A 288,358-nucleotide genomic window follows, 5' to 3' on the forward strand; every position below is an offset into this window, starting at 1 on the left:
TCCGACACAGATAAAAATAATAACAATCTGTGTTGAAAAAATCATTGCTCTATCTTCAAAAACCAGGGAGGAAATAGTCGAGAGCGTTTGTATGGAGAAATTGGAGAATTTACCCCTACCGTATCGTCTTAACGCTCAGCGTTTCCAACTCGAATTTTGAAATACCCTTTCCTATTTTCATTTCCCCATTACGAAGTTTCACTTCTTCCGCGCAGAGAGACTGCAAGCAATATTTTTTTTTACATTTATTACACAAAAAAAATTCTTAAAATGTAAAAGGCGGACTTTATTTTATTATATAGCAGGCGGTTTAGCACAACTTCCGTTGTAGCGCGCGAGTCCATACATCAAGCGCGACTTCAAGTATGGGGGCCTGTATGAAAAAATGGTAACGGAATTTGAAAAAAAAAACCTTGGGACACTTTCTTTCTCCTATTAGGATTGAAAGAGCTCGCGTCGCGATTCTGAGTGGAAACCACATAAAAAATTCCAAATGCAAAAAAAAGTGGGGTGTACAACTTTGAAAAAAATGGCCCTTATGTGGACTCGCGGGCGAGTGCCAGTTGTGCTAGACTGCCTTAGTCAATTTTTCAAGAATGAAAACGGCAACTTTCATCATATCGTCACTACTTTAAAAAAACTCGTACTTTTTTCTGTCAATGAATACAAGAACGATATAATACTGGACTGACAAAGCCCATACAAAAAAGCGTACCCCTGAAATGCACGGCCTTTTTAGGCTTAAAACTAGATGCCGCTGATTCGCAGCCTGAAAGTGGCCAAAATATTTTTGCGTGTTTTTATTTTTTATAAGAACAAATGACATAATATTTCTTTATTTTAATATCGTGATATCACGCCAATACACATAAAAAAAATTGTAGGCTTCATCAGTGTAGTTATGTTAGTATTTAATAGGTGGCGCTAAAAAAAATACGTACGATTCTTAGTATGAAGATTGTGAATCCCATATAAATAATCCTTGATGAAAAGATACCTGAATGTAGCAACAATGTAGAGGGTGCTTATTATATAAGGTCCTAATTTATTAGATGCAGATATTTTTACAGCTGATAGTACTGTAAGAGAGTCGGCCTATCAGTGGAGAGCATCCAAACATTTAAACAACGCTTTGAATCAATATTTTTTTATATTTTAGGAGCTAAGTAACAACCGTTCACTCTCAATCGCTGCTTCTATATCAATGCCCCTTTGAAGAGTCTGTTTTCCTTGACGTTTTTATACTGTTCCAATTTTAAATCAGGGACTGCCAGTCAGCGACCATGACTGCTGTAAAAGGTTTCATTCTCAATGCGAAACCTCTTACATATCCCTCCCCCTTATGTTAGAAGCAGCCATTGTTCACAATACTACACCCTATCCTATCCTATTCTACCCTAACTACCGGTTGGCCCTACCTAAGCCAGGCCCCCCTACACACAAAAAAATCTCCTAACACCCAATAGTGACAGCCTCATTCAAGGTAGCCAACATCTAACGCTCTTTGCGTGGTTGCCTAGTCCACGGTTGAGACCGCCATAATTTGGATAGTTGGACTATAGCCAAGGTCCTCGCAAATTAGTCAGATATGGACTATGGTTAGGAAAACCAATGGCAAAAACCTAACCCCTGCCCATCGACTAAACCCTTTTATTTTGAACTTTCTGACAGCTAATTGTCTGTGGCCATGACTAGATGACATTGACATGACAGCTGTTAGCAAATTCTCCTAACTTCAAGTAAAAAAACAAGGCAAAACGTTTATTTCACATGAAAAAACATAATAAATTTTGAAGATGCCGATTCTTGTTGGCGGTGGCGTTGAAGTGGGGGCTTCTCATGGCCGCCAATCTTCCCGCCGCGCCGGTTGCGAAGTGAAGTGGAGCCCGAACGGCTCATGAAGATTGCTGCAGCTGTAGTGTGCTGCACGTTGGTGATGACGACGAAGTGGGGGTTGCATATGACCGCCAGCCATCCCGCCACACCGTGAGCAGCTGGATCATCTGGTCATCTAGTCGGCCTTGTCTTGATACATGTAAAAGAAATGTGTATGAACGTTGTTCTTTGTAGTCAGGAAATTATAAGGGTGTTGTGACGTATTACTCTATAACTTTAAACAATTATATCTATTTATTAAATATTTACAGTTTGGGGTGTGTTTTATTCCACAGTTTACATGTTTTTATATAACTTAACCTTATTGGTAGCTATAGGAAAACATTATGGAATAAATAAGCCTATCAAATAGTTTTTATTCTAATATAAACATTGCATAAATAATATGTATAGTATTCTACATGTTATATATTGCGCCAAAATAATTAGTTCTATGTGGTTATTTACAAATAATTATCCTTTTTAATATTAGGGATAGGCAAATGACATTTTCTGTCACAAGTCGTTTTTCCTTTGAAATAATGTACATTTTAGTTCACAAATCACAATTATTCCGTAAGTTCTACAATATAATGTATAATTAAAAGATTGAAACTAAATTTACATTGCCTATCTAATGTAACCTACATATCTAGGAAGATTTACTGCATATGTGTATGTTTAAGTATATAGGTATGATGGAGCTGATGTTCACGCAATTTGCGTTGACGCCCATGGTCACCGAAGAGGAGTCGTAGAGTTTCTTGAACAACACAATCTTGATCGCCCGTTGCTCTGTTGAATGTCTCGCATTCCATTTTTACGTCAATTCTGCACAGCTATATTTTAACTACGGAATGGGTGATAATGAGTATTACATAATATAAGAAGTATATCACCCGGAATATCTGGTTGTACTGGAGATGATGGTCAATATGTATTCCTTCTCTTTACAGCGTCTTAAGCTTATCGCTTGGCATGCGCTTCCTCGCGCTATGAGGTCGGGGTTCGTTGTCTGAAAACTCTGAAACCGAAACTAGGGGAAACTTTCAGACGTTAGCGCCTCCACCATGTAAGAGAGTCGGCCTATCAGTGGAGAGCATCCAAACATTTAAACAACGCTTTGAATCAATATTTTTTTATATTTTAGGAGCTAAGTAACAACCGTTCACTCTCAATCGCTGCTTCTATATCAATGCCCCTTTGAAGTGTCTGTTTTCCTTGACGTTTTTATACTGTTCCAATTTTAAATCAGGGACTGCCAGTCAGCGACCATGACTGCTGTAAAAGGTTTCATTCTCAATGCGAAACCTCTTACAGTACTCGGTCTTTGGAGTGTATTAAACCGTGAAACATTATAGATTTTACGATGTTTTTTTGGAGAAAACGGAAAAACAAATTTGCTACGTAAAAACACCCTGTTTAGGTGATTATTAAATAAAAACTCATTGAACAGATTCTAGTACCTCTTTTACGTACAACTTAACTGTAACTGGCCACTTCAATGACATGTGCAGTTTTCCCGCCGAACCTTTACGACATTTACAACAAACAATTGTTGACATGACAGTGTTATTGTGACATGTGATAATGCACATGATGATTTTTTTAGACGAAATTATAATTAATTTCTTTGTTAGGAAAATGAAATCAAAAAAGTTACATGAAAAGATTTCTTAATTTATATTTAAAGTTAATTATTTTAATGTAAAGTATCATGTGTCTGCAACTGTCTGTAACTAAATTAGGACCTTATATAGAGTTACTGCGTTTGAACTTTGAGTAGCAGGGTGAAATATGAGATTTTTTTCAAAGTAGTGACGATATGTAACGTTATGAAATCAATTCAGACATCGGATTCCGTGGGGCGAAACTTCTTGACAGCTAGGGACTTTCTATATCTATAAACTCATTTATCGATACTAGTTCTAAATACTAGTGATCACACAAAGGTTTGCTTGTATTTTTTTAAAAAGAGTATGCGCATGTGACACTGTTTGTTCTGCAGGCGTCCATAGGTTACGGTAACCGCTTTCCACCGCACCGGACCGTATGCTTGTTTTCCACCGACGTAGTATAAATATATATATATATATATATATATATATATATATATATATATATATATATATATATATATATATATATATATATATATATATATGTGCCGGTCACCGGTGACCAACGCGGCTCAAACGAAAGTGATCAAAATTTACATTGGCGTTTAACGTGTTAAGAACAACTCGGATAAAAGATATTACGATTTTTTTTTTAAATCGAGGTTCCGCTCTCGACTGTTTCCTCCTTCAAAACTTTATCAATCGGAACGAAATTTAAGAATCTGAATAACAATGAAATAATTTGTATCGCTCTCGGACCGTTTAGTTTTTTTTGGCTAATTGTTACCAATCTTGAGTATCACACCTTTTTTTGCGCCATAATGAAAAAGGCCGTTTTTGGAAATTTTTGATGGGCTCTAGCGTCTTTAAAAATAAAAATATCAAAAAAATCAAAACGGTCCGACACAGATAAAAATAATAATAATCTGTGTTGAAAAAATCATTGCTCTATCTTCAAAAACCAGGGAGGAAATAGTCAAGAGCGTTTGTATGGAGAATTGACCCCTCCTGTACCGTCTTAAAAAATCTACAAACGTAAATATTTCCTCGACATTTTCTGTTTAGCTGGCCTAGACTAAGATATAATCATTGACGCTGCGTGGTGATTGAAACACAGTCTGTCTCTGTCGCGCCACTACATAAGCATAGGGAGAGCTACCTACGATACGCTAACGAAACGTAAGCAATTGTAACGTTGGCTAGGCATTCTGAGCACGTATAAGATGTAATTATACTTTTTCCGCGACTTTCAAGTTTCAATTAGGTTTTTCATATGCTTCTACTGAGAAGGCTTAGTAAGAACTGTTCTTTGAAAAAGTCTACCCTTTTAAAAACTGACTTTGTAAATGCGGTGAAATACTTCTGTATGTTTTTAGGGTTCCGTAGTCAACTAGGAACCCTTATAGTTTCGCCATGTCTGTCTGTCCGTCCGTCCGTCCGTCCGTCCGTCCGTCCGTCCGTCCGTCCGTCCGTCCGTCCGTCCGTCCGTCCGCGGATAATCTCAGTAACCGTTAGCACTAGAAACCTGAAATTTGGTACCAATATGTATATGAATCACGCCGACAAAGTGCAAAAATAAAAAATGGAAAAAAATGTTTTATTAGGGTACTCCCCCTACATGTAAAGTGGGGGCTGAAATTTTTTTCATTCCAACCCTAACGTGTGATATATTGTTGGATAGGTATTTAAAAATGAATAAGGGTTTGCTAACATCGTTTTTTGATAATATTTATATTTTCGGAAATAATCGCTCCTAAAGGAAAAAAAGTGCGTCCCCCCCCCCCCTCTAACTTTTGAACCATATGTTTAAAAAATATGAAAAAAATCACAAAAGTAGAACTTTATAAAGACTTTCTAGGAAAATTGTTTTGAACTTGATAGGTTCAGTAGTTTTTCAGAAAGATACGGAAAACTACGGAACCCTACACTGAGCGTGGCCCGACACGCTCTTGGCCGGTTTTTTTTTATTCCAGGAAAGCGAAAAATTCATTTCTTATTTTATGATTTCCAGGCATCGGATTTCGTGGGGCGAAACATCTTGGCAGCTAGGGACTTCCCATATCGATAAAGTCATTTATCGATACTAGTTCTGTATACTAGTAACCGCCCCCAACATTGTGTGTTTTTTGTAACTATTGTTCTGAAGACCAGTATGAAATTCATTCGGAGCGTCTAAAATAAATAGCGTCGAAATAAACTAAATAAGAAGAAAATTGAGTTCTTATTTTATATTACATATATATATATATATATATGTAATATAAAATAAGAACTCAATTTTCTTCTTCTTTTATTGAAAACGTTTATTTCGACGCTATTTATTTTAGACGCTCCGAATGAATTTCATACTGGTCTGGTGGTACTGGTGGTGGTGGTGGACTTCCCATATCGATAAAGTCATTTATCGATACTAGTTCTGTATACTAGTAACCGCCCCCAACATTGTGTGTTTTTTGTAACTATTGTTCTGAAGACCAGTATGAAATTCATTCGGAGCGTCTAAAATAAATAGCGTCGAAATAAACGTTTTCAATAAAAGAAGAAGAAAATTGAGTTCTTATTTTATATTACATATATATATATATGTATGTAATATAAAATAAGAACTCAATTTTCTTCTTCTTTTATTGAAAACGTTTATTTCGACGCTATTTATTTTAGACGCTCCGAATGAATTTCATACTGGTCTGGTGGTACTGGTGGTGGTGGTGGACTTCCCATATCGATAAAGTCATTTATCGATACTAGTTCTGTATACTAGTAACCGCCCCCAACATTGTGTGTTTTTTGTAACTATTGTTCTGAAGACCAGTATGAAATTCATTCGGAGCGTCTAAAATAAATAGCGTCGAAATAAACGTTTTCAATAAAAGAAGAAGAAAATTGAGTTCTTATTTTATATTACATATATATATATATATATATATATATGTATGTAATATAAAATAAGAACTCAATTTTCTTCTTCTTTTATTGAAAACGTTTATTTCGACGCTATTTATTTTAGACGCTCCGAATGAATTTCATACTGGTCTTCAGAACAATAGTTACAAAAAACACACAATGTTGGGGGCGGTTACTAGTATACAGAACTAGTATCGATAAATGACTTTATCGATATGGGAAGTCCCTAGCTGCCAAGATGTTTCGCCCCACGAAATCCGATGCCTGGAAATCATAAAATAAGAAATGAATTTTTCGCTTTCCTGGAATAAAAAAAAAACCGGCCAAGAGCGTGTCGGGCCACGCTCAGTGTAGGGTTCCGTAGTTTTCCGTATCTTTCTGAAAAACTACTGAACCTATCAAGTTCAAAACAATTTTCCTAGAAAGTCTTTATAAAGTTCTACTTTTGTGATTTTTTTCATATTTTTTAAACATATGGTTCAAAAGTTAGAGGGGGGGGGACGCACTTTTTTTTCCTTTAGGAGCGATTATTTCCGAAAATATAAATATTATCAAAAAACGATGTTAGCAAACCCTTATTCATTTTTAAATACCTATCCAACAATATATCACACGTTAGGGTTGGAATGAAAAAAAATTTCAGCCCCCACTTTACATGTAGGGGGAGTACCCTAATAAAACATTTTTTTCCATTTTTTATTTTTGCACTTTGTCGGCGTGATTCATATACATATTGGTACCAAATTTCAGGTTTCTAGTGCTAACGGTTACTGAGATTATCCGCGGACGGACGGACGGACGGACGGACGGACGGACGGACGGACGGACGGACGGACGGACAGACAGACATGGCGAAACTATAAGGGTTCCTAGTTGACTACGGAACCCTAAAAACATACAGAAGTATTTCACCGCATTTACAAAGTCAGTTTTTAAAAGGGTAGACTTTTTCAAAGAACAGTTCTTACTAAGCCTTCTCAGTAGAAGCATATGAAAAACCTAATTGAAACTTGAAAGTCGCGGAAAAAGTATAATTACATCTTATACGTGCTCAGAATGCCTAGCCAACGTTACAATTGCTTACGTTTCGTTAGCGTATCGTAGGTAGCTCTCCTATGCTTATGTAGTGGCGCGACAGAGACAGACTGTGTTTCAATCACCACGCAGCGTCAATGATTATATCTTAGTCTAGGCCAGCTAAACAGAAAATGTCGAGGAAATATTTACGTTTGTAGATTTTTTAAGACGGTACAGGAGGGGTCAATTCTCCATACAAACGCTCTTGACTATTTCCTCCCTGGTTTTTGAAGATAGAGCAATGATTTTTTCAACACAGATTATTATTATTTTTATCTGTGTCGGACCGTTTTGATTTTTTTGATATTTTTATTTTTAAAGACGCTAGAGCCCATCAAAAATTTCCAAAAACGGCCTTTTTCATTATGGCGCAAAAAAAGGTGTGATACTCAAGATTGGTAACAATTAGCCAAAAAAAACTAAACGGTCCGAGAGCGATACAAATTATTTCATTGTTATTCAGATTCTTAAATTTCGTTCCGATTGATAAAGTTTTGAAGGAGGAAACAGTCGAGAGCGGAACCTCGATTTAAAAAAAAAATCGTAATATCTTTTATCCGAGTTGTTCTTAATGGACATTTTTTTTTCGATAAATCTAGTTAATAACATTACTATATTTAACTAAAATTCCCAAATTGAAAGGGGGGCCTCCTTTCCATTTGTGCATTTTCGCTCCTGTATCGACTTAAGATCTTTTAAAAGCGTAGGGTTTTTAAAGAAATGGGAAGTATATTAATGAATGGTGCTTTGAGGTTTAGTCAGCTTTTTTGCCGCCGATTTAATTTATGACATAATTCAGTATAATTACTATAATACAGGGTGAAATAACTAACCTACCCACAAAATTAAATTTTGAAAAAACCCCCGACCGCGACATAGTAGACCGACCGGCGGAGTAGTAGTAGTAGATAGCAGCTTTCAGATAAAAAAAACTAAATCTAAATCGGTTCATCCGTTCGGGAGCTACGATGCCACAGACAGACACACACACAAACAGACAGACAGACAGAGACGTCAAACTTGTAACACCCTATCGTTTTTGCGTGGGGGCTTAAGAAGGACCGTTCAAACTTTACATAGTGACTTTTGGGGTTTTTTTTTTTTTTTAATACTACGTCGGTGGCAAACAAGTATACGGCCCGCCTGATGTAAAGCGGTCACCGTAACCTATGGACGCCTGCAACTCAAACAGTGTCACATGCGCGTTGCCACCCCATTAGAAACTTGTACATTCCCTTTTGCTGTGTTAAGTACACAGTAAAAAGGAGTGTACAAGTTCTAAGGAGGGTTCGGGTTGCCGACGACTCAAAGGACAATAAACGGAACAAGTTAGTTCCGTAAGTCCTCCCGTCATCAGCACACCGCACCCTCGTTGAGCTCTGGCAGCCTTACTCACCGACAGGAACACAACACTATGAGTATGGTCATAATGAAAAACTTTTCTTATGGGGCCAATGCTGAAATCGCGAAAAAATTGGCTTTTCCATGGAAATGAGCAGCATCATGACAGTCGAAAATGTATGAAACGGCCAATTTCTTTTGCGATTTCAGCATTGGTCCTATAATAAAAGTTGTTCATTATGAGCTTAAAAGTCACTAGGCAAAGTTTGAACGGTCCTTTTTATTAACCCCCGACGCAAAAACGACGGGGTGTTATAAGTTTGACGTGTCTGTCTGTCTGTCTGTCTGTCTGTCTGTTTGTCTGTGTGTGTGTCTGTCTGTGGCACCGTAGCTCCCGAACGGGTGAACCGATTTCGATTTAGTTTTTTTTGTTTGAAAGCTGAGTTAGTCGGGAGTGTTCTTAGCCATGTTTCATGAAAATCGGTCCACTATGTCGCGGTCGGGGGTTTTTTCAAAATTTTAATTTTGCGGTTAGGTTATTTCACCGTGTATATAATAAAAATAAACTCGCATCTGAATTCCCAAAAAGTCAGAGAACATGAAACAAATTTTAGTGCCACTTTTAGGACTTGAGCGGTTGAAAGAACGGAAATGTGATATTGCAGTAACAGGTTGCCAGCCCATCTACATTCTCCCCCACTACAATTTAACCCATATCCCTCGGGAAGAAAGGGGGTGGAGAAATTTTTAACCCTTCAATACACGGGTCTACGGGTCTAAATTTTTTAAAACTGTTTTATTTAGTCCATGTTAGCGAATCGTTGAAGTTTGTTTTGACAGTTCTTAAAAAGAAACTAAATCGCCTAGAAGGAACGCGAGCCACTTAGTTGGTGGGATAAGCAATGTCCTTCCAACCCGAAGGACTAGATATTATTGGAATCAGTCCGGTTTCCTCACGATGTTTTCCTTCACCGAAAAGCGACTGGCAAATATCGAAGACATTAACATATAAATTCCGAAAAACTCATTGGTGCAAGCTGGGGTTCGAACCGGCGACCTCCGGAACGAAAGTCGCACGTACTTACCGCTAGGCTACCAGAGCTTCAATACTAAGGAATGGCAGCCACCAAAACACAGAAATTGCAAAGTCAGTCATCGCCTCCCGTAGTTCTGGATAAAAAAAAATCTGGATCTAAATCGACAGGTTTTTTCTAAATTCGAAACGCAGTCAAATGAATTCCACTTAAATTAGAAAGGACTTCCGGTTCGAGCGCCATCTTAGCGGTCTCGTGTCGTGAATAATTTATTTTTAGTTTGCTCATTAATGTTGTCTTAAGTGTAATATCCATAGCTTATTATGCAGTAAACTAATGTTGTAGTGAGAAGCTGATGAAGATTAATATCGAAACGCGTTTAGCCACTTCTCTGTCGTAAACGGCCGGTAGTCCACGTGCTCTTGTAAAATCTAGCTATGAATTTACATCTGCTAACTCACCGTACACTGTCGTACTCACCGTACCAAAATCACTAATTAATATTAGCTCATATCACCTAGACACTGGCGAAATAGTCCCAATAATGGACTGAGCCATTTAATTTTAAATAACCTAACCATAAAATTAAAATTTTGAAAAAACCCCCGACCCCGACATAATGGACCGATTTTCATGAAACATGGCTAAGAACACTCCCGACTAACTCAGCTTTCAGACAAAAACAAACTAAATCTAAATCGGTTCATCCGTTCGGGAGCTACGATGCCACAGACAGACACACACACAGACAGACAGACAAACAGACATACAGACAGACACACAGACAGACGGACAGACGGACAGACAGACAGACACGTCAAACTTACAACACCCCTTCGTTTTTGCGTCCGGGGTTAAAAACTAACTAGATTAAATGAAATGAAATGAAATGAAATGAAAAAATATTATAGCTTCGAATGTAGCTTATGTTTTGATAAAAATAATAAAAAAACATGCTCAGTACGAAGTATTCTTGTTGCCTTTTGATATAAAATGTTCTAACGAAACGACAACTAATATGTAACTTGAATCCAGATCAACATATCTAAATAGTCATGCAATTTTGCGTCTTCTCTCTTGGTAACTCGTATCATATTCTTTATGAAGTCTGTAGTTATAAGCTATTCTTGCTTTGAGGCAATACTATATTTTTTCTTCTTAATGCACTGATGCGTTAGTTCTTTGATCTTATGTTTGTTATACTTAATCCTTATGATAACAAATGTGACATAATATATGGAAATAAGTTTTACTGTATTATTTATGAAACAGTTATATTTTTTTATGGAAATCGTATAAATTTTCTTTAAAAAGTTTCGTATCCACTTTCGTATTAATAAATAATTTATCTATAGACGCGCTTTTTATGCAGAAATGCTTAGATAATATAAAAAAACACTTTTTTCAGTACATATGGTGTTTTTTTACGCTCTAGTGCGAGAAGTGGTTAATTATATGTCAGGTCGAAACTTCGGAGGGCCATCTGTACTGAAAAACTCGTGTCGATTTAAAACATTCCCTTCGGTCGTGTTTTAATTTACCCCCACTATTTTCGAACTTCCTTTTTTTTGCGCTGGTACCTTTAATGTATTATTATGTGTTCCATGTTTTTTTAAGCTTTGCATGTTTTTTAGCTTAGCTTTGCATTTGAAAACCTAAGCGTGGCAAGAATGATGTCTTTCGGTATTCAATACACACCCTCGCTTCATTTAAATCATCATTTTACTCCCTATATTATTAGTTATATCATTTTACTCCCTATAACTAATAAGGGTAGAATTATAGACGTTCGTGAGACATATTCAAATATTTAATGAAACCAAGGTTGTACTCACGTTCACGGAGTTTAGCCGTCGCGTGAACTCCTATATGCCTGAAGAGGGGCCTCCAAAAATGAGTGGCATAAAAACCTTGAACACAGTAAACACCGCATCAAACGTTAACGTCTAATTAAGATACTTTTAGGGCAAAAAGCGTTCAACCATTGTTATCTTTGTTGCTTTCATTAGCTAACCCTCCTCACTTTCCTATCTGCCAGCCTAGCCAAAGTGACAATCGTTCGCTACGTTATCGAAACGCTGTCTGCTGTTGCAACACTACAGTCGCCGTGTGACTGCTATACGGCCACAACTCAAAATTTTTAATTTTCTGGATTATTGCAGATTCGTATTCAAAATTGTTCAATTTACGACCTTATTTCGAGAGCCATAGCAAAAAAGGTCCTTAAGAGCCTTTTTCTCACAAGTGGCCGTATGGAATTGACCATAAATTGTCAGAAGATTCCCTGCAATACGGCCACTTGCCAGTCTGTTCGCATGTAAACCGACGGCCGTTTTGAGTTGTGGCTGTATAGCACACGTTTTAAATGTAAGTTTTGAGTTGCGTCCTAAAAACTTGAGTGATAATTGCGATAAATCCCTTTAAATATTGTGTCAAACAGTCAGTATCACACTTATTATTACAAAATTACCAGCCCGACGCCGAAACTACTACACAAAATTATTAAACAAATCACAACTTTGTTTTCTTACAAGTGCAGTTCAATATGTCTCATTACTAAGGTCATAATTATTTTTACCAGTCAGTACACGTTGTTCTCTACTTAAATTATTAAAAAACTAGACTTAAGATATTCAACGGCATTTGTCGAAAGTGTCTTAGTTGTCAAAGCGGACCCCAGGCTCCCATGAGCCGTAGCAATAAATGCCGGGATAACGCAAGGAGGATGATGATTTGTCGAAAGTGTCTTAAGATCTGCCCTTTTTCCGCTAAACTTGGTTATGGGGCACTCGGAGACTATTTGGTGCACCGTCGGATCTGGGTGGCCACACTGTCACTCCACAGACTCGCACCATCCCCATCTGCACCACAAAGATGAGCAGTTTCCGATGCCTGTCCTGATACGGTTCCGCCGACACCAAACCTGTCTAGGCTCCTTAATCACACCGGTCGGGCCCCAGTATCGAACTCGTACAGCTCTGTAGTAAGAGCTCTGGCTACCCAGTCCATTATCCATGCCTCTAAGGTGCTTTCTTTGAATTCCACTAAAGTAGGTCACAAGTAAGCCCCTTAGAGGCATGGATAATGGACTGGGTTAGAATTCCACTAAAGTGGGTCACATTTGGGGGGGTAGTCGAGACTTCAGTCTGAGAGCCTTTAGCGCGTCGAGGTCTCGGTGGATGGGTAAACTTGTGTCTGCTCGAATCTTGGCCATTTCACAAAATAGGCACTTCTCTCGGCGGAAGTTTACAGGTAAAATATGAGTCAGCACCAGCAACCAGTGTGTGGGAGTTGGTTTTAGGCAGCCTCTGATGAGTCGCATAGTGTGGTTCAGCTGGGCGTTACCGCGGTAGTATGGGTGCTGTTTAGCTACACCGCTGAGCAGTACTCGGCAGAGGAGTAGACTAGGGATAGCGCGGTTGTCCGAAGTGTTGCTGCGCTGGCACTCCAGGTAGTTCCAGTAAGCTTGTGAATGATGCTGTTCCGGGTCTTGAGCTTCGCAGAGAGGCTGATCGGTGTTCCTTGAAATTCAGGCTTCTATCCAGGGTGACACCAAGATACGTAAGTTACAAAGTTTTATTTGTTTCAATTTTAAATAATTGATATTATTTGGCAATGACGTGATATAATGTTGATGATTATAAGCTAGTTACACATAATTATTGCTATCGTTACTGTCAAAGTTCGTAAATAAAATTATTTTAACTATTTGGTGTTTTTTCATAATATATATTTGCATGATACCTGTATCGAATAATATCGTTTAATTTTGGACGCATCTCAAAATCATAAAAAAATCTTTCTGCAATACAGCCATAACTCTAAATACCTGTCTTTCAGGCATTGTATCTTAAAAAAAAGATTTTTTTTGCGAAAAGTGGCGTGATCTTATGGAGGGTTATATCATTCCGAGTAAAAATAGCTAAATTTCAAATTAATAGACCTAAAACTCAAAAAGTAAAATCCTATTTAACAGCCTCAACTATACTCTCAAAACTTTGAGACGCGATTTCTCGAAAAAATGGTTTTTTGAATTGTGGCCGTATAGCAGTCACACGGCGACAGAAGCACACCTCGATAATGGCGATCAAATATATGAAAGAAGCGCGTTCCTACGCACTCAGTCTAAGCTCGTGTAGGCGAACGCCATGATTGTTGAGATTATGACAGGTCGACTGGTCGCATTCTTGACAGGTGTTAATTGTGGTGACCGAGTACAGGTTGGCGGCACTTTCAGCGGGGAGCGGGAGTGGCCATACTGTACGATAGTACTCTTTATTATACTATGACAGAAGAGCAATTAAATAGAGAGAGCTTACGATAATCTTACAAAGGGTAAGCGATCATAACGTTGGCTAAGCACCCTGCTCGGTAAATAACATGTCTAATTATATTTTTTCCTACGGTAAGTACTCTGATACAGCGAAAAGATATGTTTTTACTGGTTTCATTCTTGCTTTGTTGTGGAAATCAAATATTAATATCTGTTTCTCTGAATTCACTTCCCACCGTTGAATTTTTTTCTTCGTCTGCTGGTAAACTGGAAAATATAATGATCGGTAAAATGTTTTCGTGATAGTAAGTAAAGGCTGTTTTCAAAAGAAAATATATTTTAGGGTATTTTGAATGCAATTTAGGCTTGTGACCGAGACTCAGGCCGTACACTACACTTTCATGGAGATCGAAAATTTGATTTCGACGCGCGCGTCATCGACGCAAATTAGTAATTAATTCCATCAGGCGACCTGTCTGCTTGTTTGCCTCCTATCCCATAAAAAAAAAATATAATGGAAATGGAAACCAATAGTGTAAAATCTAAATATATAAATGAAGAAACTGACTGACTGATGACTGACTGACTGACATATCAACGCATAGCCGAAACCGCTGGTCCAAGAGATTCCAAATTTGGCACGTACATAGATACACCAATTACACACTTACAAACTAACACAAAACTACATAAACCAAAAAAAAAGAAAAAAAAACCCTACAGTCTACTCATATAGGCCTAGTAACTTTGCGCGAGGCATTGTTCCCAGGACACTGGCCGCATTGCCCCTTTGCAGGGCTAAACTTAACATTTGGGCAAAGAACGCTCCTGCCCGGAGGTCGCCAGACGAACAAATAAGTTTTACGGACAGCTCTTTTACTATTTTTTTGGTGTCTGACGACCAAGGCCCAAAGGTTTCAACCGCCAATGCCACAAACTCATAGTTGCTTTTCAAAAACGCGTATTTGCGACATTTGGCGGTTTGAGCATCTTCTGCAGCCGCACCTGGCTTTTTGGACGAACGCTGTACGTAGGACGGTGCCAGCGTGTCTACACACGTGACGTCCCATGCCAACGGCCGCCCCAGAAACCATGGCACTAGCGTGCACCCATCAGGTCGCTTACCGTCCGCCGCTGACAGTCCCACTGGCTCTAGAGTTGCCGGTATAGCGGCGGTACCGAGGGCCCTATTTATAAGGTCATTTAACGCTGCATGTCTAAATCCGCGGCCAGCACTTGCTTGGCAACAGAGCCCATGGCGTCCTAAGGGATTCACTAGCGCCTCACAACGGCTGCAGCGGTGCGGTTCACAGACCCTCAACCCCAGTCTGAGACTTACAGCTATACGCAATGTGGGTGAATCCAAAAGGGTCCCGAGGTTCCGCGATGGCAAAGCGTGAAGCCAATGACTCGAATCTGGTTCAGAAATAGCCAACCACCGCGCTCTTTCACTGGGATCAGTACAACTCTCCAAAAGCGATTTATGAATAGCTTGAACCTTTATAGAGTCCCAAGCCGCTTGGCTGGTCTTTTCCGTTGGCGGGTTCTCGCCCGGGTTTCCGGCTCTCCATGTAGACTCCGCATCCGCCAAGCCTGACACTGCTACATCAGCGGGATTAGTAACATTAAGGATACCGCCAACGAGGAGCGCAGTGCTGTGGATAGACGCGAGGTAAGCAGGACGAGCCAGGTCGCCTGTAGAGCGTATGCCGAGCCCTCCATATTTTAGTATCATTACATCCCAAAACCTTAACAAAGGCTTTTTGTGTCAATGTACTGCGTAAAATTAAATTCTAAAACTCGAATAAAAAAAACTGTACAAAGTCGACACCAAATCTGGATTTAATTTCAGATTAAATAAGTTACTTAGATAAAGGAAAAGAGAGTTTCGGATTTAGAATGTACCTACTTACTGTCGGCAAAAAAAATAAGGCACGATTTTTTCGAGTCTTGTTCGTTAAATGGTTAAAACATATTGACATTCTTAAAAAAAAAAAAAAAATCTTAGAGTCACTTTACACACATTTTTAAAAACGGGACTTAATCGCGTATAAATACATATTAAACTGACCTCCAACGTTTAAAAAAGCTCGTGAAAGTTTAAATCAGTGTTTTCCAAAGGTTTTAGTTTTAGTATTATGACACCTAGGACCTATACCACACGTCTCGGGCACTGGCGATCAAATATATGAAAGAGGTGTGTTCCTAGCACACAGTCTTGTTCGCGTTTTTGACAGGCGGTAACTGTGAGGTAAACGAGAGGGTAGGTGGCACTTTCAGTGGGGAGTGGGAGTGGCCATACTGTACGATAGTACTCTTTATTATACTGTGCCTACACTGTGTAACATCTTCTGCTGTTAACAATGTCACATATCAATATTTTCTATCCATGGATTTTAAAGCTTTGAATAATGTGAATTTGTATAATTTTTAACCCCCGACCCAAAAACGACAAGGTGTTATAAGTTTGACGTCTCTGTCTGTCTGTCTGTCTGTCTGTTTCAAAATCAAAAATCAAAATAATTTATTCAGCAAATAGGCCACAGGGGCACTTTTACACGTCACATGTACATATTTAGAAAATATTTAAAATTGAGTTGAAATTACAATTGATACTATTATATACTAATTCTAAGTTCTAAAGCTAACAATTAATTAGAGATGTAGAAGGTTTGTCTGACTGTCTGTGTGTGTGTGTGTGACTGCCTGTGTGTATGTCTGTCTGTGGCATCGTAGCTTCCGAACGGATGACCCGATGTAGATTTAGTTTTTTTTTCGGTCAGGGGTTTTTCAAAATTTTAATTTTGTGGTTATTCTAGGATCTATCAGACATAATCGAACGCATTTTGTCGTAAATACAATACTGTCAAAAATTAACACTATGACTTCACGGAACTACCAATTTAATTAAAACCTTGACACAGTTCTGTTTTTGCATAAAATATGGACTTAATACTTGAAGTATGTACTCATTATTTGATAAAATTATCAATATAATAATATATTTATCTACATGAACATATTTACATATGTAATTATATACGAAACTAAGACTAAACTTAAAAGCTAGCTAATTGGGCCATTTTTTTTTCAAAGTTGGCCACCCCATTTTTTTGTAACAAAGGTATTTTTACGCGATTAAGAAAAAAATTACAAGATTTTTTTCCATTTTTCATTTTACTTTGATTACAAGTTTACTTTGAAAAAAAAATTGGCCCATCTATAACCGCCCTTGAGGCATTGTACTAATGATGCTGGCAGCATTGCATACAATGTTATAAACTTACATATGTACATATCAAAAATAAATAATAACTCACGATAATACATAAACTCCAAAAATAACATTAAAAGAATCAATAATAGCAAGTCATAGCATACCGTGGCCCCAGCGGCAGTCGTCTGGGCTGCGTAGCGGCGTGCGGTCGTCTCGCTACGCCTCAGCTCTCGTAGCTCGTGTTCGTAGCCGCTACGATATATTTAAAAATGTAACGTGTGAACAGTTAGTGCAAATACAAAATGTGGAACATTTGTGTGTTTCTGTGCTTGGTTGCGGTGGTGGTGGCGAATCCGGCCAAAATGGGTCAGTATTTTGCGAGTAGTTTGGTTCGATCATGTGATAGTTGAACAAAGGAGCTTCGAAGACATTATTTGTATCCGATATTGCTGACACGTGTTGTTCGATCAAATTCAAATTAGAACGTGTAGGTTTGTTTGTGAATAAGGAATCATTCGGATGTTATTTATTAGAAAGGAATATATTTTGAAAGGAGCAATTCAATCAAAGGACGGTATTGGTAACAAAACTGTAGGTATATTTACTTGTATAGAGCAAGTCTTGTTACGAGTTAATTTATTTAGTATTTTAACAATATTTTGATAGTTGCCGGAAATTTATTGTTTATCAAATGTTAATTGACATTATGATAACGCACAGTCAAAATATATGGTTTACTAGTATTAGTGTCGTCAAAAGCTTCTCACTTATTTCAACAGTTAAATAAATTTCTAATACACTTTTTTTATCATAAACGAAATGGATATTATTAAAAATAAAAATATTTGTTATAATTACGGTATGACTTATTTTAATTTCATTTTGTAAGAAATTGCTTTATTGAAAAAACACAATCTTGTTGAAAATAATGTGAAATGTTCTTTCACTGCAAATCATATAATAGGTATATGGGTGATTGTAAAAATTGTAAAATCTAATATGTGCTTCATCGTCTATCAACAGAATCAGACGTTACTTTGTGAAAATTCGTGAATATCAAAATCTAGAACATTCCTTTACTAATAGGCTACTTGCCTCATAGTAAAATCAGCTACTTTTTAAGAACTGTCAAAACGAATTTGAACGACTTGCTAATATGGATATTATATCGAAATCGAAACGAGTGACGTCACGGTCAACTCAGTTACTTTATATATTTCTACCTAACTTATTAAAATTGAAATTGGATTTAAACATAGCTTCTGTCTATCTGATGCTGTATCTTGTACATGGTATAACATATTTTAATTACAGTTAAGTTCCCTATTCACGAACAGATAATGTAAATAAGTAAATAAATAAATATTGGGGACACCTTACACGGATCAGCCACAAACTAAGCAAATCTTGTACTATGGGTGCTAAGCGATGATATAATACATAATTACATACTTAAATAGATAATATAAGTATGTATTATATACATAGAAAACATCCATGACTTAGGAACACATTTATTTATTTATTTGTTTATTTTACAATTAGTACTAACAGTAAAACCTTATGTACTAATCGGCGCTATAGGTACTACTTATATCTGTGCTCATCACACAAATAATATGCCCTTATCGGGATTCGAACCCAGGACCGCGGCTTAGCAGGCAGGGTCACTACCGACCGAGTCAGACCGGTCGTCGAATGTGCAAGTCAGTCAGTGCTAACGCCTTATACTTACTTGTGTACATGTAATTAATTTTCCCACCCTCTTTCCGCAAAAATAAATATATAAAAACACAGTACCACAACAGGTGAATAGACAGGCGAAACTCGTGTCGAGTTTTGTATTTTTGACGGTGGTTTGTTATATTTATTATTGCGGTGGGAGGGTGGGAAAATTAATTGAATGTATAAAATACGCAAGTACGCGTTAGCACTGATTGACTTGCACGTTATTTATTCGTGGATTAGAAAATAAATGTTCTAGATATTTTTTTCTTTTAAATAAAAAAAATTCTGCAAACTATGCTATTAAGGTAACAATAGCTATCCAAAGGCCATGAGACTTATGGACAGTATTTTTTTCTTTTCTGCATTTAAATGATTTTTAATTTAATAATTGTATAAATAAACACAACTTCAAGCAATTCACCCAATTACCACATCCTTCAAACCGTCCAAGTTTAACAATAGCGTAACGAATGGGGACAGACATTACACAATACAAGTCGCACAAAGGACTTTTGTGACTGTCGGACGTTCTTTGTGGTCTTAACTGCTTCAAAGTCAGCTTGATTAGAGGTTAGGTCAGTGCAGGTCAGAAATGATAAGGTCGACACACTTGTATGTTTAATTATATTGAAATATAATAAGACTTTACGATACAGGTGTGGAAAAGAGGAATTAGAAAAACAAGTGGTAATAAATCAAAAAAACCGGCCAAGAGAGTGTCGGGCCACGCTCAGTGTAGGGTTCCGTAGTTTTCCGTATTTTTCTCAAAAACTACTGAACCTATTAAGTTCAAATAATTTTCCTAGAAAGTCTTTATAAAGTTCTACTTTTGTAATTTTTTTCATATTTTTTAAACATATGGTTCAAATTATTAAATTAAAACGGGACTTAATCGCGTAAAACTTACGTTTTATATTTAACCCGACGTTTCGGACATGACATTACGTCCGTGGTCACGGGTAGACTGGCTGGGAGTTGTATCAACATCTTCTAGCTGTACGAGTTTTTCGAACTACCCCTTCGATTCTGATACAACTCCCAGCCAGTCTACCCGTGACCACGGACGTAATTTCATGTCCGAAACGTCGGGTTAAATATAAAACGTAAGTTTTACGCGATTAAGTCCCGTTTTAATTTAATAATATGAGTGAAGATCGTGTTAGTTTAAATCAATATATATGGTTCAAAAGTTAGAGGAGGGGACACACACTTTTTTTTTTTAGGAGCGATTATTTCCGAAAATATTAATATTATCAAAAAATGATTTTAGTAAACCCTTATTAATTTTTAAATACCTATCCAAAAATATATCACACGTTGGGGTTGGAATAAAAAAAAAAATCAGTCCCCACTTTACATGTAGGGGGGTACCCTAACAAAACATTTTTTTCCACTTTTTATTTTACCACTTTGTCGGCGTGATTGATATACATATTGGTACCAAATTTCAGCTTTCTAGTGCTAACGGTTACTGAGATTATCCGCGGACGGACGGACAGACAGACATGGCGAAACTATAAGGGTACCTAGTTGACTACGGAACCCTAAAAAGCAAAGGGAGTGTTTTACATCGACTTAGAAACGTCTGCAAAATATGCTATTATGGTAACAATAGTTATCTTCGTTCGCATTAAATTCTAAAATTTGCGATGCTCCATACAAACTTCCGTCCTCCGTTTAAGGAAAGTGGGAGGTTAGACAGAGACAAAAAGTAGCCTATGTCACTTTCCATCCCTTCAACTATCTCCACTTAAAAAATCACGTTAATTCATTGATCCGCTTTGCCGTGGACGACGGAAACAGACACACACTTTCCCATTTCTAATATTAAAAATATATACCTATAGTATGAATTAATATAGGTCGTTACGATACATGTGCGGCAAAGAGAAAAATTCGAAACGAGGGGCGATAAATTAAAACAACCGAACGGAGTTTTTTTACATCGACAGTAGTTACGAATTACCTCTTCGCACGTGTACGTACGTTTTTCAGTACATAATATGGCCCTATTAAGTTTTGACCTGACAAGAAATGTAATATTTTGCAAACTAGTGCGGGAAAACAAAAAGTACCATATAGAGGTAATTCATTTTTGTTGCATGGACATATAAAAAGAAATATCTAGCTTCGCTCGGTTCTATTTTATTATATCACGTCTTTAGATTAAAAAAAACTCTTATAAATACAACAAAATAAAAAAAACTTTTCCCCTCACTAGCTCGGAAACACGTGTTTTGTCCTTTAATACCACCGGGTAAAAACGCATTTTATCCACTAGTGGGTAAAGTAATTTGACCTTGAATAAAGTCAAAATAACTGATTTCAAATTGATAAAAGTAGGTGAATCTAGTAATAATGATGATTTACCACCTGTGGAACTACTGGAAGCAGTGATAAACGCATTTTTTGCGTTGTAGTTTCCTCGCTATAGTGAGGGGAAAAGTTTTGTGTTACACTCGGGTGCAAATGTATTTTACTTCTCGTGTTTTAAAAAACTCGCAAGTTCAGGATTCTGTTCTCGAACCACTCGCTTCGCTCGTGGTTCAATTATAGAATCCTTTCACTTCCTCGTTTTTCAATTCCACACTCGGCGTTAAAATACAACTTTGCCCCCTTGTATAACGCCGTATCTTGCGTGGGCGACGGTCGCGCGACCGTCGCCGTCGCGTCTCAATTCATACTTCCATATCGATAAGGTTTGATTTCGTATGCGTCGCATCGCCGTCGCCCACGCAAGCCACGGCGTAACAAATAACTATTATCTCTGGCCGGGATTCGAAACCCTGACACCCGCGATGTGCCTGCGAACATTAGACCGACCTCTTACGACTACTTTTTTTTAAGTGCAATAGCGACTACGGCCAGATGTTTTATGAAAGGAACTTGCCTGTCATATTTGAATTATTCACTGACGAGAGCTGAATGACGCAATTTTATTCAAAACAAGCAAATAAGACTAAATATGAGGTGTTAACAAATTAGTTACGGATATTTTTACGGTTGACAGTACTCCGTTCCTGGAGTATATTTATGTATGAAACATCATACTTGCTCCTTTAAAACACCCTGTTAGTGTAATCATTTAATGAAAACTCATTGAACAGGTTTTAGTATCTTTTAACTGTAACTGGCCAGTTTTTCTGCTGAACCTTAATGACATTTAATACATACAATTATTGACATTAGTGACATGACAGCTAGTGACAACCATCTTGTCAGGTTAAATGTACATGGTGATTATTTTTAGATGAAAATTACAATAAATTTTTTGTTCAATAAATGAAAACAAAAAAATCATATGAAAAGTTTTTTTTAATTTCTAGTGGAAGTTAATTGTTTTAATGTTAATTAACGTCCCTTAAAATATCCGTGACTAATTTGTTAACACCTTATATAACAAAATATAAACAGGGCCTATGTAATGGTTTTGCCATCGGAATTGGTTTGAAATTTTACTACCCCCTCGGGACTACTTCCTCAATCCTTAACGCTTTGGTTTTTATGTCACATTTTATATTTCCACACACCTTTTTATCGTTACGTATAAGCATTTTACTGCCTTTGCTTAGCTTCATTTTTATATTTAGGTCAACATTTTAACTTCACAGTCATCATTTTCCCTGATTCATACAAGTTGAAATAAAAAAGACCAGCCATACCTACTTTGCATAGTGACTTTTGAGGTCATAATAAACAACTTTTTCCCCTCACTAGCTCGGAAACACGTGTTTTGTCCTTTAATACCAGCGAATAAAAACGCATTTTATCCACTAGTGGGTAAAGTAATTTGACCTTGAATAAAGTCAAATTAATAAATAAAATATAAATATTGGGGACACCTTACACAGATCAGCTTAGCCCCAAACTAAGCAAAGCTTGTACTATGGGTGCTAAGCGACGATATACATACTTAAATAGATAAATACATACTTATATACATAGAAAACATCCATGACTCAGGAACAAATATCTGTGCTCATCACACAAATAAATGCCCTTACCGGGATTCGAACCCAGGACCGCGGCTTAGCAGACAGGGTCACTACCGACTGAGCCAGACCGGTCGTCAATTGCTTTAAAATTGATAAAAGTAGGTGAATCTAGTAATAAAGATGATTTACCACCTGTGGAACTACCTACTGGAAGCAGTGATAAATGCATTTTTTGCGTTGTAGTTTCCTCGCTATATTGAGGGGAAAAGTTTTGTGGTGCAAATGTATTTTACTTCTCGTGTGTTAAAAAACTCGCAAGTTTAGGATTCTATTCTCGAACCACTCGCTTCGCTCGTGGTTCTACTATAGCATCCTTTCACTTGCTCGTCTTTCAATTCCACACTCGTCGTTAAAATACAACTTTGCACCCTTGTATAACAAATAACTATTGCTACCTATATGACCAATGCTGAAATCGCGAAAAAATTGACGTTTCTTAGAAATGAGAGGCACCTGATCACGTCAGTTTGAGATTCAAAAGTTTTTACCCCGTAACGTGTGAGTACTCATTTTACTTTGACAGAAATTCTTTATACTTACATATATTTAATGCAGCAAAGATGCTCATGGTAAACGCTCACTAGGTAAGTACAAATAGAAGTTTCTAAAATTCAATTACAAATATCACTTAAGAACCGAAATTATAGCGAATGTTATATTCATTCCAAAATTATCTAGAATGCAAACCTAATACGGCACATATAATTGTGTCTCCTCAATTATGCAGAAGCGGCTCAGGAATGTTATTACACCAATTTACATAAGAGCATTGCGACGTATGTCAAACATTAGAAATTGTGTTCATAAAGCAATACGCAAACTCTGGCAAACCAGCCTGTCTAACCAAATTGATATTACCTTACTTCTATAAAAGAGCATGGTATGAATAAATCAAGCAAACGTATCTACTTAGCGTGTCAAATCAACTCAGTAAAATCCACTGAGTTGTGCGTCTTTAATCGCAGCATGCAGCTTTCGGGCGTCAATTTTTGTAAGTTGAAGTCAACAAAAACATTAAAAATGCCTCGTTAGGTGATATTTCATCAGTACAAAATCTGACACACTCGGCCGCCATACAAATAGATAAACTTGTTTCTTCTATCTAAATCTGATTGTGTGGTAAGGTGAAATACCCCATAATGGACGGTGATGCCATTATGGACAAAAAAACACAAATCATTAAAAATAAGTATCTAAAATTAGTTTCTAAAAACTGACGGCTATGTACCATAAACTAGAGTTGTAGAGCTGTTTTATTTTGAAGTTTCAATTAATTCGGTTATTTCTGAAGGATTTGGCGACAAGATAAAATTCATCAGTTTACTGAAAAAAATATCAAGACGAATTCTTAGTAATGTTGCTAAGAGAGTTGAGTTCATGTAAAAAATAATAAAAAAATAATACTCGGTGTAAACTTGAATGCGTTTTACTTACTGCATTAGGCATGAGATAAGGTATAAAACATACTAGTTTGTTGCTCCAAAGATATAAAGAAATGGCGTTATTTTGCGACTGTCCATTACTGGAACCAAAAAACTGTCTACCTCCTATGATGGACAAGGAACAATTTACAAAACCAAAATTTACAAGAAACAATCCTATGTTAAAATAACTCAAACTAATTGCATTTATGGTATATAATATTGACTCATTGAGTATCAGTTGGCTTTAAAAGTAAAATTTTAAACTTATTTCACTGTCCATAATGGAGGATCCATTACTGGAGAACTGCCGTCCATAATTGGAGAAAAAACACCTATTTTTAATTTGTTAACTATGAAGAAACCAATAGGAGTATCCATACTTCAATACGCTTGAAATGTAAAAGAAGGATTGGACATTCAAGATTTAACACGCTTAGCGGTAGAATTTTTACATTTATGAGTGAAATATCAAAAAGACGCGAAATTTTTTCTTAAACTGTCCATGATTGGGTCCGTTACCTTACCTATTTGTGTTATCCATCAACATCTTCATCATATCATCTTTTTGTCGCCCACTGCTGAGCATAGGCCTAGTCTCTTCTAGTACGCCACTTGTCCCGGTCCTGAGCTAGTCTCATCCAGTTGTGACCCGCATTTTTCCTAATGTCGTCCACCCAGCGAGCCAACGGATGCCAAACGCTTCTTATATCTGTAAGCGGCCACCATTCTGTTATTACCTGTGCCTATGGTATACATATTTGTTGTATACCTAGTTTATTATGACCTTGACAATTTCAAGATTCGACAAAAAGATAATAAGTTTTAAATAACTTTTTTTTTTTTTTTTTTACTTTTTACTTAATTATTTCCATACATTTCCTCAAACATAAAGGTCTACTTACACTAGACGCTCGCACCGCAGCAAATCGCACCGCGAATCACCCTAAAGGTAAATGTTCGTACAAGGGAAAATACAAATGTTGAGGGAACAAAAAACAAGACGGTTTTAACAGGGGGAAAGGGGGGCATATTCGTGCCACACTTGATTGCTGGGGTGTTTTAACGATGTACACGACAGCACTTTTGAAGGCTTTATAAGCATCTTTGATCTGCACTTTGTTTTAAATGTACCTTTATTATTTTACTCCATTGCTTGATGTTATTTAGAACTCGTATAAGGATTATATGGGAAGTGGGCGTTGGAAAGTTGATTTGTAGAAAATAACATTTAAGTGTGAAATATTTGAATTTTCCCAATATTATTATCTTTTCCTATATTATTTTGAATCTTGGAGACTGTATAAGCGTATACATCTCTAAAGATTTATTTTTAACAAGCAGAAACGTCTGCTAACGATTCTAAACATTTTTTATATTAAAGGAAAAAATGGAAAAATTTACGCTTCCGGCGGGACTTGAACCCGCATCATTTGCAATCCGTGCAAGGCTCTTAACCAATTGAGCTACGGAAGCCACGCCGGACATCGCAAATCTTTCCATGCCTTTCCTTATGTACACACGTCTTGGGGTGACGTCTAGCGCCATCTACCGACAGACTATTACATCTTGTAACGGCACTGGAGTCTCAAGTTATAATGAGAATTCACCAGTAACAATGTGCTAACCCATACTAAAGTTATTTTTAACAAGCAGAAACGTCTGCTAACGATTCTAAACATTTTTATATTAAAGGAAAAATTGGTGAATTCTCAATATAACTTGAGACTCCAGTGCCGTTACAAGATGTAATAGTCTGTCGGTAAATGGCGCTAGACGTCACCCCAAGACGTGTGTACATAAGGAAAGGCATGGAAAGATTTGCGATGTCCGGCGTGGCTTCCGTAGCTCAATTGGTTAAGAGCCTTGCACGGATTGCAAATGATGCGGGTTCAAGTCCCGCCGGAAGCGTAAATTTTTCCATTTTTTCCTTTAATATAAAAATATCTCTAAAGATAATAAATAATCTGTAAGAATAAAGATAATTGGATTAAGTACAATATTACATACATTATTAAGTAGTTTTTAAATGTAATATGACATTTAGAGACTCTATACGTTTCTAATTATTTATAGTAACTTTATAGGTACTTTAATTAGAATCCATATTATTTGTTGTACCTAATCTTGAATGTAATGTTGATATGTAAATGTGTCACTGTGGCCATATTATATGTGCATGTATTATATTTTGAATACTTGTAACGACGGTTAGTCTATGTCGCGGATAATCTCACACCAATCATATACTAGTCCTGGAAAAGCTAAAGTTTGATGTATAATTTACATTTTCGAATGAGTCTGTATGATTTTGACACCGTCATATACATAGAAATATAAATTATATATCTTGTTCCACGAATAACAGTTCCAAGTAATAAACGCCCACGTCTGCGATTTCGGAATAAAAGCCGACAAACTTAATTTTACTCCATTTCCATTGGAACTGCGGAACTCAGATGGAATTCCGGTAATTCCAAAGCTCGAGCACTGAGACTATTTCGAGAAACATTAGTGTAATTGTGTGCTCGGCAAATACGTTCAGAGCATTGTTATAGCATATATTCGGCAAAGTTCGTGAATGAAAGATTAAAATAAAGTACCTTTATTAAAACAATACAATACTCTTTATTGCACACCTCACACAATTTACAAGTAATGCACAAGAAACAAAATACAACAATGTTGGTGAAATTGTGTATCTCTCTTATAAGGTCTACAAAAAAGTCCTCAATGAGATGATATTTGTTTATCTTTTAAGGATAACTCACCATAAAAAAAATAATGTCCACGGGGTGCGTTCTAATTCATACTTATTTTATGCCTACTTATATTTTAATATTATAAATGGGAAAATGTGTGTGTCTGTTTGTTTGTCCGTCTTTCACGGCAAAACCGAGCGACGAATTGACGTGATTTTTTTAAGTCGAGATACTTGATGGGACGGAGAGTGACATAGGCTACTTTTTGTCCCTTTCTAATTCCCCACTTCCCTAAAATAGGGTGTGGAAGTTTGTACGAAGCATTTTGCAAATTTCTTACTTGATTTTATGTCATAGTCAATAACCTAACCACAAAATTAAAATTTTGAAAAAACCCCCGATCGCGACTTAGTAGACCGATTTTCATGAAACATGGCTAAGAACACTCCCGACTAACTCAGCTTTCAGACAAAAAAAAACTAAATCTAAATCGGTTCATCCGTTCGGGAGCTACGATGCCATAGACAGACACACACACACAGACAGACAGACACGTCATACTTATAACACCCCGTCGTTTATGCGTCGGGAGTTAAAAATGGACTGAAATAGAAATGCAGGTGAGTGAATGCACGGAGTTTTTTTTTATACCTATTTAAAGATTCTTTGACATTTTGAGACAGAAACCAAATTCCCTGCATTCACTGAAAGGAATAAATACTTATGTAGACACATTGTACGCCGACTGCCAATAATATTTGTGACAGACATAAAGTCACAAAATGGCACCGATTAGCGTTTAATGGCATCACGCAGGGAACATTCTACGGATTTATGATGCCGTGGGTAAGGTTGCTTTACAAATTCGGCCATTTTGGGCGTATGAAGACGGATGAAGGAACGTAGGATTTTAATGGTAGTTTTGGTAATTATGTTAGGAAAAGGTGAGCGAACAAAAATAATGTTTTGTAAAAAAAAAAGATTTTGAAGTCGAAACATTCTGACGTGTTAAACAGAGGTGACAGGTTTTGTTGTAGCCTTGGCTATTGGATTCACTCATATCCCTAAGGCGTAGTCGCCTAACAGTCTCCTATGAATGCTTAGGTTTAGGAAGGCTGTACGTAACAAATTACTAGGATTTATTAAACAGGGGTGTAACTACTGTATAATTGGTTAGTCATATAGATACCTAATTATAGTGTTGTGTAAATCCAAAAGAATCAAAATTGATGAAGTCCCACTTTAGCTTACATACGTTGCAGGTTAATTCTATGGGTAGGTACTCAGACAATGATATAGACGTAAAATATTATGATTACAGTGTAACCGTGGGTGTCGTAGAAGTCGACTGTGGGATATGGGTTAAATTGTGGCATAGGCGAGAGGCTCGCAACCTGTCACTGAAATATGTCACAATTTCGTTTTCTTTCAACCCCTTTTTGCCAAGAGTGGCACTGAAACTTGAGTTCATGTGCTCTGCCTACCCCTTTATGGGATACAGGCTAATTGTGTGTATAGTATAAAATTTACGAATAATTTAATATGAACTGAACTTAACAGTACTCGATAAATATAGTACTTAGTGCTTTGTTAGTGAGTTCTACTAATTAGAAGTCTCACAATTTCATAGCGTTCAGTTCACGCACTAAGACAAAGGCTGCAATATTGCAACATAACACAACTACGCCTACAACTACAACACAAGAACAATTACTGTTGCTAGTTGTACAACTAGCAACACAAGTTCCTAAACGCGCACTCTAATGATCCAAACACGACCTATTGCTCACGAGAATAGAAGCGCATATTAACATTGAAAATCTTAGGTGTTCCAAACCAGAGATGGGCATTAATCGATTAACTTTTTATTCGAGTACTTAATTGATTAAATAAATTAATCGTCAAAATCCGTCCACGATTAACTTAATCGTCCTAACTTTGAAATTGATTTAATCGGTATCTTAATCGATTGATTTTACGATAAATTTTCGATTAAAAGTTGAGACAGATAGTCAATTTTCACGTTAGGTCAAGCTAAGGTAACTCTGCACCCTGCTGCTTAGCACCTAGGGTTTTGAATATGATATTTTTGGTGTAAATGTTTTCGGGGTATTAAAAACTGATGAACTATTTGCAATCCAACATGGCGGCGATGCATGATGTCACAAAAGTCTTTTTGGGTGTTGTTGAAAATGTTTTCGAGGTGCTGATATACAATGATTATGGATTCCATATTGAGCACCATTTTTTAATAAGCATTATATAATACATATAAAACCGAAAAATCATGTTTTGATATTAGTTCCTAAAATTAATCAAACAAAAATTGAATAATCAATCGATTTCAAAAATTAATCATTGGAACTTCCAGTCGATAATTAATTTGATCGTGATAATTAATCGAAGGTCTTCGATTAAAACTATTTATTCGTCATTTTCAATCGATTAAAACTAAAAATTATCTATTTTTAATCGTTAATCGTTAGTCGATTACTTTTTGCCCAACTCTGTTGCTAACTGTACAGTAATTAATCACGGCGAGCAATTATTGCTCTAAGCTAGAGCGGTAAATCAGCTATAGTTATAAATGGGTGGAACGAGGGTGAGACGAGCGGAGAAGCTTTCCTCGATATTTGACAAATGTTGGCTATTTATTTTCGTAGGGTTAGGCCTTTTAAATTTATGGGTGGGAGATTTATAGAGACTTTAACGAATGTGTTTCATCTTCAAAAACTTGGTTTTATAGAAGGTGTAACACAGTTGATTATTAGAGATTAAACGAACTTACCTGTAAGTGAAGTTCTATCCTAATTATGCGAAGGTTTCGTCCGAAGATATTAGCATAATAGACACATGTAGTATCGCGTAGCGCATGCCATTTCACACTTTTTTGAGAATATTATTTGATTTTTTTTTTTTTTGAAGGTAGGTTACTTACCCGCTCCCAACTATCTACCCGTACTTCATTTCTTTGAGAGTAGCTACCAGCAGGTTCTTCATATTTTTACGATCAATGGGGTGTAATGCTTTTTACACGATGCGGAGGGAGGGTTGCTAATATCTTCGGACGAAACCTTCGCATAATTAGGATAGAACTTCACTTACAGGTAAGTTCGTTTAATCTCTAATTATACTCGGTTTCGTCCTCTATATTAGCATAATAGACACATGTAGACTTTTAGAGACAATGATCGTAAAAGTATGAGTATAATGAAATGAGATACCTTAAGGTACTTTAAATCATCTTTTATTGATTTACTTTATATGTACGTTTTACACATTGATAGGTAGGTACATATAAATATGTAAATTTTTTACTCAACATGTATTCTAATTATTGATTAAACATGTTAATAGTTATACTTAGGTGAATACTTAACTTCTCATGATTGTTAAGCCAAAGCAATCATCATGATTCGGATCAATAACAGGGCGATTATAAAATCTAGCAAATGTTTCTGAGGTAGAACTCCAGCCCGCAGTTTTGCGTATTAAGTCTAAACTGACCCCGGACCTGTGCGCAGCAGAAGAGGCAGCATGCCGAGTGCTATGCGCAGTGAACGATGACGTATCAATTCCGCTTAAGGTTAAAACATTTTTAATCCATCTACTTAATGTTTGCGTGCCGACTTGCTTATGAGGTTTTTAAAACTGATAAAAAGACATTCCGCCTGATTTCTAATATTTTTAGTCTTTTGTAAATAAGAGTTGATTGTTCTTGCCGGGCAAATCTCTGGTTTCTCATTAAAAAAGGGCAAGATCAGTACTGGTTGTGTAGAACCAATTCGCGACGTCTTAATGAGGTCTGGGATTTTAATTTTAATTTTATCGGAGCAATTTTCGATGTTACATATTTTAATATTAGCTAGTGTTTGTGCTCTATGTGACGTTACGAGAGCCAAAAGTGTTATTAATTTTTTAGATATCTGTTCGAGAGATAAATCTTCATTGGGATACCATTTTCCCAAATAATCTAAAACGACTGACGGATCCCAGGTTTCGGTGTATTTAGGAAGTGGAGGTCTAGAACGAAACACTCCTTTAAAAAATCTTTTCAAGTCATCATTATCGGAAAGTTTTTCATTAGCAATCAACGAAAGCGCGGATCTACAAGAATTCAATGTTCCGTATTGGGCACCTTTATTAAACATTATTGTTAAAAATCTTATGATTTCTGGAATTGATACATCATAAATGTTCAATTTATTTTCTATACAATAAATGAACCACTTTTTATAACACCCTTCATACTGTTTGTATGAGTTATTAGATAATGAATCCAACAGTATGTGTGTGGAAGATGGTGGGACACCTCTTCTTATCATCGCTTCGCGGATAATATTCCGGCCACCAGGGTAGTCTGTGAGCGCACCTGCCGTCGGCTGGAAGTGGCAGATAAAATTAGATTATTATTTGCTTCTAGTACCAAAAGTTTTGAAACCAGTAAACTTTTGAAAAGAGGGTACCACGGTTGCGTGGGCCATTGTGGTACCACCATTATGCCTCTGGCTTTATCATTAATAATCTTTCTTAACGATTTTAATATCATACTAAAAGGAGGAAAGGCATAGAAGTAATATTTGGACCAGGAGACTGTAAATGCATTTATTGCATACGCGTCGGGGTCTCTGTGCCATGATACATAAATCGAACATTTATTATTTATTCTACTAGCAAATAAATCAATATTAGGGCATCCAAATTCATTAACAATTCTTTGGAATGCGTAGTCAGCAAGTTCCCACTCGATATCCGGATGAGTGCGTCGCGACTCCTGATCCGCTATACAATTATCCGCAGAGCGAATGTATGAAGCATATACAAATAGTTCTCTCGTTTCGCAATATTGCCAAAGTTGCCTTGTGATTTCTGTCAAATGGGGGAACTGAATACCTCCCATTCTATTAATGTAGGAGATAGCGGTGGTATTATCGATGCGAAGAAGGATTTGTTTATTGTACAAGTTTCTTGTAAATATTTTGAGGCCGATAAATGCAGCCATAATTTCTAGTTGGTTTATATGGCTTTTGCGTTCCTCTGCATTCCAAGGACCACTGGCCTTCTGGTCTCCACACGCTACTCCCCACCCAGTAGTTGAGGCGTCAGAGAAAATTTCTAATGCGTAATAATCTGCTTTGATTTTACAGTTACAATTTTCTATTATATTTTTCCACCATTCAAAGTCTTTTTGCAAGTTGTTTGGGATAGTCATAAATCTATCGTAATTTTCTTCATCTTTTAAATTTAGAAATTTGCATCTTTCGAAAAGTTTCGTGTAAAGCCAGCCGTATTCGACGGCTGGACATGCAGATGTAAGGAGACCTACGAAACTTGCGAAATCTCTTATCTTGCATCGTTTAATTGAAGAGAATTTTTTAATTTCATTTTTTATTTTTAATGTTTTTTCTTTTGGTAGGGTAACTTCCAATTTATTTGAATTTATTACATATCCCAAAAACTTGCATGACTTGGAAGGGTTGAGATTACTCTTTTCTTTATTTATAATAAAGCCTAACGAGGTAAGTAGCTTTTTGGTATTTTCTATATTTTGAACACATTCATTATAATTTTTTCCGATAAGTAATAAATCATCGAGATATATGGTGGATATATAACCACATGACCTTAGCAACTTCACTACTGGTTTCATAACTTTTGTAAATACAAAAGGGGCGGTATTTAATCCGAACGGAAGGACATTAAATTCAAAAATATTATTTTCGAACTGAAATCTGAGGTATTTCCTGTCGGTTTCATGTATCTTAATCAGGAAATAAGCGTCCTTTAAATCTAATGTACTGAGATAACAGTCTTTGGAGATTAACTTTAAGGCAGTGCGCAAGTCCTCTAATTTGAAATGAGATGTATCTATGAATTGGTTTAATGATTTAAGATTTAAAATAAATCTCATTTTTCCATTCGGCTTGGGTATTAGAAAAATAGGCGACAAAAATTGATCGTCTCGCGCCTCACATTGTGAAATAACTCCAATGGACAGTAAATCTAAAATAGATTCACGTATGTGTATTTTTTCTTGACTGGAGTAGTTTCTTGTACTTGGTGGTACTAATTGAGAAACTGGTTTGGAAAATGGAATTTTATAACCCTCGATATATGATAATACCAGAGGATCATTTGTAAGCATTTGCCATTGAGTATAAAATTTAGCTAGTCTACCTCCTGGTATTACCGTGGCTAACGATGTCTGTAGCTCGTCCTGTAGTGCTGCTGATGCTGCGATGGCCTCGAGGTGTGCCTGGGCCGATGACTCGTCGAGGTCGCAGGCTCCTTCGCTCGTGACGGTCCTGGCTGCCTGCGCGCTGGACCCGGCTTCCAGTTTAAATTTTTATTTGTACTGGGATTAGGCTTTTTAGCCTGAGGTTTAGGTGCCGGAATTTTTAGGTCTGCTCCAGATTTGGTAATGGCTTTAGCCGATTTTAAAGTGTCTGCCAAGTTTTCACTAAATAAAAACTTGTCGATTTTTGTATTTTGAAGCTGATCCTTCATTTCTTTCTTCATGGCATTTAATAAGAAATTTCGCCTTGTAATAGTGTCAGCATGTTGACAATCGCATAAGATTCTAGTTGAATCAATGAGAAGTTTCAACAAAGGTGTATTTTTCTCTTTGTTTTGCATAAGGATCGTTATAGCCTCGCTAAGGCAACTAATAGCAGAGGTAAGTTGCTTTTGTTTATTCTCAATAGCTTTGTCGCGTTTAATTACAACATCCGATACCGCGGCCTTGACTTCAGCGTTCATTTCAGGAGGATCTATTAATTTGCAGTTATCAGGTGTCAAATATCTCTCCTTGAATTCTTTGCGCAACTCTTTCGTCAGTCCGTTTGTTGCGCAATGTTCTAATCTAATTGACAAGTCTTTTTGTATATCTTTTCCGTATTGCTTAACCGAATTGGGATCAGTACCCAGTATTTCCATCAAATCAGCATCTAATGTTTCTTCTGGTTCAGGTATCTGTTGTTCAGTATTCTCGATGGCGGGGGAGGCTTGAGACTCCAAAGGTGGGCTGGCAGGAGCAGCCGGAGCAGCAGGATTAGCTGTCGCGCCAGGAGCCAGCTGTGGCTGTGCTGTAGGCACGGTGACGGCAGGCTTCGACGTGATGAGCACAGGCTGAGAAACTTCATCGGATAACGAACCATCTGTTTGGTTCGGTTCCGGTAACGCACCATTGGCATCATCCTCAGGAATCGCCCATGCGTCTAAAAGGTCCGTGTCTGAAAAGGAGACACAGCCTTATGACCACCTTGTAGTATACAATAACTGTGTAAGTGGCAGTCGCAAGTTTATTTAACAAGAACTGCCCCCAAACTGTTATTCCACACTTTTTAGTGTACTACGGTCACTATACGTCATACGTAACAAACACGTATTCTAAAAAATGCAATGCATTTTTATTTACACTTTACGTAAATAGTCGGCAGAACAGTCCCAATGCATAGCAAGTACTGCCCGGTGCCGAGAACTGTATTGTTTACAATTACGTATTACATTCCTACACCATAGGTACCTACGTATAGTTTTAATTACGGTATTATATTCCTTAACTATAAATAAAGTAATATAACCTACTTTGTTCAAGAAGAAACAGTCCCACCGTACTGTCCGCAGCTCAAACATAAGTAGTTAGGTACCATGTACGAAAACAGGATAAGTAAGTAGCAGAATTACCTATAGTGACTACTAAATGTTGGTATTAAGTTATTTTTATTTTGCAATTAGTCCGTTGCAAAATACAATTTGCTATTTAAAAGCAAATAAATTTACCGAACGATGTTTACATAGAACTTGTTACAATTAAACAAGGTTGTATATGGCATACCTGATTCATCCTGCGAGATCGATGAGTCACGATGTTTGTCCCGATCAGGTGCTCGTAATTTCTTCTCGAGTCGTTTTATCTTCTTTAAAAGATAGTCGTAACTATCCTTATCCTTTTCACGTTTCCGTTTAGGCATTGTAACAACTTTAATCACTGATTTATCACTTTAACACGGGAGCGCGATGTGAAACGGCGGGGCACTAAAAAGCGAATGAAGTACGGGTAGATAGTTGGGAGCGGGTAAGTAACCTACCTTCAAAAAAAAAAAAAAATCAAATAATATTCTCAAAAAAGTGTGAAATGGCATGCGCTACGCGATACTACATGTGTCTATTATGCTAATATAGAGGACGAAACCGAGTATAATTTGTTTTACAAGGGGCAAAGTTGTTGTTTTAACGCACGTGCCAATATTGATATCTGAGGAAGCTAATGATTCCACTTTTGGACCACGAGCGTAACGAGTGGTTCGAGAAATGGAATCTTGAGCGTCGCGAGGGTTTCAAGGCACGAAGGTTAAACAAGTTTTGCCCCCAAGTGAAATACGATTTTTTTTACCACATCAACGTCTCGAAGAAAATATTAATAGTAAAATATCAAAACTAAATCAAATCTGTCAATTTGTTCAACATTTATGATTTAAGGTAATCATTAGAAGGTCAGTACTGCCATACTACTTTGGGTACTGGTTCCACCGCGAGCTAGTAAACTATGAGCTATTGGCTATAAAAAAGAAACAAAAGATTCGACGGCGGCTATATTTCTGAGCTCACATAACCCGGCAACCTTCAAATCAAGGGTGAACAGGCATCTTCTGGGCGAGCTCACTCCATCGTAGGCCACGTCTTTGATTTCAGAAATTAATCATTGGAACTTCCAGTACTTTACACCCTTGTGGATTAAATGCAACTTTGAAAAAATCACAAAAATGTTCGTTACTCTTTCTTCTTCCGTAACCTCCGCCCGTTTCTCTTCTCCAATCCAAGACAAAACTGCTAATGTGTTTGGCTTAGCAGATATCTTACAACTATGCAGCTCTCGACTAAGAAACTTGGTGATTTATCAAGAAACTTCACTAATGTCTTTACTTTAAACAAGCTGTTGTACTGAGAAGCACTTTATGATACTTATTTGGCATATCGTGTTTAAATCAATATCAAAATAAAATCGAAATAATTTATGCAGCAAATATTTAGGCCACAGGGGCACTTTTACACGTCACGTGTACATATTTAGAAAATATTTAAAATTGAATAGAAATTACAATTGATACTACTAATTGTAAGTTCTAACTAAAGTATAACTCTACTACAATTAATTAGAGATGTATAAGGTCTCTAAGTGTTGAATTAAAACTAAGAATAAGAACTATACTTAATATAAAAAGTACAAATACAAAAAAAAGTCTTAAATTACTTTAGAGGTGCAAATGGCTCTAAATGTCACAACTAAAGATAAAATGTCTACTTAATCTAATTCTCCTTAGAGATGCATAGGGTATCCAAGAGTCAAACACATATAATTAAAATATTCACTAAAAGAAAGGAAACAAACTAAAACCGAACAAAGTGTCTTTATGTAATATAAATCAGAATTAAAGTTACTAATTAGGTATAATAGCCTCAGTAAGCTTAAACAGACCGGTCTTCACCCGGTGCATTGAGATAATTTATAAAACGGCATGTACCTAACTGCAACAGTAAACCCAACTGTGTATCTGCTTATCAAAGTACAGTCAGTCGGGGTTTTTTCAAAATTTTAATTTTGGTGTGCCTGTGTGGTGACGGGTTAAGAATTTCACCACCCCTTTTCTTCCCGTGGGTGTCGTAGAAGGCGACTATGGGATATGGGTTAAATTGTGGCGTAGGCGAGAGGCTGGCAACCTGTCACGGCAATGCCACAGTTTTCGTTTTTTTTTTCAACCCCTTATTTGCCAAGAGTGGCACTGAAGCTTTAGTAGTTTCATGTGCTCTGCCTACCCCTTAATGGGATACAGGCGTGATTGTATGTATGTATGTATGTAATTTTGTGGTTTGGTTATTTTACCGACTTTCATACTCAAAAGGTGATTGTTCTATTTTTTTATGTTTACATACATACTTACATACAATCACGCCTGTGTATGGGATCATAAAGGGATCGGCGGAGCACATTTTCAAGTTTAAGTACCACTCTTTGCAATGAAGGGGTTGAAAGAAAACGAAATTGTGACCGCTGTTGTAGACATAGACATAGACATTTGACCATTTGTATTACCTATACCTATTTATTCGCTTATCGGTGTACTTAATACCCTGTTACAAAAGTACCCAAAATCCTGCTCAGAAGCCGAAGTGCTTTTCGCTGCCGAGGAAATACTGGTGCCGCCTAAATTGAATTTGCACAGGTTGTGTCAGATGCAATCACATGCGATACAAATGGGGATGTAACGAGAGTCCGTTATGTGACTGCGGCCTTGAGGATCAAAATACCTAGCATATAGTCGATGCCGAAAGAGACGTTTCCAAGGCAGCCCGGTGGATATCTATACCAACTTGACACCTGACGCAATCGGTTGGTTGCGTAACATGGATGTCGACTTATAATATTAATTGTCTACAAGTATACGCCATACGCTTAACACGTTCACTGCGTTACGGGGGTTTTTGAACCCCGTACGCTGTCATCACTCAGTGCGGGTGAGAAAAATCGTGTTCACTCCGCTGGTGCGGAAGCTGTATTTTGGTCATTTTTACAACTACGAAAATGACAAATATACATTTGGATTTCTGTTCAAAAGTATTATTTATTGATATATTAATTATATACGGGGTCTCAGAAACCCCGTACCGACCAGGGGACAAAAATTACCTTCTAGTGCGATACGGGTCTCCGTGAACCCCGTAAAAGAATTTTCTGGCCCGTACGGGGTTGTGGGCACAGTATCGCTAGTGCAGTGCTTACTGAAATACTTGTTATCGGCAAATTAAAAATGAAGCGCTCGAACCACACGTTAGAACTACTATATTCCAAAAACAAAGGTTATCCCACACAATAAACGTCAAAATCACCACAAATTGACATCTAATTGCAGGCAGGTAATTAAATATATGTTTTTAATATGTAAAAACGGTGGTGGTTTATCTTATTTTATTTCACTTTGTTACTTAATTATATTAACTACTTTCACAAAAATACAAGAGTGCGAAGTATCATATTTTTGATGTGTAATTTTTTTATTAATACAGCATAGTATACATCGATTATTTTATTTCCCATCACTACTAATTTATCGACCTTAATATATTACATGCGTTACGGGGTGTACTAAGCCCCGTATTTTTTCAATTTTAGTGCGATACGGGGATAAAATAACCCCGTATTTTCTTTTCTATATAATTTTGTGAGTTTTTATCGTATCCACGTGCGGGGATAATGAGACGTAGGAAATTTCATACTCTTACAGTTAGTCAAAAAAAATATTGGAAAATCCAATATTTCAGGGACTTACAGCACTTTTAACAGACTTAGGCGTACGGGGCACTTTTATACCCGTAACGCACTACGATGTAAACTATTACGGGGCGGATTGGGCCTCGTAACGCACTAGATTTTGGGTTAAGGTTTTGGCTTGCCGCAGCGAACGTGTTAAATAATAATAAAATACCCTGTTTTCGAAATAACATTAGCTTCTTAATATTGTTGTTCCTCGTCTGGTCCATTAATTATTTACTGACGTTCATATTCATCTCATCAATCATCATTAATATTGTTGTCAGAAGGCTTTTACTCCAACAAGGGATACGTAGGTAGTACGGTCCCATTCAAGACTACTATACATTTTGTGATATATTATTCAATTTAAGAGCGGGGCTCTTGTCGGTGCAGCTTGATGAAGTTGTCTCCACTTTGGTCGATCCGAAGCCAGTCTTATAGTGTCCTGGTACGACACGGCCCTTACATGTTCCTTTACTTGGCTCATATAACTCTTTCTTGGCCTTCCCCTTCCTCTCTTTCCATTTAATTTCCCTTCTATTATGTTTCTGATGAATTGGTCGTGATATACAGACAGATAAATCAATTGTGTCGCTTAACTCCAAACCTGGGTAAATCCATTCTGCTATAAGGTTGATTGTTTTTCAGATCAATATTATATTTTTATATATTCAACCTTAAAGCAGAATGGTATTACCCAGGTTTGAAACGCGACACAATTCAGGCTCATTTTACAGTTATTAATCTTGCTGACTTTGGGCATACCTATATGTTATGTGTTACTGTTTAGTAAAACTTCCCACTTTTTTCGCTTACTATAAAGACGAGATTTGTATTTTTATATGAATAAATGACATGCGGCTTTATAGCGATCGACAAAGTGGGACGTTGTACTAAACACACTCACTTACATAATACCTTATACTTACCTATTCCTTTGACGTGACAATACTGTACCAAAATTGCTGCAAAAGTTACGATGTCTGCATCAGCAGATACATTAACATTAACATTAACATTATCAATAGATATCAATCTATTGATAATGTTAATGGAGACTAGTTTCTATTCTGAGTTTTAAATGTTTTAGATTTTCATGTAACTTGATAGCGTGAATTTCACAGAAACTAACATTTTTTTTAAATACTACGTCGGTGGCAAACAAGTTGCCATGAACCCATTAGAAACTTGTACACTCCCTTTTGCTGTGTTAAGTACAGCAAAAATGAGTGTACAAGTTCCAAGGGTTCGGGTTCCGACGACTCAAAGGGCAATAGACGGAACAAATTAGTTCCGTAGATCCTTCCGTCACCAGCACACCGCACCCTCGTTGAGCTCTGGCAGCTGTTACTCACCGGCAGGAACACAAACACTATGAGTAGGGTCTAGTCCTACTATTGCGGTCTTCTGTAAAGCGGAGGTACTTCCCCAGTTGAGCTCGGCATTGTATGGAGAAAACGAACAGCGCTCTTAGGCGGCTTACTAGAAACAAAGTTGCATATACAGCGTGTGTATTCCATACGGGCGAATATCTTAATAACGTTTAGTATCGGACCTAAGGAGCCTAACTACATGGTTTTTTTTTAATAGATGAGATATTTTTTTTCATACATAATAATTCAGCACGCAATGTACTAAGTCCACATCAATTAGCGTACCTACCTAAACGTCATTACGACATGACGTTTATGTCATCTCAAATTAAGTTGGACGGCGTACATTGCTGCTTGGTCAGATTAAAAAAAATAATTACTCTTCATTAATAGCACTTTTTAACAAAATGATTATCCTATACGATTCGTATGATCAGATACTATAACTGGATACATTATTCGCCCGTATGGAATCCACACGCTGTATATTCTGGGACGTTTACGTTATCGCAGAACGTGTTCTAAAAATCTATGACATTTTAGATGCTCGTCTGTTTATTTACCTACATAATCTGTTATTATTTTTTTGGCAGGCGAGACGCTGCTGACACCAAGTATCGAGTAGTGGTACTGATAATTTACGCCATTTCACGCGTGATTGTCGCTAGATGTCAACACAAATAACACGCTTTTACTGATGTACTATGGAGTTAAAACTCTTCCCTTACTTATTCCTCTATGGTTACAACAGACATCACCAAAACATTTTCTTCCAAAAAGTAATATGTCTTTTGACCATGACACGTATAAGTTTCAAAAGAAGGGCAAGCTTAATTTCGTTATAAGTTTTGACTGATCGTCGAAGTTGGCAGCACTTTAATATTGTTGGCACTGTTGCCATGCGTCGAAACTATGTAGTTTAATAGCAGATCGGTGGAGATAAGTAGTCAAAATGACTAGTGTAGGTGACGGAAATAAAGCCTGGCTAGAAATATATGACTACGCGCCATTTTCAACTAAAAAACTCCCGTGAGACTCATACATATTTAAAAATATTTTAAGCGGGTTACTCACGTATTAAGTCGATATAGCGTTCGAATTGGATCGAAACATGTCGAACGCTATTAAAATATTTTTAAATACTACGCGCCATGTTGTGGAATTTCATTCGAACTATTTTCTTCATACTAAACTGAACAACTGTCACCCCATAAATCAGAATAACAGCGCCCTCCTGAAAATATATGTATATGTACACTAATATTATAAATGGGAAAGTGTGTGTTTCTGTTTGTGCGCGGAGCGACAAAATTATGTGATTTTTTAAGTGGAGATAGTTGAAGGGATGGAGAGTGACATAGGCTACTTTTTGTCTCTTTCTAACGCGAGCGAAGCCGCGGCAACAGCTCGTAGTCATATATTTCTGGTAAGGCTTTACCAACCTTTGTGCTGCGCGCGTGCTGGCAGCCTGGCCAAGATGGATGCCGCTGCCGGCGTGCGTCTTTTGTTTATAATTATGAATATATACATATCTTCAGTTTTTACTAGTCAATGCGACAAAATATGTGTTTTTGCACATATTTTCTATAAAATATCTCTACATTTTCATTTTAAATATCCTGTGCTTTCTCCGTGTGTTATATTGTGGTGTATTATGAACTGTTTGTATACAGTCAACCAATGAGGAGGCACATTCTAAGGTTAAGACAGATTATTAGTCCATACGTGAGAGCGAGAAGATGACATGTTTTTTCTCTCTCTCACATATTAATGATAGTGACATGCCTAGAAACTTGCACAGGCCCCGCCTGGTGGGATAAAATGTCAGTGTACCTCCTCATTGGAACTCTAGGCCACTGTAGAACTACATAGTGACGTTATAAAGCAGATTGTAAGAAATCTCTTACTGCTTGTCATTTCGAGTGGCCTAGGGTTCCGATTGGTTGACTGAACAGCTAAAGTTTCCAGTCTAAATATTTTTTATCGTTGGCGGCCCGATCACCTACAAATAAAGCATAAGCCAGTTTAAATAGTTTAAAAACTCGCATACGTGTTTCATTGCGGTTCTTGAATAACGTGCTGAATTTCCTCAGACTCAACAATCCGCAATGTAACTAAATCGAATGCGATTCGCGCAACGTCAAAATGAGCATTAAATTGAACCGATTCGGACGTGCCAGCTCAAAGTCAGTACATGGAACTGATATATTTTTAGGTGTTCCGATAACATATCAGTCAAGAGTCATTTGTGCGGACGTCGCGCTATCATAACTGCGCGTAGGTGCCTAAACTTTTTGATTTATAAAACAAATTAAAAAAAAAAAAATTATTTCATCGGTTTGAAGATATTGTAAGTTCTGATGGTCAGTAATATAATAGTATTTTACACAATAGTGATGTAATAGGGACTGGACTTTAAGTCGATTTCCATCTTACAGTCTGATTGAAGAGAGAAGAAATTAAAACGGGGCAATATTATAATGTCATCCCTTTCAAATCAATATGCGTGAGAAAGCGTCCCGACACTATACTCCAATTGCTAATTCGAGTCCAAAAAAACTACGACAGATACGTCAATGTCACAGCTGTCAATGTCATTTATGTCACTGTCAAAATACTTTTCAGGTTTCGCCAACCTTCTACATTCTTTATTTGGCACGTAAGAAATCCAAGAATACTTGATGATATAATTGTGAAGAAAATTCGTTTTAGTTTTTTGTTTTAATTCTCATACGTCAAATTAGTTCCACCGGTCGCCACTAATGATAAATGTTGGTAATTCGCATTATATTACGTGTATTTGTGATAATCAACATCACCTTCATTCACGTTGCTAGTAATAATACAACTTAAACCAGACAAATGTATGCACTAAAGATGCCCTGTCTCAGTCCGGTGCAATTTTCGCCAATGTTTATTAAATTAGTCATTGGAGTCTAACAACCCATTACCAATATTAGAATGTTATTGCTGAAGGGTAGCACCTGAACTGGCTCTCAGAATGGCGCGTGGCGAAGTCAGGGGCTCACGAAAGGTATTTCCTTAGCGTATTGAACGAGTGCCCAATGTATCTCTGAGACTCCTCAGGAGATTTGGAACCATAAATTGAAGAACATTACTCAAACTTACTTACATACTTGCAAATACTCTCTTTAAGGTAAAACAATAGATCATTACATGTGCCATTTTTTATCTAAAAGGTTCATAAGTATCGGTTGTCAATAAAGCGCTACTTGCATATTAACGTCTGTCTATCATAATATCAGAGATGTAGTCTGTATATCTGTGTATCATACATAATAATAAATTCAAATACAGTTTGACAGACCATGGTGTCATGGCCGCTTCCAAAACAATGGCGGCCGTGGCAACCATAAAGCCCACTATACACTATTTCGCTGATTAGCTAATTGTAAAATATATGTATAAAAAATTGGTCACAATATCTTTATCATCAATAGTTTGTTCTATACCGCAAAATATAGCACCAAATGTTATTGATACCTGAAGTGATACAAGCGCAATACAAACTTTACAACTAAAAATCACGGAAAAAAAGAAAAAAAATCGAGCGTCCTAGTATTTATGTAAATAATAAAAGACTATTAAATATATAAATCAAAGGATTGAAATAAATAATAAATAATTTATCTTGGCGTGTGTTTTTATAAAAAAGGAATATACTATTTTACAAACATTTTATTGCAGTGGTAACATCGTAGTAGTTTTTTTGGACTGGAATTAGCAATTGGAGTATACGATGTTGCCACTTAAGCCGGGGTTACATTAGAGCCACGCCGTGTGTCGCAACGCGTGGGATTGTACATATTTGGTTATACGTCCGCGCGGCGACACGCGGGACTGAGCTAATGTAACCACGTTCATACAAAATGTATGTGACTATGTATCCGATTGCGTTGCGACACGCGGCGGGGCTCTAATGTAACCCCGGCTTTACTCTCTTTGGTCAGAATGTAGTTCAATTCAATTCAATTCAAAAACCTTAATGTCAAAAACAACACATGTCAAAAATACAAAGCCAGTTATGTTTGATTATAATATAGGTGCCTAACATAGATCAGGTTTTTAATTGTGTTTATATGTTTTTGTACAGTTGTCATTATTTTTTTTTATAATTAAAAAGTCAAAGAGAAAGATAAAGGTAAAGTAAATGAATTGACCGTGACGTCACTCCTCAGTATTTCATAGTAATTCCATATCACAAATCGTTTTGAAGATTCATAAAAAGAACCTGATTTGAGTAGTAGGAAACTAGCTTATTGTACTCGTAGGTAAATAAGTAAGTAGTAGGTCACCAAACATAATTCCTAATATGCAAACATTTTTTTTGTGAAAATTGCAATACTATGTTTCCTGCTAGCATGAATAAAATAGTTTTCGACATAAAAAAAAAAAAATAATCTGTTTATTTCTAAGAAACGTACATGCATTTATAATATAGGTACTTAACTGCTAATCTTAAATTGAAAAGATTACATGAAAACCTACTAAAGTACATTTTATATAACCACGAGCAAAAGTAGATATTTTTGGATAAATAAACTCCTCAACAGAAATGTGTATGTAGCCGGAAAGTGGACGGGACGGGAAATTTGCTTGCCGGCGCGCGAATTAAACGGGAAATTGTATATTTATCTCACTGACCTCTGAAGTGATGTTTGTGTCTTGCTACAGCTTTATCTGAGTTGCGAAAAAGTTGGAACCTTCTTTTGTCACCTTTTTATATTTATTATTAATGGGATTACTCATGGCCACGGACTAGCCGAGGCGATTTGATTCTTCGGAAGACGTGGCCTAGTGTACGATGGAGTGAGCTCGCCCAGGAGGTGCCTGTTCACCCTTGATTTGAAGGTTGCTAGGTTATACAAGTATATACGAGCTGGGAAATATACATTGTTTTACAAACGTGTGCTTTTTAAGCTTTAAGCTTGGTTTTTCATACTAACTACAGACGTACCTCGATTGACATTTTAAAACAACTATTTAAGTTGCTCTGAAACTTCAAAGGTAAACCAAATTTAGAATGGCAATAAATGAATTCCTGTTACAATTTAATCTTAATGTCTTTTTCTTAACCCCTTAAACGCCTGGTTCCAGATCTGTCCCAGAAAATTGAAACTGTAACTAACAGATTGAAGGTTATTTCAGTTTTAATTCAGTAACACATTTTTGACAACCGCGTTCCAGTTCCGTTGCCTTAATGTCTTATTAAGGATGCAGTATAGGTATACTACTTGTAGATAACATAATATTTGAGTGACACTTAATTTTAAGTGCTGGGTTATATTTTAACAAAATTAAAGTTATACAGGGTGATGTATACGTAAGCCGATGCAACCATGATGCAAAAAATCAATAAAGAAGAGGAAATAATAACGTAGGCGGTCGTGACAAAACTTTTTTTAGAAACAAAAGAAAAATGTCATAAAAACTATACAAATCTGAGATGATTGTATTTCCTTCTTCGTGTTCACTTTTTTATTAATTTTCTTTTTACGTCTTCATTTTATGTTGAGCTCTCTGAGTCTCGTGAACATAATTAAGGTAAACTGAATGAAATAAGTTTAAAGGAAGTATCAATTTGGGATCTTTAGGAAACATTAATAGGACAATTAGGTCAAGACACATTTTAATCTGTAGGTCCTTAATTAACATCCATGATTTTTGATATTTTATTAACTTTAGTGTTTCTTACTCGTGTTCATTATGTAAGTAAACGTACACGTCATCGTCGCGTTAGTACTTCGTCATCGTCATAATCATTTCAGTCGTTAATCGCCCACTGCTGAGCATAGGCCTCCCTTCGTGTACGCCACTCATACCGGTCCTGGGCTAATCTCATCCAGAAGTGCCCCTCAGTTTTTCGAATGTCGTCCACCTAACGAGCCAACGGATGCCAGGCGCTTCTTACATCCGATACCGACAGCGGCCACCATTCGGTCAACATTTTGGTCCACCTGCCATCACTCTGTCTGGCAACATGCCCCGCCCAATTCCATTGCATTTCATTGTTACTAAGTACTAACTTACCTATATCAAAGACCTATCTACATCATTTTTTTTTGTCGTTATAAAATTGTTTAGTGTGCATTAATGTCTGTACCAACTTCCCCGTAATATGTTTTGGTTGATCGAATCAACAATAAAAGTTTTCGGTTCATTTCTAATTGATACAAATAAGACCTGTAATACTTATCAATTAGTGTAACGAAGTGGCCTACTTCAGGCTCTGGCGCGGTGCCAGCAGCTGCCGAATTATAAGTCGACCTACTTCGTTGCCGTAGACATCCCTAACTAGATATTACATTATGTATCTCGGGAATCTCGTTTGTATGTATTATTAGCGGTAGGAACATAGATATTTTTGTAACAAGTTCAAATAAACATTTACCCAATTTTTTTTGTTCACCTATGCATAGAATGACTCTCTTGAGGACTGATTAGGTAGGTACTTATATTGTTTGTTAAGGTTTTACGTAAATTATTTGAAATATAATTATATTAAATAAGGAAATTTATTGAAAAGTACGTGAATCAGTCTGTTACTCATAGAAGCCATAAAGTCACCAATAAATAATATAAATACAGCCAAGATCGAAGATCTAAGAGCTTCGTTTACACCATTAATCATCTCATGTGATGGGGCCATTGGGACCGAATATAGCAGTTTCCTGAAAAGAACGGCATCAAAATTAAATACGAAATGGGGAAAACCGTACTCGCAAATAATGTTTTGGTTAAAGGTAAAGGTCCAAATTTCCCTTATTCGAGCAGTTTCAATAAGAGTGAGAGGCACCCGGAGACTTATCAGGGCCGTTAGAATGTGAGGACGGAGCAGGGATCCTGTACTAAACAAGGATTCCGAAGAAACGGCCTTAGCGAAAATAAGTGATTTTCGTCTTTTAACAATCAAACGACTATTTCCACTCTTGTTATTAACGTTCCAGACTACATGCTCGTTTTTGTAGTAGTCAATATTTTATATTTCAATAAAATGTAATGTTTTAAATACAGCCAATGTCCAAAAAATTATACACGATATAATTTACAGGCGACAAAGTCTTGTATTCATATTTTTGTCACTTCTAACGTATGTATATTTTTAATGCTGACTGGACTAATTGTAAATTCTTTCGTCGTGGTTTTGCGTGGGATGTGACGCGAAGCAGCGCGACGAAATGAAACCTTCGATGTCTATGGAAGAGTCTTGTGTGGGTGACGTCGATGAACTATCGATGATAGGCGATGTCACGCGACGGCGACAGTCGTGCGTTCGTCTTCCACGCAAACCACACCGTTACAGCAAAGTCAGTGATGCTCTATCTAGGGTGACTGCTGATCAGTTTTCTTTTACACAGCTTATCGATTTTTCTAGCGTAGATTACACTGCTAGCTTCTATGTGCAGTTTCGTAGTGTTGGTATTTTTAGGGTTCCGTAGTGAACTAGAAACCCTTATAGTTTCGCCATGTCTGTCTGTCCGTCCATCCGTCCGTCCGCGGATAATCTCTGTAACCGTTAGCACTAGTGATTGATATACATATTGGTACCAAATTTCAGCTTTAAAATTTGGTACCAATCACGCCAACAAAGTGCAAAAATAAAAAATGGAAAAAAATGTTTTATTAGGGTACCCCCCCTACATGTAAAGTGGGGGCTGATATTTTTTTTCATTCCAACCCGAACGTGTGATATATTGTTGGATAGCTATTTAAAAATGAATAAGGGTTTACTCAGATTGTTTTTTGATAATATTAATATTTTCGGAAAGAATTGCTCCTAAAGGAAAAAAAAGTGCGTCCCCCCCCATATGTATAAAAAATATGAAAAAAATCACAAAAGTAGAACTTTATAAAGACTTTCTAGGAAAATTGTTTTGAACTTGATAGGTTCAGTAGTTTTTGAGAAAAATACGGAACACTACGGAACCCTACACTGAGCGTGGCCCGACACGCTCTTGGCCGGTTTTGCAACTAACATTGCCGCTATCACAAAAACGTCTCACTTTTTTATGCACTTTTGAAGTAGAATCTGTGTTTTAATTGGTCTGCCTCTAGGCTCTAACTAAAGTAACAATCGTTAACGCTATGTGGCGTTCTTTTCGATCGCTTTGCTTTGTCACGCCACCACAGAAGGGCGATAAGGAGAGGTAGCTACCATACGCTAACGAAGGGAAAGCGATCGTGACGATGGCTAGGTACCCTGGCCCCGTAGCCGAATGGTATTTCTGCGACACAAAACGCCACCGAAACGCCGCAGATATGTAGTCTGGCTCTGTCGTGCGATACACAAGAGCGATAGAGATAGATAGCTACGAAAGAGATATTATCGTGAGCGTTTCGTGAGCGTTTGTGCATTCGGCTACACTGGATTCCTCTCTCGAAACAAATTGTGTGGTTGAGAATGAAATTGCTTTCGAGGTATTAGAACTTAACACTGTATGCGAAAATAGTATTCGGATACGATACGAAAATAGTATACGGATTAGATTTTGCAGCATTCGGGCTACTAGACTCTTATCGAATTTTGCACAAGAAATGATTGTTTCCTGTAGTATTTGACATAAGAAACCAATGTTTATAGATATTGGGTGTTAAAGGCGCATGATGGCTACGTATTTTCGATTAAAAATGTGTGTAATATTTTTTAAACTTTGGCCACCGAAAACGCTGTCAGACGTGTAGTGACGTCATAGAACCTAACGTAACTTCATTTCGAGTCAATCACTGACATAATGAACTTTATGCCTCATACCTAAATGTCAGAAAATTTTGTGTTCAATTTTACGTCATGCACAGACAAACTAATATAGATTAACATGGCTAATGTTGTTTTTGCCTGATGATTAAGTGAAAGTATACTTTAAAAATGTTTTTTGAGGTTTTCAAGTCATAATAAAATATACATACATACATACATACAATCACGCCTGTAGGTAGGCAGAACACATGAAACTACTAAAGCTTCAGTGCCACTCTTGGCAAATAAGGGGTTGAAAGAAAACGAAACTGTGATATTGCAGTGACAGGTTGCCAGCCTCTCGCCTACGAAACAATTTAACCCAAAATATAAATAATATACATAATATTTAATAAAATATGGTAGTATTGTTTTTTCGGTTAATTGACTTTAAAAAATGGTCAAGTAGCCTATTGTTGTTTAACTATAACATGTGGTAAGTAATTATTAAAATCGGAGGTTACCCGTGTGAGTTATAAGAATTTATTTCATGGGACCTCACAGACACAGTTGTGTTGAAAAAATTCAACAAAGATGTTTCGCCAATATAAAACTAAATAAAAAGAAATGAATATTCAATAGTTTTAGTGTCCAGTCTTAGAGTGAATAGATTTTCTAGTTATAGAAATTTTCTCTACTACGTCTCGCAAAATTCTAATCAACAGTTACCAACAAAACTCGGCAACGCTCGAAGCAACGACCAATTATAATAAAAAAACAAATGAAAAGCGCTCCCAGCCTTCGCAGTAACAAATTGTCATAACTAATTCTGTGTTTGTATTGCTCTGGCGGGATTCCAAGTGACCCGACCCAGTTCAAATACGAGAAAATGGGAAAGCAACAGGGATGCTGGAAAAATAGGGTAGAATCTGGATTCTGTTTTAGACTTTTTTCTGGAAAAGTGAGGTTTTTGAAAATGGTTTTGAAGATAAAACATTTATTGCCTTGAAACCATCGCAACGCTCAATATTCCACATTCTGAAGCCCCCACTATGCACGCGGTGCAACATTAGAATATTTCGCTTGCTCTTGTATCAATATTGGCACGTGCAGTGAAATAACAACTTTGCCCCCTTGTAATACAAATAACTATTTTTATGCTGGGCCCTTACAGTTGGGATACAGTTTTGCAGTAACTACGTACTTAATTTTATTTTGAATAGTGATGATGCTTACCGATGAGATACCTATTTACTGTTGCTTTAAAGAGACCTGGATTGTACTCATGCGGAAACACAGACTCAGGCAGGGCATTCCACTCTTTGGCGGTTCGCAAAAGAAATGTTAAAGCGAAACGCTTAGTGCGTATTTTCGGAATATTAACCGTGAAGCGATGCCGCATTGCCGATTGTCTGGTGGTCCTATGGTGAAATGGGGACGGAGGAACAAGGTTGTACAGTTCCTCAGCGCACTCTCCGAAATGTATCCTGTAAAACTAATGTATCCTGTGTACTAGGTACTGAAATAGCAAAAAGGTTATATGTTTAAATATACCCGAGCCGTTAACTTTTATTGTGTTGTCGGAAGAGGTCTTTCTCAGAATTGTCGTAACCCAATTAAGGTCCTTCAAACATTTAAGTAAATAGATTCCAATGCAACGCAATGCTACCCGGGTGTTGCAGTTATACCTATATTGTATCGTTCACGAAGAGTTGGGGCTTGACTTGGAAATTGGAATGTTATTCCTATTATTAGCTACTCCCGCCTAGCAAGGAAGAAAAGACCCCTTTCCGAAATGGTGATGTGAAAAATAATATTTTCCCCTCACTAGCTCGGAAACACGTGTTTTGTCCTTTAATACCAGCGGGTAAAAACGGATTTTATCCACTAGTGGGTAAAGTAATTTGACCTTGAATAAAGTCAAATTAACTGCTTTAAAATTGATAAAAGTAGGTGAATCAAGCAATAAAGACGATTTACCACCTGTGGAGCTACTGGAAGCAGTGATAAACGCATTTTTTGCGTTGTAGTTTCCTCGCTATAGTGAGGGGAAAAGTTTTGTGTTACACTCGGGTGCAAATGTATTTTACTTCTCGTGTGTTAAAAAACTCGCAAGTTCAGGATTCTATTCTCGAACCACTCGCTTCGCTCGTGGTTCAACTATAGAATCCTTTCCCTTGCTCGTTTTTCAATTCCACACTCGACGTTAAAATACAACTTTGCCCCTTGTATAACAAATAACTATTTCACTTTACCATTGGGACAGTTCCAAAACTTAATGAGGTAACTGATCCATTTTTAGGGTTCCGTAGCCAAAATGGCAAAAACGGAACCCTTATAGTTTCGTCATGTCCGTCTGTCCGTCTGTCCGTCTGTCCGTCTGTCCGTCTGTCACAGCCGATTTACTCGGAAACTATAAGTACTACAGTGATGAAATTTGATGGGAATATGTGTTGTATGAACCGCTACAAAATTATGACACTAAATAGTAAAAAAAAGAATTGGGGGTGGGGCCCCCCATACATGTAACTGAGGGATGAAAATTTTTTTTTCGATGTACATACCCGTGTGGGGTATCAATGGAAAGGTCTTTTAAAATGATATAAAGTTTTCTAAAAAACATTTTTCTTAAAGTGAACGGTTTTTGAGATATCAGCTCTCAAAGTCGTAAAAAGTATGTCCCCCCCCTCTATTTTTATAACTACGGGGTATAAAATTCTAAAAAAAATAGAGGTGATGCATGCTAATTAACTCTTTCAACGATTTTTGGTTTGATCAAAGTATCTCTTATAGTTTTTGAGATAGGTTGATTTAACTGTAATTTTGGTTTGCTGCTACGGAACCCTTTGTGCGCGAGCCCGACTCGCACTTGGCCGGTTTTCCATTATTACACTATTAAGTTGAGTTCCAAATGTATCCAATGAACACGCGTGCCATATGTACGAGTAACCATTGGACACTCTAATTAATAATGCAAACATTGGAAAACATGGAAAAAATGGATGTTGCATTTGACCCCCAGTCGAAATTGCCTCACTGTACCTTACGTAGGACGTTTTTACTACGTAACCGTACTAAGCCTAGGTCATCCATCACACAGACAGCTGCCTGTCCTACTTTTAAAGTGTGTTTATTAACGGCACTATACACCCTGTTTTTATTGAATTCCGTAACTTTCAGGGAAGATTCTTTACATCAAATACAATTAATTTCTCTAAGAAACTAGCGTATAACTCTTGCGGTTATCGAGTTAATAAAAAAATAAAGATAATTACTGAACACGTGTGTGACATTACCAATTTATAATGTTATTTGTTTTGACATGTGCCGTCAATCACTTGACACTACTCGTAACTTGAATGTTATTCTTAAGGGTCTCTCACACTAATAAATTCATTTATTATGTATAAAAATGATGAAAAGAATTTTTTGCGAATTTAACTACAAGTGATATACAGGGTGGTTCCTGATAATGAACCTAACGACGTGTCGAATTTAACGGCAAACAAAAAAACACGTTGTATAAGGCTGAATTATTAGCATGTGTGTTTTTATTCCATATAATTAAGTAGCAAGACTTATTTAATTTTATTATAATATTGTTACAGGTATGTATGCAGCAATGATACAAAATACAAAGCCATAAGAAACAATAAATAATGCTGATAAATATTATAAGAGTAGCAAGATGCACGCAGTAATACGAGTAGGTAAGTGTTTTAACCGCTTAAGTCCGGAGTTCCTTTAAAAAGAACAGAATAAATTAGATTCTTGAACTTACATCAAAATTAAGCAAGTTCCCAAATTCAACACTATAAAAATATGCCTGGGGCTTACGGCCCAGCCACGACATTGGTCTAAGCGCGACAGCGGTGAGCGGCAGCCATACGTGCGAATAAAAAGTCACATCGCTGTGTCTCGCTCCAATCCGTTTATGATTGTACGTGATAGCATATATCATATCTTAATGTTAATTTAATGATCTTTAAAGGTTATCTATCTATGTGCGAGTGTATGACGCTGCCATGATTGTGACCTCACTACAGTATGGCCGCCGCTCACCGCGGTCGCGCTTAGACCAATGTCGTGGCTAAGCCGTTAATGTAAGGTCTGAGTGCACACACACATATTGGGCGTTCAACGGGGCGGGGCGTGCGTCGTGTATGTCAAACAATTGAAGCTTACACAAGTGTCCTGAGTAGACGCTGCATATAGTGGACGCACGGTCGCACGCTCGCCCGCCCCCCTACACGCCGAACGCTCCACTCCGAGCGTCTACTTAACGGCCCGGCCACGGCGGCCACGACATTAGTCTAAGCGCGACAGCGGTGAGCGGCGGCCATACATTGGAGCGAGACACAGCGATGGGACTTTTCATTCGCACGTATGGCTGCCGCTCACCACTGTCGCGCTTAGACCAATGTCGTGGCTGGGCCGTAAGAGTTCGTAAATAGTAACAGCCGAGAGAATATCACAGCGAGTCTCTGCGGTATCAAAATGAAATGAAGTCGAGATTATTATGAAGTTGAAATGCTCTGAAGTCTGAGATGATAATTGGAATCGGTCTCACGGTTGATGGAAATAGTTTGTGACGCTATTTCAACGTTTGTAACTAATCTGAATTACTAGAGACGTTGACATCATGTTCCGTCGAGGAACAGAGATTTTTAGTTTTAATTTCTTTTCTTGATATAGTTAAATAGTTATTTCATTTTCATACATACAAGGCAACACAATTTTGAAAGAATATTTTTTTCCATGTATATGTAGCACAGTTTTTTGGAGCTGGCAATTACAGAAGTCCCAAAGCGACTTTCCGGTGCGCCTGCCACGGCACCTGGCGGATATATAGAAAAAACTCTCTCTTCGACCGTGCGAGCGCCATGATCTGCGCTCCCGTTATTACGAATTAAAAATAGTTATCGGTGCACCGGCGCGACACAAACGTGAAAATTGACATTTTAAGTGATATTCCGACCAGTGACCTAAGCTTCCGTTTATATGTGACAATCGTTTTAGTGTGAGGATTTTCCCAAAGTGTTTCCACGTGGCCCCACAAGCGCCTCTGGACAAATGTAAGTAGCCTCACCAATTAAACGCCGCTACATATAGTTTTTTGATCCGTTCGATCCGGATTTTTCTTTCTCACGTTGTGTTGCCCGTGTATTTTGCGGTATTACGTACCCATCATTCCAATTACATACGTTTGTAGTTCAATTTTTCATTGTAATTTCCGCCATCTTTGCTCACGGCAAAATGGTACCGAATCCTACAGACGGTGTCGAAACCGACACATCGTGTATGACACAAGATTTATTCGAGCGAGATCTAATTCTCGACGAATTAAAACGAACATTACAGTTCGCAGCAACGAATATAGAACAATTTCGTTCAAGAACTTCCGATTTAACAGCGCACCAGCGAAAGTTTACCAAAATTCAAACTAAGATCGAAAAGGCATTAATTAAGTCTAATAGCTTCAACAAAGAAGCCAACATTAAGATTCGAAATGATTTCAACGATTTATATTACGCGATAGTTACGCATTTAAATAACCTAAAGGAGGTAGATGTAGAAAAGCGGCGAGCGAGCCGCATTCCTGTGCCTAGCCAACACGACACGTTTATGAACGACCGTCGAAACTTGCCTAAATTGTCGCTTCCTGAATTTCACGGTGAACCTACGGGCTGGCCCGCCTTTTTCGACTTATTTCAATCGTTGGTCCACAACAACAATGCCTACACTGACGCGGAAAAGTTTAGGTATTTACTACTTTCGGTTAAAAACGAACCATTTAATTTAATTAAATCAATTCCCATAACGGAAAGTAATTATTCAATTGCGATCGATGTTCTAAAATCCCGTTATGACAACAAACGCATTATTGCGTCACAACATCTAGATAAATTATTCGATATCGATTCTTGTTCCGCGCGCTCATCAACTGTTGCTATGCGAAATTTGCTTAATGTTTACCACGAAAATATTAAAGCACTTGAAGTTTTGGAGTTTCCGGTTAAAGAATGGGACTTCGTTCTGTTAAATTTATTATTACGTAAAATTCCCGTTAATACGCGAAAAGAATATGAACGTTCTTTAACCAACCCAAGTGAAATACCTAAAGTCCAAACCTTAATAACATTCTTAGAGCGCGAACTTACGGCGGAACAGATGATTACAGTTTCCCATATACAGTCCACAAAAAATAATTCCTTAAGTACAACAAATAAAAATAATTTAATTTCAAATCAAATTACACCTAAACGGGTTTTAATTACGAATACGTCAGACCAAACTCGACCGTATGTCGATACGAATAAGGTTCGATCTTGCGTGAAGTGCAAAGGCTCGCATGCCCTTCACAAATGTTTAGAATTTTTAAATTTGTCTACTAAAGATAGATTCACATTTGTTCAAGCAAATAACATTTGTTATAATTGTTTATATTCCGGACATGACTTACGTAATTGTAAATCAAGTTTTAAGTGTCGTAAGTGCAATAAGAAGCACCACACCTTAATTCATTTAGATTCGGACCTTACGCGTACGCGACCCTTCCCGGCGAACAATGAAGCCGCGGAACTAGTTGCCGTCTCGCTCGCTCTAACGGAGCAGTCGCAGCCCGGCGCGGGCGCTGTCCCGAGCCCATCAGCTGTTCACGGCGTGAATCAAAATAATCTAGGTTTAGGTATTGAGCCTCATACGGTGTTACTGTCAACTGCGTTGGTTGACCTTTATTACGAAGGTAATAAAATTGCTACAATTCGTTGTATGTTAGACGGGGGCTCACAAGCAGCTCTTATTACTGAATCGTGTATGCAACGATTAAATTTACCGCGACGAAATGTCAGCGAGCCGTTGGTAGGTGTCGGTGATTTACCGCTCAACCCTAGGGGTACCTTCGTGTGCTCAATTTCGCCCAAGGGCAAACAAAGTCCAAGTATTCCTTTGGAGGCTACTATTTTGTCAAAATTAACCCGTCAAATGCCTAGTGTACCACTAGCACCGTACGGGGAATGGCCTCATTTGCAAGGGCTCGCTCTAGCCGACCCTGAATTTCATAAACCTCAGCCGGTTGACATGATACTTGGCGAGGACATTTTCATGGATGTCATTCGCGAGGGTATAGTCAGGGGTAAACCTGGCACACCCACCGCAATCAATAGTGTATTTGGTTATTTACTAGGGGTAAAGTCAACTTTACTTCTAACATTTCGACTCCACGCCATACTTGTTTTACGTCGTTCGACAACGACAATCTCGAGAAGTTTTGGGAGCTGGAGTCAGTTCCAGAGATGCGGAGTTACACTCCCGAAGAAAAGCTATGCGAATCCTTTTTCCAAAAGACGCATACGCGCGAAGAGACAGGGCGATACATAGTTGCTCTGCCATTCAAGCCCGATGCACCGCCCCTCGGCGAGTCTCGGCAAATTGCTCTAGCACGTTTCCACAAACTGGAATACCGTCTAGAACGAAACCCCCAGCTGAAGGCGGAGTATCACGCGTGCCTCCAGGAGTATGTGGATCTTAACCACATGGAGCTCGCGGACGATAACCCCCCCGCTGGCGCGAGTTATTACATCCCGCACCACTCGGTGTCGGTAGGTACCGTTACTTTCGGTATCAGTAGTTCCCCTTATCTCGCCTTGCGCACAATTAAACAGCTCGCGCATGACGAAGCCGAGCGTTTCCCGCTCGCCTCGCCAGTCCTCCTAAATGACATGTTCGTCGACGATGTGGTGACCGGCGCAGATACCTTAGCCGAAGCCCTCAATCTGCAGCAGGAGCTGATAGGTATTTGTGCCACGGCCGGGTTCGAATTGCGAAAGTGGCAAAGTAACTCGCCAGCCATTCTCGCTGCCACGCGACCGACAGAGTTTCATGGTGAGCGGCGCGAAAATGTTCATTTTGCCGAAATGGAAAATGACAAAGGGGTCAAGGTCCTTGGACTTCAATGGAATCCAAGATCTGACGCATTTAGTTTCAAAGTTCAAAGTTCTTCGCAGGCCTGTACAAAGCGGGCGATTCTTTCCGAAATTGCAAAAATTTACGACCCCCTCGGGTTATTATCTCCGGTGACATTGTTTGCCAAACATTTAATTCAATTGCTATGGTTAGCCAAAATTTCCTGGGACTCAGAACCCCCTATCGATATTATTAACTCATGGACGAGTTTTATTAACGAGCTACCGCTCCTATCGCAAATTTCTTTTCCTCGTCATATTTTCAATACTGACGACTTCGATTCAATCGAAATTCACGGATTTGCCGACGCAAGCAAAATTGCATACGCAGCATGTGTTTATATACGTCTGACGGACAACACCGGGCGAGTTCAAACCTATTTAGTCATGGCTAAAAGTCGCGTTGCACCTCTTCGGGTATGCCTTACTATACCTAGAATGGAATTGATGGGTTGTGTAATCCTATCAAAATTAATTGAAAGAGTTATGCATCTTTACGGTGGTCAAATTCACCCCGATCAAGTGTACGCATGGTCTGACAGTTCCGTCGTGCTCGCGTGGCTTCAGTCACCCCCGCACGAATGGAAAACGTTTGTCTCGAACCGCACTAGTGAGATTTTGTCCCGTGTCCCGGCGCGCTGTTGGCGTCACGTCCCGTCAGCTGATAACAGCGCTGACCCGGCGTCTCGCGGTCTGCTCCCCGCCGCGCTCGTACAAAATGACTTGTGGTTCCATGGTCCTACATGGCTCCAACAAAGTCGTGATATTGTTCGCCTCCGCGTACATCGTTGTATCAAATGCTTCCGCGCTCGACCGACTCGCTGCCAGCCGCGCATGGGAATGTTACCCTCGGTTCGGCTGCGCCCCGCGCGTGTATTTAGTAAAACGTCTTGTGACTTTTGTGGGCCATTCTACGTACGCGCTAATAAGGTTCGTAATGCAAAAATAATAAAATGTTACGTTGCAGTTTTCGTATGTATGAGCGTTAAAGCTGTACATCTTGAGTTAGTTTCCGAACTTTCCACGGAAGGTTTTTTAGCCGCGTTGCGACGTTTCACGTCCCGTCGAGGATATTGTACGGATATATATACCGATTGCGGACGTAACTTTGTTGGTTGTAATAATTACCTTCAAGAGTTATATACTTTTTTACGTAATGATTCGGTCATGAGTGCCCTTAATCAACAAACTTTAAAACAAGAATTAACTTGGCATTTTCAACCACCTTATGCTAGTCATTTCGGTGGATTATTTGAAGCGGCTGTTAAGAGTTTCAAAACTCATTTACATCGCGTAATAGGTACACAAACGCAAACATATGATTGTATGCACACTTTGACGTGTCAAATCGAAGCTGTATTAAACAGTCGTCCGCTCTGCGTTCTAAGTTCGGACTCCGCGGATCCTTTACCTCTTACGCCGGCCCATTTCTTAATCGGTGAGCCCTTAACGGCCCTACCGGACGTTTCTCTGATAGACGAGAACCCTAATCGTCTTACACGTTGGCGCTGGATACAGCAAGCTGTCCAGCATTTCTGGCGTCGATGGAGTCGTGAATATCTCCATCAACTGCAACAAAGTACAAAGTGGCTGCAAGACCGCGGTCCCTCCGTTCGTGAAGGTACTGTTGTTGTGGTATGCGACGACCACCTGCCGCCGCTGCAGTGGAAACTCGCGCGCGTTCATGCTGTCCATCCGGGCAGCGATCAAGTTATTCGCGTCGTAACATTGAAAAGCGGGAACACGTTGTTCAAACGACCTGTTGTGAAGGTCTGTCCCTTACCTTTAGAATAAACTTATACAATCGTTACGACTCTTAATGTTAAGTTAAATATAAGTTTCATAAAATATTTTGGTATACTTTCGTATGGTTTCTTTTTTTATTTTCTTTTTAAAAGTCACTCCGTGTCTTTTAAGGTGAGCGGCATGTTCCGTCGAGGAACAGAGATTTTTAGTTTTAATTTCTTTTCTTGATATAGTTAAATAGTTATTTCATTTTCATACATACAAGGCAACACAATTTTGAAAGAATATTTTTTTCCATGTATATGTAGCACAGTTTTTTGGAGCTGGCAATTACAGAAGTCCCAAAGCGACTTTCCGGTGCGCCTGCCACGGCACCTGGCGGATATATAGAAAAAACTCTCTCTTCGACCGTGCGAGCGCCATGATCTGCGCTCCCGTTATTACGAATTAAAAATAGTTATCGGTGCACCGGCGCGACACAAACGTGAAAATTGACATTTTAAGTGATATTCCGACCAGTGACCTAAGCTTCCGTTTATATGTGACAATCGTTTTAGTGTGAGGATTTTCCCAAAGTGTTTCCACGTGGCCCCACAAGCGCCTCTGGACAAATGTAAGTAGCCTCACCAATTAAACGCCGCTACACATCATTTCTGTTATAACTTTAATAGGGTTTTCTACCAGACTTATAATGGTTACAATACAGTTTATTACATATTTTGAGGAGAAGCCGCGTGGCCTACGATGGAGCTCGCCAAGAAGGTGCCTGTTCACCCTTAATTTGAAGGTTGCAGACAGACACACATGCACAGACAGACACGTCAAACTCCTAACACCCGTCGTTTTTTCGTCGGGGGTTAAAATGTACCATGAAATTATAAAACATTATTTATATTATAAACATACATAATATCTAAAATAGGCTTGAATTTTGAGCCATTTAAACCAAGGTATGCTGATAGTATTTTCTATCTCTAGCCCTCCAGTGACCAGTTACGGTTACTGTTAACCTGATGCTCTTTAATTTCTGCAAAAAAAATATTATTACTTCTTCTGCAATACATTTCTGAAATTTTGCGAAAAATTCCACGTCATCACCTTCACTGTCACCAAAACAGTTGCTACAACTCTGAAAACAAATAAAACACGACCAAAAAGAACCGCTTACGAAACTGTTATCAAAATAGCCCATAACGTCCCTCTAAGTTATTATTATTGTACTTGAACTTCGGTTGGCCAGCGGCCAGGCAACATGACAACCATCGAATAACAAAGTTGCTGGTATATGAATATTGCAAAAACAAACAGTCAGCGTTTTAACGGCCAGACACAAATAACTAAACTTGCATCGATAGTCGAAAAAGTAAGAGCGAATTGACTAGCATGAAATGGTCATGTGATGCAAGGGGATAAAAGGCATGTGACGAGAAAGGTATTACGAATGAATGTCGAAGGAAGTAACGGGAGAGGAAAGTCGAGGAAAAAATAGATGGACTGTGTAAAAGATGATACGAAACGGAAACAATTGAACGACTATAGAGAGGTATGGAAGAGTAGTGTCGAACAGCGATGTTGCCTCGGCATTCGAAGATTATTTCTCAAATATAGCCGTTAACACCACAAAATGTTTACATTCTTCTGCGGCTCAAGCCCATTCATTACTTTGTGCTAATGTTAAGAAATGTAATAATTCATTTGAATTTAGTCAAGTAGACTCTGTAAATATTGTTAAAACATTCAAGTCACTCAATTTAAAGAAAACGGAAGACTTATGGGGAACATCAGTTAAAGTAATTAGTCATGTCATAGATATAATAGCACCTTACTTGGCCGTAATATATAATATTTCAATTTCACAAGGCACCTTTCCAGATCTTATGAAATGTAGCAAAGTCATACCGCTTTTTAAATCGGGTGATTCGAGTGATATAACCAATTTCCGTCCCATATCAATACTTCCTGTACTAAGTAAAGTCTTTGAGAAGCTAATGTTAAATGATCTACTGGGACACTTCAACAGACATAGATTACTTACAAGCAAACAGTTCGGTTTCACAAGGGGCCGTTCCACGACCGATGCTGCTTCGGTACTCATTAAACATATATATAATTTTTGGGAAAATTCTTGTGATGCAATTGGCATATTTTGTGATCTTTCAAAAGCCTTTGATTGTGTGGATCATGGAACGCTCATTTTGAAATTAGAACACTATGGTTTGTCTATAAATGCCCTAAACTTTATGTCTTCTTACCTTAGCAATAGAACACAAACAGTAGTTGTTAACAAAACTCGCTCTAGCGGGACTGTAGTCCAATTAGGAGTGCCACAAGGCTCAATTTTAGGTCCATTCCTGTTTTTGGTTTATATAAATGATTTGCCATGTATAGTGAAAAACTTTTGTGAAATAGTACTTTTTGCTGATGATACATCACTGCTTTTTAATGTTGACCGAAAATCTACGGATTACAATGTAATTAATAGCACGTTAGCTGATGTACTGCAGTGGTTTACTGTCAACAATTTACTTCTTAATTCTAAGAAAACCAAATGTATTCGATTTTCTCTGCCGAATGTTAAACCAATCGATACAAAAATACTTTTGAATGATGAATGCTTAGAGATGGTAGATACAACACTGTTTCTTGGTTTAACATTGGACAAAAATCTACAATGGAGTCCTCATATAAAGAAACTAGCAAGCAAATTAAGTTCAGCCGCATACGTCGTTAAGAGAATCAGGCAACTGACTAATGTTGAGACAGCTCGCCTAGTGTATCACAGTTATTTTCACAGTGTAATGTCACACGGTATTCTGGTTTGGGGCAAAGCAGCTGACATACAGACTATCTTTGTATTACAAAAGAGAGCCATTCGTTCTATTTACAACTTAGGAACACGTGAATCAGTAAGAGAACTCTTCAAAGAAATTAATATCTTAACTGTAGCTTCCCAATACATTTATGATAGTATAATTTATGTTGTTAAGAATTTAGACTGTTTCACTAAGAATTCTGATATCCATAATTATAACACTAGAAACAAAAATAAGCTTGCCATAAAGAAGTTTCGTGTCCGTAAAGTACAGAAGTCATTTGTTGGGCAATGCATTCATTTTTATAATAAGTTACCTGACACTGCTTTGAGATTACCCCTCCCAGCTCTTAAGAACTACTTAAAAAAATCATTGATGTTAAAGGCTTATTACAGAGTCGAGGACTATTTGACAGACAAACATGCATGGCCCGAACCAGAAACTACAAAAAACGAATAGCAATTAAAATAATTGTATTATGTATAGAGGACACAGTTCAGATAAGAAAGCACATCAAATATTTTATATTTTATGTTGTGTAGGTAAATTACATATTTAATGATATTGAGATTCATATTATCTTTTTCTTCTATGACAATTTGATATGTTTTCTCTGAAGAAGAACGACGTATTATTAAGCAATAATATAATTTATTGAAATTGATTTCCATAGAGTACCTAGTCTGTTCATATTCTTTGATGAATACTTTTGCATGTTAAATTGTATGTTGTTATTTATGCATGTTAATTATAAGATGTAATGTTTTGAAAAGAAGTTGCCCGCCGAGTTTCTTGCCGGTCCCATAGTGGATACCCCCCTCCCAACTGAGGGGGGACTGAAATCTTCTCGAGGCTGAGGCGTGGGGTTAGAGCCGGCGTAGCTTTATTTGACGTTCATATGCGCATTGTAATATGCCTACTTGAAAAATAAATATTTCATTTTCATTTCATTTTCATTTTCAAGAGAAGGACATGCTGCGCCGACACTAAATGACTGGGATAAGGGCACACTGAGAGAAATTTGCATTGTGAATTTATCAAGTTCCACTTGTTGCGGTTTATCCGTTTGAATCAGCCAAACGTATGTTTAAAACAATATGTGTCAGGTTGTTTTTATAAAATCGACTTGTTGATTCAAATATATTGCCGATTCAAATGACAAGTAGCTTGTTGTTTGAACCAAAAAGCACGTAGGCGCTATTTTAACCAAAAACTTGTCGAACGAACATGAAAACTGGTTGTATTTTCTCTCAGTGCAGGCGAATGATGGTGACCTTGCTATTTGAGCACATGCAGCCCCGTAAGCGAGAGGCTGGCAACCTGTCACTGCAATGTCACAATTTTGTTTTCATTCAACCCCTTATTTGTCAAGAGTGGCACTGAATTGAGTAATATAGTTATGGGATACAGGCGTGTTTGAAGTATGCTATTTTGTCCAGTGTGCCCGCATGCCAGTCCCTAAAGAAGCTCCGTGATGTGACAGACATGACGATAGATGTCGCTACCGTCTGGACCCGCACAGTCTGAAACCATCGACACGAGAAGAAGAAGTGTTATACAAGCTTTGGCTCTCACGTGGAGTAATAACAGGATATAGAAAAAGTGCAGCGCCTCTATGAAGTCTAACGGAAATCATTAAAGTGCTTAATGCCGAAATTGATCTCACTTCCTCCCCGCTTTTCACCCTCTTTAGTATCGCTTTCCGAAATAAAGACTTTAATATGTCCTTTCCTATTAAACTACGAATACATAATATATTACCTAGAATCAAGAACCTATTTTAATCGGTTGAGCAGATTTAGCGTAAAAACGTCGTACATAAGATAAAATAAGTATACTTTTACGTTTCAAGCAAACTTTTTTATTCGATGATATGAAACTTTTGCGTTAGTGGTAAAAATACACTAATATGGCAAAAAATATTGAAGCATTGGAATAGCTAGCACAAAAGCAAAATAAAACAGAACTTTTGTTATTTGGACCTCCCATAAGCGCGTAGTTTCCATATTTCGGGCAAACTTTTTAATTCAGTATCATGTGACTTTCTAGTTGCTTTTCTACTTTTGTTTGTAAAAAATAATACTTATGATGCTGTTAGCATGTTTGGTGAACCAATTTGAATCCTCACACTACTACTAGAACTCGGTCTTAATTGACATCGTACATACTACCTTATGAAGCGCTGGTAGCCTAGCGGTAAGTACGTGCGACTTTCGTTCCGGAGGTCGCGGGTTCGAACCCCGGCTCGCACCAATGAGTTTTTTGGAACTTAACAGTCGCTTTTCGGTGAAGGAAAACATTGTGAGGAAACAACAAGAATAATTCCAATAAGGTCTAGTTCGGGTTGGAAGGTCAGATGGCAGTCGCTTTCGTAAAAACTAGCGCCTACGCCAAATCTTGGGATTAGTTGTCAAAGCGGACCCCAGGCTCCCATGAACTGTGGCAAATGCCGGGATAAGGCAAGGAGGACGATGACATACTACCTTATAAAATAAAGACTTAATTTCGATTCAATTATTCAAAAAACCGGCCAAGAGCGTGTCGGGCCACGCTCAGTGTAGGGTTCCGTAGTTTTCCGTATTTTTCTCAAAAACTACTGAACCTATCAAGTTCAAAACAATTTTCCTAGAAAGTGTTTAAAAAGTTCTACTTTTGTGATTTTTTTCATATTTTTTAAACATATTATGGTTCAAAAGTTAGAGGGGGGGGGGGACACTTTTTTTTCCTTTAGGAGCGATTATTTCCGAAAATATTAATATTATACCAAATTTCAGCTTTCTAGTGCTAACGGTTACTGAGATTATCCGCGGACGGACGGACGGACGGACGGACATACAGACATGGCGAAACTACAAGGGTTCCTAGTTGACTACGGAACCCTAAAAACGATTTAATTGACACAAAAAGCAAAATTTAACAATATAATTCATATAAAAGCATTCTTAAATTGCTAAGAATTTAATAAATCGAAATGTCAAAGTCAGTTTATTTATTTTTATTCATAGAACAATATAATTTCATCAGAAAATTCTTTGTCTCAAGTTTTACAAATTCGATATCGGGTTTATTAAAATAAACGAAGTCAGTGTCAAATTATGTGATAAAGTGAACTGTCGTTATATTTTAATAAAACAATTTGTAAAACCAGGGGGCCGATTTTTGAGTCTCACGGCGTTCGAATTTAGAAAATTGTCACTGAAAATAATAGGCAATTCACCGTTTTCAACCGGTATTTTAGTGACAGTGAGACTCAAAAATCGGCCCCTGACCCGAAATAAATGACTACTAGCCATGTTGCGGAATTTCATTAGAACTATTTTCATATTATACTCAACTATTATCGCATATATATAGAGTGCCCGGTAATTAATGGACAACGTTTTATCCACCAAGAGGGCACCTTATACTGGTCCAGAAAATCGACTTTAAGGTTTAGTAAAAGTCGCCTGGTTTTCGAGATTTTCACACTTTTTAAAATTTCAATGGATATTAATGGACAACCTTTTAACCACCAAGAGGGCACCTTATACTGGTCCAGAAAATCGACATTAAGGTTTAGTAAAAGTCGCCTGGTTTTCGAGATTTTCACACTTTTTAAAATTTTAGGTAGTAGTAAAATTTTAAAAAGTGTGAAAATCTCGAAAACCAGGCGACAGGCCTTTTAACCACCAAGAGGGCACCTTATACTGGTCCAGAAAATCGACATTAAGGTTTAGTAAAAGTAGCCTGGTTTTCGAGATTTTCACAATTTTTTAAATTTTAATACTACCTAAAATTTTAAATCTCGAAAACCAGGCGACTTTTACTAAACCTTAAGGTCGATTTTCTGGACCAGTATTATATAAGGTGCCCTCTTGGCGGTTAAAAGGTTGTCCATTAATTACCGGGCACCCGGTATATACTTAACATAAGAATAACAGCGCCCTCTTGACAATAGTCGTATACTTGGTCATACTCGATTTGAAACTTATTTTATCGTGTTTATTAATAGGTTATTTATATCTGTTTGGTTTATGAGTACTAGTAATTTGGTTTATGAGTAATAGTAGGCATTTGAAGAGTATCTTCAATGCACGCGTGTCAAAACTGTGTGCCTTAAACATTATCGTATCGCACAAGTTTTAAAGTTCTAGTACAATATTGGCCTATTTACTTTACAAAAAGAATAAACCCAGCGCTCCTTCAAACCTGCACAAAACGTGTGCAGCTTGAGTATTATCCGGCCGTCGATGCTTCAGCGATCAGAAGCTTTCCTCTTGACACAATGCACAGGGGTGAAGTGTAGCTATACCGGAGTGTAGCTATCACGACCGGTTTGGCTCAGTCGGTATTGACCCTGCCTGCTGAGACGCGGTCCTGGATTCGAATCCCGGTAAGGGCATTTATTTGTGTGATGAGCACAGATATGTGTTCCTGAGCCATGGACGTTTTCTATGTAGGTATATAAGTATTTGTATATTATGTATATCGTTGTCTGAGTAGGTACCCACAATACAAGCCTTCTTGAGCTTACCGTGGGGCTCAGTCAATCTGTGCAAGAATGTCCTATGATATTTATTTATTTACCTATAACTGCCATAAGAGCGTCTATCGTGAGTTATTGATATATAAATAAGTATGATAGGACATTCTTACGCCGTGTCTTACGTGGGCGTAGGTCGCGCGACCGTCGCACGACCGTCGCCGTCGCGTCTCATACTTCCATATCGATAAGGTTTAATTTCGTATGCGTCGCATCGCCGTCGCGCGACCATCGCGCGACCATCGCCCACGCAAGCCACGGCGTTACACAGATGGACTGTGTTCCACGGCAAGCTCAAGAAGGCTTTTGTCGTGGGCTTGTGGGTACTCGACAACGATTTATAGATACAAATACCTGGAAAACATTCATGACTCAGGAATAAATATCTATACTCAACAGCACACAAATGCTCTTACCGGGATTCGTACCCAGGATCGTGGCTTAACAGGCAGGGTTATCACCATGACACGTCATAAACAAAATAATTATTAATATGGCCTATAAACTGATCGAATCAGAAACACGGAACTGCGCTCCAGAACTCGAGTTGCAGATGTAGATGCAAAGACCACTATGCTTAAGTGGAACTGGGCTGGACATGTCTGCCGCATGCACCCTGAACGGTGGACCAAAATGGTTACCGAGTGGGACCCACGGAACACCGTAGAGGGTGCAGGCTGGGCTTCAGGCAGACCTAAGAAGAGATTGCGGGATGACTTGGACGTATTCTATCCACGCTGGCAGGATTACGCACGACACAGGGTAACTAAATTGGTAATAACTTTAGAACGCGTTTTACCAAGTAATCTGTATCTTGTAACTTGGCAATGCTTTCGTGCGAGTAAACAGTTGAGGTCGACAAGCTCTAAATCACGCGTGGAAGTCAACACAGATAATAAATCAGGCGGACAGCGAAGGCACTGCCACTGCACCCGCGAGACAGTTTAAGTGAAGTGAGCGCTCTTATTACAGTGTAAGTTATGATTACTCGCACTCGGCTTGGCGCGAGTGACATTCAACTTATGGCTTGGAGGAATGCTTTTATAATAGTGGTAATAATTTATTGTTTTATAATGCGGTAAAATTGTTTATCTCGTGCTATTGTTGATACCCAAGTGAGAATAAGTGATAGTACATTGTGCAACACGGGGTGTAAGGAGGATTTTGTCAACGAGTGTTAATAACTCGCGACAGCCGCAGGCTGGAGAGAGGTTATAGAAACTAGTTTTCAAGATTCTTACCTTCTGAGTTGCACACAATGTTTTTCATCACATTTGAGAGGGAAACACAGAGGACAAAATCATAAGGCAAAACCTTTCTTGGCGGAGTTGCGACCAGTAGTCTATCTTCGCCTATATCGGATTCTTCATATAAAGCCATTGTTTTTGATTACAAACGCTTTGTGCTCAACAAACAAACTTTTAAAATACTGAATAAACATTAAATGCAATGTTCAAAGAACCATACAATTGAACTTAGTTTACGTGTTCGTCAAAACATTTTGTTAACATTTTTTTCATTTTCTAATTAAATTTTCTGTTGTATTGCCCGTTGCTATGGCAACGCGTTTAAGCGCGAATCGAGATGGCCGTCATAATTCCCTGTAAAGAAAAAAATAAATAAAATGCATTTTTCATACCGTATAATATATTTTTATAGCTCAATAATCAAATTTTAGTTGTGCAAAAAAAATCCTTGGCTGATTAAAACATCCTTTGCCTGAAGTATTATACGGACGGTATTAATTTTCAAAACTAAATCCATAACTCCCTTGGGAATAAAATAGTACATTATTCTTCAGTACACGTAGACGCAATGAGCCCTTTCAACAGCAAATGTGATGAAAAATAAATAAATATTGGGTGACACTTTACTCAAATCAACCTAGCTCCAAAAAACTCTCATTCTCATTCTCATTCATTCTAGCTCCAAAATAGGCAAAAGCGTACAATGGGTGAGGATATACATACTTAAATAGATAAATACAGGTAAGGTGGGAGAAGATTGAACGGTTTTTCTTGCGGGGTAAGATGGAAAGCCGCCCGTGGTGCTTCATTATACGGATCATATTTCATATTTCAAGAAAAGCCCTTCAATCTTTCCCCACCTTACCTTACCTAAATACATAGAAAACATCCATGACTTAGGAACAAATATCTGCGCTCATCACACAAATAAATGCCGCCCTTAACGGGATTCAAACCCGGAGGACAGCAGTTCAGCAGGCAGTATCTACATGCTAGGCCAAACTGGCCGCATACATAACAATATCTAAAGTACTATTTATTTATTCGTGTGGCTTAATTGTTCAGTCGTTTATAAAGGAAGGTTCTGGATCCATTGGATTACGTCATTATGCAGGATGAATAAGTCCGCAGGGTTTCCATTGTATTTCCTGATAGGGCAGTGCTGAACGATGTACTCGATGTCCTGCGCGGGAGCCCCGCAACTGCACCCTGGACATTCTATCCATCCACGTTTGTGCAGTAATGCTCGGGTGCGGCCGCAGCCGGTTCTTAACCTACATATTTAGTGGTCACCATTTTATTTTAGGCAGCAAGAAGCCGGGTGGTCTTACTGTAGGATTTATAGCTATCCCTATCCCATCGGGGAGGTTATCGTTCCATCCCATGCCTCATCTGAAGTACTGAACATAATAATATCTAAAGTATATGAGCCCGTTAATTTCACATTGTTCCAAAATTCATAATTGTTATTAATTCGCCGCCATATTTCGCATTATTTACCCATAAAATTAATACAGTGTCGTAATTATTTATGCATTCATTAACGATTAATCAACCTGCTTCGATGTTTTCGACGTCCATTTATTTATTATTACCTCAAAAGCAAATAGGCATAAGCATAACTAGTTTAATAATCATATTGCAATATGATATTATTTAATATAAATAAATGTTGTGCAAAGCGAAAAGGACGATATTTGAACCAAATTTAATAAGCTTGTTTCGTTTTTATTGCAAGCTGTTCTACTCACCTTTAAAAGGATTATTGGAGGATGTTTAATAAATAATTTTATTTGTAGCTACAGAAGTATGACTTGATATAAATAAATAAATATAAAAATAAATAAATATTATAGGACATTCTTACACAGATTGACAGAGTCCCACGGTAAGCTCAATAAAGGCTTGTGTTGTGGGTACTCAGAAAACGATATATATAATATATAAATACTTATATACAGAAAACATCCATGACTCAGGAACAAATATCTGTGCTCATCACACAAATAAATGCCCTTACCGGGATTCGAACCCGGGACCGCGGCGTAGCAGGCAGGGTCACTACCGACTGCGCCAGACCGGTCGTCATATTTAATAATCTTTATGATTTTGTAATGCGCTCCGGCTCAGGGGGCCTAGCCAAGTCACTAGCAAAATTACTAAAATGTATTTAACTGGTGAAGACTGTTTCATTTCATTTTTAGGTAATTGTCTAGCGTGATGGGTTAAATTGTGGCGTAGGCGAGAGGCTGGCAACCTGTCACTGCAATGTCACAGTTTCGTCTTCTTTCAACCCCTTATTTGCCAAGAGTGGCACTGAAGTTTTAGTAGTTTCATGTTCTGCCTACCCCTTTATGGGATACAGGCGTGATTGTATGTATGTATGTATGTATGTCTAGCGTCAAATAATACGGTGAAAGTACTAGCACCACAGTACAGCGTCGACTCAGGACACTTGTATGATCTTCAATAAAATTGTATGACATGCACGCCTCACGCCCCACCCTGTTGTACGCCCGATATCAGCGTGCACTCAGTTCTTACACTAATGCCAAATAACGACATCCTTTTGGTCACGCAGATATTTAGAAAATGACTTAAAATTGAAAGAGCTATAAATCTACTGGCACCACGTCGAGTACTGCTACTTTTACGTAATAGAAATCGAAAGCCAGCAGAAAAACCAACAACATTTTAAAGAACTTTAAATAGTTATTTGTTTTACAAGGGGGCAAAGTTGTTGTATAACCGCACGTGCCAATATTGATACCCGAGCAGGCGAAAGATTCCAATATTGAACCGCAAGAGTAGCGTGGTTCGAAAAGTGGAATCTTGAACATTGCCACCGAGTGAAACACAAAATTTTTCACCACACCAACACGAACAAAATACTGACTATAAAACATCAAACTAAATCAAATCTATCAATTTATTCAATATTTATGATTCAAAATCCTCATTTATAGGTAAATTCTACCAGCCAGCTTAAGACATCAAGTTAAAACTTGTATGAAATTACTTTGCACTCTTGTGGATAAAATGCAATTTTGCTATCTGTTTTCGAATAGCAAAGAGAACCTTTATCAATTGGTGTGGTGAAAAAGTATATTTGGTATTAGTAAACTTTGTTTTACGCAGGCACAAAAATGTGAAAGATACGAAAATAAACAGAACATTTTCGAAACATTTGGATATCCAATACAACATCAATTCAGATATCGCCGCAAATAATGGACTACTAATCCGAAACCGGAGCCAATGATTAGAATATATCGTCCGACGACTGCAATTTCGGACCCTCCATAATTCCTATTCCACTGTATTATTTATCTGAACTACCCTCACCATCAACTATTTTACTTATTAATGTGAATCAATACCCCCAGTGGGGGTGCGATCGTGACCGAAATTCTAAGACTAGCCAACGTCCCGTGCGGGTGTGCTAATGCTTTGCATAACTTGTGTGAATATTTTGTGTGTTTAGTGCGATGTATTTGTTTATTGCTTGCTGCATTGCGGGTAAGCCCAACAGACAAGCCAGAAAAAAATAAATTGCGGAAACTTATTACTATGGCAACCCTGGCTGTCAAACGATAAGCAGCTGATTTTGCTAGGTCCCTTTGAAATAATTATTTTTTAAGCATATTTTAAGTATTAATTAGTATTTAAAGCGTGAAATTAGTATATTTAACATTAAGTTTTGTATAAATATAAGTAGTGAAGTGCTTTAGTGACGTTTACAAGTGTCTTTGATGTCTCAGGTTTGTAGCCGTTATAGGTTATAAATTTGAAATATCTGTTCGCCTTTGTACACTTTCTGAGTCTTATTACCACTAGTTAGTACCGATTGTGTTTCTTTTTCAGTGTTAATCATTGTACAAGGCTAGAACAAGTGTAGGCATAGTGAAACGTCACTATTTCATGTAAGTAACCGCTGAGCTTGAGTAGGCAATTCCTTGCTTTGTTTTGTTTTTAATTCTTTTAAAAACCCATTTACAATGCAAACACGCAGAGCAGCTGCCGCCGCTGCAGCAGCGGCTCTCCAGCAGGAGCCTGAGAAGTGTGATAAGCTCCAACTTACCTTGCTGGAATTAAAACAATCCAAGGAGTTTAGTGCTCAATTGCTCAGTGAAAGAGAAGACAGTGAGAAGGAGCTATTATTGATAATTGATAAAAACGATAAGTTAAAAAAGGAACTGTGTACACTAGAGAGTGATTTTAATAATGTAAACTCGGAGCGGGCCCGGCTTCAGGAGACGGTTGACAGGTTTATGGAGTGTAATGCTGCATATGAACAGGCCCTGAAAGACATCGACTCATTGGAGAGAGCACTGCACGACGCCCACGAACACATCTACGAGCTACGGGAGGCCCAAAACCAAGCAGCTGCGGCACACACTCAGACCTTGTTCGAGGAACTGGTCCGGCCTGCATCTCAGTTGGTTACCGCAGCAATTGAAAACCCTTCAGTAACTACAGACTTAACCAATGATGCCACTACACCAAGGTTAGTAAATTGCAGCGGAAACAAACTAAAGAAGTATATAAAATTAAATAAACTGATCAAAAAAAATCAAAAGATGTCAAAAATTAATAAATTGTTTTTTAAAAAATTGAGATTTTGTAAAGTTAATATAAGTTTAGTAGATAAGTTAGATTTGTATACAGCTCAGTTAGAACACAGTAGATTACAGTATGAAACTGACACACAGGCATTAAAGTTAAAAATTCAAAGCCTAGAGGATTCAATAAAATCTTTAGATGTGATAAATGAGAGTTCAAAAAAAGTTATTAGTGAATATTCTTTAGCCATGGATGATTTAATATCCCAGATTAAGCATAATTCAGAGCGGTTTGAGTCGTTGACAAATGCCCAGGCATGTGCATGTAAGCAAGTGACTGGAGATTTGTCGACCAGTGCGCTTGACCCAAGCCTGTGTGACAGTTTACCGCAGGGGCAAATGAATGATAATGGCCCCTTCCACACTTCACAACAAAGCACACCTAAACCTAATGTTGTTATGTACTGTGATGAGATTGGGAGCAATATGAGCTCATTTTTAAATTTTTACTTAAAGGGACTTAGTACAATCAATAACTGTCTGCCTCATAGCAGCTTTGAAAATATCATTAAACAAATTTTAAACGACAGTAATATCAATAGTAAGACAACACTGCTTATCTTTATGAGGAATAGGGGTAATGTAAACAAAAATAATTTAGTAAAATATTATGAACAATTAAACTCATTGGCAGTGCATGAAATTATTTTCTTTACATTCCCCTATTGTAACTAGATGTCAGAGACAGAAAAAAAAGAAAATAACACTAGACATAAGTTGAATGTAGCTTTATATAATCTTTGTACATATAGTAGTAAGGTTAGCATAATTGACACTAACAAATTTGTTAGTAAATACCATATGCCTATGGTGTTTTTGACTAAAGGTAAATGTTACCTTTCAAATTATTATAAAAGACAAATAGCTTTATCGCTATCCTATTTATTTGACATTTCTGCCAAGAATTTGGCAGACAACTCTGCTCCTATTGAGCAGCAAAGTATGAACTTGGAATTGGTTCCAGTCATAACCAATGATTTAAACTAGCTTCTAAGACAAAAGATTCTGTCTCTGGCAATTTAATTTTAAGTAACTATAAGAATCAATACTGTGAGCAAGGAAAGTATATCCACCTGGTGCATCAAAATATTCAATGTATTAGAGGAAAAGATTTACAAATTGAACTATTCATGAACGAATTTTATGTAGACATTTTATGTATTACTGAACACTGGTTAAAAAACAATGAATTAATGCCTCAATTTAATAATCACCAGGTGGCAAGTTCGTTCACCAGACATAGTTCCATACATGGTGGGTCGTTAATTATAATAAATAGCCAGTTAAAATTTAAGGAACGTAAGGATATTGTTTCCATGTCTGTTGAACGGACTATAGAACTAAGTGCTGTAGAATTGGAGCAATTTATTGTTGTCTGTGTGTATAGGCCGCCATTAAGTAATTTTGAAACTTTTGAAAAAATTATGGAATCTGTGCTACTTAAAATATCATCTTCTAGTAAAAAAATACTTATATGCGGCGACTTTAATGTAAATATCTTGGAAAATTCAACAATAAGTATCAGATTGTTGAATCTTTTCAAATCATGTAATCTCAATCATATTTTTATGGAGCCTACTAGAGTGACTGCCACTAGTGCCACCTGTATAGATAATATTTTCACTGATATTTTTCCTACTACTAAAGATGTAATTAGCAACTTAGAATCAGACCATTTAGGCCAATTGATAGTATTTGAGACATTAAGGAAAAATACTTTGAGAAAACAAATAACTTTTGTACCAGTAACCTCCGACCGCGTGGAACGAATGAAGCAAAGTTTGGTTCAGGCGCTACCCTCCCTGTCTTCCGATATGAGTCCTAATAGTATGTATAATTCATTCTTTCACACTTTTCTGCAACATTATAATGCAATATTTACTTCAAAATCGGTCGTAGTTAGTGGTGCATCAGTTTTTAGTGAGTGGGCTACTGCAGAGTTACATCAACGAAGACGTGCATTGTATGCCTTGTATGAAGAACGGCGGTTTAATACGAGTGATGAATTTAAAGAACATGTTAAGCAATATTCGAAGAAGTTCAAGATAGATTGTCATATCGCTAAGCGAAATTATCTTAGTAATAAAATAAAAAATAGCTCTGACATTATTAAAGCAACGTGGAAAGTAATTAATGTGGAAACTGGTCGCTCGAAACACGCAGTAAAAGATATTAAACTGAATATTGATAACAAAATTATAGATTCCAATTTTGAAGTAGCAACAGAGTTCGAAAAATTTTTCACCGAGATACCAGCATTCACAACTAAGGATTTAAATTCATCACCCTTATCTGCCGTCACATTATTAGAGGAAAACGTTCCTGAGTGTTGTAGAGACCTTTATTTTGAACATGTTTGTACCTCAGATATAGTAAAGGCATTTAAATCAATTAATGTCAAAAAAACTAGTGACCTCTGGGGGGTCTCCGTCCATGCCGTAAAATCCTTAGTTGAGATTGTAGCGCCTGACTTAGCAGTTATATTCAACAACAGTGTTGACTGCGGCGAGTTTCCTGATCTAATGAAACATAGCAAAATAACTCCTTTATTTAAATCCGGCAGCCACTCTGAACCCCACTAACTTTAGACCAATATCTGTGCTGCCAACTTTCAGTAAAATATTTGAAAAATTAGTTCTTTCTCAATTAGTACGACATTTTAACGTTAATAATTTAATGCATAATAAGCAATTTGGTTTCACACGGGGTCGCTCGACAACCGATGCTGGTGTTGAGCTAATTAAGCATATTTTCGATGCCTTGGGAGGAGTCACAAGATGCTTTAGGTATCTTTTGTGATTTATCTAAGGCCTTCGACTGTGTTTGTCATGAAACATTGATCAGGAAACTACATTATTATGGAGTCAGAGGATCAGCACTAGATTTACTCAAGTCCTACTTAAATGGTAGAATACAAAGGGTAGATGTCAATGGACAGAGATCAACTGGGTCATTGGTCTCTATGGGTGTACCACAGGGATCAATATTGGGGCCTTTCCTGTTCCTTATCTACATAAATGACTTGCCATTCCTTGTAAAGACCCACCATGATATAGTATTGTTTGCAGACGACACCTCACTTATTTTCAAACTCAAACGACAGCAACAAGCTCACAGTGATGTAAACAATGCTATCTCTAAAGTAGTGAACTGGTTCAATGCTAATAATTTATTATTAAATGAAAAAAAGACTAAATGTATTAAGTTTGTCACTAATAGTAACGTAAGGAATGAGCAAACAAGTGTCGTTGTGAAGGATGAGGAATTAGAACTGGTAGATAGTACAGTTTTTCTTGGTATAACTTTAGATTCTAAACTTCAGTGGGGTCCCCATATTGTTAACCTCTCGAATAGACTTAGTTCTGCAGCTTTTGCAGTGAGCAAGATCCGTCAGTTAACAGACGTGAAAACAGCTCGATTAGTTTATTTTAGTTACTTTCACAGCATTATGTCATATGGTATTTTACTTTGGGGCAGTGCTTCAGAGATAAATACCATATTTATTCTGCAGAAGAGGGCTATTCGAGCAATATATAAAATGAACCATAGAGACTCACTTAGAGATAAATTTAAGGACATTAATATAATGACAGTGCATTGTCAATATATTTATGAGAATATTATGTATGTACATAAAAACATTTGTAATTTTAAGAAAAACTGTGATGTACATAATATAAATACTAGAAATAAACATAAACTCGCGGTGCCCTTCACACGGCTCTGTAAAATTAAAAAATCATTCATGGGTAATTGTGTTCGATTTTATAATAAACTTCCGAATCATATTACTGACTTGTCAAATCGATACCTTTGGGTTCAATTGGCGTAAAGGACAAAATGCAGGTTTTCAGGAGAAGCAAAAAACAACTTTTTTTTTAGAAAAATGTTTATATCTTTTTTGTTTTTTGACCTATATTTGTGACGTATATAGAAAAATATGTAGATTTTTAGTATCCTTCACCTAGTGTAGCAACCATAGTGGTAAACTAAACGGTTTAGAAGTTAGATGGTTGTAAAGGACACGTCAAAATGCTATGGACGTCCTTTACACCCACGATTTTTTTGAACAATTAGAGTTGATAGGGTCGTAAATGACGGTCTTAGATGATTTTTATACAAATTCGGGGCGTAAATGTAACCGGAATGGTACAAATGGCAACTGTTTTTAGTTTAGTTTACAATTGAGAAACTTGAAAAATGTATCAAAACGTAGTTAATATCGCATAGAATAGCCACATTAGTGTTACAGTGTATATTTATCTAAATATTTAGCAAAGACAAAGAACAAGACTATTTTATATCCAGTTATGCAAAAAAGAAACAACATTTGCTTAAAAACTATCTAATATTTTGGAAAGTTATTATTTTAGTACTCGCCGCCGTCTCAATAAGTTACGCATTCAGTATTTAATTCTAGCAGGGAAACGCTTTCGTAGTTTAAGTAAATATAAAAACACTAATGGTAATCACGTAAACTTTAATCAGCAACTGTGAATAGTAGACTATATTAATACGACAGTAATTTTAAGTCTAAAGTAGAAAGAAGTTCTAAGAATAACTAAGAGTTAAGTACTTATTTATAAACGCAAGTTAGGACGCGTATACAAACTGTAGTCAAGACTACCTACTATGTTGATCCATATTTTTGATAATTTTAAAACAGAAGATTGTTATTTAGTCATAAACCTGTTAAATAAGAATAATCTTAATTATGAGTTCAATCCTAGAAATATTATAGTCAATGCTTTAAGTACCTGGGTACATAGCCAAGTCACCAAACGCTAACGCTCATTCGCTAGCGAAACGCACCTGTTATTGTCGCACTATATGTTAGTATAGTCTACTGATAAAGTTTACTGCCGGCGTAGCTGAATGGCAATCGTCGACGCCAGACGCCGACAAAAATGCAGTCTGGTGCAATACGCAAGAGCGATAAAGATATATAGCTACGAAATAGATATTATCGTGAGCGTTTGTGCATTTGGGTATGTACCCTGATTACCATAGTGTTTTTTTTTTTAATTACCTACATCTCGCCGCAGTATAATAATACTACAGAAAGCGTTTCCCTGCTAGAATTAAAGACTGAATGCGTAACCTACTGACTATTCAGACAGCGGCGAATACTAAAAAAATAACTTTGAATTTGTTGCCAAAGTATTAGATAGTTTTTAAGCAAATATTGTTTCTTTATTACAAAACTGGATATAAAATATTAGTCTTGTTCTTTTTTGTTGCTAAGATAGCTTAGATAAATAATACACTGCATTAAACTAATGTAGCCATTCTATGCCACATTAAGTAAGTACGTTTTGATACATTTTTCCAGTTTTTAATTGTAAACTTAGCACAACATTTGTACCATTTCGGTTACAATTACGCCCCGACTTTGTATAAAAATCATCTAAGACCGTCATTTACGACCCTATCAAATCATGGGTGTAAAGGACGTTATAACATTTTGACGTGTCCTTTACAACCATCTATCTTCTAAAGCGTTTAGTTTATCACTACGGTTGCTACACTAGGTTAAAGATACTCGTAATCTGCATATTTTTCTTATACACGTCACAAATATAGGTCAAAAAAACATAAAAAAGTGGGTTTATCTTTCTCTTGGAAACCTGCATTATATGTCCTTTACGACAATTGAACCCAAAGATATCGATTACAGTTGCGGATAAAATATTTTTAGTGCTGGTCGTAAAGGACGAAGAACAAAAAAACTTGTCCTTTACGCCCAACTTTATCCCACTACTATAGAAAGTGATCCTTAGAAAGTAAGGGCTTAAAGGGCAACAATATATATCAAGGTGACTTACGACTATATTTTTATTTGTAGATTTCCTTTACGACACAAATAATAATTTATAATTAATGACTTGATATTTACGCCCCTTCAGAAAAGCTATTTTTGCAAGTCCATAGTAGAAAATCTTGGTCGTAAAGGCAACTTTTTAAGAGATATCGAAATTTTAACTACACAGATCGATAGCGCTTGAAATTCTGAACAAAACTGTATATATAACTCATTTTCGCCAAAATGTCCTTTACGCCAATTGAACCCAGAGGTATCGAATTATTTTTTGTTTAACGATTATTTTTATATGAAATTGTATATTATAGACTCAATATTATTATGAACAATAATTTACAACAATAAATTGCTCTGATAATTAGGTTAGATTAAGATCATAATATATATGTAATGAACTATTCATAAGAGCTTGTAACTAGGCCTACATGAATAAAGATATTTTGAATTGAATTAAAAAGAATTAAAAAGCAATGGAAGCAAATGAAAACTTATTACTATTAAATAGCGCTGGTAGCTTAGCGTTAAGTGCGTGCGACTTTCGTTCCGGAGGTCGCGGGTTCGAACCCCGGCTCTCACCAATGAGTTTTTCGGAACTTATGTGCGAAATGTCATTTGATATTTGCCAGTCGCTTTTCGGTGAAGGAAAACATCGAGAGGAAACCGGACTAATTCCAATAAGGTCTAGCTACCCTTCGGGTTGGAAGGTCTGATGGCAGTCGCTTTCGTAAAACTAGTGCCTACGCCAAATCTTGGGATTAGTTGTCAAAGCGGACCCCAGGCTCCCATGAGTCGTGGCAAATGCCAGGATAATGCAAGGAGGATGATGATGATTAAAAAGCAATGGAAAAATACGAAAATTTTCAGTTACACTAAGCCCGTTGCGTGCAGTGTTTTAGGTATAAGCGATGCATCACAAATTGAGTTACACTAAGCCCGTTTCAATTTGTGATGCATCGCTTATACCTAAAACACTGCACGCAAGGATTACAACACCGAATGTTGTCTTAAGCGAACAACGCTGCATTAAGAAGGCAACAAGAGCGAAAATGCTAATATGGAAATCCCGTTTCAAGATAATTTTAGTGTAATATATTCGTATAAAAGGGTGGAAAATGTACTTAGCGAAAAATCTTTAAAATCGAGATGTCGCTCTAGTCAGTTTCCTGCTTCAAAACCAGTTGAAATGCAAGTCAAAAGACTGTCAAAGAAACAGGCATAATCAACAACAAAAAATTTACTAGGTAGGTACCATAGATTTAGAATTATTAAACTAGATTGTGTAGTTAGGTCAAAAAGTGTGTCCACATGAGTGGTCATTGTTTGGGCTGGTGTCCCTCTCGCACTTACTGACAATGTCAACATTATTCAGTGACGTCATCACTGTCATACATTGGGGATACCAGTCAATTTTCAAAGTTACTATTACCAAATCTACTAATACCCATTTGAACGTATTTTTTAATTATACAAATCTTTGATTTATTGGCATCAAAATAATTACATTATAATTATTTTTCTATTCTTTGAAATATACTTAAGATACTACTAATAACTATTATTTTCCTAACCTATGTGCTCTCTTGAGTATACCTAAATATTAGTAAGTATTCCTACTTACTGAATACAAAAATAGGCTAGGACAAAATAATTCGCTAATATGTAAACACTACTTTTAAGTATTTGTTTTGTTTTACGATAACTAGATATAAGACTGCTTTGCAATGCCCTCTCAGGGCGCCATGTCGCTCTATTTTAATGAAATGTAACAACTCTACGTGTACCATGGTTCGCAATAAAGATATTCTATTCTATTCTATTCTATATATCGAAACCCTAGTTTGAATATAACACTAAAATAATATAAGAAGTTATAAAGTCAGGTAACATACAGATAAAAATACTACTACTATGGTAACCTCATTAACACTGGCCACACGTGCGAGGTGCGACACCAGCCCAAACAATGCGCTCTCATGTGGACCGTTTTCGCTAGTCTGACACGATCGACTTTCTGTCTCAGTGATAAGGTTCAATTTAGTATGGCAAAAAATATGATTCCGCTGTCCCCTGTAAAGGTCTTTGGTAGGTACATATACGTAGTTGTGTAGTACATACATGAAAGCGATTTCAATAATACCTATAAGTATTTAGAACACCCACAGGGAGAGCGCCCAAATAATGTTGATAAGTAAAATGTACGATATATTTGATATAAAATTTCGTTTATAATGTAGGTACTAGCTTTTGCCTGAGGCTTCTCTGGCCCCGTAGCCGAATGGCATTTCTCCGACGCCAAACGAAAGCGATACGCCGCTGGCTCTGTCGCGCCAATACGCAAGCGCGATAGAGATAGATACTAGCGCTTCGTTTCGTGAGCGTTTCGTGAGCGATTGTGCCATTCGGCTAGCCACCCTGGCGTTAAATTCGAAATTTTCGGAATGCTCTATACAAACTTCCACCCCTAATTATAGGGAATAGGCCCCCCTATTCCTTAGAAAGACCAAAGACTTATGTAACGTCGTATAGACAGATAAAGTCTAAGAAAAAAACGTACCTCAAAACCATACAGAAAAAGGTACGGTGAGCTAGATGGCGATACACCTTTCGAGGACGCTCGGTAAGATGGCGCTAATATTAATATTTGACATTTTAACACATATTAAGCTAAGAATATGATCCAAATTGTCAAAACTGAGGTTCAAAAGTTTTAAGCTTGTGTCGAGAGATGGCAGTCTATGCACTGTGATTACACATTTTACTTTGACAGTAACTCTCTATAATACTTGATCCTCTTTGGAAAGACACAAGAAGTAGCTACGTCACTCTCCATCCCTTCAACTATCTCGACAAAATCGCGTGAAGTCGTCGCTCCGTTAGAAAGACGGACCAACAAACTGACACTCACACTTTCCCATTTATAATATTAGTATGGATACATCCCATCGTATATCGGCAAATATTCATCGCATCGAATCACGAATTTGCGGAATGTGCAATATCTTTGCTGAAAAGCGCGATTTTGAATTATACTCGTATCCGAGTGACGCATCGACAATTCCTGCATATTTAGCTACTATTGCAATATCGAGTGGTATGCTTTTGCATTTTCATGTAAGGCACAGCGGGGCAAATCTCGACTGGGGGACAATTGTAACTGACCCCTTCTTTCCATTATTACAATACTAGCTTTTGCCCGCGGCTTTGCTCGCAATAAATTCGAAAATTTCTGAATGCTCCATACAAATTTCCACCCCCCCATTCTAGGGAAGTGGGGTGTTAGAAAGAGACCAAAAGTAGCGTATGTCACTCTCCAACCCTTCAACTATCTCCACTTAAAAAAACTATTTTATTGAGAAATTTAAATACATTAAATTTGCTCATAAGTAAATAAAAAAGCTACGTTCAAGTCGCTGCCACTAGGCATAGGCAGTGTGCCAGAAGGCTGGCCGCATTGCCATTGCCACGTCGGATGGCTCATTTTTAGGGTTCCGTAGTCAACTAGGAACCCTTATAGTTTCGCTATGTCTGTCTGTCCGTCCGTCCGTCCGTCCGTCCGTCCGTCCGCGGATAATCTCAGTAACCGTTAGCACTAGAAAGCTGAAATTTGGTACCAATATGTATATCAATCACGCCAACAAAGTGCAAAAAAAGGGAAAAATATGTTTTATTAGGGTACCCTCCCCCCTACATGTAAAGTGGGGGCTGATATTTATTTTTATTCCAACCCCAACGTGTGATATATTGTTGGATAGGTATTCAAAAATGAATAAAGGTTTACTAAGATCGTTTTTTGATAATATTAATATTTTCGGAAATAACCGCTCCTAAAGGAAAAAAAAGTGCGTCCCCCCCCCCTCTAACTTTTGAACCATATGTTTAAAAAATATGAAAAAATCACAAAAGTAGAACTTTATAAAGACTTTCTAGGAAAATTGTTTTGAACTTTATAGGTTTCGTAGTTTTTGAGAAAAATACGGAAAACTACGGAACCCTACACTGAGCGTGTCCCGACACGCTCTTGGCCGGTTTTTTAATCGACGATCTATAGATATATTGTTTGACGACCGGTCTGGCTCAGTCGGTAGTGACCCTGACTGCTAAGCCGCGGTCCTGGGGGGTTCGAATCCCGGTAAGGGCATTTATTTGTGTGATGAGCACAGATATTTGTTCCTGAGTTATGGATGTTTTCTATGTATATAAGTACGTATTAATCTATTTAAGTATGTATATCGTCGCTTAGCACCCATAGTAAAAGCTTTGCTTAGTTGGAAGGTGTCCCCAATTTTTATTATTATTATTGTGTCGACCACGTTGACCACAAAATATGGAGATAAACAGGTCACTACATATTAATATCGGCTCCAAAATTAATTCTCCACATTTTATGACAATGCATAATATATCTATTTGCCTGGTCTGGTTATTAATTCCCAGTTTGAACCAACTGGGAAACGAATGTAGTCACGTTCGACCGCAGACCTCGAATAATTATGAACTGGGTAGGAATTTCGATATCAACGTTTAATATGCGAATATTCCCAAATATACTTACATACACCCTGTTTTTATTGAATTTCGTTAACTTTAAGGGAAGATTCTTGCGTTCAAATACAATCAATTTCTCTAAGAGACTAGCCTCTTAACTCTTACTGTTATTGAATTATATAAAGGTAAAGAAAGACGCTTAACCTCAACTATGAACTTTAAAAAAAGAGTCTATTTTACCTAAACTGGTTTCCACCATTTATCATCACTTAGGCTGCGGTCCTATTCTGATGACGCCGCACAAAGCACCCGCGATTTATCTCAAAACGTAACAGAACTGAAACAATACATGTCGTAACGGAAACAAATCTAAGGCTGTTTATCTGTCGCGTTATTTCTCGCGCGCACGCAACCTTCGCGCGTGACCGGAATAGCGCGGTCGATGGAGCTTTCTGTAGATACGTTACATTAGGCTTGTGCCGTTTCGTTCGTTGATCAGAGCGCTCCGATCTCGTTTAATCGCTCCCACGAACTAGTTCGCTCTTTTAGGTTTTTTGTTCATTTAGTTCAGCCAGACCAGCGACGAAATAGTGTCAAAATGATACGAATATTAACAATCCGGGCCGAAAGGTTGTAAGTAACCGAAGCCTAATATGAAAACTTGAGGTTTTTGTGTTGCTCTGCGAAGTAGCTCTCGCTCTCGGTCGGCGCAGTCACACACTCGTTCTTGTTCCGAACCGCTCGCGCTCGCCAATCCTATACTGAACTAAATGAGCAGAGACCGATTTACAGAGCACGGAAAGATTCAGTTCATTTCGGTCATTGATGGGATTTTATTCCTAACAGTTCATAGTTCATGAACGAAACAAGCCTACTTTACAAGGGTAAGTAAGTCACAACGGAGTTAAAGGAATGTTGGCTAAGATGGGACATTCTGACAACACTCATTGTCTTCTTCATAATTAGTTTTAAAATCGGGACTGAATCGAGTCCCGTTAAAACTAATTATGAAGAAGACACTGTCAGACACCTAATGTGAGAATGTCACGCCCTCGCCAAACAAAGAATGAACTTTGGAGCATATTACCTGGAACCAATGGACTTCAAGAAGCTACCCATGAGCCTCACTAATAGCTGTGGCAGCTCGCATTTACATTGTAATGTCAAACAGGTTGATTTCTAAACTGAAATAGATATCATACACTAAAGAAAAAGCCATCAAGCCCACTGGTGGCGAAGCCGGGAATCGAAGGTTTATTTCTATTAATATTGGTTGCATTTCCTTAATGCTTATTGTTTATGCTTATTGTACACCGTTGTACATGAAAAAAATTTTGTTTTTACTATAAATGGGCTTACTCATGGCCACAGACTAATCAAGGGAAAGACGTGGCTTACGATGGACCGAGCTCGCCCAAAAGGTGCCTGTTCTTTTTGAGGGTTCCGTACCAAAAAGCTACAAAAGATACCCTTATTTATTGTCCTAAATGGGCTTACTTTTTGCCACAGACTAGCCAAGGCAAAGATGCCTACGATGGAGTAAGCTTGGTGGAGTATAAAGTGAGGGTGGAGACCATCCGTGCGTCTAAATGATTATGATGGCGCAGCACGAAACGAAATAAATCATACCTAAGTAGGTATACTCGTCAGCTTACTGAGCAAGATCCCTTATTCAAATGAGACTTAGGCGCCTGCCTGACTGGCGCGGTCATGACCGCTAAATCGGCTTTAAGCTACCCACGTTTTATTAAAACTTTTTGAGGTTTCTTTACTTACCTAAAGGTCAATGTGTATTAATTATTACTCTGCTCATTTCATTTTACTATGATGCGAACAAAAAAAAATAGTGTGGGGTCCCTCCGCGCAGAAGAAGTGAAATTTTGTAATGTGTTATTTTTTAACCCCCGACGCAAAAACGACGGGGTGTTATAAGTTTGACGTGTCTGTCTGTCTGTGTGTGTGTCTGTCAGTGGCATCGTAGCTGCCGAACGGACGAACCAATTTAGATTTAGTTTTTTGTCTGAAAGCTGAGTTAGTCGGGAGTGTTCTTAGCCATGTTTCATGAAAAACGGTCTACTATGTCGCGGTCGGGGGTTTTTCAAAATTTTAATTTTGTGGTTAGGTTATTTGAACATAGGTGTGAGTTCATGTATGTACATACATACATACAATCACGCCTGTATCTCATAAAGGGGTAGGCAGAACACATGAAACTACTAAAGCTTCAGTGCCACTCTTGGCAAATAAGGGGTTGAAAGAAAACGAAACTGTGACATTGCAGTGACAGGTTGACAGCCTCTCGCCTACGCCACAATTTAACCCATATCCCACAGTCGCTCTACGACACCCACGGGAAGAAAGGGGGTGGTGAAATGCATAACCCGTCACCACACGGGCAGACGGGCAGTCGTAGAATTAGATTATGGGATATGGGTTAAACTGTGATATGGGCGATGGGTATATATAGCAAACTGTCACTGCAATGAGAGAGAGAGAGAGAGAAAGAGCGAGAGGGAGAGCGAGAGAGAGAGAGAGAGAGAGAGAGAGTCACTGAAACTTTAGCCATTTGTTCTGACCCCTTATTCCTTAGAGCGCTCATCAATTTCACGAAACGGCCATCGATAGATGGCGTTGGCGCTCGGTACGCGAGCACCGGCAACTCAACGCGCGTTTCAACGCAGACACGAATAATCTTGATAGTTTTGAATTAAATTGCTAATAACATAATTTTCAATTTTATATGGGGACTCTTTATTTAATTTCATATTCATGGTATGGTAGTAGTAAATAAGGTATATGAATGTAGTAAAAGTATAGTATTAGTCTACATATACATATATAAATTCATATACATATACATATATAAAACATTTTTTTTCAAGCACTTTTTTTCCTTTAGGAGCGATTATTTCCGAAAATATGAAAATTATCAAAAATCGATCTTAGTAAAACCTAATTCATTTTTAAATACCTATCTAACTATACCTATATCACACGTTGGGGTTGAAATGAAAAAAAATATCTGCCCCCTCTTTACATGTAGGGGTACCCTAATAAAACATTTTTTCCATTTATTATTATTAACGACCTTCCACATATTTATAATGAGCCCAAACATGATGGGGTTATGATGAGGAGAATAGCAGTTCTGTTGACCACCTCCTGACTAGAGATGAGAACTTGGACCTCGTCTAGTTCGATGGTGCTCGTCAGCCCAAATCTAATGAGCCCGAACATGATGGGGTTATGATGAGGAGAATAGCAGTTCTGTTAGCCACCTCCTGACTCCATCATGAGACCCTGGACCTCATCTAGTTCGATGGTGCTCGTCAGCCCAAATCTAATGAGCCCAAACATGATGGGGTTATGATGAGGAGAATAGCAGTTCTGTTGACCACCTCCTGACTCCATCATAAGACCTTGGACCTCATCTAGTTCGATGGTGCTCGTCAGCCCAAATCTAATGAGCCCAAACATGATGGGTTTATGATGAGGAGAATAGCAGTTCTGTTGACCACCTCCTGACTCCATCATGAGACCTTGGACCTCATCTAGATCGATGGTGCTCATCAGCCCAAATCTAAAGAGCCCAAACATGGTGGAGTTATGATAAGTAGAATAGCAGTTCTGTTGAACATCTCCTGCCTGACTCCATCATCATGAGAACCAGAACCTCATCCTGGTCCCAAAATATAATAATAATTCAAACTCTCAACAAACTTCACGTATAACTTAAAATCCAAAATCATATGAAAAGCATGTCGAATGCTAAAATTGCATAAGGTGTAAAAAGGATCAAGATTTGTTTAGTCGCAGTTTACGGCACTTCTCGGAACTATCGAGTTGCTTACGAAAGCTAGGTGCGCCGGACGATCAAACGTAGGTCCGTTGTCTTCGAGCGCTCGGCGCAGACTGAGCGGGCTCGCGTTAGCACAGTGTCTTTTATTCGAATTTTAGGTGTTTTAAAAACATATCTATCGACAGAAAAGTATGTCTTATATGTATGATTTTTTTCTTATAGGTCAATAAGAAGTTCTAGTTTAGGATAATATTATTTAAGAGTTACAAAAAATGCAGGAATCGCAGGAAAAATACATAATGTAAACCTCTTTTTATCGAAAAAATGGGGAGGATACGGAAGGTTATTTATCCACCATTTCAAGTAAATCTTAAAATGTCAAAGTATTAGCTAACTCGTACAGGATATAACAAATAGGATTGTGATCATTTATTACCCCAAATAACATTTTTAACAGCACAATCACGATTCTAAACGAGCTATCCCACTACGAAATTTGAAAACGTCTTCCGAAAAAACTGATTTTTCGGAAGTATAAAAAGACATATTTTAAAGTAGTACCAATTGACTTTCTAGCTTAAGATATGTACTTTTAGGAACATTATCATTTTTTTAATAATCATTTATAGTTTCTTTATAATTTTGAATGAAAAAGGTTCCATTTTGCAAAAAACGCTCGTCTTTAGGAATAAGGCCTCTTCTGCCTAGCACTTTTTTGAACATAGGTGTGATTTTATGTATGTATTAACTACTATACGGTAATTCAATACACGGTGAAAAGTCGCATCTAAAATTTACAGCATTGTCCATTTTACCGTGGCAGAAAACAAGTTTGCTTTTATAAAATATCCGTTTTGTATTAGAAAACAGGGGTGGTCAAGTCCTTCTTAGCACGGCAGAGGAAACAACGCTCTTGAACAAAAGAGACGGATTGTAGTACAAAATACTTGGTGGTTACGCCCTTTTATGTTATAGCAGGAACTTCCTTTTGTTTTTTGTTTTAGTCTTTTGACGCGTATTTGAGGAAGAAATAATAAAACATTTGCTCTTTTCTCTGGAAAATGACGAAACGTTCACAGTCGCGTGAAAAGTGTCAGTCGTATTTATTTTTCTTGAGGAGCTTTTATGGAAGCACGTTGTCCATTTTATCGTGTAATTCTAGTTTCTACAGCAGCTGTACGAGTTTATTGTGGTTGAAAATTAAATTCAACACTATTTTAGGTGCCAACCTTTGGAAATTGCACTGATGCCTAAAAAAAACAAATTAGATATTCACTCTGAACAATCAAAACCTTCAAATCAAGGGTGAACAGGAACCTTCTGGAAGAGCTCACTCCATCGTTTGCCATGTTTTCGCCTTTTGCCAGCAAGCCAGTAAGCGTAAGTAGTTCTCGAGATATTTATAACAGACCTTTGCATCTATAACAGATGATTCAAGCAGCATCCTTGCGACACTTACGTTCGTGGCTGTATAGCCCAATTCGAGAGAGGATCCCTTGTCCGCACACACGGCAGGTGTATGCTCCTCCAGATGGGCGGGGGTTAGAGGCCTGCTCGAGACGCCTCATGCGATTATCATTCAAGGAGGAGAACCAGGCATTGCCGTGTTTGGTTTGACCGTCATGGACAACACGGCGCCACGTGGGTCGGTCTTCGGCCAGTCGCTGCCTTTAGTTGCACGGAATATCAAATGTGACCATGTCACGCTTCACACAATCTTTAAAGCGCAGCATTGGCCGTCCGACCGGTCTCTTTGCATCTGCAACCTCTCCCAGCAGGATTTGACGTGGCAAACAAGTCCGCTACATTCGATACACAACTACACATGCCCGAGCCACCTCAGTCGCCTCTTCTTTAGTATGGCTGTGATTCTAGGAAGCTGAGACATTTAGTAATGTGACAAATAAGCAGAGACATACTGATGGACAGAGTCGTACTGTGAGGGTTTTTTTTGTACATTTTTGGCACGGAACCCTAAAAAGGCCGGCAATACACTCCAGTGTGCGTAGCCGAATGCACAAACGCTCACGAAACGCTCACGATAATATCTCTTTCGTAGCTATCTATCTCTATCGCTCTTGCGTATTGGCGCGACAGAACCAGACTACATTTCTAACAGTACACCATATAAGCCCATATCTAAATACTAATAAACTTTTAAACATGAATAGTCGACGTACACTACATTTTGCTACGCTCCTCTTTGGTATATGCAATAGTAAAAAACCGGTGTATTTATTCGAGAAATTGAACATTAACATACATATTAGACGTGGTATCAGACTGTTATGCCCAAGGCACAGAACCGCAGCATTTCGTGGTAGCTTTCGTTACGCTGCCACAAAGTGCTGGAATAATCTTCCACCACCAATTCGAGAGAGTAAAACTATTGGTTCCTTTAAATCAAAACTGAAAGCGTTCCTAATGGACCAACAAAAGTTTGCTGCATGAAATTTTAAACGTAGTAAAAGCCTTCTGCTCTGTATTGTTTTTCCGGACTCAATTCACGTATTTGCTACTTATTGCATTGCCTATTATGTATTCTTGTATTTTGTAGTTATTTACTAACCAAATAAGACATAGTATATATTTATAATATTATTTATTTACGTCGTAAGTGCCGTTCAGTGTGCTGTCCCGCAAACCCCGCTGGCTCCACAGAAAACCAGCGCCGTTGACCACGCTAGCCGTGTCATCTGCAATGCTGAGTGGAGACCATTTTAGGCCTCACATCGTTATTACTACTTTTTACCTTGTGCAACTTTTTGTCCTATTTTATCTATTGATGTTTGATGTGTTTTATCCTACTTTATTAATTGATTTGTACTTACTGATGTGTTGCCTGAATAAATGAGTTCTATTCTATTCTATTCTATTCTATTTCTGCGGCGTTTCGGTGGCGTTTCGCGTCGAAAATCTCGACTGGGGGGCAAATGTAATTGGTCCATTTTTTCCATGTTTTACAATGTTTTCATTATTAAATATATGGTTGTATATTCATGAACGACGTATTTTACTCACCAGCAGGTGATTCGTCTGCTCATTTGCCTATTACTTTGAATAGTGTCAACCTTATTATAGGTATTGATCACCTCCCCAACCCTTATTAGAAACAAATTAAACTACCAACGAACCCAAAATTTATGCGAGGGTATTTATAGAAACCCCTCGGTGGTCACTCTACAAAATTATATTGGATATGGAATTGCTTTTACCCATCCATATTTATTTGGAGATCCAACTGTGGAAAATGGGTTAACCTGTCACTGTATAACGAGTGGAAAATGGGTTAGCAACCTATCACTGTATCACAATTTTCATTTTATATTAACCTCTTAAGGCCATGCCAGGATAAGCTAAGTGAATCTGCCCCCAGCGAGTTTTGGCTTGTATTTCTTTTTATTGGTTTGTCTTTCTATTAGCACTACGATAGTACTCTTTATTATACTGTGACTTAGACCATAGAGGAATAAGTAAGGGAAGAGTTGTAACTCCATACATCAGTAAATGCGAGTTATTTGTAGTGACATCTATCGTCATTCACTCGTTAATCACGCGCCAACTAGCGTAAATTATCAGTACTGCTACTCGACACTAGGTGCCGACAGTGTTGCGTTTGCCAAAAATGTAATATTAAAACAGTTAACACCTTATATTATAAGCTGAAGTAATTGAAAGCAAAGTACTGATTAATACTATTGTAATATTAGCTAAAAATTGTTGAGCAATAGACTTTTTGTTCGTCGTGACGTCTATTGACAAGTAGCAGTACTGATAATTTACGCTAGTTGGCGCGTGATTGACGAGTGAATGACGATAGATGTCACTACAAATAACTCGCATTTACTGATGTATGGAGTTACAACTCTTCCCTTACTTATTTCCTCTATGCTTAGACGTTGTCAGTAAACTTTATATTATCTGTTTTTATCATAGAGGAATAAGTAAGGGAAGAGTTGTAACTCCATACATCAGTAAATGCGAGTTATTTGTAGTGACATCTATCGTCATTCACTCGTTAATCACGCACCAACTAGCGTAAATTATCAGTACTGCTACTCGACACTAGGTGCCGACAGTGTTGCGTTTGCCAAAAATGTAATATTAAAACAGTTTACACCTTATATTATAAGCTGAAGTAATTGAAAGCAAAGTACTGATTAATACTATTGTAATATTAGCTAAAAATTGTTGAGCAATAGACTTTTTGTTCGTCGTGACGTCTATTGACAAGTAGCAGTACTGATAATTTACGCTAGTTGGCGCGTGATTGACGAGTGAATGACGATAGATGTCACTACAAATAACTCGCATTTACTGATGTATGGAGTTACAACTCTTCCCTTACTTATTTCCTCTATGGTTTTTATATACGAGTAGCTTTTCTTCTCTTAAAATAGAATGGTAACGATGTAAGTTAATACCCAATCAAAAATGTAAACGAAAGCTAAATCCACCAAGACTTGAAATATTATAACATTATTACAAAATCTTGATTCTTACTTTAATTAACTTGCCAAATTGAAACATAAAACTGCGCCAAGAGTTTCGGAAAAACGTCCGCCATTTTGTGAGGTAAAGGTAGATAATGAGCACACATATAAGGCTTTATGGAAATAATTTTAAACATCTGAAGACGTCGCTCATTACGGTACATGTTAGGGTGTCCCTTATTTTGCAAATTTCAAAATTTAACAACGCATAGTCGCATTTTATTATTATTTTATTCAATTAATATACATGTGGATACAAAAACATTATTTTAAATATATTGCTCCACAAAACTATTTATGTAGTTTGACTGTGGAGTCAGAGCTCGCTAATACAACAAAACAAAAATATCGCTATATTAATCAAAATTATCTATTGGACAATCCGGTAGGAAGTAGGTAATGGCCATCGCCATTCCTATAGGATATCCAAGAGATGTTTTTTGAGTTTATTCTTGAACACTGTTTTTTTCCGTTCAAGAACAATGTTCGCCGGTAAGGAATTTAATAGATAGGGTACGCGTTTTTTTAGAGTTCTATCCCCGTAATAGTTAGACACTCTAGGTACTTGGAATTTACCTGCGGACATCGCTCTTGTACTGAACCTATTATTTACTAATGTTAATCGCTCTAGATTGCTATGGTTGTTTACTGCTATTGTGTATTTAATTTTGGATCCCAAAGGTAATACTTTACATATTTTAAATAGCTGTCTATAGTCATTTTTATACTTGTGTCTTGTCTTTTACTATACTGATCATCATCATCATCATCCCGTTATCCCGGCATTTGCCACGGCTCATGGGAGCCTGGGGTCCGCTTTGACAACTAATGCCAAGATTTGACGTAGGCACTAGTTTTTACGAAAGCGACTGCCATCTGACCTTCTAAAGCGAAGGGTTACTATACCTTATTGGAATTAGTCCGGTTTCCTCAAGATGTTAATATACTGATTACTGGTAGCATAAAATACTATGTATACTTACTTATATAAAAAAAATGTAGACCTACATGGTCTTTGCTGGAATGGGAACCTGTGCCGACTTGAACCTGAAATTCCCATAAAAATTATGAAGAAAGGTCAAACTGTAACTTGATAATTTTATATTGGATTTCTTTTCGCATCAAGATATAATATGTACGCGATGGAAGTATTTAAGTGGATGAAATTAAAAAATAAACAATAAATAAAATTTAACGTTTAAAATTGTATGAAAATTGAATGTCGGTAAGGGTCAATTTATTTTGAAGGTTTTTTGAGTTAAATAACAAAGAGGATCGAGTATTATTATAGAGTTACTGTCGAAGTAAAATGTGTAATCACAGTGCATAGACTGCCATCTCTTGACACAGGCTTAGAACTTTTGAACCTGTTTTGACAATTTGGCCCATATCCTTAGCTTAATATGTGCTAAAATGACAAATATGAATTATTAGCGCCATCTAGCTGAGCATACCCCAAAGGTGTAATGCCACCTAGGCCACCGTACCTTTTTCTGTATGGTACTGAGGTACGTTTTTTTCTTAGATTTATATATGTCTTTGATTATAATAAACCAATTTAAGGGGTATACGTTATTAAATTCTGACAATCATAAAATAAGGGACACCCTAGTACACGTGTACTACTTCTGCAGGTTGGTGATGCTCACATTGCGTAATTTCGTAAACATGTTGCTTCAACAGATTTTTGTAACGCACGAAAAATGTTGTACAAATTTTTCGGAGTGCTCATTTATTTGAGTGGGAAATTCGTTTTTGTGAGCGAAATATGAGAGATGTTTTGACGTTGTTTATAAACTGAATGATTGCTTAATATTGTTTTATTTAATGGTTAGCTTTTTTTTGCGACAGTTATTATGGAGACATGTTGGAGGAATAAAGGAGAAAAGTTGTAAAGTATCCAGGGTACGTACGCTCACGAAACGCTCTCAAAACGATACGCTCGGCTCGTAGATATCTATCTCTATCGCTCTTGCGTATTGGCGCGACGGAGCCAGACTACCTTTCGCGCCGTTTCGTTTTCGTTTCGCGTTGCAGAAATGCCATTCAGCTACGGCACCAGGCTGTAGTTATTTATGTTATTTATTTCAAAACATATTTCAATGACATTAAAGATAAATCCAATGCCGTCATGTCCAGTCATGAAACTTAAATTTTTATACAGTAAATAAGAACATTAAAAAACACATCACAAGCAATAAAATTAAACGATTGCTTTGGGCGATGACGTAACAGCGTGGCTCCGTTGTTGTGTCCGTGCTGCGTCGTTTGCGCCGGTCTAGAAATTGGCAGGTTGCCCCAAATCCGCCGAAAAACCACACCTTTCGGCCAGAAGTCGCTCGCGATGGTGTCCTGCAGCGGCCGCGGCACGCGCACCACAAACGAACTGATAAATAACAGTTCCAAATAAGTTACAGTTGCAAGAACCTGTAGGGCATGTAGAAAATGTTTAGAATTTTTTATCAAATTGTACAGTGGCGTCGTCTATTTAACATTTCTTACGGTCATCAACAGCGTTGTCCATACCTCTACCTTCTATATTAATAAATTTTTGTAGTCTAAATAATTTAATTTAAACAAAGAACTGCCTATTCAAATACGACAAGACAAGATTTTCGGCTATATTCAAGCGTTGAAAAGAAAAACGTAAAAGCTAGACATTTTCTGAATATTAGAACTCTGGGACTTTTATTGCGGACTATCCCCGCTTTATTTCGAGCAGTTTTTAATAAAATGAAATGAAAATCTTCCCGAAGGGAGTCCAAAGGGATAATGGCTAGGGTAGGGTATTCCGTACAAAAAGCAACCATCTACACTTGACTTAAAAGTTACGTGTGTTTCGCCCGAGTAGGGTTGCCAGATCGAATGATTCCAAAGTATGACAGAAGGTTAAATTTTCGGGATTTTATGACTTTCGTCGGGAAATGCCTAATAAAATCGTTTAGTTTAGGTACTCGATGCATAAGTATGAGTAGGTAGACGTTGTATTTTCAAATACATTTTGATAATAGTTATAACAAACTTAGTTATTTAGTTAACCACGTGTAGGCACTGTTGCTGTTGCTTTCTATATTTTTTTTTTTACTTTTCGTGCCTCGCAGCAGCAACACCTGTTTTGACAAAGTGGATTTTCGGAATTTTTCTCAACTTCGGGATTGAGGAGGTTAATTCTAAAAAACGGGAGAATCCCGCAAAATTCTGACCATCTGGCAACCCTTACGTTACGAAACAAAAGTACGACGATGAAAAGGAATGGTTGCGAATAATTTTGAAGTAGATTTGAACCATCCATCAATGTCGACACGCTTACAATTTTAAGTTTTGTAATGTCGAATCGCCGAGTATAGGCACAGTATAATAAAGAGTACTATCGTACAGTATGGCCACTCCCGCTCCCCGCTGAAAGTGCCGCCCACCCCCTCTCGGTTACCTCACAGTTACCGCCTGTCAAAAACGCGAACAGTCGACCTGTCATATTTCACTCATACAAGCATAGTACTCGTTCACCTACACGAGCTTAGAATGTGTGCTAGGATCGCATCTCTTTCATATATTTGATCGCCAGTGTCCGAGGTGTGGTATAGGTAAACACCAGAATTGAATTGCGTTGTGATTTCATGATTTGACATTTTTCCTTATTTATATGCATACTAGCTTTTGCCCGCGGCTTCGTTCGCGTTAGAAAGAGACAAAAAATAGCCTATGTCACTCTCCATCCTTTCAACTATCTCCTCTTAAAAACTCACGTCAATTTGTCGCTCCGTTCTGCCGTGAAAGACGGACAAACAAACAGACACACACACTTTCCCATTTATATTATTAGTATGTATTTGGCCCGACGTTTCGAACGTCACATTATGTTCGTGGTAACAGGTAAATTTATGAGTGCAACACGTATTAGATTAAAACAATCAGAGTCAGATATAAATTTAAAATTTTGTTTTTCACAACGAACTTAATATTAAAAAAAAACATCTCAAATGAATAACGTAACAACACAATATATTAACTTTTTTTTCGCACGTCATTTAAAAGCATTTAACGCTTTATCACAAAAGCATAAAATCCGCTATTCTACGGATATCCGCAATTAAGTGGAGGTACAAACAAAGATAAGGCGATCAAAATTTCGTCGCAGCTCAGCCGAAAATCGCGGAGACACCTACTCGTACTGTTAAATATTCATAAAGCTGTGTGCACACGTGGCTGGGTTGCGTGCTTTTTGTGGGACAAGGCATGAAACGTTTGCCTTTCAGTGTTTTTTCAATGGGTATGTGCTGTGCGGATGGAGCAACGCACCAAAAGTTTAGGTATAGTTTTCGCGTTCAAAGCTACGTACAGACACACAAGTCACACAACTCTTTTTGAATGTATAGCGGTTACGGAACGGTAGTTCTGAAACGATATTTTTACCAATATTTTTGGTGCTGACTGTACCTACAACGCAAAGAGTTTAGTTTAGTTCATTGATCAACTAACTGCCAACATAGAGAAAAATACATATACCTTTACACCCTGTTTTTATTGAATTCCGTTAACTTTAAAAGAATGGTTCTCTAGAATAGAATTAATTTCTATAAGAAACTAGCGTCTTAACCTTAACTCTTGCGGTTATCGAATTATTAAAAAAATTAAAATTATTACTGAGCACGTGCCTGACAGCATTTACCAATTCCTAATGTTATTTGTTTTGACATTTGCCGTCAATTACTTGACGCTAACTTGAATACGTATTGTTCTTAAGGGTCTCTCACACTAATTGATTCATTTATTATGTATGAAAACGATTTTTTTTGCGAATTTAACTAAAAGTGTAGGTACCTGTATTACAGGTTCCTGATAACGAACCTAACGACATGTCGAATTTAACGGAAAACAAAAAAGAACACGATGTATAAAGTAAAGTTCGTACCAGTCTTTGCGGTGAGCGCCGAAGTGAAAATTGGAAGTTTCAAGTTTCAAGTGAAGTCTTTATCAGCATCAAGCCGCATTTTATGTATGAGAAATCGCTCGTTATCCATCATACATTATAAATGGGAAAGTGTGTGTCTGTTTGTTTGTCCGCCTTTCACGTCAAAACGAATCGACGTGCTTTTTTAGGGTTCCGTAGTCAACTAGGAACCCTTATAGTTTCGCCATGTCTGTCTGTCCGTCCGTCCGTCCGTCCGTCCGTCCGCGGATAATCTCAGTAACCGTTAGCACTAGAAAGCTGAAATTTGGTACTAATATGTACATCAATCACGCCAACAAAGTGCAAAAATAAAAAATGGAAAAAAATGTTTTATTAGGGTACCCCCCCTACATGTAAAGTGGGGGCTGATATTTTTTTAAATTCCAACCCCAACGTGTGATATATTGTTGGATAGGTATTGAAAAATGAATAAGGGTTTACTAAGATCGTTTTTTGATGATATTAATATTTTCGGAAATAATCGCTCCTAAAGGAAAAAAAAGTGCGTCCCCCCCCCTCTAACTTTTGAACCATATGTTTAAAAAATATGAAAAAAATCACAAAAGTAGAACTTTATAAAGACTTTCTAGGAAAATTGTTTTGAACTTGATGGGTTTAGTAGTTTTTGAGAAAAATACGAAAAACTACGGAACCCTACACTGAGCGTGGCCCGACACGCTCTTGGCCGGTTTTAAGTTAAGATAGTTGAAGGGATGGAGAGTGACATATTCAGCTACTTTTTGTCTTTCTAACGCGAGCGAAGCCGCGAACAAAAACTGAACCCGGACAGGACACTCCGCACCAGATGAAACGGGTCTGTTGTAACCCGCTGCCTCGTGTAACTCAGAGCCCAGGACGAGCCCTTGGCCCAGTTTCGTGTTTACCTGACGATCCAGGGTCCGCGCTGTGATTAAAGACTTAACCCGTTTGTAGCGGCACTTTACACGCTCCACGAAGTGGGAACATTGATGGATTTTTAGCCTATTCTGTTGAATAACTTATTCTGTCTATAAAACTCCCGTGAGACTCATACATATTAAAAAAAACTCGCTACTCTTGAGAAAGGTTCTCGAAATTGAACCGAAACATGTCGAACGCTATATCGACTTAATACGAGAGTAACCCGCTTAAAATATTTTTAAACTTATTCTGTGTTAATATTTTTTTGATGAATACTTTTGCATATCAAATTATGCAACAACATAACAAGCACTGGTGGCCTGGCAGTAAGAGCGTGCGACTTTCGATCCGGAGGTTGCGGGTTCGAACCCCGGCTCGTACCAATGAGTTTTTTGGAACTTATGTGCGAAATGTCATTTGATATTTACCAGTCGCTTTTCGGTGAAGGAAAACATCGTGAGGAAACCGGACTGAGTTCAATAAGGTCTAGTTACCCTTTGGGTTGGAAGGTCAGATGGCAGTCGCTTTCGTAAAACTAGTATAAATAAATATTGGGGACACCTTACACATATCAATTTAGCCCAAAACTAAGCAAAGCTTGTACTATGGGTGTTAAGCAACGATATACATACTTAAATAGATAAATACATACTTATATACATAGAAAACATCCATGACTCAGGAACAAATATCTGTGCTCATCACACAAATAAATCTTAGAATGTATTCTCCCGGTTATCACTTCTCTCATTAACTCTTCTATGTTCAGTGGGGTTTTTCCGTCAATATGGCGGAATGCCCATGTTATCCCTTTGCCCAAAATTTCTAGTCCCGTTTCGCTTAAAGACTTTCGGCCTATATCAATTCTTCCGTTCATGTCAAAAATCCTGGAAGCAGTGGTTCATAAACAATTATCTGCCCACATCTACTCCAACCAGCTACTGTCGCCTTTTCAATCTGGTTTTCGACCTGGCCACAGTACCTCGACAGCTTTGCTTAAGGTAGTTGAGGATGTAAGGCATGGTATGGAAAACTCCATGCTGACTGTATTAGTTTTAATAGATTTTTCAAACGCCTTTAATGCAGTTGATCATGATCTTCTACTTGCTTCTCTCAAACAATTGAATATCTCATCATCGGTGGCAGAGTGGTTCTCTTCCTACCTCAAAAACCGACGGCAGACGGTCCGCTCTGGTCAGTGTTTTTCTGACTGGCTGGAGCTGACCTCTGGTGTCCCACAGGGTGGTATATTGTCTCCTCTTCTGTTCTCCATTTTTATTAATTTAATTACACGTAGCCTTAGCTGTTCTTACCACCTGTATGCTGATGACTTGCAACTCTATACGCAAGCGAGTATTAATGATATCGGGTGTGCAATCTCCAAAATAAACGATAATCTTAACCGCATCTCTATTTGGTCCCGTGATTTCGGAATTGCCGTTAACCCCACTAAATGCCAAGCGATTGTTTTGGGAAGCCCCCGCTTGCTTGCGTCAACAGATCTGGCTCATATTTCACCGATCCTCTTCGAGAACACGTTGATCCCTCTGTCAACACAGGTTAAAAATCTCGGTCTCATTATTGACAGTGGTTTGACATGGGAGCCTCTCGTAACAGACATTAGTAAGAAGGTGACAAACATATTACGGGCGCTTTACCGACACAAAAATTTTTTACCGGTCAGCACTAAAACGCTTCTCGTACAGTCGCTGATACTGCCAATTATTGACTACGCTGATGTATGTTGCACCAACATTACACAAGCCTCGCTGTCCAAGCTTGATCGTCTCCTAAATAACTGTATAAGATTCGTTTTTAATCTTCGCAAATATGACCATGTCTCCGCTTTTCGCCGTAAACTTAATTGGCTCCTAATTCGTGAACGTAGGTCATTGCGAATCTTGTGTGCTCTTTATTCGATCCTATTTGACCCAGCTGCGCCCAATTATCTCAGGACCAACTTTCAGTTCGTAGCGGCTCGGCCGGGTTGTGAGCTGCGTCCTTCTCGTGCGCTGAAACTGGCTGTCCTCCCTCATCGCACTGGATTCTTGTCCAACTCGTTCAGCTGTCAGGCAATTCGTCTATGGAATGCCCTCCCTCTGCCTATCAGGCAAGCTCAGAGTAAACTCTCTTTTAAAAGCAAGTTGCGTAAGCACTTATTTGCAAACATTCGAAATTAAAGTCTACTTGATGTCTCGCACTAGGTACATTTATTTATTTATGTATGTGTATTTTATTTATATATTTGTATTATACTAATATATATGTAGGTTTATTTATTGTATTTGTGTATGTTTATTTTATAATAGTAGGTATCGACTTGTATTTAATCATTACAATCTCATACAGGCTCTATAATATTGTGCACCAAACTAACTATCTCTGTTTTGCCCAATGGTTGACTGGTAGAGAATGCCTTAAGGCGTTAAGTCCGCCATTTGTACTTTTTATTAATAATTTGTGCAATAAAGTTTAAATAAATAAATAAATAAATAAATAAATAAATGCCCTTACCGGGATTCGAACCCAGGACCGCGGCTTAGCAGGCGGGGTCGCTACCGAGTACCGACTGAGCCAGACCGGTCGCTAGGATTAACAAAATCCTTACATTTTATTTGGCGTCTAAATCAACTTCCAGCCACTAGTATCAAATAACCTAACCTAACCACAAAATTAAAATTTTGGAAAAACCCCCGACTGCGACATAGTGGACCGATTTTCATGAAACATGGCTAAGAACACTCCCGACTAACTCAGCTTTCAGACAAAAAAAACTCAACCTAAATCGGTTCATCCGTTCGGGAGCTACGATGCCACAGACAGACACACACACAGACAGACAGACAAACAGACACACAGACACACAGACAGACAGACAGACACGTCAAACTTATAACACCCCTTCGTTTTTGCGTCGGGGGTTAAAAAGGAAATTACACACAGACACAATGTAGTTGGCGAGCCAATGCGACAAATAAATCAGTCAGAGAACGGACGCGTTTCATTGTTCCACCATGAGTGTTTTATTGACAAACAATGTACATCCATGACATTGACGACCGGACCGGTCGGCGGTGATCTATCAAATGTTGGTATTGACCCTGCCTATAAAATAAATAAATAAATATTATAGGACATTTTATTACACAGATTGACTGCGTCCCACGGTAAGCTCAAGAAGGCTTGTGCTGTGGGTACTCAGACAACGATATAATATAATATACAAATACTTATATACATAGAAAACATCCATGACTCAGGAACAAATATCTGTGCTCATCACACAAAGAAATGCCCTTACCGGGCCTATGAAGCCGCTAGCTCGAATACTTGTAACTCCTATAAGGGCATTTTTATTTGTGTGACGAGAACAGTTATGAGTATTCTTTATCTAAAATTACGAATACATTCAAAAATTTACCCATTATTCCATTATTAAACCCTTAATTTGGCAGTGTATAACAGGACATACAACGTTTGATCGTCCGGTGGGGTGTTATAAGTTTGACGTGTCTGTCTGTATGTCTTTCTGTCTGTCTGTCTGTCCGTCCGTCTGTCTGTCTGTTTGTCTGTCTGTGTGTGTGTGTGTGTGTGTGTGTGTATGTGTGTGTGTGTCTGTTTGTGGTATCGTAGCTCCCGAAAGGATAAACCGATTTAGATTTAGTTTTTTCTTGTCTGAAAGCCGAGTTAATAGGGAGTTTTCTTAGCCAGCAGGCCTAGCACATGTTGGCCGCGGGAGTATGTCGCCGCGAGATAGACTACCTGTCCTTATGTCATTAATACAATTAGGGCCAGTTGCATCAACCACATTTAACAGACACATCATCGTCACGCAGTAGACGTCTATGGAACTTCCTATACAATAAAATTTAACGAACCCTTTAACGGAGACAGACGGTTTGGTGCAACCGGCCCTTAGACAAAGACGTGTCATTTATCTCGCGGCGACATACTCCCGCGGCCATCATGTGCTAGGCCTACAGGTTTCATGAAAGTCGGTCTACTATGTCGCGGTCGGGGGTTTTTACAAAACTTTAATTTTGTGGTTATAATGTTAGATGCTACCTTCAAAACATTACCTATACAGGAATTTTAAGATTCAGTCGATTTTGTATTATTTGTACATCGTCTTATTCATTATTTTATTATGCAAAATTGCTAAACGTTTTGAGCTTCAACTTGGTCTTATTAAGGCTTTAGACATAACTTTTCATAGCAATTGCATATGGTATTTTTTGCTTCCTAAACATTTCTCCGTGATACACCGCCACGCATAAACGATTAAATATGCCCCCACAAGGAGCATCAAAGCCCAGTCAAGCAGATAAATAACCCGGCCGTTAACTTTGCGAAGAATTCTTTTACCGGCCTAGCCGAAGGGACAATAGTTTACGCTACGCGGTGACCGAAACTCGGCTTTCGCGCCACTATAGAAGAGAGATAGAGAGATCTATTCGACGGTCAACCAAATCTTGACACTATATACTCACCACAAATAAAATTTTGGAAAACCCCCGACCGCGACATAGTAGACCGATTTTCATGAAACATGGCTAAGAACACTAACTCAGCTATCAGACAAAAAAAACTAAATCTAAATCGGTTCATCCGTTCTGGCGCTACGATGACACAGACAGACACACACATATACAGACAGCCAGACAGACGAACAGACGAACAGACAGACAGACAGACAAACAGACAGACAGACACGTCAAACTTATGACACCCCGTCGTTTTGCGTGGGGGTTAAAAAGGCGCAAAATTAAAAAAAAAATGAGAAGTATATCTTTATATTGTATTTTTTGTTTTTGTTTATGTTTACTAAATTTAATTATACTAATAGTTCAAGTCCAAAAGTCCTACTACTGTACATATGTTTGTCCAAAGATACTGGTGCATGATGTGATTACCTATAATTGGGCAAACATCTAACTTTAAATTAATGAAGGTTTAAAAATGTTTGAATGATGTACTGTCTGTTGGTGATCCTAAATAAATATAAAAAAAAAATATCTTCGCCCCTACATTTTCAATATATGTATTTTTAAGTGTTATGGCTCGTTGAGGATTCCGCCAATGTCAAGGTTTAGGGCCTATTTAGACGGTACGAAAACTCGCATACGAGTTTTATTACATTACGGTATTTGATGTGCAAAAGTGTATGTAACTGTTGAGGTTACATACAATTTTGCACAGCCATCAATGCCCGCAATGTAACTATAATCCCATGCGAGTTCGCACGCCGTCTAAATCAGGGCTGGCTAGGCACGCGTTTCATGAAGACAATTTGTCGTTGAGCCCTAAATTTTTTTTGCAGCCTTTTTTAGTGCCAATATTTGGTTGACCATCTAAAGCCACGATACTCTTACGAAGCGCAAACGACTGTTACGTTGGCTAGTTAGGTACTTTTGCCTTTTATTCTCATTATTGCGAGAACTCGATCGAGTTGAGATTTTGGAAGAGGTAGCGTAGTGTAGTGAACTTTCATGGCAAGAATTGAAATAGGAGTTAAACTCTTTGATTTGAGCCTTATGTAAAACATTTCTTTCGAAATACGTACAGTCATACACATACATAAACTTGTGCCTATATTCCCAAAAAGGGTACGTTGCTTCACCCCCTTTCCATCTGTTTATAGAAGTTATTATCGTATCGTATCGTTAAGGGATCATAGAATCATCTCTAATCGACCAGAAATCGCTCGTTAGTATACAGTGTGAGTCTTAAGACTCACACTGTATGAAGACGCTTACACGTCGAAAAGTCGAACGCATGTGTATCTACGCATGTTCATACCAACGAGCGATTTGTAACGTTATCTGAGAAAAGGGAACTTTTCGGTTACGATATACGACTTCGAGGGAGGGAACGTAAGCGCCATCGACAATGAGGTCCCTTTACCAGAGATACCTAACGTCTCATTTTTTGGTCGGCACAAACCAACTCAGCGATAATAGATTTGGGGAGCATTTTGTACTGGTCCGTTCCAAATATTGGTCTCGTTCGGCAAATGGAATGACTTTTTAGTCTTCAAACCCTACACACTCGACCCTAGGGACCCTTTTTAATGAACACTCGGCCTCAAAAGAGGATTATGGCGTTTTGAAAGTAAAAATGCGGATTTTAATGAGGAAACCTTCAATAAATAAAAGCGCTTTGTAGTAGGACATTTCGTAACAAATCAAGGAGAGTATTTTTTTATAACTGATGAAAGTGAACTTAAAAGTCCTCAAGCCTCAGGAGTGTAATGAATACACATTGAATCTCATAATTAATACGTATATTATACGATATCAAGTGCAGAGTCTCTTTGGAAAGTGAAGAGTCGTGAAATGTATGGGGTCCAGTACATTCCACGAAATTAGCGAAATACGAATTGGTTTTATCTTTTGTGTATCTCAAGTAGCAATATCCAGTCAAGTGAGATTTTAATTATTCCAAAAATCTAATCACAGAAGTTAAAAATGGTGGTGAAAATGGTAAATGATTTTTCACCACACGCATTATGGACGTCAAATAAAGCTACGCCACAACTCAGTCTCGAGAAGATTTCAGTCCCCCTCAGTTGAAGGCGGGTATCCACTATGGGACCGGCAAGAAACTCGGCGGGCCACTACTTTTTTATCCACAAGAGTGCAAAGTAATTTCATATAAATTTTAACTTGATGTCTTTGGCTGGCTAGTAGAATTTAGTTATAAATGACGATTTGGAATCATAAATATTGAATACATTGATGGAATTGCTCCAGTTTGATGTTTTACAGTTAGTATTTTGTTCATGTTGGTGTGGTGAAAATTTTGTGTTTCACTCGGTGTCAAAGTTTGTTTAAGCTTCGTGCCTTTGCAACCCTCGCAACGCTCAAGATTCCTCGTTTTGGAATCTTTCTCTTGCTCGGGTATCAATATCGGCACGTGCGGTTAAACAACGACTTTGCCCCCTTGTTACAAATAACTATTAATTTCATCTGTAATGATAATGTAAATTGTACATCGTAATTTGTCTCATAATAATACAAGTTACAAACAAGTATAACCTTCCAATAAATAAGGACCAAATTGGGCGATAAAATAAAGTAAGTTTAATGTTGGATAACCCCCCCGCGGCCGTCGTGCGCGACGACATTAATATCCGGAGGACAATTATCATGCGGGTACTAAACTGACACGGTTGAGCGATCACTGAAACTGTTAATAATATTATTATAAGATAACTAGATTTTTTTTTTTTTAATTATAATGCTCTTATCTTCCATCTAGTTTGCTTGAAAAAATCGTGTGAAAAATAGAACGGTATTTAACGACATAATTAGTTTAATGACGTAACGACTTAACTGTATTTTTTTTCATCATCGATAAATTTATCATTTAAAAAATTCTTCTACATGAAAAGAATATTCATGCCTTTATTATGATTTATGTAATTTACTATTTGACTTTAATGCTCTTTCATCTGGTTACTCTTCAAACTGATGAAAACGACATAGTTCAAAATTATTTAAACTAAAATTCAATATCGCACCGCAGAAACTAACCAATTTTTTTGTAAAACTAAACCACAATGGCCAGTATCTCCAATAAATTATGATCAGTTTATCTGTATATTCCTCCTAAACAATAAATTATTTAAAATTATATTCACGAAAGTAACTAGGTGAATATAATTTGTTTATAGGTAGGTATCTCATAGGTAAGCGTGCTCCACCGTAGACCGCATCATCATTTACCATCAGGTGTGATAGTGGTCAAACGTCTACCTATCCATAAAAAAACTGACCACCACAAAACTCAATGGCCAGTGTCTGCATAGTACCGTCCGTGAGTCCGTAGAGCCCTCAACACAAGAGGCACGGGGACTCGAGAGCTCGGGGAGTTTGCGTACTCAGCAAACGAGCGATAGACCAACAAATATGATCATTCGAGTATAAATTCTGAAAGACCTTGAGAAATCAAGGTTTAGAATGAGTTATGCAAAATGATTACACCTAATTTACAAACAGTGAATGAGGATACCTACGAAGTAGTATAATATAAAATCATAAATGTGAAATGAAAACTAAAGGTAGAAAGGCAGAAGCTGGTGAAAGTAGAAAATATTTCAGCAAATATCACTAGAACCTACTCATAGTGTTGTGTTCCAGCCGGTGAGTAAGGCTGCCAGAGCTCAATGAGGGGGCGGTTTGCTGGTGACGGAAGGACCTACGGAACTAATTTGTTCCGTCTATTGTCCTTTGAGTGGTCGGCAACCCGAACCCTCTTTGGAACTTGTACACTCCTTTTTACTGTGTACTTAACACAGCAAAAGGGAGTGTACACGTTCCTAATGGGTTGGCAACGCACATGTGACACTCCTTGAGTTGCAGGCATCCATAGGGTACAGTGACCGCTTTCCATCAGGCGGACCGTATGCTTGTGTGCCACCGACGTAGTATAAAAAAAAAGATCACACTGTATTCGAGAAGACGCAAGGTAACGACGAATTTTTTCTCACGATTTTCTTATTTACCGGTCGATGTGTGTAAGTATACCTACTCGTATTATGTTTATCTTTAACGGGGCTTAAATGAAACTTCGTTTGGTTCAGCTGCATTTTCACAATTATTGTAATTTCATAGAGAGATTCGTTTTTAATTTCCCGAAAAATAAGGTTAGTTTTTTTGGGAAATACATACATCTAACACTGACTCCAAACAACCATCATAAATTCATCAAACGTGAAAACATGTTGCAAAAATACGAGTGTATCCTAACTGGCAGTTTATTTACTAGCCAGATAAAAGATAAAAATAACACGACCCCCGTTTTGCGACAAAATTTCCGAGTAATAACGCGGGTCGCGTAATCGTCGTAAAAACGGGACTTAAATTATATTCCCGTCAAAATCCGGCCCAAAAATATTAAATACGAAACCGGCATTATAATCTTTTTACGCGTTAACAAAGTGAAACACTTTTAACCCAAAACATTCATCTAAACACATTCATTCCCTTAAACAAATTAACTTGGGCTAAAAAAAATCACGCTCAGCGAGAAAAATTCGCGGCGACGCGTACTAACGACGTAACTAAATGAACAAATGAGTGAATGGGAATGAGTGAGCGAATGAACAAATAGGCCGCAAACGAACGGTTAATGTCGAACGACAGTGAATGATTCGAGGGCGTTAATCACGAGAGAAGGGTTGACGTGGTTTGAAAAAGGAATCGACCGAATGGAATTCGATTTCCGACTATTGATGTTATGGGCTGTTTGCTGTTGTTTCGGCGGTTCGTGTTTTTGCAAACCAATACTGACACAGATAAATTAGTGTTTCTGTGTTGTGTAATTGCTACAACTTGGCAAAAAAGAGTAGAAATGGAACAAATTTTTATCATAGCAACACTTAAGTAATTCTCATACAAAAGTGTCAAACCAGTTGCCACATGCAAAGCGGTTTGTATATGGACGTTGGTGCCCATATTATATATTTTTTTTTAATTTTTTTTAGCCACCAAGTGGATGCCGACGAAGAAGCGAGGGCCGGGCAGGCCCAGGCAAAGATGGCGAAACGATCTTGACGCCTTTCTGAAGAACTGTCCGGAGGAAACAGAGAACAGGGAGTCATGGAGAGCCAGGGGAGAGGCCTTTGCCCAGCAGTGGGACACTCATATAGGCTAACAAAAAAAAAAAAAAATTTTATTCAGAAAACCAACAGCTTAAGATCTAAGACTAAGTTACCAAAAATGTGTATCTGAAAAGCCAATTACAGGTTTCCACAAATAGGAATTTTGTACACTTTTTTGCCAGGCTGTAGGTTGAATACTTCCAAAGGTTGCGTAAATTAATTAATCATTCACAATTCATAATAATTTATTGATATTTTTTTGAAATTGCATGTCCATGTATAAGTACTACTACCAGTAACAGTGCGTGTTGACATTTATTTTAGGTAGGTATTACAATATTTTAAACCATGGGTTTCACATAATAAATTATGTAATCAACTTATGTTTGGGCTTGTAATTTACGTAAGTACGGAAATTAACATGTAAGTCTTAATCTATGTATAATGTACATTATGAGCCAGATTATACTATGATACGTATATTTCTGATTAATTTTATAAGTGCAAATTTTGTGACTTTTCGAAAATTTCTTAATAAAGTTTAAAGTAACTAATTTAAGATTTTCTTTTTTTACAGGTAAGTTGCAGAAAACTTCATATCTTTATTTCAAGGTATTGTATTATGCACTTAGATAGGTACTATTTGTTCTTCAAGAGAATGCTGAAAGTTTGCCATTGAATTTGATAATCCCCAAGCCAGGTAACTGTGAAATGGTTCAAGTTTCCCAGTAGAATGGGGCATTGGCACCGCTATGGTATAAAATTAAAGTTTACTTTTGCATATCACATTACGCTCAGCAAAATTGTTCATAAGATGCAGTCATTGAGAGTCTTGGTCTAATAAATATAAGGTTGCTTCTCATCTCCTGAAATGAAATGGGTGAACTGAAGCTAATATCATGCTAGTTCTTGGATTGGAATGCTTGCAACTTTTCCTAGACTCAGTTCAAGGGGCGGCTAACTTTTTAAAATTATTCGCTGCCAGTTCGAAATTTGAAAACTCCGGGCGGTTTAACCGAACGCTTTTTGTTTTTAAAGGGTTTTAAGGGATATTCGGTTTTGTTTATCGCCAGTAGTTTTAGAAAAAGGTTTTTGAAGAGTGACCACGTCACAATCGTTCGTGATCATAATATTTATATGTATGGGTGTAGCAATTAGGTGTTCTGTAATGACAGATCCTCAGGACTAAAACTTCTCTAAGTATTAAAAAAATAGATATAATTATAACAGATCTGCTTCACATGTATCAGCTAGGCCAATTATTTTAGTTTATAATACTATTAACAATCAGAAACGAGTTAGATTTGAACAAGATTATTTATTGATAATTTAGGAGTTTTACAAACAAACAACAAATCATATTTCTAATATTAAAAAAACAAGGTAAGCTAAGATAATAATTAACAACAAAAAGTAAACAGAACACGCTATCCTACGTCTACCTTGCACGACAGTTGTCAGTCAAGAGGGAGCAGGTTTCCTCCCACCACCCTTTTATACTGTCAACTGTCATACCCCTACTACAACTTAAATTTAAGACTCCTAACACGGCCTCTCCTGATACCCTGACGTCCCCGTCGGGTTAAAACACTCAGTCGTGTATTTCAATTATAGTGTCGCTTCGTGGAGATTCCACTTCCGGGTTATGCGGTTCAGTGGAAGGCCCTGGCACTGGCTCGTCTGCTGATACAGTTTCAGGTTGAAGCTGATCTGGCCGCATTAGCTCTGCGTCATCATACTCTGAGTTAACATCTCCTTAAACAAAACATACAAGTAAATTATAAATTTAATGTAAAGTGCTAGCCACATTACTAGCACCATACGGTTTTAGTGTGATTAGTTGAGTTAGTTAATCATAAATCTAAATCATATTTGAATGTTCGTATCCCAAAGTAAAACCAAAAGTAGTCGCGTTATTTGGACTACTTACTAATTGTAACTATTAAACAAAATAGAACACATACTGGGAGCTACGTACATTAAAATATGTGAAAATAACTAACGAAGCATGCGTAATAAAAACACCGTGTGAGCACATTGTACGGTGACTGATCGGTTTGCAAAGCCGATCAGATTTAGAGGTCACGGGTATACATAATAGCGTACCACTACGACAGACGGAGGTCATGGGTAAACCTATCGGTGTACCACATAGACAGACAGAGGTCATGGGTAAGCCTATCGGTGTACCACATAGACAGACAGAGGTCGAGTGTGCATTGCACAACGTCGACAGAAAGGAATCCACAACAGATACACTGTTTCCTGGATTCGATAGCGTGAAGACTCACCCTCAAAAAAACCAGAACATGATTCGGGAGTCCATTCACCCATCCAAGGAACCATGTATTGAGCAGCAGCATAGGTTGTTTTCCCGTACGAAGCAGCTAAAAGTTTCAACTCGTAGCGATCGTGAGGAAGTACTCGCACCACTCGATATGGACCACGCATTCCGTGGTCAAGTTTTCCTTTAGATTGGGCGTACTTTATCACAAAAACAACATCACCTTGGATTTCTACTAGCTTTAGGATCAGGGGAATTGATTTTATTAGGATTCTGCTCGGCGGATCCTGACTCAGAAGGTTTTGACTGTTTAGGGCACGACGCTTGCCTATGACCAAACTCACCGCAATTGTAACATTTTGGTCCTTGTGACGCACTCTTAAATCCATGGGCTTTCACAATACCATCACGTTTAAAAGTACCTTGGCGACCGGCGCGGTTATTAGACGTTGACGGTTTTATAAAAGCAGATAAATAGTTTACTAAATCGGCAGGTTTTAAGTTTGCGTTTGTTGCGGCTGCTTTTATTTGAGGGTCATTAATACCACGCAAAACAATTTCCGTAATCAAATCATCACTGAGGCCCTTTACTATACGCAACCGCAACAGCGTCCGGCGTGCATATTCGGCATAGGTACGAAATTTATCAGAGTTACTGGACATGACCTCAAACAATATACCGGCTGAATCGATTTTTTTAACACACAAAGATTTAAAATCGTTTTTAAAATTGGTCCATGTTCGGTCGTTAGAAACCCACTCGTTAAGCCATGATTTAGCATCACCCTTTAAACAGTTCCCTATACGCGAGAGACATTCACGATCATTCCATTTGTTTACAAGTTTAGCCCGATCAACCTCACTAAACCAAGAGTCCACATCGTGGATACTGGGATCAAAATTCGAAACATAATACCGGTCTACGCTTACTGACTTTAATGATTGAATTGCTTCTACTATTTGGTTTGTAACTGGTTCACTCAAGGGTTCTGTAGACACTGACACTTCCTTATGCGCACGCTTTTCTAACGCGTCCAATCGTGACATCAAAGAATTCAATGACTCATTATTTGTTTTCGTTGGTGTCACGGGGGGCGTGTACGCCGATCGACATCTCTCACCACTGTTGGCTTTTTTTGTACACGAGTAAGACGCACGTGACAGTGAGCGTTCATCACGAGAACGGTGGCTTCGCGAACTCGACCGATGGTGACGCAAACGTTTAGCATACGGCAAAGGAGTACGTGAGATACTACGCGAACGCCGATTATTAGAACATCTATCTCGAGATTCTCGAGAACGTCGTTTCCGTGAGCGCTGATTACGCGGCGAGTCACTACGCGAATGATTACGCGAACACCGGCCCCTTGAACGCCTATCCCTAGAACGTCGGTTTCGCGAGCGATGGCGAGGCGAGTAACTACGTGAATGACTACGCGAGTGTCGGGTATGTGATGAACGATCACGCGAATAACTACCAGAGTCTTCAATCGAAGCCTGTCGTCCACGAGAATGTTGATTGCGCATACGTCGATCGCGCGATTCAGGTGAGCGTCTATTACGCGAACGTGAGCGATTGGTACCACCCATCGTCCACAACTTTAAAAATCAACAAAATTAAAAACAAATACCAATGAAGTTTAAGAAAATAAACAAATACCAAAAGAGTAATAAACGAAAAGCCAATGAAATGTAAAATATTTCTTAAAAGCAACGTAAACAAAGGTGGGTAGGAAGCTAAATTTAGTAAAATTTTAACGGAATCAAAATAAACGGTATTAAAAGCAAAAAAAAAAAATAATATGATGTGGGAATGGTCTCTTTATCCCGGCTTCTGATATTAACAATCAGAAACGAGTTAGATTTGAACAAGATTATTTATTGATAATTTAGGAGTTTTACAAACAAACAACAAATCATATTTCTAATATTAAAAAAACAAGGTAAGCTAAGATAATAATTAACAACAAAAAGTAAACAGAACACGCTATCCTACGTCTACCTTGCACGACAGTTGTCAGTCAAGAGGGAGCAGGTTTCCTCCCACCACCCTTTTATACTGTCAACTGTCATACCCCTACTACAACTTAAATTTAAGACTCCTAACAATACCTATTTAACTTTGTAAGGCTTACAATACAAAATTTAATTTGACCCTTGAAGTATAATGCTACTTAAATAATTATTTATGACAGATTCAGATAAGAATAAAAGAGAGTGTTTGTGATGTTATGTAGCTTTTTATCAGCTCTGGGAGATCGTCAATAACGTTTACCCAGCCAACCAAGTAACGAGAAATATTAGGCTGTAAAATCTGGAGGTCATTGCTTTGGGCCCCACGTTGGGCGCCAATGTCGTAACATTGGCGCCCAACGTGGTATTCTCGTGGTATTTTGCTAACATACCCGATAGTCTTATTAGAACAACGCAATAATCTTATATAATGATGTATTAGTAATTGCTAACAATGTTATTTCCTTAATTTTAATTTATTTATAATGGACTCCAAATTATAAACAAATAGGTCTTCTTAATAACTGCTTTTGTGCCCTATTTAATAAACTATAAACAAACTAGCAACACAAAGAGTAACAAATCGTTCTCACCCAGTTTACACTCAAACAGTTTAGCTGCAGAGTTCGCAGGCTTGCAACAGTTTCGTGAATTGCAAATTCGAAGTTCTGGACTGCATTTTGGGCGTCCGTCTATGTAGGTCACGGCGATTAAGCAAAAACGACTGGAAGACGAACAAATTGACGAAGAAAGGAATACTTACAACTACACTGTAATACTCTCACCAATGTTTAACACAGAGAATGTACAGTGAGCTCATAAGTATTAGCAATGTGAGTAATGACAGTTACGAAGTTAACGCAATACATTGAATGTGCGGATTTCGGATTTAATTTAATTAATTATGCTTTGCTTATTATTAATGTTTTTAATAAATGTCCATGCGGTGGTTGCATACTGCATACCTTATCCTATTAAAAGTACAAAGTTTTAGAGCTATCTAGCTTATTTCAAATGAGATAACTAACTTTGTATGAAGAACCCAGTTTTTTGCGGACCCTTAAAATAAACTCGTCCCCTGTAGCAAATTTTAAGTTATCCACAAAAGTTACCATAGTTTCCTTTTAAGACACCTTGATAAAATCTTAACTTGAATCTTCACCAACTTTGTTCAGACTCAATTAAACGGACTGCAGTTGCTTAGTTAAATTAAGCACCTCAATTAAAAAGTTTGAGCGGCTATTTTAAAATCCCTTTTTAGGGTTCCGTACCTCAAAAAAGAAAAACGGGACCCTTATAGGATCACTCGTGTGTCTGTCTGTCCGTCTGTCACAGCCAATTTTTCCGAAATTACCAAACCGATTAACTTATGTAAACATATGTAAACCTGTGACCCAAAGACGGACATGTAATTTAAATTAAGAAAATTCAATTATAGGGGCCGCTTTTGGGGGGTAAAAGTGAAAATTAAAGATCAAAGTTTCTAGAACTATATTGTGTTACATATCAAGTGAAAGAGCTTTTTATAAGTAATTCAAAAATATTTTTTTTTATAATTTTTTGTAAAGTTATTTTCAAGTAATTTAAGAAACTAGGCAAAAAATGACCATTCCCCCCTTATCTCCGAAAATACTACGCGTAAAATTTTCTAAAAAATACACGAGATAGTTTTCAATCTATAAATTACAGGAAAACTTATTAAAAATCTACAGTAAAGCGTAAGTCGGACTTAAAAGAAAAAACTCAAATTACGAATTTCACTCACTGCTGCTGCAAGGAGTTACCAAATCTCTTGAAATTGTGTGAGCGCGTTTGAATATTACGGTGTCCTGCCGTTTCGCCAAAATACGTTTAGTCAAATTTCATTTCCCAATAATCATATCGCAATAGTTTCATTTCCCAAAGTATTGTTTGGCAAAGGTATGTTCCGCAATGAATTTGTTTGGTCAAATTATCATTTGGCACAATTTTACTTAGTCAAATTTTATTTAGACAAAACTTTATTTAGCAAATGTTTTTAATGCCAAAACTTATATCCCAAAAACATGTTTGGTAAAAATTTCACATCGCAAATTTCGAAAATTATTTAGGTATTTGCGTTTTCATTTCTACGGGATCCATTTAATTTACCGAAGAGTTTTTTGCAAATTTAACTTAAAATCTGTCAAATGATAATTTCAGTTTTATTCCCAAGTGCTTCACTTGGACAAGAAAAGTTTGCTCAACTTTATTTTTGTCAAATTAATTACTAGACACAATTATTTTGTCAACTATTTTTTTGTCAAAAAATGTTTCTACAAATTACACCATGCAAAACAACGTTTGAAAATTTTATTTTATTTTATTTTATTTTATTTTATTAGAAATAAATATTAAAAGGCATATATGTAATGTAATAATTTTATTACTATTGTAACAGAAAACTCGTGTGTGACAGAGTCAGTTTAGGTGCGACGACGAGCGAAGCGAGGAGGAGCGTGTTAGGTTAACAGTGAGCAAACCAGAAATTACTTTTAAAAGTAATTAATTAAAAGTAATTCTTTTTAATAAAATGTATCCGGACATGCAAGTGAAAATGTCATCCTTGACATTTGCAGCAGGAGGAAAAAAGTACGACATACACATTATTTCACACAAAATAAATCTTGGACACAAAGTATAAAATCAACAAACAAATTTCTAGTGCGCCATTTAATCCATTTAATCCATTTAATCCATTTCCCAATATATTGTATATATTGGGAAATGGAAATTTTGCTTAACAATTAATACCTTTGACTAAATAATATTTGGTAAAATGAAATTTGACCAAGTAAATATTTTGGGAAACAAATACTTGCCAAAAAAAGTTTTGCTAAATGTCAATTTGCGATAAGTTGTTTTGCCAAACGTTTATTTGGGAAATGATAATTTGGGAATAATAGTTTGGGATGTGAAACTTTGGGAAACGTTTTTCGGCGAATCGTCAGTAAACCGAATATTACATATAAACTCATTTCTGTTTCGTTTTGTATAAAATATCGATTATTCGCAAAAATTACTTAAGTTCCTACTAAAAAGGAGGCGCTTAAGCCCTTCTTGTAGTGTACGGAACCCTTGCAACGCGAGTACAACTCGCACTTTGCCGGTTTTCTCGATTGGGCCAGAAAATATAATAACAGTTCAGGTACAGAATGCTCACTGCTTTGATGTTCACGAAATGCCGCTTTTTAAGCGCCTACAAAATTATATATAATCTGATAAATTGTGTTATATTTTTACAAAATTTTGTGATTTTATCGCAAGTGATGTGGAAAACAGTATGCATCACATGGTAGCACAAATATTTCAACCTTAGGCCACTGGAATCTCTCACTACGCTTAGGATTCTAAAATCAGCTGAGTGTAGTGAGGGATTCAATTATAGAATCATTCGCTTCGTTTAGGATTCAATAGGCTACTAGGCTCATATCGAATTTGGCACAATAAATAAGAATAAGAATAAGAATAAGAATAATTTATTGAAAAAACCTTATTGCTAATGTTACATTTATGCGTTTACTTATAGTACGTGCAGTGTTACGTGCGCCCGAACTAGGAAAATAATCCTGTATCTCGGGCAAAGAGATAATGTCCTAGTTTAAAACACAATTTAATGTAAACAAATTAAAATCATGAGAACATGTACATAAATAGGTATTAAAAATAAAATTAATTACACTTGGAAAACATGTGTTGCTGCGTCAGCGTTTATAACATCTATAAAAATAGATCGATCGTGTATATTTTATATTTTTACATTGTTATTCAAACTACCTATCTTAAATTGCAAGAACTGCATTTTAAAAGTATGTAACTTTACGGTTAGTAGGACAAATTTATTTTTTTGCTAAATAGACAAAGTATATCTACCTATTGATTATAAAGTTATACAAATGATTGTCTTCTGTAGTATTTGACATAAAAAAAAAACAATATTTGTAGATTTTGGGTATTAAATAATTATTTGGGTATTTATTGTATAATTACTACGTATTTTCGATTAAAAATGTGTTAAATTTTTTATTTATTTTGGCCACCGAAAACAATGTCAGCGATGTAGAGACGTCATCGAATTCGCACCTTACTGCATGCCAAAACAATCACTGACATATTGAACTTTATGCCTTCAAACTTCAGTCAGAAAATGTTGTTTTCGAATAGAATTACCTGATGCACAGCTAATCTATAGATTAACATGGCTGTGTTGTTTTCGCCTGATTACGTAAAAGTATATTTCAAAAATATTTTTTGCTATTTTTAAGTCATAATAAAATATGGTAATATTTTTTTTCGGCTAATTGGACAGTACTTAATCATATAAGACAGAATTATAAATTTTAATAGATATCATACACGAAAGAAAAAACGACAGGGCCCACTGGTGGCCGAGCCGGGAATCGAACCCGGGCGGGTGGTCTAGTGGTGAGGACGTTAGCCGCGTAAGCTGAAAACCCGGGTTCGATTCCCGGCTCGGCCACCAGTGGGCCCTGTCGTTTTTTCTTTCGTGTATGATATCTATTTAAATTTATAATTTATATATAGTAGGGTGACTACTTGAAAAAAGAACAAATCGAAAAATATTAAATAAAATAATTTGATTTGTTCCCTAGTTGCATATAAGACAGACTTTAAAGAAGGGCCAAGTAGCCTATTTACGCCACAGCAGTAAGGTAAATATATATTTTTGCTCCCTTGTAATTACACAATCTACAATTGAAATCACTGAATTTTATCAAAATCAGAAAAAAATCGAACCTAAAGTAACCACAAAATGAAAGCTGTCCTCAAAGAGATAAAAGCTAAGTCTCCTTTTTTGAAGTCGGTTAAAGGCCACACGGCCAAAACAGAAGCATTTGTCAGCCAGTTTGAAGCTGCAGCGATAGTCTATCAGATGGCAGCATCAGCGCTATGCGCAATCTCGACACGAGTGTAGAGACACAATGGACGTATAGCCGCTGGGGGCGTGTGGTAAAAGTTATAAGCTGAAAGCGTAGGAATAATTAAAAATTAAGTTTTATAAATGATTGGGATAAACCTACACAAATCTATAAGTATTATGTTCCAAATTTTAAAGTAGGAGGAAGCTAATATTTTTTGAATGTATCTTGGTCGATCCTCTTAGACACTTGCAACACTAAATCTGATGGCTTGGGAAAATTTTTTCCATTTTTTTACCTACAAGACGCATTTTTAAATCTATTAAGAATTTTGTTAGCAAATCCATAATCAAAAAATTGAGCTTAATCAGCTTCTGAGAATTGATCTAACAACATTTTAGCTTCCAAAATTTTCGGATTATTAAAGACACACATCATTCATCTTTATTTTTTGAATGTAATTTCTAACCGCGGCCACTTCTGACTTGTGCCGTATCTCCAGTCTAATTTCATAGAGCGCTCGCGTTCAAGCGTTAGTCATTGTTTGCCCCGGCAACACCGCCACATTAAAATCTGGTAATTTCCAGAAATACCACGCTGTAGAAATTTCTCGGTTTTGCTCGAAATATCCGTTAAGTGCAAACATAAATCGTATCTAAGTATTTTAAGTTGATAGAGGCGAAATAATTATAATTAGATATCGTTATTAAGGTGCACTTTTCGTGGCAAACGGTACGGTTGGCAAAAAAAAACAAATACTTACTTTTAAATATTCACTTTGTTCTTAACTACAAAATAAATACTTACCTTCTTAGGATTACACCTCTACGGTACAAAGCCTTTTCCGATGAACTATATATTTTTAAAACAATATAGGTACGTAAATGACATTAATTATGTCATAAAAATACATTACGCGAAGTGTAGACATATTATTTTAATCCAAATAATCAAATGCACTCTAGATAAGACTATCTAGAATTGTTATTCAAGTACCCAGTTCAAGTCAAAAGTAGTGCACGAAGCCAAATCTGTTGAACAAATTTTAGTTATTTATTCAATGTAATTTAGATAAATAATTATAAATATGTGTATATTTCATAATTTGTTAAGTATATAATGTTTTAAATACTTGTGTATTTGTTTTTTTGCCAACCATACTCTGCCACCAATACAGCACGCTGATAACGATCTTTAATTATAATTTATGTTAGGATTAGCTTTTTCCCGCGGCTTCGCTTGCGTGTAGTTCCGGAAATTGACTCCATACAAACTTCCACCTCCCTCTCCTTTGTAGGAAAGTGGGGGGTTACAAAAAGTAGCCTCTGTCACTTTTCTGGTCTTTGCTAACATATTGATGGTGGCTTGCAGGTGCGTCTTTCGTATGCATATCGTATGCCAGTCTTTAATGTCTACCTCTCTCTCTCTTCTTCCTTTGAATTTATAACTTTATTCTTCATAGTCGTATTTCCTATGTCTGTTTAATTTGTATATGTGACCGATACAGGCTGTTTTTACCAAGTAGAATAGTCTTCGACACTTTAAAAAATAGGTTCCGTTTGTGATATTTCCTCGTTTGCTTAGTGACAGCCGCAGAAGTAATTTGACTCCGCTTGAACAAAAAGCTTCCGTTTACGACTTATGACATGTCCTCGCCCGCAATTCTGTGGAGCGTGCATTGTTTGCTTGGTGACAGCCCTAGCCACATTAAAAGTATACTCCAAGCAATTTGTCTGACATGATTGTTTGTTCGCAATTGTGACTGTGCGTGCAAGCGGCAAAGATCAAACGGTAACAGCCTCATTAACATTAATAACTACCTATAAAACCAGAATTACCTATTGACCCGGTGAGGTCCATTGTAGAAACTGTCTTCACTTTTCTTTAGTTGTGACTAGGATCAAACGCCGATCAATTCATAATAAAAAGAGACTCATCTGGACAATGGCCCAGCACTCGGCTATCAAGTTGGGTATATGATGGTTGAAGCGAAACAAAACGGTGTCAAAGCAAACGAATTTTGTCACAAATTGCGAACATCCAAACTTTGGAACGTGCAACACGCACTGCCGCCGCAAGCCCATTTCCTTCGACGAGTACGAAATACCGACACCTTGGTCATCCCATCGCCATCCTGTTATAATCCAACCGACATCACTACCCTCTTTACATGATGGATAACTTAGTGGGCTAATGATGGCCCAACGTGCGTAAATATTTACACTAAAATGGGTTTGACATGACAGCATTCTATCAACGCTTAGTTCTTAGGACAGGGCCTTAAAAACGAATCTATGTGGTCGCGCACTGAAGTTAAAGATGAAATTTTTCCCGAACATTCTGCTCTTATTGCTGAATTATATTCTGCTTTCACTGTAATTTCAGCACCGTAAACTTGTAGAACAATATTTTGTCTCGTAGCATTGTTGCAGGCACATTAAAAACGGCCATTACACTCCACATAAACCATAATACCGTCGCGCAATTTCTTACAAATGTTGCTTGTTGCGTTGTTTGCAAACATTTTGTTTTGTGTACCATCTAGTTTAACCTGACCTTGATTTATCTTAAGAGTACATATAAACGTATATACGGTTTGGTGTCGGCTGAACCGGATCAGGACAGGCATCGGAAACTGCGCGTCTCTGTGGTGCAGATGGGGATGGCGCGAGTCTGCGGAGTGCCAGTGTGGCCACCCAGATCAGACGGTGCACCATATAGTCTTCGAGTGCCCCATCACCAAGTTTAGCGGAAAAATGGCTGATCTTAAGACACTTTCGACAAATGCCGTTGAATATCTTAAATCTGGTATTTTAAAAATTTAAGTAGAGAACAACCTGTAAGCCATACGATAAATAAATAACGTATATAGTGTGCAAGTCTTATTTGGGATTTAATACGTGTTATCATTAATTAAGATGTGTTGAGTTACTCTTAATTTTCATCCCATATTACTTCTTGAAAATTTTCTCAGCAGCAATATACTGTAAACATGAAGCGATGACAGTCAATGACAACTGTCAACGAGCGTTTAACGTGAGGAAGTGAGTGTGTTTGCATTACCCGAAGCCAGAATGGCCGAATTTTTTTTGATATTTTTTTATTTCAATTTTAAGTAAATTATTATTAATATTATTTAGAGCCTAATGTGTCCCACTGCTGGGCAAAGGCCTCCCCCCTCTTTTTCCACTCATCCCTGTTTGGAGCAACATCTGGCCAATCTTTCAAAAAGGAGTCCAAGTTATCCCGCCATCGCCGACGTGGTCTGCCGGTTCCCCGGTTTGACTCGTGGGGCTCCCATTCCGTGGTTAAGTAAAAGTTATCTATTTAATTTTTTTAAGCCCGATAGGCACCATCGTTAAGAGATTCGCCGGTATAAGCTTTACACGCTGGAGAGTAAGCTTTTTGTGAATAGCGCAGTGAAGTTGCTACTAGCAATTGTTGCAGTGGAATGATTTCTCACGGTTTTATGAATACGATGTTTTGTTACGACTCCGCTTGTGTTTTGTAGACAGGAAAGGAATTAATTCATACGTATGTTTTATCTTGCTGGAGATTTTCTTGCTGTTTTGATGACTTGAAGGTTTTTATTAATATTACTTATTTCTCAACCGAGTTATTATTTTTAACAAGCGAGATATTATTCCTAAAAATTTAGACAAAAGACTAAATGTGAGTAATTTTCATTAACAGAACGATTTTCTTGAGGTAAGTATACTACTTTTTATATTATAAGTATTTTTTAATTTTATAATTGTATGTGATTTTTCCTTTATTCATCTTTCGTCTTAAGTTAGCCTGTTTATATTGTAATATGAATATAAAAGTAAAATACAAAAACATAAAACAATATAAAAAACATACTAAACACATTATAAAAAACCTAACCTAGGGTGCCGCCAGCAGGCGGGGCAAGCTTGGTTTTGTATTGGTTGGTTACCCGGCAAATATTGTAACTATACATACCCAAAAATGTTTACGTTCATTTTAAATAACCTTAAAAAAATAAAATAAAATAAAATAAAAAAGCCATTTATTCATCTTTTTTTTTACATGTCTTGTGTTCTTGTCTGTTCTTCTTCTGATGAACCCCTCATTGGGTGAAGGCCTCCTCCATCTCTTTCCAGGTGTCCCCATCTAGGGCTAGCGTCATCCACTGTTTCCTTGCTGCCTAGGTTTTGATTATTGAGGTAATAATAACCTTAAAAGTACATAATTATTATTATATATTCATATAAATATACATTATCCGCGGTCTCGGGTTCGAATCCCGGTAAGGGCATTTATTTGTGTGATGAGCACAGATATTCGTTACTGAGTCATGAATGTTTTCTATGTAGTATTTGTATATTATATATATCGTTGTCTGAGCACCCACAACACAAGCCTTCTTGAGCTTACCGTGGGATGTGCAATCTGTAAAAATGTCCTATAATATTTATATGTATTTATTTATGTTATTGTGAAATTAAGAAAAGTACAGTGAAATTAACATTTTCGACGATAAAACCCGCTAAAAAGGGTACTCGTGGTAAACTTAATGGCAGCGACTGAAGAACGTGTAATTGAAGCGTTTACAGAAATGGATGGTAATAGTACATTACATCAGAGGCCGGGAAAATGAGGATTTCCGGCCAAGTGGGTATATACGGCCGAGCGAGCGTGCGAGCGAGGCCGGATAGGGATACGAGGCCGGGAATCCGTTTTCACGCCGAGGCATGTATAGTGCTTTTCTCAAACATACAATGAAATAAATAAAAAATGCTGTAAAGGACAATCCATACTAATATTATAAATGCGAAAGTACTCTGTCTGTCTGTCTGTCTGTCTGTTACGCTTTCCCGCTTAAATCACGCAACCGATTTTGATGAAATTTGGAACAGACAATCTTTAGACCCTGAGACAGAACATAGGTTACTTTTTATTTCGAAAAAAAGGGATGAAGGGGTTGAAAAAGAGGTTGAAAGTTTGTATGGGATTTCTTAATTTTAAAAGATAAAACTATGAAACTTTATATTTTAGCACTTGATAAGAAATCATTGAACATCTTGATAACGGATAGGAATAGGGATAGGGATAGGGATTGGGATTGGGATAGGGATAGGGATAGGGATAGGGATAGGGATAGGGATAGGGATAGGGATAGGGATTGGGATAGGGATAGGGATAGGGATAGGGATAGGGATATGGATAGGGATAGGGATAGGGATAGGGATAGGGATAGGGATAGGGATAGGGATAGGGATAGGGATAGCGATAGCGATAGCGATAGCGATAGCGATAGCGATAGCGATAGCGATAGCGATAGCGATAGCGATAGCGATAGCGATAGCGATAGCGATAGCGATAGCGATAGCGATAGCGATAGCGATAGCGATAGCGATAGCGATAGCGATAGCGATAGCGATAGCGATAGCGATAGCGATAGCGATAGCGATAGCGATAGCGATAGCGATAGCGATAGCGATAGCGATAGCGATAGCGATAGCGATAGCGATAGCGATAGCGATAGCGATACGGATACGGATACGGATACGGATACGGATACGGATACGGATACGGATACGGATACGGATACGGATACGGATACGGATACGGATACGGATACGGATACGGATACGGATACGGATACGGATACGGATACGGATACGGATACGGATACGGATACGGATACGGATACGGATACGGATACGGATAATATGGGTATCGTTAGAGGGATACGGATAATCGGTCGGCGGTCTCTTACAATCAATGTGCTCTAAGACGATCGTTGTTTACTTGCTTGAAGATTACGTTTGCGATAAGTATAAGCAAAATGTAAAAATTTTTAAGGGATAATAGAAAAAAGTACTTTTTACCCACCGATCATAGTGTCGAAATACGGGCTATGTGGGATGTTTATAAAGGTTTCCCCAGCGTATATAGAATTACCTACGCTGTGGTCGATGTGTAATATTTCTACAATCATTGCAAGCAAAAGTATTATGTGCAATCGAAATAATCGCAGATAAATATACCTACAAAGAAACCTAAGGAATCTAAGGATCCAAATGAAAATTTAATGAATACTTTTATTACGCGGGCGAAGCCGCGGGTAAAAGCTAGTATTTTATAAAAAAAAGTTACTTTGCAGGCCTAGGCCTAAAAAATAATATGAAATCCCTTTACAGTCCTCTCGAGTCGTTGCGCCCAAAAAGCGATACTTCCCAGCCCATTTTAAGGAACGTAAAGACAATATTTCATTGCATGTTTGAGAAAAATCTCTTTGTAAAACCAGGGGCGGCTCACTCCGCGATTCTATCGCCGCGCTACAAGTACATGCTGGCGGCCGCGAGTTCGCCGCCTAATCAGGGGTGGCGCGCGTTCTCACGGAACGCACGTTCGCACTTTCTATTCTTACATTACGTAGCGAGTTTTTTTCAAGGTTCATATGCGATGTCCAGTGCGGAATGGCTAATAATGCTTAGTTTAATAGACATCATGAATAAAATAGGACAATCTTACACTGATCTTATTGATTAAGTCCAACGGAAAAGTTCAATAAGGCTTGTGATGCTGAAGGCTGTAACAAAAATATATAAATACTGTATACACCGTGTCCAATAAGTTTGAATACAGCACAAATAGCCAATAAAACAAAATGAACAAATAGTTACTACATTATTATTATATTTTATGAATGGCACTCTTATTTACTACATTCACAACAAATGTTTTGGAATAACTCCAGCATTAACTTGTTTACCAGCCTCAAACGCTTCTCAAACGGATCACACGCGGCACGCACCGTTTTCTTCACATTTCATCCCAAATACTCTCAATAATCTTTTTGAAATGATCTAGGTTTATGATTTTATAAAAATTTAGTCTTCAAAGCATGTATGACCATACAAAGTAGTCTAATACGCCTAAACCTGGAGGCCTGGGTGGCCACTCATGTTTCGGATAAAAAACTGCCAAATTAGTCTGAAACTACGCTAGAATACCATTTGCCGAATGTGCTGGAGGTGCGTCTTGTTGGGACACATGATACTCATTCCCAAGCATCCTTTTTAACTTTAAGGCATTTTTTTCTCCAAAACCTTGGTTTTAAAGAAAAAAACGTTGATTTTAACGCTTTTATCTGTAAATACTGAAGGTAGTTTACCTCGCTTACATACTGCATCCCACACCTGGGCCGATGGTGAGCTCTGGAACCTAGGCACATTTTTCTAGTTGCCCGGAACGTTATCTGGATGGTGATAAGCAATAATGTGTCAACCCACAAAAACTAAAAAAATGAGATTTTAATGCCATGTTATAGCTGGATTTTTAAACTTCTATTTGCAAAAATGACCTTTTCATTTTGAAAATTTTCACTATCCCAAAAGTAAAAAAATAGGTTAACACAAATCCTTTATCGTGTGTTGCCTGTTTTGCATTAATGTGTCAAGAACCTTAACTTATTATAGTAATTGGCAGAAGACATATTTAAATTACAATAATGTGTTATGAGGGTTGACTCAACGATTTTTACACTTGACTCATTCTTGCAAAACGCAAAAAATGACATAGTTACCCACTATGAGACTTGAATGATTATTGCAAAATGATATTTTATTCGTTGCTTTATGCTACGACCCGTGTTATAAAACATAAGTCATTATTGTTAAATTATATTCGGGTCATAAATTGTTCGTTTTTGTTGTAAGTACCATGACACTATATTGTAAAATATAACTGTTCATATTAATTTATGTTTGAATAAGTTATGACTTAGTCCATTAGTATATTTTTGCACATGAATGGTAAATTCAGTACGAAATTGAACATTTTAAGTCATGAATATACATATTCGTTATTATAATTTGCAAAAATTTTTTACAAGTACGTGTTTATATAAAAATCTAATATAAGCTACTATTTTTTTATAATTACTAATTACATTAAGACGTGTTAATGTATGCATAAAAATATTGTTTAAATTTTTGAATACTTACTGAATGGTAGTTTATTATTTTGTTAAAGATATTTTATGTTTTGTTCTTGTACAAGTCATGAGTTATTCATAATTTAAATGACTTAGTCTATTTCTTAGCGTAAAAAAATATTTTGTTGTATATTTTAGATAAGTAGTTTATTTTTTTTAAAGATGATTATTTGGTTTTTGTAACGATTTTTTGTTGAAAAAGCACAGATAAATATGTGTCTAGAAATTATCATTACTCTAATAGTTAATTTATAGTATTTTATTCAACTGGCATTTAAAGGAGGTCAAGAAATATGAGTGGCGTACTTTCCACGAGTATTTTGGAGTCAGTTAAACACCATTGCATACAATACTTTTACAACGACCATGCACTTAGTTTTTAATAGTTTTTTTAAATAATTCTCGCGAAATTCACACTGTTTCCTGTATTGCAAAGGTTTGCACTGTCAGCTCAGCTGCCCAAAGCCTTCCCGCGCACGCACGCAGTATCGTTAATGCAATGCGTTGCCATGATTACAGAACCAAACAATGCGTTTTCAGTTTTTTCGATACGCACAATCCTGTAAATGACGAATAACAGTTCGGGAGCAGAAAAATCATTAAAAGGTTTGATTAATAAATAATGTATTGATTCCTACATACCTAATAACATAAGTGACCATGACTGATATGTTACTTAACACTTATAAAGTTAAAAATATGCATAGGTAGAGTATTTTACAACAACAATTTATGTGCTTTAACATGTTTATTTAAGACTCATAGATATTTTTAAACAATTAGCAAAAGTGGGTTAAGTATCATAACACAGTCTTGAAAAAGTTTGACGTCGTCGAACAATTCGCAATAAAAGAAAAGGGCATTATTTCGTCAAATTGAAGTTTGTTTTGAAATTAAGCTACAATAATCACTACTACTGAACGTATTATAGCTGAAAAACACAACAATCTATATAAAAACATTTTTTTTTAAGAGAAACACAAAAAAATGAGAAAAAATCTTTAGACGCCATTTTCTCAAAATGGTTGGCGTGTGGGTTGACACATTGTTGCTTATCAGGATAGATTCTATCCTCGGTACCCATAATAGTTTATTTTGGACACGTGGCGTCTGTTTTATCACATACAGATTCTGCTTATAAAAAATAACTCGTCACCTGCGTGACGAGCAAGTATTTTGTTGGCACTTTACCTCTTTGTTTTTCTTAGACACTTCGGAAATTTCATGAACTTTGTGCTTGTATTTTATTAAAAGGAATATACTCTTCAGTTTAAATAAGAATTTGATGGCCTGTGATCCCTATATCTTTAGAACTGAGGTAAAATGTGAGTATTCGGACTTATTGGACACGGTGTATATACCTAGAAAGTAATCAAGACTTGAATATATAGTATAACTATTTATCCGAGAATTAATGCGTTTTAAACCATAGGCAACCCTATCCTCCGACGCTGCGCAAGTGCGGCTCGTTTCTTTGTTAGAATTTTGTAGGCATTTAAAAAGGCGGCATTTCGTGAACATCAAAGCAGTGGGCCTTCTGTACTTGTACTATTATATATTCTGTGGTAAAACGTTACATTCAGAAAAATGTTTCCTACTAGTACCATAGCACAGTATAATAAAGAGTACTATCGTACAGTATGGCCACTCCCGCTCCCCGCTGAAAGTGCCGCCCACCCCCTCTCGGCTAACTCACAGTTACCGCCTGTCAAAACCGCGAACAGTCGACCAGTCATATTTCACTCATACAACCATAGTACGCGTTCACCTATACGAGCTTAGACTGTGTCCACTTCCACTTTTTATTTTTGCACTTTGTCGGCGTGATTGATATACATATTGGTACCAAATTTCAGCTTTCTAGTGCTAACGGTCATTAAGATTATCCGCGTACGGACGGACAGACATGGCGAAACTGTAAGGTTTCCTAGTTGACTACGGAACCCTAAAAATGACCGACACCTCTAATGGTGAAGGCCAAATTTGATCCGAGCTCATCTTACTCTAAATTTTAATGAGGTATTTAGTAGTGTGATTACTTAAAAAACACAAATCAAAATATTTGTTGAAATCATTTCATGTTTTCATAAAAATGCGCCTATTAAAAGATTAAAGTTAAAGTCAATTATTTATTGTTGGTATATTTGTAATAATGTTTGACCACTAATGGTTTCTATCATTAGCTACATTTTAACCTGTTCACCCCAAATAACTGGAATACAATACTAACAATTTTGATGGATTGGTTTACATACGTCAATGTATCATTAGTCTGATGGTCATGACAAATATCAAAAAATATCAGATATATCATTATTTCTCATAAATGAAGGAAAGTATATTGTTGCTTGATTAATATTTTCCCTGTTACTACAAATGTTATAGTTACATTTTTGTGACAACGCGTTTTTCCTTGTAACTTTTTGTAGTACGACTCAATTAATGCCTACGCTTTTTCACCATTTCAATCATGTTCTTTATAAGTTTTAGCAATTTAGTTTCAACAATTTGCTAAAAAAAACTTAGAAAAAATGATGTTTAAAATACGAATAAAAATACTTTTCATTAAGGAGATAAATTAAGTAATAACTAGCTAGTTGACTACGGAACCCTAAAAATGACCGACACCTCTAATGGTGAAGGCCAAATTTGATCCGAGCTCATCTTACTCTAAATTTTAATGAGGTATTAGTAGTGTGATTACTTAAAAAACACAAATCAAAATATTTGTTGAAATCATTTCATGTTTTCATAAAAATGCGCCTATTAAAAGATTAAAGTTAAAGTCAATTATTTATTGTTGGTATATTTATTATGTATTTCGGGTATTTCAGAAACGCTCTAACGATTTCGTAGAAAGCCATTTTGCAGGTAAAATGTCGATGGTACATTGGATTTCTGGAAAACACGGATTTAGGAGTAAAGCTCGACATCCCATATACATGTTAACACCTTTAATGTTGAAAGTGGTTTAATTCAAAATCAAATTAAAAAAAAATCAGGCAAATGACCCATAGATATAAAACATTATTTATTTATTTATCGTATGGCTTACACGTTGTTATCTCCTTACATTAAAAAAAAAACTAGACTTAAGATTTGAATATCTCGAGTCTAGTTTTTTCGGCATTTGTCCAAAGTGTCTTAAGATCAGCCCTTTTCTCATTTCTCAGCTCATTTCTTAAAATCATACTAAATGCTGCCAAGAGAGTCGGTTTGGTTAGGTTACAACTGCGACCTCAACAAATACAAAATTTTGTCAAGAGTTTCGGTTAGGTTAAGTTAGAACTGCAACATTCATATAGTAGTATTACCTATTGCAAAAAATTCTGCGTGGTAAATTTCGACTAAACCATGTTATGCAGAAATAATTTATGCATAAAAACCATTCGGCGAATAACCTTTATGCATGAAAATATAGTCGCACAAACAAAAATATGCCTAAACAAATTTTGCGTAACTATACTATGCCATAACAGATTATGTGAAAGGTTAATTATGCCAATATAGATTATGCCAAAAAAAATTTTTGATTTTAAAATTATGCCAATACAAGGGGAACCGCTTTGCCTACCCCTTTATAATTATATATTATACGTATTGTATGTAAGTATGTAATAATGTTTGACCACTAATGGTTTCTATCATTAGCTACATTTTAACCTGTTCACCCCAAATAACTGGAATACAATACTAACAATTTTGATGGATTGGTTTACATACGTCAATGTATCATTAGTCTGATGGTCATGACAAATATCAAAAAATATCAGATATATCATTACTTCTCATAAATGAAGGAAAGTATATTGTTGCTTGATTAATATTTTCCCTGTTACTACAAATGTTATAGTTACATTTTTGTGACAACGCGTTTTTCCTTGTAACTTTTTGTAGTACGACTCAATTAATGCCTACGCTTTTTCACCATTTCAATCATGTTCTTTATAAGTTTTAGCAATTTAGTTTCAACAATTTGCTAAAAAAAACTTAGAAAAAATGATGTTTAAAATACGAATAAAAATACTTTTCATGAAGGAGATAAATTAAGTAATAACTAGCTAGTTGTACTACTAACTATCAAAAACCGACTATTACTTTAAAAAGTTTTTTTTTTAGTTTAAAACTACAGCTTGGCAAAAAAAAGTAGAAATTAAAAAGAAGCAACATCATAGTGTTTGTCTCTTTCATGTCAATATGTGTATGGCTGCAACAGACTACATATTTATGTCTGACCTTTTTATTTCCATTTTTATTATTCATAAGAGTATCCATTGACGTTACTGTTGAATAACCAAAAGGTTTCGCCTAAAATAGATAGCCTAAATTTTACGTGCCAACAGGCTTGCTCGGCGACCTAATTATATTTTAGGCGTTTAAATTTTATTGCCATTTGGGCACCGATAATAAACCTGAGCCAGTACCATGATTTTTTGACATGTTAAAGCAGTGGTGTTCTAATAGTTCCGATCAGAATCCGAACTGAACCCGTAAAAATAAGGTACATTTATACTGTAGCCACAGAACTTATTATGTACATACACGTTGAAATTTAGTCGGCAATCAGGAAATTAATGAATCTACCTTTGTACCCACGTTATTGTATCGCTATGCCATCTTTCGGGCCAATTTGGAGGCCGTGTGAACTCCTACGCCTGAAGAGGGGCCTCCAAATTGGCCCGAAACATGTCTTAGCAATAGCGATATAATAACATGAGTACAACAAAATATGTCTCACAAAAGTTTAACGGTAATCAGGAGTAGAAAAATATTAATTATTATTAACATAAATATAATTCAATGCGTGAGTTCTCATCGAATATACTTCACCATCTAATTAATAATAGTTAATGATATCATTGAAATTAGGTAATAGCCACTGGGTACATGGACAGTTGTATACCGTACATTAGGCGAGACGAGTAAAAAAAACCGGCCAAGAGCGTGTCGGGCCACCCTAATAAAACATTTTTTTCCATTTTTTATTTTTGCACTTTGTTGGCGTGATTGATATACAATATATTGGTACCAAATTTCAGCTTTCTAGTGCTTACGGTTACTGAGATTATCCGCGGACGGACGGACGGACGGACGGACGGACGGACGGACGGACAGACAGACAGTCATGGCGAAACTATAATGGTTCCTAGTTGACTACGGAACCCTGAAAAGTAATTAGTCCGTCAGTTAGATTATCAAAGAATTTTAGACACGTATTTTTTTTTCTCGTAAACGAAAAATGACGGCGGTACAGTGCGTTGAAGTTTCGCGTGACGTCAGTACAATTTTTACTTAGAAGTGACGTCACAAGTCCCCACTTCGGAACTTTGATACTCTATATCTTCGTAGTTTTCCATTAATTAGAAAAAGCGAAAAATATTTGTTCAGTATTTTTGGACGATCTAACTGAGGTACTAAACAGAATGCCATTATTTTTATGTATTTGTCATCCATTTTATGCGTACTACCCGATGGCGGGGAATATGACAGACCACTATCTTTATTGCCTTTGGTTCGCGTTTTTCAAAATATAGAATATCTCGAATATAGAATTTCATCAGATCTGGACGTGTTTGGGCTCATTATTCTCAGAAGCGAGTTCGATCTCGACGATAAAAAAAATGTGTCCCAAATTTTTGATACAAAATTCGACAACGTCACACTCGTAGTAAATCGTGACGTAAAGGAATAAAAATTCTTAGAAGAATGAGCCCAAACACGTCCAGATCTGGTGAAATTCAATATTTCGAGATTTATTTTGAAAAACGCCGTGGTATGTATATACGAGTATCAAGATCAAAAGCTTTATCATAGATACTCTATACTAGTATACGACACAAATAAAGCTGAGTCATCCCCCTCTGCCTTGCGAGCCACACCCGACAAACACGATAGAACGTATTGGTATAGATTGATTCGACCGATTGCGCTTCATAGGTTTGTCCGTGTCGGTCGTGTGATTGCTCCTACGTCTATTCACAAAGCTAAACAACATTGCTATGATGCCGTATTTGAACATGTTTTGTAGTCACTGCAACTCACAAGTCACTGCAATATCATTATGATAGCGATCTTTCAGTGATCAAGTTACTTCCTACTTTTTAGGGTTCCGTAGTCAACTAGGAACCCTTATAGTTTCGCCATGTCTGTCTGTCCGTCCGTCCGTCCGTCCGTCCGTCCGTCCGTCCGTCCGTCCGCGGATAATCTCAGTAACTGTAAGCACTAGAAAGCTGAAATTTGGTACCAGTATGTATATCAATCACGCCAACAAAGTGCAAAAATAAAAAATGGAAAAAAATGTTTTATTAGGGTAGCCCCCCTACATGTAAAGTGGGGGCTGATTTTTTTTTCATTCCAACCCTAACGTGTGATATATTGTTGGATAGGTATTTAAAAATGAATAAGGGTTTACTAAGATAGTTTTATGATAATACTAATATTTTCGGAAATAATCGCTCCTAAAGGAAAAAAAAGTGCGTCCCCCCCCCTCTAACTTTTGAACTATATGTTTAAAAAATATGAAAAAAATTACAAAAGTAGAACTTTATAAAGACTTTCTAGGAAAATTATTTTGAACTTGATAGGTTCAGTAGTTTTTGAGAAAAATACGGAAAACTACGGAACCCTACACTGAGCGTGGCCCGACACGCTCTTGGCCGGTTTTTGACACTGACATATATTATCTGATCTAAGTATATATCATAGAGAAAGAAGAAAGGACAGAGTTGTAACTCCATTTTTTTTTTTGCCAGCCTATAATGGTGTCCCACTGCTGGGCAAAGGCCTCTCCCCTTGACCTCCATGACTCCCGGTTTAGTGCCTCTTCCGGCCCGTTAGTGATAAAGGTGTCGTCGTCCCTCCATCTCCTTCTGGGCCTGCCGCGTCCGCGCTCTAATTGTGGCATCCAATTGGTAGCTACACTAGCCCACCTGTCAGGATGCATGCGGCAGACGTGACCAGCCCAGTCCCATTTGAGCCTGGCAGTCCTCTCGCCGATTGTAAACTGTTTTAATATTACATTTTTTGTCAGATGCGACACTCTTGACATCTAGTGTCGAGTAGTGGTACTAATGATTCCGCTAGATATGACTACTAACTCGTGTATCGGTAAGAACTGATGTATGGAGTTACTACTCTTTTCCTACTCATACTTCTCTATGGTACAGATATACTCACAAAAGTATCTACTAACGTTGACAAAACTAGTACGACAAATACGAACACGAAAGTTTCCGAAAAAATACAATGGAAAAAAATATGCACGTCATTTATTCTGTATGTTCAAACATTTGGCCAAAATTAAAATTTGCTATTATTTGCATGCTCTTACTCCAAAAAGATAAAATATGTTACTCTAAACCCTTCTGACTTTAAATGAAATAGTAATATTGTATGTTATTTCGTTCGTGTATTCTGTACCATGTATTACTAAGAATATTTTCGTATTAATTTTTCCCTCGTGTAAATAAATTTTATACTCGAGCATTACGTTCAAACGTTTACATTTCTCTGTTTATTTGTACGTTGCTATAAAAGTATGTTTTAATACAATCTACAGCAAACACGCGGGCAGAATAAATAAGGTTCCATTTTAATCCATATGTACATTTACAGGATTGCTAAAGATAAAATCGCTCGTTATGTACCACAGATCACTTTGTGTAAGGCATGCGTGAGCCGTACATGTCAAACAATTGAAGCTCAAAAAATAAAATCCATACTAATATTATAAATGGGAAAGTGTGTGTGTCTGTTTGTTTGTCCGTCCTTCACGGAAAAACGGAGCGATGGATTGTCGTGATTTTTTAAGTGGAAATAGTTGAAAGGATGGAGAATGACATAGGCTACTTTTTGTCTCTTTCTAACGCGAGCGAAGCCGCGGGCTAAAGCTAGTAATAAATAAATTAAATATTAGGGACACCTTACACAGATCAACTTAGCCCCAAACTAAGCAAAGCTTGTACTATGGGTGTTAAGCGACGATATACATACTTAAATAGATAAATACATACTTATATACATCCATCCATACTATCCATCCATATCCATACTAATATTATAAATGCGAAAGTAACTCTGTCTGTCTGTCTGTCTGTCTGTCTGCTACGCTTTCCCGCTTAAACCACGCAACCGATTTTGATGAAATTTGGAACAGACAATCTTTAGACCCTGAGACAGAACATAGGCTACTTTTTATTTCGAAAAAAAAGGGATGAAGGGGTTGAAAAAGAGGTTGAAAGTTTGTATGGGATTTCTTAATTTTAAATGATAAAACCATGAAACTTTATATTTTAGCACTTGATAAGAAATCATTAAACATATATTTAAAGTCACATACAGGTCGAACGCGATTAATTAACATTATTTTTACCTTTAAAATAAACATGGTGGGAAATAAACATTAACTAAAAGCGGGTAGATTATATTTATTTGTCTACCCCGAACATTTATATAAATTAATATCGGGTAGTTTTGTGTTGTTTACATCTCCGGTGACATTTTGCTGGGACGTCAGTCTTCCGCGACCACGGCCAGTGCAACCTGGCCGAAACGTTGGGAAAAAAGGTAAAAATAATGTTAATTAATCGCGTTCGACCTGTATGTGACTTTAAATATGTGTACAAAGCGCGAGAACTTAAAGTGTTATATCATTAAACATCTTGATAAGGGATAGGGATAGGGATAGGGATAGGGATAGCGATAGGGATAGCGATAGGGAAAGCGATAGGGATAGCGATAGGGATAGCGATAGGGATAGCGATAGGGATAGCGATAGCGATAGCGATAGCGATACAGATACAGATACAGATACGAATACGGATACGGATACGGATAATATGGGTATCGTTAGCGGGATACGGATAATCGGTCGGCGGTCTCTTACAATCAATGTGCTCTAAGACGATCGTTGTTTGCTTGCTTGAAGATTACGTTTGCGATAAGTACCTATAAGCAAAATGTAAAAAATTGTAAGGGATAATAGAAAAAAGTACTTTTTACCCACCGATCATAGTGTCGAAATACGGGCTATGTGGGATGTTTATAAAGGTTTCCCCAGCGTATATAGAATTACCTACGCTGTGGTCGATGTGTAATATTTCTACAATCATTGCAAGCAAAAGTATTATGTGAAATCGAAATAATCGCAGATAAATATACCTACAGAGAAACCTACGGTCCCTACGGATCCAAATGAAAATCTTAATGAATACTTTTATTACGCGGGCGAAGCCGCGGGTAAAAGCTAGTACTTATATACATAGAAAACATCCATGACTCAGGAACAATCTGTACTCATCACACAAATAAATACCGGGATTCGAACCCAGGACCGCGGCTTAGCAGGCAGGATCACTACCGACTGAGCCAGACCGGTCGTCAACAATTGTCCTGAGTCGACGCTGCATTGTCGCCGAACGGTCTGCTCCGAGCGTCCACTAGGGCTTTACACTTAGGTATACAGACAGGACATGTCAACTTGCTTAGCGTTATCTTGCAGTCAAATTCCAAAATAACATAACGACTATTTGTCATCATGTATTATTTACCTACGGTTCGGAATATGGAATGTGTAGATGAAAAATTAGTGCGTGTTTTTTCATGCTGTCTTATTTCAAATAAGACATTTCGGGTAGTAATTCTGTGCGACATTATTACTTATGAATCTATTACTGCTGTAAAGTTCTAAGTCAATGTTTAGTAAGATGTAGTTATGTAGGCGGAGTGCAGCTCATGCTGCTATAATGCTCTATCTTACGTGGACGGTAGTCGCGTACCACCCCCACCTGTAACACAAATAGAGATCGAAGGTTTGATTTCGTTGCGCCGCGTGCCCATCGTCCACGCAAGCCACATAGTAATACTGCTTCGCTCACACTTCAGAATGTTATGCAAATCGAAAATGACTAATACAAAGTGCGACCAAAAAGAGGGTGACTTAATGTTATGGTTGCGACTTTAAAGAGCTTTATTACGGAGTCTGGAAAAGGAAGTCTGTGTTCTACATAGTTCCCGATATCGTTCATGGCATTGTTTGTCGAACAATAAAATGAAATGTCGATAGACGGGACGGCAAATTGCGAGTAGTTACAAACTATTTATGTAAGGTTAATAGCGTTGTTTTTTGGTACACAGATAAGAGTAACGCCGTGGCTTGCGTGGGCGACGGTCGCGCGATGGTCGCGCGACGGGGATGCGACGCATACGAAATCAAACCTTATCGATATGGAAGTATGAGACGCGACGGCGACGGTCGCGCGACCCACGCAAGACACGGTGTAAGACTACTTATGTCGATATCCAGTAAAAATATTTATATTCATTGGGAAACAATTCTACGATTATCTGGTACCTTTTCAGACATAGACAGGGGTCTAAGATCTAATAAATGGTAAGCTGAGTTTCCTAGCAGAATGCATCATTTAAGTATCTTTGAATCTTTGAAACGTATCATAGTATAATTTTACTATTACATAATTTATATAAAAATTTGGAACATGTTTACTTAAAAAAATATGGTTAAAAGACGTACTTATATCGAGTGACGCATTTACCTCATCTGACTCCTTTTTTCTGCAGTCGTGTAATAAGGCCCAGAAGATAGGGTAGTTTTTATTACGCCCAATTTTCCTCCCCAATGGTCTAGGGTGTAAGTTATAGATAATATACATGCAAATAAAAGAAAAGGTTTCGATGACAAATGCCGAAATCCGTGATAAAATATCGAATCACTTTAGAACAACAGTCACAAATATTCCAAAGCTTTCGGCTATTTTATTTAAGTGCAATATTCACAAAGAACTTCGTGGTGTAATTCAGCAATTAACTTTCATTTCTCAATAAGCCCTTATACCTACATACCTAAGACCTATTGGGCATCATTTGTACACGTTGCGAGAACTCGCATGCGAGTTTTATTAGGTGGGGCCCACTAATCATTACACTATTCAAAGGTATCGCAATGTAAATCTAAATAAACCTAAAGGCCCATTTTAACGGTACGAGAACTCGCATACGAGTTATAACACATTGCGGTGATTTGATGGCTGTTCAAAATTTTACCTATGTAACCTCAACAGCCCGCAATGTACTAGCAAAAATCGCGTGCGAGTTCGTGCACCGTCTAAATCAGGCCTAAGTCTCTAACTATTCTAAGAACACTTTCTTACTTACTTCACAATGTTTACTAGTACTATTTAGAATATTATTACAAATTACAATTATAGAAGACAAAGGCATCCAAACATATTGCTTCAAATGTAACCCTTGTAGCGAGCACTACCATGCCATATACGAAAACATTCTGCCCAAGCTGAAACACAAAACCTCCAAGTTCCTTGCTAGAGTCAAGACTGCAAGCAGGAATTTTGAAAAGAACTTACATCTCTATAAAATCCATACAATAATACGCCCTTTTGTAAATATCTTCCTCAATTATACCCGTATTTCTGAACATTCTCGTGCCTATGACGGCAACGCTAAAGATCGTTCAATCACTGCGTTACCATGGAGCCCGGTCAGCGGCAAATAACTTGCAAGATAAATCGATTCACATTCGAGAACGGCCAGAACACCAAGATTAGTCATTTGGGATTATCGGGTCCACTTGCAAGCATAAACGGACTTTACCCCCAAACATTTGGAGCCCTCTTTATAGTGCAACATTTCCCCCTTAGCACAGCGATAAGCTAAAGGTTCTCGGTCGAAATAAGTACTGTTTATTCTTGCTTAATTTATGTCGAGGGTCCGTCATAAGCAAAGATTTCTTTTTATGAACTGCCCATTGTTTCTCTTCACGCTTTCGTGGATAATGTAAATAAAGTACGTCTTCAAAAAGTTTCTGACAAAAAGTTTGGGCGTATGTTTTTGTAAGGAGTGGATATGCTACCCTATTTTTTACAGCTGGAATTTTCTCACAGTTTGTATGAGGTAAAAGTAGATGTTTTTAATCAAGAAATATTTACTGAGTAACATAACATAATAAAATTTTCACATTAAAAACTTACAAATAAAAAAATACCTAAGTCCTCGTCGTCAGGTAAGGTGCTCAGAAAGCTGGCCGCATTGCCAGGCTGGGTAGCAATGATGATCCGCTGAGCGAAATATTGTCCAGGCCTCTGGTCACCAGAGGCATCTATGAGGCGCTTGGACAGCTCCTCATAGAGACGACCTGCACTGGGCCACAGCGTTTCAACCCCAAACGCCGCAAATAATGTTGTGGGTGACATACTTGCGACACTAGATAATAACTGATGAGGGTGACATACTTGCGACACTACAGGTGAAAATGAAAAAATTAAATCGAGTTTGACTTAACTAAAGCTGCTTTATTAAGCTTTACTGATTGTTAGAAAATGTAGCTGATATTATTTTCTTAACACAAAACCGTTGGGATAGAACTAATTGGATTTAGTTATTCCTCGAAAATGGTAATACCGAGGAAATTTTCGGAAACTAATAAGATTTTGTTTCTGTTTTAATTGAAATATTTTTCAGGATATTTTTATACATAAAATGTTTTTTTTTTTTTAACGTGTAGGTGTATCAAAATATTATTATTAGATAGAATAAAGCGATTCTAATTAAACGGCGTCAGTAACGTAATTTTTTTTATCTTCTGACCGGAAAGTATCTACTTTTGGCCCTCTGGCCGTTTTTAGCTTTGTTTAAAGTTTATCTATCTGCAATACGTATGAAGATCCTTAATTTATTTACCAAAATTCATCATACATTGTAATTACAGCTTGAAAAATAAAGTACAGATTGAACTAATTTTTTATTTTTATTTATCATAGCAACACTTACTTTTTTCAAAAAATAATTGCCACATGCAAAACGATTTACGACAGTGGCGCCCTAATTATTTTCAATTATTATTTGCCAGGCTTTACTTATTCTCTACTGAACTGAAATTCATATAACGTAAAACCTATATTCTCGAAAAAATCCTTATAAATGGTCTCACATAAAATATCCTTCGGGTTTCGGGGCCAGAATTATGGATTCCCGACCATTTCATAATTCTGGTAATGCACTTAAGAAAATTGAACTGTATGAGTGATATCGGTCGTATGTGGACTTGCTTTCGATGCGGTTCGTAATTTAGGTTTGGAAGTTATAAGGAATTTGTTAGGGTGGGTGAAGAGAAGAAAATGTTGAGCTCCTTTTTACTGGGAATATTGTAACTAAGTACTTAATTTTTACAAAGGTTTCTGTTTGTGCATCATAGGTATACTTTGTACTTTTAAGTATTTACAGTAACTTAAAGTAAAAAAAGCGCTGGTAGCCTAGCTGTAAGTACGTGCGACTTTCGTTCCGGAGGTCGCGGGTTCGAACACCGGATCGCACCAATGAGTTTTTCGGACTTTATGTGCGAAATGTCATTTGATATTTGCCAGTCGCTTTTCGGTGAAGGAAAACATCGTGAGGAAACCGGACTAATTCCAATAAGATCCAGTTTACCCTTCGGGTTGAAAGGTCAGATGGCAGTCGCTTTCGTAAAAACTAGTGCCTAAGAAAAGATGAAAATAATTTTTAGGAATGCAGGTCAGTCACCTTGATTAATTTTAAATAAGAATAATGAGTGAGTCAGGTTCAAAAATAGCTAAAACAAAAGCTTATGCTCATGGAGGATATCGTGACCGTACCTGGATATTTTATTTCCATTGCAGTCAGGGGACCTTCGTGTCAGGTGTTTGCTCAGTGTCCCCTGACAATTATTTATTTTATAAATTTGTCGATCCAGTTTTTAAAGACTGCCATAAAGAGCTTTAGTGTCAATAGCGCATACGCTGCTTAAAACTGATGTAACTTAACTGTAATTATAATTTTAAGAAATAAGTATTTTGATATTTTCACTTTTCGGTTTTCTAAGCATGTCGCGAAAGTTTGCAGGTCTCAGAGCCCCTATTTTATTTTGATTATTACTAAGGTACAGCGGGGCAAATCTCGACTGGGGGTCAATTGTAACTGGTCTTTTTTTCCATGTTTTACAATGTTTGCATTACTAAAATATAGTGTCCACCGGTTATATAAATATGGTAGGCGTGCTCAGTAGATACATGTAAAACTCAACATCATAGTGTAATAATGGAAAAAATGGATTAGTTACAATAGACCCCCCCCCCCGTTGAGATTTGCCCCGCCGTACCTTACCTCATTAATTAATTACAAGTAAATTAGCCCAGTTACTGCCATTTTACCTCCATTAAGGAAAAACTACTCCCAATGATGACTCTACTAAGTACGCATGGGAACCGTCAGTTCTGTTCCCGAGGGACTTTTTATTGGATAATGAACGAATGAAGGGGAGCTGAGTGAATGAAATGAATGGAACCGGACGAACGTGAACCAGGTTAGGCATGTACTTCAAAAAACCTGAAAGAATAAATAAATAAATATTTAAAATATGTTTTTTATTCAAGTAATTGAATAAATAATTCGACAGCCTGCCTGCCTGCGGCAATATGATAAATAAATAATTACATAAACGAATTTAACACTATTCAGAAAAACTCCCCATGCTCCCCTCATCTGTATTCCCGGACGACTACAATCTTGGTGTATTCGTCAAGAGTGAATAGGCTATTACTGAACCAGTAAGCTACAACCTCGGCCTTGTCGTCACTTTCCATCAGGTGCGACTAAGGTCACACTGGTCAGTTTATGAAAAAAAAAAAACATTTATTAACACACATTAATACCATTATTAACACATATAACAATACCATTATTTCAAATAGAATACCTACTTAATTCCAATGGAATTAAAACCATTCATTAGCACAGAATATTGAATTTCACATTATCGGTGTCAAATTCGCGTTAATAAAAGCAATATTGCGAGTTATAAATTATCGGGCACTTGATGTGATGACACACTTTCATTAATAAAGCTTGATTGGGAATTCATGATGGCTGCACGAAAGCAAAACAGAGTAAATTACTATTTCTCTTTCGCTCATTACCAATATACCCAAGTATTATACATATTTGTACCGTAGGAAAACTAGATTAGACCAATATAGTTGTAAATTAAATAGTTCAAGGCAAATATTAGGTTATTCATTTTGGTATTAAGTATTTCAGTATTAAAACTACATTCAATTGTAAAAAAAAAAAAAGTTGTATTGTAAATTGTCTATCAATCACTCGATTTAAATTTCTCAAAAATGTAAATCAAGAATAATCGTAGGTAATATTATGTCAGTATTTCATCCCATCTCCACAAAATATATCCCCTTCACCAACCTTAAGGCTTTCAAGATCTTAAATCATTCTCTTTCGCTCACTGCACTATTCCAAAAGTTACATTATAAAAAATCAAGGAAAAACGTAGGTAATATTATTCCCGTATTTCACCTCATCTAAACAAAATTTATCCCCTTCACCAATCTTAGGTGTGTGACTGAAACTTAGCTTGTAAGAGTGGCAACACTCAGGCTTTATGGAAAATAAAGTTATTCTCTATGATCAACATACATGGTGACATGGGGGATATTTTTTTTTCCCGATGTGAAAAAGAAATATGGAAGAGCTAAAGCAGCAAATGGAAGCGCAAATGGCGCTGATACAGCAGTTACAAACCCAACTAGCGGCACAAACTTCTGCATCATCAGCATCAAGCCAAACTATAAGTTTCCTGCCCGGCATGACCACGCCGCCGCCACAACCTTTCACTTTTAAAGCTACCGACTGGGAAAATTGGATCATCCGTTTTGAACAATATCGTGAAACAACTCGTTTGAAAATGCTACCAAGCGAGACACAGGTAAACTCATTACTATACATCATGGGTGCTCAAGCCAATAACGTCATCACTTCGATGAAACTGAGCGAAAGCGACATGAAATCTTACGATATCGTCAAAGCCAAATTTGAATCCTACTACTCAGCCCGAAAAACTAAAATGTATAGTAGAGCAAGATTCAACCAACGCATTCAAAATGAAAACGAATGTATAGACGACTTCATAACAGACTTACATAATATAGCAAAAAAATGTGAGTTTGGTACACTCGAAGAGGAACTTATACGCGATCGTATCGTCGCCGGCATGAGGGACACGGAGCTCTCGAAGGCTCTTCAAAACCTTGAAGAAGAACCAAAGCTGGAAACTGTAATCAACAGAGTCAGACATGCGGAGATCGTAGAAGCCAATAGAGCTACACTTAACCCAACAACACAGACCCCAGAAGTAAATTTCATTAATAAAAGGGTGAGTGCTAAAAAGCCTATAAAACAAACGGGAACCTCCGAATCCTGCAGAAAATGTGGACGAACACCGAAGCACAAATTCGCAGACTGCGAAGCTGCTAATTCGACCTGCAAAGGCTGTGGACTAAAGGGACACTGGCTGGCTGTATGCAAAAAGAAAAAAGAAGGCAAGAAGGAATATAAAACTGTCAACGAAGTAACAGAAGAAGATTTTTTCTTTGGAAGCATAGAAACTTCAGAAAAGATCATCGACTCAGTAAATTCTGCACCACGAGCAGCCCGCTCCAAACCCAAATATGCCACTATATTTGTAAATAGCCAAAAAGTGAAATTTAAAGTTGATACAGGAGCATCAGAGACCGTCATAAGTCCTGAACTGCGCATTAAGCTACAACTGCCTCAGCCAATTGTAATAGAGGAAAAATTGTTAGGCCCTTGCAAAATAACACTCCCCTCAAGAGGTGTATGCCGCAACATTAAATTGACATGGCAGGGCAAAAGTATGCTCACAGATGTGTATGTGCTTGCCGACCAACACACACCATTACTAGGTCTTACAGAGTGTGACAATTTTGGCATTGTGAAATGGCATTCTAAAATCGAAATTATGCAAATATCCAACCAGATACTACCTGAAGAGGAATTCCAAGAACTCTTTACTGGACTAGGTGTCATGAAAGGCCAATACTGCATAAAATTGAAAGAAAACGCCAAACCATATGCTGTTACTACTCCACGGCATATCTCTATACCAATAAGACCAAAAGTAGAAAAAGCACTGCAAAACCTTCAAGATATAGGAGTAATTGAACCTATAACTCATCCAACAGAATGGTGCGCTCCAATGGTACCTGTCCCGGACAAAAATGACAACACCAGTGTACGTGTTACAGTCGACTACACAGAACTGAATAAAAGCGTCATGAGGGAATACCATCCTTTGCCAACCGTGGAAGAGTGTCTTGCACAACTTGCTGGATCCAAATACTTTTCAAAAATAGATGCTGTAAAAAGTTATTTCCAAGTTGAACTTACTGAAGATTCTAAAGATCTAACTACTTTCATCACCCCCTTTGGAAGATATAGATTCAATAGAATGCCAATGGGCATGAATTCATCAAGTGAGATTTTTCAACGAAAAATGGCAACAATACTAGCAGGAATCAAAGGTTGTATAAATCATGTAGATGACACCTTAATACATGGGAAAACTGTACAAGAACATGATGAAAACCTCAAGCAAGTCCTTAAAGCCTTACAGAGAGGAGGAGTAACCTTAAACAAAAAAAAATGTATATTCAGAACTAACGAATGCACATTCCTGGGTTATAAAGTAACAAATAACGGAATACAACCCCTACAGGATAAAGTAAAAGCAATAAATAAACTTCCAATACCTGAAGACTTAACTGCATTAAGAAGCTTCATGGGAGCCGTAAATCAACATCTCAGATTCCTACCAAACATAGCAGATGTGACAAAACCTCTTCGTGACCTGCTAAAAAAGGATTCCTCGAGAGAATGGAATGCAGAACACACTAAGGCATTTCAAGAAATCAAAAAGTTGTTAACTACAGCCCCTCAGTTAGCACACTATGACCCAAATTTAGAAACCAGAGTCTCGGCAGATGCATCACAATATGGAATGGGTGCAGTGATTGAACAAAAACATGGAGATGTTTGGAAACCAGTTCACTTTTGGTCATCTGCATTCACACCTACTCAGCAGAGATATGCAATGATTGAAAAGGAGGCATGTGCAACAACTATGGCATGCGAACGCTTCAAACTCTACCTACAAGGTTTACCAACATTCACTCTGAGATCTGACCACAAACCCCTACTTGCCATATTAGGATCAAAACCTATAGCAGACCTGCCTACAAGACTTCAAAGGTTCAGAATGAGAATGACTCCATTCAACTATAAAATAGAACATGTCCCAGGAAAATACATGTACACAGCTGACATGCTATCTAGAGCTCCACTTCCAACTGAAGAAGAAGACAAAGACATTCTTGAGAGAAGTGATAAGCTTGACGAGACAACATTCCTGAGCATTCACAAAGAATTACCTTTCTCTGATGACCGTCTTAAAAAAATAAAAGAAGCTCAACAAGAAGATGAAATATGCAAGAAACTATATACATATATAATGCATGGATGGCCTAATTATAAAAATATTGAAGAAGAAATAAAGCCATTTTGGAAACATAAAGAAGACCTTGTTCTGACCAATAAATTAATTACATGTGGATTAAAAATATACATACCTACAACACTAAGAGAAACTATAATTGAAAAGCTCCACACTGGACACGTCACTGCTATCAAGAGCCAAATGCGAGCCAAACAAGCAGTATGGTGGCCTACATGGGAACATGACATCACCCTATGGTCAAACAAATGTGAGTTCTGTGCTAAAATGACCACACAAAGGCCCGAACCTCTCATACCAGGAGATGTACCTAAATACCCATTTGAAATAATAGCAGCTGATTTATGTACTTACAAAGGAAAAGAATACCTTGTCGTAAGGGATGTACTGTCAAACTACCCTGAAATAGTATCACTAACATCTACTACTTCTATGGCAATAATCAACCACCTAAAGTGCATTATGGCCAGACATGGTATACCCCGCATCTTAAGATCTGACAATGGCCCTCAATTTGCTTCAAAACAATTCAAGCAATTTGCAAGAGACTGGGAATTTACACATACCACCTCTAGCCCTCATTTTCCCCAGAGCAACGGAGCCGCGGAAATAGGAATAAAGATTTTTAAGACTATATTTGATAAAAATCCAGAAGATCCTCTACTTGGACTACTTCACTACAGGACAACACCCAATAAACTAGGAGTTGCTCCATCACAAATTGCTATGTCTAGACTTCTGAATACAAACATACCAACAACATCTTCAGCACTGAAACCAAAAACACAAGATATAGAGTACATAAGAGAACAATTACTGAAAAGAAGAGAAAAAGCTAAAGAAAACTATGACAGAAGGCATAGAGCCAAAGAACTACCTGAATTAGAAACTGGGAAAAGAGTATTCCTACCAAGTGAACAAATATATGGAACAGTCACTGGAAAAAGAGAAGAACCTCGAAGCTACAACATATTGACAGAAAAAGGAAGTGAAATGAGGAAAAATAGGAAAGCAATCATTGAACTACCTGATCAGACTAATGGTTTAAAGAAACAGAGCTCTACCCCTGCTCTCACACCATCTCTGCCATACTTGTCTTCGTCACCAAGTCAAGAGCCCGTCATATGTATCATTCCAGAAGACGGCAATCAACCAAATACAACTACAGACCAAACAGAGACTATGAACCACTCGCCACCGACAGAAGAACAACGTCGAACATCATCACCTGTAATGAGACCAAAAACACCATCAGCGGAGATCTCAGTAAGCAGTCCCATACAAGAGCCCAACTCTGAAACTGTTTATGGATCACCACAATCAACTCCTGTCAATACCCCAGAGTCATCATCATATTTGTCACTCACAAGTTCAGAGACCTCACCAGAAAAGGAAATCATTACCACCAGATCGGGACGGCATGTAAAACCCACAAAAAAGTGTTTGTGTAAAGACTGTTAAGAAGTGATTTCCCTATTTAAGTTTTAATATTTCATTTAAAATTAAGAACATTGATAGTGTTGTGTACTCAGTGAATTTGTACTTAAATTAGTATACATCGTAAATAAGGAGAAGTGATTAGTAGTGCAAAGTCAAACAGATAATTATTTCAAGACCTTTATTGTTATAAAATACAGAAATATCAATTTTGTTGATTAGCCTATTGTAAACTCTCGCCGCACTAAACTGCTCCTAGACTGAAATTGTTTGTAGATCATTTCTTATAGCATCACGTAACAGATTAATTAATGTCCTAATGTTTACGTGCTATGATTGTTAATTAGTAAAAAAATAAGTTTTTTACTACTTTATTTTAGGTTAGAATCTATTGATATGTCAGTGTCAATCATGATATGTAATGTCAACTAGTGATGTAACAGTCGTCTTCAATAACCGGTAACTAGTGATGTCCAAATTACTTTTGTTTAAGAAAAAGGAAGATGTGTGACTGAAACTTAGCTTGTAAGAGTGGCAACACTCAGGCTTTATGGAAAATAAAGTTATTCTCTATGATCAACATACATTAGGCTTTCAAGATCCTAAACTATTATCGTTCGCATATTACGAAGATTATAAGCAAGTTAATTACTTAGAACTGACTAATATTGTTGTAAAACGTCTAAAAATGACTCGCTAATTTAAACTTTACAATAATGTAAAAAAGAGAAAACACAAATTGTATTTCATCTCATTTCCATAAAATTCATCCCCTTAACCAACCTTAAGGCCTTCAAGATCCTAAATTATTCTCTTTCGCTCATTACTACTATCCCCAAGGCAGGTAAACTAGATTAACTGGTCTTCGTGTAAAGCTTGTATAAATAACATAATTATTTATATTTTACAAAGAAGTACTTTATAAAACGCAACATGTATTGTATGAGTAGTTCCTGTTTCAATGTAAATTGTATGAGCGTTTCTTTTTTTGTCACTTTTATGACATGCGATATTTTTGATAAATTTTATGTTAGGTATTTCTACTCAAAATTACTAGCTTTTTCAATCCTATTAGGTAAAAAATTCAATACAAGTTGTATGTAGAAAATAACAAAAAGTATGGAAATTCTGGGACACCGTTTGTCTCCTATTGAGATAGAAAGTACCTACGTGATTCTATGTACAATCAACCTAAAATTCCCTAAAAATATAAAAATTAAAAAAATGTCAAAAAAAAACGCACTTATTTCATCTCATCCCCGACCAACGTTAAGAACCCCAAGATCCTAAATAATTCTCTTTCGCTCATTACTATACTATCCTCAAGGCAGGTAAACTAGATTAGACCGGTCTCAACCGGATCAGTTTAACCGGGTCCGGACGATTGCGGACGGTCATTTGTAAACCGCCTCCTGTGTAATTGTTGCCGTTTTAGCATTTGGGACACACGGCTGTGAAAATTGGATCACGATATTATATAAATATTATAGGATATTATTACACAGATTGACTGAGTTCCACGGTAAGCCCAAGAAGGCTTGTGTTGTGGGTACCTACTCATACAACGATGTAGGAGGCGATACACCTTTGGGGGACGCTCGGCTAGATGGCGCTTATATTATAATATTTGACATTTTAACACATATCAAGCTAAGAATATGGGCCAAATTGTCAAAACTGAGGTTCAAAAGTTTTTAAACTTGTGTCGAGAGATGCACTGTGATTACACATTTTACTTTAACAGTACATACATACAACATACATACAATCACGCCTGCATCCCATAAAGGGGTAGGCAGAACACATGAAACTACTAAAGCTTCAGTGCCACTCTTGGCAAATAAGGGGTTGAAAGAAAACAAAACTGTGACAGTAACTCTCTATAATACTCGATCCTCTTTGCTATATGCGAACGATCGAGTCATGTCATCACGCACGGTCACAACGACAAATGCATTCTCAATGAATTAACAACGACACGTCTACCGACGGTGTGTCCGCTCTCTATACTCACCGCAATACAAAGTGGAGATATTACGGTACTATCCCTCTCTATCACACTGGGTCTCAATTAGCATGAAAGAGATAGCAATTACGACTTGCGGCGAATATAGTATCTATTATTATGCTCCTAGTTACTCTCCATCGTTACAACCCGTATGTCACCATAATACTACGCGTTTACCGTGATGGACTCCTGTAAAAGATTGAACTAATTTGCTCACGCCCCCGCACTTTTTGCATGTCAGGCGCTAATGGCACTCGCCGTTTGTTTCCCTGTTCAGTATTTTACTTAAATTAATGGTGGGGGAGCAATTTCGGAGCATTTGCGGTTGAGGACACGCAAGCACAAATAAATGTTTAGGCAAAAACGTTATGTAAAGGAATTAAAGATATTGAGGCACTGTGAGGGAGATTTAATGTAATTACTGTATTTGTTTTCAACAACAATAGGAAAAGGTTTACACGAGATATTCACTTTAGGCCCACTTGCACCAACCACTTAAGGCACTGGTCCCATCGCGAGCTAGCGAACTATCAGCTATCGGCTATAAAAACGAACAAAAGATAAGCTTTCCCGTGTAAATAAAAGAGACACGGCGATATTAATAGCTCACCGCTGGGCGAGTAACTATAAACATCGCCGAGTCTCTTTTATTTACTCATAGTTTACTAGCTCGCTGTGGGACCAGTGCCTATCTCAGGGTTAGTGGGCTGTCATCTGTCAAATTCCGTATAAAATGGTGGGTTAACCCTCAAGTGAACCCTCCATTTTCGTTGGTGCAAGTAGCCCTTACTGATTTTAAGACAATTGTAACACATTTCAAATTAAGAATATGGGCCAAATTGTCGAAATTGAGGTTCAGAAGTTTTAAACCTGTATCGAGAGATGACAGTCCAAAGACTATACACTGTGACTACACATCTTTAATCCCCGATGCAAAAACGACGGGGTGTTATAAGTTTGAAATGTCGGTATGTAAGTGTGTCTTTCTGAGGCATAGTCCCGAATGGATGAACCGATTAATATTTAGATTTTTTTTGTTTGTAAGCTAAATTAGTCATAAGTATTCTTAGCCATGCTTCATGAAAATACAATAGGTCGACAGTCGGGGTATTTTTTTTTCTTCAAATTTTGTGATTAGGTTATACTTTGCCCGTAACTTTCTTTAAACTCGATCTTCGTTGCTAAGACCTTTAGTACTATTTTTTCATCACCAGAAAACCTGACCAACAAAGAACTAGAATCCAATTTATCACGACTTTCAATTAACATTGGCGGGTCCTGGCTTTGTCTCCGGCCCCTTTGTTTCTTTCTCTAGTAAATTAAAGTAGTGCGATAGCAGACAGTACTTTATTAGCAGTATGTGCAGTAGCGTGGTTTAGAAAAACGTGTGACTTTGAATCAAGAGGTTGGTTCAAACCCTGGCACCTATGAGTTTTTCGGAACTTATGTGCGAAATGTCATTTGATATTTGGCAGTCGCTTTTCGGTGAAGGAAATCACCGTGAAGAAACCGGACTGGTTGGAAGGTCAGATAGCAGTCGCTTTCGTAGAACTAGTGTCTACCTACGCCAAATCTTGGGATTAAGTAGTTTTGTCAAAGCGGAGCCCAGGCTCTCATGAGCCGTGGCGAATGCCGGGATAACGCAAGGAGGATGACCTTAAAAACCATAACAACAGATCTGATGAAATCATAGTTACTTTTATCATGGAATGAACATTTTTGGAAATAAAATCGGTAATTAGCAGAACAAAACAACAACTAGGTATGCTTGTAGAATAATATAGGTACCTATCCATTGATATTAAACCACTATTTTTAGCTAAATCAAAAAATCTTATACATTTTGCTGAACACAATTTTTTATACATTTCTAAATCTACTGTGGCAAATAATCCACGTACTTGTTTCTCGGTCAGCCATATTGTATCCCTCAGGATCCCATTATGTGATTTTGATTGAGGTCGAGGTTCGTTCGCCCACTTTCGGGATTTTTCGCAACAAAAACTTACCTATCTCTAATCTTTATTCCAAACACATTAATGTCAGATTACTGTACACTTTTTGTTCATTCTTTACCGGTGGACGAAATGAAATTTCACTGGACTAAACTTAAGGCTGATATTCGAATAATACACTCAATGTGATAAATATAGATGCGGACAAGGTGCCAAAAATATATAAACACAATCTTAACTTATAAAGAAACAAAGTAGCGTATACATATTTTAAACACTTTGTTCGCATCTTTATTTAGAACACTGTACATTTTTTGTTCATTCTTTGACGAAATTAAGTTTTATCGGACTAAGGGTGATTTGAAAGCAGGGATTGTAAAACCGGTTAAATTGAATACCTGTATACAAACTGTCAAACTATTACCGCTAAAAAACTAATACCCATATTCGAATTAGAGGTATTGTTGTCAAACCGCTTTTGTCTTTTTCACTATGTATGTACTATTTTCAGTATTATTTACCTCTATTCAATACCGGTATTTGCTCGTGATAGATAAGGCGTCAAGTAGACATTATGACATTTATGACTAAAGCACATAAAATAGGTGTAACGTTACTCAATGACGTCTTGGGCTAACACTGGTTGAAAAGTCTGCTAGTAACGAAGAAATAATTTGACTTGCGAGTTTGCATTGTCGGTCTGTTTATTCGCCTTTCTGTAATTAGTTTATAAACTAATAGCAAAAAGCCACACGAAAAATAAAGTTTTCGCATTAATAAGAATAACGTCTAAAATGGGCCACGGTTTTCGGAGGTGCTGATTTAAAAATTAAACACTACTTTGGAATCTGACATTGCTGACTGTCACTTAGACACAAAAGTGGTCATGGGTGTGGTCAAATAGGTTCTCGGGGGTGCTGATTTCAAAATTAATGACCTATTTGAAATCTGATATGGCTGACTGTCACTTTGACACAAAAATCGTCATGGGTGTCGTCAAATAGGTTTTCTGAGGTGCTGATTCCAAAATAAATGACCAATCTGGAATCTGACACTGCTGACTGTCACTTTAAAACAAAAGTCGTCATGGGTGTCGTCAAATAGGTTTTCTGAGGTGCTGATTCCAAAATTAATGACCAATCTGGAATCTGACATTGCTGACTGTCACTTTGACACAAAAGTCGTCATGGATGTCGTCAAATAGGATTTTAGGGGTGCTTATAGGGTAGGGACATCTGACAACACCCATGACTTGTGTCAAAGTGACATTCGGCAATGTCAGATCCCAAATTGGTCATTACAGATTGGTCATTAATTTTGGAATCAGCACCCCCGAGAACCTATTTGACGATACCCATGACGACTTTTCTGTCGAAAGTGACAGCCGGCAATGTCAGATTCCAGATTGGTCATTAATTTTGGAATCAGCACCCCCGAGAACCTATTTGACGACACCCATGACGGTTTTTATGTCAAAGTGACAGTCAGCAGTGTCAGATTCCAGATAGGTCATTAATTTTGGAATCAGCACCCCCGAGAAACTATTTGACGACATCCATGACGACTTTTGTGTCAAAGTGACAGTCAGCAATGTCAGATTCCAGATTGGTCATTAATTTTGGAATCAGTACCCCCAAAAACCTATTTGATGACACCCATGACGACTTTTGTGTCAAAAGTGACAGTCAGTAATTTCAGATTCTAAATTATTCATTATTTTTATAACCAACACCCCCAGTCCCCCAAAAACCTGTTTGACGACACCCATGACGACTTTTGTGTCAAAATGACAGTCAGAAATGTCAGATTCCAGATTGGTCATTAATATTGGAGTCAGCACCCCCGATAACCTATTTGACCACACCCATGACCACGTTTATGTCAAAGTGACAGTCAGCAATGTTAGATTCCAAATTGGTCATTAACTTTGGTATCAGCACCCCCGAGAACCTATTTGACGACACCCATGACGACTTTTCTGTCAAAGTGACAGTCAGCAACGTCAATTAACGGTCGGGTAAAATAGGGTAAAACCGTTTTAAGGGTACTTTTACAGGTTAGGTAATGCTGATTATGTAAATAATGACCAACTTGAAACCCTAAGTTCAGAGTTAGTTTAGCCTGACTTTTCGTAGAAATTTACTTCCTGTCATATTTCAATCGAGAATTAATCGTGAAATCAATCGATTAAGAGACGGATTAAATCAATTTTAATCGTATCTTAGGTAGAATAATTTAATCGCGAATAAATTAATCGTCGACTAATTTCGACGATTATTTAGTCGAATAAAAAGTTAATCGATTAATGCCCATCTCTGGATGGAATGCTTTTCATTTTTAAATCTATTTAAGTATACCCGCCATTCTGACTCTCACCAGTCACCACTATGTCAGGGGCTTTTTTAAAATGTAAATTTTGTATCATGCTTTTTAATTTTGTTTTTAAAAACTAGAATAAGAGAATAAAAAAGAAAATAAAACATACAATCGGTTTATCCACAAATTTGTTATGTAATATTCACGAAAAAAACCACATAAAAGTCTTGTGTATATAATAGTTAGAGTATTGTGAAGAAGAATCTAAAATAATACCTAGTCGAAAATACAAATGACACGTCAATAACGTCATTATTAAAATGAAAAGGACAAACGGTGATTGTCATAATTTAAAATAAGAAAATGTGCTTGTTTGGACACTGACAGTGACAGGTGTATTACCGGTAATGGTTTTATTGGTATTTTATCAAATAGAGGTAATGTTGTCAATAGTCGAAACCGCTATTACATTTGAATACCGGTTTTGATTATACCGCTAATTAGATATTTAGTGATATAAATACCGAAATGCAATGATAACCGGTTATACCTTATTTAAAACCGGTAGTAAGAATACCGGTAACGATCCCTGTTTGAAAGTACCAGGTACCGTAGCCGAATGGCATTACTGCGACGCGAAACGAAAACGAAACGCCGCGAAAGGTAGTCCGGCTCTGTCCCGCCAATACGCGAGCGATAGAGATAGATACTAATCTATATTTACGAACGTTTCGTTTCGTGAGCATTTGTGCCATTCGGCAACGTACCCTGTTTGTTATTAGGTACTCATTGGAAGTTTCTGGAATGGTAGGTTTCTGAGAGTTGGAGAAACGCTTTCTGTTGAATATGAAAAAAAACAATTGTAAGACACTTTAAAATGTAATTTTGTACTTTGTTCCTTACCTTATTTGTATGAAATTATACTTATCTGTTAAGTAGAAAAAAAGATATGAAAATAAAAGTGTCTTTTTTGTTCACAGGTACGCTGGAAAAAAATAATTTAGCACAGGATGTACTTTGGAACGAATCGCATAATAAGTATTACCTAGTTTTATATGGCCTAAATACCTCAAACAATCCCCATCAAACAAGACAAAATCTCATAAATGTTTAAAAATGTACAGTGAGCTAAAGACATTATGAATGAATTCATTGATAAATTCGCCATGCACTTTTACAGCTGACTATACAATATATTTACTCGTACATTTAAGACAGCATGTGCATCCAACTTCACTAATGTAATTATGCCGTCCACCGCTCGCGAACAGTTCGATCTTTACTTACGAAGAAACACGTCCCGTTCGTTATCGGAGCTAGATACCAGATGGGGCTATAACGAAGGAAATAGAACTCGCAAATAGAACAATGTCCAAATGGACAAATATTTGTACTAAAAGTTTAAGATTTACTGATATCGGGACAGGATGTGAGGAGGTAGGGCATAGCGGATGATATTCCGCTTTGTGTGGCAGGGCACAGCACAGCCGGATATCAACTCGCTCGAATCTAGAGCAGAGCCCAACTGGGGAAGTACCGCCTTACAGAAGACCGCAGCCAAATAGCACTAGACCCTACTCATAGTGTTGTGTTCCTGCCGGTAAGTAAGGCTGCCAGAGCTCAACGAGGGTGTGGTGTGATCCTTCCGTCACCAGCAGGTGACGGAAGGATCCACGGAACTAATTTGTTCCGTCTATTGTCCTTTGAGTCGTCGGCAATCCGAACCCTCCTTGGAAGTTGTACATTATTTTTTGCTGCGCAGGTACTTAACACAGCAAAACGGAGTGTATTTAGACTATTTAGGTACAAGCTTCTAATAGGTTGGCAACGCGCATGTGACACTTCAGTTGAGTTGCAGGCGTTCATAGGTTACGGTGACCGCTTTCCATCAGGCGGGCCGTATGATTGTTTGCCACCGACGTAGGATAAAAAAAGAATGATGCGTTTCTGTTGCACTAGGAGACTTATCAGGGCCTGCGAAAGCGAAGACGGAGCAGGGATCCTGTACTAAACAAGGATCCCGAAGAAACGGCAACTACACCCAAGAACTAGGAGATCTTCTAAATATACGTTTTTCGAAGGAGCTTACCTGATTAAAGTGACAGAGGCAACATTTTCGTGACTTGGAACTAGTATATTTTATGTTATCACTAGCTTTTACCCGCGGCTTCGCCCGCGTAATAAAAGTATTCATTAAGATTTTCATTTGGATCCGTAGGTTTCTCTGTAGGTATATTTATCTGCGATTATTTCGATTGCACATAATACTTTTGCTTGCAATGATTGTAGAAATATTACACATCGACCACAGCGTAGGTAATTCTATATACGCTGGGGAAACCTTTATAAACATCCCACATAGCCCGTATTTCGACACTATGATCGGTGGGTAAAAAGTACTTTTTTCTATTATCCCTTACAATTTTTTACATTTTGCTTATACTTATCGCAAACGTAATCTTCAAGCAAGCAAACAACGATCGTCTTAGAGCACATTGATTGTAAGAGACCGCCGACCGATTATCCGTATCCCTCTAACGATACCCATATTATCCGTATCCGTATCCGTATCCCTATCCCTATCTCTATCCCTATCCCTATCGCTATCGCTATCGCTATCGCTATCGCTATCGCTATCGCTATCGCTATCGCTAACGCTATCGCTATCGCTATCCCTATCGCTATCCCTATCGCTATCCCTATCCCCATCCCTATCCCTATCCCTATCCCTATCCCTATCCCCATCCCTATCCCTATCCCTATCCCTATCCCTATCCCTATCCCTATCCCTATCCCTATCCCTATCCCTATCCCTATCCCTATCCCTATCCCTATCCCTATCCCTATCCCTATCCCTATCCCTATCCCTATCCCTATCCCTATCCCTATCCCTATCCCTATCCCTATCCCTATCCCTATCCCTATCCCTATCCCTATCCCTATCCCTATCCCTATCCCTATCCCTATCCCTATCCCTATCCCTATCCCTATCCCTATCCCTATCCCTATCCCTATCCCTATCCCTATCCCTATCCCTATCCCTATTCCTATCCCTATCCCTATCCCTTATCAAGATAACACTTTAAGTTCTCGCGCTTTGTACACATATTTAAAGTCACATACAGGTCGAACGCGATTAATTAACATTATTTTTACCTTTTTTTCCAACGTTTCGGCCAGGTTGCACTGGCCGTGGTCGCGGAAGACTGACGTCCCAGCAAAATGTCACCGGAGATGTAAACAATACAAAACTACCTGATATTAATTTATATAAATGTTCGGGGTAGACAAATAAATATAATCTACCCGCTTTTAGTTAATGTTTATTTCCCACCGCACGACACATAAAAATAAAAGGTAAAAATAATGTTAATTAATCGCGTTCGACCTTATCAAGATGTTTAATGATTTCTTATCAAGTGCTAAAATATAAAGTTTCATGGTTTTATCTTTTAAAATTAAGAAATCCCATACAAACTTTCAACCTCTTTTTCAACCCCTTCATCCCTTTTTTTCGAAATAAAAAGTAGCCTATGTTCTGTCTCAGGGTCTAAAGATTGTCTGTTCCAAATTTTATCAACATCGGTTGCGTGGTTTAAGCGGGAAAGCGTAACAGACAGACAGACAGACAGACAGACAGAGTTACTTTCGCATTTATAATATTAGTATGGATAGTATGGATTACCAGTAATAGCAAATGTATGTAGGTACAAATTATGGGTTTCTATCGTCTAATAGCTATTCAGCGCAAGATATTAAATAATTATGACGAGTAATAGTCTCACATGTCACAATAGGAAATGGTGGCCGCTAACAAAGGTAAGAAGTGCCTGGAATCAGTTGGTTCGTTGGGTCGACGACATCCGGAAAAAAACGGGTCACAACTGGATGAGACTAGCCCAGGACCGGGATCAGTGGCGTACTTAAACAGAGGCCTATGCTCAGCAGTGGGCGATAAAGGGCTGATATGATGATGATGATCTAACAATATTCAAACTATATTTGAAACAAACTTCAAAAAATGGCTCATGTCATAAAGTGTGGTTGTTATACAAACAAAATGTCCTGAGACCCCTGAGTCGACGTTGCATAAGGTGGACGCACGTTCGCCCGTCCACCGAATGCCACTCACTCTGACATATCTGTCACTCTCACACTGACATACTTGCCAGAACGTGACGGATGCTTTATCCACGTAGATAAACGATAAAATTTGAAGCATAATAAAATATTTTGCTACATCACTTGCCCCGAGTTATCCCAGTGTGCGTAGCCGAATGCACAAACACGAAACGCTCACGATAATATCTCTTTCGTAGAGCTATTTATCTCTATCGGTCTTGCGTATTGACGTGACAGAGTCAGACTACCTTTCTGCGGCGTTTCGATTTCGTTTCGCGTCGCAGATATGCCATTCGGCTACGGGGCCAGATATTATAAAGTAGCAATGACTAAATTATTCAAGATTATTGTGAGTTGCTCTCATACTACAAACTACCTACAAACGCCGCAGAAATGCAGTCTGGCTCTGTCACGACAATACGCAAGAGCGATAGAGATAGATAGCTACGAAAGAGATATTATCGTGAGCGTTTGTTAATTCGGCTACGTACACAGTCCTGTCAAAATTTGGGACTTATCGACTGTGAAGTTTGTAAAAGTGAAGTTTGTAAAAGATAAAATATCAGCATTTACTCTATCCGATGCTGAAATAATAGCTCAACGATGCCCAAATTAATTTATGTTTGACTACAATTTCTAAATTAACATTGCTAGGGCAAATAACAGGTTTTAATTAAAATATTTCATAACAAAAGTTAGCAATAACTTGCCAAATTAATCAGTTAGCCTGCTGGCTGGAATGATCAATATTTATTCTGATCTCAAAACTTACAAAGTCGAGTAATTATTTTGGTGGATCATACTTTGAATTATTGATAACTAGTTTTTTCCCGCGGCGTCGCTCGCCCTAAATTCGAAAATTGTGGAATGATCCATACAAACTTCCATCCCCAATTTCAGGGAAGTGGGGGCTTAGAAAGAGGCAAAGAGTAGCCTATGTCACTCTCCATCTCTTCAACTATCTCCACTTAAAAATCACGTCAATTCGGCGCTCCGTTTTGCCACGAAAGACGGACAAACAAACAAACACTCACACTTTCCCATTTATAATAGACTAGCTTTGCCTGCGGCTTCGCTCGCGTTAGAAAGAGACAAAAAGTAGCCTATGTCACTTTTCATCCCTTCAACTATCTCCACTTAAAAAACACGACAATTCGTCGCTCCGTTTTGCCGTGAAGGACGGACAAACAAACAGACACACACACTTTCCCATTTGTAATATTAGTATGTATAGTAAAGATTGACAATTATGACCAATAAATAGGAATTTGGAAATTATACCTCTAAATAATTGACATAGTGACCTTTTTGTTGGACGGTTTGCATTTAAGACTTCGTTTATAAGACTTTGCTTTGTTTTTTATTGTAAGGACGTTTACCTGCGGGTTTCTTTTACCCGGAATGACCTAACCACAAAATTAAAATTTGGAAAAAAAACCCCGACCGCGACATAGTAGACCAATTTTCATGAAACATGGCTAAGAACACTCCCGACTAACGCAGGTTTCAGACAAAAAAAAACTAAATCTAAATCGGTTCATCCATTCGGGAGCTACGATGCCACAGACAGACACACACACAGACAGACAGACAGACACTTCAAACTTATAACACCCCGTCGTTTTTGCGCCGGGGGTTAAAAACATTGAAAACGATGAAAGATATATAAGAATACCAACTTCCCTAACTTCCGAACTGCTGAAATTGTGTTCCTTACTGAATAAAAGTTGCTCTTCGCAATCAGCTGATTAAAGCCGCGTTATCCAGCGATTCCCGACTCTACTTTCGAACAATAGAGTTTATATTCAAACTGTATTAGATAACGTATGTGAGGAAAGCTTTACAACGAAAGCTCTGGAGAGGAAAATTAGATTAAAGATAGTAATTTTGTTGAAATTAGACGGAAAAGTGAACTAAGTATTTTAGTTTAACAGTGCAGTAAATTTTGAAAGTTAGGATTAGGTTTTCTGCTGGATGCAATTTGGCGCTATGGGAATTTAATTAAAATTTTATTATGCTCGTTTTACAATATTATAGTTATACAACAGGGCTCTGACCCGCTGCTGGCGGCACCCTAGGTTAGGTTTTTTTATAATGTGCAATTTTTTTTAGATTGTTGTGTAAGTTTTTTTGTTTTTTTTTTTATTATTTCGTTATATGAAAAGAAATCTTACAGTAAAGTTCTGTACTTACCTGCCAAACTGCACAGCAGTTTGTGGGCAAAAAATTATTCTACCCTCCACCATTTATGTTGAACCACTTATTTTGTATTTCATACAATATTTAATTATACTCTAAACAATATAAAGTAAAGTCGGAATTAACTTTATCAAAAAAAAATAACTGACTTTCACGTCGTCCTTCAAAGATATTTTCATAAAAAATACATCCCACGGCCTTCTAAATCTTAATTAAGTCAAACCAACGCCCAGTATATTCATTTAAGTACTTTTTCGTCATTCTAAAGGACTTGGCTTTCAGCGGCCATCTTAAATCCGAAAAGGGCCCCATTTACTTGGCCGCTTCGATTGCAGCTTTTTATATTCTGAAGTCCGCTATAATTAGATAAGTCCTCGGTTTTTGCGGTGTAAGCGATGAGCGAAAGCGGGTAAATATTCAAAAGTTTCAAGTCAAAGTGACGTAAGGTCATCTGCACCGTAATTAGTCTCAATATCGACGACCTGTCTGGCTCAGTCGGTAGTGACCCTGCCTGCTAAGCCGCGGTCCTGGGTTCGAATCCCGGTAAGGGCATTTATTTGTGTGATGAGCACAGATATTTGTTCCTGAGTCATGGATGCTTTCTATGTATATAAGTATGTATTTATCTATTTAAGTATGTATATCGTCGCTTAGCACCCATAGTACAAGCTTTGCTTAGTTTGGGGCTAAGTTGATCTGTGTAAGGTGTCCCCAATATTTATTTATTTATTTATTTAATATTGTATACGACCGTAAGTCAAGTACTGCTTAGTTCAAGTGTCAAATTTCTGAGAGGTGACACTTTGTAATTATATGAATGGGAATTAAACCGGGAAATCGCCAACCCGCACCACTAAATGGTCGACAGTCCTCAAGAGTGTTTCTGGAAACAAGTAACAAAAATGTAAAACGAATTCTCACCATATTTCCGAACAAATGAGATGATATATCTTTAACATTCGAGAAAAAGGTAGGCAAACACTTCTCACATCTTGAACCCGGCATCGGCAGTACACTTAAAAACCTTGGAGTGTGACCGTGACTTTAGTAATTGCATAACAACTAAACTGCCGCCTGCGGTATTTCCGGACCGATACGACCTTCAAACCTTCAAGAAAAGAGCGTACACCCATCTGAAAGGCCGGCAACGCACCAACACTTTTGGTGTTTCGGGTGTCCATGGGCAGCAGTGATCGCTTACCATCAGGTACCAGGTTTGCCTCATATCCCATTTAAGAAAAAAATCGATGATTCCCTTCCTCTGCCTGTATCTCAAAAGGATAAATATAAAAAGAATCGCTCAAGTTTACAGCTTGTGCCACTCCAAGGCTATTCAGGACGAATTCAATTTGTCTAGGTTCGGTTTGGTTAGCGCTCCGCAATGCAGCCGCCTCAATGCGGCTAACTGCCCATTCCACCAAGTGCTTGAGGACTAGCGGGAATTATAATTTTGTCGATTCTGGTGCCATAGTATTGAGGTTCTTCAATCTAGCTTTTTCCTGGCCTAGCGCCAGGTTCCGCTTTCCTGCTCAATCTTCTCCACTTCTTTTCTTTACCACCCGGGTCTTGGGCATCCTGAGGTGTGTGATTGTTCTCTTGCATGTCCGCTGTCACCTCGGCTTAGGCTAGGGTTAACACCTACAAGGCCGCGTGACCTTTGACAGTGACATTTAGGTAGAAAGTGATAGCAGTAGGGCCAGTAGGTATTATGCCGAAAAGCGATAACTAGGTCTTTAAAAAAATATGCAACTTATTCATTCGTTTAAGAAGTATCAAAAAGACTAAAGACTGTATCGTTAAGTATGAAGACAACTTTGAGTAGCCGTATTTATTTGCTATTATATTTTTTTCTTATAACAAGCCATGGGCTTAATAAGGCACATAATAAGGTACACATTTTGTCCTAGAAACTCGACGTAAAGCATATGGTTTAGACAGTATTGACTTAATCCTCCCGAGTACCAATTACGATTCCGGACAAATGTTACTAGAAAATTCACAAAGTGCGTAAAAGACGATACCATTGCGAAAAAAAATTGTATGGTGCGAACCTCAACGACACATGATCCACAAAGCAGAATATCTGGACATAGTCTAGCCACTGTTATTTTAAAAAAATATAGTTCAGGATCTGTGTATGGCGGCCATTTAGAGAATGTGGCATGGTGCTTACTCTAACTCCGACTTTGATGTCGAATTTGACTATCATACATTGTTTATATCGATCTGGTTTAAGCACTGTTCAAACACCATGAATGTCAATTAGACTTTGGCCTATGGCTAATTTTTTTATCTGTTTCTCTCATCCTGCTAGCATCAATAATTTACGGCAATCCGGAACGTTGCTCAAAATTGCGTTTTTTTTAATTATATAAATTCGCCGCATTTATTCTACAAGTACCCAATTGGAAAAACCATAAAGAGGACTCTTAAAGAATATATTTTGGCAGCATATTAACCTTTGTTTGTTGAAATCGTACAAAGAGTCATTGAAATATTCTCAAATTAAGCCAGATAGGGGTTGTCCGAAATTTATTTGCTAGACCTTAATGAAAGTACCATAAAGTCCCTAAAATAAAAAAATATCAGACCTTCTTATATCAAATAGTACTTACCAATACCTTAAGATCATACTCTCGGAACATAATAATACAAAATTATGCACATGTCAACATTTAGACGAGGTTTGTTTTGTCCTTATACTTAACGATACAGTCCTTACCCCAGGGCAGACTATGAACCGAACCAAATACCGACATAACGCAAGGAGTATGATGATTATCAATACAATACTAAGGGTCACTTGGACCACCGTATCTCATACTCATATAGAATTTAATAGTTGACAGCCCACTAACCATGGGTTAAGCCGGTGGTGCTAGAGGCCCCTAAGGCTCACTTGCGCCAACCACCTAACCCAGGGTTAGTGGGCTGTCATATGTCAAATTCCATATAAAATGGTGGGTTAACCCGAGGGTTAACCCTCCATTTTCGTTGGTGCAAGTGGCCCTAAGAGTTCTTTCTTAGTCATAATAGACTGGTACAAAATATAATTATGTCCGTTGTTTTCTAATTTGATGTCTCCTTTCTTTATATTCAACACATCCATACTAATATTATAAATGGGAAAGTGTGTGTGTCTGTTTGTTTGTCCGTCTATCACGTCTAAACGGAGCGACAAATTGACGTGATTTTGGGCGTGGCGTGTGAGGCGTTTTTTTGATTATAAGTGGAGGTAGTTGAAGGGATGGAGAGTGACAGATAGGCTACTTTTTGTCTCTTTCTGACGCGAGCGAAGCCGCGGGCAAAAGCTAGTAAAACATAAATACTCGTAGCACCTGCCGAATAGCCAAGTTTTTAAAACATCCATGTATCGAGAAAAACAAGCTAGCATAGCAACCGAAACCGTTCCCAAGAACTTCAGCAAAACTTCTCTCACCTTATAAAATGTTTAAAAGGAACAAATTTGGGCGTTACTTCGCAACTTTGTCAATCGGCTATCGAACGAGTTTTCGCCGAGTTCGGAACAAGTTGCAAACTCCTGGTAACACTGATGAATTGATGTATCAGTTTCGTTTTTTAAACACAACGGTGCTAATGAAATAAAACTATGGAAACGGATTATATCGCGTAATTATGAACAGTGCTCGGACAAGTCATCGCAAAACAATCGCAAGACTACAATAAAACGAGAATAACGAGATCAATAAAGTTGATTTGTGTACAATTATTTAATTATATTTTTCAATGACATTTATTACTGCATCTTAAAATTCACCATACAAACAGAGTTCGGGGTAGTCCTTAATCTACTTATTAATTGTATTTATTTGCACCATACTCGTATTTAAAATATTTAGAAATAACCATAATTTAAGCAAATAATTGTATTTATTTAAATTGTCACCACAAAACTATTTCAAGCATGCCACTTTGACAAATCCATGACAGATATGCGACTAAAAAGGTCAAATGTTAAATTATAAATTACGATAATATCAGCTTCAGATAAGAATAATCTTACGTATCGACTCTATAAATAGTCTTTTCCCGTGCCCATATCTGTTTCTGCGATGACTTGTCAGAGCACTGATAATGAATTTACAATTCATCCCGACGTTTCTAACACTTTACAGCATTCGTGGTAAACGGGTGAACGAACGCTTTAAAATGTTCGAAACGTCGGGATGAATTGTAAATTCATTATACGCGATATAATCCGTTTCCACAGTTTTATTTCAAAAGTAACTATCGCTACAACCGAAGACAATATTACAAAAGTGCTAAATTACAGTCTACCAGGTCCCCATTTTTTTTTTACTGCACTTATGCGATTAAAACTGCACGAAGTCATGAGCTTGGCGAGGAACAAACGCCTAGTCTTCAACAGAATGACATGATGTCACAATCCTCAGCATTGAGGGAACGACTAAAGAAGAGACAGTCTACCCGATAGTAAGCAGATACTAATTTACGGATAGAAGTTTTATAGGCGAAAACTTCGTTAAAATGCACATTTACAGATGTAGTACACGTAGTGCATAATTGATTTCCATCACTCGCTGTGAGCATTTTAAGAATTTGGGACCTCCCAATTAGCGTAAGTTGTTAACAAAAATTAACTCACTGTCAGTTTTGTGACAATAATTAATCATGAAATTTGTATAAAAATATTGTTTTTGTGTTAATTACATTAACTTTAAGCGATAATCTACATTCGGAATGTGACAAAAAAAAATTTTTTGACAGATTTTATGCTATTGTCGTTACAAAACTGACACCGACGACCGGTCTGGCTCAGTCGGTAGTGACCCTGCCTGCTGCGCCGCGGTCCCGGGTTCGAATCCCGGTAAGGGCATTTATTTGTGTGATGAGCACAGATATTTGTTCCTGAGTCGTGGATGTTTTTCTATGTATATAAGTATTTATATATTATATATATCGTTGTCTGAGTACCCACAACACAAGCCTTCCTGAGCTTACCGTGGGCCTCAGTCAATCTGTGTAAGAATGTCCTATATATATTTTTTTTTTAAATAGTTCTAACGAAATTACGCAACATATGGCGCGTAGTCATACATTTCTGGCCTGGCTTTAAGTGACTTTGAAGCGAGTAACCATAGTAACCCCGATCTGACGTATTGTTGCTGACAGGCTATTTATGTTCGCTAGTAATTGTAGTAGTAATAGCTTTCCGAGACAAATGGGCTTGATCAAATTGCAGTCTGCTGGAGAAGGTTAGTTGAAAACTAATCTACTGGACGTAATACCGTTGGTAAAGAGTAACCGGTAATTAAAAAAGAAGATACAATATAAATACTATAAATGTAGGGGAGACCGGGGCTAGTTGACTATAAGGGTAGGCTGACTAACTCAAAAAATGTGACCAACCAGTGTGATACGATATGAGGTACGAGAGGGTCACCGGTGACTGAGCGGGGGGAGATGATGGACTTTCGTACCTCACTGGTTGGCTCAAGTTTGATTTTTGGATCAATTTTTTAATAGTTAGTCAACCTACCCCTATAGTCAACTAGCCCCGGTCTCCCAGTCAGCGGATAATATCGCACAAAAAGAAGGCATAAATATCTGACAGTTATGCGGCCTTTTTGTGCGATGTTATTGCTGGTGGTGGTGGGCCTAAAAGATGTTTCGGACGAAGACAACAGAAGACTGGCCAATATTTATGCTATCTACTCTATAGCTTTAGTTTGACCACGTTGACATTAGATGATTCCCTGTCTAAAATGGATTAAGAAAAAGATTTTATGTTTCATGATAATATCATGCCTCATATTATGCCTTCTAATTTCATGATGATCTGATGGATAATCAAATTCGGGTGTAGATACAGATAGGTACGAATCATCATCCTCCTTGCGTTGTCCCGGCATTAGCCACGGCTCATGAGAACGTGGGGTCCGCTTTGACAACTAATCTCAAGATTTGGCGTAGGCACTAGTTTTTACGAAAGCGACTGCCATCTGATCTTCCAACCCGAAGGGTAAACTAGACCTTATTGGAATTTGTCCGGTTTCCTTACGATGTTTTCCTTCACCGAAAAGCGACTAATATCAAATGACATTTCGCACATAAATTCCAAAAACTCATTGGTGAAAGCCGGGGTTCAAACCCGCGACCTCCAGAACGAAAGTCGCACTTACCGCTAGGCTACCAGCGCTTGAAGTGGGTACGAAATCATTAAAAACAGTAGGTACACCACAATATCGTGAACAAACCTTGTTACTTTCACATTTATAATACTATAGTCGGTACTTCTCGAATATCAATGATATATGACTGAAACTTTACACTCCATCCCCCGAAGATTTACCCCGCCGATACGTTATGTAAACTCACGAAAAAACTTACCGAACTTGCAACGGAAACTTCCAGAAAATATACTGTACTTGCGGCTTTCTTTATAGTTTTATTGGTCTCTGGAGTTCCTTTGGTTAAGAACTGCCGTCTTATTGGCAAAGTTGCGGTGTTTACGTGTTGGCTACTTTCGTTTGTTTAGTTTGAGGCTTTTGTTTATATGTCCCTTTATTGGATAAAGTTGGAGCAATTATTTAATTACTAGTTGGATCGGTGTTGGGACAGTTTGTGATGTCTCCTCTCCTTTCGTCGTTTTCATAATAAACTAGTTTATGTCACTGTCGATGTCGTTTGCAATTAAGAGAGACAGTGACATTGTATAAGTCTGGCTAAATGCAATAACTTTACAATATCTGGGCAACCGAGCATCGCTCGGTTCTGTTTCGTATCCTTGACATGTGTCGCCATCTAGTTCAAAAATGAATAGTACCTACATCGAGCGAAAGAATTCTCAGCCTTAACAACACAACTACTCCACACGAGATGGCGCGCATTTCGCCACAAAAACTCAAATAGTGTATTTTCTATTCGTTTTAGCCTTGACCTGTGTCGCCATCTAGTGTTTGCAATAAATAGTACTTACATCGACCGAAAGAATTACTGCTGAACTACTGCACACGAGATGGCGCGCGAAGAAAAACGCATGAAAACTCGAAAATTCGCGTTTTCCGGGACCTAAGGATAAGTTAGACCGATTTTTCACCCCCAAAAACCCCCACATAACAAATTTCTGCGAAATGGTTAGAGCGGTTTCCGAGATCGTCAGTGTAAATAAATATATATATAAATAAATAAATAAATAAATAAATATACAAGAATTGCTCGTTTAAAAGTATAAGATTTATTTTAGAACATAGCTGAGTATGAAAAATGTACTGTGCATTAAGTACTGTGTGGGCCATTTTTTTTTTTCAAAGTTGTCCACCCCACTTTTTATAACATGGGTATTTTTTACGCGATTTATACTCAGATTTGCGAGGTCTTTCCATCCTGACAGGAGAAAAAAAATGTCCCAAGATTTCCATACATTTTTCAAACTTTCCATTCCGTTACCGCCATACAAAATGTATGGAAAAATGGTAACGGAATGGGAAAAAATCTTAGGACACTTTTTTCTCCTATTAGGATTGAAAGAGCTCGTGATTCTGAGTGGAAACCACATAAAAAATTACAAATCCAAAAAAAGTGGGGTGTACAACTTTGAAAAAAATGGCCCGTGTTGTTATTCAAAATATTGAACATCAAAACTGATTATGTATAAGTGTGTTGTGTTGTAGTTGTTACCTAAAAATTCTAATAATTGCTATAATGTATACGTGCCACTGGCTGGGCACAGGCCTCCTGTAATTCATTAAAAAATATTGGACCCTTGACTTCAAAACTTATGTCTTAATGTACCTATTACGTTTTACAATAGATAACTAGGGGAAGGTTGCAATCATTGGACCACTTAACTTCGATGCTCTATAATTTATAGATTTTATGTCAAAACATAAAACTAGTTTGATAAGTTTTAAGTTTTGACGTGTATTTATGAATGACCTTATACACAATTTAAAAAGAACAATAAATTAAGAGAAAAATCGAGTTGAGGCCCAAGGTCACTTTGTACCTTAGTGGATTCCGTCTAGCCCGATTAGATTTTGAAATATTTAAGTGGTCCAATCAAGGCGCCGGTACAATGATCGCAACCTTCCCCTATGTAATAAACTATTATTTATATTATGTAAATAGCAAACTATCTAATACGACCTTCAAGTGTCGTCCCAATAACATTGTAATCCTGTATAAGTTTACCTAATAACAATCGTAGCCCCAAGGCGGCCATGCTCTGTGATTTGTTGCGACTTGCGAGTTGCCTGCAGAATATTGTTATTACAATATTGTAGACAGACATTAGTATTTTATACAATCGTGATATAATTCTGAGCTTTTCAGTCGAGTACCATGTTTAATAGCGTCGTTCACCGTTGTATCAACATCGAATTACCTGACAGCCAATTGTTTGTAATAACCGTCTCTGATTGGTCGATAACGCGATAGATAAAAAAAAATGTGTTTCAGATGCAGAAAAATCTACCAGGTATCGCAAATTAGTATAGACCTTCTATGAAGTTATATTTTTGAAATTTTTTCAGTTAACTAAAGTGAAGTGTAATGGAATAATTATTGTAGTTGACTAAGTGTCAAAGACTATCCAACACTGAAAAGTCAGCACTTAGACTTTAGTCTGTGGTATCCTAATTGACAGATTAAAGTCGACGAGTAGAAAAATAAGTTTTTGTGGTAGAAACTCGTGTTTGACAAAATGAAACATCGATAACACACTAACACACACTAGAGAAATTTCGACGGGTACCTCGGCGGTGTAACGGTTTAGTACGTCAGCCGCGATAGCTGTTAGACCCGGGTTCGATTCCCGGCTCCGCGTCTAGTGGGCTTAATCACTTTTTCTTTAGTGTATGGTATCTATTACGGATTATTATTTAGTTTTTGTACTGAGATTGGCTGAAATAGCACACAAAGGGAGGACATACTAAATCTGTATTCTTGTCCATTATGTTATATCTACATACCTCTGTACTAAGAATTAACTTAGTCAGAAGACAGAGATAAGTTTTAGAAGCACGTCCAAACGTATGAATCATTCTCAAGTTTAGAACTAAATCAAATGTGATATAGAGTCTATTCATACCAATATCATAAGAGAGAAAGGTGTCTGTTTGTTTGACCCTCTTTCGCAGCAAAACGAAACTACGAATTGACGTGATTTTTTAAGTGGAGATAGTTGAAAGGATGGAGAGTGATATAGACTACATTTTGTCTCTTTCTAACCCCATACTTCCCTTTAGTGGGGGGTGGTGGTAGTTTGTATGGAGAATTTCGCAATTTTAAAATTTATCGCGAGCGAACCCGCGGGCAAAAGCTAGAATCACAATATAGACGCATTGGCACTGATGTATAGGCCCCGGGGGACTTTCGAACTAAAAAATCGTTTTTACTCTTTTTTTTTTGCACGCAACAAAGCGAAACTATAGACAAACATTTTTGTGGATACGAGTACATTGACCGTGGTAAGTTTATATAATGGGAAGGCAGTGAAACTTTTTGGTTACCCCTAATGTCAATGAAAGAGAACAATTCAAATTTTTGTTTAATTTAATATGTGGTTGTGACGTAAATTATAAGGGGTTTTTCAGAGTAATGTTCATACAATGATTTTCACTGAGTTATAAAAAAGAAAAGTGTTTTTATAACAACAAACATTAGCTATACTTTACTTATTTTTTCTATCGTACTCACTGCACCATCACTGCGTTACGTTATCCCGCGTTGCGTCCCGATATTCAGCAGGGCTCACGGTAGCCTAGGGTCCGCTTTGACAACCAACGTTGGCGATAGTTTTATGAAAGCGACTGCCATCTGACCTTGTAACCCAAAGGATAACTAGGCCTAATTGGGATTAGTCAGGATTCCTCCCAATGTTTTCCTTCAAAAGCGACTGGCAAATATCAAATGACATTTCGCACATAAGTTCCGAAAAACTTATTGGCACGAGCCGAGGTTGTAACCAGCGACCTCTGGATTGAAAATCACACACTTTCGACGCTATTCTACCAACTACTATTCATTCCATGTATGAAACAAATGACTGCACAAAACGCTTTTCATCGCATACAACATTCACAACAAACAGTAACCACATATTTGTCGGACAAAATTACCAAGAGAAACTCCGCTTTTCACCAAAAGAGTTGTTGAAATGTCAAAGTGTTTACTTTCATATTAAAATGTGTGATGAAAAATGAATATTTCGCCGGCGCCCGCTCTGGAGCTCTCATGTTTAGTGATGTAACAATTTGCCTTAAAATATAGTGTTCCTGTAATATTTTTTCTCAGTTTTTTTTTCTACAATGGTGTAGAAAACAAAAACTGAGGATCTTCACTCGGGCCATTTTTTTTTTTCAAAGTTGTCCACCCCACTTTTTTGTAACGTGGGTATTCTTTACGCGATGCATACTCAAAATCGCGAGGTCTTTCGATCCTGATAGGATAAAAAAATGTCCCAAAATTTATATTCGTTTTTCAAACCTTCCATTCCGTTACCGTCATACAAAATGTAACGAAAATGGTAACGGAATGGGGAAAAAACCTTGGTACACTTTTTTTCTACTAGGATTGAAAGAGCTCGCGATTCTGAGTGAAAACCACAGTCATAATTTTTTTTTAATCCAACTTTGTCACTATTGTGAAATAGGCCACAGGTCGTGGTCAGCAATGTCAAAGTTTTTTCTTATGTTGAGGAACATCTATTTTTGTTAACGGTTTCATAATGGTAGTTACTTCTAAATGCTGACTATGCGTTAGAAATTGAATACGCTTTTTTAAATGTTGGAAGTAAAAAAATCAACTATTAAATGACATTTACTTATAACGAAGTAAAACGCCAATAATGATACATGATACACATTTTATTTGCGTCATTTTTTCTTTAAGTTAAATAATCTTTGGAAAAGCGTTGCACATCACTATTCCTGTTATCTATATGTCGCTCGTTAAAAATGTTTTAGCGCTTTCAAGTAATGAAGCCGTGCGAAATGAGGAACTGAATAAGATAAAACTTGTTCGCGTGTTTTTTACTTTCTTACTTACTTGAGTAAATTGAAGATGAAGTTACTCATAACAGGTTAAATTGAATTCACACGATCTGCCTGCTGTTGTTCATTATTCAGATTTACCACTGTGACAATTGTCGCCCGACAGTTACACTTCACCGTTCATTTCCCGTTCAACAAGGAAATATTATAATAAATATTACACAGATTGACTGAGCCCCGCGGTAAGCTCAAGAAGGCTTGTATTGTTGGTACTCAGCAACGATATATATAATATATAAATACATATATACATAGAAAACATCCATGACTCAGGAACAAATATCTGTGCTCATCACACAAATAAATGCCCATACCGGGATTCGAACCCGGGACCGCGGCTTAGCAGGCAGGGTCACTACCCGCTAGGCCAGACCGGTCGTCAAATATTGATCGATTATCGACAGAAATAGGCACATAATTGTCAGTGTCAGTGGCATGGCAATGTTCTAGTGGACTGGTCTGGCCTAGCGCCTGCCTGCTATGCAGAGGTCTCAAGTTCGAATTCCGGTAAGGGCATTTATTTGTGTGATGAGCACAGATCTGATATTTGTTCCTGGGTCATGGATGTTTTCTATGTATATAAGTATTTGTATACTCGTATTATATATATGGTTGCCTGAGTACCTGCAACACAAGCCATCATGAGCTTACCGTAGGCCTCAGTCAATCTGTGTAAGAATGTCCGTATTTATTTATTACTAGCTTTTGCTCACTGCTTCGCTCGCGTTAGAAAAACAAAAAGTAGCCTATGTCACTCTCTATCCCTTCAACTAAATCCCTTCAAAAAATCACGCTAATTCGTCACTCCGTTTTGCCGAGAAAGACGGACAAACAAACAGACACACACACTTTCCCATTTATAATATTAAGTATGGATTGTCACTAGATATGGGTAGTGAGTAAATACTCAAGAGTAAATATCGAGTAAATACTCAGTATTTACTCAAAATACCCGTATTTACTCGTTTTTACTCAAATTGATGGGTATAAACTATTTCGCGTGCTGAAATGGAAATACAAATTAGAAATATTGGTGTATTTTGTTATCGACTACTAAGTTAAGTAATCAAATTTATATTAATTTTATTTTAAAGACGTGCTCTCCATACATGTAACTATTTTTCACAAAAATAAAATTCAGAAATTACCAGTGTGTTATACATCATCTGATAGGTCTTTAAAAATTAATTGAATGTTTCTAAAAAAGTTTTTTAATAATATGAACAGTTTTGGAATAAAACGATAATTAAGGCCGAAATAATGTTTATACCTTTATAACTTTCGAATTCGTTGTTGGAAAAATATCCAGAAACCGTCAAATTATTGGCCATATAATACAAAACACAAAACTAGTACTTTAAACGTCACCAGCTGAGCCATTTTTGAGTTTTCTTTAGAAAACCCTTAATAAAAGGTCGTAAGTGCCCCATTAACAATCACTTCCGAACGTCATGCCGTTATCTAGAACATCAATTTCATTGAAGTCTCATACTTTTACTGTAAATACCTGCTTTCTTAAAACAAAACTGCTAACTAAACATTATCACTATTTTTTTCTCACAAAGATTACCTTTTTTCGACAAACTAAGACTCCCATAAGCTTCTAATAATATAAATCTCATTTAAACATGTCCACACAGTTAAAATAAACACGACTAAGTACTTAAATATCATTTTTTAAATTATTTTTAGGTAACAGTTTATACTCACCCAAATGAGTAAATACGAGTATTTAATTTCAATTTCAATTTCAATTTATTTAATAAAATATAAAAATGTAACATTACAGGAGACCTAAATCATTACATTTCTTAAAGTAAAGTACATACAGCTTATTTGACAAAATAACATTAATGATAAATACATTTAAATAGAATTCAGTACGACGAACATGTAAAATAATAATAATAAAAATAAAATAAAAGCACAGTAAATTAATATATTAGGTCAGACTTTCGCATATCTTCAAACATTCACTCTCAACAACCGTCCAGCCATCCGCAAACACATCACATGAGTGCTGCACAGCACCGAGCTTATTGAGCGCGTTCATCGCTCGGCAAACTGGCGAGTTGCGCCGCGAGACCGTGCGAGCGGGAGGGACCGCGAAGAGGCGCAGGCGGTCGGCGCGGAACCGTGCGCGCCCGTCCGGGACGAATAGGCGGCATGCCTCACCAACTAACTCAGGGCAGTCAAGACGACCTCGCAGGATACGGAGGACTGTCACCAGCTGGTCGAACAGTCTCCGTGTCGCCAGTGCGTTATATCCCAGCGTGCCCTGTAAGTAAGCTGTCGGATACATGAAAGGGTAGTATCCGTACAATTTCTTATAGAGAGTACGCAAAAAACACTTCTGAACCTTCTCGATCATCAATGCATAGGTTGTTTCGTATGGATTCCATACACACGCACTTGCTTCCAATTTGGATCGTACAAGGGCAGTGTAAAGAATTTTAAACACTCCTACATGCGTAAACTCTTTGCAGTTGCGTGTAACAAACCCCAGGCGCTTGAAACCTTCCGTCACCAAAGATCGTATGTGGTCATGGAACGTAAGCCCAGGATCAAATACCACACCCAAGTCCTTCATAGAATGAGTGCGGGAGAGCGGCTCGCTATCAATGAAATAGGTCGCGGGTATTTCCTGCCTAGCTCGGGTGAAACTCATAATGTAACACTTGGCTACATTAAGAGAGAGGCGGTTTTTAACACTCCATCGATGTATCGCATCCAGGTTACGTTGCATGTCCCGGCAGTCTATCGGGTCTCTGATATTTATCATAACTTTTATGTCATCAGCATATAACAGCAATTTACCAGAGACCAGACAGCCAGCCAGATCATTTACCATTATGGTAAAGAGAAAGGGGCCTAGCAAGGATCCTTGGCTAACACCTGATCTCGTAGGATACAGGTCAGAGTCGAAACAACCTAGCCGAACGAATTGTTTACGATCCTTCAGGTAGCTAGCAAACAGTTTTAGGAGTGATGGGTCGAAGCCCGCCACTGATAGCTTCTCTAGGAGGATATCATTGTCGACTTGGTCAAACGCCTTCCTGAAATCAAGGTATGCAACATCAACTTGGCATCCTTCATCCAGTTTTTCCGAGACGTGGTTTACGAGACTGAGCAGGTTTGTATTGACGGAGCGCCCTTTCCTGAACCCATGCTGCGCATCATTTACATAAGGGTCAACTAAGGTGTACAATTTCGAGTGTAGGACACTCTCGAACACCTTAGCAAAAGAGCTCAGAATGGCAATGGGACGATAATTTTCGGCTCGCGACTTTTCACCTGACTTTCGAATCGGTGTCACTCTTGAGGTTTTCCAACTAAGAGGGTAGGTGCCAGACTTAAGCGCCAGATTGAACACGTGGGCTAGAAGACTCGCAAGTAGGGATTTAAAGGCCTTGATTATGAACGCGGGCACGTTATCAGGACCAAGCGCACAATTCGGTTTCAACTTATCAATTGCCAGACTCACCTCATACTCAGTAAAACCAGAGATACTTATAAGGTTTTGACTACCAGCAGCTCCCGCTGTTTCTGCACTTAGTTTTGGCTCACGGGAGAGAAACACAGTACTGAAATAGTCGGCAAACGCACCTGCTGCCGCTTGTCCACTAAACATACGGTCCCCATACGTAATATTAATTCAACATTCATCATAAATGGAAGAAATTAAGCTAAGACAATACAGAATTTGAGAGAACATCGCTTGTGCGTATTACGTTGACCAGGTTCCTACACTAGGCGAGGCCTGTGCTGTAGTAGGTAACCAGCTTACATCCGCGTTACTTTGTGCCATTATATTAATATTGGCGCCATCTAGCCGAGCGTCCCCCATAGGTGTATCGCCATCTAGGCTACCGTAGTACCTTTTTATATATGGTTCTGAGGTACGTTTTTTTCTTAGACTGTAGCTGTCTAAACGGAGTTACAGACGCCTTTGATTTTACTTAAGTAATAAAATTTGAATAGAGAACACAAAAGCTTTGTAGTCGAATGTACAAATGCTCACGAAACGCTCACGAATCGAAACGCTCGTAGATATCGTCACTACTTTTAAAAAACTTGTATCTTCGTTTGGCAATAAAAAGAAAATTGTAGTAAGTATGTATGGAATACATAATAGACTTACTGCGTTTTAACTTTGAGGAACAGCGTGAGATACGAGATTTTTTAAAAGTAGTGACGATATTTATCTCTATCGCTGTTGCGTATTGGCGCGACAGAGGTAGATCTTTCCCTGGGTTTAGTTTTCATTTCGTGTTGTAGAAATGCCATTCGGCTACGGGGCCAATTAGAACTTATCATGTCTGGTCAAAAACAAACCAAGGGAAAGGTCTATGGATTGAGTGAGTGAGTAATATGAAACAAAAGCAAGTTAATGAGGTGACGGATGACGGAGATGTATGAAATGGGGAGACATACTGCGCCGATCCCAAGTGATTGGGACAAGGGCATTCGAATTATTACTAAAACATTGGGTACTTTTTTATAGTATTATTCTCAGTATTTATTTTCATTCTCTAGGCTATTATTATTATCAATGGGCTTACTCTTGGCCACAGACTAGCCAAAGGCAAAGACGTGGCCTACGATGGAGTGAGCTTGCCCAGAAGATGCCTGTTCACCCTTGATTCGAAGGTAATAATCACATTTTTCTTTGTTGACAGATTCCAAACGGGACCATTGCAACAAGACAGTTGAGATCTACGAAGACGTCTCGTCCCCTCCAGTCACGCCTGAGAATTTCGGCAGACCGCTCACTTGCACATACAGGTACCTTTATATACACATTCATAAGCCTTGTATGCATACTCGTGCCATACCACTATGTCGCTTGCGGCATTTATACCATGTTACCTTAACACATTCACGGTCCTGTTAGAACAATGCTTTTGAATGGACTGAATGCTGATACGTTGTGCGAGGAAGTCACCAGGCAGGCAAGTATGGTCGCGTGATAAATGATAAAACATCTGGCCGTCCCTATCGCACTTAATAATAGTGTGATAGAGACGGCCTGATATTTTATCGTTTATCACGCGACCATGCTACCCGTGCAGCTCTGCGGTCACCAGTTACCTCAACCAGGCGCTTCGCGTTTCAACGTCAAAAAATGCAAAATGTAGTGTGTCCATTTTGTATTTTTTTCCAAGGCTCTTATTTAAATTTCAGCACTTTCCGCCGTTGCGCCCGCTTTTATTTTATCCCATTGGAGGTGGGACGGTGACAGTCCATCTACGCATGTAGCATCCCGCACTAACATTCATTCCATACTGCAAGGGACCAAGTGAAAGTACACTCCATCATCTCTTAGGTATGCCAGTCCGCTTAATTGCACAAGAAAAGTAGCCACAAGATAATACACTGTGTATTGACAGACTAGTATAAATAGTGCCTATATCTGCAATGCAACATAGAAACATTGTTTGAATAGGACCCATGCTACGCGCTGCGCTACGAACGTAGCCCATAACGTGAGAAAATCCGTATGTACGTAGTACTTAAAAGCGTCTACGGGGCTACGAGCTTGTACTTTTAAATACATTTTATAATATTAAATGACTAATATTTGTACATAATAAACCTATCTGTATTTAAAATTTTCCGAGATCTCGAAAACGGCTGTAATGATTTCGATGAAAATTGCTATAATTATGGAGATTTTTAGGGCGAAAAATGGATCTAGTCAATTCTAGTTCCTGGAAAATGTGCATAATTGAGTTTTAATAGGATTTCCGAGCAGAGTTCGGTCTCTCAATTATTATAATTATGTCCATATTATAAGACAACAATAAATATGATAGCTAACTTCATTATAATTGTTGTTCCAGGTTCAGAGCATTTCGAGGGTCGCCAAAAGACTGGATCCTCAGGATACGGTTCAAAAAGTTCAAAGTTGGCACACTGATCAACGGGACCACCTGTCATAAAGGATACATGCAGGTAAGAGAAATATTGACTTTGAATGACAGTAAAAACATATTTGGCTGGCGCGATAACCCAAAATGAGTTTTAGCCTCCAACACAAGACAACGACACTCTGCTCGGTCTTGAGCGGTATCGCGCCACCTTTCGCCGACGCCGAGCTCACAGATATCTACTTCCACTTAGTAATGTAGAAATTGCAGAACATTTCCAAAAAGCGGAAACATTCTTGAGAATGTTCGCAGAACATTCCTGCAACATGAAATTTATTGTTTAAACGAGAGAATATACTTGAGATAAAGTTTAAATGGGCATAATATAAAACTATATGTTATTATACATATATTATTGTCTATTACAGTTAGCTATTTTGTTGATAAGTGATAGATAAGTTATCAATAAGTTGCTTAAATTCTCACTATACTTCAGGGAACATTTCGACTTTCAGACTTCACAGTTTTAGTCCTGACTTTTGTAAATTAGGTACCGAACTATTATTTCTTGATTGATTGATTGATCTTGATTTGGTCATGTCAAAATATAAATAAAAAAAAAGATCGCTGTCAGGATCGAACCTTAGAACATCGGCATACGAAGCCAGCGCACGACCACGGGACTACGTCTTGACTTGCGTAGTCCGACGAAATCATGGTATAAACTACGAAGTTACTAAGTATTTTGATAAATTCTCGTTCTCGAGAACATTCTCAGAAGTTACCGAAAATTCTCTTGAGGAAAGTTCTGCAACTTTGGAAACTTCTCGTTCGTGCATTGCTACCTCCACTCTATCCGCCCAACGATATTTTGGGTGACTAGCAAGACGTAGACGGTGTCCATTCGGTCTCCCCCAGTAGGCTCATTTGACTGCCCGATCTTCACACATTCTTTCAAGGTGACCAAGCCAATGAAGATGATGCGCTTTGGTCATAAAAATAATTTGATTTCTTTCTAATGTAATGTAATTTTTTGTTTTATTTAAGTTAGTTTTTTTAACAATTATATATAATTATGTTGCTATGCTCTCTCAGGGTTCATGCTGACACTATATTATACTCGTACTTAGCCTAAGATCATTATGTGTACACATGAATTGCAATAAAGCATTGAGCATTGGAAACTAGTAGGTTATATTTAAATAAAATCAGGTAAATAAATTAATAAATATTGAAGTACATCTGATACAGATTCACATACCTAATCCCAAATCAACTATTTCGGGTATTATGGGACAGACTTTGACGACACTGGTTGTCCTATGTGTGTCGAAGAGAAGGAGACTGTCAGACACCTAATGTGCGAGTGTCATGCCCTCGCCAGATAGAATGAAGAACTTTGGAGCAGGTTACATGAAACTAAAGAACTTCAGGAAGCTACCCCATGTATTTGAGGATCATCAGATACATGGAGATGGTCGATAAGCTTATGAATCTTAGCTGAAGAATCTTAGGATTGTAGGGAGTAATTGCACAAAAGATGCTCGAAGTGTATCCATAAGGGCCCCCGCAGATATAAGATAAGATGGGTATGTGATGATACACATCCTTATATTACCGACATTATAAACTTGAGGTCATTTTCTAAATACAAGCACAGTATAAATTACTACCACTCCGTAACATGCCCTAAATTACAATGTTTCTTTCTCGGAACGCCAACTCAAAGCTTCGCCCGTCAAACAAAAGAGAAACTTTATACAGAGTAGCGAAATCTGTCTGTTTAATTTCTTAATTGAGTTTCGACACGCGTCGTCGAGCCTACTAATTAATTTTCGACATAATTTTTCGAAAAACTCACCCGTAGCAAAGAGTATATATGCTTCGCAGCGTTTTGTCGTCTCAAAGAGATGAGGAAACCGAATGATTTTAACTACGCATTTCCTCAGAAATGCGTAGTTAAAATCATTCGGTTTCCCCCAGGTTTCGGTTCCCTCAAGCAAAATAAAGATAAAATGTTACACGACGTCAAACAAATTTCGCCAATTTTTTTTTTGTTTTATTAGATGCGTTTTCACATAAAAAGTAAATATAAAAACTGAAACTGGCACTTAAAATATTATTTTTTTTAATTACTTACTAGTTACTTTTTAATATCTATTAACGAGGATAGCTAGATTATGTCCGATAATGGCATCATCGCCATCAAAACAGCGTTCTGTTCTGAAAAATAATGTCATTGTTTTTTTTCTTATAACTCTGAAAGAAGCCGAAATCCAGAAAAGTTTATATGACATTTTACTCTTCTAATATGATGAGGAACGCTGTTAAAATTATTCGGTGTCCTCATCTTACACCGTGTATATTGTAACTCGCTATGGACAGATAACGTCGGAACCATCAAGAAAAAATAACGGTTGTCTAGATGGCGCTACACCTTTGGTTGATTCTTGGCTAGATGGCGCTAATATTGATATTTGTCAATTTCAACACATATCTACTCGTAGTTGAGAATTATGGGCCAAATTGTCAAGACTGAGGTTAAAAGTTTTGATCCTGTGTCGAGAGATGGCAGTCTATGCACTGTGGCTACATACTTTGACAGTAATTCTCCATATACTCGATCCTCTTTGGTCATCTCTCTCTCTTTATCGCCATTACGGATTAGTGCGACACAAACAGTTCTGTTGTCTGTTCTGTTGTCTATCGTACGTGACGAAACATAAATGATTGTTCTCTTGGCTACGGGCCTGAGACGCAATTACTGGCCCGCGATGGTTTTAATTAATCTTTTGATTAATATTCTAATTTTTTGGATCTAATTTTCGCTAATTTTCTAATTGTGAATGTTAGAGATTTTTTTATTAAATTTTTATTTCATAGAACGAAATAAATATTTTTGCATTTTATCACCTTATAAATTGAAATAGATATCATACACGAAAGAAAAAACGGCAAGGCCCACTGGTGGCCGAGCCGGGAATCGAACCCGGGTCTTCAGCTTACGCGGCTAACGTCTTTACCACTAGACCAGACCACGCCCGCCCCCCGCCGCCGCGCGAAAAATATTCAACAAAATAATTTGATTTTGTTCCCCAGTTGTTTTTTTATCACCTTGTTATACTCTGTCAAACAAGTCTGTCAGTAAATAAGAACACAGAAAACTATATGCGTCCTTTTCTTTAGGGTGCTAGAGAAAAGGATACCTATATTTTTCTTTGTTCTTATTTACTGACAGACTTGTTTGACAGAATATACCTATTTCTATATTCTTCATTTTACTGTTAGGTACCTAAGTAAAGTTTGTACCGCTAAATATTTGGACTACTTTGCTACTTTAAGAAAATATTAATTATATGATTATATAATTATGTTTTCTTTTTTATGATAATTATCAAGAACGATTTAATACTGGACTGACAAAGTCCATACAAAAAAGCGTGCCCCTGAAATGCATAGGCCTTTTAGGCTTGAAAGTAGATGGCGCTGTTCGCCTGGAAGTGGCAAAAATCATATTTTCCCGTAATATTTTTGCGTGTCAAATGACATATTTCTTTATTTTAAAATCATGATATCACGTCAATACACATTTTGAAAAAAAAAATTGTAGGCACCATCATTGTAGTTATGATAGTCTTTAATAGGTGTCGCTAAAAGACCGATTTACGATTCTTAGTATAAAGTATGTACCTAAATCCTGTATAAATAATCTTTGGTAATTACATAAATGAAGTAATAAAGTCAGTAGCTAAGTACTTCATGCGCGATTATTTTTATAATTATGCCTATAGTACTTGTTTACTTGTTTCTTATCGCTTTACGGCATTTTCTTGTTAAACAGACGTACGAAAGATGCTATTAGGATCACCATGTTGATTACAAAAATGAGACCAAAGACATACAATTTTTTTTTCAGATTGTCGACGGAAACGCAAAGACTGACGTGTCTAACCGAAAGGAGCCCGGTCTCTTCTGTGGCGAGATCGAGCAGCCACAAACCTTTATATCGGAGACCAATTTCGTGAAGATCGTCTTCCATGCCGATAACTTCACTGATCAGACCTACTTCAGTTTTGATTCAAGGTAACAGACATACTTACTGCCATAAGGGTAAGACGTTTTAAGTCTTTTTTATGGTGAAATGGAACTAATATCGCCTAATAAGGACACCTTTATATCGGAGACCACCTTCCTAAATATTTATTGTCTCACATACTCATGAATATACATTCTTAGCCGTCTTTGAGATATAGATATCCGTCATATTATTATTTAATTTCTTTTAGTAACTAACTAAATATTATAATCAAAAGCTACATAGCGTCTAATTCCATAGCAGAATTTGTTTATACATTTCACATTGCATTCAACATTACTCGTATGGATTCAACTCGTCGACACTTTAAAGCAAAAACGTCAAATTTCTTATCAAAATCACGGCGCATACGCCCTTTTTAAACACAACCACAATCACCCTAGCTTCGAGACGAGGTGAGATAAATGAGCGGAGATAAGCTCAACTCGTTTGCGGGATTGCTCGGGCGATGGGGATCTCAGAGCTGATCATCCAATCAATGACGTTTAGAGCGCCCCCATAACGTTGGAAATTGGGACGTGGGAAAGTTTAGTAGAAATGCGAAGAACATTGCATCGTTGTAAAAATCTAGTTTCTTATGTGAGAAAATGATCCTTATTCAAAGTAACATAAACATTATATCTAAATCCGGTTACTTGTGCATCTCTTTCGCGTGATAACTCGATGTTAGCACGCCGCACGGCGTAAGAATTTAGAAATTAGTTCTGTCGCCCGATCAATTGTAAGGCTCAAAATTTTCGATTCCTATTAGAATGCGTTGCTACATTTACTATTGATGCTAACTAAACAATAGTGTAAACAGTAAATAAATATAGGATATCTACTCACGTGATTTGGATTTTCAAAAATGGAGCTCTAAATTGCTTCGACATAAAATTAATCAAACATTTGAACACTTCGCTATTCAGAGCATGCGAGCAATTCAGTGGTGTGCAAGCTCGTAGCTCTAACTACTGGAAGCATGTGAATAGGTAAATAGTATAAGTAGTAAGTAGGCAGTGTTATATGTCACGTATTGAACGATTTTTTTTTTCACAGAGCGGAGCAGCAGTTTGAAGTATATCTGCGATATGGTCAGCATCCAGAGCTATATCCGAACAGAAGAGGAGAAGTTGTTGCAGGGTAAGTTATTTTACTTTGTATTGTATATATAATAAATATTTGAAAGATAACGAAGATTATATGCCATCTATCAATTATATCACTATATTAGTGAATCTTATAGCGACTTGAATTGCTTTGGCACTTCTGATGACGAGATTTGTGGGCGTATAGGTAATAGAGAAAACAGTACATCAGTACCTTCAATATGATTAACGTGAGTTTTCAATTCATGTAATCGTTGTTCTCTGATAATAGGCGAGACGACTAAAAAGACTAATTAGTCCGTCAGATTATCAAAGAATTTTAGACACGTATTTTTTCTTTTTTCTGGTAAACGAAAAATGACGACGGTACAGTGCGTTGAAGTTTCGTGTGACGTCACGCCTAGGTACAATTTTTACTTGGAAGTGACGTCATAAGCCCCCACGCCGGAACTTTGATGCTCTATATCTTTGTATTTTTTCATGATTAGAAATAGCGAAAAATATGAGTTCAGTATTTTTGGACGATCTAATTGACGGACTAAACAGAATGCCATTTTTTTATGTAGTCGTCATTACATTACGACCTAGTTCTCTTTAAATCAAGAGTGAAGTGTAAGGCTATTACTGAATAGGTGAGGTCCATCTTAGACTGTCTTCAGTTTGCCAAAAGTTGCATATTTTACTCGTTCTCCGATATAGGCATTATGACTATTACAGATCACATATCCACATTTTTTGTCTTAAACGAATGAAAAGACAAAAAAGAAATTACTCCATAAACCAGTCTCGCAGCCTCTTTAATCCGCAGACTTGATTACATGGTATAAATCCGTGAGGAAATAATGGTAACCTCCTTATTTATTTGCTATTCGACTCGCGTAGCATGGGCCATTTTGGTGAGACTCATTTTGGCATTTTAGTGGACTCAATTAAATTGATAAAAGTGTTAGGTTTCAAGGTGATAATATCTACATAATTATTTGTTTAGTAGATATTTACTTAATATAAGAAGAGAAAAGACGGAGTAGCGTAAGTGCAATGGAGATAGTCGCAAGTTCCTGGTTTGCGGCACTTGCAGCCAAAAAGGGAAGAAGGCATCGTAGCAAAACGTCGCAAACGGTTGCAAGCTTGCCTTGTCAGCTATGAGGCAAAGTATGTCTCTCTGGCATAGGTATGTTTAGCCACCAAAGGCTTTTTATAACTGTTTGCCTCAGAATCCTCGCAACACCCAACATTATGCTTTAATAATTTTCCTTTCAACAGACCTGGGTGTAGTCATAAATATTTTGTTATATGTCACCCTCCAACGATTTTGCTGTCAACTGTATCCTCCGATGGTATAGCCAGCACCCTCCTGTCAAGTATTCAATTTTCGCTAGCGTTTCTCCCTTTTCAATCTCCGTCTAATGCCACCCGTCATTTCAGCTTAGGCTAAGTAATTGGCTCCTTCGAACTTGTATTTGGAAGATTTGTCGCCATGATTCTTATGTTATTGAGACTTTATAAGATTGATGTGGGCTATTCGGGCATTAAAGGGGAGATGTAAATCTTAAAGGATCATGACAAGGGTTTGTAAAGAGTTATTTTTATAAATTTCACAACCACTTTCTTCCCGTGGGTGTCATAGAAGTCGACTGTGGGATATGGGTTAAATTGTGGCGTAGGCGAAAGGCTGGCAACCTGTCACTCCAAATAATTAATAATGGCGGGTAGTTCGGAAAACTTGCGCGGCTAGAAGATGTTGATGCAATTCCTCGCCAGTCTACCCGTGACCACGAACATAATGTGATGTTCGAAACGTCGGGCCAAATATAAATGTAAGTGTTTACGCGATTAAGTCCCATTTTGTTCTAAAATTATGAGTGCAAATCGTGTTAGTTTAAATCAATATATACTGTCACTCCAATGTCACAATTTCGATTTCTATCAACCCCTTTTTGCCAAGAGTGGCACTGAAACTTTAGTAATTCATGTGCTCTGCCTACCCCTTTATGGGATACAGGCGTGATTATATATGTATGTATGTATGCATGCACTCACAATTTTCGTTCAGAAGTTCGCCTTTTGTACATTTTTGTCCTTTTTTACCGTGCAATAAATTATAAATAAATATATAAATAAAATATATCCTAAAGTTACTAAAATTTTACCAAGCAAACTAGGCATCGATTTTGATAGGGCTGTCAACTTCGATAAAATTATGAGTTTACAAGCTGGAGCTGTTAAAATCATTGCAAACTCACTCATCTTGGCCCGACTCTGGTTAAAATCGTTTTCTATGCAAAATTGTAGACAACTTCCAAACAAAGGAAAATACACAATTTGAACTTTCAATGTCAACCAAACTCTGAGAAAGGCCCCAGAATTGTTCATTATTCGCCAATAAACGAAAAGTTCCATTTTCATACCCGACAATTGGAAAAAGCGTTCGGCTTGTTTCAAAATGTCCGTCACGTTTCAAGTTTTCCTTTGAGTCCGGACAATTTATTTGAATAACGACGTAAGTGACCTGAAAACAGTTGGACATAAGCCCTTTTATGTGAGTAGCAGATTATTTGAATACGGCCGATGAATGGAGAATTGTACTGTTTTGTTACATTAATGTTTTTGAAATGAATTTCTGGAATTATCATTTATAATAATGGTGGTTATTTTATTACTGGCGCAGTCATGTAGGATGAAAACTGTGTTTTAGCATAACCAAATCACAGACAGTTCACTAATATCTGGCAGAAACTTTTTTCGCATTTATTTGATTCGTATAATAGTTCTCGGCAGAAGTTACGTTCAGCAGAAACACCTTACGCATAATATGCTTTGGCATAAATCATTTCGCAGATTTATATAATACTAGCTTTTACCCGCTGCTTCGCCCGCGTAATAAAAGTATTCATTAAGATTTTCATTTGGATCCGTAGGGACCGTAGGTTTCTCTGTAGGTATATTTATCTGCGATTATTTCGATTGCACATAATACTTTTGCTTGCAATGATTGTAGAAATATTACACATCGACCACAGCGTAGGTAATTCTATATACGCTGGGGAAACCTTTATAAACATCCCACATAGCCCGTATTTCGACACTATGATCGGTGGGTAAAAAGTACTGTTTTCTATTATCCCTTACAATTTTTTACATTTTTCTTATACTTATCGCAAACGTAATCTTCAAGCAAGCAAACAACGATCGTCTTAGAGCACATTGACTGTAAGAGACCGCCGACCGATTATCCGTATCCCTCTAACGATACCCATATTATCCGTATCCGTATCGCTATCGCTATCCCTATCGCTATCCCTATCGCTATCCCTATCCCTATCCCTTATCAAGATGTTCAATGATATAACACTTTAAGTTCTCGCGCTTTGTACACATATTTAAAGTCACATACAGGTCGAACGCGATTAATTAACATTATTTTTACCTTTTTTCCCAACGTTTCGGCCAGGTTGCACTGGCCGTGGTCGCGGAAGACTGACGTCCCAGCAAAATGTCACCGGAGATGTAAACAACACAAAACTACCCGATATTAATTTATATAAATGTTCGGGGTAGACAAATAAATATAATCTACCCGCTTTTAGTTAATGTTTATTTCCCACCATGTTTATTTTAAAGGTAAAAATAATGTTAATTAATCGCGTTCGACCTGTATGTGACTTTAAATATATGTTTAATGATTTCTTATCAAGTGCTAAAATATAAAGTTTCACGGTTTTATCATTTAAAATTAAGAAATCCCATACAAACTTTCAACCTCTTTTTCAACCCCTTCATCCCTTTTTTTCGAAATAAAAAGTAGCCTATGTTCTGTCTCGGGGTCTAAAGATTGTCTGTTCCAAATTTCATCAAAATCTGTTGCGTGATTTAAGCGGGAAAGCGTAACAGACAGACAGACAGACAGACAGACAGACAGACAGACAGACAGAGTTACTTTCGCATTTATAATATTAGTATGACTTTAAATATATGTTTAATGATTTCTTATCAAGTGCTAAAATATAAAGTTTCACGGTTTTATCATTTAAAATTAAGAAATCCCATACAAACTTTCAACCTCTTTTTCAACCCCTTCATCCCTTTTTTTCGAAATAAAAAGTAGCCTATGTTCTGTCTCGGGGTCTAAAGATTGTCTGTTCCAAATTTCATCAAAATCTGTTGCGTGGTTTAAGCGGGAAAGCGTAACAGACAGACAGACAGACAGACAGACAGACAGAGTTACTTTCGCATTTATAATATTAGTATGGAGTATGGATGGATTGCATGGTATATTGGCATAATGTTAATGAGCATAATAGTCTTCTAGTCGAATAGTACATTCGCAGATAATATTTGTGCATAATATTTAGGCGGCATAGTTGTCCTTCTCCTTTCAATTTGGTTTTTGATAGCGAGCCCGACGTATTAGGGATGCAAGATACCTAACACTCCTCCTCGCTTCGCTCGTCGTCGTACCTAACGGTTGCTCTGGGACAATATTTCCTTTTTGATAGCGTGTCAGAACCTTGCTCTTATAATAATATGCTATATAGAATTATGCTAAATCAAATTCGACCAAAGTAATGTTCTGCAGAACAATATCCTGCCAAGTGTGTCGTATGGGTGGTTGTAATAATGCCAACTATTTTTTCTGAAAAATTACCATTCGACCAAAAGTGTTTCTGCGAAACATGTTATGCGAAGTGTGTTTCTGACCAAAATTATTCTGCCAGATGAGGGTAACCCTCACAGACACATTCATTCATATATTAATGTTTTTGTTTCAAATAGGTTATTGTTATATTTGGGAAAACTTTTTTATAAACATAATCATGAAACTAACATTGCAAGTTAATAAGTTATGCGCATTTGGTATGCTCTGCAGTCATTACTCTGAAGTCAAAAGTCCGAGGTGAGACTTGTGCCCTTTTTCACCGAGTCAATTTGAGTTTTACCCTTTTTCACTAGACCCACAAATTACTTTATTTGCAGCGTAATTTTTTTTTTTATACTACGTCGGTGGCAAACAAGTATACGGCCCGCCTGATGTAAAGCGGTCACCGTAACCTATGGACGCCTGCAACTCAAACAGTGTCACATGCGCGTTGCCACCCCATTAGAAGCTTGTACATTCCCTTTTGCTGTGTTAAGTACACAGCAAAAAGGAGTGTACAAGTTCCAAGGAGGGTTCGGGTTGCCGACGACTCAAAGGACAATAAACGGAACAAGTTAGTTCCGTAAGTCCTCCGTCATCAGCACACCGCACCCTCGTTGAGCTCTGGCAAACTTACTCACCGACAGGAACACAACACTATGAGTAGGGTCTAGTGCTATTTGGCTGCGGTCTTCTGTAAGGCGGAGGTACTACCCCAGTTGGGCTCTGCTCTAGATTCGAACGAGACGATATCCGCTGTGCTGTGCCCTACCACACAAAGCGGAATATCATTCGCTATGCCCTACCTCCTACTAAACTGAACGTAATTGAACTATAAAGAGCCTAGTTTGATAAATCCTTTGAATTGAACAGTTCAATAATATTTACGTTCTTTGATATTTCCATAAAATACATATTTCAGACAAGCACCATTCGAAAACATCCTATTTACAGTAGCAGCCGTAAATCTTAATAATTTCCCCATTCCCTATAACATTTTCGAAAAATCTGCACACGAAGTATGATTTGCATCGTTTCCGTAGAAAATTGCATGTTTCCTTTAAACATACCTTAGCCAACATCACAATCGCTTGCGGTTCGTAACTGAGCATTTCTTTTTTTTCTCCACTTTTATGAAATGTGATATTTTTGAAAAAAAAAAATGCTATTTTTACTCACAATCACTAGCTTTTTCAATCCTAGTGGTTAAAAAAATGGTCCCATACGATTTTTTCTTATTTTGTTACCGTACTTGTGTGGGGTAACAAAAGAGGAAAGTAACAAAAATGTATAGAAATTCTGGGACAATTTTTGTCTCCGAGTGAGATTGAAAGTACTCGTGATTCTGAGTGCAACTGACCTAAAATTCCCTAAAAAAAAAAGCAAAAAAATAAGAAATGCTCAACTAGCCCTCTTCGCTCTTCTAGGTATGTAGCCAAATGCACAAATGCTTACAATAATATCGTTATCGTAGCTATCTCTATCAGTCTTCTGTATTAGCGCGACAAAGCCAGACCGCGTTATCCATACTTCCTAATCCATACTAATATTATAAATGGGAAAGTGTGTGTGTCTGTTTGTTTGTCCGCCTTTCAGGGCAAAACGGAGCGACCAAATGACGTGATTTTTTAAGTGGAGATAATTGAAGGGATGGAGAGTGACATAGGTGACTTTTTGTCGTTTTCTAATCCCCCACTTCCCTAAAATAGGGGGTGAATATTTGTATAGAGCATTCCGTATATTTAGAATTTAACGCGAAGCCGCGGGCAAAAAGTTAGGTTAAGCTAGTTTATTATAAAATATCTGGGCAACCGAGCTTCGCTCGGTTCTGTCGTATCCTTGACATGTGTCGCCATCTAGTTCAAAAATTAATAGTACCTACATCGAGCGAAAGAATTCTCAGCCTTAACAACACAACTACTCCACACGAGATGGCGCGCATTTCGCCACAAAAACTCAAATAGTGTATTTTCTATTCGTTTTAGCCTTGACCTGTGTCGCCATCTAGTGTTTGCAATAAATAGTACTTACATCGACCGAAAGAATTCTGTCTTAACAGTACAACTACTGCACACGAGATGGCGCGCGAAGAAAAACGCATGAAAACTCGAAAATTCGCGTTTTCCGGGACCTAAGGATAAGTTAGACCGATTTTTCACCCCCAAAAACCCCCACATAACAAATTTCTGCGAAATCGTTAGAGCAGTTTCCGAGATCGTCAGTGTAAATAAATATATATATAAATAAATAAATAAATAAATAAATAAATAAATAAATATACAAGAATTGCTCGTTTAAAAGTATAAGATATGCTTACTCTTGGCCACATAATAGCCAAAGGCAAAGAAGACGTGGCCTACGATGGAGTGAGCTTGCCCAGAAGATTTTAACGAAGAATTGACGACCGGTCTGGCCTAGCGTGAAGAGACCCTGCCTGCTAAGCCGCGGGCCCGGGTTCGAATCCCGGTAAGGGCATTCATTTGTGTGATGAGCACAGATATTTGTTCCTGAGTCATGGATGTTTTCTATGTATATAAGTATTTGTATATTATTTATATCGTTGTCTGAGTACCCACAACACAAGCCTGAGCTTACCGTGGGACTCGGTCAATCTGTGTAAGAACGTCCTATGATATTAAAAAATAAAATAAAAAAGAAGATGCCATTTTGTCTAAGCCGTCTGTAGTAGCGTGACAGAGTCAGACTGCGTTCCGATCGCCATGTACCGTCAACGATTGTTACTTTGGCTAGACTGTCTTTCTTTGTATATCTCGCCGGGAAGATGACAATACCTGGCCCGTAACAAGGAGCCTATAGAAATCCACAGTTTGTTCCGACTTAAACTTTCCTTTGCTTCTTATTTTGAATATGTCTTTGTTGAGCTTGGTATTTTAGGTCTGTTGTAAAGATGGCATCTCAGAATATTTTGAAACTGGCGGGGATAGTTATAATCATAGTACTTAGGTAATGTTTATTTTTAAGTACGATCAGAGAGATTAAACGACGATAGAGAATAAAACCAAAGTGGATCGAGTATGTATTTATACCGGTGCTCATGAGCATTGTGAGAAATTTTAACCACGCATTTCTAAGGTCAAAAGAAAGATTTTTTTTAAATACAGACGAGGAAATTTTGCCAAAAAAAAATTATTTTTTTTTTACTTGTTTTGAATGTATTTTCACATAAATAGTAAATGTTATTCATAAAACTGGCACGTAAAATGAGTTTTGACGTTTTTATTTCTAAAAACCTCATTATTGAAAGGTTTTGATTCTCACTTTTTGACATCCATCAATGAGGATAGTGAGACTATTCTCCATAATGGCAGCAACGTCCTTAAAAAAGCATTTAGTACTGAGTAACAATAGGATTTTTTTTTCAATTTGGTCCATATTCTTACCTTGAATTTGTTAATATTGTGAAATAATAATATTAGCGACATCTAGCCGAGAATCAACCAAAGGTGTAGCGCCTTCTAGATGACCATAGGGTACCAACCAATTTGAATCCTAGGCCACTCTAGAACCCTGTCTCATTGACACCGTGTTGTATTTGTCAAAGAACTCACTTCGACGTTTACTGTGAAAAGGTAAGGACGTCTACAGTGGCCTAGGATTCGAATTGGTTGACTATTACAGGTTTTATTTCATGACTTTAAAATCTTGATAGTTCCGAGGTACGATTTTTCTTTGAAGTTATCTTTTTTACGGAGCTCGGAGTTATATTAATTTTCATTTATTTGTTACAAAATTAAGTATAATAGTTCTTTTTAATTTTTAATCGAGCATGTAATTCGGGCATCCACTGAGACTGAAACACAATGTAAACTAAAGCAATCTCCAGGGCGCCAATACATTAATGTACCATGTATCTTTTGATTAATAAAGATTTTATTTATTTATTATTTATTTATTTTATATATTTATGTCTTTGATAAAACCAAAAACCTATATCTACAAGTTTATTAACGTAAATTCTTACTCTGCATCCTTGTCTCAGTGGATTATTAATGAATGCCCGTAGAAACGTTATTTCTGCCATTCTGCCGTAGAAGCATAATCCAATTTACGTGGCAGACCGTGACATAGAAATTAGACACAAGAATGATGGGTACGCGAATTTTGCATATTTTATCGTTATATTTCTGTGTTCAGTCTTTCCTGCAGGCCTAGCACATGATGGCCGCGGGAGTATGTCGCCGCTAGATAGACTACCTGTCCTTATGTCATTAATACAATTAGACAAAGACGTGTCATCTATCTCGCGGCGACATACTCCCGCGGCCATCATGTGCTAGGCCTACTGATATAGGCCAAAATTCTAAAATAGTTGATTAAGACACGGTTAAGTGAATATGGTGCTACTGTAACGAACTATAAAATGTCACTGTATCTTATACGTTCAAATGTCATTTAAAAGTGTTATTTAGAATACTTAATGATTGTTTTTGAAAGATAAGTAGTTTAAGCAGCTTAACATACCTATAATACAGGGTGCCCGGTAATTAATGGACAACCTTTTAACCACCAAGAGGGCACCTTATACTGGTCCAGAAAATCGACTTTAATGTTTAGTAAAAGTCGCCTGGTTTTCGAGATTTTCACACTTTTTACAATTTTAATACTACCTAAAATTTTAAAAAGTGTGAAAATCTCGAAAACCAGGCGACTTTTACTAAACCTTAATGTCGATTTTCTGGATCAGTGTAAGGTGCCCTCTTGGTGGTTAAAAGGTTGTCCATTAATTACCGGGCACCCGGTATGTATGATATCTAGAGACAAACCTGCAGTCAAACTGTAAATGCAGTTTTGCGGGGATATGTTTTTAATTATAAGGCATACACTGCTTAATAATGATAAATTTAGATTTATTTATTTAATACCGTTTGAAGATTTGGCTTAAAAAACTACTTAACTTAACGACGTACATTAAATATACCTTTCATAATATAAAATTATATTATAAATTATTCTACCTTAATCTATACGAATTTATATTACGATCGTCGAGTAAGATTTTTATATAGAAATGTCAAACATTACAATTACAATTTGATACTAATTTAAAACGGACTTCCGGTTGGGACGCCATCATAGCGGTTTCGTGTCGTGAATAATTTATTTTTCTTTTACTCATTAATGTTGTTTAAAGTGTAGTATTGATAGCGTATTATGCAGTAAACTAATGGTGTAGTGAGAAGCTGATGAAGAATTGTTCTCGAAACGCGTTTAGCCTCTTTTTTGTCGTAAACGGCCGGTAGTCCACGTGCTCTTGTAAAATCTAGCTATCAATTTACAAGTGCTAAGTCACCGTACAATGTCGTACTTACCGTACAAAAATTACTAATATTAGCTCATATCACCTTGACACTGGCGAAATAGTCCCAATGGACTGAAGCCATTTAATTTTAAAAACTGAACTGAACTAATTTAAAACATAATAAATTATAAATAATCACAATGTAAATTGTTGCATAAAAAGGAAAAAATAAAAAAAACAAGGTATCTCATAATGATGGTCAAACTAAAATTAAATTATGAATAAATACAATAATGGATTACAGTCAATTTAAATTACATGCCATTTCCATAATATACTCATTTACAGAATAACTATAATGCATTTTCAAATAAAAATATTCTCAGTTGGCGTCCAAAAGTTTCGTCAAAATAAATAAATAAATAAATGTTAAGTCATAATAATTGGGCCTCCAAAATAAGTAAATAAAATATGATTCAAGTAACGGATACTAAAATTTTTGGATTATATTTTTAAGATGTTAACTTGTAACTAACTTGTAACTATGTTTTTGAACTCGATGTTTAAGTCTCGGGTATAAATCAGCTCCATGTTTAGGTACCTGACTATAAAACTTTACAACCGATATAAACTAAAACAAATAAAATTGCATTAAACTTTTTTACGTTTGTTTTAAGATACCATAATACTAAAGCTTAAAACAGTAATTTTATTACAAACTTACCTACCTGCATTCATAAAATTAAATATTTTATAGGTACTTAGGGCTACTTGCACCAACGAAAATGGAGGGTTAACCCGAGGGTTAATTAGGTAAGGGAATTTGACAGATGACAGCCCACTAACCCTGAGTTAAGTGGTTGATCCAAATGGGCCTTATAGACATTTTTATACATCGAGGAAATGTCACCAGTACAGTATCCTTAGTATAAAGCCTCATGGGGCAATTTTAGATATAATAATCTAGCTGTTAAGTTTTGGGCTTAGTCTTTGATGCTACATATATCTATGTTGTGTTGATGCAAATAATTTAATTGTATATTTTGTATTGTACCAGGTCATACTGCGAGCGAGTGTTCCGAGACTGTCGACTGCAAACGTGCTATGTGCAGTCCGCAGCTTATCCAGGAGTGTACCCTAGAAACTTACATTGCAGGTAAAATTTTGACATTAATATCATCATATGAGAGTGTGCACGGGAAAACGTCCCACTTTGTTGATTGCTATAAAGCCGCTTTGTCAGTTTATTCATATAAAGATACAAGTAAATCTCACCTTAATGGTAACCGACAAAGTGGGACGTTTTTACTAAACACGCTCACATATCATTCTGATTAACGGGTCTCTATATGACTCGAAACATATCGCTCTCTGTTGTTGCGATTACTCATGCCTGTGGCCTATTTCACAACAGTGACAATTGTAGCCCGACAGTGACACAAGGCTCGGAACCGGTTTATTTTTTACCGGTTAAAACCGGTTTATTTCGATTTTACTCCGAACTTTCTAAAGAACGCGAACGTTATGAGAACTTTATTTAAACCGAAATAAACCGGTTTATTCGACGAGCGGCAAGACGCACCGGCGCCGCGTAAATACCTACGTTCATGCAGCGACTTTTTTTGTTTGGTTAGAACAGTATTAGGTACCTATCATTCTGCAGAATAAACCGGTTTATTTTGTTCTAAACGGGTTAATCGAACGAAACCTTTTTTTTATACTACTTCGGTGGCAAACAAGCATACGGCCCGCCTGATGTAAAGCGGTCACCGTAACCTATGAACGCCTGCAACTCAAACAGTGTCACATGCGAGTTGGCACCCTATTAGAAACTAGTACATTCCCTTTTGCTGAGTTAGGTACGCAGCAAAAAGGAGTGCACAAGTTCTAAGGAGGGTTCGGGTTGCCGACGACTCAAAGGACTTTATGAAAGCGTTCCTCTAAAAACCGGTTTATAAATAACGGTTTTTCGAGCGTAAACGAAATTTAAAGGTTTTACCGCAAGTACATGATAATGGTTTGAAATTTTAACCGGTATCCGAGCCCTGCAGTGACACTTCGCCGTTCATTGCCTGTTCGACAAGGCAACATTGACGCTGAGTAACAATGTTACATATCAACCCAGAAACAGGCACAGAATTGTCAATGTCAATGTCACTGTGGTAAATAGTACATTACATCAGAGGCCGGGAAAATGAGGATTTCCGGCCAAGTGGGTATATACTATTTTATAAAAAAAAGTTACTTTGCAGGCCTAGGCCTAAAAAATAATATGAAATCCCTTTACAGTCCTCTCGAATGGTTGCGCCCAAAAAGCGATACTTCCCAGCCCATTTTAAGGAACGTAAAGACAATATTTCATTGCATGTTTGAGAAAATATTATTTTCTGTTATTTTCTGGGCTTCCTGTGGGCAGCCCAGAAAATATAACAATTGTACATCGGCAAACGGTGATCGCAAACAAAGGCTGTCGTAACAAATGCAACGAAAAATTATTTTTAATATTAATTAAATAATAATAATTAATTATTTTTAATTTCCTGGAGCCGTAAATGAGCAATATTGCTGCTTCAAAATATCAAACATCCAGACATCACAATTAATTTTCAAGTTTGAAATATTTATTTATGAAGAAATGCTCACTACTGCATTCAATAATGAACAACCTAGCCTTTTTAGGGTTCCCTAGTCAACTAGGAATCCTTATAGTTTCGCCATGTCTGTCCGTCCGTCCGTCCGTCCATCCGCGGATAATCTCAGTGACCGTTGGCACTAGAAAGCTGACATTTGGTACCAATATGTATATTAATCACGCTGAGAAAGTGGTAAAATAAAAAGTGGAAAACAATGTTTTGTTAAGGTACCCCCCTACATGTACTTAACAGTGAGGAATGTTTTTTTTTTTCATTCCAACTCCAACGTGTGATATAGTTGGACAGGTACTTAAAAATTAATAGGGGTTTACTAACATCGTTTTTATAAAATTAATATTTTCGGAAATAACCCCCCCCCCCCTCCCCCCCAAAATTATTTTGATCTTGATAGGTTGAACAATATTTGAAAAAAAAATACGGGAAACTACGGAACCCTACACTGAGCGTGGCCCGACACGCTCTTGGCCGGTTTTTTTCTACAATTACTAGCCTGAAGGCTATTTTGATCAACAGCTTTTTATCTAACCATGTAATACAAAAGAAAGTAACTAAGTATGAAAGCAGAACAATAGATCCGACAAGCTTCAACGATTTTGTAAAGATACTTAAACAATAGCTGATCTTCTTTCCAATAGCAACTTTGTTAAACATACTAGTTTCTTTAATCTTACCTACCAGCTAATATTATAAAATGGGAAAGTGGGTGTGTCTGTTCATTTGTCCATCTTTGACGGCAAAACGAAGCGACGAATTGGCATGAGTTTTTAAGTGGAGATAATTTAAGGGATGAAGAGTGTTATAGGCTACTTTTTACCTCTTTCTAACCCCCCCACTTCCCTAAAAAGGGTGGTGGAAGTTTTTATGGAGCATTTCACAATTTACGAATTTACGAGCGAAACCGCGGGCAAAAGCTTACCTTATAATTAAAGTTAGATACTAACATTGTAGTTAAGAACGCAATTTATCTTTTGTAGTTACTTCGTTTCATTATTGTTTTTGTTCTTAGGAGCCTTTCAGCCGTTATCGCAACTATGTTTCAGTTGTTTCAGAAGATCGTTTCTTCTTTCAGCAATAATGTTCTGATGTATAAATAAGTAATAGTATTTTATGCAACCGGCTTTTAAAGGAGGTCAAAAAAGACGAGTGACGTGGGTAGCAATTTGAGGCTAAGCCGAAAATTGTTATTAAGACGCCACGAGTATTTTTTGACTCAGTTAAACACCGTTGCATATAATTTCTCTACGAGCATGCACTTAGTTTTTAATAGTTTTCTTGAATAACTTTCGTGAAATTTCATGTATTTGACGCAAAAGTTTGCACTGTCAGCTCAGTTGCCCAAAGCCTTCCCGCGCACGCGCGCAGTATCGTTATAACAATGCGTTGCCATGGTTACAGAGCCAAACAATGCGTTTTCAGTTTTTTCGATATTGCGCGCATGCGCGGAAAGCCGGCGGACGCTGGCCGTGGGGAAGAGACTTTTATGTAGGGTTTTAAAGATCTATGCACGACCCTGTAAAAGTGTAAATGACGAATAACAGTTCGGGAGTAAAAAAAGTTTATTGTGTCAGTGATTGTTTTGACATGAAGTAAGTTCGAATTCGATGACGTCACTACATCGCTGACAGCGTTTTCGGTGGCCAAAATAAAATAAAAAATTACACACATTTTTAATCGAAAATGCGTAGTCATCTTTGATTCATTTTTGATTCCCAAAATCTATACATATTGGTAATACCTACTACAGAAGACAATCATTTATTGTGACAAATCGATATGAGTCCAGTAGTCTATTATTGTCACTATTGTGTAAAAGGCCGCTGAAAGTTTAACATCGTTTTTTTTGTTCTAGATACCATTTGAATACTCGGCTGCCATATATAAAGCTGTACATCGAAAATGAGGAGTTCAACATCGACGGACAGAGATGCGAAAACATCATGACGTGTCCAATGAGGCCCATTACTTCAGGTAATTTCACTAAGTTTTGTACACTCTGTATTTTAAATTTTACAGCATTGTAATAAGACTTGCCGTGACCCATATAATACACGGTGTAATATGAGGAAACCGAAAGATTTTAACTACACATTTCTGAAGGCAAAATAAAAATAAAATTTTATATGACGTCAAGCAAATTTCGCCAAAAAAAATTTTTTTGTGTATTTTTTTCAGTTTTATTGGACGCGTTTTCACATAAATAGTAAATATAATAACTAAAAGTTGCACTTAAAATAAAAATATTTTTTTTTTCTAAAAAAATACTTTTTTGCAATTATACCTACTTACTAGTTACTTTTTGATATCTATGAACGAGGATAGCTAGATTACTCGTACGTCCGATAATGACATCATCGCCATCAAAACAGCGTTATGTTCTGAGAAATAATAAGTCATTGTAGGTTACTTTTCATTGAATTTCGATCTTATTCAAAACGCTTTTTATTGGAAATGTCTCAAATTTTTAGATGCAATATTTTGTACAAAATAACGTAACGTTATTTATAGACACGTTTTTATGTACCTACGGTTCGCTCATGCTTGCAAAATATTTTTTTTTATTGAAGATTCACATTTATGCCAAACCTCAATTTTATGGTAGCTATTCATATGGCTCTTAATAAAACTTATTTTATCAAACCCCAAATACCTAACCACTCGTAATTTATCCGGGTCATAAACCTTTCACCGTTACTACACCCAATTACTGCTATCTAATAACCGGCCATCTTTCATTTTTTACCTGTGGGTAGATTTATGAAGCACATAAATAACAAGCACCCAATAATGGCGGAAATCTGGAAGAAACTTCTACCGGGAAGCCAATTCTATATTATATTTTGATTAGGGTTTGATATAGTTTCAATACTACCCGAATAACCTGTGCCTCAGTTTTTTGAAGATAGGCAAATAATCTATTTTTCTACTTAACCCATTAACGGCTGATTTTTTTTCATGTCGCCGATTTTGATAATTTTTAAATATATTACTATATTTCTTTCCAGGATCAGAGACCGAAAGTTAAAATTTAAATCGGACCAATAGTTTTGGAGAAAAATACTGATGCCGTATGGCACCTCTAGCCTTGTACCGTGTCAACAATTACAAGTTGTTATTTTTTAAATATTTATGTAACTTGTAAGTTTTACGTACATTAAGGATAAAGGCCTAAATCGTACTGGCAACTACGTTATCTGGATTGTTTTTTACACTATTATAAGACCCATCTAGGAGGTACACCCTCAGCGCATGGTACCAGAAAATGACTGATTGTTTAGGTAGATTCCAGACATAGCCAACTGCTTTATATTGATCTCACTAATTTTGTTCTAAACCGTTTGTGAAACAGTCTGAATATATCTGTATATTATTAGTAACCACTAAGTGACCAAAATCTTCATCACAATGTAGCATTGACATCCTAATTGTTCTATAATGGCTAAAAACGAGGTATATGAAGCTCCGGTGTAAGGTTATACTATATGAAGCTTTTAATTAAATTGATACCGGTATTGAGATTTCTTAGCTGTAAAAAGCATCATCCTACCACGCCATCATCCTATCTTAATCTCAACCAGTGTTGTTAGAAATTAATTTATAACCAAGTGGGTTGAACCTTTATATACTGTATGGGCAAGAGGACCAACATAGATGTTAACTACTTATAACTCAAAACCTTACTTTTCTTGAAGCAATTTCACTAGATATGTTGAAATAGGACAATATTAGTCTAAAACTGTAATCAAAACGCTAAAACATAAGAGGAATTAAAACATAGTACACGTAATATTGTATCATTTGAAAAGACAACATACTCGGCTACTGATGCCGTACGGCATCGGCAAATTTTGCCGTGCTATACACGGAAAGTGAAATTAAAATTTAATAGTTTTTGAGTACCATCGGATCAATAATATATACCAAAATAGAATAAAATGCATTTAATTTATACTTTACTAGAAATAAAACCATTTTTGACCATTTTCCTCAGACCGAACATGAAGAATTTGCCCATTTTTAGATACTATATTTTTGGGTACTCGAAATTAGTAGATATAATCCAAATTGCTACAATATATGTGGTTATAGTGATAACTGGTACCCTTAGGTATCTAATTCATCAAAAATCTGTTTAGTTTTTCAATAATTGTAACCTTAGACAGCGAAATACTAAGCACAGGAAAAGCGATGCCGTATGGCACCGCTAGCCGTTAATGGGTTAATAGAATGTTACTTTATAACGATCACGGAGAGGTTGGTTCTTATATTTTTATTTCGTATTATTTATTAATTATCTTTTTTTAAGTGACCAAAACGACCTTCCGTGAACGTTATAACGTATTCTTTTAGAAAAATGTAATATTAAATAATAATCATATTTCATAAGCACATTTTGCCTATCTTCAAAAAACTTTACCTACCCAATTGACGATCGGTCTGGCATAGCGGATAGCGACCCTGCCCATAAGCCGCGGTCCTGTGTTCGTCTCCCGGTAAGGGCATTTATTTGTGTGATGAGCTCAGACATTTATTCCTATATATAATAGTTATTTGTTAAAAAAATTGTTGTTTAACAGCAAATATTGGATCGCGAGGGTACCGAGCAAGGAAACTGTGGCACCGGCCGCTTTTTTACATGGTAATATCCATATCAAAGTCCAATACCACAATCGGCCCCCGGGAACAAACTCTACCTGATATTAAATTCTTAGGAACTGTCAAAACTCGGGAACCCTCGTCCGCCCGTCGGTTGGCAACGTTTTTATCAGAATAATCTGTGGAATTTACTTTTTGTGCTAAAAAGACATTTTAGTAATTGCTTTAGGTAAAATTAGTAGAATTTATTCAATACAAAAAAATATTAATTGTTCTTTATTGCTAAGAAGCAACAAATGTCTGTTTCAAACAGCTGTTTGCTACTTGCTAAGAGGTTTGTGTAGTACATGTCTAATAGTACAAAAGACACGATTCCCTCCACTGTAGTACTAAACCGAACTAGTCCCAAATGATTCTGCTCTTTAGTACATGTAGTACATACAGGTACACTCACACACGCACAACAATATTATGGGAGCGAAAGGACTGAAGAGCCAAGGAGTGACAATGACAGCAAAGCGATCCGTGTGATCCGGCGGCCGGATCACACGGATCGCTTTGCTGTCACGGATTCCGGCCGCAACCAAACTAAAACCGACTGACTCGGACCGAGATCGTTCGAAAACGGCCGCTCTCGGCTAGTACGCGCGAGTGTTACTGTGCGCTGTGTACTACTGTACTAAAAGAACGAACTATTACACTTCGGGGATCGTACTAGTTGAGAGCAATTTTTTCAGTGAACGAGCAGGCACAACTCTATTTGCTAAATGCCTTAAATAGTTTTTGTGAAGTTTTCACTATGACAATTTGTCTAGAGAGGTTGTTTATGCCTTCTGCTTACTGCTAACGTGCTAACGTTCCATGAGCCTCCAGCCCTCCATGTCACTAAAAAAAATCATTTGAGAATATTATTGTACTTACGTTACCCCGTGTGGTGACGGGTTAAGAATTTCATCACCCCTTTCTTCCCGTGGATGTCGTAGAAATCGACTGTGGGATATGGGTTAAATTGTGACGTAGGCAACCTGTCACTGCAATGGCACAATTTAGATTTCTATCAACCCCTTTTTGCCAAGTGGCACTGAAACTTTAGTAGTTCATGTGCTCTGCCTACGCCTTTATGGGATACAGGCGTGATTATATGTATATATGTACTTACGTTTTTTTTTCACAGGAGCTGAAAACTGTCCATACGACTACATAAAGATATACGATGGCAAAGATGAGTCTGCCTTTGTGATCGGGACATTCTGCGGAATGGGGAAATTCCCCTACTCCATCATCGGGACCTCACAGGACCTATTCGTGGAGTTCGTTAGTTCACCAGCAGGTAATATTATTATTCTTCTTCCCTCAATGCTGAGGATCGCGACCACAAGTAGCGTGTCTCCATAAGCCATGTGGACCATCAGTAAGACCATCCCCTGCGAGCCCCACCCCAAGCGCGTTTACCATTCTTTCGCCCCAAAATGATACACTTTTCCTTTTATGCATTATTGTTATATTATATTATTGTTTCGTGACTAAACAAAATATAACCTCAAACTCAATCCCCAGGTCCTCTTCTCAACACCGGCTTCCATTTCAACGTCGGTAACTGGCCGGGCCACGTCGAAGCCCCAGGATCCAAGGTCGGCAAGTGCGACTGGCTCCTCACAGCCGAATCACTCAAGAAGTCAGGAGACACGGAGGGCATCTTCCTGTCTGTGGCCCATTGGTATCCACCGCACACGTCCTGCACTTATCTGATGCAGGGATTGCCTGGACAGGTTGTGAGGCTGTACTTTCCAAGGTAATTTTACAATACCAAGACATAGATGATGATGTAATGCCGTTGTATATTCGAAGAGTGTTTTGAGGATGACACGAATTTAAACCGGCTACACCTATTAAGTGCTCCCCTCTTCTGTATACCCGGTTGAATACAATCTGGGTCGTATTCAAGTCAAAAGTGAACAGGCTAGCTGAATCAGTGAGCTACAACTTCGGCGTTGTCACGACTTTCCATCAGGTGCGACTAAGGTCAATCACTGGTCAGTTTATAATAAAATAAATAAATAGATAAATAAGTCCAACTCTGTATCAGTAGATTTAGAGGTACCAAAGCTAATGAAGGGATCAGCTCTAATGACCTTTTAAATATTTATTTATTTATTTATTTAATCTTTATTGCACAAAAGAAAAATCTTGCAGTACAAAGAGGCGGACTTAGACGGCAAATATGTATAGGCTTATGATTGATTATTGACTCAGTGCTTTACTCAGAAGCAATGACGGTTCGATAATGATGATAATGAATGCTTTTTTATTTCTTCACCAGCTTCCGAATCAACAGGATAGAATCCCCAATAGTACCCTGGACCGGTGATTGTGGAGAATCCCTAACCCTCTACGACGCTCCTAGACCTGATGATGCCAGGATCATCAAGACCTTCTGCGACACCTTCAGTAGACCGATGGAGAAGCATGACTTCGTGTCCACTGGGAACGCCATGTTTGTCAGATTTGAGAGCAAGACCGGAAGCTATAGCGGGTAAGTTTATATGAAGGTGTTCTGGATAAAATATTGCATGTAATTTTTATGATGGATATAACATACTCAGTATATGATACATTATTTAACGCTTAAGGAGTACCTGTCTATTGTTCCAGGTCTTCACTATATTACTGGGCCCATTACGATTTCTTCAACAACACCCGCTTTGGCGAGCCAGTGCAAGGCACCGCGTGCGACGAGGTCATAGCATCATGGAAGCAAAGGGCTGGTCGACTCCGGTCTCCTCTGAACACGCTAGTGTACAAGCAAGCACCGCCGGGAGAGGACGTACATTGCTTGTACAGATTCGTCACCGACAAGAGAATTTATGCGAGGGTCATATTGACTATCCTGAGCATCAATTTCAAGGTACTTATCTGCTGATAGAAATGATTGCAAAATCTTAGAGTTTAAGATTTTTCTGCGGGTACTAAATATAATTTTTGTCCACAGGAACATCCATACACTCCAGTATCCTGCCAGAATTGCTATGAAGACCGAGCGGATAAGTTGATAGTCTGGGAGCCAACTGCCGGAGGAAGAAGCTTCAATGCTTCTTTGGGAGCTAGCACGACGCCTTTACCTCTCCATCTAGCAGTTCAAAGATCTCTTGGCTCATGTCTTTGCGCCAAGCATTCAAATACGGTATCACGCGCCAGACCGTATAGAGTAGTGTCGTCTGGAGAGTCATTGAATCTGCAACTGATAGTGGATAATGCCCATGCTGCTGCCTCTTACTTCAAAAATCCATCTCCACTCTTTGAAGCACGGTATGAATTCATCCATGGACCACTTTGCGGACCAGCTGTCCTCGCCGCTGCTTCTGATGGAGAAATTGTCTATCCTCATTTGGAAGCTTTGGGATACACAGAGCCACCGAAACGAATTCAATGTATTTGGGATTTAGAGATTGAAGAGAAAAGAGATATTTGGCTTCATTTTGATAGCATCAAGTTTGCGTCACGTCATTGTGATGAAGGAAATATTCAGATTTACCTACCTGGCCGTGTGGAGCCTTACTTGTCAGTTTGTGGTGAAAATGTATCATTGGCTCGAGAACTGCCTATATTATCAGCGGGTGAGCTGGGATTCGAGTCGTTAGATGACCCTCTAGTCATTGAAAAGGAAAAGACGAGATCTATTAGAATAGTTTTTATAGGCAGCGCGTCTCCCGCCCGAGCTAACTTCAAAATCGCTTGGACTGGACTGTACCATTTGCCCAAAAACTCTGATGGCACATTAATGACATCTCGTTTGACCGACGGCTCTGGTATGAAAACATCAGAATCGATGCACGGCTGCGATTTTATATGTCCCGGTGAAGCCTTGTGTATTCCAGCTAGACTGATTTGTAACGGCGTCGTCAATTGTCCTAACGTGACGAGTACTGAACGAAAGTTCTGGACAGCAGAAGAGAAGGCAGCTAGAGAGGCGTATTCGGAAGACAGTTTACGCCGTTTAGGGTATTTAGATTTGTTGAATGGAATACCTTTAGGGCAGTTGCATGATGAGGCGCCTGAATTATGTGCAGGGGCTAGGAGTGCAGGTGGAGGGGATTGGATGGCGCCAGCTTTAGGGGCAGGGCTGGCGATTGCTTTAGGAGTGTTGGCGTTGGGTGCTGCTTGGCGCCTCTGCTGCCGCAAGCGGTCGCCTGACGAGGAATCCTTGGATTACTGACATGGGGCCCGCGGCGCGCCGCACGCGCCGCGTCAGCTCCACTCCCGCTCCGCCTCCCGAGACTTCCCTCAGGACTGGAGCCTACATTGACAGACGCTGTACTGAGCCCCGGAGCCCTCCTTTGTTGATTATTGAACAATCGCGAGCAACGATCGTGCATCGCGTGACTGCCGCGTGAGGTTGAAGTGTATAATGTGCTGTAAATCAGTGGGGTTTGCTGCAGTGCACTTTCAATTTAATTATATCTACAGCCATCTATGCTTTACGTGTTGGTGGTGTCAAAAAGTCACAAGTACATTTCAAAGTCTTGCACTTGTGACTTTTTTGTTTATTCCATGTATGATTTATGTTCGTTCTTTGTTAACTTTTATGGAGGGTCTGTTTTGAGGAGCTCAAAGTTTTGTAATTAGTGTATATACCCCATTATTAAACGTAAATTGCTTGACAAATCATAGGTTAGGACCGTGATAGTAGCCAAGCAGTTAAAATAATTAGATAAGCAAGCTGTCTCACTTTTTCATTATTCAATATCATCAAGAGCTCATTGACATTAGGGTAAATTGAACAGTAATGGAACTATAAAGCTTATTGTTGGATATAAATGAGTATACTTTGTAAGTCTATGTTCCCGGTTGTGCTGTCTTTACCCTGATTATCCACTTATGCAGTAGGAAGAGTAATGTTTCTGTTTTGGTATTGTAAAATGACCTGTGATGTAGACAAAACACTCATTCTTATCCGGAATCCATTATTATTGCGGACCTGAAATTATAAAATAAGAATGAGATTTTTGTTAACAATATTGAATACTCTCATCCCTTCTAGATTACTTTTATACTACTAGTAAATGTTGGTAATTCTGTTTGAAGATGTGTGTCAGACCCTTTAGCACAACTTGCCTTGTCGTGTGCGAGTCCATAATTATTTGAAGTCGCGCGTGATGTAGCGTGACAAGGCTTTGTGCTAAAGGGGCTGGTCTTAAAAAAAAGGCAGCATTTACCCCCTTTTTCTGTTGTCATTCCTTTTAATGATAACATCCGCTTAGTATTCATATAGTCGAATAGAATGACGAAAACTGAGACGCCTACCGAAAATGTTATTTATTTGTTTCGTAAAATACTGATTTAGTTGTTATTTATGAGAGGAAAACTAATAATTTCCCATTTCTTAATATACTTTCATTGGTAAATCGTTGTTGTAAATAAACTAAGGTAAGATCGTTACTAGATTTTAGAATATTTTTACAATTTTAGAAATTCCTTTAAACTCGATTTCAGAGGAATTACTAAAATGTTAAGTAAGCTCAATAACGAATGGTATTAAAAATAATTAAAGTTATGTTATTGCACTTAGATTTATTTAAACTATCACTGCCTTTGAAATAGTTTTTGGAAAACCACTTAAATAATAAGGACTTTGTAAAATTTTACTACTTCCATTTTTTATATTATAATTTTCATATTTCCTATACATGTATTTAATTTTCATTCCATAGTATCTGAATTTAAATCCGTTCTAAGTGTGCGGCCTGAGTGTACGCTGATATTGGGCGTAAAGCGGGGCGGAGCGTGCGGCTTGCAAGTCAAACAATAGGCTTACTAAACTCGTATCGAATTTAGCACATCAAGTTATTGTTTTCTGTAGTATTTAACTTAAGAAATCAATATTTATAGCTTGCGGGCATTAAAAGTGCGTGATGACTGCGTATTTTTAATTAAAGATGAGTGTATGTTTTTTTAAATTATGGACTCCGAAAACGGTGTTGGCCATTGGAGTGACGTCACATAATTCAAATCAACTATGGAAATTAGAGGTTCTAATCTAATCTCCATAGAAGCAACCTCTATTGTATTAAAATTCATAGTCGTTGCTCAGCTGTGACAGTGTCAAATATTGTTTTCTAAATATACTAACGTCATGTCGTAGATATTCTATAGATTAATATGGCTGATGTTGTTTTTGCCTGATCACGTAAAAATAAAATTTAAATAATTTTTTTGCAGGTTTTTAAGTCGTAATAAAATATGATACTTTTTTTTTCGTTTAATTAGACAGTAATTAATAACATAAGATATACTTTGAAAAAGGGTCAAGTAGCCTATTGAAGCTCATACAAGTGTCCTGAGTCGACGCTGCGTAGCCTGGACGCACGCTCGCCCGCCCCGCCGATGTTCGATTTTATTCGTTGGAAAACGCGATCAATTTGAAAATTCATAATTCGAACATCACGAAATTGATCCCGCGGGCATTGTACGTTGCATTACAATAGGGTTGGCGAAATCTCCAAGTACACAATATATTTACAAAAACGTCTACCTGACATTGTTGCTAACGTTTGCGTATCTTAAGCTTTACACAGTACGACGACTAAAAACGTCTTTTTCTGTCTATATAAACTGGCGCATTGTAGCTAAACTTATAACTTTCTACAGATTTTACACGTACATAATAAAAATATTGAACTAATTATAGTGAAAAAAGTGTTTTTCCCTTGTCTGTCACGTTGACTTATATATTTATGAGAAAGGTGACATAATACTTTTTAATTAATAATTTCAGTAACTTTTTTACGGTTTAGGGGGACTATAAAATATGCCAATGTCAATTTCGTGGCTTCAAAGACGTTGTTCAACATCTTACAGTTAAGTTTTTACATATTTTCCGTGAAGAATGTACAACAAAACTTCATTTTACTGTATAGTATTAAAATACGTCCCTTCACACTATTTTGTCATATATAGTACTGAAAGCATGCTTGTGTCACATTAACACACCTTTTTACGATGTAAAAATTCAAATTTGGAATCCCATTCCAACCGCTCCAGGCAAATAGGGTCTACAAAAACGCCTTCCCCGCTCCGAGCGTTCGCTTGCTTTGTGTTTCAAATGCATTTTCAAATTAAATCACATCATTGTCTGTAATGCTAACAACATATTGAAGCGAATTTTCGTGTCATAGTTACAAACTCAACTGTGGCATATTCAGTTAAAGTTCAAATTTGGAAGTAATGGCGTATGTAATGTGATTTGGAGTGAGGTTTGAAACTGCATCAAAGAGTTTCATTTTGATAATTCACATATGTAACTAACATTAGGAAATTGCAATAACGAGATATCGTCAATACTTTGAAAAAAACTTGTATCTTCTTCTGTCAATGAAAAGAAAATTTTAGTAAGTATGTATAGAATGCATATAGACTTACTGCGTTTTAACTTTGAGGAGAAGCATGAGATACGAGATTTTTTCAAAGTAGTGACGATATACATATACACATTACTTGACTTGAGATATTGTTTTAATATTAAACAAATATGTAGAAACAGTATCCATTAGGTACTCAAATCTAGAGTAAACTTCTGAACGAGCTCGCTCCATTGCAGCCCACACTTTTATCACTACCACTAATCATCATTCTCTTTCCCTTATCCCAGTCACTTGGGCACAGCATATCTTCCTCTTCCATACATCTCTATCACCCGTCATGTCATGATTAACTTTTGTTTCATATCATGCGTCACACAGTCTATCCACCTCTTCTTCGGTTTTTCTCTCCCGTTCCTTCCACATTCATACGTAATGCCTTTCTCACATGACTTTCATCTCTTTGCATCACATGTCCATAACATGTTAGTCAATTCGCTCTTACTTTTTCTACTATCGGTGCGACTTTCAGTTTTTCTTTGTATGTCTGACTTTACCACCCCTAAAATAAAAGCATAAATCCTTCGCGTTGCATTTCAGCAAAATGAAATTATAAAAATTGTTCAACCCTATTAAAATATCATGACTGGCGCTAGTAAATAAGAATTAACTCATAAACGTAAACGACTTGCCGCATTTGCAATTTGAATTTTTAAATTGCTCTTTATTGTTTAACATCGTTTAAAAACGGTCCGTTTAATGAGAATGGCTTTATGCAACATGCAGCCATGCCAAGCGTTGCATTTTCTTGCTTTCTTAAGTTCCTGTTCCCTTTTTACTTTATACTGTAAAGTAAACTTTATTTTACTACAATTTAAGTGGTTTATGGTAAAGTCCGATGGTAGGAAATGTCTGGAATATTCAAGACATTTGTAATCTGAAATGTCAGGTATTTTTTTCGAGTTAAACAACGAAATAATGGCGTTGATATAATTGCAATTTTAAACTTTAAAAAGAATTCGGATACTATGGAGTATTTAGTATGTACCTATATATAGGAATGAATATGACATACACAAGAAAATATAAGTACAATGTTATCGTACTTTGTTCCTATTTTTTTTCTTCGATTCGTTTCATTGCGCTCTGGAATATTTGAGAAAGTATAGCGTAAAAAAATCCGCTATGGCTTGCGTGGACGACAATCGCGCGAGCGTCGCCTTCGCGTTGCACTGCATCGCCTATATCATCCATAATAGTTCATCGACATCGCTCACCTAAGACACTTCCATAGAGATGGAGAGTTTGATTTCGTCGCATCGCATCGCCGTCGCATGCCCGTCGTCCACGCAAGCCACGGCCTTACTTTCCTTCATATGCAATAATGTTAAGACGATACGATACAGGTCAATTCTCCATACAAACGCTCTCGACTATGTCCTCCCTGGTTTTTGAAGATAGAGCAATGATTTTTTCAATAGAGATTATTATTCTTTTTATCTGTGTCGGACAGTTTTGATTTTTTTGCTATTTTTATTTTAAAAGACGCTAGAGCCAATCAAAAATTTCTAAAAACGGCCTTTTTCAATATGGCTCAAAAAAAGGTGCGATACTCAAGATCGGTAACAATTAGCCGAAAAATCTAAATGACACACAGATTATTTCATTGTTATTCAGATTCTCAAATTCCGTTCAGTTTAAATAAGTTTTGAAGGAGGAAACAGTCGAGAGCGGAACCTCTATTTTAAAGATTTTTTCGCAATATGAAAGTAACTGAGTTGTTCTTAATGGACACTTTTTTTTTTCGATAAATCTAGTTAATAACACTAGTATATTAAACTGCAATTCCCAAATTGAAGAGGGGATTCCTTTCCATTTTAGCATTTTCGCTCCCATAGCGTCTTACATTAACGGAGATTCTCTATGGATTTGATGAGCATTTCTTTTTTTTGCCACTTTTATGAAGTGTGATATTTTTGAAAAAAAATATGCTATTTCTACTCAGAATTACTAGCTTTTTCAATATTAGTAGTTAAAAAAATTGTCCCATACGATTTTTTTCTTATTTTGTTACCATTTTCCGTACATGTTGTATGGGGTAACAAAAGAGGAAAGTAACAAAAATGTATGGAAATTCTGGGACACTTTTTGTCTCCCAGTGAGATTGAAATTACTCGTGATTCTGACAATTGACCTAAAATTCCCTAAAACAATCAAATTTTTTTTATTGGCAAAAAAAAAAGAAATGCTCTGATCTCTATGGATCTCCGATCCGATGAAGGTTGCGATATTCCGATACATCAATATGATATTTACAAACATTTTGTCATTTTGCTATTTATTTCATAAATGTCATGTTCCTTAGTATTCCTTAGTATTGTTCAATCGCTTATTTTACATGGTTAATGAGTAAAACAGCACTTTGATAATTTAACTTTATAAAGGCACAAAACAATTTGAAGTCTTTTAATATGTTTCTCAATCTTTCTCAATAGTAGAAAGTTTTGATTATTGTTATTTTTGGCAAGGAAGTTGTAATTTAGTAGCCCTTAAGTCAACTATTGGAATGTTAAAAATAAATATATTTTCTACAAAACTGTGTTTTCTTAGTTAGTGGAAACATACTTAGTAAACAACTTGATTAAGGAGACGGACCCAATCATGGACAGTTTAGGAAAAAAAATTGCCTAATTTTGATATTTCACTGATACGTGTACATTCTACCGCGAAGCGTGTTAAAACTTGAATGTCCTATCCTTCTTTTGCATTTCAATTATATTGCAGAATAGATACAGCTGTTGACTTCCTCATAGAAAACAAATTAAAACGAGGTGTTGTACCATTATGGACAATGAAATAAGTTTAAAATTTTGCTTTTAAAGCAAACTGAAACTCAATGAGTTAATTTTTATTCCCCAAATAAAATAAGTTTGCGTTTGATTGTTTCTCACAAATTTTGGTTTTGTAAATTGTTTCTTGTCCATCATAGGAGGTATGCAGTTGTCCGGTTCCAGTTATGGACACAAGCAAAATAAAACTATTTTTTTATATATTTGGAGTAACACACTAGTATATTTTATACCTTATCTCATGGTTAATGCACACCGTGTAATATTTTTTTAATTATTTTATTGTACCTACATAAACTCAACTCTATTAACAACATTACTAAGAATAAAATTCTTCCGTGATTTGATGACTGATTACTTTTATCTTGCCGCCAAATCCTTGGAAATAACCGCATTAAATGAAACTTCAAAATTAAGCAGCTCTGTGACTCTTGTTTATGGTACAATACCGTCAGTTTTTAGAAACTAATTGTCGATACTTATTTTTAAGGATTTAAGTGCCGTTTTTTTGTCCATAATGGTATCACCGTCCATTATAGGGTATTTTACATTAAATATTGTGGCTGGCTTTAACATTGATGCATCCTAAACTCGATTTTCAATGTAAAAAAAAAGTTAAAGTTGACGCTTCCAGTACAGATCAATATTTACTGACAGTATGCTGATTCAATAGAATCGGGTAAAAGAGGGGAAACGACACGTGTCTGACGTATGACGTAGGTATAGAATAAAAGCTTTTTCCATAAATCCATCATTTTTGGTAAAGCTTCACTCTAAAAAATTAAGACCAACTAAGAGCAGTTTTCTCTTAGTTGACGTGAAGTTAATCACTACAATTACGATCTTATATAATTCAATTAAAGCTGATTACTAAAAACAACTAGGAAATGTATGATTGAACTAATAACTTAGGTGTTTTGTTATTCCTAACCATTGTACGCCTTGAATCAATTATTAACTTGTTAGGCATAACTATGTAACATAGGTTGATTCAATCCTTAGTTGAACTTACTAAGGTAATTTAGTTCGCATAATTATTTTTCATGGAATTATTGAACAAGATCTTAATCGGCTCAGTTACGTTACAAAAGTAAGAGCAATCAAAATTACCTTATTTGATTTGTCTAAGATCTTATCAGGCTCGTATGGAATCAAGATGCTTGACTACAACTATCAAAATATTTAGGAGCAACCAATTTTTTTTAGAGTGTAATCCTTAGTTGAACTTACTAAGGTAATTTAGTTCGCATAATTATTTTTCATGGAATTATTGAACAAGATCTTAATCGGCTCAGTTACGTTACAAAAGTAAGAGCAATCAAAATTACCTTATTTGATTTGTCTAAGATCTTATCAGGCTCGTATGGAATCAAGATGCTTGACTACAACTATCAAAATATTGATAGGAGCAACCAATTTTTTTTTAGAGTGTTCGATGGAGAAGTTACATCACGATTTTTCCTGATATGGTGTCAAACATTCAGGTGCTGACTGCAAATTAAAAAGGTAAGATATTATGAAGAAATTATAAATTGTAAGTATAATATAATGAATGTGAGGAAGGAGCAGGGATCCTGTTCTAAAGAAGGATTCATCATGGCAATCGTAGGTTCCCTCAACTGTTCCTCTGTCAAAGTAAACATCGTCCACGTGCCATACACACCGGCCCACAGAGAACGCACCAAAACGACAATTGGAATATGGTCTTGAAAAGCGTGAGCAAAATTGTCTTTTCACCGACGGCCACATTATTACTTATTGCTTGGATTGTTCCAGTTTTTGATTTCATCATTTTATATTGTTTTGTTTAAATATTGAATTTACCTGGACTATTAAATATAATATTTTAATAGATGATAAATAAATCATAACTGTTAAAAAATATATATATATATAATTAAAATTGAATTGTTATTTTTGTATTACTCACCCAATATTGGTAAAATCGTAGTCAACTAGTTACAATTATTTTTTGACATAGACAAAAAAAAAATTGAGGCAAATAAAATGATGACTTGATTTTGATGTCAAGAGAAAAATTGATTTAACATATATATGTGATAATTACAACCATCGTTTACGAATTGTCATTTTGTAGGTTTTATTACTCATGATGGCATAAATAACTAAGGTACAGCGGGGCAAATCTCGACTGGGGGACAATTGCAACTACTTAATCCATTTTTTCAATTATTACATTATGATGTTGAGTTGTACTATTTGTATCCACTGAACACGCCTACCATATATAACCGGTGGACACTATTTAATAGTGCAAACATCACTGTAAAACATAGAAAAATGGACCAGTTACTTTTGCCTCCCAGTCGAGATTTGCCCAGCGGTACCTTACTTTAGTCGGTCAAAAAGTGTGAAATATATTATTTTTTTCACAGACAAAATGAAGAATTTTCCAAAGCCTTTCATCGTACATCTTTATCCTATTTACCAACTTGATGAAAGGTGGCTTCGCTAACAATGCGCTCGCAATAAATCGACTTGACAAAGCACATTTAAAATCGATAATTCTATCCCATTTTTCATAGGGAGGCCGTGTATAATGTATTGTGGCGTGCCTGTTGGATTTTTTTGTAAAATACATTGCGGGTTAAAGTTATTTTTATTTACCTTAATTTCGACAAGCTGTTAAGCAATGCGATATACGTGCCTGTAGCTTTTGTGTGGTATACATTTTTTTTTAATATTATAGGACATTCGTACACAGATTGACTGTGGCTACGATAAGCTCAAGAAGGCTTGTGCTGTGGGTACTTAGACAACGATATATCCATACTAATATTATAAACGGGAAAGTGTGTGTGTCTGTTTGTTTGTCCGTCTTTCACTGGCATCCAGTTGTGTAAACGCTACACTATCTCTCATTTCCCGAAAGGTCCGTCGTCTTCTATATTGACAGCAAGAACCTAATGTTTTTTAACTATGACTACCATAACATTATTATAGTAATAAATCGCAAATATAAGGGAATGGACCCCTAGTCGTGTACAAGATGTTAGTTTGATTACTCCTTTTTTTAATTTGTTTTGTCCTATTTCGTGTTTTTTTGTGAATTACTTGTAAAAACCAAGGCTAATACATAGGCAACCTGTCACTGCAATGGCACAATTTCGTTTTCTATCAACCCCTTATTTGCCAAGAGTGGCACTGAAACTTGAGTAGTTTCATGTGCTCTGCCTACCCCTTCATGGGATACAGGCGTGATTGTATGTATGTATGTATGTATGTAATACATAGGATTTAAAGTCTACATACTAAAAATCGTACCTCATTTTTTTAGCGCCACCCATTAAATACTATCGTAACTACACTGATGAGGCCTTCAAAGGGTATAGCAGGATAAGCTAATAAAAATTTCCCCCAGCGTTTTTGGGTCGACACTATAATCAAATGATGCCTTGTGAAGAGGTACTACCCTGCACAAAGTTTCATCCCCCTGTTACCCCCTGGGGGTGAAAAATACCCGATTAAGATTAAGAGAGAAGGCTGGCAACCCCAGGCTGGCATACACAAAGTATTCGGACCTCTGCGATATTTTATTCATAATAAATATGTAAAATCATATAAAAACAGTGGTGGTGCATTCAAAAGTTTAAATAGACAAAGGACTACTCTATACAAGGATTAGACATCAAGCTGAAACGGATTTACATCAAAAACAAAGATCGTGGTAAGAATCAACATCAGACCGTTACTACCTTAAAAGTTTGACAACAAATCTTACGTGTCATATACTCGCTTCTGATTGGCTAATACACTTGACGGGTGTGCAGTACTACCAACTTAAAAAGACAAATTGGTGATACCAGCACAAAAAAAAAAGAAGATCGTTCAGAAACTTCGAATCGATTCTAAGTATCGATTATATACTCGATTGAATAAAAGAAATTGACATTAAATAATGATGAACTGTTTCGAATGCAAATTAATTATTGCCAATAACCTGGAGTTATTGAGTTGTACATCCTGTAAGAAGAACTATCATTACAAATGTCTAAATATTACTACAGCCCTTTTTATGACAAAAAACTATGAAATCAAACAGGACTGGCGCTGTTCCTTTTGCACAAATGTCACATCCCGATGCAAACTGAATAATAATCCGGTGCACAATCGAGTGGATAATACATTCCTGGATGAATCAAACATGTCTATAGATCATCTATTAAATATGGACCACACCAACCTTACTCACTCTGGTGACTCTCAGAACTTTCAACCGTCCACCAACAGAACTATCAAATCACAATATAGAAACAAAATTACAACAAGAAAATAAAATTATTAAAACACAGCTGAAAGAGCTACAATCTCGTTTGGACCAAACAATTAATGAAAATAATAATAGCCACAGGAAATTCGTTTTATATGGCCTGGACGAGGATTATAATGAAAGCGATGAAGACATATGCTGCCGACTCAATAACATGTTTTGTGATTTTTTTAATATTAACATAAATGGCTTTATTGAAAATGTTAAGCGAATTGGAAAACGAGGTAACCGTCGCCCTCTTGTCATCGAGCTGATTAGTAGACGCATGAAAAATTACATAATGGAGAACTCTAGCGTTTTTAGGAGTACACGATATTCTATTTCAGAAGTCCTAGATGGGCATGCCCTAAAACATAGACAACAACTAAGAGATCATCTGCGCGATGCCCGCAAATGTGGAAAATATGCTGTTATCCGTAATAACAAACTATTTATTGATGGTGAAGAATTTATACCAATACCTCCTGTGCAGTCAACAGCAACAAATACAGCGCTCAACAACATTCGACCTTTGTTAGACATATGTCCATATGAGAAGAAAAACATAGAGACACATGAAAATATTCATCAGACATCTGAGGTAAAAGGCAACGTAGAACGCAGCAACATCACCATTCACCACACGCCTGCGAAGGAAAACAGTGTAGAAAATATCAACATTTCAATCAAAAACCAAGCTAACAGTCACGGCGCAACCGGCGGAAATGATAATCTTTTTCGTGTATAACACTATATATGTTCTCCATCAAAACATAAATGGCCTTATCAATAAGGCGGATATGTTAACTGTTCACTTACAAACTTTAATGGAATCGAATAGGCTTGTAGACGTGCTATGCATCACGGAACATAATATGAAACCAGGTGATGAGGTACTTCTCAATGTTTGTAATTACCAATTAGCTGCACATTACTCGAGAGATAACAGGAATGGAGGATCATGTATACTAGTTAGAAATGGCCATAATTATGTAGTTTTACCAGATGTAGCCCAAGCCTCCATCTCAAATATAATTGAATGTTCGGGTATAGAACTATTAGAACATAAGATCATAGTAATTTGTGTATACAGAATACCTAATAATAGTTTATCAAGATTGGACATATTTATTAATAAATTACAAACTATTTTAAGTAAATGCTGTCACAGAAACAAAAAAGTCATAATTTGCGGTGATTTCAACATAGATATGCTGCAAAGAACGAAACAATCTATTTTATTCAAGAGCCTCATAGAGAGCTTCAATCTTAAAATAGGAATACTGGAACCCACACGCCTTGGTAGTAACACTTGTATAGATAATATCCTACACAACGTACACGGAAGTAAAACAGAGGTATTAGAATTGGCTCTCTCTGATCACACAGCACAATTGATTCGATGCCCGGTCAAAAGAACCTGTAGACTATCTCACTGGTATATTGTGAAAAGAGATTATAGTACTGAAAACGTGTCTAAATTTGTAGAGTGTTTAAAACAACTGCCTTTTAATGACGTTTATATGACAGATGATCCAAACATAGCATTTAATTATTTCATGGACGAATTTTCTCTATTTTACAATTTGTGTTTTCCATTCAAAAAAATTAAAAAAACTTCACAGCGTCACCCTAGATGGATAAGTAAGGGTATAAAAAACTGTTGTAAGAAAAAGAGAGATCTTCTCTGGAAATATAGATTACGGCCGGATATAAACAATAAACATAACTTTCAGCGTTACTCCCGACGGTTAAAAAATATAATTTCATTGACACAAAAGTCGCAAAACGATCGTTACATAAATAATTCTGCAAATAAATCGAAAGCTACCTGGCACATTATCAACAATAATAAAACAAGTCGCCCAAAGGAGACTATCGAAAAGATAAAAGTTGACGGTAAAGTTATCACAAATCCGCAACATCTAGCCGAAGCGTTTAATAGTAATTTCGTCAACCAAACATTTTTCAATAGTAAGAATGATATGTTAAATTTAAATAATAAGAATAGTAATATTAATTGCAAAAATAATAATACAATGACATTTAATTCAATTCATTCAATATTCATGGCACCAACAACTTCCGATGACATCCGTATACTAATAGACTCATTGAAGAATACAAACAGTACAGGAACTGACGGACTGACAACCAAGGTCATAAAAACTGTAAAGCACACCATCTCGAAACCTTTGAGTTACATAATAAACTTAAGCATTGAAAAGGGTATATTTCCCGACAGGTTAAAAACGTCCATCATTAAACCCCTGTATAAAAAAGGTGATAAAATGGATATTAATAACTATCGGCCCATAGCTTTATTACCAATACTTTCAAAAGTTTTCGAAAAAGTGATTCATAATAGCATTAGTACGTATTTTGAAAAGTATGCCTTGTTTGCCAAAGAACAAAATGGATTTCGAAAAAACAAATCAATAAACATGGCTATATATGAATTACTAGAGATAATAATGACAAAAGTAGACAAAATAATACCGGTATCCGCAGTGTACATGGACATGACGAAGGCGTTTGACTTCGTTGACCATGAAGTATTGTTAAATAAGCTGTACAAATATGGCATACGAGGTAATGCCTACGATTTGATCAAATCCTATTTAAGAAATCGGAAACAAATTACTCAAGTTAATAGAATATGCTTAGAAAGTAAAACCGAAATTACGTACTTATCAGACGAACAAGAAATATTACGCGGAGTACCACAAGGCAGCGTTCTAGGTCCTTTGCTGTTCAACATATATATTAATGACCTTCCGTTAGCTGTTGAATATCCCATGATACTCTTTGCTGATGACAGCACAGTAATCATATCAGGAGGAGACTCAGATTTAGAGACATACCAATCGAACATTAATAGAACTCTTGAACAAATAATTGAATGGATGAACAAAAACAATTTAAAAATTAACTTATCTAAAACAAAAATAATGCATTTTAGACAAAGAGTAAACAAAACAATTGATTTGAATATTAGTTATAAGAATACACAAATTGAAGAAACTGAAGTGACACGTTTTTTGGGATTATATTTAGATAACAAATTGACATGGAAAAATCAAATCGATGCAATATGTAGTAAACTAGATCAATATTCGTACGCTCTATTGAATCTAAGAAAAGTAGCAAGTCAGTCTACTGTGCTTACAGCGTATCATGCCTACGTAACGTCTACATTACGGTATGGAGTTATGTTCTGGGGAAACTCCACAGATAGGGAAAGAGCGTTTAAAGCACAAAAAAAATGTCTTAGAGCAGCATGCTATGAACACTTTTTAGAGCCATGTAAACCCTTGTATCTAAAACATCAAATATTAACTTTGCCTTGCCTTTTCATCTACGAAGTAGCTATATATGTAAAACTTAACATAGATCTATTTACAAAACTTAATAGCATTAGACATCAAGGAGAAATATATGTGAAACCATTCAAAACTGCTTTACTTTCGAAAAGTGTATTTGGTATGGCACCCAAATTATATAATAAACTTCCAAAGTCCATCTTACATTGTAACAAAGTACAGCATTTTAAGAAAAACTTGTATAACTTTTTATCAGAAAAAGCCTACTACTCCATTCAAGAGTACCTCAGTGACACATTTTAACTAAATATATGTATGAGTATGTAAGATGTAAAAATCGTAGTATGTAGCTAAAAATGTAAATGTGCATGCCTTATGTAGTTATGTTATTAAGTAGGTTTAAGTTTCACTGTTTGTACGCCTATTGGCAAGACCATGGTGATTCTATGTATTTATTGTTATGCTCCATCATTGTATTTACCCATGTTCTACAGACAATAAATGAATTATGAATTATTATGAATTATAAATTATGAATTAACCCCAAAACTGTTTTATTTATTTTCTCCGAAACGATGATATCATGATATATAAAGAAGCATGTCATTTGTTTGTCGGGATGAATTGTAAATTCATTATACGCGATTTAATCCGTTTCCATCGTTTTATTACCTACATGTCATTTGTTATTATAAAAAATAAAAACACTCAAAAATATTTCGGAAAGATATTATTTTGGTCACTTCCAGGCTACGAAACAGCGCCATCTAGTTTGAAGCCTAAAAAGCCCATACATTTCAGGGGTACGCTTTTTTGTATGGGCTTTGTGTGTCCCGTATTATATGGTCCTTGTAAAAACTATGTGAGTGGTGAAATAAAGAGTAAGTATTGTATATAGTATATTAAAACTGTAGCGAGACAAAATAACATCACGCGCGAGCGCGCGGATCCGAATACTTTCTCGCTCGCACATCACTACCTGTCACGATCAGCGGATCGACCGGCCCGAGCGCGCGCGAAGTACTCCGAGCGGCGCAGGCAGCGCAGGCGGCGGGGAAACCGTAATAAAAGGCGCCGCGCGGCCGCCGGTCATTCACTCGTTAGCGGTGAAGCTTGAGAGACGGCCTATGCTATGCCTCAAGCCTAACCAACAAATGAGCGCGGGTCGAGACCGTCTACACGGACCGCCCATAAGTTCATATTCGGTTAGCCGTGAGTGGACAGAGCAAGGGGATGAGAATGCCGATGCGTACCGCCCCCGATCTTAAGTGGCGCCCAAGTGGGGCCCATGAATGACAACTACCCTCAATGTCAAAGAAGAAGTTGCACCTACCCTACAATATTTTCTGGAATAGAAATAAGGATGCAAGCAACGTATCATGTGCAAAGGAAGTTGTTTAGTTATCAATGCTGTTGAACACTACTGGACCAGCTTCACTCCAGGGGGAGGTTTCTCACAAACCCTCACAAGCAGAGCAGTACAGTGTTTTGTCAACTCCATGGAACTGGAGTATAAACCGATCTACACACGTTTTGATACTCTCTCGTCTGCATACGTACCAGAGGGAGAGACAACACAGATCCTGTTATTCCTGGTACTCTCACGGGACGTCAAAGAGTACCAGAGGGGGAGAATGTAGCGAGACAAAATAACATCACGCGCGAGCGCGCGGATCCGAATACTTTCTCGCTCGCACATCACTACCTGTCACGATCAGCGGATCGACCGGCCCGAGCGCGCGCGAAGTACTCCGAGCGGCGCAGGCAGCGCAGGCGGCGGGGAAACCGTAATAAAAGGCGCCGCGCGGCCGCCGATCAGTCAGTTGTTAGCTAGTGGTCTAGCTTGGGAGACGGCCTCTGCTATGCCCCAAGTCCAACCAACAAATGAAGCACGGGTCGAGACCGTCTACACGGACCGCCCATAAGCTTCATAATCGGTTGGCCTTTGGTCTTGCAGTGGTCGTCCCTGAGGACCTTCAACTCATGTTTAGCTAGGTACTCCACTTGTATGATGATTATTTGTAATATTGGAAGTTAAACCAATAAACAACTGGTTCCTACTTGGCGTCTCATTCCAACCACCCTACAAAACTCTATTAATACTATCATGTTATCCCTGTCACAAGATGTACCTCTAATATTTCATAACAGAAAATGTGTGAGCCCCATAACACGTTCCCATATCAGAAGCAGCGATGTACAGTACCATAGTAAAATAGCCCCGGGCTTTACGACGCGGTAAATATTGGCGCACCTGGCAGCTGACGGGAATTTATCTATGCTTTATTCGCGGACAAAAGTGTTTGGAAACTGGGCTTTTGGATCGATTAGCCTATGATCAAGTGGGTATACATACAGTGTGGGCCCTGTAACGAAAGCACTAACTCATCGCGACATTTGAAGTTACCTATCGTTATCCATACTAATATTATAAATGGGAAAGTGTGTGTGTCTGTTTGTTTGTCCGTCTTTCACGGCGGACGACGAATTGTCGTGATTTTTTAAGTGGATATACCTACTTGAAGGGACAGAGAGTGACATAGGCTACTTTTTTTTCTCCTTCTAACGCGAGCGAAGCTGCCGGCAAAAGCTAGTATTAATATAATTTACAGTACAGTGAACTGCAAAAGTGCAAGGCGAATTGATCAATGAATTTATTCATAATTTCTCCATGCAATTTAGCAGCTCACTGTACATATGGCGATATATACTAGTTAGGTATTGAGCTCGTTACAAAATTATATCCTTTTCGGTGAAGAAAAACATCGTGAAGAAACCGGACTAATTCCAATAAGGTCTAGTTACCCTTCGGATTGGAAGGTCAGATGGCAGTCGCTTTCGTAAAACTAGTGCCTACGCCAAATCATGGAATTTGTTGTCAAAGCGGACCCCAGGCTCCCATGAGCAGTGGCAAATGCCGGGATAACGCAAGGAGGAGGATGATGATGACATTATTATATCAAAAATTGAAATAGCCTTATATACTATAAAACTACTAAATACTATTTAAAAAGAATTCTTACTACATGTTAAGCAAAATTTATAATACAGTACCGAAATCTATAACTAATTTAAGTGAGCAGATATTTTATAAAACTCTTAAAACATGGCTATGTGAAAAATCCTATTATTCTTTAAATGACTTCTTTAATGATAATATATAATGATGAAATACTATTAATGCACCTATTTTTGAAATTGATTATGACTTAATTTGTCAGATTATTATTATTATTTTATATGAATGTTTATATGTAGATAATTTACTAGTCTTAACTCATAATTATATGTCTCAACTGTAAATATAAATATAAGAGTATGTGCATGTTTTAGACATAAGGTGTATATTTTTGCATGCTGCAACTGAGCTAAATGTGTGATTCTAATCAATTCATACATAAGATCTTTTGTAAACCACATTTAATGCAAATAAAGTTTACTTACTTACTTACTTACGATACATGTGCGAAGAGGGAGTTTGTAGCTCGTGTCGATTTAAAATAAAACTCCTTTCGGTCGTGTTTTAATTTGTCACCACTCGTTTCCAATTCTACTAAGTAATACCATAATGTACTATAAAATCTCTCATCTTTATTTTAGTAGCATAGACAGCATAGTACATAAACTAAAACTTGTCTGGCGTGTAGGGAACTAAAAAATTGGACGACGAAAAATAACAATGAGCAACGCGAACTCAATTTATCCGGCTTCTATTTTTTATTGGTTTTTGTGTCCATACAGTGTGGAGAAAGTCCGGAACATTTTTCAGGTTATTTATATATAGGATCAAGATAATAAATCCTTTTAAAAATTATTACTTCGAAGAAATCTTCTCGTTAAATCGAGAAACTTATGATAGAATAACAACATAAGGCAGATGCAGAAAGAGGTGATCTTGGACACAGCGCGGATAGTCCGGCAGTTCCTCTCTCTGCAACCCTAAGGTCCCCCCACATCTAGCGTCTCGCGAGCGTCGCGTCGGGCCAACTGTATGGGCAAAGCCTGACGCCGCGTCGACGTTGCGTCGACGCGGCGTCTTTTTCCATACAGTTGGCCCGACGCGACGCTCGCGAGACGCTAGATTGTGGGGGACCCTAACCACCGGCTGCTTGGGCCCTGCCCCGGTACTGGCGGCACCCTAGGTTAGGTTTTATATGTTTTTTGTATTGTTTTGTATGTGTTTTTTGTATTTTATTTTTATATTTATATTATAAATAACCTAACTTGAACCTAGCTGGAAGCGCTGGTGCCCTAGCGGTAAGAGCGTTCGACTTTCGATCCGGAGGTCGCGGGTTCGGCGGGTTCGAACCCGGCTCGTACCAATGAGTTTTTCTGAACTTATATACGAAATGTCATTTGATATTTGCCAGTCGCTTTTCGGTGAAGGAAAACATCGTGAGGAAACCGGACTAATTCCAATAAGGCCTAGTTACCCTTCGGGTTAGAAGGTCAGATGGCAGTCGCTTTATTAAAAACTAGTGCCTACGCCAAATCTTGGGATTAGTTGTCAAAGCAGACCCCAGGCTCCCATGAGCCGTGGCAAATGCCGGGATAACGCAAGAAGGATGATGATGATGATTATAAACAACCTAACTTAAGACGTACCTAAAATTAATAAAGGAAATATAATGAATAGCATGGGAGTTGGTTATGGATACATATTTTCGTCAATTTGTCTGCATCTATATTTTGATACCTTGGCGCCAGATTTTAATGTGTTGTACTGAAGAAGATAGGTACATCTCCAGGTCTAAAAATGTCAAAACAATCACATAGAAAAATCTCTAATTTTGATCCCTCCAATCATCATCCTTTTTGCGTTATCCCGGCATTTTGCCACGGCTCATGGGAGCCTGGGGTCCTCTTTGACAATTAGTCCCAAGATTTGGCGTAGGCACTAGTTTTTCCAAAACTACTGCCATCTGATTTTCCAACCCGAAGGGTGACTAGGCCTTATTGGAATTAGTCCTGTTTTCCTTCACCGAAAAGCGACTGGCAAATATCTAATGACATTTCGCACATAAGTTCCGAAAAACTCATTGGTACGAGCCGGGGTTCGAACCCACGACCTCCAGATCGAAAGTCGCACGCTCTTACCGCTCGGCCACCAGCGCTTTATTTTGGTCCCTGCAATAAAATATATGATTCCTCTTATCCTTTATTTAAAAACTTTTTCTAAAATAACATCATACATACTTGAATAAAATATTTTGTCAACATATTTTTGGCCCTTTGAACAGTCGAATATCAGAACCACACGAACCCTTTGAAGTGTATGTTTCAATTTACTATTGACTGTCGAGTAAAAATGGAAATTCCTACCCCAATCAAACCGGCTCATATCACAAGGGGGTTGCAATATCGACGATTTAATATAGATGGATTTTTATTATTATTATTATTCAATTATAGGCGAGCAGCTATTCAGCTGATGAGCCTATGTCACACAGTGTCTCATGATTTATAGTTAGCAAAGTCATTGGAAAGCCTTTTGTATGCACTTTTTAATGTGCTTATTGAAAAATCGAGGGTTTACTGGTGAAACCCGATAAGTTGAGCAAACTGGTTTTTGAAATTCGAACTATGTGCAATTTCCACAATGTTGTCAAGAGTGAATCTTCTGGACGAGCCTCACTCCATCGTAGGCCACGTCTTTGCCTTTGGCTAGTCTGTGGCCAAGAGTAAGCCCATTTATAATAAATAAATAAATAATAGTTTATCGGGTTTCAACAGAAAACTCTCGAAATATGCTTTTTGCTGATGGGAAGCAGTCGTCGCTGCCCATGGATATAAGCAACATTACGGGAGCTACTTACGCGTTGTAGACCTTTGAGAACCCTAAATATCTGATTTTTGAAGAACCCCATGACATAGCGCAAGGTAACACCTCAGAATGTAGCCCTAAGGCCGTTTTCACATTATCCGATCCGATATCGGATGTCGGAAGGATTTCAATAGAAAGAATCCAAGGTGGCGCCTGTAATGTATGGAATATCAATTCGACATCCGATATCGGATCGGATAATGTGAAAACGCACTAATGAGAGTTCGTACTTGGCCAAAAGTAGACAATCGCTATTCAGTTTGGTAATTGGTAGGTAGTGTTAATTTTTTTTTACATGATGATTGCTGTTTGGCCGCGCCTTGGCCTGTAGTCGACTCTGTTCACCCAGCTCAGATCACCTGGGTGAATTAGGTAAACTATAAATATACTTTGTTCACCTATGATTTTCTTGGGGGTATTAAGTAAACTTTTAGTATACATGATTCACCTTGTTCACCTGTGGTGCACAAAGTAAACGGACAGTATATATGTTTCAACTTATCTTTTTCTCTTAGCGTACAGACTTGCACCTTCAGAGATCCTCGGCGGACGGACTGGGAGGGCTACAACAACAGCCTGGAGCGAAACCTGGACTCAGTAATGAAGGTAATCAAAACGAAAGAGAGTTTGGAGCTTGCGGTAGAGGTAATCTCAAATGGCATTGTTAGGGCCTTTGAAGATAACTGTGCTCCCAAGTTCAAATCAACCAAACGTCATGTCCCTTGGTGGAACTCCAAGCTGAAGAAACTCAGGGGCAAGACGCGGAAGTTATTCAATAGGGCTAAAAGAACGAACGACTGGGAGACTTATAGGAAAGCCCTAAATGAATACAGCAAAGAGATTAGGAAAGCCAAGAGAGCATCATGGAGGAGGTTCTGTGAGGAAATTGAAAATACACCTCAGGGAGCGAGACTTCATAGGCTACTCTCGAAGGCTAGGACTAGTCAGGTTGGCCTACTGAAAAGGCAGGATGGCTCCTACACTACAAATGAATTGGAGACGTTGGAGCTTTTAGTCGAAACTCACTTCCCAGGAGCAGCTTTGTCAAACAGTTCAAGGGTTAGCGAGAGCCTGCATAGGCCTCGTCCTGAAGACTGGAGGCAGGCTGCCACTGTTATAAGGCCGGGGATAGTGAGGTGGGCTATAAACTCTTTCAAAACATTCAAAACGAGCGGTCTGGACGAAGTAAGCCCTTTATTATTACAACGTGGTGCTGAAGTCTTGATTCCGCATCTGGTAAGAATCTTCAGAGCGAGCTACGCCTGGGGGCACTTACCGGAACAGTGGAACAAGGTTAAGGTATTATTTATACCAAAGGCGGGAAGGAAGGACTACGAAATTGCCAAGTCCTTCAGACCCATAAGCCTTTCCTCGTTCCTTCTAAAAACCTTAGAAAAGGTAGTTGATAAATACATCAGAGATACCTATCTTGTAAGGAAGCCTATCCACGACAGTCAACATGCATACCGGAGGGGAAGATCTACGGAGACGGCCCTTCTGGAGCTGGTGGATAGAGTGGAAAAGGCCTTAGAAGATAAGGAAATAGCTCTGTCGGCCTTTCTCGACATTGAGGGCGCTTTTGATAACACTCCAATTCGGACACTGGTGGAGGGGCTAAGAATCAAAGAAGTGGACTCCACCACGGTCCGCTGGGTGCAAAGCATGCTCTTAAATAGGAAAGTTAGGCTAGACCTGCTGGATACCACACTAGAAGTGGCCACTGTGAGAGGTTGCCCGCAGGGGGGTGTCCTATCCCCACTGCTCTGGACTCTTGCAGTGGACGGACTTCTGCGTAAGTTGGCGGATCTCCAAATCGACACTCAGGGGTACGCAGATGACCTTGTGGTGACGGTGAGGGGAAACTGCCAAAGTACTATATCGTACCTTATGCAGAGGGCTCTCAACACCATAAACGCCTGGTGTGGTGAAAATGAATTGTCCATCAATGCAAACAAGACAATTATAGTTCCATTCACGAACAAACAAAGGCTGGATAAATTAAAACCTTTGGTCATGAATGGTAAAACGATTCCGTTTTCTTCAGAAGTCAAGTATCTGGGGATAACACTGGACCAGAAACTGACCTGGAACCAGCACCTGAACGGAACTCTACTGAAGGCCAAATCGGCCCTGGCAATATGCTGCCGTCTCGCAGGCAACAGATGGGGTCTTAAACCCAAAATTGCCTTATGGTTGTACACTGCTATAGTGAGACCAATAGTGTCCTACGCCTCTGTAGCATGGTACAAGAAGACGTTGCAGAAAGTGGCAGTGGCGAAGCTCAGCAGACTGCAAAGAGCTGCTTGTAGCATCGTCACTGGAGCAATGTCATCCTCTCCAACAGCGGCACTAGAGGCCCTGCTGAACCTGTCGCCACTCCACCTCTATCTGGAACTAGAAGCAAGATCCAGCATACTGAGAATAGTGGCTACAAAGAGAGGAGGGTGGATATCACAAACACTGAGACTATTTACTGAATCAGTGCTTGATATCCCTGTACTGGGGATGCCGACAGACACCATGCACCCCCAGTTCTGCCCACAGAAACTTTACTCTGTGGAAATCCCGGAAAGGGAGGACTGGTCAAACAGTCAAATATTATGGAAAGAAGGAAGCCTAAGGTGGTACACTGACGGCTCCAAATCCGGATCTGAAGTAGGCTGCGGAGTATACGGCGAAACGCCTAGAAGGGCTAAAAGCCTAAATCTAGGACGGTATTGCTCTATATTCCAGGCAGAGGTATACGCCATCTTAGAATGCGCGTTAATCAACCTGCAATGCAACTACGTCAACCATACTATTTACATCCACTCGGATAGCCAGGCGGCACTCTTAGCCCTAACTTCGGACGTCATAACGTCCAAGCTGGTTGAGAACTGCAGGCAACTATTAAACAACCTTGGATCCAAAAACAAGGTTGTCTTAAGATGGGTCCCGGGGCACGCAGGCATCGAAGGCAACGAGAAAGCCGACGAGCTTGCACGTACGGGGGCAAAGGGTAAGCACCATGGCCCAGAGCCTTTCTGCGGTATCCCGAAAAGCCTTACGAAACTAACCCTAAAGACCTACTGTCAATACAAAACTATTCAGCTCTGGAGGAACACGCCAGGCATGAACCATTCCAAGGCTCTCATCAGAGCCTACAGCAAAAAGGCATCCTCAAATGCCTTGGCGCTGTCAAGGAACCAACTTCGCAACCTAGTGAGGGTGCTGACAGGGCATTGCCACCTGAACAAGCACATGCACACTATCGGGAAACGTGCAAACGGGCGGTGCAGATTCTGTCTAGAGTCTGATGAAACGCCCCTGCACATCCTGGCAGAGTGCCCCTCTCTAATGCGCACACGTAACATGATTCTGGGCAGTTACCAATTTCTCCCAGAGGATGTGAGGTTTCTCGATCTCAAAAAGATACTACAAGTCTTTGAATTTGTAGGACTTGATCGAGAGTTGTAGTAGGTGGCGATCACAATAGATCAGAAATGGTCGCAGTGATACATAAGGCGCCCTGAAGCCTTACAAAGCCCCTAACCTAGAAGAAGAAGAAGAAGAAGAAACGGACAGTATATTTAATGAACCTGGGGCCAGTTACAGCTGCGGTGTAGGTCAGTGGCGCCACTGCCAAGTAAGATGTGAAGAGGATTAGTGTAAGTGGTTTTCACATTATCCGATCCGATATCGGATGTCGGACCGATATCACATATATTTACTCCGCCATCTTTGATTTTTTTTCTTCGAAATCCTTCCTACATCCGATATCGGATCGGATAATGTGAAAACGCACTAAAGCCTGAGGGCACGCTCACTTTTTGGTCTTTCAGCGGGGAGGGGCATGCGACATGCATGTCAAACAATTGAACAAGTAGTGTCCTGCATCGATAGCATGGTCGCGCGATAAAGAATAAAATATCAGGCCGTCCCTATCCCACTTACAAATAGTGAGAAGGGGACGACCTGACGTTTTTATCATTTATCGCGCGACCATGCTTGCTTGCCTGAGTCGACGCTGCATAGGGGACTATCCACACTCAGGCGACGCACGTCGTAAGACGCGGAACGGACGTCAGCGCCGCGCCGCCCGAGTGTGCGTCGCTTGGGCCGCGTCTTACGTCTTTCCTATAATACAAAATGTACTAAGGGGAAGTTTTTTAAACTACACTTGGCGGCGCGGCGCTGACGTCCGTTCCGCGTCTTACGACGTGCATCGCCTGATGGGTTGTCGCTAGAGTGGTCGCAAGCTCGCCCGCTCCGCTGCACGCCCCGCTAAACGCTCCGCTCGACTAAGGGCTTTCAGTGTTCATTGAAAATACATGTATGGATAACATTGACTCATAACCATGACATAAGCGTTGCAAAAATCTGTTTCATGCTCTCTTCTATTGACACAGTTTTATCACAAACGAAATATACAAAACAAACATATCCTTCACAAATAACAGGTAATTAACAACCCAGCGGATCAAAAAGCCTGTTTATTGACATGGGCCCGTCAACATTTACACAAGAATACAAAAAATATTCTCCATAAAACATTTAATTTGTGATTTACTGTCCAATTTGCTGAGGAAAATTACCGGTACGGCAATACCGGTACCGTGTTACCGGTAATGAGGTGTGATAACGGGAATACGTTTCGGTACTTTCGGTCCTGAAATTAAAATCGGCGATCTTGAGCTATTATAATGGCTTGGGGACTTAATGTGTGGCGCAATTTGGAGACGAGAGCGGAAAATGGATCTATTTACTACATTTTTCTTTTCTAATTTTCACTGATTTGTCATAATTTGGATTTATTTCAACCCCTTTTTGCCAAGAGTGGTACTGAAACTTAGTAGTTCATGTGCTCTGCCTACCCTTTTATGGTATATAGGCGTGATTGTATGTATATCATTATGTATTTTTATTTTGCTCTAAGAAAAAAAAAGCAACCTTGAAATCACTTCTCTCATAAGCTTTATGAGAAGTATCAAAAAACTGTATTTCAGGCAGGCAAGCATGGTCGCGCGATTAGTAATATAACACCAGACCGTCCCTTTCGTATTCGTAAAACTAGTGCCTATGCCAAATCTTGTGACTAGTTCTCAAAGCGGACCCCAGGCTCCCATGAGCCGCGGCGAATGCCGGGATACCGCAAGGAGGATGACACAAATCAAAACAAGATTGAAATAAAGGCTATAACTTGGACCACGCATCGTAATTTGGCACCGCCATAAAAACACGCTAAGCATCCGACTCGGGCAGTAAACGGAAAACGACCGCTGCTGAATGGTAAACTGCACAGGTGCTTCATTTGTATGTAGAAACCTATTACAAGTTTCCACGAACCCAATCATTTATTCGTGATAAACAACATACAACACATATAAAACAATACAAGCACATTCAAAAGTTAAAAGAAAAAATAATAATTAAAAACAAAGAAAAAGAAAACACATTGATATAATTGTTTACCACGAAATGGTCCCGCCTCAGCGTAATGCTAACCACAGGGTCAGCGCTGATCTTCCGGCGAGACCATTTGTGTGCCACGGACGCATAAACGTGCAACACGGCCTTAACAACACAGCCTGAACGCGTCCATTTGTCGTTGGTGACAATCGGCGCCATCTTGCGCCTGCGCGTTAATTGTCATGATGACATTGATGACAATTTTGTGAAGACCATGTTGCGCGTAGTATTAATAGAACAGTTTTCCCAAATTAAAATCATAGTTTTACTAAAAATAATACATGGAACAGGCATATCACTACACAGAAATAATAGTTACAATAATACATCATAAAATAAGAAACAATACATCGACAAATAAGAAGTTTTGTTGCAAAACATGTGAAGAATATTGGTGTTTGTTGCTATTTGACATGGAGTCTTCTTCTTTGTCGTGTCCTCATGGTTGAGGGACGTGACGAATGTGGACACTCTTCACCAGTTGTCTCCACGCCACTCGTTCCTGGGCCCGGTGCATGCTAGCCTACAATGTGGTCTTTGTCACAGACGTTATTCTGTCTGCCCAACGCGTGCCCATGCTTCCACTTCGCTTCCTTGCCATGCGTCCCGTGATTGTGAGTTTCTCTAGACTATCTGGTGCGGTCCTGCTCAGATGGCCAAAGAAACCCAGCACACGTTGGTTGCATATAGTGGAGAGTCATTTTGATTTGACATGGAGTATACCTACATATCGTCACTACTTTTAAAAAATCTCGTATCTCACGCTGTTCCTCAAAGTTAAAACGCAGTAAGTCTATATGCATTCCATACATACTTACTTGTTAGATCTCGAAAGCGGAGACAAATTAAACACCGGCCATTTACATTGATAGCTGTATTCGACTGATTTCGGTGGGTGCGCAGCCCGCCGTCTTTCTAAGACTACCCACATATCTAACATTACTACAATTTTCTTTTCATTGACAGACGAAGATACAAGTTTTTTTAAAAGTAGTGACGATATTTCATTTCAAATACGAAGGCCGTATAGTACTTGAAACTTATAACCAAACCACAAAATTTAAATTTTGAAAATAAAAACCCCGACATAGTGGACCGATCGGATTTCCATCAGTTCAGAACAAACTTATTAGTACGTAATTTACTGTATGCAATTAGAGTTCCCAACGCTAATAATATAGGGCGTGCTCACATATGTATGAGCATCTTATCCGCTCTGATATATCCAGAGATCGGACGGATTTGCGACATTCTTAGCGACTTACGTCATTTTGATGACTTTTAGTATGAGATGTCGCACAAAAATCCGATCTCTGGATATATCTGATGGCAACTGCACAGAAACTTTTTAATTGAAACATTTTTAACCGGGTCTGACCAGCGCCGGAAGTTGGGAACAAAATAAAGCGTTCGTTATTTCTCACTTCCTGCTTTCAAGTCCGGAAAACATCATTAAAGTTGAAACTGGGGGTGATAGATTGGCTCTAATTGGGAGGGTAAAAATTAACAAAGTTGAAATAAAACTATGGAAACGGATTAAATCGCGTATATGAATATATATGAATTACAATTCATCCCGACGTTTCGAACACTTTACAGCATTCGTGGTCAACGGGTGACTGAGGAAAAATTACAATGTGCAAAAGCTACCCACATACAAGAATTATTAACGAACCTTGACCATAAATAATATAGATTTTTAAGGCAGGTTCACACACTATTAATAAAGCTAGTTATACAATATTCAAAAAAATATTAGTGCTATGTTAAAAAACAATAAATCAGTTAATCTACACAAAATTGACAAAAAACAACCATAGTTTTATTTCATGAGTAACTATCGCGGTAACCGACGACAATATTTAACAAAGTTGGGAAATAGTTTTAAGACTATGATATGATGAGTTGAGTGTAGCAAAAATGAGACGTAAAATATTGCATACACTACAAGTTCTGTTGACACAACTTATCAAATGCAACATTCTGTAACTAGGTACTTTCCATTCAATCACATAATCGATTCGAGACTTAATAAACCATTTACACGGCATGTTTTGTCAAGTATAAGGTATACAATTATGTCATTGTCAAAATAGTATTTTATGCAACCGGTGTTTAAGACAGATGATTTTAGACATTAGATATAAAATTAAAATTTTGAAAAACCGTCCCACATAGTGGAGTGAACCAATTGTCATCAAAAATGGCTAAGAACCCTCCCGACTAATTCAGCTTTTAAACCAAAAACGGCAATCTAAATCCGTTCGAAAGCTACGATACCACAAACAGACACACAGATGACACAGACAGACAGATACGTCAAACTTACACCCCGTCGTTTTTAGGTAATCAGGCCATATAGTTTATTTATTTTTGTCTCAACATTTGCTGGTTCGGTATAGTCATACTAGTTATGAAAAAAAAGCTGCACTTTTGGATGGAAGCAAGCCGCTTTGCATGGTGATAGTAGACATCATAGTAAACGATTTTTTCCGAGGATATCGAAATTTCATCCCTTAGGAAGCCGAGCGTAGCGAGGTGTTTTATGAAAATGAAATAAATTCTATCTTTTTATTGTATCGTCCGATTTTGACAAAACGTATCTCAAATGAAAGGTATTGATTTGTGTAATTAAAAAAAATACAAAGAAAAAAAATTTGAAAGAAAAGTAAGAAAAAAATAAAAAAAGTAAATTTACGTCTCGCACTGAATAACTTCAAAGAATGACAGACAAAATGTACAATGTCGATATACGAGTTTTTTTTAATCGAAGACAGATAAATTTTTAGTTGAAAACTGAAGACCGCATCGAAATCAGATTAGCATTTTTTAAGATACAAGTTGCCAAAGTTGGGAAAGATCGCTTTATATGGCCACTTTGAAATTCCTTTGCCAGAAAGTCAGAAATAATATGTTTTTCTGACACAGAAAAATACATAGTAACAGTACACATCAAAATAAAATTAAAAATTCCGAGGATATTATAATTGTTGTCAAAGTTGGCTTAGTTTGTTTATATGGTCGCTTATAAATTCCTTAGGCAGAAAGTCAGAAACATTATATTTTTCTTACAGTTAAAAGTATGCATAGGTAATAGACATCATAATAAACAATTTTTTACGAGGATATAAAAAAATCATCCCTTGGAAAGCCGAGCGTAGCGATGTCTGTTACGAAAAACAAAAAAAAGGCAGTTTTTTTTTAATTGGATCGTCTTTCTAAGGGTTTCTAAGGAATGAAATTTTTATATCCTTGTAAAAAAATGTTTATAATGATGTCTATTACCTTTGCGTACTTTTAACTGTAAGAAAAATATAATGTTTCTGACTTTCTGGCTAAGGAATTTATAAGCGACCATATAAACAAACTAAGCCAACTTTGACAACTTGCATCTTAAAAACTACTGATTCGATTTCGATTCGGTTTTTAGTTTATAATCATGCATTTATTTGTCTTTAATTTAAAAAAATCATATATCGAAATTATACACCGTGTCTACCGTTTTTTGCGGTTATTCAGTGTGATACGAAAATTAAGGTTTTTTTTTTAAAAAATCTTACATTTTTTTTCAAATTTTTTTCAATATTTTTTTTTAAGTTACATAAAGCAATACCTTTCAAATAAAACATGTTTTGTCAAAATCGGACGACGTACAAAAAAATGAGATTTTTTTTCGGTTTTCGTAACCGACCTCGCTACGCTCGTCGTTCTAAGGGATGAAATTATAATATCCTCGGAATTTTTAATTTTATTTTGATGTGTACTGTTACTGTGTATTTTTCTGTGTCAGAAAAACATATTATTTCTGACTTTCTGGCAAAGGAATTTCAAAGTGGCCATATAAAGCGATCTTTCTCAACTTTGGCAACTTGTATCTTAAAAAAATGCTAATCTGATTTCGATGCGGTCTTCAGTTTTCAACTAAAAATTTATCTGTCTTCGATTAAAAAAAACTCGTATATCGACATTGTACATTTTGTCTGTCATTCTTTGAAGTTATTCAGTGCGAGACGTAAATTTACTTTTTTTATTTTTTTCTTACTTTTCTTTCAAATTTTTTTCTTTGTATTTTTTTTTAATTACACAAATCAATACCTTTCATTTGAGATACGTTTTGTCAAAATCGGACGATACAATAAAAAGATAGAATTTTTTTCATTTTCATAAAACACCTCGCTACGCTCGGCTTCCTAAGGGATGAAATTTCGATATCCTCGGAAAAAATCGTTTACTATGATGTCTACTATCACCATGCAAAGCGGCTTGCTTCCATCCAAAAGTGCAGCTTTTGGCCAAAAATTCTCCATAACAAGTATGACTAGTACAAGTTTCAAACAATCACAAATGTAGAAATTATTCGAAGGTTTCAAATACAACTGATGCATATCAAGTGCCCGCATTTCATAAACCTACTCGTACAAGTTCCGAAGTGTAAGGCTTGAGTGCACACTCACGGCTCAGCCACGATATTGGTCAAAGCGCGACAGCGGTGAGCGGCGGCCATACATTGGAGCGAGACACAGCGTTGGTACTTTTCATTCGCACGTATGGTTGCCGCTCACCGCTGCCGCGCTTAGACCAATGTCGTGGCTGGGCTGTCATACTCGCCATGCAGCGGGACGGGGCGCGTGCAATGGTGCATGTCGAAGGGCTACCCTCATCTGGCAGAATAATTTTAATCCGAAATACACTTCGCATAACATGTTTCGCAGAAAATTTAGTTAAACCATGCATAAGACACATTTGGCAGAATATTGTTTTACAGAACATTACTTTGGTCGACTTTGATTTAGCACACTGAGAAAAAATACAACCAGTTTTCATGTTTGTTCAACAAGTTTTTTGGTTAAAATAGCGCCTACGTGCTCTTTGGTTCAAACAACAAGCTACTTGTCATTTGAATCGGCAATATATTTGAATCAACAAGTCGATTTTATAAAAACAACCTGACACATATTGTTTTAAACATACTTTTGGCTGATTCAAACGGATAAACCGCAACAAGTCGAACTTGTTAAATTCACAATGCAAATTTCTCTCAGTGCATAATTGTATGTACCATAATAATCTTACATTAGCAGAATTATTACACGCTAGCAAAAAAGAAAAACTGTTCCAGAGTCACCGTTAGGTACGACAACGAGCGAAGCCAGGAGGAGTGTTAGGTATCTTTCATCCTCAACACATCCAACTCGCTATCAAATAGCAAATTGCATCTTTATCCCGCCTAAATATTTTATGCACAAATATTATCTGCAAAAGTTGTTCGACTAGAAGACTATTTATTATGCTCATCAATATTATGACAACACAGGGGATTCAGTATTACAAAAATCTGCGAAATGATTTATGTCAAAGCATTATTCTGCGTAAGGTGTTTCTGCCAAGAACGAATACGAATCATATATATGCGTAAAAAGTTTCTGCCAGATAATAGTGAACCATGTCGAACAATTGAAGCAATTGTATGACAAGTGCCCTGAGTCGACGCTACATAGATATGTAGTATGTACGCTCGCCCGCCCCAACGCACGCCCCGCCGAATGCTCCGCACCGATACGTGCGAATGAAAAGTCCCATCGCTGTGTCTCGCTAGAGGTGTGCGCCGATGGCTCAATCGTCGGCGGCGGCGTCCGGGCCAAAAATGGCCGGCGGCGTCGGCGTAATCGGCGTGATCGGCGTAATAATTAAAAACATGTAATATTTAAAAAAAACGGCACTTCTATAATCGGCGTTACAAAGTACATAAATAAACTTTTTATCATGAGTCCTGTGTCACAATTTCATGTTCTAAGAAATATTAGTAGCAAATTATTTCGTTTTTGACTCGAAATTTGTCACTTACTTGATATGAACCGCCGCCGCCTCCGGGCATTTTTGCCACGCTGCCGTCGCTGACTATTAAACGGCGTGACCTTGGTGATTACTAAAATGCTCAAACTTGGTATTTGTATGTGCACTATTTGGATATATTTTTGAACTTTTTTATGCAATATTTGTTACAATTTCAAAATAAACTTTACTATGAATAAAATATTTATTATTCAGCATTAAGAAAGATGAGGGACTTCAGTATGAAGTTCTTAATGGCATGCGAAAAACTAGGCATGCGGGGAGATCTGTGTGCGATTTTGCTCTGGCTTACGTCTTGACTATAACCAAATGGTTACAGCGCCTACGAAAATATCAGATCTGGAGAGCCAAGACTTTCCCTGTTGGATCTTCAGCTATTTTTCCATCTGGATGACTACCATGTATTATTCAAGATTTCAGGGCTCCTCGAAAAATGCCTATGTGCCCATCGCGTCGGCAAACTGCTTATATCCACTGTGTGTAGAACTATAATGGGACGCGATGGTTTTTGCGTCCTAGGTACTCATAGAGGTATATTACCCAGGTTGGCTTCACTTTGCGTGATCTTAATTTCGTTGCTGGATCAACTATTTGCATCCAACTCAAATTATGCCGGGAGCTATATGCTCGACATCCGTTTCCACCATAGTTGTGTGTAAAGCTCTTTTTTTTCCCGACACTCATCAATTGACTGGGCACAATGGAATTCCTGTGGTTGTGCTGATGATGTGTGTTCCTCCGATTATTATTTGGGGGTATTGTGGGCCTTTCCGAGTCACGCCGACCAGTGATCTATTGTGACGGCTCTTTGTGATTAAATAACCTTACTCATGCCCGTTAAATCCAGGAAGTTCCAGATTTTCTGGACTGTAAGGTCTTGCACCTCATAGGGTTGCAGTGCTCCTCCGATGTTAAGACCTCTTTACCAGCTTCCAAAGGACCTCATAAAGAAAGATTGCCTTGCAGATTCATGGTAATTTAGAAAATAATTTATTTAATGGAAGCCAACAATGATAAAAAATATTTTGTGCTATCAACGGATAATTATTAGGGTAATCAGTTTTTTTCCTATCCCGTGTTCATTTATGTACGTTTGTTATTTAACTCACTGTTTATATTAAAATATACGTATGATTTTTATATAAGGAACACCTCCTAAGTCCCCACGTACTTATAGAAGTAGGTACAAATTAAATTCGAGTTTTGAACTCTTATATAAGTATAAAAGAAAGTTCCAAATTCAAAATCGGAATAAAATGGCCTGGGACTTACGAGGTTCAATTTAAGGTCACGCCAAATTCACGCCGCCACCGCCGATTTTTGGAACCGCCGTTGCTGATCAATTTTTAATCGGCACACACGTCTACAGGATGAATAACACAGAACAAGTTAAAAATTAGGAATTATTTTCACGTCGACCTCACGCCGATTTCACGCCGGTGAAATTATCGGCGGCGTCGGCGTGGCAAAAATGACCGGCGGCGTACGCCACGCCGGTCGGGGCACACCTCTATGTCTCGCTCCAATGTATGGCCGCCGCTCACCGCTGTCGCGCTTAGACCAATGTCGTGGCTGGGCCGTAACGTATAATGAACGCCGAGGCTCAAAACCATTCCGGTTTTGAGGCAGCTCCCCCAATTAGAGAGGCTTATATATAATCCCTTGTGAATGAAATGAAAATAGTTGCAACATCCGTGAATAGAGCTAGCACTGATGAAAACGTGGTAACCGATATTTTTTGAGGGCTGGTTTTTTACTTTATGAGTTTATTAGGTCATTTCAACTATATGTGATAGATGTGGGGCCAATTGATCAAAACCGAAAGTAACTTGTATTACAAGCGGAAGTCTCTTTCCAACTTGTCATATTAGACATGACTACCACTTGTAAATTGTAACTTGTAAACTGTAGCTTTGAAAAATGGGCCGTTGGAAAAATATACCTGCATATCATATTTTACGTAAAATTGATAAATGACCTTATGTTTTACTGCACGGTATAGCTTCTAGCTGAATCCATGCTGGGGGCCAATTTTTGAGTCTCACACGTTCGAATTCAGAAAATTGACACTGAAAATAATAATCAAGTCACCGTTTTCAGCCGGTATTTTAGTGAAAAAATCCCGTATGCGAGATTCAAAAATCGCCCCCCTGTCAACTAGTAATAAATTTTAATAACAGTAAACCAAAGTAACAAGAATGATATTTTTTCTGAGAAGGTAAATGTGGTTTTTAGATAGCATTTACCCAGAATATAAACTAAGCTTTCTGTTTAGCCCAATGGTTGACTGGTAGAGCTAGAGAATGCCTCAAGGCGTTAAGTCCGCCATTTGTACTCTTTTTTTGTAAATTTGTGCAATAAAGTTTAAATAAATAAATAAATAAATATTGAAAACTTTTTCAGTGTAGAAGTTCGTAAACTCTTACCCTCTTACACTAAAGTTATCAAGCCGATAAAGTTCGTTTGTCCCTTTCTATCACGCCAATACGTCGGAAAGGGACAAACAAACTTTATCGGCTTGATAACTTTAGAGTACGTTTATGAATAAGGAGGTTAACCTCCATCCATGGTCATCCGTAACTTACGAGGGTAAATACCTTGGTCAATACTAAGTAAAATTCATTGCGTAGAAACACCTCAATCCATGCATCTATCTCTTCTATACTGTGATCCATTGTCACTCACAAATTTTTCAAATCCCATTTAGTTTAAAAACTAAAACTTCCGATCGTACTCTTTTTCAAGATTTTGGGTTTATCTCTGGTCTGGTCTTGACTTTGTCATTGCAAATGCCGTGCAGAATTCGCTATAGATATAACAGATATTCGAGTTTGTTCTGGAACGACATATTCGACCGCGAGGCTGACAGGTATAGTTTATCTGTGGTCAACCTCAGTGGGTCAGACGCGTTGCACGTTGCTACAACCGAACATCTACGGAGATGCCATTGTCATTGCCTATTAGGCACTGGACCCCGATGGCTATCGGCGATAGAAATGTAGAAAAATTTGTCGCTCCCGCGTAAATAAAAGAGACGCGATGATTGCGCGAGCGTTGAAAAAGTTCGTAGCCGAGCGATGAATGGTGAATTCAGGTGACAAAATAAACATCCATAGAGGATGTATGTCTGTCTTCTTGTCCTTAAGTGTACACTGAGAGAAATTTGCATTGTGAATTTAACAAGTTCGACTTGTTGCGGTTTATCCGTTTGAATCAGCCAAACGTATGTTTAAAACAATTAAATATGTGTCAGGTTGTTTTTATAAAATCGACTTGTTGATTCAAATATATTGCCGATTCAAATGACAAGTAGCTTGTTGTTTGAACCAAAGAGCACGTAGGCGCTATTTTAACCAAAAAACTTGTTGAACGAACATGAAAACTGGTTGTATTTTCTCTCAGTGTAGGAGATATTTTTAAACCTCTAAGTGGTCAAATATGTATGAGATATTTCTATGGCAAGAGACCGGACTGTATGACCCTAGTTCCTTGGAAGATGGGACGGGTGCTAGTCTGGGACGCCACATGCGTCGATACACTTACACCTTCCCATCTTCCAGGAACCTCAAACAGGGCTGGGGCAGCTGCAGAGGCGGCTGGAAATAAGAAGGTGGCTAAATATCTGGGTCTCGGACACCAATACCACTTTATGGCAGTTGGTGTCGAGACCCTAGGGCCATGGGGTCCAAGCGCAAATATACTTTTGAAAGAGCTGAGCGCAAAGCTCATTGAAACCACCGGTGACCAGAGAGCTGGCAGCTTTCTCTCGCAACGCATAAGCATTGCTATTCAGCGAGGGAATGCTGCCAGCATATTTGGCACAATGCCGCGGGGGCCCTTTTTAGATATATTTTAGTTTAGATTAGTTTTTAATTTAATTTTAAGTTGTTTTATTATTTTTTTAGAGTTCGCTTGTTATTTATTTGTTACTTAAGTTTATTACCTTAATAAAATTCTGGTTTGGTAATTTCGCACAGATTATAAAATTATGATATTATCCGTATCCAGAAAATTATCCGTATTTTAATACCCAAGTGTATACCAAATACCCGGTTTTTGCGCCCGTGAGCAGCGTTGCATAAGCAAACAGCGTACACGCGGATTAGCGAGCTCGTATTTGTTTTAATAACGAATAAAATCCTTTGCGATTTGTTCGGTCAAAGCTCTGGCGTTTGTGATATTATAAGTACTATAGTCATGCTAATATATATATATGGTATTGTCAGAATTATCATAATTATTTTATTGTAATTAGTAAAGCGATTGAAAAGATGTAACTCCGTTGGGCACTGGTTACTAAGCTTTGAGCTGTCGGCAATAGAAACGAACAAGATAGTCGCTCCCATGTATATATAACCTAACCACAAAATTAAAATTAAAAAAAAAAAAACCCCGACCGCGACATAGTAAACCGATTTTCATGAAACATGGCTAAGAACACTCCCGACTAACTCAGCTTTCAGACAAAAAAAACGAAATCTAAATCGGTTCATCCGTTCGAGAGCTACGACTATACACAGACAGACAGACAAACAGACAGACAAACAGACAGACAGACAGACAGTTGTGTGGGGGGGGGGGTTAAAAAGAGAGAGCAAGCGATTTATAGTTCAACGCTAAACTATAACTCGCTCGCGCTGTCATCGCGTCTCATTTATTTACGTACGCCGTGGCTTGCGTGGGCGACGGTCGCGCGATGGTCGCGCGACGGCGATGCGACGAATACGAAAACAAACCTTATCGATATGGAAGTATGAGACGCGACGCAAGATATGGCGTTACACGGGAGCGATTGTCTTCTGTTCGTTTCTACCGCCGATATAAGTTCATTCGCTTCTGGTGGAACCAGTACCTAATGACTAATTTATCACGTAGGTAAGTACCTACGTCAATGAAGTCATTAAGAATACAATTCATGTGTGTAATTATTATTCATGTGTGTAATTCTTTTAAATTGGAACACGGAAGTCCCTTTTTATTTGGTTCAAGTTTGAGATTGAAAGACAAAGCTATATGAATAGAGTTGCAAAACCAAATGGCAACTAAAATAATTTAGTTAATCTTATTAACTATTGACTTCAACCCTTATTATTATTATATAACGCACACACACGCACTCAAACCTAAAATAATAATTAAACAATTAACTGAAACTAATTAATTTACGCAAGATATTAGTGTAAGTTGGGAACTTAAGCGGATAAGTAGATTACAACAGCTGGCCTAGCCGAAATGACAATCTTTGACTCTAAAATCACAAATAACCTTCAAATCTTCAAGAAAAGAGCGTACACCCATCTTAAAGGCCGGCAACGCACCTCCAACACCTCTGGTGTTTCGGGTGTACATGGGCGGCGGTGATCGCTTACCATCAGGCGACCTGTCTGCTCGTTTGCCTCCTATCCCATAAAAAAAAATAAAAGAAGATCAACCTAGAAAGCGCTCGAAGTTTTTTTTGCAGCAGTTTTCCCATCCACTGCTGTAAGAAATTAAGAATCGTTTGTTATTTACACCACACACCAAAAGCTCTTCGGCACACATGTTTTCACATGTTAAAGTAATACCCCCAATTAAGGATATTTCGTATTTTTTTTAATGACTACCCCAATTACTCAGGATTTCGCATACAAACGTATGTACAATGATTTGGAACCCTATAGGCCACTCCACTGTAGAACTATGTCATAGTGACGTTATTAATCTGATTGTAAGAAATCTCTTACTGTTTTTTATTTTGACATGGTTGTAGAGTGACCTAGGGTTCCAATTGGTTGACTGTACCGACAGCATAAAAAGCAACATAACGAATAACGTTTCAGAAGTAATATGAATACTTAACGGTTAACGGAGTACGCTGGTTCGAGTCCAGCTTGGAACACTTGGAGGCATTGGTCATTTTTTCTTTGTATATGACATTTATTTAATGCTTATAATATTAATACTCTTTGTTTCAATCGAGATTACAAACAAATATTTTTGTTAACACGCAACAGGAGCAAAAATGCTAAAACGGAAAGGACTCTTTCAATTTGGCAATTTTAGTTAAATATACAAGTGTTATTAACTAAATTTATCCAAAAAAAAACATTAAGTACAACTCACTTGAAAGATAAACGAAACAATCTTTAAAATCGAAGTTCCACTCTCGACTGTGTCCTCCTTCACAACTTAATCAATCGTAACGAAATTTGAGAATCTGAATAACAATAAAGTAATACTTATGTGCCGGACCGTTTAGATTTTCTGGCTAATTGTTACCAATTTTGAATACCACACATTATTTTGCGCCGTAATCCATAAGGCCGTTTTTGGAAATATTTGATGGGCCCTAGCGTCTTTAAAAAATAAGATATCAAAAAAATTAAAACGGTCCAACACAGATAAAAATAATAATAAGCTGTGTTAAGAAAAATCATTGCTCTATCTTCAAAATCCAGGGAGGAAATAGTCAATAGCGTTTGTATGGAGAATCGACCCCTCCTGTTGCGTCTTAAAAAAAACTTAACACAAACCACTTTAAACAAAATGGGTCACTTCTATCTCTGGGCCAAAAATTGTCTATTTCCTTTTGTAGACTGTTTAACTCTAACCGAGACATTTTCTCAGGTGAAATAAATCAATACTAAACCATTTCGCGCTGAAAAGGGAGTGTATTCGAATTTTATTCTTATATCAATATGATATTTGGGCTTTTTGTTTTAAATACATACATATACGTCGCCTGTTCCCCAGAGGGGTAGGAAGTGATCACGGATTTCAATTTGCAACGATTTTGAGAAACCAGTTTCGCTTCACTCTCTTTCATATTCGTAACGTTCCTCATACATGCTCCTCGGTTTCGAGTACTGTCTGACCTGGGTAAGTAGCCGAATGGCACAAACTCTCACGAAACGCTCACGAAACGAAACGCTAGTAGATATCTATCTCTATCGCTCTTGCGTATTGGCGCCACGAGCCTGACTACCTTTCGTGGCGTTTGGTTTTCGTTTCGCGTCGCAGAAATGCGATTCGGCTACGGGGCCAGGTATTTTTTTTAAGTGGAGAATTTGACGTATTTTCTAACAACGATATTTTATCGCGTCCTACCCGTTAGTGACTTTAAAAGTTGGCAGTGTGAGCGAGCTGCCCGACACCTGCCGCTTGGTTCAGCAAGATGTCGATGCAGTAGTTCGTTGGTCGCATGATAATGGCATTGTGCTTAATGTTGATAAGACTAAGCTTTTATTAATTCGATCTCCCTACTTAGAAGTATCTAACCTGTCAACATCTATTACTACCCACGACTTTTCTTGTATGCATAATGATATATTAGACTGTCAATGTAAACCCATCTCCCGTGTTAACTGTGTAACGTATTTAGGCCTCAAAGTTGATGAACACTTCTCCTGGACACACCATGTAGATTTTATTCATAACAAACTAAAAGTATTATTAGGAAAATTTTATTATCTTAGATTTAAAGTTCCTCTGCATATCCTTAAATATTTATATGTATCCTTAGTTGAATCAATAATTGGTTATGCCCTTGACTGCTACGGATTAACAACTAAAACTAACTTAAACAAACTAGAAAGTATGCAAATTAGATTCCTAAAACTATTAGTCAATAATAAAACTAAAGACAAAAATAAAAAAGATTATAGAAACTTGTTTAAAATTTGTAATATTCTTCCAGTGAGCCTTAAGCATAAATATTTAATACTGTATACATGATAATAGTGATAATGTAAGAGAGTAGAGACTGCTCGATCCCACAGTCAAACCGTGAAAACTGTTTTGTGGGACACTGTTCTAATGTAAACTGTTTATTTGTGTGTTAATAAATAAATAATAAAAAAAAAATAAAAAAAAAATGTGTACAAAACGCGAAAACCTTAAATGTTATTAAATAAAATTATTATATAATACCTATTAAAGAAGAAAAAAAATCGGCCAAGAGCGTGTCGGGCCACGCTCAGTATAGGGTTCCGTAGTTTCCCGTATTTTTCTCAAAAACTACTGAACCTATCAAGTTCAAAACAATTTTCCTAGAAAGTATTTAAAAAGTTCTACTTTTGTGATTTTTTTCATATTTTTTAAACATACGGTTCAAAAGTTAGATGGGGGGACGCACTTTTTTTTCCTTTAGGAGCGATTATTTCCGAAAGTATTAATATAATCAAAAAACGATCTTAGTAAACCCTTATTCATTTTTAAATACCTATCCAACAATAAATCACACGTTGGGGTTAGAATGAAAAAAAATATCAGCCCCCACTTTACATGTAGGGGGGGTACCCTAATAAAACATTTTTTTCCATTTTTTATTTTTGCACTTTGTTGGCGTGATTGATATACATATTGGTACCAAATTTCAGCTTTCTAGTGCTTAATACGGTTACTGAGATTAATCCGCGGACGGACGGACGGACAGACAGACATGGCGAAACTATAAGGGTTCCTAGTTGACTACGGAACCCTAAAAACTGGTATAATATTTACAAAAATGTCTGTAACGGAAAAGGAGCGTCGCTCAATTTTCTGCATCCCGGCTTTAATATGGAGACTGGAGCTCGAACAAAGGGCGCGCTTTGTTAACTGACTTGACTTTATAAAGATAGCGCAAAGTGGAGTTTGTCATGCTTCACGCTTTGTATGGAGACTTGGGAGTGTTGAGAGCAAAATAGAGGATCAAAAACCGGCCAAGAGCGTGTAGGCCCACGCTCAGAGCGTTTTCACATTATCCGATCCGATATCGGATGTCGAACCGATATCGGATGTCGAACCGATATCCCATACAGTACAGTAGCCATCTTAGATTTTTTTCTATTTAAATCCTTCCGACATCCGATATCGGATCGGATAATGTGAAAACGGACTCAGTGCCTACACCCCCCTACAACCCTAGTTCCGTAGTTTTCCGTATTTTTCTCAAAAACTATTCAACCTATCAAGTTCAAAACAATTTTCCTAGTCTTTACTTATAAAGTTCTACTTTTGTGATTTTTAAATATATTTTTTAAACTTATGGTTCAAAAGTTAGAAGGGGGGGGACACATTTTTAAAACTTATGGAGCGATTATATCAAAAAATATTAAAAATATCAAAAAATCATATTCGGAGACCCTTATTCATTTTTTAAGTACCTACCCAACAATATATTACACGTTAGGATTGGAAGGGAAATCACTCCCCACTTTACGTGTAGGGTACCCTAATAAAACATTTTTTCCACTTTTTATTTTACCACTTTGTCGGCGTGATTGATATACATATTGGTACCAAATTTCTAGCGCTAACTATCACTGAGTTTATCCGCGGACGGACAGACAGACATGGCGAAACTATAAGGGTTCCTAGTTGACTACGGAACCATAAAAAAGGACAAACATTAAAATTATTATCCTCTTTGATCATAGTAAGCTTCAAAATTAGCCTCGGTACAGATTTAAAATATATTTTCGTTAACCCCCTTTTTGAAGTAGATTTTTTCTGCAAAAGTTTTTTTGTTGTGTACATATGTATGATTAATCACTCTTTGAACTGACCTAAACGTAATATCACCGAAATCCGATCCAAAAACCAAACAAAATTAACATTTCACCGTTTGTAGACAGTTAATCACCGGATGAAAAACCCGGTCATTTGTCATCCGAGCCATCCATCATGCTCCCAATATCCGGGTCGCACCTGTGTCTTTGTGAGATATTTTCGGACCCCTAAACGTGTGGGTTTTTAGGGTTCCGTACGGGTAAAACGGGTCCCTATTACTAAATGAAAAATGATAATGAAAATTAAATATTTATTTTTCAAGTAGGCATATTACAATGCGCATATGAACGTCAAATAAAGCTACGCCGGCTCTAACGCTACGCCTCAGCCTCGAGACGATTTCAGTCCCCCCTCAGTTGGGAGGGGGGTATCCATTAGGGACCGGTAAGAAACTCGGCGGGCCACTTCTTTTAATTAACATGCATTAAATAACAAGATACAATTCACCATGCAACAGTATTCGTCAAAAAATATTAACAGACTAGGTACTCCACGGAACTTAATTTCTATAAATTATATTATAGCTTAGGTCGTTCTTCTTCAGAGAAAACATATGAAATTGTCACAGAAGAAAAAGATAATATAAATCTCAATGTCGTTAAATATGTACTTTACACAACATAAAATATTTGATGTGTTATTATCTGAACTGTGGCCTCTACACATAATCTTTCTCGTCTAATACTCTGCTGTCCGTGAGGCGCTGATTGTCACAAATAGGTACACGTAGTCTTAAATTATGAATGTATGACCTCGACCATTAATGCTTTCTTGTCTCCATAAGATATAACAGAGAAAAGCCCACAGGCTGAAGGCAACACCGTCGTGTGTACATAGCGAATAACAGCCGGCCTAGCCAAAATGACAATCTTTGACGCTACGTGGCGATCAAAAATGCAGTCTGTCTCTGTCGCGTCACTACGGAAGATTAGAGCGATTAGGAGAGAATACCCAATTACCCATACCGGATTTTTTTATAGATAACTAGCTTGTTAGATACCTATAAAAACGGAAAATTGCGAAATGCTCCATCAAACTTCCACCCCCCTCCCCCAGGAAGTGGGGGATTAGAAAGAGACAAAAAGTAGCAAATGGCACTCTCCAGGATCCCTTTAACTATCTCCACTACAAAAAATCACGTCAATTCGTCGCTCCGTTTTGCCGTGAAAGACGGACAAACAAAAATACTTTTCCATTTATAATATTACTAGCTTTTGCCCGCGGCTTCGCTCGCGTTAGAAAGAGACAAAATATAGCCTATGTCACTCGCCATCCCTTCAACTATCTCCACTTAAAAAATCACGACATTTCATCGCTCCGTTTTGCCGTGAAAGACGGACAAACAAACAGACACACACACTTTCCCATTTATAATATTAGTATGGATATTAGTATGGATGGTACGGAACCCTTCGTGTGCGAGTCCGACTACCACTTAGTCGGCTATTCGAGATTCGTGAGTTATGCATAATGTCAGTGGCAAAGTTTATGAGACTATTTTTTATGCTTTAGAAAAAAGGATAATGTGTCTTTGGCACGTGCAAAATATACGTACCTATCACATTTTTTTGATTGATGATGAAAGCACTAAACAATGCGACCGAGTAAGTAAGTAAGTAAGTAAATATTCTTTATTGCACCACAAGGATAACAGATTACAAATAGCAGACATTAAACATAGGTAGCAACAGGCGGTCTTATCGCTGTAAGCGATCTCTACCAGACAACCTTAGGGTAGCAGGAAATAAAGAATAGACATTTTGAAAATGGTAGTGCAAGAAATAATTAAAGGAATAGGAAAATTACACATACACTAAGTTAAATAATTATATAGACCAATATTAAAAATAAAATATAAAAATAAATAAATAAAAATAAAATATCATGTACACAAACATACACATATAAGTATTAATACATACACAAATGCATACACACATACATACATACATAACATAACATAACATACACAGCAGCAAATTAAGGCAGAGATAGGTAATGATTCTTTAGTAAAGTTTTGAAGCTTTCAAGTGATTTAGCACACCTAATCTCTAACGGCAGGCCGTTCCACAACCGAACCGCTCGAAACGATTCAGAAAATAAAGGTATTTTTGCGAAAGCAACAGAATATTTGTGAGTGTGCACGGAAAAACGTCCCACTTTGTAGATTGCTATAAAGCTGCTTTGTCAGTTTATTCATATTTAGATACAAGGTAATCTCGCCTTAATGGTAACCGACAACGTGGGACGTTTTACGAAACACACTCACATTTCTAGAATATTTGAATCTTTTATTGTGAATTATGTTTCTTGACATGAAAATAAATTTTAATTTATAGCTATATTTAGTATATGTATTAGATTTTATTTTTATGTAAAATATTTTGCATGTCGTTTTGTGCGATTTATTTTATATGTCTTGTCTTCAGTTTATAAACACGCATTTGGAAAAAAAAAACTACTAGGTACTTACAAAACATATTCCATTTTTAGTAGGTACTGCTATCTGAAAACTGAAAAATCGTTCTTAATACTAAAAGCTGTTAATGTGGTGAAATAATATGAGTATTCATTTTATTTCTTATTTATTAAAAAACCCGTGCTACCTAACGAGTATTCCCTTATATGTATATAGGTACCTAAAAAAATGGTAGTATAATCCAAAACAAAATTACATGAAAGTAACAAAGTATTTCTCCTAAAGATGATCTCAAGGGACATGTCCTATGAAATGGCAGGAATCAAGTTTTTCTACAATTATTCTTTGAATTACAAGAATACGAGTTACACGAGCCTCGTTTCCTTTGGGAAATACGACGTCTGATGAGAAAAAATTGCAGAAAAAAACAACTTTTATAACCATATTCTGATTGTGATTCTCGTTAGCAAGTAAGGAAGAAAGTTATTTGAAAACAATGAAACAAAACACTAAAACTGAAATACATGAAAGATATGAGTTGATTCAGTTAGGAGGTCGAACTAGTTTCGGTTTTACCTCAGAGATGGCGGGGAGGCGCCATAAGCCTTCGGTAATTGTGTCATATACTTGAAAATTTCGACCCTTGCCACCGTGTCCGAATGGCCGAGTGGTTCAGGCATCCGTCGCGATAACGGAGAACGCTGGTTCTAATCAAGCTTGGAACGCTTGGAGGCGGTCACTTTTCTTTGTATATGACATTTATTTCAGTTTATAGTTAAAATAGTAGTGTAAAAACAAATAATTAATTTATCTTCATAAACAAATTATTATTTTTTCTATGAAGATAAATTAATTTGTTCTAAGAATTAGAAACTAAACACTATCAGACCTCGGACGATGGCGATATATATTAAAGAGGCACGTTCCTACGCACATAGTCTAAGCTCGTGTAGGTGAATGCGTACCTTGCTTGTATGAGTGAGATATGACAAGTCGACTGGGCGAGTTTTTGACAGGCGGTAACAGTGAGGTAACCGAGAGCTATGGGCGGCACTTTCAGCAGGGAGCGGGAGTTGCCATAATGTTCGATAGTACTCTTTATTATACTGTGACACTAGTCTGTCTATCACCCTTTCATTGTTCGGTATTGCTAGTGGCAGATTGTGTTACATTTTGTGTGAACGAAAGCTACAGAACCTGACTGCGTTTCGATGACCAAGTAGTAGCGTCAATGATTGTCACTTTGGCTAGGCAGGCAGTAGAGTTGTAGTGCGAAAAGGGTTTCTTTCGTATTTTTCCGGAAACGTTCGTATTTGTCATGCTAGTTCAGTCAATGTCAGTACATCTTGTACTGAGTACTGAGACTGACTTAAATACCATGACACGTTCGTACGTTTCCGTAAAAATACGAAGGCAAATCTTTCCCTAACATGTGAAGCTCCTTAAAATAATAGTATAGTATATGTTGTTGGTTTCTGTATCAAAAATAAATTTTATCTGTTACAAAAATAACTGATTAGGTTTAAGAAGTCGGACTGGGTCAAACTAAAAGTTAATAAATAGCTTTTGGAAACGATATTTGGTATTCCAGGCCAGAGCCGAACCCTGAATCACGAAAGTCGTGCTCAAGACACGTAGTTAGTCTGGCAACTCCCCGATGACTTTACTTATCGTAGCTTACAACTGTTAGTTCATTTGTAGACTTCAGGTTCTACGAGAAAATGAATACACATACTCGTATCTTTGAAATATTTATTTTAGATAGACATGGCAAAAACTTGTAGATATTTTAATGTTCTCTACTTACTAAAATTCTTTAAATACTTTTTAGTAAATTGATTTAAACTGACACGATTTGCACTCATAATTTTAGTACTGAACGGGACTTAATCGCGTAAACACTTACATTTATATTTGGCCCGATGTTTCGAACATCACATTATCGTGGTCACGGGTAGACTGGCGAGGAATTTCATCAACATCTTCTACCCGCACGAGTTAACGAAACGTCGGGCCAAATATAAATGTACGTGTTTACGCGAATAAGTCCCGCTTAGTACTAAAATTACTTTTGAGTCAGTTTCTCAAATGAAATCATGCCTTTTCATCACGAGCTGGGGGAGTCTGTTGATTTTTCGAAAATAGATGAAAAGTTTAATTTTAGCCACAATAGCAGGATGTAATTTCATACAGAGCTTTATTTGATACCCTGACGTACTTGATGGAATTGACTTTAAAATGATAATTTCGAATCATAAATGATTAATTTAATAAAATGAAGAGTTAAAAAATGTTGTCTTTCACTGTGTGACAAAATCTTAACTCCATGCCTTTAAACTTTGGCAACGCTCAAGATTCCATTTTTCGAAGTTTCGAACACACGGCAAGCTCGGTGTTCAATATTGAATTTTTGCTTGCAGTTAAACAGTATTAGCTCGAGCGGTTAAACAATCACTTTAACCACTTGTAAAACAAATGAATATTTCATTCCTCAACCAGTTTTATAGTGAACAAACCGATTTAGTCTGCGGCCAACGACTATTTGTAGTCATGCTATGCCGTCGTCAGAAAACCATCAGTATTTCACTTATTGGCGTCTAATAATGCTTTCAGTCAGAAGTTCTAGAGCTACGGGTACGGTTACTAACAGATAATTAACTACACGAAGAGCTCAAAGGTTAAACTACGACTTTACTAACTTATACAAAATTCAGCGTTAGGGTGTCCTTTACTTATTTTTACGATTTTTAAATATTAAGAGGATACGGTAGCGAAAATGCTAAAATGAAAAGGAGCCCCCCTTTCAACTTGGGAATTTTAGTTAAATATACAAGTGTTATTAACTAGATTTATCGAAAAAAAATTGTCCATTAAGAACAACTCAGTCAAAAGATATTTCAAAAAAATCTTTAAAATCGAGGTTCCGCTCTCTCTCTTTTCTCCTTCAAAACTTAATCAATTGGAACGAAATTTGAGAATCTGAATAACAATGAAATAATCTATGTCGGACCGTTTAGCTTTTTTGGTTAATTGTTACCAATCTTGAGTATCACACACCTTTTTTTGCGCCACAATGAAAAAGGCCGTTTTTGGAAATTTTTGATTGGCTCTAGAGTCTTTAAAAAGCAGAATATAAAAAAAATCAAAACGGTCCAACACAGATAAAAATAATAACAATCTGTGTTGAAAAAATCATTGCACTATCTTCAAAAACCAGGGAGGAAATAGTCGAGAACATTTGTATGGAGAATTGACCCCTACCGTATCGTCTTAATTCCCGTTTGAGGAAAAACCTGGCAGGCAAGCATACTTGCGTAATAAACGACATAAGGTCAGGCCGTCATTTTAGTACTATTTTTAAGTGCGATAGGGACTAACCAATGCGATAAAGTTTATCAAACTAGTAACCGCTGAACTTTTTTTAAGGTTCCGGAGTCAACTAGGAGGTTTATAGTTTCGCCATGTCTGTCCGTCCGTCCGCCCGTCCGCAGATAATCTCTGTCACCGTTAGCACTAGAAAGCTGAAATTTGGAACCAATATGTATATCAATCAAGCCCACAAAGTGGTAAATTAAAAAGAGGAAAAAAATGTTTTGTTCGTTTAAAAAAAATCAGTCCCCACTTTAGATGTAGGTACATAGTGGCTATATGTAAAGTGGGAACTGATTTTTTTTTTTCATTCCAACTTCAAGGTGTGATATATTGTTGGATAGGTATTTAAAAATGAATAGGGGTTTACTACAATCGTTATTTGATAAAATTAATATTTTCGGAAGTAATCGCTCCTAAAATAAAAAAAGTGTGTGTGTCCCTCTAACAGAACTATTGAACCCTATCTTTAAAAAATATAAAAAAAATCACAAAAGTAGAACTTTATAAAGACTTTCTAGGAAAATTGTTTTGAACTTGATAGGTTGAGTAGTTTCTGAGAAAAATACGGGAAACTACGGAACCCTACACTGAGCGTGGCCTGACACGCACTTGGCCGGTTTTTTCAGGTGTTTTGGACTGATATTAATCAGTATATTTTAAAATCTGAAAAATAAGGGACACCCTATACAGAATACACGGGAAACATTTCTCATACCTCACACCTACATAAATATCAAAGGATTTAAACCCCCTTAAAACTATAAATAATAAAGGATCAAGCCCAGTTTTGTTTCCCGTTCTTACAGTTAGTCGATACTTATTATTTACGAGGGCATAAATCACAATTGGAATAAAGTTGGTGTTTGTCTCCATTGTAATACGGGATTTTAGATGTTAAACTTTCGTGAGACATATGCGATATGTTTTGAGCCATTTAGGAGACCCGTCCTCAGGCATGAATGCTCGCGGCGGCTAGATTCCGTGCACTAACCGCGCCGCCCGTTTCTCGGCACGTTGCGCACGCGCTGACAGAGCGGGGTCGGGGGACGTAGAGCAGTCCGCAGTCGGACATATAGCAACAGTCGCGATATAATAACTTGAGTCCATAGCTCGATATTGTTTAAATGTGATACGGGATTTTTATAGTCACCCCGCAGTAATGTCGCAAGCGTTGGCGTCTAGTTTATCGCATGAATTTTGCGAAGTGATTTTTACGTACCGGTACCAACTTTGTAAAACAAAAGCTTTTGTTTCTATTATTCACTGCATATCCCAAATTGTAATTGTAATTGTATGATCCCAGTTGGTCGAAATAAAGTCATTTTAATTTTTAATTTTAATATCACGTGCCTCTCAAGTCAATGCCACAGTAGTTAAAAAGCAACTGTGATACCAGTAAGGTTCAAATTGTAACAACGCGTCATCACCCTCCTTGCGTTATTCCGGTATTTGCCGCGGCTCATGGGAGCCTGGGGTCCACTGTGACAACTAATCCCAAGATTTGGCGTAAGCACTAGTTTTACGAAAGCGACTGCCATTTGACCTTCCAACCCAAAGGGTAACTAGACCTTATTGGAATTAGTCTGGTGTCCTCACGATGTTTTCCTTCGCCGAGGTAATTTATAAATTCGAAAAATAATGTCCATCGCAACATAAATTCACGAACGTCTGTAAAATGTCTAAGTTAAAGTTGACCTAACTTTTAATTTTTAACCCTAACTCTAAATTTTTCTCCGCGGTTCACTTTAAGACAAGAAAAAAGTTAGCTCTAGTATTATGAACTTTGTTACTATAGAATTAAAGTATTTTCTTGGTCAGTGTAGTGAAGTACAATGGAAACGTTGCCACCCCGTTGTTTTAAACTTTGTCAGTTTTTTGTTCTTGTTTTATTTTGTGCCAGCTTGTAGTCAATGTACTGGATAATTACATTGGCTTTTAGTTTAGCAGCAGCACTTTATGCAACTATTTATGTATTTTTTTTTTCATATGAAATACCTTATTTTAGGGTTCCGAACCAAAAAGGTACAAAAGGAATCCTTATGGTGCATCATGATCACGGAAAACTGCAACACCCAACAAGCCATCAGAACATGCAAGTTGTGGAATGACTTACCTTCTGAGGTGTTCCCCTTGCGCTATGACATTGGGTTCTTCAAGAAGCAGGTATTTAGGGTTCTCTCGGCAACGCATATGTGACTCCCCTGATTTTGCTTATGTCCATGGGCGGCGATGACTGCTTCTCATCAGGCGGCTCGTCTGCTCGTTTGCTGCCTATTTCATAAAAAAAATACCCAAGGTGTTCTTAAACCATATAAGGTGACATCTGTGGTATCTTAGGATAATCTGCAACATCCACTATACTTGTTAAAAAAGAAAAAAAAAATTGAACTGTTTATTTCTTTATAAAAAATGAATCAGTGCATGATTATTTCTTAGCCTAATCTATACTTATTCTAGATTGTTAGCCAAGACGAGTAGATTATCTTTACATTTTATAGTTAAATACATGCAAAAATGAAATGTATGGAAATAATCTAAATAAACATGAATAAAACTGGAGATTCTAAGACAGGACAAAAGAATATATTTTCTCTCAGAAAGACATTGACAACATCCACTCACAACCATAAACAATGAGATAGAGGATACATATCAGCTCCTCCACCCTTAGCTGAAGAACTTAAGCATATATTTAACGCACACAAGTAAAACGTGGTAAATAATAAAATTAAAGTAAATAATCAAACTACACTTTATAATTAACCGCCTTGCGAGGTCTCAGGACTCTAGCCCCTGAGCCTTGGAACTCGGTTGTCATTGGTGGTGCTTCCACCGACATAGGCGGTTCAGGCTCCGCGGCCTGCGCCGGTCGCGCCGGCTGTGCCTGCGGCGACTCCCTCTCCTCCAGCTGCTGCGGAAGCTCTACCTGCGCTTCACCATCCGTCGCGTCTTGCCATTCGTCCGCGGAATCATCTTCTAACAATTGAAATGGCGTTGAAGGGACGGGTGATATACTCGTACTCGATTCCTCGCGTGCGAGATTTAAATCTGGACTACTAACGTACCGCCTTAACTGGTCAATATGACGCTTACACACTGAATTGTTTATATCTAACTTAACTAAATACATTCGGTTCCCTATCATCTCTATTATTTTACCTTTGTGCCAAACAGGTTTCCTATTAACATACGATCGACACCAAACTAAATCATTTACAGAAAATATCCTAGAGTTGTCACAAGTTTAAATAATGTCCTCTAACTGATCCGAGTTTTTACACGGTGGACGTAACAAATCCAACCTGCAACGTAAGTCACGGCCCATCATTAACCGTGCAGGGGACGAGCCGGTCGAACAATGAATGGTATTTCGATACTCAAATAAAAATTCTTGAAGCTTTTCATTAATTTTATGTTTACAAGTTTGAGAGTCTAAAATAGCTTTGATCATCTTTTTACAAATCCTAACGCTGTTCTCGGCTTGTCCGTTGCTGCAAGGATGATAAATTGGTGAAGTAAGATACGAGATACCGTTAAATTTACAACAATCAATAAACTCCTGAGAAGCTATCTTGACATCATTATCGGACACAATGGTTTCGGGAAGGCCGAATCTAGAACATAATTCGTTTAATTTTGTAAGCAAGTGTTTAGTAGTCGTACCACTAGACATATCAATGCACTCTATCCATTTGCTATAAGCGTCAATGACTACTAAATAAGTCGATTGTGCGACAGTCATGTAGTCAATATGTATCCTAGTCCACGGCCCCGCGGGTCGCGGCCAGGGCCGGGGCTGGGCGCGCGGCGGCGCGGGCCGCAGCGCCACGCACACGCGGCAAGCGCCCACCGCCTGCTCGATGTCACGGTCTACACCGGGCCACCATACCCGAGAACGGGCTATGCTTTTCGTTTTAACGATGCCTTGGTGTGATCGGTGGAGTTCCTTCAAAATGTCGTTTCTGTACTTAGTAGGTATTACTACACGATGTCCTCTAAGTAGACAACCATCGACTAACTCCAGATCAGTTTTACAGAAGAAATAAGGCAAAATGTCCTGACATACTACTTTACGTGGCCAGCCATTGTTCACATATTTCATTACAGTCATGAGCACGCTATCTTTCGACGTCGCTTCGCGAATGTCTTTGTACGTGACCGGCAATCCTTCTAACTGAAGTGAATGCAATGCCGGTGAACAATGGTCTAACTCATCACGTGACACATCTCGGGGTACTTGGTTTAACGGGGCCCTAGAAAAATAATCGGCAACCACATTTTCCTTACTTGACGTGTAATGAATTTTGTAATTGTACGCAGATAAGAATATTGCATATCTTACTAAGCGCGAAGCTGTAGTCACTGACATGCCTCCTTTCTGACGAAAGATAGCCAATAAGGGCTTGTGGTCAGTCTTTAGAATAAAAGGATCCTGCCTCCCGTATAAATATTGATGGAAACGTTTAACACCAAAGACAATAGCGGTCGCTTCTTTTTGCAACTGACTATAATTACGTTCGCTTTGGGTGAGTGAGCGGGAACCGAAAGCTAGCGGACGTTCATGGCCAGCGGCGTCAAGTTGCGCTAACACAGCTCCAAGACCCTCGGGTCCAGCATCAACTGTCAGCACTAGTTTTGCCGTCGGGTCGAAGTGTGCCAACACGCGATCGCTGCTAAGTTCTCTCTTCACCCAGTCAAAAGCCTCCTGATGTCTATCGGTCCAGACCCACCTTGCACCGTCACGCAAAAGTTCGTGAAGTGGCGCAAGTATAATCGAAGCATTAGGCACAAAATTCCGGTAATAATTTACCATACCTAGAAACCGCTTCAACTCTGTAGTATTAGACGGCCTTAGTACTTTAACGATTGCTTCCACCTTTTTTGGACATTTGTGTAAGCCATCTTTGTTAATAATATGGCCCAAATACGTAACACTATCCTGAAAAAACCGGCCAAGAGCGTGTCGGGCCACGCTCAGTGTAGGGTTCCGTAGTTTTCAGTATTTTTCTCAAAAACTACTGAACCTATCAAGTTCAAAACAATTTTCCTAGAAAGTCTTTATAAAGTTCTACTTTTGTGATTTTTTTCATATTTTTTAAACATATGGTTCAAAAGTTAGAGGGGGGGGGACGCACTTTTTTTTTCCTTTAGGAGCGATTATTTCCGAAAATATTAATATTATCAAAAAACGATCTTAGTAAACCCTTATTCATTTTTAAATACCTATCCAACAATATATCACATATTGGGGTTGGAATGAAAAAAAATATCAGCCCCCACTTTACATGTAGGGGGGGTACCCTAATAAAACATTTTTTTCCATTTTTTATTTTTGCACTTTGTTGGCGTGATTGATATACATATTGGTACCAAATTTCAGCTTTCTAGTGCTAACGGTTACTGAGATTATCCGCGGACGGACGGACGGACGGACGGACGGACGGACGGACAGACAGACATGGCGAAACTATAAGGGTTCCTAGTTGACTACGGAACCCTAAAAAGGCGCATTTGCTTTTTTCTAGTCGAAACCCTGATTCCTGAAATCGTTGGAATACTTTCTCTAATCTTTCTAAATGTATACTTTTAGTCGGACCTGTCACACAAACGTCATCAAGAAAAACTGTCACACCTTCAATTCCTGCCAAGAGACTTTCAATAGTGCGTTGGAAAATCGCCGGGGCGCAGGCCAGGCCAAACACGAGCCGCTTGTACATGAACAGCCCCTTAGTAGTATTGATGGTGGTCAGCTTTTGGGACTCTTCTGATAATTTTATTTGATTGTAGGCCTAACTACAGTCTAATTTAGAGTAATGTTGACCATTGCTTAATTTAGCAAAAACTTCATCGATCCTAGGCAAAGGGTATTTATCAACGTGAATATCTTTATTTAATGTTACCGAATAGTCTGCACATATCCTAATACTGCCATTAGATTTCGGCACCGGGACAATGGGCGTCGCGTACTCAGAGTGGTTTACTGGTTCTAATATACCGACCTCAACTAACCTTGCGAGTTCGGCCTCCACTGCATCCTTAATAGCAAAAGGCAAAGGGCGCGCTTTACAAAACTTCGGACTCGTACCTTCCTTCAACCGTAAATTAACCTCGGATCGTGTATAACAGCCTAATTCCTTATTAAATAATTCGTTATACTTGTTGACCAATTCTCGTATCTCTGGGTTATTCTCTGGAAATAAATCAATTTTATGTACTTTAGACGCAATAGTCATATCAAATGCAGACATAAACTCTCGCCCAAGTAACGGTGAACCGCCATTTTCGACAACATAGAATCGAATATTTTGCGAGCGCCCTTGAAAGTTGGCTAGTGTATGAAAATGGCCTAAGGGCGAAATTTTATGTCCGTTGTAAAAACACATCTTAATATCACTTTTTACAAGTTTCTTGTGTGAAAAACGTTTGAAATACAACTCACTTGATATTACATTAGTGCCTGAACCAGAGTCTATTTCCATAATAAGATTGATATTGCCATCAAGTGTAATCGGAACTAGGAATGGTTTGTTATTATTAACTGACCTTAAGTTAAAAAGCTGACATTCTTTACAATTATGAATCGAATCCGTTTCATCAGAACTAGAGTTTGTTCCCGTGTTAATATGATTAACTGATTTAATCTTGGAACTGCACATCTTCAGTAGATGACCCTTCTCCTTGCACCTTTGACAGCGGTAGTTCTTGTATCGACATGTCTCGGCCGCGTGGCTCTTCATGCCACAGACTGCGCAACGGTCTTCTTTCTTGTGCACCTTCTCAGGCCCGCCAGGGCGCGCAGCGCGTGTCCACAACAGGGGCGCCTCCTTGGCCTCAGTACTCGCGGCAGCGATCGCCGCGGCGCTAGCTGTAGTTGCGCGCGCCTGTTTTGCGACCACTGTCTGTTGTGCTACTTCTAATGCCTTTGAGAATGTAAGTTTTGACGCATCTTGCTCACAAACGCGATCTCTAACTGCTCCTGATCTCAGTCCGAGAACGAAGCGGTCGCGGTACACTTTATCGAGAGAAGATTCAAAATCACAGTGAACAGCCAAGCCTCTCAATCGAGCTGCCCAATCCTCTACGCTTTCTGCCTCCGCTTGCATTGCGTTATAGAACTTACTAAGGTCCGCAAATGTTGCACGTTTCGGGGTCAGATGCTTGTTCAACACTTCTATCAACTCGTAAAATTTTGAACTCTCAACCACGTTAGGATGAAGTAAATTACGGAGTAAAAGATAGGCTTCGTCGGATAAATGAGTCAATAAGACAGCACGTTTCTTGTCCTCGGAATCTATTCCATTTAACAAAATGAACTGTTTTACCTTGTTACAGAAAATTTCCCATTGTTGCGTTTTGGGTTCAAATGCACTTAAAGTGCCGATAGTCATCGTCGCCATGTGAAATGTATGGAAATAATCTAAATAAACATGAATAAAACTGGAGATTCTAAGACAGGACAAAAGAATATATTTTCTCTCAGAAAGACATTGACAACATCCACTCACAACCATAAACAATGAGATAGAGGATACATATCAAAAAATCTTAAATGTATTTTTAATTAAACATAACATACATAAAGGGGTAGGCTGAGCACATGAACTACTCAAGTTTCAGTGCCACTCTTGACAAAAAGGGGTTGAAATAAAAACGAAAATTGTGACATTGCAGTGACAGAGTGCCAGCCTCTCGCCTACGCCACAATTTAACCCGTATCCCACAGTCGATTTTTAATTATTCTATATTTATTTTTAATATTTTGTGCATTTATGACTTAAGGTTTAACAGGACTTTTTTAGTTATATATTTAATATTTATTTATTTGTTTCTGGTTTTTATTTATTTGTTTCCTGCCGGCCTAGCCCATGTGACAATCGACGACGCTACGTGGCGATCGAAACGCAACTGACTCTGTCACGCCAATACGAAAGAGCGATAAAGAGAAATAGTAACGATACTATGAAGCGTAAGAAATTGTGACGTGCGATAGGTGCCTTATCGTACACAACCAAGCGCTGGAAGCTCGCTAACCACGAAGGTAACCTTAATCTTCTTTTATACTGGCTACTTTCAACTAGGCAACTTATAGCCAAATTATACAGTGAAATTACAAACAAACATATACATGTCAAGTGAACAAAATTACAGGCGAAACGTACAAAAACGAGGGAGTCCAGTAAATACCGGTTCTTAGCGGATTATACCGGTATAAGGCGGTTATGCACGTTTTGTGTTCCGGTTGGCTTTAGGGCGAGTCGAAATTTCAGCCATCCAAGGCACTGCTAGGAAGGGAAAAGTTACGCTCTTCTGTTGCAGAAAATAATAATTATAAGATACAGCGTGCAAATCTCGACTGAGTACAATTGTAACTAATCCAGTTTTTTACACTATGATGTTGAGTTCTATGTACATGTATTCGCTGAACACGCCTACCATATATAACTGGTGGACACTCTATTTAATAATGCAAACATTGTAAATCATGGAAAAAATGGAAAAGTTTAGACAATGTATGATAGCTCAAGTGTTGTTTTTATGCATGCTAAATGTGTAGTATTTTTGTTATAGTTAATTTCATGTATCATAAACCAAAGGCTGGATTTTATATTTTATGTTTCTTTACCTTTATTTCTGTTGGGTAAATTGTAACTGGTACCCTGCGATACAGGCATAGCCTAGTGCGGGGGCCCCTGTCACATTCTGTAATGTAACTATTGGAAATAAAGATTTATTTTATTTTTATTTATTTATTTATTTAGTTACATTTGCCCCACAGAGATAACCTAGAGGTCGAACAGGTCCATCCCACAGCATCCTCCCATCGATATCTAGGCCTACCGGCCTGGCGACGTACTCGATTGTTTTGACTGGAAGCTTAATAATAATGCATAAAGGAATACTTAAGTGAAAGAAGAGTTGTAACTCCACACATCAGTTAATAAATGCAAGTTATTTGTAGTGTCATCTAGAGTCATTCACGCGTCGATCACACGTCACAAATTATCAGGGGGGTTACCATGACGCACTAAAGACGTTCAGTTTAGGTTGAGAGAAAGGGACACAGCTATAGCAGTTACATAGCTCCGTCCCTCTCTCTCAACCTAAACTGAACGGCTTTAGCACGTCATGGTAACCCCCCTGTGGTCAACTTGTGGTCACTGATGGAGTTACAACTCTTTCCTTACTATTCCTTTATGGTTTGTGACCGGGCCAGGTCCTGGTTGAAAACTTTCCAATTCACTTTATCACAGCACTGGAGACGGCACATTCAAAATAGCACACAATCTGCTAGGTCGGCACACTGAGAGAAAATACAACCAGTTTTCATGTTCGTTCAACAAGTTTTTTGGTTAAAATAGCGCCTACGTGCTCTTTGGTTCAAACAACAAGCTACTTGTCATTTGAATCGGAAATATATTTGAATCAACAAGTCGATTTTATAAAAACAACCTGACACATATTGTTTTAAACATACGTTTGGCTGATTCAAACGGATAAACCGCAACAAGTCGAACTTGTTAAATTCACAATGCAAATTTCTCTCAGTGTGGAGACGGCACATTCAAAATAGCACACAATCTGCTAGATCGGCAGCGCCGTCGCTGGAGAGAAACTGTAAAAGATCGAGGCCAGTGGCGGACAATCGTTTTGGAGGCTATGACAAGCTTTGGATTGCTGCATCAGAGGAGTGAGGAAGTAAGTATGCTTTGAAAATATGTAGTTTTGCTCCCTTGTGACACAATCTTCTGTTACGCCATATGCTCGACTCCCCCAGTTCCCAGTCATAAGAACACCATCGCGTATGAGAATTTACCGCCGCCATATGCAAAGCGAGCCGAGTTTAAAACAACACAAAAACTACTGCTGTTGTTGGATTAATGTTTGAGAGTAAGTTATATCCAGGTTTGGTCTTTTTGTTGCATATTTTGTTATAGTTTCCTAGTTAGCTGTGTTATTTTTTATTTATAAGTGGCGCTTCTGAAAATGTGACTTTTTACAAATAAATAAATACATAATATTTAAACATTAGGTACATTTTTTATACAAAGTTACAGATCTTCATGGTAAGTATATCGGAAGCTTGTATTGTGGTTACTCAGATAACGATATACATAATATACAAACACTACTCAATACATATAAATTATACAAAGACTAGTTATAAGCAGGGCCCGTATCTTTCATGCCGATGACATAAAGACGTCACGCTGCATATAGGATGATTCAAAAGTTTTATTTAATAATTCATCTTTATTCATCAATCAGTTTAATCATGACTTCAATACTGATTATTCATACGTAAAATAATTAATACCTACTTGATACGTGAAAAATAAATTAAATTATTTCTTTATTTTTTATACATACCTTTTATTAAATAGTTTTGTTACCATATAAATTATAAAAACAAAACAATTTTTTTACTTTTCGTTTCACGTACCAAGTAGGTATTAATTATTCTCCGTATGAGTAGCTTACTTTTGAAGTCATTTGATTCAAATAATTATATTGTAATTAATCATTATTAATCAATCAATTTAATCATGTATACAATCTCATATGCAGCGTCACGTTAAATTGATGTCATCGGCATGAAAGTTACGGGTCCTGGTTATAAGTGAAGGGCATAGAAAAACTATTTAATTCATAAAGAAGAAGAATAGAAATCATCCATGATCCAGGAACAAAATATATTGTGTTACTCAAACAAGAAATAAATGCCCTTAGGGCCACTTGCACCAACGAAAATGGAGGGTTAACCAGCATTTTATATGGAATTCGACAGTTGACAGCCCACTAACCCTGAGTTATGTGGTTGGTGTAAGTGGGCCTATCTGGGATTCGAACCCAGAACCATCAGCTTAGTAAGCAGGGTCACTAAGCTTTCTGGTCAGGCTTTATACTCTTTCAACTCTTTGTCATAAAATATGCGGGTTAGTCTACCTAAGCTGATAGGGAATTTTCCGCACAAAAAAAATGCTTGAAAGCAATCTGGGGTCTAGGCCAGTAAAGTTCGAGTCATGCTACCCAATTTTCATAAAAAATTTACCGGGCATGTACATCTTGGAAACAGCAAAATTAGTGAAGGCTAATATGCCTCTATTTAAGCCTAACGATAACCTTAACCGAAGAGCTGAAACACAGGTTAATATAACAATGCCCGCTCCAAGACTAAAATTGTACCGCAAAAATTGCTACTACATGGCATGTTTAATTTATAACTCTTTACCAAAAGAAATAACGGACATGGATTATATACAATTTTGTAAAAAACTGAATTTATGGTTGAAAGAACAGTGCTTCTACTCGGTTAAGGAATTCTTAAAAGCAACTAATGTAGGTACCAATCATGGTAAGTAATCATGGTAATGGAATCATTTAGCAAATAAAGGATACATACATACATATGTACCGAAGTTTCTAATTCTAACCGTTTAATATCAAATCCATTCGGTCGGATTTAATCCAATAATGTTGAACCAAAGCAATAATTACGTGCGCAGATTAAGAATATTAATTATGCGCATAATCATTATGCACAATAGCTTGCTTGCTTTATTTTATTTTATCTTTAAGTGTATAAAGCATTTCTTAAATAATATTTGAGTAACGATACAAGTGCGTAAAAAAGTTCGAATTTCCTTTTCGCACGAGTATCGTACGACGTTTTTCAGTACAGATGGCCATCCGAAGTTTCGACCTGACATAATATAATGAACCACTTCTCGCACTAGTCCATAAAAAAAACATCATCTGTACTGAAATAGTACATTTTAGTTATAAGTGCGAGAAGTATGTCATTACTTCACGAGTCTCGTGACATTGTAAACTCGTTGACAAAATCCCCCTTACCTCCATTGTTGCACAATATACTATTTCAGTACAGATGGTGCTTTTATTACGCACTAGTGCGAGAAGACGATCTGACATATAATGAATTATATGTCAGATCGAAACTTCAGAGGGCCATCTGTACTGAAAAACGCCATAAGTAAGTAGTAAGGAAATTCGTAACTCGTGTCGATTTAAAACCCTCCTTTCGGTCGTGTTTTAATTTATCGCCACTTGTTTCGAACTTCCTCTTTTTCGCACTTGTATCGTAATGTAAATTTACATGAGTTCATGTGGCTCTCAAGATTTTCCTGTTCTGTACTTCTATAACCTAACCACAAAATTAAAATTTTGAAAAAACCCCCGACCGCGACATAGTAGGCCGATTTTCATGAAACATGGCTAAGAACACTCCCGACTTACTCAGCTTTCAGACAAAAAAAAAACTAAATCTAAATCGGTTCATCCGTTTGGGAGCTACGATGCCACAGACAGACACACACACAGACAAACAGACAGACAAACACGTCAAACTTATAACACCCCGTCGTTTTTGCGTCGGGGCAATTTTCGGAGTTCCTTAAAACGCGTGTACCGTTTTGTCACCAGCACACACCCGCTAATCCGACCATCGCTCTGCAGCTCACGGTAGGCCTGAAAAATGGGAGTGACGACGCGTTTTGCTATTATTAACGTTGAATGATAGATATACAGCCGAGTAGACGACCTATAAGCATCTTATCTGTATCTTTAGGTATTTAAATTTAAATAAATGTAAACAAAACGCACTTATCCTCAAAAGGTTCCTTAAGCCAGTTGAGAGTAAATGAAAACATTACACGGCTAAATAAAAAGGTTAAAGGTAGGCTGAAACATCTTGCCAAAATGATTATATAATACGCGCGAAGCGCTGGTGGCCTAGCGGTAAGAGCGTGCGACTTTCGATTCGGAGGTCGCGGGTTCGAACCCGACTCGTACCAATGAGTTTTTCTGAACTTATGTACAAAATGTCATTTGATATTTGCCACGCTTTTCGGTGAAGGAAAACATCGTGAGGAAACCGGACTAATTCCAATAAGGCCTAGTTACCCTTCGGGTTGGAAGGTCAGATGGCAGTCGCTTTCGTAAAAACTAGTGCCTACGCCAAATCTTGGGATTAGTTGTCAAAGCGGACCCCAGTCGTGGCAAATTCCGGGATAACGCAAGGAGGATGATGATGATTATCATTAATACAATATAAAAATTAACCGAAATTTGACGTCATGGAATTTTATAAAGTATCATTATACAGGATGTAACATTAATGCTGGTGATCCATTTAAGAGCATAACCGGTATCGAATAGCGGTTACGAATACCACTTCCTTTTTTTTAAATAAACACCATGAAAATTAAAGGTAGTATAGAAGGTAATGTATAAGCAGTAGGATTTATCTTCGGCAATTATGTTACATAGTGTATATTACAACTTTAAAGCCTGTTTGCGTAGCCGGATGCACAAACGCTAACGATAATATATCTTTTGTAGCTATCTATCTCTATCGCTCTTGTGTATGGGCGCGACACAGCTAGACTGTATTTATGCAGAAATATCATTCGGCTACGAGGCCTAATCAGAAATATGTGACTACGCGCCATGTTGCGGAATTTCAATAGAACTATTTTTCTTCGTATTATACTAAACTGTCACCGCATACATCAGAATAACAGCGCCCTCTTGACAATAGTCAGATATTTCTGGTCAAGCTTTAACATAATGTTTTCTTTCAACCAAAAATGAAAAAAAAAATCAAAACCAATGTTAAAAACTATGTCCTATCTATTAGAGGAAAACCAGGAGTTAAGATAGTTTAGATAGTAAAAGAAAAAAAAAAGAAAAAAAATAGTATTAAGTTGTGTTTTTGTTTTATATCAAAACCGTATTTAAGTACATATGTCTAGAACAATGAGCGCCTCTCGCCATCAAACGTTACAGTTTGGCGAGGATTCCTGTAAACTGTTATAAGTTTTTTATTATAAAAAAAAAACATGTTTGTCGAGCTTCACTGATCGCACAGTATGATCTACTCAGAAATATCTGTGCCTCAGATCTTAACATGACGACGCCAATTTAATAAATTGTCCGAAAAACTCCATTGTTCACAGGCTCTATTGTGAGGCTTTGATGAAGGTACTACTTACCTTCAAATGAAAGAGATGCATTACTTTGTTTTTGCGTGTAATGTTTTATCTCTTTACGCGGTATTATTTAAGTAAGTCTCGTGTGGGATGTGGGAGGGATTAAGAATCTCACCCCCTTTCCGTGGGTGACGTAGAAGTCAACAGTACTATGGATAGGATCAAGCGCGGATCCAGCTTCGTGTCCAGGGGTCACGTGGTAAAGGCCTGGGTCCAGGGGGGGGGGTCACGTGGTCTATTTGTATGGCCAATCTACACCCGGGGGGGTGTCATGACATACAAATTTGTATGCAGGGGGTCTACTTTTCTCTGCAGCTGACTGTACAAAAGCGTAAAATACTACAATACATAAATTCTAATTTATGCACACCAATAACGTTATAAATTGATTCCAGAATTAGATCACAACTTATAAAAGCCTCTTCACTATAGATACTATAGGTGTAGGCAGAGAGTTAGTGTTAGAAAATGGTAAAGTCGTCGTCAATAGAATTTTCGAACAATGTAAACAAAACTTGTATATAAAATAAATTAATTCTTAAATTAATTTCATTTCCATTTTTTGTTTTAATTGACTCCAGAGATTGACGAAAGCCTTCAAATATTGACTCCAAAAGCAGCAAGCTGTGAGTACCTAAAGACGACCTAAAAGTCGTTTTGACTGAGTTCGTTTGACATGCTAATTAGGTGAGTTTGCTTGATCTATGGTATATGTTAAATCTGTGTGATCTGACTTATGGGAAATGGTCGAAGATCTTTTTTTTTGACAGAATTGTCAAAGGCGCCGCTGTCTACAACATACGAAAAACTCACGCACCGCATGTGTGATTGAGTTGTTCTTAAACTTGCATACTATTTCTGAAGCTAGCTCTTTCATTATAAAATACATACAGAATACAATTGCATCGAGGATTACATTTCTAAAAACTCCTATCACGCTCCGCTTCGTTCATGAAAAAAGTACCCTGATACCACGTTTTAAAGTCGTTTTTCCAATAAAGTTAATAAATAACATACGATGTTGCGAAACTATAAAACCAAAATTCAACAAAATATACAAAGCCAGGGCCGGATTGTGGAGTGCACTTAATTAAGGTCCGTAATTGGGCGGCCGCATAAAACAAATTACACTGAAATACGGCCCTGGATACGGGTAAACAGTATGGGCGTGAAAAGTCGATAAGTGGGATTTAATAATGAGGTTATAATAAATAATGAACCTTTTAGTTTCGTAGGTATATGAGGCATTGTGTGCCTATAATCTTGAACTCATAATCAGTGATCGGAACTATGGGAGTAAAACGTTAACAAAACTTGCTAAGTGGACATTATAGAGTGGAAATATTAATATCCTTGTAGTAATGTATTGGAAATTTTGGATTTAGGTATATAATTTTTATCACTGATCTGAAAATCATAATCATGGTTTTCTTTTTAATTTATGTCAGCTCTAAGGTTTTGTTAAAGTTTTGCTCCCATAGTTCCGATCACTGCTCATAATATTACTATGGAGATAATGAAAATCAATGGATATTTTATTGCAAATAAGAAAACCCCAAAAAAACCTATTTCATTTTGCATCCTTTAGATATTTACTTCAGACTGATTCAGGTATTTAGGCAACTAGTCCGTTTTAGAAGATATTCGTATTAAAAAATAAATAACATAATAATAAAACTGGAATTAATAAAATAAATACAAAAGTATTGGCAAAGAATGTCTTTTTGTACCTTTTGGCGTAGAAACTCTAGGTCCATGGGGTCCCAGCGCGAACAAGTTGTTCACAGAAATCGCGAAGCGTCTGGTTGAGGTAACTGGTGACCGAAGAGCTGGCGACTTTCTCACACAATGTATCAGCATTGCGATACAGCGAGGAAATGTCGCCAGTATCCTTGGTACAATGCCTCAAGGGCCTATTTTAGACATTAGCTAGCTTTTAAGTTTAGTCTTAGTTTCTTATATAATTATGTGAATATGTTCATATATATAAAGATATTTCCAACTGGAATTTTAACCCTAGACGCAAATACAACGGTGTGTTATAAGTTATCTGTCTGTGGCATCGTAGCTCCCGAACGGATTAAAACAATTTAGATTTTTTTTTTGAAAGCTGAATTATTCGGGAGTGTTCTTATAGCCATGTTTGATTGAAATCGGTCCACTATATCAAGGCTTTTTTCAAAATTTAAAACTTGTATTGCGGTTATTTTGTACCCAGATTTGGTTGATGTAAATTAAAATTTTGAAAAAACCCCCGACCGCGACATAGTGGACCGATTTTCATGAAACATGACTAAGAACACTCACGACTAACTCAGTTTTCAGACAAAAAAAAACTAAATCTAAATCGGTTCATCCGTTTGGGAGGTACGATGCCACAGACAGATAACTTATAACACACCGTTGTATTTGCGTCTAGGGGTAAAATTCCAGTTGAAAATATCTTTATTTACATGAACATGTTTTATTTGACGTTCATAAGCGCATTGTAATATGCCTACTTGGAAAATAAATATTTCATTTCATTTCATTTCAACATATTCACATAATTTTATAAGAAACTAAGACTAAACTTCAAAGCTAGCTAATGTCTAAAATAGGCCCTTGAGGCATTGTACCAAGGATACTGGCGACATTTCCTCGCTGTATCGCAATGCTGATACATTGTGCGAGAAAGTCGCCAGCTCTTGGAGCGGACAGACACACAGACAGACAGACAGACAGACACGTCAAACTTATAACACCCCATCGTTTTTGCATCGTGGGTTAAAAATATATACAGAATTGGCCAGTGGTCAACAACGAATGTAGCAGAACGTTCTGGAATCAATCATGTAATAGCCTGGTATCTATTTTGTTTGAGGTTGTCTGTTAATGACCACTTTTGTGATTGTCTCGTATATTCAGCCTTTGTTGCGGTCAACGTTTTATATTCATTTCGTTGAGTGCTTATGTACTGCATATTTAATTATGTTTTAGCGGAATTGTTATGCAATAATTGGTTACAATACAATACTATTTATCGCACAGCTCACATAGTTTAAATTGACATTTTAAATTTTATTCACTGCAGTGCAGCGTAGCTCTTTTGAGACTTTTGACTCGATTTTTTATGCCCGGATGTTCTCCTTTACAGATCGCAATACTTAAGACGATACAGGAAGGGTAAATTTTCTATACAAACGCTCTCGACTAATTCCTCCCTTGTTTTTAGGGTTCCGTAGTCAACTAGGATTATAGTTTCGCCATGTCTGTCTGTCCGTCCGTCCGTCCGCGGATAATCTTAGTAACCGTTAGCATTAGAAAGCTGAAATTTGGCACCAATTATGTATATCAATCACGCCGACAAAGTGGTGAAATAAAAAGTGGAAAAAAATGTTTTGTTAGGGTACCCCCCCTACATGTAAAATGGGGACTGATTTTTAGGGTTCCGTAGTCAACTAGGAACCCTTATAGTTTCGCCATGTCTGTCTGTCCGTCCGTCCGTCCGTCAGTGGGGGCTGATATTTTTTTTCGTTCCAACCCCAACGTGTGATATATTGTTGGATAGGTATTTAAAAATGAATATGGGTTTACTAAGACCATTTTTTGATAATATTAATATTTTCGGAAATAATCGCTTCTAAAGGAAAAAAAAGTGGGCCCCCTAACTTTTGAACCATATGTTTAAAAAATATGAAAAAAATTACAAATGTAGAACTTTATAAAGACTTTATAGGAAAATTAATTTGAACTTGATAGGTTCAGTAGTTTTTGAGAAAAATACGGAAAACTACGGAACCCTACACTGAGCGTGTCCCGACACGCTCTTGGCCGGTTTTTTTAAAGATAGAGCACTGATTGCTTCAACACAGATTATTATTATTTTTATCTGTGTCGGACGGTTTTGATTTTTTCGTTATTCTTATTGTTAAAGACGCCAGAACCCATCAAAAATTTCCAAAAACGGCTTTATTGATTACGACACAAAAATGGTGTGGTAGTCAAAATTGAAAACAATTAGCCAAAAAACCTAAAAGGTCCGACACAGACAATGTCATTGTTATTCAGATTCTCAAATTTCGTTACGATTGATTAAGTTTTGAAAGAGGAAACAGTCGAGAGCGGAACATCGATTTTAAAGATTTTAATTTTGGTATTTATTTAATCCAAGTTTAACACATTTTTGCGTAACAATTTTTCTACAAAACTAAAATTGCTATCTAAAACACAAAGTAAGACAATATTGACGAGTCTGAGAATACACAAAGAGAGCTCAAAATGCGTTTCGCAGTAAACCCCAGCAATTACGACTGTAACGTAAGAAAATAGTAATAAAATCAGTTTCCACCCCCGATCGTCGTAAAATTGGGGCAGGTTCACAGACATTTGTAAAGAAATAGACCACGTAAGGTTTTTTGTCGTTAATTTAGAAAAGTATACCTAATACTACGCGTATGACCTGCTTGAGCAAAATAACTCAGGAAGCTGCTGAGCTATTATTGAGAGAGTTGCTGAAAAGGTACCGTTCGGATTCAAATTGCACCAGCATACTTAGCTGCTTCAGTATACATAGCAGTTACCACTCCTCAGCCTCACACTATGCATAATTGTTATCGTAAATATCAAAGTTCTGCAGGGCAATCATGGTCGCGCGATAAATGATAAAACATCGGGCCGTCCCTATCGGACTTACGAAGAGTGCGATAGGGACGGCCTGTTGTTATCCAGTAATATTTTGATGGTATTAAAGTGGTGAAAGATTTATTAATCGGGGTGCCAAGGTAAGACGCCAATCGAAGAATATGCAAAATTTTCCTCTCTGTGGAGACTGTCGAGAGAGCTAACTGTTTTGTTAGTTAATATAAGCGATCACGTCGGGGTCACCACTTTAGTTAGAGGAACGAAGTTGGATGAGTAAAACTAACCTTTGAAGGGTAAACTTAGACTGATTTATTAAGAGACCTGAAGTGATGTGAGTGACACAGAATTAATTATCTCTTCTTCTTTGTCGTATCCTCGTGGCTGAGGGACGTGACGAATGTGGATGCTCTTCACCAGTTGTCTCCACGCCACTCAATCCTGGGCCCGGTGCATGCTAGCCTGCAAAGTGGTCTTTGTCACAGACGTTATTCTGTCTGCCCAACGCGTGCCCATGCTTCCACTTCTTCGCTTCCTTGCCATGCGTCCCGTGATTGTGAGCTTCTCTAGACTATCTGGTGCGGTCCTGCTCAGATGGCCGAAGAAACCCAGCACACGTTGAATTAATTATCGAACTATAAACATATGATCTCTCATTAGAACAGCGCGTTTGTTTTTCTGACCGCCATAGAGATCTTAGCTAGGTATTCCATTCAGATGTATGTCTGCTTGAACCACATGCGAAGCATTTTATAGGGCGCCATTGTAGCTCGGTATTGTGTTTGATGGGGGACATTAACATAATATTGATGCCGACTTACACTCGGCCTTGGCGATAATTGCTTCTACGCGTGTTTCCATTACGTGACGAATATTCTGGATCCACCATTTAAGGTGGAATCGCATTTTGTGTATGAGCAAAGAGGATTGAGTATTATAGAGAGTTACTGTCAAAGTAAAATGTGTAATCACAGTGCGTAGACTGCCATCTCTCGACACAGGCTTAAAACTTTTGAACCTCAGTTTTGACAATTTGGCCCATATTATTAGCTTGATATGTGTTAAAATGGTATAAAACCATGAAAACGGATTAAATCGCCTATAATGAATTTACAATTCATCCCGACGCTGCGAACACTTTACAGCATTCGTGGTCAACGGGTGACTGAGGAAAAATTACAATGTGCAAAAACTACTCATATACATGAAATATTAACGAACCATGACCATAAATAATATAGATTTTTAAGGCAGGTTCACACACTATTAATGAAGCTAGTTATACAATATTCAGTAACTATCGCGGTAACCGAAGACAATATTATGTGTCAAAATGTCAAATATTAATATTATCGCCATCTAGCCGAGCGTCCCCCATAGATGTATCGCTATCTAGGTCACCGTACATTTTACTGTATGGTTTTGCCGCTCTGGTTAGCTTAACGATATTATCGTAAGCGTTTGTCCATTTGGCTACGTACCCAGGACGAAACTTATGAGGAACATTTAAACTGAAAAACGTCGTCCAATACACATGCGAAAGGAAATTGGTAACTCGTACCAATTCATAGCACTCCTTTCGGTCGTGTCGCTACTCGTTTAGAACTTCCTCTGTTCAGCAATTGTATCGTAATTTAGGTACTACTAGCGTTTGCCTGTGGCTTCGCTCGCGTTAGAAAGAGACAAAAAGTAGTAGTATGTCACTCTCCATCCTTTCAACTATCCCCACTTAAAAAATCTCATGATTTTTTAAGTGGGGATTCATCGCTCCGTTTTGCCGTGAAGGACGGACAAACAAACAGATACACACACTTTCCCATTTATAATATTAGTATGGATTTATCAGTCTCACAGGCAAAACAATTTCGTTTCATCATCCTCCTTGCGTTATCCCGGCATTTGCGATAGCTCATGGGAGCCTGGGGTCCGGTTTGACAACTAACCCCAAGATTTGGCGAAGGCACTAGTTTTACGAAAGCGACTGCCATCTGACCTTCAACCCGAAGGGTAACTAGGCCTTACTGGGATTAGTCCGGTTTCCTCACGATGTTTTCCTTCACCGAAAAGCGACTGGCAAATATCAAATGACATTTCGCACAAAGTCGCACGATTTTACCGCTAGGCTAGGCCACCAGCGCTTAGGCAAAACAATTTCGTTTGCCGTATCGTATCAGTAAATGGAAATGCACCAAACGTCAATATGACGGAGCATTTCGGAGGCAATGAGCTGCCAAAGCCAACTCTCATAAAAGGCAATTGTAAATATGGCCATATTTGCGGAGCCCGTCGATATGACTGAGACTATTGCTGTGTGGTTTATTTTGGATCTTTATTTAAGTAAATTACCTACAGTTTACTTATTACAATACACGGTGTTATAACCACGCGTTCCTGATGTCAACAGAGTAAGAAAAATTGTGAAAAAAAATATTTATCGATTTTTTTTAATGTATTTTGACGTTAAGAACCTACTTTTTGCAATCAGTTGTCACATTGTCAGTTTTTGTCACCGACCAATAAAAGAATAGATGGATTATATCCCATAAAAGCACAAAATGCTTAATATACTAAGAAATAATAATGAGTTGTTTATTTTATGGTAATATCTCAATGTTGAGCTGTCAAAGCTATCTCTCATAAAAGCCAATTGTAAATATGGCAATATTTGTGAAGCCCGTCGATATGATTGAGACTATTTACTCAAATCAATCAACTATGTCCAAAGCCGAAGATAGAAGTAACATAAATGCATCGAATATAAGAGAAGTTCGTTATGGTGTGCCGCAGGGGAGCGTTTTAGGGCCCCTGTTGTTTCTGATTTATACCAATAATAATTATGCCAAATGCTACAGACCATTCAATGGTTCTTTTTGCTGATGACAGCACCATTATATTTTCTGAAAGTGTTTTGAATTCTTACGACGTTGACATCAATGGAACTTTGTGTAAAATTATAGATTGGCTAACAAGTAATAACTTGAGAATTAATTTGGACAAAGCGAAACTTATGACATTTAAACAAAAGACTAATTATTTACCTAATTTAACTGTAGCTTATCAGGGGCAAAATGTTGATGAGACGGACATGACTAAATTTCTAGGATTGCATGTAGATGATAAGTTGACATGGAAAGACCAAATTGACTCTATATGTAAGAAATTAAACCAATATGCCTATGCAATGTAATTTAAAAAAAAAGAGCGAATATGCCAGCAGTGCTCACTGCTTACCATGCCTTTGTGACATCGACCCTAAGGTACGGAATAATATTTTGGGGTAACTCTACAGACCGAGAATTAGCTTTTCTGGCTCAAAAAAAGTGTGTTAGATCCCTGTGTGGTATTAGTTTTGAAGAATCGTGCAAGCCTTACTTTCAAAATCTTAAGATCCTAACACTTCCTAGTCTGTATATTTATGAAATGTGTATTTTTGTTAAATGTAACCCTCATTTATTCTTATGATTTAAAAGCACACGCCTAAAGGGAAAAATATTGCATTGAGCTGTACCCAATACAATGCTATTCCAAAAAAATGTAGTCGGAATGGCCCCAAGAATATTCAACAAAATACCACAAAATATTCAATTATTATATCTTAACAAGTTTACGCTTTAAAATTCATGCTTTAAAATCGTTGTTAGCTCAAAAGAGTTACTACTATATAAAAGAATTCTTAGATGATAAAGATTTGTGAATATTTAGAATATAATTATGTAGGTAATTATTAATTTATATTTTGACATGCATGCTCTCAAATTTGTATGCCATACCATAAGGCGCCACATAGTGAAACTGAACTGAAATGTAATGTAACAACTTTTATGTACACCTATGTTGGACAAATAAATGATTCTGTATACTATAATGTTGCGGTGTGGTTTATTTGGATATTATTAAAGTAGATTACACGGTATATGAGGAATTCTAAAGAGTTTAACCTCGCTTCCTCAGGCAAAAAAAAAGTGTAAATGTGTCCAAGAAAAAAAAATTAAAAAAAATTGTATTATATTTTCACTTAAAAATTATTACTTTTTTTTTGGTTAAACTGACACTCAAAATGAATTCTGTAATTTTTTGACAGCTGAAAAGGATAATTATATTACATCCCATAAAGGCAATCGCTATCTAAAAAGCACAAAATGTTTAATGTACTGTTATGATCAGATGAATTCAGGCAATTAGTTGTTTTTTTTTATGGTAATAACTCAATGAGCTGCCAAAGCCATCTCTTAAAAAGCAATGGCAAATTTCGCTACATTTGCGGAGCTCGACGATAATTATTGTTTTGCTCCGAGTTTATGTTAATATTGTTGTTAATTTCATAATTATGATTGATACTATAATATTATTATAGTGGATTACACAGTGTAACATGAGGAACCCGAAATATTTGATCCAGAAGAGGCTATAAGAAGAAAAAGTGTTAAATGTGGTTTAGGAAAAAAAATAGTTTTTTTTTATGTATTTTTATTTAAAAAGTGAATTTTGTTCGTAAATCTGACAGCCAAAATGAATTCTATTTTTTTATGCCAGCATAGTACATAAATGTGAAACCTCCAATAAAACACCCTATAATTATGACCGACATAGGTAATTGTAAAGCCAATAATCAGACATTTCTTTAAATATAACAAAATAATCGGTCATTTTCCTAAGTTCCCCAAAATAGCTTAAGTCAAATTAAAATTTAAGACTCAGTCAACAAGTCCAGTTCATTTCAAGTCCGAATTCACTCATTAAATAAGAGGTCGGTTTCTTTGTCGCGTTTTGACGGCGAATTACAAAATTTAGCTTTTGAATTTTAGGTTTAGGCATGATTGCATCAACTTCATGCTGTAAAAAGATAAGTAAGTATATTTTTTAATCTTAGAGTAGGTACCTATGATCCTAAGTTAGTGGAAATAAAGTTATTTAATTTAGTAGAAAAACATACACACAATAGGCAAATATAATACACACAGTTTGGCGTTAGGGTACACAGTTAAAACCAAGTACATAGTAAGTAATCTGATCATCACCTCCTTGCGTTATCCCGGCGTTTGAAACGACTGATGTAATCTGATAATTCTGAATTACTTAGATTTAATTTTTACAATCTTACGTTTTGTAATTTTTGCTGTACCATTTATTTTTATTTCATCATTGAACGATCGTTTTAATGAAACTGACGCCTAGTACAGAAACCAAATTAAAACCAGTCGAATATTTACGAAGTCCAAAAAGGACAAATCTCAGTTTAGAAACAATTGGCCTTCTTTATTAACAATCTTCGTTTTTCTTTGTAACTGAGTTTTCAATTTCTTATAACTTATTTAAATTTTTGTGTTTTTGAAGTTGACAGAAATTGAAGAGTTTAAGTAATTTGAAATTATGATTTGGGAAAATATAAGCGTGTGGGAATCTTTTTTAAAGAATAAATAAATTGGCATAAGTATACAAACCGTTATTTTTCTTCGTCTTACACAAAAAAGCGATTCTTTACTTCGTCATCGTCACAGCAATTTTTAAGGTTATTCCTCTCTCCTAATGCACCACTTGAATTGTCGTGCCAGGCAAGTATGGTCGCGCGATAAATGATAAAAGATCTGGCCGTCCCTATTGCACTATTTGCAAGTGCGACAGCCCTGATGTTTTATCATTTATCGCGCGACCATGCTTGCCTATCTGGTTCTGAGCCTGAGCTAATCTTATCCAAAAGTGGCCTGCAGTTGATTTTGAGTATGTCGCACCACGTCCAATTTGAATCCGATCACGCCCAATCCGAACCTGTGAAAATAAGATCCGCCATAGCCGTAGAACTAGGCGCTGTATCCGAAGAATGACGGAAATCGGATACCGGAGACCAAACGTAGTGCGTAAAATAAGGCCTGACTCGTAACGGATTTGTCAAATTCAAAACTGTTTTAACGGTACCGGAGCCGGCCGAATCAAAGTATGTTTTTCTATAATGTGTTTAAAATGTATTTAATTTATTAGTAAATTCATCATTCTCCATTTCTCCTTGCTCATGTTGTAAGTTTTGTTGTATGCCCTCCATCGTACATCCGACAGTGTTATCCGACATTTATTAGTAAACTAGCTTTTACCCGCGGCTTCGCCCGCGTAATAAAAGTATTCATTAAGATTTTCATTTGGATCCGTAGGGACCGTAGGTTTCTCTGTAGGTATATTTATCTGCGATTATTTCGATTGCACATAATACTTTTGCTTGCAATGATTGTAGAAATATTACACATCGACCACAGCGTAGGTAATTCTATATACGCTGGGGAAACCTTTATAAACATCCCACATAGCCCGTATTTCGACACTATGATCGGTGGGTAAAAAGTACTTTTTTTCTATTATCCCTTACAATTTTTTACATTTTGCTTATACTTATCGCAAACGTAATCTTCAAGCAAGCAAACAACGATCGTCTTAGAGCACATTGATTGTAAGAGACCGCCGACCGATTATCCGTATCCCGCTAACGATACCCATATTATCCGTATCCGTATCGCTATCGCTATCGCTATCGCTATCGCTATCTTTATCGCTATCGCCTATCGCTATCGCTATCGCTATCGCTATCGCTATCGCTATCGCTATCGCTATCGCTATCGCTATCGCTATCGCTATCCCTATCGCTATCCCTATCGCTATCCCTATCGCTATCCCTATCGCTATCCCTATCGCTATCCCTATCGCTATCCCTATCGCTATCCCTATCGCTTTCCCTATCGCTATCCCTATCGCTATCCCTATCCCTATCCCTATCCCTATCCCTATCCCTATCCCTATCCCTATCTCTATCCCTATTTAGTTTTTAATGACGGTGGTTTTGAAAACCACATTTACAAATTGTTAATTTAATAATTTCTATTGTTTTTGAGTATTATTGACGTTATATTATTGTATCTTTGCATGCCAAATTATTATAATTGACGATCATAATGTAAATTCATATAGGTTAACGTAGAATAATTTATACTGTAATTTACCATTATGAAATAAATAAACTAAACTAAACTAAACTATCCCTTATCAAGATGTTTAATGATATAACACTTTAAGTTCTCGCGCTTTGTACACATATTTAAAGTCACATACAGGTCGAACGCGATTAATTAACATTATTTTTACCTTTTTTCCCAACGTTTCGGCCAGGTTGCACTGGCCGTGGTCGCGGAAGACTGACATCCCAGCAAAATGTCACCGGAGATGTAAACAACACAAAACTACCCGATATTAACTTATATAAATGTTCGGGGTAGACAAATAAATATAATCTACCCGCTTTTAGTTAATGTTTATTTCCCACCATGTTTATTTTAAAGGTAAAAATAATGTCAATTAATCGCGTTCGACCTGTATGTGACTTTAAATATATGTTTAATGATTTATTATCAAGTGCTAAAATATAAAGTTTCATGGTTTTATCATTTAAAATTAAGAAATCCCATACAAACTTTCAACCTCTTTTTCAACCCCTTCATCCCTTTTTTTCGAAATAAAAAGTAGCCTATGTTCTGTCTCAGGGTCTAAAGATTGTCTGTTCCAAATTTCATCAAAATCGGTTGCGTGGTTTAAGCGGGAAAGCGTAACAGACAGACAGACAGAGTTACTTTCGCATTTATAATATTAGTATGGATTCATCATTCTCCATTTCTCCTTGCTCATGTTGTAAGTTTTGTTGTATGCCCTCCATCGTACATCCGACAGTGTTTTTCGACACATTCTTAGTTTTAGTCCTATCAAGGACTATCTTTTTTTAAATATTTTGGTGGCTTATGGTTGGTGTCATTTAAATGAATGAATTTCTTAGACACTCCATCCTATTCCGGTTAATAGGTGAATACTATGAGACTTCGTTAAATTAAGTTTTTTACCCGATTTGAAGAGCGTTGGCTTTAGCAGGCTGCTGGCTTCATAGCTGTGGTGGATGATATCCAGCTATTGTCAGAATAAAGTTGAAAGATCATATTATTAAATAAAATCTGCGAACAGCTTCGTTCAGCAGTTTTTGTTGTAGATTTTTTATCGAAAAGTGGTTACTTTGCTTTAAATGCTTAGTAACGGACACTGCATCGACTGAATTCCTAGTAAAGTGGATATTTGGAGACTCATCTACATTATCATTGTTTCATAGGAATCGTAAAGAAATTGCCTTTCAGATAAGGTATAATGTTGGTTGCCTGGTAGTGTTGAAAATGATTTAAATGCAAGTTTCGTCAACAGGAATCAAGTTTTTGACAGCAATTTGTCGCCGAATTATTTTCAGCGATCACTTTAATTTTATCTATCTAGTTAGTTGAGAATTGCTTTTAAACATGATTCTAACATAATAATTTTGTGAATCTGGCAATTTGAATGGTGTAATGTATAAAGTAAGCTAGAAATTATACAAGAAAAAGCACTCTGAATTTGACAAATCCGTTACGAATCAGGCCTTACCTACCATACAAATAGTTTGTGTGTATTGTGAAACCGCTCTAACGATCTATGGGCTTATTTTTTCATCCGGAAGCATATTCCATCAACTTTTAGACCATTTGAAAGACTGCTCAAAACCGAGAGGAATGGAAAAAGCGGAGGAAGGCCTTTTTCCAGCAGTGGGACAATGCAGGCTCTCAATAATAAATTTAAAAATAGCACACACTATCTTCTTCTTCTTCTTCTAACTTAAAAGCTGTGCTCTTGTCGGTGGAGCAATCTCCAACTCATCCGGTCATCTGCCAACTTCTTCACCTTCTGGTACGACACGACCTGGGGGCCGATTTTTGAGTCTCACGGCGTTCGAATTCAGAAAATTGTCACTGAAAATAATAGGCAATTCACCGTTTTCAACCGGTATTTTAGTGACAGTGAGACTCAAAAATCGTCCCCCTGAACCTTTTCTTTAATTTGGGTGAAATAGTTTCTCCTAGGTCTTCCACTTCCCCTCTTTCCTTCTAATTTTCCTTCTACGATGTTTTTGAGGAACAGGTCGTGCCGTAGCAGATGTCCAACTAGTACGCCTCTTCTGTTTTCTATTGTCTTTAATATATTTCTTTTTTCTTTAATCCTATCTAGAACTATCATTTGATATTTTTTTGTCCAACTAATCCCTTCCATTCTTCGCCAGCACCACATCTCGAAGCTTTCCAATCTCTCTCTACAAAGACAAATATCACACACATTACTTAACCCCTTAAAATAATTACACTCGCACTTAATCAAATTTATTTCCACTCGCGAATACCATTCTCCACTAAGATTAACTTAATCACGAACTCGTAATAAAGCAAGTGAAATAAGTAAAAACCGCCATAAACCTGCCCCGAACTTTAACAATAGGCACATAATTAACGCCAAGTAAAACTCCGCCAACAGAGAAATTGAAAGAAAGACAAATTTCCAAAGTTCAGGTCCCTTACTATGAGTAACATTATCGATATTCAATGAAATTACGGTTGTACTCACGTTTTTTTTTATTGTAAACTGACCAGTGATTGACCTTAGTCGCACCTGATGGAAAGTGACGACACTAGTTTAGTAATAGCCTATTCACTCTTGACTTGAATACACACAGATTGTATTCGCCCGGGAATACGTTGTTATTAAGTTGTATATCGCTACTGCTGCGACATGTTTCGGGCCAACGACAACTCCGGCTGCAGACTGCCTCTGCGCCCTCCCCCCCGCCTTATCAGCGCGCGCAGCAGGCGAAGCGGCGTGCGCCGCGCTCAGTGCACGGAGTTGACGCGTGATTGACGCGTGAATGACGCTAGATGTCACTACAAATAACTTGCATTTACTGATGTATGGTTTTAACTCTTTCCTTACTTATTCCTCTATGGTTAAATCGAAAGGGTATCTATTCAAAATGGCCGCGACTAACTCATAGTAAGGGAGAAGCTTTTGTCGAGCGCGATTCCTTTAACAAAAGAAGTTCTTTTCTATTTTTGAAAATAACGACAAGACTGTTTGTGCGGAAAGTTTGATTCGAAATTTAAATTTGAATTGGCGTTTCAAAGGGTGCGGAAAACTTGACAGTAAATATACATAAAAACTTTTTGGATACGTAATGTTTCAGTATAAATCAACATTTTCGATTTTCATCAATATTCAATAGATATAAATATATAATTGAATATGTACTTATATTATTTTAGAGAAATTGTATTAACAGAAAACAAATTAAATTCTAGAACTGTTTATATTTTCTGATATTAAACAGTTGACTTTGGTTACTTTTTCTTTGACATAAACCTATAGGTATGTACATTCGTAAGTTATATTAAATATTATGGTCAAAATGACACAAGAAATGAAAGATTTCCGGTTAGTTTCACTCGCCCTGCGGGCCTAGCACACTAGAGCGTGATAAACTTTCACATCAGGCCGTCCTTTTCGCACTATTAGTAAGTGGGATAGGGACGCACCGATGCGATGAAGTTTATCACGCTAAGTGTGATATGATAGACTTTGATATGATTGACCTGTTTAGATCGTAATTAACTTTTTTTTTAGAATGGCTGTGTAACTGCGTCGAAAAATCGGTAGCTCGACAAAAATCACAATACGATTAGGTACTAATCATCTACATCCCGGCCAATATAAATCTAGTGGTAATCTAATACTTTTCTTTATCGTATTTTTCGACAATTTCTGTTATCAAAATTTCCATTTTTCATACAGACAATTTTTCTCGAACCGAAACTTTTCTACGTACTCGCTTCAAAGTCTCCTAATATGAGATTAGAGACGTGGGTATCTCCCCGACTTGCCAGCTTTTTATAATCTCAAACGAGTTTTGTTGGGAACTGTTTGCGAATGTGACACTGGTGACCTTTGGCGGTAGATATGTGTAACAGGATAGCTGAATTATATTAAATTACGGAACAAGTATGTGTTCATAAACACTAAACAGGCCCCGGAGCCGAGTGGCATTTCTGCGACGCGACACGAAATCGAAACGCCGCAGAAAGGTAGTCTGGCTCTGTCGCGCCAATACGTAAGAGCGATAGAGATAGATAGCTACGAAAGAGATATTATCGTGAGCGTTTCGTGAGCGTTTGTGCGTTCGGCTACGCACACAGGTTACAGAAGTCAGTAAAAGCAAAGTTAGAAATATTAGTGGGGCAGACATCATTATTTCATAAAATAAAACTTATATAACGAGCCGGATTTAATGCCAAAAATCATTAACTGCCATCCAAGCTGAAGGTAAAGCAAAAAAATATATAGTTTTGTAAATTTATTAAGTATTTATGATTCAATGTCATCATAATATAGAGGTAAAATCTAACATCCAGCTTAAGCATTATGTTAAAATTTGTATGAAATTACTTTGCACCCTTGTGGATAAAATGCAATTTTCCTATCCGTTTTCGAATAATCAAGAGAGCCTTTAGCAGTTGGCTTGGTGAAAAATCGGTTGATTCGATCGAATTCTTGGCGTTTGCAAAAGTATTATTAACCTAACCACAAAATTAAAATTTTGAAAAAACCCCCGACGTATTTTCATGAAACATGTCTAAGAACACTCCCGACTAACTCAGCTTTCAAACAAAAAAAACTAAATCGAAATCGGTTCTTCCGTTTGGGAGCTACGATGCCACAGACAGACACACACACAGACAGGCAGACAGACAGACAGGCAAACAGACTGACAAACAGACAGACAGACACGTCAAACTTATAACACCCCGTCGTTTTTGCGTCGGGGGTTAAAAATCACATTTCGCAAGGGGCATTCTCAGTGAAAACGGCAATCCTGTTATCCCCGAATACAAGCTCCACAGATAAAACAATACTCTTCCTGGACCCCCGGGAACCTCGCCACAGTGTCAACTTACTCCAGAACTCCAATAATACATATCCTTTACATATATTTCGAATAAAGAAGCTGTTGAAGAAATAAACGACTTCGCTGTTGTTTTAATCTGTTATGATATCTTTTTACAAGCTTTTATTTTTAGCCCCCGACGCAAAAACGACGGGGTGTTATATGTTTGACGTGTCTGTCTGTCTGTTTGTCTATTTGTCTGTCTGTCTGTGTGTCTGTCTGTGGCATCGTAGCTCCCGAAGGGATGAACTGATTTAGATTTAGTTTTTTTTTTAAAGCTGAGTTAGTCGGTAGTGTTCTTAGATATGTTTCATCAAAATCGGTCTACTAAGTCGGTTTTTTTCAAAATTTAAATATTTGCAATGTTCGTACGTGGGTGCTGATAACCAGGGTTTCCCCTTACATTTTTTGCCATTTACTCTTGAGATTAACTTTTCAACTGGACAAATGCCGTTTTTAGGGTTCCGTAGTCAACTAGGAACCCTTACAGTTTCGCCATGTCTGTCTGTCCGTCCGTCCGTCCGTCCGTCCGTCCGCGGATAATCTCAGTAACCGTAAGCACTAGAAAGCTGAAATTTGGTACCAATATGTATATCAATCACGTCAACAAAGTGCAAAAATAAAAAATGGAAAAAAATGTTTTATTAGGTACCCCCTACATGTAAAGTGGGGGCTGATATTTTTTTTCATTCCAACCCCAACGTGTGATATATTGTTGGATAGGTATTTAAAAATGAATAAGGGTTTACTAAGATTGTTTTTTGCTAATATTAATATTTTAGGAAATAATCGCTCCTAAAGGAAAAAAAGTGCGTCCCCCCCCCCTCTAACTTTTGAACCATATGTTTAAAAAATATTAAAAAAAATCACCAACGTAGAACTTTGTAAAGACTTTCTAGGAAAATTATTTTGAACTTGATAGGTTCAGTAGTTTTTGAGAAAAATACGAAAAACTACGGAACCCTACACTGAGCGTGGCCCGACACGCTCTTGGCCGGTTTTTTATTAAAATATATAGGTTGTCACATCGTTTATTTTAAAAAATGTAGAATTAATCACTTTTTTCCTACTAAATTTCAAGTTATATGGTAAATTGACGCTGTGGTACTGTCCCCTTCCACGACTTTATTTTTGTTGGACTTTTACTCTTAATTTTTCCCATCCTATTAAATATTCATTTTAAGTAATTACTTTATTCAAAAAATATAGCGATTCTCTTCAGTAGTTTGTAAACTGGAATATACATATTTTCTAATAGAATAACACAACAAAGTACCAAATAATCCCAATTATAAATTTAAAAGTGGAAAATGTCTGCCTTGGGTGAGACTTGAACTCACGGCCTCTGGATAAAAATTCCAGCGCTCTGCCAACTGAGCCACCAAGACTTCAACCAAGCCAGCGAAATTTTCCACTACTAAGGTCAATGGGACCCGTAGCGACATCTACCGCAAGAGTGTTAAACTTCTTAAACGGCAACCGGAGTTCCAAGTCATATTGGAAATTCACCAGTTACGATGCGCTAACCATGCTAAATTTTAACTTCTGATTAGCAGAAACGTCTGTCACGGCGGTGAGTTCAAGTCTCACCCAAGGCAGACATTTTCCACTTTTAAATTTATTCTAAGCCTAGTGGCATCGATTGCAGACGTTTCTGCTAATCTGAAGTTAAAATCTCAATTATATTTCCAACTCCTCATGGTACAACTTTAAATAGAATTACCCGAACACCATTAAGTTCTAAAATATAGATTCGGTTATGAGTTCGGATCGATATTCGGTTTGTTTGTTCGAGTTCATTAGTTCGTCCAATCATCGTAAGTTACGTCCGTTAAAATGTTATTGAATGGAAAGTTTGACAGTTAGTATAACGCGTTGAAGCAGTATAGTTTAATGTTAATTGGTTCACAGTTAGTATGGATACAAAGATCGATTCTAAATTTAAAAAAAACGGCCAAGAGCGTGTCGGGCCACGCTCAGTGTAGGGTTCCGTAGTTTTCCGTATTTTTCTCAAAAACTACTCAACCTATCAAGTTAAAAACAATTTTCCTAGAAAGTCTTTATAAAGTTCTACTCTTGTGATTTTTATCATATTTTTTAAATATATGGTTCAAAAGTTAGAGGGGGGAAGACACACTTTTTTTTCCTCTAGGAGCGATTATTTCCGAAAATATTAATATTATCAAAAAATGATTTATATTATCAAAAAATGATTTTAGTAAACCCTTATTCATTTTTAAATACCTATCCAACAATATATTACACGTTGGGGTTGGAATAAAAAAAAATCAGTCCCCACTTTACATGTAGGGGGGGGGGGGTGCCCTAACAAAACATTTTTTTCCACTTTTTATTTTACCACTTTGTCGGCGTGATTGATATACATATTGGTACCAAATTTCATATTTCTAGTGCTAACGGTCACTGAGATTATCCGCGGACGGACGGACGGACAGACAGACATGGCGAAACTATAAGGGTTAGTTGACTACGGAACCTGAAAAAGATGGATAAAACAGGTGCTGAGAGAACGTTTGCGATGACACAATAAATGAAAAATTACGAATAGGTTTCCAGAGCCATTCGCGCGATACTGCATATCATTAATGGCCAAGAATAATTAGCAGCAGCAGTCAGCTGGCACTCTGTTGGTGGGTTGGCGAATGGCAGCAACATTGGTCGCCATTCCTCAACCGACGGTTTTTCCACCACGATACCACTGACAAAGTTTCATACTTACATACGGGAAGCGATGACTGAATCATTCATTTACATGATTCCGAGGCTGCCATTTCCGAACCCACGAAATGGCATGACTTGGAAATGGGTTGCAGGCGTCCATAGGTGACGGTGACCGCTTTCTATCAGGCGGGCCGTATGCTTGTTTGCCATCGACGTAGTATAAAAAAATGGCAACTGACTTCCACGAAGGTTCATAGTACTTACCTACCTATTCATCCACTTCGCAAAACGGAAAAAAAGATTTCAGTTGATTGGGTGAAAATGAAACTAAGCAATGCTTTTATTTTAAACTAGCTTATACCCGCGGCTTCGCCCGCGTAATAAAAGTATTCATTAAGATTTTCATTTGGATCCGTAGGGACTGTAGGTTTCTCTGTAGGTATATTTATCTGCGATTATTTCGATTGCACATAATACTTTTGCTTGCAATGAGTGTAGAAATATTACACATCGACCACAGCGTAGGTAATTCTATATACGCTGGGGAAACCTTTATAAACATCCCACATAGCCCGTATTTCGACACTATGATCGGTGGGTAAAAAGTACTTTTTTCTATTATCCCTTACAATTTTTTACATTTTGCTTATATTTATCGCAAACGTAATCTTCAAGCAAGCAAACAACGATCGTCTTAGAGCACATTGATTGTAAGAGACCGCCGACCGATTATCCGTATCCCTCTAACGATACCCATATTATCCGTATCCGTATCCGTATCGCTATCGCTAACGCTATCGCTAACGCTATCGCTAACGCTATCGCTATCGCTATTGCTATCGCTATCCCTATCGCTATCCCTATCGCTATCCCTATCGCTTTCCCTATCGCTATCCCTATCCCTATCCCTTATCAAGATGTTTAATGATATAACACTTTAAGTTATCGCGCTTTGTACACATATTTAAAGTCACATACAGGTCGAACGCGATTAATTAACATTATTTTTACCTTTTTTCCCAACGTTTCGGCCAGGTTGCACTGGCCGTGGTTGCGGAAGACTGACGTCCCAGCAAAATGTCACCGGAGATGTAAACAACACAAAACTACCCGATATTAATTTATATAAATGTTCGGGATAGACAAATAAATATAATCTACCCGCTTTTAGTTAATGTTTATTTCTCACCATGTTTATTTTAAAGGTAAAAATAATGTTAATTAATCGCGTTCGACCTGTATGTGACTTTAAATATATGTTTAATGATTTCTTATCAAGTGCTAAAATATAAAGTTTCATGGTTTTATCATTTAAAATTAAGAAATCCCATACAAACTTTCAACCTCTTTTTCAACCCCTTCATGCCTTTTTTTCGAAATAAAAAGTAGCCTATGTTCTGTCTCAGGGTCTAAAGATTGTCTGTTCCAAATTTCATCAAAATCGGTTGCGTGGTTTAAGCGGGAAAGCGTAACAGACAGACAGACAGACAGACAGACAGACAGACAGAGTTACTTTCGCATTTATAATATTATATAGTATATATAGTATATAGTATAAGTATATAGTATATAGTATATAGTATATATAGTATATAGTATAATAGTATATATAGTATATAGTATATATAGTATGGAGTATGGATGGATTGTATGCGTAAAATATCTTGAGGGGAAGATGTTTAATAAAATAACAAAGACATTTATTTCCTCGTACCGTTCGCAATTTCTTTACATAAAGAAATTCAAGCACCCTTGCACATAACGAGAAAATCCTCAACAGTGCATTCTCTTTTGCTTCAAATACTTAAGGCATTTGTGCAGTCATTGCGACATTATTTTTCCCATTTATATTATTGGGTGCTACATCCTTATTATTCTTGGAAATATTAAGTTGTCTCAAACGGTATTTCGTTTATAAGAAAGTTAGAAGAAATAAATTAATGCATCGACTTTGCCGGAAAACATTTGAACATACATACTTATATTAAACATTCATGTGCATACGCAGACGCACACTTTAATATATATATTTATGCTCGATTTACTAAATGCCACAAAGATGTTCCTAGACCAAGATCCTCAGAAATTCTAAGATAGTCAAATCGGCACTAATAAACTATCCTACTTACCTACTTAATTTCAGAACATTTTGCCATTACTTTACCCTCTTAATAATAGTATTAAATTATCAAATTAAGCGCAATATTGTAAACGACACACCGCCTTTCCCTAAGCTTAACAATAATTCAGAAATTAATATTAGCAACACGCTTAGAGTAGCTCATCTCACTCCAAAACGACGTAACACCTTATCTGACCCCTTTGTACATACGTCCTTTCGTAATTATGATGCAATCGCTTCAAAAAGGACTTAAGTAGTACTCAAATCTCGTGGATATAAGACGTTTTGGAATTAGGAATGAAACTTTCTACCACATCCGCCGTCAAAATGTCCCGACTAGTCGAACACAAAGCAAAATCGATGAAATCCCCAAACCGTACTAAAGTAATTGAATATCGGAATACGGTATGAATTAATGCTGAGGCCGAATGGTAAAGTGTTGTACGTCTATTTATTAAATTTAACTTTATTGCACAAAAAACTTGATGTACAAAAAATTCAGTCGAATTGAGAACTTACTCCTTTTTTTTGAAGGCGGTTAAAAAGGCGAAATTAATTTATAACAAGGGCATGAGAAATATAAGGGAACTTGTAAATTTTTGTTCTATTTCAATTTCAAGGCTTTGTCAGTGTCATTTAATGTTTACATTGTGTATGCTCAAAAAAAATATAAGTAGAATGTTTATTTTTATAAAAACCCAGATTATTTTGTGAAATACAAGTAGGTAAAATATCCCTGGATTTGAACAAAAAATAGTCTTACACAATGCATGCAATGCATTATTTTGGCTTGGTGATCTTGTCGTCAGAAATGTCCCGATCCTGGGCAGCCTTTTGCCAGTCATTGACTTGAAGTTGACGCAGATCCGCTGCCAAACAGCGTAAGTCGAATATTAAATTGGCGGGTGAATTTTAAAAAGAAGAAGTAATGAAAATCGTATTTGACTTACAGGTTTTTACAATTTGGTGGCATCTGCAGTTGGATTATTCGATACGGTCCGATCATTAGCAGCATCGATTCGAATTACGAGCCCGATTTGTATTTTCATTGGCTACACGAGGTTTGGTAATTGGTAATACGAGACAGTAATATTATCATTTTTATATTAAAGGAAAAAAATGGAAAAATTTAGTCTGTCGGTAGATGGCGCTAGACGTCACCCCAAGACGTGTGTACATAAGGAAAGGCATGGAAAGATTTGCGATGTCCGGCGTGGCTTCCGTAGCTCAATTGGTTAAGAGCCTTGCACGGATTGCAAATGATGCGGGTTCAAGTCCCGCCGGAAGCGTAAATTTTTCCATTTTTTCCTTTAATATAAAAATGTTTAGAATCGTTAGCAGACGTTTCTGCTTGTTAAAAATAAAATTTAGTAATATTATCATCAATTTATCACCACATTAAGATTTGATATGTAAAAACACAAAAAAAAACTATTGGGCTTTTTCATGGAGGTGAAATATTTGAAAAATAATGGTTTAGTGTAATAATCAAGGATAATTTGTATAGGACTAGCTTTTTCTAGCGGCTTCGCTTTCGTTAGAAAGAGACAAAAAGTAGCATATGTCACTCTCCATCCCTTCAACTATATCCACCTAAAAAATTACATCGATTCGTCGCTCCGTTTTGCCGTGAAACACGGACAAACAAACAGACACACACACTTTCCCATTTATAATATTAGTATGGATTTACAATCTTGATACTAAGACTCACACAGGGTTCCACGGAAGACCAGCGCTGTGGCATCATCAGTGCCAGAGCAAGTGCTGAGTGGTGTCCTTTTGCAAAAAAAAAATCGTACATCGATTTTTTAGTGCCACCTATTAAATACTATCATAACTACTACATTGATGATGCCTTTTTTAGGGTTCCGTAGTCAACTAGGAACCCTTATAGTTTCGCCATGTCTGTCTGTCCGTCCGTCCGTCCGTCCGTCCGTCCGTCCGCGGATAATCTCAGTAACCGTTAGCACTAGAAAGCTGAAATTTGGTACCAATATGTAGATGAATCACGCCGACAAAGTGCAAAAATAAAAAATGGAAAAAAATGTTTTATTAGGGTACCCCCCCTACATGTAAAGTGGGAGATGAATTTTTTTGTTCATTCCAACCATTCCAAACCATTCCAAAAGTGTGATATATTGTTGGATAGGTATTTAAAAATGAATAAGGGTTTGCTAAGATAGTTTTTTGATAATATTTATATTTTCGGAAATAATCGCTGCTAAAGGAAAAAAAAGTGCGTCCCCCCCCCCTCTAACTTTTGAACCATATGTTTAAAAAATATGAAAAAAATCACAAAAGTAGAACTTTATAAAGACTTTCTAGGAAAATTGTTTTGAACTTGATAGGTTCAGTAGTTTTTGAGAAAAATACGGAAAACTACGGAACCCTACACTGAGCGTGGCCCGACACGCTCTTGGCCGGTTTTTCAAAACGTGTATTGACATGATATCAGATATTGACATACCTATTTCTTTATTTTTTTAATATTATTAAGAAAATAAAGAAATAGGTATGTCAATTGTTCTTATAAAAAATAAAAACACGCAAAGATAGTTGGGTAAAATATGATTTTGGCCATGTACTGCGCCATGGCTGCGAACCAGTGCCATCTAGTTTTAAGCCTAAAAAGCCCATAGTCATACAATTCAGGGATCGCTTTTTTTTTGTATGGGCTTTATCAGTCCCGTATTATATCGTTCTTGGTATAAGTATCGTTTAGCCCATGGTTGACTGATATAGAATGCTACCAGGCATTAATACCGCTATTCGTACTTTTTAAAAATAAGCAGGTACCTACCTGATCTAAAGCTTCTAAAGTTTCGAAGCTTTAGACCGTTACTTTTCAAAAGAAAAGATTTTATATAAATTCGTTTAAAATTATCGTTTCCTGTACTTATTTAGCAGTAAAAAAAAATACTGGGATTTCTCATACATGTACAATATTCGAATAATTTAATATTATATTATGGTTTGGTGTGATTCTAATTACTTCTACGGATATATGGCGTCATCATGGTAACACTTGTCCATTACGACAATACAGACTGATAGCCAGATGGTCACCAAACATGTAACTCTCATAAAAATATTGAATGACTGGAGAGAAACAGTGGTACTACGGTGATGATTTTAAGATTAAAGAATACAAAATTTAATTTAATTTCATTTACATCATGAGAATGTACCGAATGGCATAAAGTTTTTAGGTTATGCTTAAAACCTTCCGTCTATATTTTTTGTCTATGAAAGTATCAATGATCATAAATATTTTATCTACATCTCTCCTACATACCTCCAAGCTATATTCATATCTATAACCGGAACTTATAGTGTATATTCCAACGGCGAAACTATGCTGCCAGTATTGTTTCAAATTTGGAACGAATTTTTGACATTCGTTTGTTTTTCAATTTGATTCTCCGATTGCGTTTGCTTTTCATTGGGTTGCTGCAGAAGTAGATTACTTTTGGTTCAATAAAAATAGAGGTAGTAAATTATTAGCTAGTGTAGTAGTACCTAAAGGGGTACGTAGCCAAAAAAAAAGTTCACGATAGTATCGTTTTCGTAACTATCTATCTCCATAGCTCTTCCGTATTGGCGCGACAGACTGAGTTTTGATCGGCAAGCGTTTGGTAGGTTTCTGTGGAGAAATATGGGAAGCCTTTACTTAATAGACTAAGGCCTGATTTAGACGGCGTGCGAAGCATGCGGTTACATTGCGGGCACGCACAGCCGTCAATACCGCAATGTAATAAAACTCGTATGCGAGTTCTCGTACCGTCTAAATGGGCCCTAATAGTGGGACACGACTTCACACTTTTTGACGGAACATAGTACACATATTTATATAGCAATTTGATCCAGTGAATTACGGTGTGGCTTGCGAGGATGACGGTCGCGCGACGGCGATGCGACGTGGTGCGACGAAATCAGACCGATCTCTATGGAAGTGTCTTGAGCCGAGCATCGCATCGCCTATCATCGATAGTTCATCGATGTCGCCTACCTAAGACACTTCCATAGAGATCGAAGGTTTGACTTCGTCGCGCCGCGTCGCGTCGCATCGCCGTCGCGCGACCGTCGTCCACGCAAGCCATGGCGTTAGGCGGGCGACGTCGATGAACTATCGATGATAGGCGATGCGATGCGACGCGACGGCGACGGCGCGACCATCGTCCACGCAAGACACGGCGATAACTAAAAAAAATTGGCTGGCTCTATTAAGACGATACAGGAGCAAAAATGCTAAACTAGAAAGGAGCTCCCCTTTCAATTAGGGAATTCTAGTTTAATATACTAGTGTTATTAACTAGTATCGTCTTCGGTTACCGCGATAGTTACTCATGAAATAAAACTATGGAAACGGATTAAATCGCGTATAATGAATTTAAAATTCATCCCCGACACGATTTAATCCGTTTCCATAGTGTAATTAACTAGATTTATCTACAAAAAATGTCCATTAAGAACAACTCAGTTAAAAAAATATTGCGTAAAAATCTTTAAAATTTAGGTTCCGCTTTCGATTATTTCCTTCTTCAAAACTTAATCAATCGTAACTAAATAAATTGAGAATCTGAATAATAATAAAATAATCTGTGTCGGACCATTTAGTTTTTTTTGGCTAATTGTCACCAATTTTGAATACCACACCTTTTTTTGCGCCATAATCATTAAGGCCGTTTTGGAAATTTTTGAAATTTATAATTTAAAAAAAATAAGAATATCAAAAAAATCAAAACGCTCTCTGTGTCCACAGATAAAAATAATAATAATCTGTGTAAAAACAATCAGTGCTCTATCTTCAAAAACCAGGGAGGAAATAGTCGAGAGCGTTTGTATGGAGAATTGACCCCTCCTGTATCGTCTTAAGATTTCTGGCTGGCTCTATTAATAGACAACATTAATTTTGCTACATAACATATTCAATCCGTACTGTATGAACAGAAAACCCAATAATTATACACGTTCAAACCCAAACGTTATAATTGTCCATTGAAACAGAAAATGAATTACCCTTTGCCAATCCAAACTACGAATTAATACTGCCAGCCAATTTAGAGTGTTAATGGAAAATATTGATTTAAATTTAAATTGAGAACTGATTAGAAACGTACGTGATCGGCTTCGACCAACGACAGTAACTCGATTCGGATCGATTTATTAGTCGACTGAGTTCAAATTCGAATCTGGGACAGATCAACTGTCCACTAGATATAGCAAATGAAAACTATACGACACGTTATACCAGCTTAAATTAAATTTTAAAAGTGAAAAATGTTTGCCTTGGGTGAGACTTGAACTCACGGCCTCTAGATCGACACTCCAGCGCTCGGCTAACTAAGCCACCAAGACCGTGGGACTCAGTCAGTCTGTGTAATAATGTCCTATAAAATAAAATAAAAAAAACACCAAGCCAGCGAAATTTTCCACTATACAGTATATAGCTCAATGGGACCTGGTGCCGTTTTTTATATTATATATTTTTAGCTGCGAAAGGTAGTCTGGCTCTGTCGCGCCAATACGCACGAGTGATAGAGATAGATATCTACTAGCGTTTGTGCCATTCGGCTATGTACCCTGTAGAGACATCTACCGTATACTTAAATTAATCGAAACCGAATAACATCGATTGCAGTCATTGCAGACGTTTCTCCTTGTTAAGAAGCTACGATTACGATGTTATCGTAAGCGTTTGTGCATTTGGCTACGCACCCTGAGTTAGATTGAAGTAAGGTTAATTCTGGAACTGAATAAAGGTTGATTATGAATATGCGACATTTTCTCAAAGCGATTATCAAAATATTTACGAAAGAAAATAATGACTGATTTCTACAGTCAAAAAAATTACGAATAAAATATTTTGGGTAATTAAAATGTACGTAACCAAATCATTTTTTTCTAAAAGTGTTTGCACGGCGGGCGGGTGGTCTAGTGGTAAAGACGTTAGCTGCGTAAGCTGAAGACCCGGGTTTGATTCCCGGCTCGGCCACCAGTGGGCCTTGTCGTTTTTTTTTCGTGTATGATATCTATTTCAATTTATAATTTAAATATAGTAGTGTGACTACTTGAAAAAAAGAACAAATCAAAAAATATTCAATAAAATAATTTGATTTGTTCTCTATTTGTATAGATAGCAGCACCATCTCTCTCGCTATATCGTAATCCTGCAAAGGATTCATATATGAGGTGCAAGCACTAATTACTCGCCCTTAGAGTTGGTCAAAAGGCGCCTAGCCTTATCATGAGATAACATACACTAGAGAAATTTCGTCGGTACCACGGCGGGCGGGTGGTCTAGTGGTAAAGACGTTAGTTAGAAAGGTCAAGTGGGCCTTGTCGTTTTTTCTTTCGTGTATGATATATATTTCAATTTCTCCATCGCTCTTCCGTATTGGCGCGACAGAACCAGACTAGGTTTCGATGAGGATCTAGCGTAACGATTGTCATTTATTTTCCGCTAGACCGGCAGCTGGTTGGTTACGAATGCGTAATCTAGTACAGGTAATCGTTAATCGGTATCGCCAATTTTGTTGCACTGGAATCTTTATTTATACACCGTGTTGATTGAGTGCTAAAATAGTTGAGGAATTTATTCAATCTGTTTAAGCTTCGAGATTTCAGTGTTGATATGTTTTATGAAAATATTGTAAATTAAAAATTTGTTAATTTTATTAAAATTCCATGAATTCTGATCTTACTGTTTATTTAGAGCATCCTTAATCAGGTGAAATGTTAAGTATACAGGGTGGGGCCTGTAACAAAAGCAAAAAATTAAACTGTAGGCTATACTCCTTAAACTGACCAACATTTGTTCAGTGACTTTTAAAAATTATGAAGTCTTTAAATTTTTAATTTTTCATACTAAATAAATATTAGCTTCAATGTACGCCATTATTGTTGTCATTGACGTTGTCTGTCACACTTTAGACTTAACAGAATTCGCAATACATTATCTCTTAGAAAAAACTTTCAAGGGTAATAAAAATCAAAATACAAGTTATTTTTAAAAGTCGCTGAACAAATGTGGATCATAATAGATAAGGAGAATAGCCTACAGTTTAATTTTTTGCTTTTGTTACAGGCCCCACTCTGTATATATTTTTTTTTTCATGAATACTTTTGTGTTTCATGTGATTTATTTTAAATGGTTATGTTGCTGGATAGTACTTTGTGTACATATGTACTATTTATCTTTATATCAAGCTTCATATTATTTCTGTAAGGGGCAACCTTAACTGAATCAATAGGTCTGGTACACTTCCATAGAGCATTATTAGAACTAAAAGAGTGCGTTCGGACTGAAGTCATAAAGTAGAGCAGTAATTGAGCAGCCGACAGCCACTGCCCGTAATGACATGATTGGGACAAGGGCGTGTCTCACACCGATGCGTAAACTAATGGTAGAGCTAACAAAATAATTAGTTAAAACTGAACTCGTCAACCTAAATTGACACGAATGGGACATAGTATCTATGGTCTATGGTGGTGTATGGTCTATGTATATAAGTATATATTTATCTATATAAGTATGTATATCGTCGCTTAGCACCCATAGTACAAGCTTTGCTTAGTTTGGGGCTAGGTTGATCTGTGTAAGGTGTCCCCAATATTTATTTATTTTATTTATTTATTTATAGGCGTTTGTCACACCGTATCGTAATGCAATGGAAAATTCAGTTATAATGAGCACGCAGAAAGTCAGTTTCCGGAATCACCTAGTATCCATATTTATGCTTTGCTTAATTTGGGTTGATCTGTGTAAGGTGTCCCCGATATTTATTTTATTTATAACATGTTCGTTTCGGTGCGTACGATCGCTCAAACGTGGGCACGATCGTTAGCGCGCCTGATATTAGTGAGCGACATCGACCACAGGAAAACAAACCAAAGCAATTTCTATAAAGAAAAACCGGTTCATTTTAAAATACAAGAGGTCGCTGAGAAGTTGCCATTAGTGCGCTCTAAACGACATTGAAGATTTAAAATCGCCAAAACCACATAGGTATTTGAATATAGTATTTTATGCAACAGGCATTTAAAGGAGGTCAAAAAAGTCGAGTGGCGTGGGTAACAATTTGAGGCGAAGCCGAATACGCTACGAGTGTTTTTTGACTCAGTTAAACACCATTGCATATTATAATACTTTTTCTACGATCATGCACTTAGTTTTAAATAGTCTTCTTGAATAACTTTAGTGAAATTCACACGGTTTCCTATATTTTGGTCCAAAGGTTTGCACTGTCAGCTCAGCTGCCCAAAGCCTTCCCGCGCACGCGCGCAGTATCATTATAACAATGCGTTGCCGTGGTTACAGAGCCAAACAATGCGTTTTCAGTTTTTTTTATACTGCGCGCATTCACGGAAAGCCGGCGGACGCTGGCTTTGGGGAATAGACTTTTATGTATGGTTTTAAAGATCTATGCACGACCCTGTAAATGACGAATAACAGTTCGGGAGTCGAAAAAAGAATATAGCATTCGGTTCTGTGTGTACGACGATCGCTCAAACGTGAACACGA

The 288,358-nt window shown here is 37.5% G+C and overlaps 3 protein-coding genes and 1 non-coding gene across 5 annotated transcripts; 1 reads left to right on the forward strand and 3 right to left on the reverse strand.

Moving 5' to 3' along the window:
• The first annotated feature begins 17,551 nt into the window (after positions 1 to 17,551).
• On the forward strand, positions 17,552 to 200,267 carry LOC125233077. Its single transcript, XM_048138936.1, has 12 exons — positions 17,552 to 17,706; positions 170,825 to 170,930; positions 171,989 to 172,100; positions 175,932 to 176,098; positions 177,150 to 177,233; positions 188,153 to 188,251; positions 191,599 to 191,717; positions 195,517 to 195,672; positions 195,900 to 196,134; positions 196,663 to 196,875; positions 196,995 to 197,247; positions 197,332 to 200,267. Exons 1-12 carry the CDS (start codon positions 17,643 to 17,645, stop codon positions 198,553 to 198,555), a joined length of 2,832 nt encoding a protein of 943 aa, XP_047994893.1. The 5' UTR covers positions 17,552 to 17,642; the 3' UTR covers positions 198,556 to 200,267.
• Positions 31,447 to 35,259, reverse strand: LOC125233079. 2 transcript variants are annotated; one of them, XM_048138937.1, is made up of 3 exons: positions 35,024 to 35,257; positions 33,377 to 34,418; positions 31,447 to 31,568 (listed from the first exon to the last, which is right to left on the reverse strand). In XM_048138937.1, the coding sequence occupies exons 1-2, from the start codon at positions 35,157 to 35,159 to the stop codon at positions 33,382 to 33,384; spliced, it is 1,173 nt and encodes a 390-aa protein (XP_047994894.1). In that variant the 5' UTR covers positions 35,160 to 35,257; the 3' UTR covers positions 31,447 to 31,568; positions 33,377 to 33,381. The 2 variants fall into 2 exon arrangements, with proteins under 2 accessions (XP_047994894.1, XP_047994895.1); XM_048138938.1 differs by having other exon boundaries at positions 31,459 to 31,568; positions 33,364 to 34,418; positions 35,024 to 35,259.
• Positions 106,829 to 108,729, reverse strand: LOC125233080. The gene is made up of 2 exons (XM_048138939.1): positions 107,827 to 108,729; positions 106,829 to 107,290 (listed from the first exon to the last, which is right to left on the reverse strand). Exons 1-2 carry the CDS (start codon positions 108,206 to 108,208, stop codon positions 107,127 to 107,129), a joined length of 546 nt encoding a protein of 181 aa, XP_047994896.1. The 5' UTR covers positions 108,209 to 108,729; the 3' UTR covers positions 106,829 to 107,126.
• A 76,075-nt stretch (positions 200,268 to 276,342) lies between the features above and the next one.
• Trnak-uuu lies at positions 276,343 to 276,415 on the reverse strand. The gene has a single exon. It is a non-coding gene; the product is annotated as a tRNA-Lys (tRNA).
• Between the last annotated feature and the right edge of the window lie 11,943 nt (positions 276,416 to 288,358).

This window comes from Leguminivora glycinivorella, chromosome 14, assembly GCF_023078275.1.
Source record: "Leguminivora glycinivorella isolate SPB_JAAS2020 chromosome 14, LegGlyc_1.1, whole genome shotgun sequence".
Classification (NCBI taxonomy): domain Eukaryota; kingdom Metazoa; phylum Arthropoda; class Insecta; order Lepidoptera; family Tortricidae; genus Leguminivora; species Leguminivora glycinivorella.

Coding starts and splice junctions, on each gene's coding strand:
- LOC125233077 (XM_048138936.1), top strand. CDS start 17,643: ATGTGGAACATTTGTGTGTTTCTGTGCTTGGTTGCGGTGGTGGTGGCG. Junction 176,099..177,149: donor TACTTCAGTTTTGATTCAAG/GTAACAGACATA, acceptor TTTTTTTCACAG/AGCGGAGCAGCAGTTTGAAG. Junction 195,673..195,899: donor GTTCGTTAGTTCACCAGCAG/GTAATATTATTA, acceptor CTCAATCCCCAG/GTCCTCTTCTCAACACCGGC.
- LOC125233079 (XM_048138937.1), bottom strand. CDS start 35,159: ATGCCTAAACGGAAACGTGAAAAGGATAAGGATAGTTACGACTATCTT. Junction 34,419..35,023: donor GATCTCGCAGGATGAATCAG/GTATGCCATATA, acceptor TCTCCTTTTCAG/ACACGGACCTTTTAGACGCA.
- LOC125233080 (XM_048138939.1), bottom strand. CDS start 108,208: ATGGATTTAAGAGTGCGTCACAAGGACCAAAATGTTACAATTGCGGTG. Junction 107,291..107,826: donor ATGTTCTGGTTTTTTTGAGG/GTGAGTCTTCAC, acceptor GTTTTGTTTAAG/GAGATGTTAACTCAGAGTAT.